The following is a 288,358-nucleotide window of genomic DNA, read 5'->3' as shown; positions in this document are numbered from 1 at the left end:
TCCTTTGTCGCTTTTAAGCGCGCGTTCCATCTCTGCCATCCTGACTTCCATCTTTTTAATCGTCTCAGCCTGCTGCTGCACCTGCCTTTGTAGCTCCTTCTCTCGAGCAGTCTCACTCTGGGAGGCCACGTAGGGCCAGCTCACCTTTTTTCTCGTCTATATATAATCTATATAAGCCACATAGCGAGGCTTATTGTACTCTGCAGATTTCGCGATAACCTGATTGATGACATGGATGTGATCCAGTGTAAAGTATCTCTTCCTGAAGCCAGCCTGTTCCCTTGGTTGACAAAATCCAGTGTTGCCCTTATTCTATTGGAGATTATTTTGGTTAATATTTTATATAATACTGGGAGCAAGCAAATGGTCCCCTAATTGTTCAATTCTTTAACGTCTCCTTTTTTTGTGGATTAGTATAATATCTGCATTCTTCCAGTTTTCTGGGACCCTTGCAGTCGATAGACATTTCGTATAAAGAGCCGCCAGTTTTCCAAGCATTATGTCTCCTCCACCTTTGATTAAATCGACTGTTATTCCACTTTCTCCTCCCGCTCTTCATCGTTTCATGTCTTGCAGGGCCCTTCTGACCTCATCGCTAGTTATAGGAGAGTTTCTGTATCCTGTTCATTACTGTTTCTAAGTGAGCTATCGTGACTCCTCTGGGTGCTGTATACAGGTCAGCTTAGAATTTTTCCACTGCTTTTACTGTCTTCGAGATTGCTGATGATATTATCCTTCTTATCTTTTAGTGCATACATCATTGTTTGTCCTATGCCAAATTTCTTTTTTACTGATTTCAGGCTGCGTTCATTTTTTACGGCTTCTTCAGTCTTTCTCATGTTATAGCTTCGAATATCAGTCATTTGTTTCGCCTTGTTGATCAGTTTTGACAGCTCCGCGAATTGCGTAACGCTGTGCGGCCGCCAGTCCCATACAACCGCGTAGAGCGCAGGACTCTGCGATTCTAGACGTACTGCGCTCACCGCGAAAGGTTAGAAAAACACCCACATAAGCACAACAGAGAAGTGGCTACGTGAGGCGGTTCCAAACAAGTAATTGTTCTCCACTTCCGGCGGCGTTTTCTCTACTTCCTTTTTAAATAAAAAGATGTTGATCCATAAATATTCTCATAAACAACGGTTAACTTATTTATTATTCGCTTTTGCTTGCAGGTTGGTTGTTACCTTGGCTCTCGATCTCCCTTAGTAGATCGCTTAATTTCTCAACTCCTTGCGATTTTTGTTTCCAGTTGCCAATTTTGCACGAAAAGTGCTATACAATTAGGGAAAAACAGACGAGGTAACGGGTGACAGTCATCTTACTTATGTGTTTAAGGGTTATTGCAGGGTTTCATGATGGACGCTCTTTCACATTATTTTATTTCCCACCTTATCTAACCCATATCAAGTGTATATGGTTCCGGGCATCTGCCAGCGTCGCAGCGAGTTGTAACTCAAGGAAATAATGAAGCAAAGGGATAAGTTAAACGCAATTGGCGTTTTCTCCGGCCGCAACTCGTTCCATGAGAGTACAGACCAGCTGAGTAACAGCCGCATCCCTCTCCTGGTCCCAGGACCAGCCTAAACAAAGAAGGTTGAACTAACAAAAGCAACAGCTATGCGCGTGACGGTTGAATAGATGGTGACAATTGAACGCATCTCGAGTTAATCGCGCGGGTGCGGAATCTATGAGAAAACTGTCCTTCACATTACAAGAGATGCCGATAACTACCGCCATCTAAAAGGAGTGAAAAAGGCAGCATAATGCTGACCGATAAACAGCTGCCAAGTCTCAACATTGATCTGGCGGCGCTTTAGGAATGTGTGAGGAGTGGTGGCGTGGGCGGGGAGGGGGGGGGGGGGGTATGCCACTTGATTTCGGGGGGGGGGGCCCGGGCCCCCCCGGGCCCCCCCCTGGGTACGTGCCTGCTCGCTCCCAATTCGTAGTGGGCCCGGCGTGGTCAAATATGATGGTCGCGAATTGGCATCCCTATATCTTGTTACCTGAGTAATTCACGCCATTTATGGACTCTACGTGTCGAACGCAGGGTGTTGCGAATGGGTCGCAAGCCCCAAGGGTAGCGTTGGCCTGGCGGCCTGGGGCACAGCTGGAAGCATCCGAAGGTCCTGGCAAAGGATGAGTCGACTGCTAACAGAACCTACTTTGTTTATCGCAAAAGAGCGGCCGGTCAGGTCGACTGAAGTGGAGAAACGGGAGACCACGTTACTCGACTGAATAAATCGAAGCTTCTCCCTTGGCGTCCGGGGGCAGCTGCTTTTATACTCTCGGAGTCGAGGGCAAGAAGGAACGGCTCGGAAGAGGCGCACGTGACGGTGGCGCACGGACACGTTGTGACAAGAAGTGACGTATCCGCCGGGCCGGCGCCGGTCAGACCTCCTCGCTTCACAGTTGGGGAGCTCCTCTCCCCGGCTGCCGCGCTTTGACAAGCGTGGGCACCAACATGCACACACACACACACGCACACACACGAAGACACGTGGCATTGAAACATGCCTGGACGCGCTTGGCAGGAGTCGTTGGGGCAGCGCTGAACTGGCCAAAATGTCCGCCGCTGTGAACGAAGCCCCGGCGTCCGTTGCATCAACAAGGGGTGCCGTAGTCAAGTAATCGTGAGCTTTCTCCAAGAAATTGCAAATTGTAGGTTTTATTACTCCTTGTGAGCACAGGTTTGAATTTGATAGATTATACCTATTATGGCTGAGTGAGCTTTCTCTCTCAAACACGACCGGCGCTCACATCTACATTTGTACTGCCGAGCTACGCCTCTCTTAACGTCGAGCGGGAGGCTAATTAGCTCCGATTGCGTCATGCGTGGCGCGACAATGGCACTATCTAGGCACGAGACATATGCGTGATCGACTAATGACCTATTTCCTCTACACAACGATACCGATTAAGGCACCTGTGTAGTACGGTTGCAAAGATAGATATAAGCTATAATAGTATTACATGTTTTTATTACATGCGGTTTTAGCAAGCACCCCCTCAGGCCGATTTTAAACACTTTTCACGTCAAAAGCTTGGACGCCGTCGTTATTGCTGCTTGGTTAATTTCCACAACCAGGAAAGTCACAATATAGCCCTACTCTATTATTTTTCGTCAAAATGCAACGAGAATGATTCCAGGTGAGCGCAGTCGCAGCGCCTTCGTACCGCGGTCGCAGGCCGTTCCAAGTATTTCAACAGATTCTCGGACGAAATAGCCATATATGTATTTAACTTTTATCGGACGTAAAGATTGGAATGACTGGAAATCGAGCTCTTTCTAAAAATAAGTAGTGGTTTCGCTCGAAAGGCGAAGCATTGATAGCATAGTACAATCTTAGAGAGTTACGCGCATTAAGGTTCTTAAAGGGACACTAAAGCGAAACAATAAATCAGTTTAGACTAATGAAGCATTGTTTGAGAACCCTGCAGGCAGTCATTTCAAAAAAATAGTTTGATTATTAGATGAGAGAATGAAGGTCCAAGTATCAGTATTTGAATTTCGCGCCGAAACCCCAGCGCCTGTACGTCAGCGTGAAATCAGGGATTCCAAAGTATGTTTTCGCATTTGGGCCCCGTTGGCTGAATAAAGGTTGCCGAAACTTGCCATGTGTAATATTTGGTTCCTTTAGAACACAATAGTCAATCTTTACCGCTATATATAATTAGTAGGCCCTAGAAGATGCCATCAAAATCCAAGACGTCACAGCCCCCAGATGCGGGAACATAAGTAGGCATCGCCACCCGTATTTCGTTCTTGCGCTTTTTCTGCCTTACCAAACGTCTTATCGTTGTAAGAGTGGTGTTTTTGTTGTTGTAGAACGGTAATTTACTGATGCAGAAGAAATGATGTTTCACTTTAGTGTCCCTTTAAGTGTTATCGCTCATATGAGTTGCAGTAAACATTTGCTTACTATGTAAGTTAACAAGCATGCTGTCACCGCGCGCATAGGCAAACACGAATAGATCTCACTAGATGACCGCGACCACTCGCTGTCGCAGCGCTGGCGTGATGAAAAGCGCCGGCAGCGGCAAGCGAACGCCTTCATGCTACTGCTCGCTTCACCGCGTCCCCGAATATTAGCTTACGCGACCTCCAACAATAAGCGCCCGTGAGGACAGCGCGCTTGAAGCCACCAGCTATCGGGGCCAGTCTTTGCACCCGCCGCACATGACCTCCAAGATGCGACGCGCGGGTCGCGTATGCGTTCATCCGGGCGGACAGCCCATGCGCATGCAGCCATGGCCGGGCAGAGGAAGAGACGCGCGCTTGATCGCGTGACCACCAACATAGCGCGCGGGAAGACTGCGCATATCAGCAACGCCCTTCTACGAGGTGAGAGTACAAGGTGAGACGGCGCGCAAGCTGATATGCGAAAGCTTGCAGTGAACACAAGCATCGCGCCACCGTCAATACGCATCACAATTTATTAGAGAACCACTTTTTCGAATATGCGTCCGAGACCAAAACAAAGTGTGGGGAGACAGCAGACGCCTGGGGCGATGGCGCCGCAGATGTAAAAAAAAAAAAACAAAGAAAAATCACAAGGCGTGGGGGCGGGGGGAAGAAGTATGCCGCCGCTGTAGTTCCGCACGACGGATGCAAACGGCATAGAACCGCGGTTACGCGAATAACCGAGACAAGCTTCGGAGCAACTCAGTCTATAAGGACAGAATTGTAGTAGGCGCGTTGCTTATAAATGTAGCGTGCTTGTAATGAGCCAAGCCATTTTAAAAATACTGCTTTATTGTTAAATTCGAGGCTCCGGCTTACTAATGTTTGAACATGGGCTGGTTGGTTTTTCGGCATATTTTGACAAAAGACAGCGCGCAGACGAAATATCGCTCGATTTTCAGAAAAAGACGTAATTCCATTACCATTCCATTCCGGGCAAAAGCCGCTTAATTCCATTACCATTCCGTTCTTTCAAGCGTTGTCCCCATTCCATTCACATTCTGTTCCGTGGTTGCGAAAATGTGGAATGATTCCGGAGTCATTCCAATTCCGGAGTGGTAACTCCGCAACACTGCTCGGTATCTGCACTTCACGACAACTCGTGACGCACATCGGGTTGCGCGATGGGTGAACGAGAAATGCGCCCGCACGGCTCGGCCATCAGAAAATTTCAAGTAAATTTTAATGGAACACAACAATAAATTTTCTGCTGTGCTGGCGCTCTCAAAAATAACGACATCGATTTTCTGTCGCAATTCGCCATTTGACTGCACGATAATTCGGACGTTCTTGTGACATTCTCCGTGTCCGAAAAATCGGTCTAAATGTGTTCATATGTAGTCGGCTGACAGGTTGCGTTATCTTGTACAGCAGTCTGAGCGCAGTTAGACGCTTCGGTGAGTAGATAGATAAGGCTGTCTCGTGTAAGGCCCACACCCAGTAAAAATCCGGAAAAAGAAGTGCTCGCCTTACTTTATTTATTTACATACCTACATCGCCTGTACGGGCATTACAGCAGGGAGATATAGCAATGAAACACAAACAAAGGAGTGATTAAGCACATAACGTGTGATAAAATGCACCATTTGATAAATATGAAATAACTTGGGAGAGAAAGCTATTCCACTTGCTGATCGTGCGTACAAAAAAAAATTGCGAAATACGTCACCCCTGCTAGGAAATTCTCTTATTTTTTGTGCCTGATACTGTTTTTGAGATGTATATGTTGGTTCTTTTAAGGTATTTCTCCCTCTGAATGCCGACATTGCGATAATAAATATTCTGGAGTAATTTAGGTATTAGGTTTTTCTCTACGTTTCTGTAAGTTTGATCATTGCACGAGTAAGTACGGTAACTGTTCTGCAGCGAACGGTTAATGCTTTTGATGTACGTATTACGAACTGATGCAGGGCATGGTGTTGGTTTGTCGTTGTTGTGATACCCAGTGACCGAAGTTGGCGTCAGAGAGGTTCATTGAAGAGCTACGCATATCCAGTTACACTTAGCTAGTGACCCATGTCGCCATAAAAACGGTCATTGAAGAGCGGCACATAAGTTGTGGCACATACCCAGTGGCCCAAGTTGTTGTAAAGAGGTTCATTCATTAAAGAGTGGCACATAGTCACTTGCACATGCGCACTGGCCCAAACTAACATAAAGGAGTGTAATTGAAGTGTGGCACACACCTAGCTTCGCACACCCAGTGACCAAGTTGGGGTGAAAGAGGTTCATTAAAAAGCGGCGCATAAGCACTGGCACATAGCCGGTGGCCCTTGAAGCGCATATCCAGTGGTACATGCCCATGTTCACGTAAAAAAGGTTCATTGAAGAGCGGCACGTGCGCATACAGTGCCTGCCACATCCACAGTGCCACGTACGCAGTGGCACCGGCCCACGGGAGCGGCCAACATTACCCAGTGACTCAAGTTGGCGTCAAAGACGTTCTTTTAAGAGCGGCACACACCCATGGAGTGGCCGCTAGAGCATACCCAGTGGCACATACCCAAGTTGCCGTCAAAGAGGTTCATCGAAGAGCGGTACATACACGGTAACACATAACGGGAACAGCCCACCTCTTTAAACTGCACAATCTTAGGGATCGGCCCTCAAAAACTGCCACATAGTGTAAGGATTGGGGTCGGCCATGAAACAGATGGTAGCTGGCCCATGCCGTCGTTCAACTCATCCACTCTGATGACATTGTTGAAGGGAAGAACTTGTTCTCATCGAGAACGAGGAATATGGGATTTATTTACAGTATCTACATGAGAACGTTACAGTTCATCAGTCTAGCATGACTGAAAGAGAATGCACACTGAGCAGCCGACAACGGCTGCTTAAATACACTCTGTCCTCCCTAGATCCCTAGGTGATGGAAAACGGCCGTTCAACCTTCGACCAATTTGGGGCGTCCAAAGTCATCGTAGCCGACCCGCCTTTGAGGGGGAGGGTTTACACACAAATTTCCGCATTTTGGTTTCTCTGAACACACCAAGGTGAGAGGGTTTTCGCAGACACGGGTCTTGCCTTGAGCAGGCGTCTCTTAATCCCCGAGTTGACGCCGCAGACAGTGGCCGCCGCGTCTGTCCATTGATTGACTACTTAAAGGACCGTGATACGGCGCCGCAAAACATCTTTCAGGAGTTCCCGCGCTTCAAACAAACCGTGACGGTGACGGCGAATTCACTAACAATACTTGGTCCACCGACTGCGTCTAGACATCCCGGCGCCGTTCAGCTGGGGACGCGACGCATTGTCGTCCTTACAAAGCGAGTCGCCGCAGCGGGCCGGGCAGGTTTCGACGGTCGCTTTCCCGAAGATCGCCAGCCTTCGCAGGTCTAACGTAACAATAGTCGCCAGGTTGTCGCTACAGAAAACGGGTTGGATTCGCCAAGAGTGCTTTGCGACCCGTGTACATGTGTTTCTCTGACCAGGCATCCGCATGTTATTGAACGAAGCATGTTTGAGAACGAATCTTTCGTTCTTTCTTTCTTTTTTTTTTATAGAAGCCAGCTTCGACGAAAGTTAAAAAGAAAGTTCAACCAACTATTGTATTATGCTACGAGTGTTGGCTGTTGCAAGCAACGCGGAAATGCACACTTCAATGAACGAAGAAGAAAACGCTGAAACTATAAATACCCTCCACCCCACAACAGCCTAAATCAGCATGAAGCAACCTCTTGGAGGAGGCTGCAAACAGGAACATATCGAAACCTAAACACACTGAGCAAGATGTTTCCCACCCAGTATAGAGACATTTGCCCCTGGTGCGGCGCCAGGCCCACCTTATATCACGTTGCATGGGAATGCGTACAGAATCAGCAATTCCTTCAAATAAAAGACCCGAGTGCGGAGCAGTGGGAGAGGGTGCTCTCCAGCAGCGACCCGAAAGTCCAGCATGGACTAGTAAGGCACGCTCGCCGAGTAGCCACCCTCAGTGGTGCCCTGGAATAGGGGCGTCGACCCTGCGCAGATGGGGAAGAAGACCGTGAAGATGGCCGACCACATCTGCCACCGCTAATTTCTACACCATTAGAGCAAATAAAGTTTTTCCTCCTCCTCCTATGGGAGTTATCTAATGGCGAAAAAGAAGAAGAATGCAGCGCAGTTATGGAAGTAAGTCACGGAAGGAAGTAGTAGAGTGAGCGGCACATTCTAGCCCGGTGTCGACGTTCTCGGCCTACCTGGTTCTTCGACGGATCCTTGCCGTGCGACTATGCGAACCGTTTCTCTGGAAAAGCCGCTTCCTGGTGTTTTGGTGTACCCTCTCATGGAGCGGCTGGATATCGGGCGGCGACTGACTTAGGCAAACCAGACTGATGTCTGTTTCTTCTCCCAGCCCGGCGAGCACTGCCTGGTCGGCTTCTCTTGCACCTCATGATTATCCGATTGTACTTCTCTTGCGCAGCGGACTGACCAACGTTCCTGTGGCCCTGGTACCGTCCGATGAGAAGTCGATTCGAATGAAAAACCCCAAATTCATTCAGGACGAACTTCCGAAGGCGACACCCCACTACCAACTGATCACCGAAGTACGGCAGTATGGTCGCAGTGGCATTCTCTGCTTTTCGCCAGACCAGGCCTGTATCACTGACCTTCTAAAATGTACAATGTTTGCTTCACATCCGGCGAGCTCCTTCACTGACCTTCTAAAATGTACAATGTTTGCTTCACATCCGGCGAGCTCCTTCATGCCTGGTCACTTAGCCTGTGTTAAAGGACTAGTTCGTGGGGTCGACATCGAGCCTTTCGCCTTCAGAAATTTTACACATGTTTTCTGTCGCCGGAGCCGCGTCCGTATTTCGTTGGTCTCGCTTATTTGAGAACAAGGAGATACCCACAGAATCAGTCGTCGTTACCTCCGCTGGTACAACTTGTCCGACAGAGATCAAGGCGTGGCCACTTATTTACCGGGTTGAGTCGCCATCTCCAGCGCTGGATAAAGTGTGGGGGGGGGGGGGGCTAAGGGGGCTGCAGCCCAGGGCCTCACCTCGGACAGAAGCAGAAGGGGGCCAATTTATTCTAACCTGCTTAGTATATGGAACCATGGGCAACGGAACTTCGAGCGACATGAATGAAGCGAGAAAACCAGAACGAGCAGACGGGGCCCCTCGCCTAATGTAACAGCATGCGTTTAGCCTGATCATTTTGGGGGAGCTTGTCGAGCTGCAAAAACAGGAATCCCCCGCTACCCCGGCGGGCCCTCTTTCTTACGAAGCGAGGTGCGTTTGCTTGGAAGAGTTTTCGTGGTTTCCTGTCAGTCCGTCTGTCCAGTGCTGTCTGGAGAGGAGGGGCAAGGGAGAAACAGCTAAAACATGTAATGTGGGATGAGGACCTAAATCTCCCTTGCCCCTCGTCGCCACCACGCCACCCTCCACCTCTCAAATAGTTCCGCCGCTGTCCTTCTCATAGAAAGGATGTGCTGCAGTACCCAACAGTGCCTCACATTCGACTTTTCTTTATCGTGATGGTAATTTGGGCGGGGGAGGATGAGTCCGATAGCAGATGATGATGAGTCTGATGGCAACGTCTAGGCAGAAAATGACAGAAGACGTCACACGGGCTTTTGTCCGCGTGCCGTGGGGCATGGAATGTTCACTGTTCAGGCTAGGGCTGTGCAAGAGTGAAGGGGGAAGTTGGAGAGCTGGATATTCACTGAACTTAGTTGGCGCGTGTAGCGTTGACAGTTGCATTGAAGCAGTCAAATTTTTCACTGTAATTCAGGCTGTATGTCTTCTTTCTGCCTCACCTAAACGATGGAGGTATCTTTTCTACAGCATGGGCGGAACCGGCCAGCAGCTTGTTTTGAAAAGTCTCTCTGAGACCAGGTGGTCAAGACACGCTGAATCATGTAAGGCCATTCTGAAAAATTTCAATGCAGTCTTGTGTTGCCTTGAAGCTATATCAAAGAACGAGGAAGAAAACGGTGACAGGGAGGAACGAAGCGCACTCTGTCTTCAAGAAAATGACAAAACTAAAGACTGCATTCATGGCGATTTTCTGGAGTGAAATCTTGGAGCGCTTTGACAAAACGAGCGTAGCATTTCAGAAACCAGGCCTAGACATTTCAACTGCTGTAGACCTGCTGAGCTCTCTAGAAGGCTTTGTTAATTCTTTGCGACCTCTCTTTGATACCTTCGAAAAGAGAGCATGCACGCTAAGTACCAATCAATGTTATCAGGATGAGGGCAAACGCATCGTTATGAGTAAGCACCCGGACGGAAAAAGCGATAGTGCGCTACAAGGTAGAAAAAAGTTTATCGTAGAGACCTACAATCTGTACTTGACAGTCTAGGCTCTGCTTTGCGAGTGCGAAAGGCTGCCTACACTGAACTCTGCGAAAGGTTCGGATTCTTAAAATTGCTGACAGAAGTTGGGAGCGAGGCCTCTCTGGCACAGCAGGCTGAGAAGTTGGTGAAAACCTACAAAAATGATTTGGAGCCAGCATTTTCCGCTGAAATCGTTCAGTTTGCGAACTTTCTGCACAACTCTGTGTGCCAGGACACGAGTCCCCTGGGAACAATGAAGTTGCTTCACGAAAGAAAGCTTATTGATGTGTTTCCGAAACTTTCTATTGCTTTGCGAATGTACTTAAGCATATCCGTGGCAAACTGTGGGACCGAACGATCGTTTTCCAAATTATCGCTGATAAAAAATCGCCTTCATTCGAGCCTCCTTGACGACAAGGTTAATTCGCTTGCTATCATGTCCATTGAAAGTGACCTCCTCCGCGATCTATTCCTTCGAACAGAACATATCGGATTTGCGCTATACATGAATAGTTCCAATAAGTTCGTTGTGTCGCCTCCCAGCCTCCACGTTGCCAATGAAACGCTGAGCAGTGTAATTCAAGATATGCAAATCTTCGTTGTTCGTCTCTTGTTTGTTCTTGTAATATTTAGCGTGCTTACAACGAACTGTATTTTTGTTGTTTTTGATAGTGCCCCGTTTATTTCGTGTCGTCCTTGCTTGTCTTACCTTTAACGAAAATACTTTAAAATAATGTTTTGTAGTTATAGTTGCTAATTTTCATCTGTATTCTAGTGCATTTTTATGGTGTTTGTATTGCCTTAAGTATTGTATATATCTATTGCACATTTATAGAGTAACGTGTATAACGATTACTGCAGTCTGATGCTTGAATTTTAATAAAGAATATTTTGGATACAACCATGCGTCTCCTCACGGGATTAAACTTAGTGATGCAAGCCTAGCTTCAGAAGGATCGACATCTGAGCTGTGTCGTCTTTTCTACGTTCTTGTTCGTCTTGAGTGCACTAAACTTTTCCTTAAAGCCTAGCTTTTGCTGAAAACAGAGTGCAGATTAATCACAAAGTGAACATATCTGTTGGTGTTTACAACAGCACGCGTTTCAAGCAAGTTTTGTTGTTTTCCTTATAATAATAACAATAATAATAATCCCATTGATCGCACTTCGTTCTTCTTAATTTGGTGGAATTAAAATGAAACATGGCATATTTCCAGTAGCGTAGCAAGTGAGAGGGGGGGTGGGGGTTCAGTATAGGAAAAGGGGGCCTGCATGCGCATTAGCCCAGGACCCCCATTTTTCTTAATCCGGCCCTGGCTAGCTCCTCGCCCCCTTAAGTGTATTAGGTGTTAGCACTACGGGCATAACATTAAGGGATGCCGATCGGCTCCTCGGTGTCGTAAATGTGGAGAAAATCACGATTTAAAAGATTGTTCATCGCAGGAAGAACGGTGTTGTCTCTGCAGTGGTTTTCACTCAGTTGACAATACTAGCAACTCTGCGAGAGCACAGGAATTACACATTTTGGAAATAATTGAACAAAATAGATGCTTAAGACGGGAAGCCCGTTCTATCATTGCGGAGCGATGTCATGGGTATGCCGGTGCAACAAATCGACTATCTCATGCAGTTGACTCATGGCATCCTGATGTCATAGCTTCAGCAGTAGAGAGGGCAATGCAGAAGGCAATGGAAAATCTATTTGAGAGCCTATAGGAGTCATTAGCACAAACAGTTACCACCCAAATTACTCAACTCCTTCAGGTGGTTGCCCGACAAACCGTGGCGTCTAAACTTCCAGTTCCCTTAAATGCGAATGTTGCAGAAACATCCAACCCAGGCCCCTCTAACCTTCGACCTAACGAGATCTCTCCTGTGTATCATGCAGATCAGGAATCAGATTGGTGCTCAGGTTGTGGCTCGCAAGAAACGCAGATGGAGATTGACTCCCGTGCTCTTAAACGCCGTGCATCTGCTGTCGCGTAGGGATCTACAATGGCACATAACATGAAGACTAAAAAGCGCCAGGAAGAGAATTTTTCTAAAACAGAGTTTTTGAAGGATAGCATCCTCGACAGGGCAGTTTCTGCTGCTGGTCTTAGCAAAACATAGGTACGCTGAAAGTATTACAGGGGAATTGCCGTTCCATTTATTCCGCTGCAATTGACTTGTATTACCTCTGTAGCCAACACCTACTTGATATCATTGCACTGCAAGAAACCTGGTTATCAGCAGAAAAAGCATTTCATCTGAAAAATTACCGCAAATTTCGCTCGGACCGTCCCTCTCGTAGTGGTGGCTTAGCTATCGTTATCTCTTCAAAAATTACGCATCGGGCTAATATGGCTTACCAGCTTATGACTTTAAAGCGAAATTCTAGCTATAGACACTTATATTTCAGGCCTTATCTCACTCACTTTCGTTAATGTTTATTTTTCCGGAGGTATTCTGAATACTAGTGTCCTAGATACAGTATATTATGTCCTGCAGAAAAGAAATCATTTTTGCCGGAGACTTTAACTCCCGCCATACTTCGTGGGGGTGCAACACTGATTCGAGTGGTAAACGTTTGTGGGATTGAACTGCTAACAATAATTTATCATGCATTAACGTACGAACACCGACATTTATTAGTAGTAAGTCACTTTCCGCAATAGATCTCACCTTCACTAGTACTAATTTGTCTATCTCCACTTGGTCTGCTATAAACTCGGGCTCAGGTAATGACCACCTTCCTATTCTTTTTGAGCTCGTATGCGCATTGACTTAGAGCACTACGAATTCAAATACTTTTGTTAACTTCAGCACATTCAACAAGATTTTACACACAGCTTTATCGAATCAGCAATTGGATAATGAAGAAGAAAAGTCATCAATGTATTGTCTGTTTTAAAAGATTCCGTAAAAAAATCTCAATTCACTGTAAACTCCACTAAAAGCGGATTTTCTAACCCTTGGTGGAACGCAGAGTATTTCACCACATTACAGGATAAGAAAAGCAGCGTTGCAAAAACTACTTCATAACCAGTGTCCTAGCAATTGGAGAGACTATAAGTTCGCGGCAGCAACATTTAGAAGAACAGTTAGGCGAAAGACAACTTTGATTGTGAGACCTTCGAATTTCTTTCAAAGGCCGCCAACAAAAAGCACTTTTTAGATTTCTGAGGAATGAGAAGGTCCTTCCAGCACAAATAAACGTCGACTATGTGGTTCCAATATCCTACGAATCGGCCACATTACTGGAAGATACCGCTAAAGGTCTAGAATGTCGCTTTAAGTCGATTTTGCCCAATCACGCCGCCTACTCATGGTGAAGGCTTGGAAGAAGTTACGATTTCGGAGCTGGAAAATGTACCAAGCCAGCTGCTAATTCAGCGCCAGGCCCCGATGACATTATTACGACAATAATAAAAACTTTATGTAAGATATTGACACGTGTACTTATCTTTACCGGGCGACCACGTTTCGCCGCCTAACAATCGCACAGCGCGGCACGCGCCTGCATGTATCCGAGGTTTCTGGAAAGTTATCGATGCTTCTATCCGCTGTCTGTTGTCGCCGAACCTTATGCTATCTGATTTCATCGCCTGACGCGAATGGTGTAGAACTTTAATAATAATAATATTTGGGGTTTTACGTGCCAAAACCACTTTCTGATTATGAGGCACGCCGTAGTGGAGGACTCCGGAAATTTCGACCACCTGGGGTTCTTTAACGTGCACCTAAATCTAAGCACACGGGTGTTTTCGCATTTCGCCCCCATCGAAATGCGGCCGCCGTGGCCGGGATTCGATCCCGCGACCTCGTGCTCAGCAGCCCAACACCATAGCCACTGAGCAACCACGGCGGGTCGTGTAGAACTTTGTGGAAGGCATGCGGGTCCCAACCTCCCAACGATTATTCTGGAACATTCGACGACTGCTGTAAAAAAACCGACGCGCTTGACCCGCTGATCAGATTTTTCGACGATCGCCGACCGTGTTCGCCGCTATCGTTGTGCTATAAGTGTAGCCTGTTTTTGTGGGCACAGGTTCGCCCAATAAAAGTTAGTTTTGTCTTTCACAGTATTGCTACTGTGTTCTTCAACGTCACCACCACGTGACAATATCATCATACACATTACTTACCATGGTAAACCATTCTATTAAAAATTCGTTGAACAAGAAATACTCAAAGAACCCCAACACGAGATATACAGATGCGGCAAAATACCCAGGTAGAAGAGCATACGCAATTACCGTGACCAACAACCAAGGGAAGGAGCTAATCGCTGCCACCATACCGGCCAGAAATCCAGAAACGGCGGAGGAAGTGGCCATCGTCCTCGGCATAGCCACATGCGAAGACACAGCAATCATCTTGAGCGACTCGCACACGGCATGTAGAAACCTACGAAAAGGCCGAATTTCTGCCGCAGCAGTGAAGATTCTAAAAGAAATAACAAGACGCCAAGTACTACCCGACACCTACGTCGCATGGACCCCAGGCCACGAACACCTGGCAGAAAACGAAGCAGCACATGCTGTCGCCCGAGAGCATACATACCAGCCGGGATTTCCTGCCGCACGGTCTCCGGAAAGCGACGAGGATGGAGGACATTCCCATCAACTACGCCGTAATATTGCAACATTACCGACTGGAAAGAAGACAGTATCCTCCACCTCATCCAAAATTAAGCAAGGAAGAAGCCGCTGCCCTCCGCAGACTATAAACAAATACGTATGTACAGGGAATTATCATGCACCGAATGCACCCCACCAAATTCTCATACCTATGCCGGTATTGTGACGTACCAGACACGCTCCCACACATGGTGTTGGTGTGGCCGCACCGCGAGAAAAACAGTGAAGATGATGCCTCAGAACCGCTACAAGCGATCGAAGAAACGCGGGAGGCAATGTTAAAGGCACAGAGCCTGGAAGATCAGCGAAGTCTGGTGGACCGGGCCCGGGCTGCAGCGTTAGCCAACGGCTTTCTGGACTAAGAGAGCCGCCCACCTAGGGCGAAGAAAGGACACTTTCTCGCTGTTTCTTACAATAAACGTTCATTCCTCCTCCTCCTCCTCCCACGGAATGGAGACTTGCAAAAGTTATCCAATTATTAAAAGAGCAAGGTGCCGGTTACGAATTAAATAACATTAGGCAAATATCTCTTACACCTAATGTAGTAAAACTCGTCGAAAGAACCTTACACGACCACATAGGTAATTGGCTGACAGAGAACGTGATTTTGAGCCCTTGCCTAATTGGCTTCAGACATGGGTGCTTGATTTTGTGTGCCCATGTCGACCTAGAAAGTCGGATTCAACCAGCTCGATGTCAGAAAAAATATGCAGCCTTATACCCCTGACACACGGGCACTCTGAAGTCCTTCAGGTAAGGGAACATCTACCGGAAAGGCGTTCAAGCGCAGTGACACACGACAAAGGAGTATCTCCCTCCCGCTGAAGTTCCTTTGTGTGAAAGAAGATAGCGCATCTACTTTTCGAGCGGAAAAAGGCGTTACTCTCGCACACAGCATGCACAACTTGTCAATAGAAGGAAACCTGCCACACAACTACAGTGCCCCATAAGTATTTTTTTACCTTGCGAAAATGTTTTAATTTTTAGCGGTAATTTGATTTGTCGAACAGTGAAGATTCACTCTATAGCTATGCTCTCAAACGCTCGCATCACGTCGGTAGTGCCGCCATGTTCAATTTCGGCAGTGTCATCTTTGGTGCCATTTGCATCGTGATGTCATCGTTCGTTGCGCACGTAGGCCCACCTTCCGCTGTTGGCGGCTCGAAGGTACAGTGCCGAAGCAGTCAACATCTATTCATGAGGACTCGACGTTTGATGTTTCCCGCTTTCGCCTTGGCTGCGTTTATCTCATCTTCAAGAGATCCGAGAGCGGCAAGCGTCAGAGCGACCTTAACTCTTGCTTCATCGCTAGCGTTTCGCTGAGCCAACATGCAACTGCGCAGTTCTGTCACGCTATCATAATTGTGCGAATAACACATTGAATAAAACGCGTTACGCCTGCACGCACGAAGGAAGGGAGAACAAAAACCTGGGCAGCACCACAATAAACAGCATTCACAGCAAACATGACAGCAAAACACCGACTGTACATAGTTGCTGGACCAATTTAAATTGCTACTAAGAACGCAAAAACACGAATAAAATAAACGAATATACGCATTACAAGCCACCAACAACGAAAAAAAAAAGAAACTTTTTTTTTTGGTTCCACAGTAGCTAAATGCAATCTGAATACGCAGCTTTTTAAAAATGGTTTCTCCCTTGCTGCTTTAACAAGAAGCGCTATTTTTCTTGCGGCGTTCATCTGTAGAACCACAAGGAAGTTAGTGCGGTGCCGTGTGCCATCAGCGCAACTCCTTTCCTCAAAAGGTGCTTCAGAGTAACAAAAGAGGTTTACTGCAAAGAACTTTGCTTTTGCCATTGTGTCAAGGGTATTCACTAAGGCGTATGACAGCGTATACAATATGTAAGCCTAATAAACGCGCTTCAGAATGCTGGTCTGCCAAAATATCTTGTCGCGTGGGTTCATGAATTTTTAAACGGTAGGGAATTTTACTGCTCTCTACGCGGATTGTCTTCATCAACTTATCAACAGTCAAGAGGTCTACCACAGGGATCAGACCTATCTCCATTGCTGTTTAATGTTTTATTGAGTACTGTACCTTTGCAACACGATGTGCATGTGTACTTACACGCCAACGACATTGAATTTTTCGCTGAATCGGTAGACTTACATGCTTTGTACCAAACTCTACAGTCCTATGTGAGCCGCCTATAATTGTGACTTGATGGAATTAACCTACCTTTTAATATCAAAAAATGCGCCTTCCTAGTTTTCCCTCAAAGCGTTCCTATGCAAATTTCGACTCTTTATCCACAAGACAGTATCCCACAGGTGAATTAACTTAAATATCTGGGAGTAACGTACACCGAAAAGCTTAATTGTAGTCCACATATAGAGCATATTACCTCAAAGGGAACACGCGCAGTAGGAATGCTGCGTAGACTCAGCAGCAATCGATCAGGGTTGCGTCGGCATATTCTCATTATGATCTATTGCATGTATGTTCGCCAGATAATTAAGTTTGGCTGCGTTTTGTTTTCTGGCGGACCTGCATACAAAATTCGGCCTCTGATTTTATTAGAACGAGAGGCGTTACGTTTATGCCTTTGCTTCCTAAATTTGTCGGTTACAATATCTTATATCAAGAAGCACGCCTGCCTTCTCTTCTCATGCGATTTCATATCCTAACAGTACAAACTTTTCTAAATATATATGCATCACCAGCGAGGAAATCACAATATGTTTTCGTTAATGAACCGGCCTCATTTTTTAACTTTCAGTGGTATCGCCTCACGTTTCCCTCAAGTTGTTTTCGCTCAAAAACTATTGGACCCATTAAAGGTTCACCTATGCGAGGTGGTCTTACTAAATCCCTCGCTTGCAAATGCTAAAATTGAATGTGATGATATTTTTCCAAATAATGCCAAACATCTTCCCTATCAATATCTGAATAGTATTCTAGAAGACCACCTTACACACCTGGATACTGTTGCGGATCAGCCGTTCACCCCGCGACACACTACGGTCACGGCTCGCGCGATCATAGGGGAACGGGCCGACGACCTCGTCAAAATGGTTCTCGAAACGGATGATTTATGGCCAACGCGGGAGTACTTCGGTCAGGAGAGGTACGGTCGTTTACCTGACAGCCGCACAAATTGGCACGTCCACGCCGGGAACGGAGTCAGTGTACGATAGGAGTCAGCGTACTGGAAAGGGGGAGCCCCCTTTTCCTGTTTGTGCCCAGTGATGTGCGTGCGTTTGCGACTAAGCTCCCTTCGGAGGGAAACGGCAACAGACCTCCGGATTGGTGGGACCTGATGTCATCGGTCTCCTGATGCCGGATTGGGGGAAGTGACTCAACAATGACCACGCAGGGCATAAAAGGAGCAACGGACGGCGGGAGTAATCGGCTGCAAGAACTTCATCATGACCTTTTTCTGTATTACTTTGAATTTTCTTGTATATATGTAAATATAAACGTGTTTGTAAAACGTTTTGGATATCGGGCCCAGCCCCACTTTCCCTTATACCCCTGTCAAGCGGGCAAGTTAAGTGCACTTACGAGGAGTGCACTTCGGGACCTTGAGTGACGCTTTAGGCTATACGCGGTGCTAAACGGGAAAACAGAGCGCACTCGCACTAAAAAACAATGGCGGCAGACTAAACCAATATTTTTTGAAGAGGTAAATTAAAATTGAAAGAAACTTCTAAAAAGCGATTGATAAATAAAGAAACAATCGTAATCTATATTTAATCAATAAAAAACGAAATTATTTTTACCATAAGAGTGTTGCAAGTCAAGGCCATGGTCATGGTGGCGTGCGACGAGGCGGCATTTGATCCTGCTAGAACAGAATTTCAGCGAGTTATGTTCTGATTATTTTGTTAAAAGCTGTTCAACAGCTAGAATTAACTTCTGTGTCCTTTTTCTATGCATTACATTTTGTACCGTTGAAACCGCTGGCGGTGAGGCTACGAACTCGACCAGCAAAGTGCGTTCCGTGAACGCACTCCGACCGGAGTGCACTCTTCTGCGAGCACACTCAGCTTGCGCGACGTTTAAATTTGGGGAAGTGCACTTAAAACCGAGTTCACTCTCCGTAAGTGCACTTGCTCGCTTGACAGGGGTATACTCCTCCACGAGCAAAGTACATTCCACGTCTTCGGACCCCCAGTCGCAACAATACAAAGACCGTTATAGCAACTGATGCTTCCGTCTGTGAAGAAAAGGCAGGTGTGGGCATTGTATCACCACATCTAAATTGGTCTTTTTCGATTCGGCTACCTGACTTCACGCCTATCTTTCAGGCGGAATTATTGGCAATTGTCTTAGCTTTACACAAATTACCACCATCTCTGTCATCAGCCATAATCTTAACTGTCTTTCTGTCTGTTCTTCACTAACCACACCCAAATTGTCAGATTCATTACAAACTTTCTATTCTCTTCTCCCAAGACACTTACGTCTCGTTCGTTTAGTGTGGGTGCCAGGTCACAAAGGCTTAGCCTTAAACGAATATGCAGATACACTCTCAGTAGCATCCCACGATGGTCCTATAATCCCCATTTTACCTTCGTCAGCTTTCATCACTGCGGCACGATTCAGGAAATATGCTACTACAAATAGGCTCGCGCAATCATCATCGGCAACATCTGATTTCCCGCATCTCAGTGTTCCTTGGAACAACAAATGGTGCACCTGTAGAAAAACTGAAGTAACAATTACGAGACTACGGTGCCGAGTCCACCCACTGAACTTTTACCTCCACAGGTCTGGTCTGGCTACATCGCACTTGTGCCCTTTGTGCAATGAGAGTGAATCTCTGGAACACTTCTTTTTGACATGCCACCGTTTCATTATTCAAGAGAAAAGATTTTTAGAAGAACCGTTCCAGAAGCTTGACTTGAATTTGACTCTTCCTGTAACTCTTTCCTTTGGCGCTACCGTACTGGGTTACAGTCACACGAACGTTTGTGAAACCCTCTGCATCTTTCTGCGTGAGACAAAACGAATTGCATGTTAGAATTCTTCAAAATTCTTATAAGGTTCACAAAATCCACAAAAATATCTAGATAATTGATTATTCATATCTGTAACAGTAGACACTTTAAATCACAATTGCAAGATATTTATTTCATTTCACCCTAATTAATTTTTTAAACATGCTAACGGTTCTTTCACCACCCGATTCATGGCCGATCCCACAGAGTGGGTTGCGCCATTTCACTAGGGAACAAGAATAATGGCATCTTCGGCTGGTCGTTTCTGCATGAGCGCTCTAGAGCGCTCTCAAGAGCAGCGTTGTCTTCGGCTGGTTGAAAGAAGGTGCGCGCCCTGCGTTCGTGTGGTTCTTCTCGATCGCTCCCCTCCATCTTCAAGCGCTCTGAGGTGCTCCGAGACCTGTCGTCGGAGCAGTCGTCGATATTGAAGCGTTTCCCGTAACATCATCACAGCACAGCGTCGCTGCTGTTGGCGGCGGTCCACCGTAACCTAGGCAACCTAGTCCACTGCATGCTGGCGTATGGCTGTCGACGAACGCTCGTCCCACGGCGCGTCCGCCGGTTTTCCCGTCAGGGCCGGGAGCTTTGGATAGGCAAAACATCAGACGTTAGCGGTAGTCACGTGGCTTCGCATCTGCCATTTCCTCCTCCAAGAGCGAGAGCTTCGGCTTGCGCGCTTGTCCTCTACCTCTGGGTTCGTGGAACGCCGGATCTGCCCGACTCTGCTTCGGGGGATGGAGGCTGCCAGTCGAAGATACCATAGGTATGCGTAAGCATTGTGCCACTTGTTCATCTCCACGCAGCCCGCGGTGTAATTATCAGTGTCACGAAACTTGATCCGGCCAGTACAAACGACAGCGCTGCGGCGACACGAAATGCTGCCGACGGCGACGATTGATGTATTTCCGATCATTACCAGCCGTTATCGCTCTTTAGCGCCTTATCCATCCGTGTCGAACCATTACGAACCGTGATCAACCACACTCCGGCGGCGGCTGCGTCTGGCGCGGCCGCGAGGGCCCATTTTGAAAGTCATCTCCGATGGCGACAGAGAGCGCCGACCGCTGACAGTCTCGTGTGCTCTGTATTCTCGCCGCTGAGTTCGTGATGAAGAGACACGCGTGGGCCCCAATCATGAAAGCGATCTGCGATGGGGGCCAGGTGTGGCGAGTGCTGACAGCTTCTGTGCCCTGTGTTCTCGCCGCGTAGCATCGCGTTGACGGCGTTGACGCGAGAGGCAGCACGAAGGTGAATTCGCTGGCTGCTGCGGGCGCTACCTTGAAAGCGATCGTAATACGGGACGGACAGTTTTTCTCATTGGGTAAGCGCTTACGCATTTAAAGAACGAAGCCAAGAAACGGCGAACGTTTCTTCGCTGACGGTAATACTCGGAAGCACGTTATCTCCAAGAAAAATAAAATAAGGTATAAAAAGAAAAACTTTAATTTCTTTAAATATATCTATCAAACATAACAGTAAAAAATCGAATATAAAAAGTTGATACTATTCTCAATACAAACTGAGCTTGTATTGAGAATACATGGCCAGACACTCGGTACAGCAGAAAGAAACCGCAGAAACAAGGAGAGCGCATTTTCTCAACGTTTTATTTGAAACATGCAGACGTATATAGTACATTGCAGTAAGTAGTACAGGCATGTATACAACGTATTCACGAGGTGTGTCAAAAGGAAGCTATAGCATTGCATGCTTTCTGACAAAGACTGCTCGCCCTTTCTCCCTTGCTCGCCATCCATTGGTTTGCCTTGCCAGATAACTGTCAACGAAACAAATTTTGATACATGTGCACGCACATGTTAAAAAACAGAGGATGATATCGCTAACTCCCCCCTCTGAAAATTTTTACCGCGGATCTGTTATACAGGTTGTCCCACATAACTTGTGCCAAAGTTTTAAAAATGAAAGGCACTCCGGACGCGAATTTAACCAAATGCATAATGTTGGCACTGGCCTAGAGTTACTCAGGTTATTTTTTATTTTCCACTTAACTAACGGATTAATTATGTTTAATTAATCAACTTTTTAAGAGTTGGCTGCAGACCCCAAGTGTGATAAGCAAAGTTGTAGAGAACCTTGATGAACCTCCCAATAAATTGTTTCTAACAAGATATATCTCGCGTGGTCCATTTTTCCGCGTTCCAAAGAAAGCCCGCGAAATATGAAAAAATACCACGTAACGGGGCAATTGCGCACTGTTATGTGCTGCTGTCAAGCGTGCGATGGATGAACAAGGTCGGCTGCAGCGAGGCTGGCCCGCAATAGGGCGTTATGCCTGGTGTAGGTATCTGGGCATGCGGCTCTTATCGCATGACCGTACAAATGCATGCTGCTGGCCGAGCGTTGCCGTAGCGATAAAGCGTCGGAGGCCACGAAAAAGAAAAGACGAAAGCAGCATTTTGATTCAGCTTGAAAAAAAGGGCGAACCGCGTGGGAACGATGGAAGGCGATGACGGCTGCTACAATTTTGCCTTTGTACGCAAATGACCTTGTAGTAGTTTTTGAATTGAACAATGATGCTACAACTTTAAACCTTAGGGCTCGAATAATAGCGGATAAATCACACGGGGACAAAACTAACTAATGGTAAAAAAGAACCTTGGCTATATTCGAGGAAGATTGCGCATGTCTTCTTCAGAGGATGACTCTTCCCGCACTGGCCCCGTCTGCTCTCCTTCTCACACTTACTATCGACCAGACGTTTTTTGATCGCGCACCCCGCACGTGCGCATCGCTTCGTGGTCCGCGTCTGGCTTCAGACTTGTGCACCATGACCGGCGCGTCAGTCCCTGAGGGAGTGCGCCCGCAGACTGTTCCAGTTCATACCATATCTACCTTATGTACAGGCTGGTCCTTTATGAAAGGGAACACACGAGCGCGTGGCTCGTGCTCTGCGGAGGTAATGCGGAGGTTCCTTAGAGCGCCAGCAAGTGGCAGCAAGAAGCAGCACGTCCGCTTGTGGCGTCATTTATTGGCGCCCAGAATAACCAGGCGTGGCCGATAGGCACGCGCCTGCTAGAATTAGCTGGAACCACTGCCCCCCTCCTCGCATGACTGTTGCGCAAGGAGCGCAACGTCTGCTGCTAGCGAACCGCGTTCGGTACGCAAGCGCAGTGCAAGCGTGGAAGCGCCAACAGACGCGCGGTAGTTAGCAGGTACTCCCGGCGTGCCTATATTAATGCGTAAGCATTCTGTGGCTACTTCCCTCGGAACTCTGTCCGTCCGTCCGTTGTCTGTCTGTAAAGCGTGGCATGGTGCACTGCATGCATAGGTATACATGAGGTCCATATAGGGAGGTATGCATATATGAATGCCTTATGGCTACGTATGAGTAATCATAAGGATTATGCAAGGATTATGACTATATATAGTGAATAAGAAGTATAAGTGTAATTAAGGTTAATAAAGACCAATAAGATTAGTAGCGATAAATTAGATAAGCGTTACGATTAATAAGTGAGTGTAATTAGGAACAGTGAGGCTAATTAAAATAAATTTATGTTAATTTATTAGACTAATCAAGTGTTACTAAAATTAAATCAGCGGAGCCTAATCAATAATAATTAAGGGTACGTTGAGGTCAGTTAGACATAATTAAGTATTCTTAGTTATTCATTAAGATACAAACATCTCCGTCATAACTTTAACTAAGGCTATTTAAGTAATTAAGAAAATGGCATAATATATCTAAGCCTGGATAATTAAAGAAATAATTACTTTTATTTACCTAAGCTAAAGCTTCACCTGATTGCACTTCTCTCCTAAACCACTCCGAATCAGGTGAGGTTTATTAACGCTATGGGGGAAGTGGGGAGCCAGAGCTCCGTACTCTAAAGAAGTACCCAGAAACTACTGAAGTTGTCAAAGTGGGCTTAAGCCTACCCCCAAGTTTCAAATTGGCCAACCCACAAATTTAAGCTGGCTCACCGCCAAATTTCAACTTGGTCCACTATAAAATTTAAGTTGGCCCACCCTCAAATTTCAATTAGCCCACCATCAAATTTAAGTTAGCTCACCCCCAAATTTCAAGTTGGCCCACCCCCGAATTTCAATTTGGCCCACTCCCAAAATTTTAATTGGCCCACCCCTAAATTTGTGTTAGCCTACACCCAAATTTCAAGTTGGCCCACACCTACTATAGGCTTCCCCATACATTTTCTGCGGACCTTATGTTTCTCTATGGTTATTCTCCCTAATCAATATTTTTTTCAATTGTTCCTGATCGCTTATAAAGCTACCGATCATCTACATTTACACTATTATAATGATTAAATGTCGTAACTTCGCACATTACGCATTTTTGGGCAGATACAAGGCATTTGCAGACAGACCTTCTTGGGGTGCTCGCCAAAGAATGCTTACGCATTAAAATACGCTGTGAGTGCCTATTAACCAGCGGTCATATGTTGGTATTCCTACATCTCCAGTGTGCTAGCGTACCGAGCGCGGTTCGCTAGCAGCAGACGTTGCGTTGCAGCTGGCGTGAGAGGCAGTCCAGCAGCCGCTTGCCTATCAGTCGTGTCTCGTTATGCTGGCCGGCAATAGATGGCGCTACAAGCGGACGTGCTTCCCCTTGCTGCTTGTTGCTGGCGCTCTAAGCCATATAGTTTCCTTCGAAAATTACTAGACGGAACTCTGGCGCTGCAGTCGTTCTCCTACCATGAGAATGATGGGAAGTACATTAATTTGTCTGATTTTCGTGCTTGTGAATTCAGACGTTCTTGTGGCTTTGTATATTACACTATATAAATCTTATTGTCGTATATTTCAGGACAATTTATATTCTTCGAAGTCCAGAAGACGCCAGAAACGCGTACAATTGCTATCAATTGCAACGATTGAGCTTGTACAGGTGGCCAAATCGAAACGCGCCAAGCGTCTCAAGGCACTGGCATGCCCACGATAAGTTCATCAGGGCGTTTCATTCGCTTGTCGATATATGCATCCGTGGCTGAATGGTTTCAATATCAGGCTTCTGTGCTAGAGTGCCTGTGTTCGAATCCTGCCGTCGGGCAATTTTAATGACGTTTATTTAAATATTTATTACGCAATACACTGTTGAAAATGACGAGTTTACAAAGCCGTTTGAAGCCAAAAGGACGAAATTTAGGCAAATTCATGTACTTCTCACAATTCCCACGCTGGGACAACCACTGCCATTGCAGCTACCGTAGACACTAGCGCCAGAGTTTCCTCTAGTAATTTCTGTAGGAAATTCTGTGCTCTAAGCAGCCTTCGCATGGACGGATGGATGGATGTTATGAGCGTCCCCTTTGGAACGGGGCTGTGGGTTGCTCCACCAAGTCAGTGCCTCCTAAATAGCAGGCCTGTGCACTCCGATTTGTGACATCATGCTACTTGGACCGAAATTTCCATTGCCAAGCCCGGTGTGACGAAGACGATGACGCCAAAACCACCGCGGCTCGATCGGGAGCGTCCCCATTAGATACTATGGCAGTCGGGCAAGGTAGCATGACGTCACGGATCCAAGTGCACCGGCCTTGTGTTATCTAGGAGGCGTTGACCAAGCTCTTGCTATTATCCTGCCTAGGTTAAACAATAAAAAAGAGAAAAAAGAAAACGCTATGAACTACCCCACCCAAATTTTCGGATCCCCTATTTCGAACTCTGCTTTTGTACGTCTCCGTTTTTTGTCGTTTCCTTACTTTTCTTCCACCAATCCTCTAATCGCCTCGTACTAATGCCTATTGCGGACCTGTTTACTTTTCCACTACTCTCGCTGAACCCAAGTGCTTCAAGGAGGCCAGTGGCGCCTAAATCGACCGCTGGGTAGACGTCTTCACATTCTACTAAAACATGCTCCATAGTCTCCCTAGCTTTACCACAGCAAGCACATGATTCTTCTTCCGTATTATATCTCGCTTTATAGGTGCGTGTTCTAAGGCATCCCGATCTCGCTTCGAAAAGTAATGAGCTTCCCTTTGAGTTATCATAAATTGTTTCTTTCCTGATTGCATTTTTTCCTCTTAAGTAGTTACTCATGGCGGGTTTCTTTTCCATTGTCGCCACCCATGAGATTATTTCAACCTCTCTGACTTTCCGCTTGACCTTCTTTGTTGCTGTGTTGCACACCCTACAGGCCGCATACTTGCTGGTAAGCTTCCTAGTTCTTTTCTTCCACTGTGAATCAATGGTTTTTCTGTGCAGATACCTGAACACTCTCCCAGCCCATTTACTTTCTTCCATATTCCTCAGCCGTTCTTCATACTCAACTTTACTGCGAGCTTCACTCACTTCAACATTAGTCCAGCCCATATCACCCTGCACAGCTTCATTTGTAGTCTTCCCGTGAGCACCCAATGCGAGGCGATCCATTGACCTTCGGTTGCCATCGATTCCCGATTGTACCCCTGATTTAAAGCAAACAACCGCATTTCCAAAAGTAAGTCTTGGAACCATTACACCTTTCCACATACCTCGGAGGACCTCGTACCTATTGTATCCCCATAGCGCTCATATCTGTGCTTCATTATGGCTGCATTTCTCTTCCCCATTACTGTTATGGTTTTTTCCTGTGTTTCCATATATCCATTGCCTTCGTTTATCCATATACCAAGGTATTTATATTCTGTTACCCGAGGTATTTCCTGGCCCTGTATCTCCACTGTCTGTTCACTGTTTTCATTGAATACCATAACACCTGATTTTCTAACACTAAATTTCAAACATAAATTGTTGCCTTCCTGTCCACAGATATTAGCCAGACGTTGCGAATCACTTTGCTTGTTAGCTAGCAACACAATGTCGTCCGCATAAAATAAAGCTGGAAGCTGCTGCTCTACTACTCTACCCGCCTGTTTGTAGGAGAGATTAAACCCGATATTACTTCCTTCTAGCGCCCTCTCCATCCTCACCATGTACATCATAAACAGCAGCGGGGATAAAGGGCACCCCTGCCTCTGTCCATTGTTGATATGAACTTTCTCCTCGCTCCTCATCCCTTCCCATTCAATGCAAACGGTATTTTCTAGGTAAATCTCTCTCAAAAGCTGTAGACAATCGTCACGTAAGCCTTCCACTTTCAAAATATCCCACAAAATGTTGCGGTCTACGTTGTCATAGGCTCCTGTAATGTCTAAAAAGACCACATATAACGGTCTGATTTCTACTTTTGATATTTCAATACACCGAGTAAGAACAAATAAGTTATCATCTAAACGCCTACCTATTTTGAAGCCATTCTGAAGTTCTCCCAAAATGCCATTATTCTCTGCCCATGCTTGCAGCTTTAATTTGATTGCCTGCATTGCTAGCCTGTATATTACCGATGTAATGGTCAGCGGTCTATACGAGTGAATTCTATCTTTCTCCCCCTTACCTTTATACATTAAATTCATTCTACTTTGTCGCCAACTGTTTGGTATTCGTCTATCTTTTAAAGTTTTTTCCACTGCTTTCACCAGAGCTTCCTTACTTTTTGGTCCTAGTTCATTAATCAGCCTAACGGGAACCTCGTCTAGCCCCGTGGCTGTTCGCTTAGGAATTTTCTCTTCCGCTTTCTTCCAGTTGAAATTTGTCAGCACCAGCTCCTTTTCCACTTGGGTCTCTTTCATGCTCTTTTTTTCTTCAAATACAACCTCGTCATTGGCTTGGAAAGATTCGGCTGTTATTTTTCGGATGTAATTTATTGCCGCTTCTCCTTCCAGTCTGTTTTCATCTTCGTCTAGGATATGTTGTATTGTTGTTGACTTCCTGCCTAATAGTTTTATGTGGTTCCAAAATATTCTAGGTGCGGCCCTCTTTTTCTCACGTATTTCTGACAACCAACGTTCACTTTCACCTTTTAATTTTGCTTGCACCAGTATTTGAACCATAGACTTTTTCTCCCAGTATATTTCCCATTTACTGGTTACTTCATCCTGCGGCAGCTGCGCCTTCTTTGCCTGCCTGTGCTCTCGAGATGCTTTCTGTCGTTCGGCGATCGCTTCTCGTATCTCCCTGTTCCACCAGCTTTTCGGTTTCTTTCTTCCTTTTCAACGAACATGTTGTTTCTCTTTCCATGTTTCTGTCGTTATTACACTTAGAAGCTCACTATATTCCAATTCTTTATTTGGCCATTTCACAAATTCTTCCTCAACTCTAGTGACTATATTTGTTATTTGTTCAGCGATCAAATATGGATTGGCCATTTTGCACTCCTTGCTCTCTTTCCCAACTACATATCCTATTTTCAAAATGATGCGTTTATGGTCACTCCGTATGCTGTTATACCCTTCCTCATCAATGACCATTTCTCTAAACTTATCATGAATTGCTTCTGTCATCAGACAGTAATCAATGGTTGATTTCCGGTTTCTCACTTCCCACGTGATCGTCCCTTCACACTTTGGCCCTGTGTTCACGATAACGAGGTTATGTTGCTCACAAAGCTCTAGCATTGACTTCCCGTTGTTCTCGGTATAGCCATCTAAATCCTTTATGTGGGCATTCATGTCACCTAATAGGACAATTTCAGCACCATTCCCGAAACCCTTAATACCAGCGCTTATGCATTCCTCTAACTCTTTATTCTTCTCTGTGCAAATATTTCTGGTCCACAAATACGTAACGCCCAGCCAAGTTTTTTTCCCACTCATTGTACCTGATAACCAAAGATGCTCTTGACATTTTGCATTTACTCTTTTCCATTTGGCTCCCTGATGGATGAGCATTCCGACTCTCCCTCCCTTTCTGTCCGACTTAGTTCTGTTGCACCCTTCCCAAACATAATTCTCAATAACTGGCGGCTCTTCTGAGTCTCTAAGGTGCGTTTCTGTAGCCGCATACACCCCTATTTGTTCTCTATGTAACTGCTCCTCAATCTCTGCCCACTTTTCGTTTCTTCTGCCGCCCTGCATGTTTATGTAGCGTATTGTATGGCGAGCTCTTTTTCTTGCTTTCCTCCCTTTTCTGTTATCGACGGCGATGCTCTTCTGAGGTTCTTCTAGGGGACCTTCATTACTATCTATTCTGGCCTCCTCAGCGCCCGCGGGCCCCCTAAAAAAGCAACAGCGCGACCACCAAGTCGCCAGCCAACTTCTCGTGCCAGCCTGAAATTGAAGTGGATCCCGTCTCGTTTAAAACCACCACAACTTCTCACTTCCCTGTTTACTTCGACAACCTCGAAGTCTTTCTCTCGGCTAGTTTTCCATACTGCCTCATTAGCAGCCATTACGGCTCTTTGTACGTGACTGTCACATACAGGCACTTCCGGTACCGTGCACACCACGATCTGCACCTGAGGGGATAGCTCGCGCAAGTCGTCCACGCCCTTCGCCAAGCGCTGGGCTAGTCCAGTCCTTTTCCTGTTTAGGACGTCATTTAGCCCACCTGCTACTATGACAAGGTTGCGCACGTTGGCATCTTCCGCGAGCTTTTCTTTCGCTCGCTCCATGACAGAACCCAGTGTCCGCCCTGGAAATGTCCCTACCACCACTCTTTTGTCGCCTTTCACCCTCTCCACAATCGCTTTTGAGCACCCAGTCAGGTTTGAGTCGCCGGTGATAATCAACCTTTCACTCGCTCTTACCTCGCCCTGCTTCCCTTTGTCCTTTTCCGCGTGATTCTAACTGGACAAGGGGCATTGTCCCCTGGGCTCCTGCTTTTTCCTCGTGGTGGCCTGAAGGTAAGTGCCTCTCTTTCCAGCTAACTCTTCATCACGCTGCATGCATTCCACGTACTTCACTGACACTCCCTCGCCTGTCGCAGCGGGGGTCTGCGTTCCATTGTCACGCGCATTCTCGTTCACAATGGCGGCCCTGTTCAGCTTTTCCTCGGCTGCTTCAAGTCTCTTTTCAACTACCTTCCGTGCATCACGCTCCCTGTTTAGCTCACTTTTGAGCTCTTGCACCTGTTTGAGAAGCTCTTCCTGGAAAGCCTCTATTTTCTGCAGCCTAGTATCGTCATCACATTGCGTGCCGGTTGATTCGATGCCCTCTCCATTCTCATCCGTCTCCTCATCTGCCTTGAGGGAGCCCCACGCACTGCTTGCTTTCCCGTCTTTCTTGCCATGTATTGCACGGCTTTTTGCAAATACTACAATACTATAATAATGCTACTACTGATGCAGATACTATAATACTATATCAATGCAGAGCGCGTGCCTTTTAGCAAAAACCAATACGCACAGGATCCAAATCCTCAAAATGTCGCAAAGCAACTATCACCGCTGTTTCAAAAGCAATCAATGCCGCGGAGACCGAAGGTATGACACGCTCTCGCACGCGCTCACACACGCGGCCACGCTCTCACTTTCCTACCAAAACACGCACAGTAAAACCACTAATAGCTATTTGTCTTGCCACTTCCAAGCTATCATTTAAAGACTACAAACACTCAACGTCCCACCCGGCTGCACGTGTTGGAGCATGTGGCACGAAAGGACGCTCTAACCATCCTGCAAAACCAAATGTACACGAAGCACACCCGCGCACCCGAAATACGAGAGACAATTAAAAAAAAACGAAAGAAAAAGAAAACCTCCCAGTTGCTATTTAGAGGCAAAAAATCGGCAAATAAAAAACAGAAGCAAGCTCAAAGCATGCACAAAAACTTATGATTTCGTCGCCGCCACGGAGCCCCGAAAAGCATGTCCATTCGCCACAAAATCCGCATAGGGTGCCTCGATGCGCGCGCCCTCCCGCACGGCGGCGGAGGGGAGCGCGCGCATAGACGAGGCGACCTAAAGTTTGCCCGCGCGGCACCAGCGCCGAATGCTCCCCTAGCGGACCGATGGAAGTTTCGAGGGTCGTCGCTGCGCTGGCGCGCGCCCGTGTTCTGTACGGCGGGAGCGCTCGTGCGCGTGGTTTTTGCGATGCCGAGTGCGACCTCATCAGCCAGGAAAGGTGGCACGCAATACTGATGTGTTGTCGATTGCCACAGCAGCCTCGAAAACACGAAAGGTCCTACGCCGCCCGTGAAGTTCTACAGATTTCCTGGGAAGTGGTACGAGAAGGACAGACGACAAGCATGGATAACTGCAGTGCGCGGCCGAGTCAAGTAAGTCTCATACTTTCGCATTCGCGTGTAATATCTTGAAAGCGGAATAGTCATATGCCTGTTTTTAGTGCACGGCCGTTTGTTTAGTCGTGTCGCGTTGTTGAATTGTGGTGGCATCCGCCGTTTGTTAGCGGTAAATGCATGCGTTTGCGCCGCTAAGCTCTACGACGCGTGCTCGATTCCCAGCCACGGCGGCCGCATTTCGAAAGGGGCAAAATGCAAGAACACACTTGTTACCGTGTGCTTTGATTTTTGTGCACGTTAAAGAACCCCCTCAGAGGTTAAAATTATTCCTGAGACTCCCCATTACAGCGGGCCTCATAATGATTTCGTGGTTTTGGCATGTTTTTTGCACTTAGAACCCCCGAATTTATTTGATTGCACTGTGCCTTCCCTCGCGATCGGCATGGACGAGCTCAAGAGAATTATTTCCCTTTTCCAAACGCTGCAACTTAAAATACTAGTTGTGCAGGTAACGAAAGGGGCCGCGCGCTACTTTTGTGTGGTAGCAGACCGTATTTAATGCAAGCCGCGGTCGTCGCGTGCGTCGGGAAGCGGCAGATCGGAAAGCAGCCGCTCGTGACGTGCGCGTTATGTTTGTTGTTTGCCCATGCTTTCTAAGTATCTAAGTGTGCAACTATCATAACTTGTAGTGGTACCACTCTTGTAGAATGATATATGCACACAATCACAGGAACGTTACCTTTGCAAACAATTATTGGGAGTAATTTAATTCCCACAACAAAAAGGCACACGTACTGTTTCATTTATATACGATGCAGATGGAAGCGGCGCCAAACAGACCAATGGCAATCACAACAGTCTTCTCAGCAGTCAGCAACACCGGGACATGTGCTTTCGTACTGCAGCGACGCAGCTCTTGAGCAGCAGCAAGACACGTGTGAAACAGACTCCAGAACATGCTTTTGTGAAGTGACGGAACCGTCAAGAAGCAGCCCAATGGATCTGCAGTGATCAATAGAAGTTCCTGCTGCCAGTGTGACTTATGGTGTAATTGAAATAAAAGTGGCTAAATTTCTGACCATGGTGCGTACCTCTAACTCGACGTCGTCTACGATCTTGTCGGACACCTGTGACACGCACTTGGCTTTCACTCTCACATCACCGTCCACAATTTGTTCAACGCCGTACACGTTCGGAAGCAGACGCTCCCCTATCGTGAGGTTGCCGCCACGAAAAAAAGCTGTCGGCGTCGGCAACCTTCTTGAAACCGCACGGCAATCTTTGCATCGCTGTTGCGCAAGCAGGCGATCTGCCGCCGTCGAAAACGGAGCGCCGTGAGAACGAGCAGCGAAGAAAAGCGCGGACGGCACAACGTAAACAAAGCGGAGACTACGCCACGTCGCGACCGCGCTGCTTGGCGTTTCCACATTGGGGCGCTGTTAGGAGAGGCGCAGTAGCGCCGCCTGGCCATGGTTTTCTTGTCTATACCACCGCAGAGCACAGGCCACGCGCTCGCCTGTGCGCTTTCATAAAGGACTGCCCTGTACGTCGCTTGAACCAATCCCAGCCAACTGCACTATATCCAGTGCTCCTCAGGCGCCCGTATCTCTGCGTGTTCTCCACAGCAACGCTATTTGGTTGTGACTAACGTTGAGCAGCAGATATGGCTTACTCCAATGAGGAAAGAGCGGATATGGTTTTGGCTTTAAGTGCGTCAAGTGGACATAGAAGGCGCGCAGCTGAGCTATTTCAACGCTGGCATCTAGTTACGCGTCCGAGCTCAATGACGATTGTGCGTGCATATGAAAGGCTGAGACAGACTGGGACTTTTACGAATAAACGACATGAATCTTCGATCCTGGGCGTGGACGTGCATGGAGACAGATATTCTGTCAAAGTTTTCTTCAGACGCACATGCAAGTGTTCGTAGTGTGGGTGCTGTTGCTGGAGTGTCAAAGTATTCAGTGTGGAGAGTACTTAAGAAGAGGCAACTTTATCCGTACCACGTGCAGCTGCACCAGATGTTGGAGCCGCGCGATTTCTAAAATCGAAAGGACTTTGCAAAATTATAATGAAGACGGAAGAAGACCCAGGCTTTGTCAACGAAATACTGTGGACTGATGAAGCTACCTTCTCATGTGAACATCCACAATTGGAGCAACGAAAATTCTCACTGGCTTTTGAAGATATATACATCACCAATATCAGTGGTCGGTTAATGTGTGGTGTGGAATTTACGGTGACACTATCATTGGCCCCGTGTTTTTTGAGAACACGCTTACAATCGAAAGATACGTCAAGGACATCCTTGATGGGGTGCTTGAGGATTTTCTTTGCGTGGTTCCATTGGCTAAGATCAAGGATATTTAGTATCAGCATGCATGATGGTGCTCGCGCGCACTGCAGCAGCAAAGCTTGCAAATGGCTCCATGAAGTAGTCCCGCAGCAGAGGATTGGACGGCATGGATCCATTGCTTGGCCGGCACGGTCGCCAGATTTAACTTATCTCGATTTCTTTCTGTGGGGCTACGTCAAGGATCGCGTATATACCGGACACCAACCACAACATCAGAGAAACTAAAAGAAAAAATAAGCAAGTCTGCAACTCCATCCCTAATGCCATGATCAAGAACGTCTCGGAAAATGTGCCGATGTAATGGCAAATGTGCATCGCAGCAGATGGTGACCTCTTCGAAGACGAATTAAAATGAAAGGGCGCTTTTTGGATTGAAGCTCACCGGAAAATCATTCCCGCCCTAACGCCGCCTCCCCAACCAACCCCATTACACTCCGTCGACAGGCTGCCAGCTCTTGCCCATTTCAAGCATCAAAAAATAAAGCTATGTTTTTGTTTCCATTCGTCTCCTTACACTCTTAAAACGGTTGCACCCTTTGGGGTGTATATTTGTCCCACAACAATAATCGTCATCTGCCTTGCTTGCGTTTCCTTTCCTGAAAACTCGGCGCTCGCTACTTTCCTGTCGAGAATGCTGCGTCACACTGATAAGGCGCATGCCGTTCGTGACTGGAAAGTACCGGGCTCGCAGCGTTAAAGAAAGGAAACGCGGGCAGCACGGATGACGATTATTTTTGTGGGACAAGATACGCCCCAAAGGGTGTAAATTTTTCCAAGAGTGTAGCCTGAGTAGCTCTAGGCCAGTTACAACATTATGCATTCGGTTTAACTCGCGTCCGGAGTGCCTTTCATTTTTAAAACTTTGGCTAAAGTTATGTGGGACAACCTGTGTACGATAGGTATTGGCGGTTTGTGTGCGTAGGCAAAAAATATGGCGGCCACCCCAGAGCTAAAAGAGCTAAAGCATAAAGCAGAAGCGTATAACGCCGGGTATGCCCCAGCTGCGTTTAATCGCGAGAAATGTGAAAACGTATTGTGATAAAAAAATATCGTAATAAAAAAGTAAAACCGGAATAGACACTGTTTAGTATGGATTTCGGTTTGACGTCACAGGCTCTATAGGCAAATACAATATACAATCCCTTCCACCCTTACAATAGGTAGGCCGCGTGCGGTGATGACTGTGGAAGAACAGCGCCCTTACGAAGAACACCGTCGTGAACAGAAGCGGGAATGTGCGCGGCGACGGCGCACATTCCCATCGTGATTGTGGGTGATTTCAACACAGACGTGTCTCGGAGAGACGGAAAGTGGTTTGTGGCGTTTCTCTTGGAAAGGTTCGGCATTTAATGTTATACAAACATCAGTGTGCTCACGACGCGTCATCGGTCCTGTATAGACCTCACATTGGCCAAGAACCTTTCCATTGTCGTCATAGAGCCACTGGCCGTAAATCATAGCGATCATAAAGCGATAGTCACCTTTGTGATCAAATAATTAATCCAAAAAAGCAAACAATAGAAAGTTAAAAATAAAAAAAGCATTGAGTGTGCAATTTAATAAAATAACAAAAATCGCGAAAATGAAATTCGTTGTGATATGTGTATTTTATTTGCAATCAACATATTTATCACCATATACAGCTCAGCTGGTCATCCACCTTTACAGAGTGGAATGGCTCTGAATTTTTTATCAGAGAGGCGGAGCAAATGCATACACGCACAAGTTGCACAAGTCCAAATAACGTCCCTAATCTGCCGCGTTGTTTCAGCGACGACATCTGATGATTAATAATACGGGGTTAGAGATAGCGGTAATTTTTTTCGACCAACCTCGATAGAAGCCGCGTATACGGCAGAAATTGCGCAATAATCACCAAGACAGTTATCCATTATCAATATATTGTCAAGTTTTTAATGATGAGCAGGAGGCATGTCGTAAGCATATACTGCAGAAATTAAGTCAGCCAGTATCGAAAACCTAACCTTTCGCTATAGACTGAGCCCTGTACGAGTTTCGAGAAATAAATAGTCATCTTCAGTGATGTGCATTCCTGTTTGTTTCTGCACTGTGGGAAGATGCAGTACGGAACAATGTTAGCAGCGCTTTTCACGGCACATTTTGAATTCATATTTTTTGAAACTGGTGCACAGCGGTTGCAGCAAAATATTATTCTTTGGGTACTGCCTTACTTTGTTTCTGCAATTACAACGTGCCTTCACAGTTGTTTCAGAAAAGTTGTATAGTTTGTTATTAAAAGATTGTTAATAAATGTTTTGGTAATTAACGCGTAGATTTTGATGTCCGCTTCTTTCATGGAGCTTGGACAGTAAAGGTTATCATTTTGTCTCGAATCCTGTATTTTTATTAATGGGAGAGCAGAAACACGATGAAAAAAAGTTGCTACGAGGTGGAGATCTGCGCGGTTCAGCCGACCACACGGACTTCCTTTTCCTGATATTCGGATCTATATATATATATGATTTTTAAATTGAAAGCCTTATGCGGTAGAAAACCACGACTTCAACCTTGCTCGAAGTGTGACATGTGCAGCAAAGTGATGCGCCACAGTAATAAGCATCGCTCGGTATGGTGTCTACAAACGCCCACATCGTATTTAAAGTTAATGTGCGTCAGTGCCAACATCGTACATTTCACTTGCGGCGTTCTACTGCTAAGTACTTGCTACACTTATAAGTGCAAGTACTTGCTACACGCATAAATGCGTAGTACAACGTTTAACACAACTTTAGCAATTGTATTTGCGAAACTTTACCAGAACTCTTCCTTTGGTTCCATGCTCAGAAAAAAGAAAAATGAAAAGAAAAAAGTCCGCACTACAAACACCTGGAAAGCCACATCGAACACGTCAGGAAATAGTTGGCAGTTTGTGTTGAGACGCTGTGGGTAATTGCAAAACTGCCTTTTGAGTAAATGTTTCTTATTCCTTTCGTGTTCAAAATAGTACGCAATATGGCAAAATCGGACCGTTGATGCCTATAGGTGCCAGTGGGGTGGGAAAAACAACCATAACATTGGTTCCTGAGCACCGAAAGTAAACTTGCGTACGAGACGTATACAGAGCAGATTAGGCCTTCACCAGCCATGAGCAGACCGCCGAACGTAACCAAATATCCGCCCTATGCGGACGATATCTGATAAGCGCCGTGTCGCTCAGTCTCGGCACGGGGTTTTGAATGACGTGAGCGAAACATTGCGAGCGAAGGAATGAGAACTGGCCGTGAATCAAGGTCGGCACCTTATAAGATGACGGGGAGACGGAGAGCATAAAGCAATGCCGGAGGTCACGGTGAAAAAAAAAAAAAAACGAATGAGAATCGAGCAAAATCAACGAATAAGAACTACAAAAGAAGAGCGCACCTCCAAGTCATGTCGCCCTGACGAGCGAGTGAAAAACGCCGTGAGCGTGTGGTATACAGTGATGACGTGATAAGGGAGCCAGATATCTTTTCCGCTGATTGACTACGCCGTGGAGCTGCGCACGCGATTCGTGGGGTGGAAAACGTTTGAAGCACGGATCCCGCCACAACTGTGCTACCACAGCTTCGATGCGGAAGAAACGCCGTCCGTGCTTCAGCCTGGCTTCGAGCGAAGACAGCGGCGTCGCGCCGGGCTCGATGCACCCGTGCTCCAGCACCGCCGTGGTGCCCGTGGTCGCCGAGCAGCGGCTCACGGCGGCCAAGCCTATTCACAGCGACGAGTCCCTGGCCGAGTTGTTCGCCCTCATCGAGAGCAACCCCTGCCTCTGGAAGAACGACTCGAGGAGCTTCAAAAACCTGCGACTCAAGCGCTGCCTCTGGAAGCGCTTTGCCGTTCACCTCCAGAAGCTTTTCCCCATGCTGGGACCGTTCACTGCTGGTGAGTTCAGTGATGCGGTGGTTCAATGACCTGCCGACTACTCTGACTACACCCACGCGATCTCATGCGCACTTGCTTGAATATACCACGGGCGCACTTTTATGTCTTGTTAAAGCTCGTCTTTTCGTAGTGACTGCACGGCGCCTAACTCCGTTGATGGGCATGTCAAGTAATCCGGCTTGAAGTTTGCACTAAATGTTAATTCGTCTCCGAAAGATCGACGAGCTCAAATCTACTTTCGTCTTTATGCTGACCATATTCGACTCCGTCTTATATATACGCCGAGCATAGGCACGATTCGGAGCACCAGCTGGTGCGTCGTACACGTTCGAATGAAATGACTTATTTGCGAAGAGGGAAGTAGTAGTCTTGCGTTACAAAAATCGGTGATACATGCAACGTGCTTCCGGTGCGCTTGCTTGGATTAAGGCACACCTATGGTCAGTCATACATTTAACCTTTTCAGTAATTAAGGCTGATTTATTTCGCGAGGAAATGCGCCGACGAGTGTTGTAGTCAGAAGCCGAAGGAACAGTATTTCACTCCTGCATGTATGCATGTGCATATACGTGTGCCCTCTCCCAATGCCGCGCCTTCCATTGCAGACAATCTGCGGTACGTGTACAGCATCAAGCGGCGCCAGTACTATGACGAATTGAAGGACAAGACTGCACGGACGAAGTCTGGAGAACTCGAATACACGGGTCGGTGGAAGTTCTTTGACTGCTTGAGCTTTCTACGGGTCCACTCGGAGCCCTACCGGCTTGCGGTCACCAGTCCGCTGCTTCACTTTGAGAAAGACCAACTGGTGAGTCATGCCTGTGGCGCACGTGGCTTTCCACGTGATCGTCGATGCAGCTACGTTTTTTTTTAATTATTCGTCGCAAAAGCCTGTTTCCGCTCTTTCATTCTGCGAGCACGGCTAAGGCAGCGTTTGGGGAGCATCCGTGTGCCCACCTGTTCGTAAAGGAAATTAGAGAAACCAATGCCCGCCACGTGCCGTCCATTACGGGCGCGCAAGAATGTCACGTCATTCGGCTGATAAAGGCAGATGGTAGGAAACGTTTGGGGCTAAGCGCTTGAATATTCACCCTCAGTCACATTCGCGGCAGTATGCATGTCGTGAAAATAAATACTGGGGTTTTACGTGCCAAAACCACGATTTCATTATGAGACACGCCTTAGTGAACTAATTTTGACTACCTGCGGATCTTTGACCTGCCTCCAATGTACGAAACACCGGCGTTTTTGCATTTCGCCCCCATCGAAATGCGGCCGCCGCGGCTGGGGTTTGATCCCGCGACATCAGGTTAGCAGCGCAACACCGTAACCGCTAAGTCACCGTGAAATGCTCGTGATCGTGAAATCACGAGCATTGGAGGCGAACTTGTTCCTTTCGCTGTCGTCGCTGTATTTTTGTAAGTGAGGACCTCTGCCGTCCTCGTTCACTCATCTTCCTTCAGGACCCTGGCGTCAAAAGCATAATAATTTAACTTTTAATTCCCTTTTAATTCTTTCGATATCTTTTTCGCAGCTCGAACTCGAGGAAGAGAACGACGATGTGCTGTTGGACGACGGTGAAGCGAGCGTAGTAGAACCCGATGAATCTAGCATCCTTCCCGACAGCATCCTCGAATCTTCCGAAGTCCTTGTTAACGACGAGCCGGCAGCGAACGTCTGCGCCGTGTACTCCAATGACCTCAGCTTCGAAGCTTCGTCTCCTCGGCCCACCAAGAAGGCACGCCTCTCTGCCTCCAGCTTCGGCGTTCAGTCACTTGTCCCGGTCGATACATGCAGCAGCAGCAGCAACGCCGTGACTCAAGTCGATAGCTTGCAGCCACCAACTACTGCCGTCGGCGGCTACTACGACGAGTGTGACCAGTTCGGCAATATCATTGCCAACTACATGCGTCGCCTGTCGGATGAGGACCGGCTAGAGTTCCACTGCCACATCATGAGCTGCACAAAGGACTTTTTCAAGTGCTTCACGCGTTTCAACAAACGGCGCCCGTGACTACCTATGTATACTCCACTGTAACGAGAAAACTGGCGCGTCGCAAAAGTCACGTAAGCATCAAGCTGCACGTTTCAAGTTTCCACGTTTACGACCAATCCAGGTCGGCCTGTTTTTCTGGTTATGTCATCTGATTTAAACAGCCTTCGCTCCTGTATTTTCTGTTTCCTGTTCAGACTTGTGTAAGGGGTGGTGTTAATAAATATATTGGTACAAAACAACCGACGCGCCTACAGTCTCTTCGGTATCATCAGGCTCTTCGATCTAGGTCACCGTTTGTCTGCATTACTATGTGAATCATGTACGTCAGTCATTTGTCGGACCAATTATGAACGCAAATGAAGCTGACGCTCAGCAGCAGGAGCGCCTCTCGGGAAACCGTAGTATGCATGGCCATTATCGAGACAGACATCAGAGCTTTCTTCAGGCCTTGCCCGGAAGGGCAGCGCCGGCACTGAATACCATTTCAAACTGCTTAGCTCTCGTATCGCTTCTTGTTCATCGCAGCCTGCACTAGCTTTTGAGCCCCTTGTTGAAAGTAAAATTATCTCCTGGCCACTACTCACAAAGGTTCAGCCTGGGAAAAGGAAAACATTTTAACCGTATCAAAATCATTTATGTCGTATACGTGGGTGAAACTGCTTGTCGCAGCGCTCTGAGAAAATTGACGAAGCAAAAAAAAAATAAAAAAGATAAAAAGAAGGACCTTTTGTGGAAGTTATCTACATGATGCGTAAGCATTTGCTACTAATCATATGTGCTGTTGCGTCGTCGTATGCTGTTGTGTTTAGCATGCTGTGTTTGAAATAATTGCGAGAAACACCGCGAAAGAATCGTGAAACGGAGAAGCGCGGTTGCAACACCGAAATGTTAACTGAGACCAGCATGAGACGACGGAAGAAGGGGCGAGTAGTAGCAATGTTATCATGTTATATGATGGTGCGTTTGGATGATGCCGCTGCTTCGTGGAAGATGAGCAATGACCGATGCGTGCTGTAGTACGTGACGTAATTGAACAGCCTCACGTTTGGTAGACCTCGTACGTAGACGTGGTCGATGACGCTACCTCCTCTAGATGCGAACCATTATAACCGTAACCGTACTCCGGCGGTGGCTGCGTACACTCTAAGAACAGTTTACACCCTTTGGCTTGCCCCTTCTGCCACACAAAAATAATCGTCATCTGCCTTGATGCGTTTCCTTTCTTTATCGCTGCAAGCCCGGAACTTTCCAGTGACGAACGGCACGCGCGTTATCAGAAGAGGCACTCCAAAGGGTGTAAACTGTTCTATGCTGATAATGCGCGTGCCGTTCGTTACTGAAAAGTTCCGGGCTCGCAGCGATAAAGAAAGGAAACGCATCAAGGCAAATGACGATTATTTTTGTGTGGCAGAAGGGGCAAGCCAAAGGGTGTAAACTGTTCTTAGAGTGTATGGCTTACCTTGAAAGCGATCTGAGATGTAGACAGAGTGCGCCGAGTGCTGATAGCTTCGTGTGCGCTATTCTCGCCGCTTAGTTCGCGTTGAAGCAAGAGGCTGCACGAAGATCAATTCGCTCGCTTTTGAGGGCCCTATCTCGAATGTGATCATCTTAGGTGACGGACGGACGGCCCGGTTTTCTCGTTGGGTAGGCATAGAAATGCTTACGTACTAAACAAGTTTTCCCATTTCCTTTTCGTACGGGAGGGGTTGGAAAGCGGGTTTCACCCTGTTTAGCCGCCTACTTAGGTGTTACGGGTGCTGTCTAGCTTCCCAGCGCACATTCACCTCGGTGCTACCGACCTCGGAGGCGCGCGGGCACAAAACATGACACACACACAGTGATAACAAACCGAACGCTTTATTGGGTCTTCCAAACGAGACACGCTGGCTTCCGGGACGTTTGATAACTAGCCGTGAAGTGGGCAAGAAGCCGATGTATTCACCGGTGCTTAGTGCTGCAGCGTCCGTCGTCGTTCGATGTTCTCGGTCGTGGCCACCTCGGAAGACGCCAATTTCATATGCTTCCGCCCCAGTCGGTCTCTCGTCGTTGTCTCCTCTCGTCCCTGGCCCTTGGCACCTTCTTCTCGTATAAATTCGAGAACGACCGCCAAAGAACCGTGAAACGGAGAAGCGTGGTTGCAACGCCCAACTGTTAAGTCAAACCTGCACGAGACGATGTAGAAGAGGCGAGTAGAAGCAGTGTTCGCTGGTGTTACAGATAGCCCGCAGTGGATGCGGACGTGGGATGAAATGGCCAGGGAGATGCAGCAAATGAAGGAAATACATGAAATATTTATTAGGTTCAGTGAACAATTATGAACCGTGATCAACCGTGTTCCTGCTGCGGCTATACGTCTGGCGCGGCGGCGCGGCCCGTATCTTGAAAGAGATCTGCGAAAGCTGCCCGAGTGCGGCATGTGCTCAGAGCTGCGTGAGCCCTTTGTTCTCGCCGCTTCGTTGGCGCTGAAGCGAGAGGCAGCACGCAGGTGAATTCGCTCGCTGCTGCGGGCGCTATATCGAAAGCGATCGTCTTAAGGTACGGACGGAGGGATGGTTCTTCCGTTCGGTAAGGATAGAAATTCTTGCGCATTTAAAACAATCAGATTTCAGTGTGTCCTTATTATCTGAATTCGTAAGTGCCGTTGAACACCAGCTGCTGCCTGGAGGACGTGTTCGAATAGGTCTCCTTCTGCAGCTGCACAGTACTGAGTCCGCTTTATCTAATATTCTGTGGCTTTCTTGATGACCGCCGATTGAATTCTATGGCAGACATCCGTTATCCTTGTCTTGAGCTCATGTGACGTCCGTCTCGACCCTGCAAACACGATCTTTCAAATAACCCCAAAGAAAGAAATCAAAGTTGAAAGAAGTCAAGTGACCTAGCCGGCCAAATTACAGGCCCGTGCCTTTCAATTTATTGCGCATGAAAAGTCTCATCCACCCAGTTTCCTACTCGGCTGCGGCTGTGTGCTGGCGCCCCATCTTGCTGATACCACAGAAGTGGAAGACGCGACAGCGGAACTTCGCTGGGAAACTCTTCCACCACTACTTCAAGAATTTCGTCCACGTAACGCTGTCCAGTCAGTGTGTGATCGAAGAAGATGGGACCGATTATAGCACTGGCGTGAATTCCGCACCACACATTGAACGACCACTGGTACTGGTGCCGAGTGCGCTTTACCCAGTGTGGATTGGAGTAACTTCAATTGTGTGCATTATGCAAATTTACCTGGCCCTTTGTGCAAAAGTTGGCTTCATCTGTGCACATGATGTTGCTAAAAAAATCTGGTGACTCATCGGCTTTTGTGAGCCCACCTGTCATGGCGCTCTTTGGCCAAACCTGGCCCTTGCGCCATAAAACACCACACATCATCATCATCAGCTTTTGTGAGGACCCAGTTCGAGAAATCTCGAATCCTGCAGGATTCTGCAGGTCCCTATCTTCCAAGCATCGGTGCAGATTAAGGTGGCAGGGGTGAAATTTGCTATGTTCTCGTGTACCACTGCCAAGCCTCTGTAGGGTGCGTTGGCCTCGTCAAGCCTTCTCATTGGCTTTTTACCCGCCGTGTAGGCGAAATGCGAAAACACCCGTGTACTTAAATTTAGGTGCACGTTAAAGAACCCCAGGTGGTCGAAATTTCCGGAGTCCTCCACTACGGCGTGCCTCATAATCAGAAAGTGGTTTTGGCACGTAAAACCCCATAATTATTTCTTCATTGGCTTTTTCCCGCCGCACCCAACATCCGAAAGATGTTAAATAAACATTGTATTGTATCGTATTGTATTGTATTGTAAAGGCCGAGTCCTTTAGAATCCTCCAAACTGATGCCTTGGAAATTGGTACCTGCGGGGCCACGTCCCGCACGCTAGCATGAGGGTTTGAGGCCATAAATGCCCGAACATCCGTGCGTAGGCTATGTTGCGTACTCCAGGGTAGCGTATCATACTGCTGCCGAGTTGTAGCGACGCCTGTTTAACGAAGCTCGACCGACGTTACTATTGGGTAGCGTGGCGTTGTCGGCGGGCTGCAGGCATCCGGAAGACCATGGCGACCGGGCAAGGACGAGACGATTTGTAGCGCGAAACTTGCACCGTTTATTCAAAGGTTGTTGAAAGATGATAAGAAGAGAATGAAGTGATAAAGTACATTTCGGAAGCCCCTTAAATAGGCTCTCTAAAATCGTGGGAGGGATCTTGCTCCCGTCGACGTCACGTGACAGGCACATATAGTCTGGTTTGTGGATGGGCGCACCGCCTCCGTAGATACCAAGCCTGCAGCAAGGAAGGAGCGTCCCGCCTCCGTGTATACCAAGCCGCAGGTCCGGGAGTGTAGACGCTTTTCCGTTCTTCTAGGCGACGTTGGTTCGCAGCAAGGGCGTCCCGCCTCCGTAGATACCAAGCCTCGTTGGTTCGCGGAAAGGGCGTCTAGTTGCGGAAGGGCGACTGATCCATTCTCCCAGTAGACGTATTCGCGAGTGCACCTCTGCAGGCGGCACTCCGCGATCCTGGGAATTAAGAGTTACTGTATGTGCTACCGCAGGTAGCAGAGTTGCGCGTCTGTTTTATCACGCCGCTAGCGCCTCTATTGGCAGAACGTCATCACGTGGTAGCCAAACAACCGTGCATTGCGGAGAAGCAGATGTTCGAGCCAATTTTTGTATTTCCCGACGCCGCCGCTGCAGCGAACTGGATTGACACAAGTTATCGCCAGTCAAATTCAAATCCAATCCGGCCGATCTTGCCGTTCGCTGTCCATGTGCGTGCTAGCTGCGTAGCAACAACGCAACGTGCGCAGCGCATCTCACGTTTGTTTCGTCGGCCTGCCTCGTGACACCTTACCTGCCTCGTGACACCTAACTGCAGTAATTGTTTTTCTTCCTTTGTAAAACTAGTGAAGGGTGTTCAGGTAAAGACACCTGAACAAACAAATTTTCAGTCAACTGCCTATTGCGTCAAGTGTGTATGAGATGAAATCGCTTGACTAACAGCTACGTGCTTTTTGGGCTGTGCTAAAAAATTCACAGCTGGAATATTAAAAACTACTGCAAGTCTGGATTTTTTTTAAATAATGGAAGCACGTAGAGTTATACTGAAGATTTAGCTGGAATTACCAGTTTTCTGCATGTGATGCAGCACACTGCTTTCACAGAAGTGCCGTAAAAAATCCAGCTCACATTTTCATGATTATGCACAACTTCGGTTGTTTCTGAATATGAAAGAGGTTACTACTAAGTAAAGATATTTAATCTACTACAGCTTATGTGAAGCAGGATGCAAGAGGAATGAATGTCGTCATTTAACATACGGCAAGGGCCTCACTGTGTTTTGAATTATTCTCTATGATGTAGCTAGGTCAATCCTGTGAGAAAAACTTTCGCTACACTCCCACAGAAGGCTACTTTTGGAATCTCTGCAGTGAAAAGGCACATAATGAAATCACACTTGCAGGTGTAGCTGATATCCATTGCTTGCTGTTAGATGGATATGTTCCTACACAAGATCTAATGGGGCACCAGAGTCGAAATATCAATGGTTGGTCATTGACTCACCAGTAGTATTTTAGACTGGCTACATGTTGAGAGCTATGGCACATAGGCAAGTATGGGCCTCATGATATTTAGTACAGTTCCCTTTGTAAAAGAGCACCACTTGATAAAGCTCACTATATCAAAATATTTGCACGCGCATATACTAGTGTTTTTGTTTTTTGTTTTCTCTGAAATTCGCATTGTGATTTTATTGCCAAAAAAAGAGGAAGTTGCGGCTCGGTGCTTTTTGTTACTGTTTACATGCTGAAAGAGCACTGCACTGCTCTTAGTAGCGTATTTATCACTGTTGAAACAAAACCTGAGTGCCAAGCAGTATTCAAGCGAAGGAAAGTTATTAAAGTATCTTATTATTTACCTCAATTACTAAAGTTTGTCCAGTTTTTAATACGCTATGTTATTTCGAACCTTATACTACCTTGTGAAGTAGCTTTTTCGCACGAAACTTTTTGTAGGACTTCCGGAATCTATAAAATAACATCACCATATTCCCTAAGTTTATTCGGTGCGATCTAATCGTTAACCGTCACGGTTCACGAATGCTGCATCTGATCGGCGTATATAGAATACACAGTCTATTCTAGATACGCGAGTGCCCATACGTTATTAGGGCGGAGGAAGTGCGCAGGTGAATGCAAATCCAAAAAAAAAAACTAATATACGCGCTGCATCTTATGCCACGCGCTAAAAAAGGGCAGCGCCTTTTTCTTCACAATCTAATCCAGTCAGCTGTTTCGATGCGCTTTGTTTGCGATTAGGCGGAAAAGCGGTGCACAAGCGATGCAAAAGCGCCCACGGTCGATCGACGATACCCAAGACATGTCACCTGCAAAAACGGAGTGCGGCTTCGCCGCATAGATAGACATGGTTACTTCTCAGGCAAGATGGCGGACCTACGCGCAACTCTGCTACTTACGGTAGCATATACACTAACTCCAGTGGGAATAGTAGACAGCTTAGAAGAAGTTGTTGTTGGGCGATTTGGTAGATATTAGCGAACATAGTTTAACTGCGCGAACAAACGAACCATAAAGACAGCAAGGGACAAGGACAGCTGAACCCTTCTCTTTCGCGCGTTGCTGGTTCTCGGAAGTTCTGTAGAGCTTGGCAGTTCGAGGAAAAGGTCCTGCTAGAAAAGGGTCCCTCTAAAGTCGCACACACACAAAAGGGGCCTGTAAACACTGCCGGGCTTCCGCCAGACCGGCATACACTCGAGACAACCATGGCGAATTAGGAAGTCACACTTCGTTTCGATGAGGCATGGTGGGCGAGAATCCTTTTTTTCGCGGGGTGCTAGACGCCAACCGTAACAGCTAGGACTCAAAGACGGAGTCATTCGCTGCTGTTTCTGAAAGCTGCCGGTTTGTCTCAGGTTTTCATAATTTATGATGATAGTCGATGAGTTTGGTCTACCGCCACACTTCCATGACATATACAGTTATATTTGCGGCCCTCTAGCTCTTGTTTCTATTTGCAGCTCCCAAGGCGAGGATCATGTTTTCCTCCTGCTCATTAGAGAAAAACATGGCAATTGGGACGAAACAAAACGCACATTTCAACCTTTGCACTGACGTTGCCAATTCACCTTTATGGTGATAAATTTTGTGGGAAAAAACAGAAAGAAACATCCGTGCAATTTGTCTACGCTAAGACAACAGCTATCACATCTTGTGTCCATCTAACACCGAACGCGACGTGTTACTTCGGCCGGAGAGTGGCAGATAAGGCACCATATCGATCACGATGTTTTTCTTTATTTCCTTCATTTCGTTCTGGATAACCTAGAGGGAGCCTGTTCGAGGGCGCTGTTTTATGATCCGGGTGGGAGTACAGCTTCGTGGTATTCTCAATATTTCGTGGGGTTTATTTATCAGTCGGAAAAAAGTTTGTACGCAATTAGTACGTCGCTGAGAATACCGCCCTTGGAGCAACCCCCTCTGCTGATTGTGACGGCTATTGCACGGGCGCCTACCATTGGAGGAAAATGCCGACACCTGAGCGGGCTCGACGATTGGCCGAAAATGACGCAACCCCGAGACACCGAAGGCGTTAAAAGCGAGAGACCGGGAGCAGAGACGAGCATTCCTTCATTCATCTCTTTCGGGCGTGCCACGGGCCGCAGCGTCCGATTTGCTGCCGGCCATCGACGACTTTATGACTGTTCATTACTTTGCGTTATTACTGTAAATAATGTAAATAAACCTTCAGTTTCATCTCAAAATCATCCTCAACGTCGGCCAACTCCCGCACTCAACGGCAAGACCCAATAATACCTTCAGAAATAATTTTTGATTGGTTACCTCCTTCTCTTTCAAAAATATAATAAACTTTGTCCTGTGCTTCTATTTAAATATATTGTATATGTGCATAGTGTCTACAGTGGAAGTTTAAAACAATGTTGAAGTGAGAAAACACGGATGAGGCAGCCGCCGCTGGTGCTTGTCCTCCTATTGTCAGGATTTGCAGAAAGAAAGCGAAAGTATGAATTAAAAGCCGTGCACGTCCGCGCCAACAATGATGCGGTAAGTACTAGCCAATATGAAATTTTAAGTGAAAAAGTTGAGGCAAGTCGAAAGAAACCTCAAATGACGTGGGTGACAAAATTCTGGTAATGACATTCTAGGTGTGTGTGTGGGAGAGGGGGGAGGCTTCAGGATCGCCGGGGGGACCTTAGATCCACTTAAGACCCCTGAATAAAACTAAAAGGTAGCGACATTCCTCCTCGCCAGGCTTCTCCTTCTCCTGACCTTCCTCTCGTAGCTCGCCCTCGCAGTTTGGTCATTCGCTCGGAAGCCGCCCGTTGAGTTACACGAGGTGCGACATTAAAAATTGCGATTGGGTGTTCGTGCATAAATTTTTACCGTATTTAAGGCTTGATTATTGTGTGCTGTGCTAGGAGCGATGATGAAACGCTATGAAACTGGCAGAAGCAGATGTCTTTTGTGCTTTTTCGGCATGTAACTGCGTGCTTGTTTTGTAGCATCGGGTTGGCTGCCTGCTTCCAGTTAGAAGAAGGCTTTTGAGGCTAGTTATTTTGGTGGACAAATTCCTTTTAGTGTCGAGTACTAGCACAAAATCAGAATTCTTAGTTTAGCCAATAATGTATATGTAATGTACACGATGTTTATATACATGCCAGAACTTTGTGTGAGTGTTATGTCGTCCACGGCCATGCATTGCACTCGTAGGCAAAAACACTGTCGCGGCTTGCACAGGTCAAGTCCCTTCGCGAGTTCTTTCTTTTGCATTGATCGGATTCTTTACTTGGCCCGGCGTGAAAGGGCTGCGATGAAGGTTTCGCCGGTACACGCCAAAGGCGATGCGCTCGCGCTTGTGCAGAACTGTGTAGCTGCCGATTCAAATACTCTGATGCGCTTCTGCTGCTCGAAGTGCGTACGTGTGTGCTTGCGTGTACCCAATCGACTGTCATGTGTCCAGCTTGTGCAGATTCATAATTTACTCATCTTAGTATGATGATGACCGAACGCAAGGCGCGTGACATATTCGCCTGAACAAGGCGAGCGTCATGTAAAAACTTTATTAGATCTTGCCGTTGAGTGCGAGAGTTGGCCGATGTTGAGGAGGATTTTGAGATGAAACTGACGGTATATTTACTTTATTTACAGTAACAACACAAAATAATGAACAGTCAAAGTCATTGACGGCTGGCAGCAAATCGGACGATGCGGCCGGTGGCAAGAAGAACGAAGAAAGTCTTCTCCCTGTCTCTCGCTTTTAACCCCTTCGGTCTCTCGGGGTCACGTCATTTTCGGCCAGTCGTCGAGCCCGCTCAGGAGTCGTCATCTTTCTTCAATGGTAGGCGCCCGTGCAAGTGTCGTAACATTCGGCCCATGGCGTCGCTTCAAGGGCTCCACTGTACGAGGGGTGGCTTCCACCGGCGTTGCCTCATGGCCTGCAAGCGCTCATAGGGAGGAGACGGGTTGTTCTAGAACGACCTTTCAGAGCTGCAAAACAGCTTTGCTTGGGACCAAGATCAACTACCTGGAACCGTGACAGGCTCCCGTTGCACTTTCGGGAAGAGTCAAGTAGGGGTTGTTAGGTATGGCCGGACGCCAAGGGCCATACGTCATCCCCTTCCCCTCTCATGGCCGGACCCCACGCTACCGGAGAGGTCACTCACCCGACCCCCTCCTCGGATTCGTCGAAGAGAGGTCACTCACCCGACCCTCTCCCCGGATTCGTCGAAGAGAGGTCATTCACCCGACCCTCTCCCCGGATTCGTCAAAAAGAGGATCGACATCCCCTTCCCCTCTCAACTTGGTCGGGCACCGTGGGTGAGACGTCATCCCCTTCCCCTCAACTTGGTTGGGCATCGGGGGTGAGACGTCATCCCCTTCCCCTCTCATGGCCGGACCCCACGCTACCGGAGAGGTCACTCACCCGACCCTCTCCCCGGATTCGTCGAAAACAGGATCGACTTCTCCTTCCCGTGCTCGGTATTGCAGGAGGGGGCTTCTCTCTGTGCCTGTCACGTGTCATCGACGAAAGCAAGATCCTGCCCACACGATTGTAGAGAGCCTATTTAAGGAGCTCCGAAATGTACTTGTCATATACTTCATACTTCATACATCATGCTTTTCTTATTTTCTTTCAACTATATACCTTTGAATAAACAGTGCAAGTTTCGCACTAGCAAATCGTCGTCTCGCCCTTGCTCGGTCGCCATGGTCTACCGAATGCCTGCAGCTCGCCGACAACGCCACGCTACCCAATAAGGAAAGGTAGGTCGAGCTTCGAAAGGCAGGCGCCGCTACTTCTCGGCAGCAGTATGGTACGCTACCCTCGAGTACGCAAAAGACAGGTCGCTAGCAGTGGGATCGCCTACAAACGCAACAAACTGGTTGCTAACGGAGGGATCGCCCCTGAGGTGCAACAGGGTGGAGGCAATAGCTCGACGTGCGGCGCATGAGGCGGGGGTCGCCAACTTGTCTGACAGGTCCGGTAACGTGGTAGACGCGCCCCTGCGCACCATAATTGGAATGCGACGGCGATTGTATGTAGTCGGGGGACTCGAGTGATGCCAGGAAGAGTCCGTATCCAACAGCTCCTCCTCGCCCCGGAAGTTCGGAATGGCCGGTGAACTCAATTCGCTGGCCATGAGAAACGCCGATGGAATATGTAGTGTACTTGTGACGAGCCTCGTGTGACGAATTTCGGCATCCCGGGCCTTGGAGAATGTACGTAAAACAAATGAAACATAGCGCTGCACCACGTGCAAGCGCAGGCTCTTCACCCCCGACTCGCCAGGCTATTACTATGTCAAAATCAACGCTGGTTTTTTTTTAATCTCTACTTCCATTATTTCTCGCTGACGAGGTGAGACCCGGTACCGTTTAGATTGGACGGGCTCGTCTGATGTCAACTCAATCTCATAAGTAATGAGCGTCGTTCTCCCCGGCCGGCTACTGAAGCATTGGCGAAATTCCTCAAAGAGTTTCCGGAGGTCGCTTACTTGATCGGCCTCGAAAGCCAGTCAGTTTACAGACAGATTCAGGTTGTCCTCTATGGAGCGTTCCGCATCTGTCACTGTTGCTAAAACTGCAACTTCGACCGCTACTTCTTCAGACGCGTTTACCACCATGTTCACAACCTCTTCCCTTCCCCAATAAGGTTTCATTAAATTGAAATGGTAAATGATTCCTTTATTCCTTTTTCTGGTAACTTCTAGGGTGTAGTTAGTCTCCGATATATTTTCGGTAACATTTACGGGTCCGTCCTACTGTACATCAAGTTTGTTTTTTCGTGAAGGCCTTAGGATCATGGCCCTGTCGCCTACCTTAAATGTTCGCCTACGCGCATTTCTGTTATAATACGCCTTGCGGTTTCCTGGGCCTCTTTTAGGTTTTTTTCAACCAGTTATCGCGAGACATTTAAGCGATCCAGCAATTTTAAAACTTAACTCACCACCGTCTCGCTTTCACCTATTCCTTCCCACATTTCTCTTAACATTCTAAGGGGGAACGGATCGTCCGACCGTACACCAGCTCGGAAGGAGTGAAACCCGTTGCTTTATGTGGGACCGTTCTCAACGCGAACAGGGTTGCAGGTAAACAGTCCTCCCAGTCTGCTTTATGTTCATGGCACAATGCACGTAACTCTCTCGTAAGCACCGAGTGCATCTTCTCAACGCTGTTTGATTGTGGATGGTACACGGAGCTGTGTATCAGCCGCACACCACGCCTTTCTAGGAACGTCGTGGTTAAAGTACTTGTAAATATCGTCCCTTGGTCAGCCTGAATCTCTGCAGGAAAACCGATTCGTGCAAACGCGGACAACAGAGCGTCGACTATCTCGGTGGAACTCAGTTCCTTCAAAGGAATCGCTTCAGGAAACTTGTCGCGGGGCAGAGCAGGGTCAAAAGGTGCTTGTGCCCTGATCGGCTCGGCGGCAAAGGCCCGACTGTGTCCATCACCAGCCGACAGAATGGCTCCGTGATTAAGGGAACAGACTTTAAAGGTGCCTTGCGTTTATCTTCCGGCTTCCCAACTCGATGACACGCGTCACAGGACCTAACATAATTTTCCACATCCTTAAGGCATCTTGGCCAGTAATATTCTAACAAGAGCCTCTCCTTCGATTTGTTGATTCCTAGATGGCCCGACCAGCCATTTCCGTGACACAAAGTCAGGAGATCCGCCCGATATACCTCCGATCGAGGATACGGCCCCTACGATCTCGGTAGTGTCTATACAGCAGTCCTCCCGTTTCGTGGATGATAACGTTGCGCCTAGCTATGCCCTCTTTCGCGTTGTAGTGTAAACGTGTCAGAGTCTGGTCTCTCTGTTGCTCCGCGCTGAGCGACTTCCTGTCCACGTGGAGAAGCCTGGCAAAGCCCCCAGAGGCAGGTGAAAGTACAGAGCTGCTCTGCCTTTCTGTTACTTCCACTGACGACCTTTCTTTGCTACGCGAGTTTTCTACGGAGATCATTGTAATTGGCACCTCTGCTGTCACCAGTGGCGTAGCAACGGGGGGGCCGGGGGTCCGTGGGCCCCGGGTGCAAGGGGCCAGTCGGGCGGTGTCATATACGTCTGAAGACACCCGGAAATTGTTAATATCCTCGCCTTCCTCGACTACACTCGGGGGGGGGGGGGAGGTGACAGAAGGCCTATGGGCCCCGGGTGCCAGACGACCTAGCTACGCCACTGGCTGTCACACTGTGTTCTTTTTCCTCCGTTGTCCAAGGTACTACTAGGAAATGCGCTTCCTCGCGTTCCGCCACCGCTGCGCTGGTGTCCTGGGTCAGCTGAGCGGCGATTTGGCGTGCTCGCGAGCGGGTTAATGCTTGCACCCTTCCTTCTCCGATCTCCTGACCGCGCTCCCGTAACAAACGCTCCGAATGGTTTGAAAAGAGATACGGGTAGTCCGTTGGTAGCGCCTTCGAAACGCCTGCCTTTGTCTCTAGTTCTCCGAAAGGACCGGAAATGGTCACTCGTGCTATTCTGTGTTCCTCTAGCACTGACTTGATACAAGTTACCTTCCCTGTATAGTCCTCGGCGTTTACAAAAGAAGGGTGAACTAGGTCCATGGTTGCTCCACTGTCCCTTAATACCTTACAGGTTTTTCCGCTAATCCGTAGCTCCTGGAGGTATGGACGGAGAAGCTCCAAGCTTTCGTCGTTTCCGCCCACGTAGGAAAGCCCTACCGGCTTTTTCTTTCTTTTTTTGCAATCTGAGGCATAGTGACCTAGGCCCTGGCACTGATAACATCGGACCGGTCGCCTTTTCTTGAACTTTCGCGTATCAACCTTCTTTGTTCCCTCCTCCGGAGGGCTGCTAGCTCCTTTATCGTTGTTCCCTTCTTGAGTTTTTTTCATCGACTCGGCCCTCTCGGTTGCTTTTACCTGTGTCTGTATTTTGTAGTGGATATAGCTTCACGGATTATCCCTTCCATTTGAACCCTCGTCGTCGGCAGTGAGTTTTCGTCGCATCACGTACTCATCAGCTAGCCGAGCCGCCTTATCTACCGTGTCTACGACATCTCTATCCTGCACCCAAAACCTCACTGACTGTGGAATGTTGCGGTAGAATTGTTCTAGACAAATACACTTTAATTTTGTCTCTACTTTCGTAGACTTCGGCCCCCTTAAGCCACTCAACAAGGTTTGTTTTCAAACCATACGCAAACTCTGAGTAGCCCTCGTCACTCTTTTTGCTCCCTTCTCTGAATCGCTGCCTAAATGCTTCCGGGGAAATTCGGTACCTCCTCAACAGCGCTGCCTTTACTTCCCCGTAATCTTCCACGTCATTTGCCGTTAATCTTGCGACTACGTTCGCTGCCTCACAAGGCAACAAAGTCACCAACCGCTGTGACCAGGTGCCTTGAGCGAAATTACACCTTTCACAAGTTCTCTCGAAATGAATGAAGAATAAGGCAATGTCCTCTCCAACCTTGTACGGTTTCATCCACATGTCCATCTGACATGGCTCGACCTCGCTTGATCTGCTACGGTTGTCCCCTTCACTGCCCGCCGCTGGACGCGATTTCTGAAGTTCAACCTGTAGCTCTGCCACCTCTTTCTCATGCTTTTCCCGTTCTCGATCACGCTGTTGACGCTCACGCTCACTCTCACGTTCTTGACGCTCATGCTCACTCTCACGTTCTTGACGCTCACGCTCCCGTGTTTCTTGCATCACCTCCCAAGCAATCTTAATGTTTTCATATCATTGCCCCTATCTTGAATTGCCTTTTGGATAGCTGGCTTTTCCCTCTTTTCGTCCACCTCAACTCCCAACTCGTCGCACAATAACAAGTCTTCCCTCGTCAACCTTCTAAGATCATGGCAGCTGCCCCGACTGGTGATTAGAACTATTTTCTTTAAATAATTTGTGCAAACACAAAATATTCAACAAATTCCCTATCCCTAGAACCATCAAAATAAACACGAAAAACTTGAAGTCTGGCGAATCAAAAGGAAATACCATGCGCGCACTCACGGATGCAGCACCACGCCATCTGGTTCATCGCTCCGCTGTTCCCGGTTCCTCAGGACTCCATGGTTCGAAGGCTCTTTCTCCGTCGCTGTTCCCAGTCCCTCAGGACTTCTTTGGACGAAGGTTCATCGCTGTCGCTGCCACCAGTTAGTGGATCTCGCCGTTGAATGCGGGAGTTGGCCGATGTTGAAGAGTATTGTGAGGAAACTGAAGGTTTATTTACGTTATTTACAGTAATAACACAAAATAATGAACAGTCATAAAATCGTCGACGGCCAGCAGCAAATCGGACGCTGTAGCCCGTGGCAAGAAGAACGAAAGAAAATAAATTAATGAAAGAATAAATGTCTCTTGTCCTTGTCTCTCGTTTGTAACCCCTTCGGTCTCTTGGGGTCACGTTATTTTCGGCCAGTCGTCGAGCCCGCTCAGGTGTCGTCATTTTTCTCCAATGGTAGGCGCCCGTGCAAGTGTTGTCACATTCGGCCCATGGCGTCGCTCCAAGGGCTCCCCTGTACGAGGGGTGGCTTCCACCGGCATTGCCTCACGGCCTGCAAGCGCTCAGCTGGAAGAGACGGGTTGTTCTCGAACGACCTTTCAGAGCTGCAAAACAACTTTGCTCGGGACCAAGATCAACTACCTGGAACCGTGCCAGGCTCCTATTGTACTTTCGGGAAGAGTCAAGCAGGGTTGGAGACAATAGCTCGACGTGTGGCGCAAGAGGTGGGGGTCGCCAACTTGTCTGACAGTCTGGGAACGTGGTTGGCGCGCCCCTGTGCACCATAATTGGAATGCGACGGCGATTGGATGTAGTCGGGGAACTCGAGTGATGCCAGGAAAAGGGTCCGTATCCAACAACGTGCGTGATCAACGTGGGGCATCACAGCTATTCTCGTCGTTTCGTAATGACGCTGGCATCTCTTTATGCAGTGAAACTAGCCCTACGCTTTTATGACAAACTGGTGCCTGTACCTGTACCTGTACTTCAGTGGAACCTGTACTTCATTTCTGAACAAAGCGTACGCAAGGATGAAAGTTACTCAGAGAAATGGTTTCCACCAATGGAAACCTAGAAGAAATGGAAGCCTGCTAAGCGTCCCTTTACGCAGTTCCAAGTCAATATATGAGTCAACAAACTCATGCACCACTTTATCCTGTTGAGACGGCGAAGCGGACAAAGCCTACTCATAATAGTCAAAATCATTTGCACTGGCAGCGAACAGCTTGTCCTCGCAAAATATATTTGCAGCGCCTAACAAAAGCATGGACTGATGAAGCTACGCACTCTCAGTACTACAACAATAACAGGTGTTACGTTTCTAGCACGATATGTTGCCTCGTGGTAGTGACGGTGAAGAAGGCAGCGAAACTGTGAATGACGAAACTAGCGTTTTATTGGGCGAACCTGTGCCATGCTGTGCCCTCAAAAGCAAGTTACACTCAAAGAGCAGCGATCGCGGCGAACACAGTCGGCTATCGTCGAAAGTCAGATCAGCGGGTCAAGCGGGTTGGCTTTTGTACATCAGTCATCGCAGGTTCCCGAGTAATCGCTGGGGCCCGCGTGTCTTCCAGAGAGTTCTAAACCATTGGCGTCGCGCGATGAAATCAGATTACGCAAGGTTCGGTGGCAACAGACAGCGGATAGAAGCATCAATAACTTTCGAGAAACTTCTGATACATGCAGGAGCGTCCTGCGCTGTGCGGTAACATTTGTTAGGCGGTGAAACATATTCACCCGATAAAGATAAACAAGTACACGTGCCAATATGACAGCACCCGTTTCAATATGGCACAGAACAGCCTACGCACTCCATAGCTTCAAACACCTGTTGACGGTAGCGTGATCAGGAAAACAAATCTGAACGAGCACCGAAAATAGCACCCGCGGATAAGATTACCTATGCTTAAGCTCCGTACCCCGTCAACAAAGGAAAAAGCTCCGTTCGTACTCGTTTGCACCTCCAGCACTCTTAAAATTAATCCCTAACGCAAAACAAAACAAAAACGGAGTCTTTCAGTGACGCGGTTAGCCACTAAACTTAATCAAAACATCCGAAATCCATTGCGAAAGCCTCGCCGCGGAAAGTCGACGGCCAACTGTCATAGAATAAAGAAGCAACTGGCCAACTGTCGTGGTGGTGAGTGCGCCATAGAATAAAGAAGTGCGCCGAGATGCGGAAACGAAGAAAAAATTGGAGGACGCTTAAGCTTCGCCTTCAAGAGTGGAACGCGACAGCGTTCCCGTCGACCCGCCAAGGGGTGTAAGACAATGGGCTACAGGGCAGCCATCACTTACAAGGCGCCCCGCATCGGACGCGGTGAGCGTCGAGCCATATGGTCGAGCAACGCGGCGTTCGGCGCAGCAACGAAACGTGCGCCTGAGCAAGCGGAGCGAACCAAAGAACTCAGTATCCCGGAGGGGGAAATGATGCACGCCAACCAAACGTCGTGATCGCCACGGGCAGAGAGATAGAGAGATAGTGATCTAAAGAAAGGAAGGACGCTTGATTCTACAGAGGGAGCAAGGCGAAGCGTTGTCAGGGGAGAGAGTCCGAGCCGCGACAGCCCCAATGCGCGCGTGGCGCGCCATCTGTCGGGGCAGCGCCGTACATGGAGAGGAGGGGGTCTTCTGTGTTTGCCGCAAGATGGCTCTCCGTGTGCGGAAAGCGCAGAAGAAATGCAGCGAAACGCACTTCGCTACTCGTGTAATTGCGACTTCTGTAAGTGACATGTTCATAATTACCGATATACACCACAGTATAACTTTCCACGGCTCGTTTCGAAGGCAACACCGCATTCACTAGAGGCGCGTTTGTACCTTTTGGAAGCATCGAAATCGTGGCTGAGTGGTAGCGTCTCCGTCTCACACTCCGGAGACCTTGGTTCGATTCCCACCCAGCCCATCTTGGAAGTTGCTTCTTATTTATGGAGTGCCTGCCGTGATTTACCGCTCACGGTCAACGCCGCAAACGCCGACGACACCGGCTTTTCTGCGACACAAGCTCCTTAACGCTATCGCGTTAAAAATATGGAAAAGGGCGCAAAAAATACCTCGTGACAGCACTCGGCCAATTGGTCGACGCAGACCTTCTCTCCTGCTTCCTCGGGTGCTCCTCGCAGCAGCCGCGGCGGCAAATGTGAAAGCATGTCACTACCTTTTATTTATTCAGGAACCTTAGGTAGACCCACCTAGACTTACTGTATATGCTACCGCAGGTTGCATATACAGTAACTCTAGATCCACCTAGAGATCCACCTCTAGTCTAGCGCCTTCTCACTCGATTTAAGTGCCCATGCGCACGCATTCCATTCGCAAATTTGACGACAGAGCGATCTCCGTCGGAGCGACGCGCTCCGTTCGTCATCCGGCCGAGCGCTCGCGATCTGCCATTCGAATTCAACATTAGAGCCGTTTCGACGAGGAAGGGCTGGCTTTGGTACATACTTTGGTTTATCCTTTTTTTGTAATTTTTATGAGTTATGTCATTTGATAAGTGTTTATGCCTCGATAAGGAACATGAAGAGCTTTTTCTTTTTCGTTGTTGTTATTATGTTCTAAACGATCTCCATTTTTTTTTGTCGTTTGCCTCAGAGCTGCGTGAGTTTCGCCTTCTTTGAGGCATGATTGAAGCCAAATTTATCGAAACGTTAGTCACGCTACCAATTCAACTTTGTTTATGGTCGTTTGCGCGGCGCTTCTCTATGGTTGCCTTTCTGGCGCTCGCTGGTTCTAATCTCGATATTAACGCGATAGCGTTAAGGAGCTCGTGTCGCAGAAAAGCCGGTGTCGTCGGCGTCGGTGTCGGCGTCGGTGTCGACGTCGGCGTTTGCGGCGTTGACCGTGAGCGATAAATCACGGCAGGCGCTTCATAAATAAAAAGCAACTTCCAAGATTGGCCCGGTGGGAATCGAACCAGGGTCTCCGGAGTGTGAGACGGAGACGCTACCACTCAGCCACGAGTTCGATGCTTCCAAGCGGTGCAAACACGCCTCTAGTGAATGCGGTGTTGCCTTCGAAACGAGCCGTGGAAAGTTATACTGCGGTGTATATTGGTAATTATGAACATGTAACGTACAGAAGTCACAATTACACGAGTTGCGAAGTGCGTTTCCGCTGCATTTCTTCTGCGCTTTCCGCACACGCAGAGCCATCTTGCGGCGAACACAGAAGACCCCCTCTCAATGTACGGCGCTGCCCCGACAGGAGGCGCGCCGCGCGCGCATTGGGACCGCTGCCAGGCGCGTCGCGGGACTCCCTCTCCCCTGACGACGCTTCGCCGTGCTCCCGGTTTAGATCACTATCTATCTCTCTGCCCGTGCCGATCACGACGTTTGGCTGGCGTAGATCGTTTCCCCTCCGAGATACCGAGTTGTTTGGTTCGTTCCGTTCGCTCAGGCGCACGTTTCGTTGCCGCGCCGAACGCTGCGTTGCTCGACGCTCACCGCGTGATAGGTGGGCGCTAAGTCCGATGCGGGGCGCATCGTCAGTGATCGCTGTGCCGTAGCGCATTGTCGACCCCTTGGCGGGTCGACGGGAACGCTGTCGCGTCCCACTCTTGAAGGCGAAGCTTAAGCGTCCTCCAATTTTTAGTTATGGGAGAGGGTGTGATTACCTGGTATACCTCGGAGGAGGTTTGTGTGCTTGCCTTGTCGGTGCTCGGGCGCTGTACGGATTTCATCGCTAAATGCCAGTTCCCAGTCTACGACCTGCAGCGAACCCTCCCACCAAGATGGCCAGTGCCCCTGTACGTGATCCTTCCAGTGAGCCCGAGAGTTCGAACTGGAGCTGAGCCTGCTGAGCGGCCAAGGCCTCTTCAAGGGGCACCGACGAGCTGCCCCCTTGCGAGCGCTCTTCTTGGCCGTGGACGGGCTGTTGTGATCGGCCGTTTACCCGCGAGAACCGCCGGTCACGGATATTGCAACAATGGGGAACGGGCCTACGGCCTCGTAAAAATTAGTCTCAACTGGGTTAATTTATGGCCTCTGTCAGGAGAGGTTTGGACAATCCGCCTTTTGCGACGCTGAACTGCGCATGCGCAGCGCCCTAGCGGCCAGTGGCGTACCAACTATTTCTCGAGTTCGGGGGGCAAACCGCGAACGATCTGATCTCTCTCTCTCTCTTTATATATATATATATATATATATATATATATATATATATATATATATATATATATATATATATATATATATATATATATATATTGCGAATTACTATTACAATAAGTGAAAGAGCCTTGAAATTCGTGTGTCAGTTACACTTATTTTTAACAGACATAGACCTATTTATCAATCACACGTGGGGAACCACAGGGGCCCGAAAGATTATTTGAATTTGCATTTATTTCCTGCAACTATGTAGAATATGAAGGTTACCGTATTTACTCGATTCTAAGCACCCCCTTTTTTTCACGATCGCGATGCCCAAAGTGAGGGGGGGTGCTTAGATTCGAAAAATCTAGAATGACCCCCCCCCCCACCTTCCTCTTTTCGCTGCGACATCACGACGAGATGGGTGTGAGAAATAACATTTTATTTTGCAAACATTCAAAAGAAAAATCGGTGCAGACAGTGAACCAACCGCTTTTGTAGGATGCTCAATCACTATCACTGCCACTCGAGTTCATCGCACCGCTTGAACCGCTGCTCTCGGTATCCTACAGCAGGTCGTCTTCCGTTCCGTCGAAGTTGTTTGTGATCGAGTACTTCTTAAATGATTTGACCACAACATCCACGTGGACCCTCTTCCACGCATCCGAAATCCACTTTGCGATGGTTGATGGGGACGCTTTCTGCAGCTTTCCCGTCGGCGTCTTCTTCTGGTCAGGGTTTCGCACCCATTCTTCGTACTCCTGTCGAAGATTGGCTTTGAAGGGCTTGTTGACTGAAACATCGAGGGGTTGCAGCACTGGCGTCATGCCACGCGGAATCGCAACCACGTCACTATTGATGATCCGAAGCTTTGTCTTTACCTCCGGGGTCAGATGGCCGCGAAACATGTCCAACAGAAGCATCGACCGCGTGCCTGCAGGCCCGCCGAGCAATGATTCCAGAGTGAGCAAGCGCGTTTGGTGGCCTTGGCTACGCGCTCTTCCTAAGAAATAGGGGGGTGCTTAGATTCGCATGCAAACATTTTTTCCTAACTTTTTCGCGAAAATAGAGGGAGGGGGGGGGGGGGGCTTAGAATCGGGGGGTGCTTAGAATCGCGAAAATACGGTATATGTAGACAAAAGGCAATGAGTGCCTCACAGAGGTCCCGGATCCCGCCCTGTAACAGCAGTACAGCGCACATAAAAAATGCGCATTTGTTACAAACAATTTTAACAAATAAGCGAAGAATTGTACTTCATGTTGAAGTCTACAGCCAGGGGCGTAGCCAAGAGGGGGGGGGGGGCTCATGGGGCTTCAGCCCCCCCCCCCGAAATTTTTTCGTGCTGTCAATGCACCGCCAACAAAAGCAACCCCCGGCTCCGGAAATCATTCTGGATTTTGTCTAGAATGACTTTTTCATGCTCGAAAAGACATTTAACCGCGAAAATCGCAAACTCGGGCTGGATTTCGTGGCAACGCCCATGCACTGGGAGTCGCGTAACGCAAGCAGCCCCATCCGAGCACAGTTTCAATGGCGTTTTGATGACAAACGGGCTTTCCACGGCATCTCGCGGAGGCCGCGGAATCTGCGGAGCGCATAGATATCAATTCCGAAACTTTATGGGTATAAATCTCATAAACTTTTGATGTGAAAGGTGCATTCACATTTCCAAACTAGTGCTTTAGATTTTCAATTGCGGAACTTTGTGGGTCTAATGCTGTTATAAACATTTGACGCCAAAGGTGCATTGACTTTTCTTAAGTCTTGCATTGGAACATACAACGGGACAAGCCAAATCAACACACTATTAGACAAGTTGACAAAGCACGCAGCAAGGTCCGATTAGACGAAGCGTTGTGGTGGTTCATTTGTGCCGTCATGTCACATAAAAACATATCTTTTTTTTTTCACCTACGCCAAGCATCCATGTTAAGACACTAAAGCCAGCATAGGTAACTACGTTCTTATTTATTTTTCCTACTTTGACTTTGATTCGCGAGGGCATATTGAGCGTCTTCAATTTTTTTGGTCTTGCTACCCTACCCGCGGGCTGCCAGAGCCAGCCAGAGCGCATATACGTTTTTCTCGTGTTGCCCTGACCACCGCGCGGCGCACTTCGGTGCGTGTTCGGTTTGCTTTGGCCGAGTGGATTTTCGCATGGCAGATTTTTAGACACTTTCTGGCTAGCAGACGAGAAAAAGAAGCAATGGTCGCTCGCCGCCATCACTGTGGGGACTCAACGGATTGCACCGCGTTCGCTTGAGGGCAACCTCTCCGAAAAGTCTTGGCTCGCCAGTGTAGGATACCGAGCAGTATGCATATGGTTCTCTGTGGACCAAGCGTCTCACGTTCTTTTTTTTGATATTCCCTCGATAGCTAAATTAGGTGCGCAAAGTAGGCATTCAATTGTGGCCAACATATTTTTCTTGTTTATTTTTTTTTTAATTTCGATGCCTCCGCCCCACAAAAGGAAAAAATACATTGTTGCGGCGCAGCGAATTGTTGCGTGGTGAAAGTTCGGTTTTGTTACTTCTTCCTTTGCGGAAAGTAATGGGCCATGGGACGCATCAGTTGCCGGATACTCTTCTTATATTATTGCGATAGCAATTATATGTACAGTCCAAGCGCATTCCTGCCTCAGGTTTTGTATAAAGTCCAGGGGCGATAACATCGTTACTGAGCGCCGCATGCTGTGTGTGCGAGTGAAAGCGTACGGGAGGGGGGGGGGGGGGGCTGGAATGGGTGAGCTGACGATGGTGACTCAGTCTTGTGTGCACGAAGGAGAAAAGCGGAGAGCAAGCTAGTCATCTTCCGTCGCGCGCGATGCATCGGGGGGAGTGGATGGAATGGGGGCGGTATCTAGAATTCTGTGGATCTGTGATTGCGCAACATGTTTATTTGCTTTGTTTGACGCATTATACACCATGACTTTTTCTTAGATACGTACATTTGTTGGAGACTTATACGTATGTTTAAATATCTTGTTGGGAGATTTTGTGTATACGCGTGCAGTGAACTTTGTTTCCAGTGACACTTTTTTGCCCTTTATCAAGCTCTATCTTCGCATTTGTATATCCCATTGTATCTTCGCGTTTCTAATGTACGAGGGCGAGTCAAATGAAAGTGAGCATACCCACCCGCGCAATAATGGTTCCGTTCATAATCTGCGAGGTATGTGCTGTTGTGCCATTACCACAAGCCCGGATTCCGAATCTACAAGATGCAGAATTTATCCTGCGAACGCCCTTTGGACAAACCCGGGGCTGCGCCGAAAGGCACAGCGCCCTAATCCTCCCTTGACAAGTCAAGATGCTGAGCTGTCAGGCAGCGGTGTCCTGAGGAGAAGCATCGGCGAGCGACATGTTCAAACGTGCGACCAAGTGCCAGACAGCTCGGTGCCGTACCTCCTTTTGCCTGGAGGTCACCGCGCGCGCCAACATTGAACCGGGTGGCCAGCGCGGTCGCTGGTTGGACCTCTCGGACGACCGTCGAGTGCTGGCTTTGTATTGGGCCGTTTAAGTGACAATGGTTTCTGGGGGCATTATAAGGCCCGACGCCGCCGCCTGGAAAACCGGATCCGCCGACCCACCGGGAGCTGAGTGCCGATCTCGAGTGGAGTGAGATGTGTCACGCGTTGCAGTCTCGCCGGACGTCGCCGTGCGGGAACAGTCGCGTTTGCTGTGAGCTCTCGGCCCCCGTGCCGATCCGATCTTGTCCTGTATAATGACCTGTATATAGTGTATAAAGTCCCTTTTGTTATTCTCACTGACGCCTGACTCGGAGTCTTCGCTACCAATGCTCTGTCACGAAACGGGTGACGAGCGCTACGGGACCACCTCAAAGTCGTAATAGTGGTGGCAGCGGTGCAAAGTTGTAACAGTGCGTAGAAGAGAGGGATGTCTCATTTACAAAAGTGACACGCAGGTGCAACGATAAAGGTTCTGTAATGCTCTCATACATTCGGTTGAACACGGTTGCGTGACATATTCGAAACTCCAAAAGTTGAACAGCGTGGTGCCGTGAAGTTTTTGACTGCTGAAAGTATTTCGTAAAAAGAAATTAGTCGTCGTATGGCTGCCGTGTAAGTTGAACATCGCATTTCATTGGCCACTGTGAAGCGTTGGAGCAAATTAACGGTTCAAAGGAGGACGTGAAAGTTGCAAAACGATCCAAAAAGGGACTAAAGCCATCGTGAAATCGCCCTTAACGAAATTGCCAAACTAAATGAGGTGATGAGACAAGAACGGAGGGTAAGCATCGATAAACTGGCAGAGCGTCTGAACATCAGTCACGATTCGGTTCACGCCATAATTCATGAACATCTCTGTCATCGGCTTTTGTGTGCGCAATGGATGCCCAAGATTTTGAACCACCGCCAGAAGACGGAGAAGTTAGGCGCTGCCTTGACTGATCTGATCCGGTATCACAATGAAGGTGACGACTTCTTGTCTGCAATTGTGATCGGGGACGAACCATGGTGCCACTACTATGAGCCTGAAACACGACGGCAAAGCTTAAAGTGGAAACATTCGATTTCACCACGCCCAAAGAAAGCAAAGGCCATCATTTCCGCCGGAAAGGTGTTGTTGACTTTTTTTACGGTCGTCAGGGACCATTACGGATAGAATTTGCTAAGTCTTGAGAGACTATCAATTGTTTCCGATACTGTGAAACGCCGGAACGGCTGCGTGTTGCAATCAAGAAGAAACGATGTGGAAAATTGACGAATGGGATCATCTTGTTCCACGATAATGCCCGTCCCCACATCGCTGGTGTATTTAATACAAAACTGGCAATGTTCAAGTGGGAAACGCTGCAACATCCGCCACACAGCCCAGACCTGTCGCCTTGCGACATCCGCATTTAGGGGCAATCGAAAAAAAAAAACAGCTCAAGGGAAATATATTCGTGTCGGACGATGACGTGAAAGAGTCAGTTGCAGACTTTTTGAAGCAGCAACCCAAGGAATTTTATGAGACCGGAATCGCGTGACTCCTTAGTCAATGGGACAAATGTCTAAATGCTCATGGAGACTACTTTTAAAGAAAGTACCCCGTTTGTCATATATTCGCATTGGCTCACTTTCATTTGACTCGCCTTCATATATTTTGCAGAACTTATGCTTTTTATACGTGCTTTTTATCTGTTGCGTCTCTAATTTCGCTGCAATTACTTACGATACACGACCTGTGACAGCTGCTCCTGCGTAATACATTGGAACAAATGCCAGCGTCATTGATATTTTGCACTGGCTGTTGCATACGTACATGAATGTAAACACGGTTCTTGAATGACAAAGTTTCATTAACATATTTGTCCTCAACTTGTTCATTTCATGGCCTTTACATTTTTCATATCAGCGGCATGCACTGCTTTGCTGGTTTCGAACTGATATAGTTCTAAAGTTCGTGTGATATTTTCTTTACTTATTAAATAGACAAAAAACATGGAAGCATTGATATCACTTATTTTGGACACAACTTTTGGCACATACGAGTACATTCTTTTATGAAGAATAATATATTTTACTTGTTTTTACGGTGCGTAGCGTTCAAGAGTTCGTTTGCAGCATCTTCGGCAATGGCAATGCAATTATTATTCAGGTATTTGATCCCTCGACAAATTGTTTAAGAGGAATCTTTAGCTCGGGCCCCACTCCCACATGGCCTATTCAAATACATGTAAAACGCAGAAACGCTTTTCTAAGATAACCTCTGGATCGCTTTTAATGAAATTTGTTGCATTTGAGAGAGAAAGTTAAATTTTAGTCTCTGTTGGAAGCGGAATTTCAATTTAGGCCTGAATTTTGTTTAAAATATTTCGAAAAATGTGAAAGTTCGAAAAAAATAGGAGCACAAGGTTTTCAAACAGTTCTACACCAAGAACAGATATCGCGGGTCTGTCAACGGCATCTATTATAACAGTCAAAGCAGACAAATTTGGTATGTCAATTTGTATCTTACGTGAATTGGTTACGTCGTGTACAAGGGTTCTGCAAAAGCCATGTTTCCATTATACCAATATTTTTTAGATTAGTGTGTAACACATCAATTTTGTCCGCTGTAGATGTGCTATTAGATGAAATTGACAGAATTGTGACATCATTTTTTATTGTTGAGTTACAGTATTAAACTTGATAGTTTTGTTTTATGAAAATTTGCGATTTTAGCCAATTCTTAATAAAAAATTGACGACCTAAAGGAAATATTCGAAACCAGCAATCACTAGATCTCCCCCCCCCCCTCCCGAAGTTTTTCGTTTAAATGTAACAAACTTCGTCAAATTTGGTGCAGTGGTTGCCGAGAAAAACGAATTCCCCTTCTACATGTATTTAGATAGGAGCACCCGAACTAAATCTTCCTCTTAAGGAGGATGCCGAGCTGCAATGTAAGCCGCCCCCCGAACGAAATTTCTGGCTACGCCACTGTCTACAGCATAAATGTATCACTTGTTTACGTAATAGTATTGTCGAGGTTATACGCAACGAAGTACAATCAACATAAATTACTTGCAATATTCACGAGAAAAAGAGGCAGCAGATGTGTGCAAACTTTGGAGAATTACAACCCGATTTCCAGCGAAGTTATTTCTTTCGAACGGTTGTAATAAATCTTTGAGTTTATTGTAACTACATCGCATATTTTAATATGTTGCCCGTATATATATATGACTGTTCCGTTTGAAACTTTGCCCACAAGTAATGCTTTGCAGCACTTCCTGTTGGGAATTTTTAAAAAGCCAGTAATTCATCAACAGACATGTTACAGAGCGATAACATTTAGCATGGTGTCCTCCCTCCCTTCCTGCATGCCCCCCCCCCCCCCCACCTCAATTTATGCTAGATTCGATATCGGTTGAGTTCACAGTTTTCCCAGGGCAGCGGGATAAATTCTATGTTCGCAAAACATATTCATAAAGCTCCAGATCGCTTGCATGCGTAATTTACTGCAAATGCCATAATTAGCCCCCTGTCTTTGAAGTTTACCTACATATTTTGCCCATAAGGTGCCCTTTATTTTCGCCAATTATAAACAAAATGTCTTGTTTAGTTCACCAAGGGTATCGCTGAAACCCAGTCGGAACATGTTATGACGCCTGAAAATAGGGAAAGAAAATATGCAGATCCCACGCACTGTGGGAATCGATGTAAGCGAAGCTTTCCGCGCTGGAGGCTTTGATTGACGATAATTAGCGGCAATGTTGACGGCTAAAACTTAATTTATTCAACGTTTAGGCTCACGAGTGTGGTGAGTTGATGTTAAACGTTACCTTGCGTGCACCCCTGCTGTTTGTCTGCGTAGTACACAGAACACACATGGAGAGGTTTTTGCTTGAGACGTTGTTGTGCGCCATATTTTATAACCTCTGAGTGGGTTGAGCGTTGTCATTTTCTCACATAACAGATCGCATCGTGGCAGAAGTATTAAAATTGAATTGGATTATGGGGCTATACGTGCCAAAACCACACTCGGATTATGAGGCACGCCGTAGTGGCGGACTCCGGATTAATTTTGACACCGTGATCTTCTTTAACGTGTCCCAAAATCTAAGTGCACGTGTGTTTACTATTTCGCCCCCGTCGAAATGCAGCTGCCGCGGTTAGGATCAAATCCACGACCTCTAGCAATGCCATACCGGCAAAGCTGCTGTGGCGGGCACAGAAGTGTTGATTTGACGGTCGACCGCTTCCGTTGTGTCACCTGGACCCTGCGGTGCGCTTTAATTAATGCGGATCTGCCTCTGCGCGCCCTGCGTAAGTTGCCCGCTTGACATATTTGCATGGCGTTTATTTTTCAGAAATATCAGCAACGTACTGTACCGTACCTTGAACTTAAGCTTATCCTGTTTCCCCGCAACCGAGTAGATGCTACCAAAGGTAGCATATATTACTCTAGTAGTGGGGCAACCAGTAGGCAAGCTCTCAAACAAGTAACAAAGGACCTAATAAAGAAACGGCAAAGAATGAAAGTTTCCAACTCAAGAGATAAGATAGAATTCGCGGAACTGTTAAAACTGATCAACTAAAGCGAAAATAAGTGGTATTAGAAATTATAACGTGAGAAAGACTGAAGAAGCCGTTAAAAATGGACGCAGTCTGAAATCAGTGAGAAGGAAACTTGGCATAGGACAAACCAACATGTATGCACTGAAAGATAAGCAGGGTAACATCATCAGCAATCTTGAAGGTATAATAAAAGCAGCGGAAGAAGTCTATACTGACCTTTACAGTACCCAGATGACTCAGGAGCAGTCTATTCGAAACAATAATGAACAGTATACAGAAACTCCTCCTATAACTAGAGATGACGTCAGAAAGGCCTTGCAAGGCGTGAAACGGGGGAAAGCGGCAGGAGGGGATGGAATAACAGTCGATTTAATAAAAGATGGAGGAGACATAATGCTAGGAAAACTGGCGGCTCTCTATACGAAGGGTCTATCGACTGTACCAGAAAACTGGAAGAATGCAAACATTATACTAATCCGCAAAAAGTGAGACGTTAAAGAACTGAACAACTTATAGGCCCATTAGCTTACCCCCCTCCCCCCCTCAGCCGTATTATATAAAATATTTACCAAAATAATCACCAATAAAACAAGGGCAACACTGGACTTTAGTCAACCAAGGGAACAGGCTGGCTTCAGGAAGGGACACTCTACAATGGATCACATCCATGTCATTAATCAGGTGATCGAGAAATCCGCAGAGTACAACAAGCCTTTCTATATGACTTTCATAGATTACGAAAAGCATTTGATTCAGTACAGATACCAGCAGTCATAGACGCATTACGTAATCAAGGAGTACAGACCGCTTATGTAAACACCCTGGAAATATCTGCAGAGATTCCACAGCCATCTCAATTCTACACAAAGAAAGTAGGAAGATGCCTATAAAGAAAGGGGTCAGACAAGGAGACACAATCTCTCCAATGCTGTTCACTGCGTGCTTGGAAGAAGTATTCAAGCTATTAAACTGGGAAGGATTAGGAGTAACGATCGACGGCGAATACCTCAGCAACCTTCGGTTTGCCGATGACATTGTTCTATTCAGCAACATTGCGGACGAGTTACAACAAATGATTGAGCAGCTTAACAGGGAGAGTGTAAGAGTGGGGTCGAAGATTAATATGCAGAAGACAAAGATAATGATAAATAACCGGGCAAGAGAACAAGAGTTCAAGATCGCAAGTCAGCCTCTAGAGTCTGTGGAGGAGTACGTTTACCTAGGTCAACTAATCACAGGGAACCCTGACTATGAGAAGGAAATTCACAGAAGAATAAAAATGGGTTGGATCGCATACGGCAGACATCATGAGCTCCTGACTGGGAGTTATGATTGAAAAGGAAAGTATACAAGCAGTGCATTTTCCGGTGCTGACAGTCGTCAAAGTCAAAAATGACACATTCCTTCAAAAAATTTTCAAGTCAGTGTTCTGTTGGAATTGAAATGGCTCTGCTCGTTCCACTTAGGTCATTCTCACTATAGCATATATATCTACTATAAGTCGTGATTACTCGATGAAATTAGACAGTTATACCTGTAAGAGGTTTAGCTAAGTTGTTGATGTACAGCCAGCGCCCAGCATATTCACCCCATAGCGGCGTGCACCACTCGTGTCGTCATTGCGGACGTTCTATACGCCGTCATGGACGAGACGTTGTCAGTATCGACCGCCTCAAGACCTGCTATGACTCACTCACAGTAACAAGCTGCTAAGTCGCCGGGTGGCTCCCTTTTCGTTCCTGGGGGTAATTGTAGAGAAGGATTGGAACGATATAGTGGGTCGATCCTCTCCGGCGCTTTCGCTCGTGAGTGCCGCTCGCGCTCGGAGTCCGTGCTTTGCCTAGACTGTCGCCGCTGCGCTTCTCCTAGTGCTATCAAGTAAACACCTTAACAGTGTTAATACACTGAGACTGCAACGCTACGTAGGCTATCTCTAGACAGAGATTAAATAGTTGCAGCATTTGATAAACCAACGATTGCATGCCGCAAGGCACGGCAGTCGTTGGGCGCGGCTGATTGTAATGCTTTAACCGGACCTCCCCCTCCCACGCAGCTTACATGTACCAAGCTGATTGTGCTTTTGAATACGGAAATAGCGGTCCCAGAAAACTGAGCATGATGCAAGTTGCGCAAGCTGACATTTGTTAGGGTTGTAACTGCCCAGCATCAGGCGTTGTCCGCAACGTACGCGAGTGTGTATGGTGTTAGGAATGGCCGTACGGGGTGGCAACGTGCCAGCTTTCAGCCCGCTACACGTGTTCCAAGCCCACCAGACGGGGCGCCCTCCAGAGAACTGCGGATGACCGGCAGCCACGTGGCGCGCGGTCAGCTCAGGAATGCGGTACTCGGCAGCGCCACCGGGGACGGAGCAGAGTTCCACGAAGCCCTCTGACGTCGGCTCCGGACACTCGAACGTGTGAGCCTTTGTGTGTGTGGGCTCGAACGTGTGAGCCTTTGTGTATGTGGGCCGTCCTGCGGGGGGCGGCTAGTTTACAATGACTGGACGAACGTTTCCGTCCACTGGGTCTCTGTCCATGGGGACTTCGAACGGTGACGTCGAACGATGACGTCGAACTATGACGTCGAGCGGAGAGCTTATAAGCAGCGTTTGCCGGCTGCTAGGGTGTGCTCGTCGTCGGTAGCTGAGTGCTCGTTGTCATGCTCGAAATGTAGTAGTGAGATGTGCGCTCGTAAACTGCTTGCTGTATGTTAGTTTTGCGGGCTTCGTATGGGAGTCGCGCTAGACTGCCAATGTATCTTGCTTAAAATGTAAAATATGTAATAAATCCTGTTCACCGAGTTCCTCTCTACGACCTTCAACTCCTTCAAATGGTGGCAGCGGCGAGATAGTCCGACGACTCCTACATCTGGTTGACAGCGGTAGGATCGTCCGACAACTCTGACAATCCCAATCCTGCGCGTCGTCCGCTACAGGGCGTCCTGAGAAGGCACAAAAGACAATCCTCGCTGTCCAAGCAGGGGATGCGTAGTAAAGAAATGCACCACTTATGTGGTCACTCTATTGAGAACGTTTAGCTTCAGCTGCAGTTTTGTTGCACGCTCCAGTGTGCAGCCGAAAGTGCCCGCTTTAAAAAGTGTGTGTGTGTGTGGGGGGGGGGGGAGGAATGACATACTTTGCCTCCTCCACTTTTAAAAGTGTGTGTGGGGGGAGGGGGGGGGAGTGCCTCCCCGGTAGATACGCCTATGCTAGCGGCTGAGGACCGAAGCGATTTGGCAGGCGCACGGCGGGACTCGACTCTCTTCGAGTGAGGGGAATCCGGCCGTGGCAGGCGCTGCATTTGTCAGTGGAATAGGGCGCAAGCCGTTTCTCTTAGACTCTTACAGACCGGCACATATCCGTGGCTGGCCGTTGTACACGAAGTTTACCCCGACGTATATCGTGACCATGCCTGCCCGTCCTGCGGGCACACATGCTCTGGGAGTGCGGGTCGAGATACTCTAAGTTCAGCAAAGAAGAGTGGGACTCGGTTCTGCTTAACCCTGCTCTAGACAAGCAAATCCAGGCTGTCCGGCGTGCCCTCGACCGGGCCAGTGGGCTAGACCTGCGGGTCCCGGCGTGGGACCAGCCGGGTTTGCGACGAGTTCGCGTCTTCGCCAGACCTCCAATAAAGTTGTGTATACCTTTGTCTAAGAGTGCACTCTTGTATACAATCTAAAAAAAGTTTGCACCCTTTGGAGTGTATCTCTGCCACACAACGATAATCGTCATCTGCCTTGATGCGTTTCCTTTCTTGATAACGCCGCGCCCGCTACTTTCCTGTCGGGAATGCTCTGTCATGCTGATAACGCGCATGCCGTTCGTTACTGGGAAGTACCGGGCTCGCAGCGTTAAAGAAAGGAAACGCATCAATGCAGATGACGATTATCGTTGTGTGGCAGATATACACCCCAAAGGGTGCAAACTTTTTTTACATTTTTTACAGTGTAGGCAAAGTCACAACTTTGGGGTGTATCTCTGCCACACAACGATAATCGTTATCTGCCTTGCTTGCGTTTCCTTTCTTGAAAATGCCGCACCCGCTACTTTCCTTTCGAGAATGCTATGTCATGCTGATAACGCGCATGTCGTTCGTTACTGGAAAGTACCGGGCTCGCCGCGTTAAAGAAGGAAATGCGGAAATAGAAAGCACATGAAATACGTAACGGAAATATTGAATGCAATAGAAATATTGAATGCAATTTGTATACAAAAGAATGAACAGACATACTCGAAGCGACAACAAATACATGTTCACTTTTTTTTCAAAATGCTTATGGACGGTGATTCATTTATCATAGTGAGTAAGCCAGGGTGATGATTCAGAAAATCAGCAACTGTGTATGCTTGCTTTTGCGTGCCGTAATTTGTCCGGATCTTGCCCTTGTTCTAAGTTATGTGACGTGTGTTGCATTTATGTTCATTCGGAAAGTATTCTCTAAAAAAGGCTCTTTCATTGAGTCTTGCCTCTTTAAATATTGTAATGAGAGTTTTTTTCTTAATATGGTTTTCTATTGTTAAAATACAATTATTCTTGAAAAGCGGAGCGAAGTGGCTTCTATGCAGCGCATTCTCATACACGAATCATGCGTTTCTGCAATGTTAGTAAAGTATGGGTATTGGTTTTCGTCGTGGTACACCAGACAGATAAACAATATTGGAGGCGCGAATGCGCTATATATGCTATAGTATAACTTTTTTTTAATCTAGAAGGTAATAGATGCTTTAATTTATTAATAACACCGATGGATCTTGCAATGCTGGTTTTAATGCTGCCGACATGACTGGACCAGTTTAAATTTTCTTCAAACGTAACTGCAAGGAACCTGTGGGACGTAGAACGTATAATGACTTCATCACGGAATTGTAGTACTAAAAGCTGTCATCAAAACCCTTGCTACGAGGCCGAAAAATAATGTATTTTGTCTTTTTAGTGTTTAATTACAAGTTATTTGCTCCAAGCCAGTCTGAAAGATTACTGAGTCAAATATTTCTTTCCTGCTCGAGAGTAATCAAGTTTCCACCAGAAAAAAATAGGTTAGTGTCATCAGCATACATTATTATGTCAGGTGTTAGAGGCACGTTTGTGATGTCATTAATGTATAACAAAAAAAAAGGAAGTGACCCCAGGATGGACCCCTGCGGAACATCGTATTCGATTTCACCCATTGCTGATTTGGAATTACAAATGTCTGTGTACTGTATACGGTTGGTTAAATAATTTTTAAAAGGGTAAAGGGTCACTAAAGGCAACTTACTAAGTCGGCGTGGACTGTTTAAATACCATTCCAGAAACCTCGCAACGCTTGTTTCGTGCCAAGAGAAGACTTAGTTTACGAGAAAATTGCATCTGAAGGGTCCGAATACCTTTTTCGAAATTTGGGTGGGGTAGTTCATAGTGTATGTGTTTTCTTTTTTAACCTAGGTAGGATCTTAGGCAGTTATAATAGCAAGAGCTTGGTGGCGCAACCCACTGCCCCGTTCCAAAAGGCACGTTCATAACATCTATCCATCCATCCATGAGCGGTGGGTTCGCCGCTGCATGCAGCTTTCTGGTCAAGTGGCGTAGACCGTTCGGGCAACTCGCGACGTCACATGGAAATTGAATTCTCTGCTACTTGCAGTTTGTGCTAGTTTTGCGAGCCAGCAAAACTAACGCAGCACTACGCCATAACGAAACTACTGAAACGCGAAAGCGTGGACGGCGCATAGTCGAGCGAAAACGAAACCTTTCGACCGGCCGCGTCGTTGTCAGGGGTAACTTCAATGAGATATGCTTTCTAAAAATGATATAGAACTGGACAAGTAGCATTTTATTTCATGTTATAATACAATACAAGGATGTTCTTTTACAACGAGTAGTTGACTACTAGTGCTATAGAATTTAACTGAGGAGGGCTTTCGTCATCGGGCAAGTACTTGAATGTCCCGGGGAAGTCTCTAACCATGTCCTGCATTTACCGTTAATTTCTCGGTTATTAAGGCTCTGTTCGCGATAATATTGACGCCTTAGAGATTCTTGAGTACTAATCTATCACTTTAGCTTAACTTACTATTTGCCTTTAGTGTTCCTTTCAGAGCAGTTCCCCTAATGCCGTACTCATTTAACTTTTGTACACTCTTAAAACGCTTGCACCCTTTGAAGTGTGTATTTTTCCCACAACGATAATCGTCATCTGCCTTGCTTGCGTTTCCTTTCTTGAAAACTCGGCGCTCGCTACTTTCCTGTCGAAAATGCTGCGTCACACTGATAAGGCGCATGCTGTTCGTGACTGGAAAGTACCGGGCTCACAGCGTTAAAGAAAGGAAACGCGGGCAAGACAGATGACGATTATGGTTGTGGGACAAGATAAGCCCCAAAGGGTGTAAATTTTTCTACACTCTCTTAAAACGGTTGCACCCTTTGAGGTGTATATTTGTCCCACAACAATAATCGTCATCTGCCTTGCTTGCGTTACCTTTCCTGAAAACTCGGCGCTCGCTACTTTCCTGTCGAGAATGCTGCGTCACACTGATAAGGCGCATGCTGTTCGTGACTGGAAAGTACCGGGCTCGCAGCGTTAAGGAAAGGAAACGCGGCAGCGCGGATGGCGATTATTGCTGTGGGACAAGATACGCCCCAAAGGGTCTAAATTTTTCTACACTCTTAAAACTGTTGCACCCTTTGGTGTGTAAATTTGTCCCACAACAGTAATCGTCATCTGCCTTGCTTGCGTTTCCTTTCCTGAAAACTCGGCGCTCGCTACTTTCCTGTCGAGAATGCTGCGTCACACTGATACGGCGCATGCCGTTCGTTACTGGAAAGTACTGGGCTCGCAGCGTTAAAGAAAGGAAACGCATCAAGGCAGATGACGTTTATCGTTGTGTGGCAGAAGGGGCACACCAAAGGGTGTAAACTGTTCTACACTCTAAGAACAGTTTACACCCTTTGGCTTGCCCCTTCTGCCACACAAAAATAATCGTCATCTGCCTTGATGCGTTTCCTTTCTTTATCGCAGCGAGCCCGGAACTTTCCAGTGACGAACGGCACGCGCGTTATCAGAAGGGGCACTCCAAAGGGTGTAAACTGTTCTATGCTGATAACGCGCGTGCCGTTCGTTACTGGAAAGTTCCGGGCTCGCAGCGATAAAGAAAGGAAACGCATCAAGGCAGATGACGATTATTTTTGTGTGGCAGAAGGGGCAAGCCAAAGGGTGTAAACTGTTCTTAGAGTGTAGAGTGTATAATATCATGTTTAATTTGTTTTCGTCTGCTCATGCAGACGTACTGTCTGCTCTGAGTGGCTACAGCCGAGCTAGCCAAGTGCAGTACACGACGCATGGCATGGCAAGTGCATGGCAGCCTCTGCAGCTGCCATGCACTACACTACATAGCACTACAGGCGCGTCTACACGAACCTGCACTGTACTTGCACGAAGTGCAGGTAAAATAGCCCTATTCCCGCCATTTTATGTATTCCCGCTGCCGGCCTGCCGGCGCATAAATCGCGATGCGTCGCAACGGTCCCGCGCAAGTCAGCGCTGGCGGGCCCGACGCGTCCGCGTTTACATACACGCTGCAAACGGGTCGGGCTGGGTGCACCTAACCCATGCAGTGGGGCTGACTCTGCCCAACTCTACGCTCGTTCAGCCCGGCCGGCTAGCATTTACATGAACTCGACATGCCGACTCGACTGCCACCACTGAGAACTCTGTGGTGACGACTCGACCCGCTTCTGCCGGGTTCATGTAAACGATCTGACTGTGACACAAAAGACACAGAATCCCTAGATGTTGCTTGATACGTGTCGTCCTTTTAAGTGCACACCTCTGTCATCACCAAATTGTAGGCATCTCCGTTCGATTAAATTCAATTAACCAATCAACCAAGCTTCGCATGGATTCCAACATGTGCGTTGAATCTGCATGAGTTTTATTATTTATTTCATCCATAGTTTTCAGACGGAGCGCGCTATGTCATAGAGTTCAAGTGCGTGAGCTTGGCTAGAGTGGCTTGAGCAAATGTTGAGCCGTACATTGGCTTGAGCGACTGCGCGTTTTGCCGGCAGCGCGCGGCACGACCGATGCGGCCGGTGGCTTCGCGTTTGGTCTGGCAACTCGACGGGGAATTTTGTCGGAAGTTGCGGTGGTTGGCGGTGTCCGTGATGTCCATGCGGTAGGCAGGCAGAGTTTGCTACTTTGGAACAGTGCCTATGGTTTTTGATATATATACAGATACATACTTTAAAGTGAAGCTGAGCATTATGATTCGTCGCTTATGTGCAAATACCAAGACGCAATTCTCTGACAAGAGCTGTTACCAAGTGAGTTTTGCGTTTTCGTGGTCCTCACTCTTGTATTAAAGTTCCGCCGTCGCGTATATACAGACCTGTGAGCTTACAGCCCAACTTGCTGATGTTGCATTGCTTTCGAAGAGTGTCATAATTGCTTGCTTCAAGAGTCAAAGCAACACTGAAGACCCGAGTGTGTTCATACGTGGACAGCTAGTTTGTTTACAAATGTCGCCTTTTAAAACTGTCAAATTGACCTCTCCGTATTAACTAGTGGTTCCATCGCACTTGCACCTCGTTCACGAACTTGCATAAACATATTCCTCTGCTGGAGTAGCTCACCCTTGGCGTTGGTAAGCGTGATGCTGTATATAAGAAAACAGCTGCCTCACCAAATGCCTCGGGTGATTTTTCAGCGGCTTGTTACATTTCTGTTTTCCAGCGGTAAAACGCGCTAAAGGGTTCATACAGGTTGCGTGTTTACGAGATTCCAGTAGTGTTTACGACGTGCAGAACGTGTGGTCGCAGTACTCTGTTTTATCACTTCAAGTATTTTATCGCTTAGCAAGTGTCTCGTAGCGTGACGCCGTTGCGAAATATATGTTCCGTTTTGAGTTTACGTTGCCCTAGAAAAGAACAAGAGCACTGTCGTGGCCCCGGCGTCAAATTGACGCGGTACAGCTGTACAGCTCAGGAAGGTAGTACTTGCAGCAAACTTAGTTTCTCTTGAATGACCGCAAATGTCGTGTTTTGACGCCGTTTAAAAATCACTTATATTCTTTGCAATATAAAGGCCTCCGCGAGTTTCATGTTATCACAAACGATATTTCAAAGAATTGTGCTCTGTCTGTGTGTGTGGCTTTTGTCCATTTGCTGTTTCTTTTTCTCCTGATGCAAAGCTGACTTGAAGGATGTAGTCACAGTTGCAATGGCTGCCCCCTCTGAGGAGAGAGGTATCATGTGTCATTTCTAATGCTCTGTTGCATGACAGATTTTAGTATACTGCACGCAGATCACAGATATTTAAAGTCATGGTACGGTTGCATGTAACCTGGACAGCATGTTTTTGCCCCCAGTGAAATTGCAGGCTGAAAAGCACCTATATTGATTTAGTGGTACGACGGTCACCTGCAGCTTGTTTCTTTTTGCTGCTGTAATACTTGCTTTTCTTATTATATACTCTTGCTGATTTGCTGCACTTGATATTAACTGTCATTCTGGCTTTGGTCTGTGCTGTAATATATCAACATTTGTTGCATTGCCTGGTGGTCTTTGAAAGCATGATGTTGGCTTTTTAAAATAATGTAGTGATGTTTTGTTGTGTTTGATTGAAGAGAAACTGAATATTGATACAACACTTGTGTAGCATGAGGCACAACGATCATTAGAAGCAGATCAACACCCGCCGTGGTTGCTCAGTGGCTATGGTGTTGGGCTGCTGAGCATGAGGTTGCGGGATCGAATCCCGGCCACGGCGGCCGCATTTCGATGGGGGCGAAATGCGAAAACACCCGTGTGCTTAGATTTAGGTGCACGTTAAAGAACCCCAGGTGGTCGAAATTTCCGGAGTCCTCCACTACGGCGTGCCTCATAATCAGAAAGTGGTTTTGGCACGTAAAACCCCATAATTTAATTTTTTTTTAAGCAGATCAACCCAGGATTGGTGAAAACATGGCAACGTTTCCACATGAGTTGAAAGTTGGGCTTGTTGGTGATCCATGATTAGACATACAGTGGAGGTACCTGAGACAGTCAAAAGCAGACATGCACATTAGGGACTTGCATTAAATTTTATTGGAAAAGGCACATGGCACATATACACTTGTAACCACTGACACGTCAAAACCAGACAGATCAGAGGCAGACACTTGCCAAGCTGAAGCTGAAAACACCACACAGTTAGGCAGTTTCTCTGGAAGTATCCCCTTTATGACCCTGATAAATAATTTAAGCTTTCTTAGACATGTTCTGTGGGAGTCGCGTGCCAAGTTGGAAATGTTTTATTGGCATGCATGTATTTGGCACATACCCTGACGGCTGACACTTTGCATGGTGTAGTGCAGCATGGTCTTGACATGCCAGTGATTATGAGTGTATATATGCTGCACGCTGTTTCCTATAATATTTGTCACAAATTAGTGCTGTATGTGTCTGCTCTGGCAGTGGTAGAACTGCTGATACATTGCGCCAAAACTGCTACCAAGTGCAGAATCTGCTTTGTGTTGCTACAAAAGCCTGATTTTGGCAAAACTTTCACCATGTATGCACCAGAAGGAGTCCCGGAGAGTTATATATATATGCATAGGTCTGGTGGTCGTGATTGTGAAAATTAAACTGCAACTTGCACTCCACATTGGTGTGTGTATGATGAATTCATTAAGAAAATTGCAAGGATGACAGAACACAGGACGAGAGCTTACTACCAACTGAAAAGTTTTTATTAAAAACTGACATATCTATAAAAACCTTGCTGTGTGTACATGCCAAATGACGGAGCACATGGGCGAAGGTGAGAGCTCGAGGCCAAAAGTTACCTGCCACTGCACATGACAGGCCTTAGGAAATCTACCTCACTGCAAAGTGCACAGTCACAGAAGCTTGGCTTCCACACGTGTTCTTGTTGTCTTCTGTGTAGAACGCCTCAACAATTTCCCGTGGTAGTTGATTCACATGTTGATATAGGATCCTGGTTTCATCCAACATTGGGGGGAAGCCGCACTCTTGACAATGCCAAAACAAATTGGAAGTTGGTGTTCCTTTCACAGAATTTCTGTGTTGCCTTAGGTGCTCGTTGACTCATTGACCGACCTATCCTATAAACGAGGGTGAATCAAAGTATATGCCCCTATTTTTTGATTAGCTAAAATAAGGTACATATAAGTAATTATAAATATATATACTATCCTACGTACCTTACACTATTTTTCTTTGCATAGTCCCTACACCGGCGCAGTCCTGTTGCAGCACTAAATTTGATATGCCCCTGTTGTCACTCAGCGACACATGCGGCCTCCCTGAATGCTCATTGTCATTCAAGTCTTCATGGCCTTTTGCGGACTTACAACAGCACCTATTCACACTTCTCAAAGCGAGACACCTTTTCCCATGAGTGGGCTGCATTTCCCTGTGGATTTCGATGAGCGTTCGTCCCTTGCTCCATAGAAAACGATCGTGTGCCACATGTCATAAAAATGTCATACACAACAGCTTTCTAGCAGGTTATAAGCCATGTGACATGGTTAACTGTGCATGAACCATGTGTACTGTCTTTATACTTTTTTCGTTGTACAGCTCCACACACTGTTTCTAACTTGTTGTGTGCACTAAACACGACATTGACTTTGTATTTATTTGCAGTCTTTTTCAGTATGTGCGAAAAACAATGCGCATACAGAAGACAGGTTACTTTCATTTCTCTTGTGTTGGTCTGGCATCCCTAGATGTATGCTTAGTCTTTTGGAGGATTCTTTCGCATATTCTTCTCACGACAGCAACAGGGAACCTGACAGCTGTAAATCTTACAATTTGTCTGCTGAAGGTCTCTTCCTTCCAGTGCTAGCACGAATGCGGGAATAACTGTCATTTGGCATGCGCACGCAGTGGGGTTTTGATATATGTGTCAGTTTCTAATAAAGACTTTTCATTTGATAGTAAGTGGTCGTCCTGTGTTCTGCTGTCTTTGTCCATTAATGCTTTTCCTAACGATGAATACACACTAACTCACCAGTTCGAAATTTTAATGATGTGTGGTAGAGCATCACGATATCCGGTTACAAATTGGCATTCATTATGCTAGCTGGGTCTGGGTCAAAAAAACAAAGCATGCTGTTGCTTTGTTCGTTTGTTTGAGCAAAAAAGTTCCAGCTTGATGCAACAAGTTTTTGTGTCTGCTTCTCAGTGCCTGCCTTGTTGACTTACACTTAATAACACTGTGCTCAAGGACCTTGGGTGTTTCCGCTCATGTTTTTTGAAAGAGGAAAGTTCGGTAGGGGCTTGAAGAACTTGGCTAAACAAATACCTATAGTCATTCCACCTCATATAGTGACTTCTTTGATGAATGAGTTCAGCCTCGTCATAGCAGAAAGTGTAAACGCTGCCCCTGCGGAACTTCTGGATGACTTCTGGCTGATCTTCCAGCTGAGAATGGCTGATGGGACTGGGAAGTACCCTCTGTTGTGCATATTTATAAAAGCTTTTCTGAACCTGTCACACAGAAATGCAGATGTAGGAAAGGTCTTATTGAACATGGACACATAATGCGATACTGATTGAACCTTTCGATAGCCAGCATCAGTGGACTCAATTCTATAAGGTCATATTCAGAAGTGTTTGGATGAGTTCAAAAGAAATTCCTCTGACCCAGGACTTGATCAAAGGAGTGAAACGTTTGCACAAGTGGCAATTTAAATGACTGAAAAAGGAAACTTTGGGGCAGTCACGGACAAGGAAAGCAGTACGTAATGTTTTAGCAGAAGAAGAGAGACCGCAAAAGAATAAGCTGAATCAAGAATATGAACCAAGAATATGCTGAGTAACGGGGAACTGCACCTTGCAGAGTAAATGAAGGCGATTTTTTTTGTGACATTGATAGTGGTTGTGACAGCAGGGACAGAAGAAGCTTCGAGGCTTTTGAAAACCGAGAGGCACTTAGAAAAAAAAAAAAATAAAGATTACACTAACTTGATAAAGGCATCAACAGTTATTACCCATTTATGTGCTGCTCTTGAGAACTTATCAGGGCATATGTATAAATAAATCTGTTTCGATATTCTACCAGCTCTTATACTACATTTTTTTAGTTTATAAGTCCAAAAGTATGTGCTACAAAAACCAATATGTCTGCTACAAATGCACTTTTTTCTTGTTACAAAAGCTGCTCCAAAAGGCCTTTTTCTGTTCCACCACTTGTCTTCTGCATTTTGTTTTTTTGCACTGCATCTCTAATAATTTTTTCACCTTCACTCTATGCATCCTGCAATTAACGAAGGCCGTCTGCAGTAGTTGCTACTACCTCAGTTCAGTGTGCTACTGCTGTGACAAAATTTAGTTTATTCACAGCACCGATGTTCTATTTGCTTTGGAATGTAATTGTGCAGACATGCTAGGTATGAGTACTAAAGTTTGCAAGCTAGATTAATGGCAAAATCTTGGCAAAATCTGACATGGTCTACTGTGAGCTATTTAGTATCAGTTCCCGGGGGGCATAACAACACTGAAGAGTTGCGTTCACTACAGCCCTAGTGGAAAAACTCAGCAGTATAGTATACGGCCAATTAGTTGAAGTGCTTATGAAAACTCTGTACATTACATCAGAGTGGGATACATATAAAAAAAAATATGTGTTATTGTGTTCAGCCTTTAGTTGGTAAACTGTAAACTGATTATGTAGCAAGGATGAAGCTTTAATGCTTGATTCGACCTTTGACAGCTTTTTTGTGTTTGATAGAATTCATTGGAGAGGAGCAAAAGTGTTCAGTTGTTGAACAGTATGGAAACTTTTGGGCATAGTGTATTTGCCAAAATGTACTTGAAGGTTGTTAGAGGAAAAGTATAAGCATGCTTTAATGACTATCCTTGTAATCTAGTCGCATTAACAATCCCTACAAATAACAAAATTAGCCAAATGCTATGACCAGGAGGGTCAAAGTGGGCTGTGAACTTCTTATCTAAAGTGTGAAGTTGAATCAAAGTTGCTGTTTCCAAATGTTGTCACATTTATTTAATAACACCAGTATTGTAAATACCAGTTTCTTTGATGTTACCTCACCTTTGAAATGTGAAACACACTGGGCTTCATTTCTCAGCATTAAATAAGTGCTGGCACGCAATTTTCACATACCACATTTTTGCATATAATACATGGCTGTCAGTGAAGCCAAGCCTCATTTGCTGTATTGTGTGACAATTAGATATTTTACTGCAGCCAACTTGGAACACACATTAAGCTTAGTGTGGCTTCATGGGTTAAAGCCACTTCATGGCAGTTGCAGGTGGCGATCGCGTGGGGCCACAAAGCATTGATGTCAGTCAGCCCAGTGTAGTGATGCCAGGCTGCGCTGTGCCAATGAGCGCTAATAATGTTGAGCTATCTCTTGTGCCACCAGGTTAGTCCCTTCCATCTGCGTCACTTCGGATTTTTTCCATTCCACATGGAATAAGCCAGGATGAATAAGTCGTGAGGGGTAGCTTGCTGTTATCATTGAAAAGAAAGTTATACAATCAGCACTTTCCATCAATGTTAACCTAGGAGTCTGAAGCTAGGCAGATAAGAAGAAACTTAAGAGTGTGTGACAAGCGATGGAATGGAAAATGACAGCTGTACTCTTGAGACATAGAAGTTGGTAGTGTGAGCGAGTGAGCAAATGGGACTAGCTGATATTCTAGTTGAGATTAAGAGGAAAAGGTGTAGTTGAGCATAGAGCAGAAAACCGGTCATCTATTAGCGTAACAAAAAAGGATGCCAAGGAACGGGAAGTGCAGTCAAGGATGGCAGAGAATTAAGTGGTCTGATGAGATTAGAAAATTTGCAGGTGTCCTCCAGAGGACATGAAATAGGGTGCTGCTGTTGATGGTGATGCAGCCTACACTAGACAGTTCCCTGCAGTGGCTTCCGTGTGTGCATAGAGTGGCCCCTTTTTTTCTGTTTTCTTTTTTACCCATGTTGATTGCCAGAAAGCATCAAGTGAGGCAATATGAAAGGAACCATTTAGTGGTGCAGGAGATAGCTTAGTGCCATGAGTATTAGCCAGCAGTGTGTAGCCTAGGTCCGCCAAATCATGTTGACCAACATATGCTTCAGTGGATTGTATACCATGTGATCACTACCTCCATTTTTCATGATGTGGCATAACACTCAAAGCCATGTAGCTACTGACATTTGTTTTGAAGTGCTTAAAGTACAATGTGGCATGATTATTTTTCATGCACTCAAGGAATCGATCCTTCATACCACGCTTACTTAGTCAACAGCTATATATTAAAGCAACGAAGAAGTGACCGAGATGAACCAGGTATCAGTATCTTTTAAACATAAATGTGCCTTGGAATTTTTTTTTATTTTGTCATTTTCCATCACTGATTTTGATACTGTTATAATTCATTTTGATTTCTAGATATTTTATATGAAGTATATGATGCTGCTGATTCTTTGGCAGCAGTAAAGCTGAAGGGTGCCGAAAAATTGTAATGTTTTTTGTTTTTGTTTTTTCATAAACTCTTTTCTTTGTTTATAGGCAGTAGCAGCTCATCGCAGGGCTGTGGAGTTGGCCGATCGGCACAGGCGTGGCTCTCCCGAGCCATTCAGAGCCTGAGCCCCAAGTTTGCTCGTAAGTTTCAACAAGGCCCCCCCAGCTCGGGTACAGCTCGTCGAGCCTCCTGTAGTCGTGCCCCTTCTTCCGAGTCTCTGCTTAAGGTACCACCTGTCCAGAAGAAGCGAGCCGGAAGTGCGGCACGCCCAAGCTCATTGCCGTCGGGTAAGTTGACAACAGATGACGAGAGAGAGCTGAAAGCTATACCATGCATGGTATGAGACATTACAATAAGTGAATGGTCACGAGTGCTGCTCTCAGTATTAATTGTAGCATGCTAGTCAAAAGCAACGTTTCACTGAGCTTCAATATCTACGAAATCATCAAAACTGTGTTGCAACTGAAAAGAAAAAGATGTAATAACGAGACTTCCTCCAGAAGAAAATTAACCGTTTAAGGACGAGACATATAAATACCCAGAAAAAAATGTTTATTTTCTAACTAAATGTGCAAAACACATAAAAAATAAGCATAATCAACAAAAAGAAATATTTTGTAGAAATGTTTTCAGCAATAGGGGGAAAACCACAGGCAGGAAACTGGAATTGGGTTTCACCTCAAGCCACCCAAGGCTTCGTTTTCAATTTGTATAGACAGGCCTCATCATATGTGAACCTTAAGAGTACATTTAATTTACTTTACATCACATATGTGACACCTTTACAGCTGGATATCTTGCATCACCCTGTCTATTTTGACCTAGCTTTCAAAAGACAGTGTGTCAAGCGCCAAACTTCTTCCTCGTCCAGTCTTCCTGCTCTAAACCAACAAATGACGCTTGCTGCCTATCATTGAGTTTCGGCCGAGGACATTTAGCCAGAAACTTCGTGCTCAGTACTGAAACTCGACAAGAAAATTTTTTCCTGGTACGTTGCCTGTAAGCAACATTCATCAATAGAAGGTTAAAACAAGTATAATGTAGACATAGTTAATAAGTTTTCAAAAACATCTGAGGCTATTTCTTTCACTTACTGTTTTAACAGTGAAATAGAACACGTGTGTGTTAAAAACTCTGCATTGCAAAATAATGAGAAGAGCTAGAAATTATTTTATGTGTGGTCAACTTTATTGTAATGTTTTGTGAGTCAATGCAGAAAATTGAGATGAATTGTCTACCAGTTTAAATTAGCCTAGAGGATGTCACTGGTATCTGTAGAGCACTGGCCACTACCTGTCATTTTGCAGGTGAATCAAAGCGTACAAGTGGAGTTTCTAAACAGCGGAGATGCAGGGCACCCACTGCACCCATAACAGACCCTCATCCCTCTTCATGCACTAGTGAGCCTGATAAGCAGCACTCTGCATTGCTTGATGCTCCTTCTACTGCTGGTCCTGCGACATCACAGTCTTGTGAGGAAGCTGCATGTCTCGATGCACACAGTGCTGCACCTAGCAGGTCGGAGGCATACGGTGTAGTACGTCTACGTGAAGTTCTAGCAGTGCTGCGGAGTGATATCAGCTCAGAAGAGAAGCTGTTGGCCATCAAGCAGGGTCATGACCGTTGGCTGGCATTAGGCTCGCCCATGGGGGACGTGTCAAGGCCGCGTCCTGGGTCCCAGCATGGTGCTGAGAGCCAGCACATGCGGCGCAGTCTTCACAAGCTTCAGGACATGAAGCAATTGGGTCCCATCCTGGAATTGCCCAAGGGTCAGTGTCTCTGTCTACATTGAGTCTGGTGATTTTTACAGCTGGAAAAGTTCTGGATTTTGACACCACCTCAAATACCTGTTGGCTAGCAGTTCTTGTAACCAAAGTAACACTAGTTGTATAACCAGACGGTGTTCAGACCTAATAATACAACATTTGCAATGCTTTCTGGTTATCTGTGCAAAGTACCATTTTCTTTGTAATTTATATAGGTTTTTATTGACAGTAAATTTCCCAGAAGGCCTTTCATCAGTGCTAGCACAAAGAGCAAGATGTTGAAAGGGTCCTTCAGCACCTGTCACTGGTCACAGAGCTCCCACTAAAGCTTTGCATGGTGACAGTAGCTGCCACCTGAAGTTCCTCCTTAGGTACCAATTCCTTTGGAGGTAGAGAACAATTATTTAAAAGCAAGAGGGAAGAGGGCGCTGCATTAATATGCACCTATTCTATCCCAGTGACCCAGACAGCCTTTAGATGTTCAGAACTACAGATTCATAAATTAGTGAAGTATAACATGTGGAGTAGAGGTCTTGGTTTGCTGGCAAGAGCAGAATTGTCGAAACGGTAAGACAGCTTATTTTGAAAATTCATAACATATTGTTTTCACAGGTTGATGTAATCATAAAATACTTTAGTATCTGATTACCATCAACTTCACATATCTTATTCTGTGTCTCCCTATGTGGTGGTTGCAGTACTGGTGCTTTGTAAGATGGCAATTTGAAATAGTAATTTAAAGGAATAAGTCAACATTGCAGCTGTAAAAACTTTGCAGTATGGTCATGTTAGATCTGTCTGGAGAATTAATCTGGAGCTTTCCATGGCATCATCTCTCACGGTCCCCATTTTTTTTTTTTTGAGACATTAAACCTCATAAATCAATAATTGGACCAGTATGTACAGAGGGGTCCACTGTTAAAATAAACACTTAAGTGCAGAGCATGTCCGGATTTTCCTCTCTTGCAAGAATATAATTGCCTAGATTTGCAGCAAATAAATTGTGGTTGGTAGCTCAGACTCCTTTTTAACACACCTGTGACATTACTACCGCATCGACTTGCAACTAGGGTACTAGCAAAATGAGAGAAACTCGTTTGAGTGTTCTCTTTAACAGTGGACTGCACTGTGTGCACAGAGTATAGATCACCAAGTGCTCCGTTTTGCAAACTATTTTAGTGTTGAGAAGTTTTGCAGCTGAGCCCACACTTGGTGTTAGAAGTACAACGCTTGCATTTACTGCTGCACAAGCAGTAGTTACTGTTTTTGCTTCGGTGCCTGGCACTGTGGCCTAGTGCTTAGCAGTAGGACATTGTAGCTACTGAGCTACGACAGCAAATAGCATTTTTAACAAATGCAGCACACATGTTCAATTTGTGTGTGTTGTTTCGCAGTTTTTTCTGTTTGCCACATTCAACTCTTAAAAAATCTGATGTCTGACCAACAGGTGAATGGCACTGGCATCCATGCCAAGGGAGGTATTTTGTAGTAACGATCAGTACAGTTGAGATGTGCAAAACAAGGTGTTTGATTTGGGCTGATGTTTGCTGAGCAAAAGCAATGCCATCATGTGTGAATTATTGGCCCATTGTTTCAGTTTTGTTATAAAGACATGACCATCCTTTACACCAAGTTGTAAAGGTTATTATGATAGTAATTAGAACATTAGCTGTGTTCCAGATCTTCCCAGAGCTGCCTGCAATGTCATAACAGTTGACATGTCTTTGGTGGAGCGAACGGGTCAGAAGAAAGTGATAACGACAGGTGGGAATGTTTCTGGTTTGGTGCTGCTTTACTTTCATTTGTATATAAACAAGTATCATAGTTGTCATTTGTCATAATGATTGCAACTATGATGAATTGTCTGGGTAAAGTGGAATCTTGGTGCTCTGTGCTGCATCCTCTCTCAATTTTCTGGACCTTCCATTTAATCTGGACAGTCGCAGTTATCACTTGAGTTGAATACATGCAGCAGAGTCCAGAAATATGACCAGCTCTGACCTGGTCACATGTTTTCTTTATTTGCTATATGCATGTTTTCTGTCATGGCTTTCTTCTGCAGGGTGGAGAATATACATGGATGCCAGTAGCCGTCCAGCTTAGTCATTTGCTTGGGTGACTTATAAAATAGCTAATGTAGTTTTTGCTCAAAAATACCTGAAACGTACCAATGTGTGGCTTGGGCCCAACATTTTGTGCATTTATTACGTCTTGTGCAGTGGCTATTGTTGCTGATTGGAAAGTGTCAATGTAATCATGTTGCGTAATGAGCATAATAGTCTAATAACAGTGCCATTACTCTACATGAGTTGTGTCTGTGAGATGGCTTAGGTTTGAGCTTTTGGGTTTAGTGTACCTCCATACTGAATGGAGGACAGAAAACAGCAAATTTCTGCAAGTAAAAAAAAACTTGATTTAAAGGAGCCCTAAACCACTTTTTATTGAATTGAGAAATGCACTTGAAGTGAAAATAGGCTGTTTCAGAAATACGTTGCTGCAAAAAGTACTTCAATGCATTCAGCGGAAGCGGAGTTATTGGCAATCAAACACGTCCTCCGCTGTGCTCCCGTTCCTTCTTGAATGCCTTGCACTGCGAAGGTTACGGTGCAGTGGGATGTGCCTACAATGCTCTGCCTTCTAAATGTCATCATGGCGCGGAGTTCAAATTTAATTTTGGATGTTAACGTAGAACACTACAACTTCTGCCTTTGGTGCGCGCTAAACATAAGCCAGAGGGGTTGTCCTCGTCGAGCCCAGTTGCTGAAAGGCCACCAAGACTGCTCCATGGTACAACTTTTCACAGCTATGTCACTGGACACTTAACACATCTAATGAAAAAACACATTCCACAAGAACACATACTACAAGAGTTCCAAGCTATTCAAGAAAAAAATAAAAATTACACGGAATTTTACACTGACAGCTCCAAAACACAAGAATACGTAGGTGTCGGAATAACAACAAAAAATTGGGAAAATAGCATTTGGATAATAATTCTTCATCAGTCTCTACCGACGAAGTTTTGCGATATGGGACTGCAGTAAAAAAAATTACCACCGACAAGCAGATGAATGCTATCATATATACCGATTCATTAAGCGCACTCAGAGCTCTAAACCTTAACTCCGCATCTGAGCCCCTGCTTGGTGATATCCTAAACATGTTGGCCTATAATGAATACGGAAGAACCATATGATTCTGCTGGTACCCAAGCCATGTTGGGGTACTAGGGAATGAAGCAGCAGATAGATGCGCATTCATGGCAGCGCACCGGGTCGTAACGCAAACAACACTTCCATACAAAGACAGTATCCGAGCGATTCATAAGGCCCTGGCATAAAAATGGCAACTAGAATGGAACTCTTGCATAAATAACAAGTTGCACACATTAAAACCCCTGCTTCGTGAGTGAAAGTTGTGCAGTCATCAGCAACGCTTCTATGAGGTGATCCTATGTTGACTTCGAATAGGGCATAGACATCTGACACACAATTTTGTACTTCAAAACGAAAACCTGCCAACTTGCGAGAAGTGCCATGAGCCACTCACAGTAATGCACATTATTATGACATGTCCACACACTGAAACACAGAGACGGAAGCTTTTACCGAATCTCTATAACTTATACATACCTTTACACCCCGCCTCAATACTTGGAGATGAATCGCTAGTGCCTTTCACTGACTTGTGGAACTTTTTAGAACAAACCAGCTTTTTGCACATACTCTAAACTAACGCAGCTTTCGCTGCTTTAACATTTGATTTCCTAATATCTTGTGGCTGGTGCAGCATGGCCTTAGTCCCTTTTGCGCCGTTAAACCCAAATGAACTAACTCGTCGAGCTCAGTGCGCTTAGCCAGCAGACTCGTGGCGGCCGTGATATCTATGCCATGTAGCTGATCACAGCTTCATGTCAGCTATCTGCCAATAGCAGCCGTGCAAGGAAATTACAAAATAAAGTGTCCGATGACGACATAAAGCATCCACAAGAGATTGAGGACAGGGCTTTCTGTTGAAAAGAGAGTGTTTGAGAGAAAGTTGACTTTGCGATCCACTTGCGAGCTCCACGCACCGTGTACGACAGCAAAACTTGGCTGAGATGTTCACAGGAGTGTATGCTACCCACGGACTATGTTACTTCACCAAGCCCGAGGGGTGGTTCAAGGCCCCTTTAAGGTCTGTTGTTGGATTGAAGGCACGCATGTTTATCTTAGTAAACTATATCCTGCCTATCAAATTTAAAGCTACAGTGTTATACAACTGTAGTAGGCTGACTGCTCTTTTGGACGGTTTTATAGTTTTTATATAGATAACACAGAATCTGTTCAAATATAACCTCCATTTGCTCAGGGCTTGCAGCACCCACAAATTATTTGGCAAGACTGCTCTTGGACAGTGCGCAGTACTTCTGTAAGATGAAAAATAAAAGCACACACTCAACATTTGCTGCTCTCAAAACACTAGTTCAAAAGTATTAAGAGGAAGCTTTAGCTCAGGCCCAACTCTGCTGCCACCTATTTAAATACATGTAAAATGCAGAAATGCTTTTCTGAGATAGCCTCTGGACCTACTTTAATAAAATTTGTTGCATGTGCGGGAGAAAGCCAAGTTCTAGTGACTGTTGGAAGCAGAAATTTAACTTAGGGCTTGAATTTTTTCACAAATATTGCCAAAAAATCGCTGCTAAGTTTGAAAAGAATAGAAGCACGAAATTTATAAATTCATAACTCTGCACCAAGAACAGATATCCCTGTTCTGTAAACTGGATCTGTTAGAAGATGCAAAGCGGACAAAATTGATAATATCGATTTATATCGTAAATGAGTTTTTAACGATGTTTGCAAGGGATTTGCAGAAATCCTAATCACATATTAGTGGTGTACTTAAGGGTCATGTATCATGCATCAGTTTCGGCTGCTTCAAATTTACTGTTAGATGCAATTCAAACAATTGTGATATCACTTTTCATGGCCGAGTTACAAAAAAAGTTGTAAGCTAAGTCTTTTCATTTTCGGGAAAACTTGCAATTTTCAGAAATATTTAGTAAAGAATTGGCAGCCTAAATCAAAAATACGCTTCCGCAGTCACTATACATTTTAGTTTTTCCCTTTAAGTGCAACAAACCTCATCAAACTTAGTGCTGTGGTTGCCAAGTAAAATGATTTCTCCTTTCCCATGTCATTGGATAGCAGTCCTCTTGAGCTAAAGCTTCCTCTTAAAGAAAAAGTGTGTGGAAAGTTGGGTCCAGGAACTCAGAATTGCCTAGAATATATAGTGCAGCAGTGTTACATGCTGAAGAGGGTGGCTTGTTTACATGTTACATGGCAGGAAACTCTTGAGCACTGTGTGATGAGCTCAACTATTTGTTTTCACTTTGAATATTACTGAACATAAAGGATTATGTTTCTGTCATGTTGTTAATGACACTTCACTAATTACTTGTAGCTATGTTGAAGCTTTTTTTAGTTGTACCTGATGCTATCGATTGACGAAGCTGCTTGCATGTGTTAAGTTCAAAAAAGAAATTGGTTCATCATGTTTATATCATTTTGGTTGTGTGAATGAGACACTGCACTAAAGTGGTAAGGTTTTGTAAGAAGTTTTTTTGAAATCTACCTGTGCAGAAGTGTGCAAGAAGCAGGTTAGATGTGTAGACATTGGTGCTTGTTCAACTTATTCCATTTGTTTTTGACTCAAAGGAGCAGAAACACCACCGAAGTCACCAACATCTGTGCAAGACTGGGTGAATTCACTTCCAGCTGATGAGCCACATAGGTGAGTCTACTGCAGTTTTTGTTCTAGAACTGTCTTGATTGGGACTTTTCTCTGCGCTGCTTTTTTTTTTTTCTAGATGGGAACATTCGATCTTACCTTAAACATTCTGAGACTTCTGCTGTATTGTTTGTGCTTATGCATTGGGCGTAGCCAGTAACATTTTCGGGGGTGGCTCGTACTTGACAGGGTGTGGGGGTTGCAGGCTGGTGTTGTGGCATGTCGTTGTATGCCAGGTGCCCTGGTAGTACACAAAAATTTTGAATTTTAGATGGAGGGGAGGCGGGGCCTGGCAGGCGTGTGCGCAGTGTGCCTCCCTCTACACCCCCACTCTTATGAAAGGGAAAATTGTCATCCACCTAACAGTAGCACGAAGCTACAATGGAAATCTGTGCAGGTACTATCTCAGAAATAAAGCTTTGCAGTTCAAGAAAAATTTGTCTTTGTCCCGGATTGGAACCTGGGACCAATGCCTTTTCGGGGCAATCTGTCCCATCTGAGTTAATCGGGGGGGTCTCAGTAAATGTCCACCTTGTGGACTGTCCTTTTCGGCCGCTGCTTATTGGCTGGAGCTGAACAAGCACCAAGAAAACTGGTTTGTGGGTGCCTGTTTGTTGCTGGTACCCAGCTCAGCCAATCAGCACTTTAGTGGCAGCCGAAATGGACATGTCCACTGGGTGAACATTTACAGAATACCCTTCCCGGAGGCTAGCAGATTGCAGAGCAAGGCCGAAAATATTCGGCAGCTGCACAAATCAGTTCTGTGGAAGCCTGCAAGGTAGAGGAAGGTTCATGAAAGAGAAAATTGTCATTTACCTGACCTTGGCATGAAGCTACAAAGGAAACCCATACTGACCATCAAGATGTTTAAAATGTGCTCCCCTTCTTGGATATGAAACCACCTCATGACTCAGCTGATACATGATGACACTACAGGTGGCTGTTTTTGCCATGTGTGGCTGGTTTTGCCATGGTTTTGCCGGTAAGAAATGTAATTGCACTGTGGCCTTTTAAAATAATACCAAATAAAATGTGTTGGGCATTTCTGCTATTGTGTAAAATAATACTTCTGTATGCTGCCTTTCTTTTTTCTAGTGCCTAGACGATACCTTCATTTCTACAACTGGAATTCAATCTTTCAGGCTGAAAGCAATCTGGTGTGCATTTTGAAGTTTCAGACTGTGCTCTGTGGTTAGAACATTGCCATTTCTATCATTACAAGTGGAGAAAAAATAAATGCCTTTATGTTAGTAGTGCTCCTTTTAGGCACTGTGACAGCACATTAGGAAGAAAAGGCCTTGTACTTTGCTGCTTTCTTTCTTTCTATATATCTTTTTCCTTTCTTTTCTTATGTCGGCAGAATTCAGGAACGTTCGTTTACTGAGTTCGTTTATTGGGTTCATGTTCAAGAATCCCGGGTTCCAAGTTGATCCCTCAACTGTTGTGTCTCGCAGTCTTTGTGTTGTTTTGGAATGGCAATGTCAGTCAATCAATCCATTAAAATGAGCAAATAAACATGGGTATTTTATTCTTTCCTCGGTACAACACCTTGAGAAAACATATTGCTTGGCTGGTTATGGACCTAGTTTCTATGTCTGCATCTGCATTGCTTGCCTATGCTTCATAGTTCGCACATGAATGATTGCCTAATGTTTTTTTTTTTTTTGCTTCACTTCTCCATTCTGTGGCACTGGAAATGAAAAGGGAGGAGTCAAGCAACATACAGCCAGTTGAACTACCGTCTATGCTGCACCAGGATAGTGGCTATCAGAGCCACCTGGAATGCCCTACGTTGGAAGCTCCCATCAGTGAGACACAGGATGACAACCTTAGCCTTGGTGCCGAGGGTGAGTCCCGACTATGCAGCTGACCCATATTTTACTTGAAGTTATCTTCACTGGTTAGTCTTGCATTTGTAGAACTTAGCATGAACATGATACGCTAAAATTCTTTTAGGCCATCCTTCCTGCATGTTGAAGCAAGTCTGAAATGACGACAGCTTGTGTTTAGTGGATGAATACACATTGTGGAGAAGTTAAAGTGAAGGCTTTGCCTCTTTTGTACAAATGTCTGTGGTAGTAACCTGATTACTGAGCAACAACATGGTGCTGTCTGAAGCAAAAATGCTGAGTCATTGGAAAAGATTGGTCTTGTGTTGTTTTATTGCACATTCCGGGCTGGATCAAGGAATGAAGAGAGAGAAGAGCATGAGCGTACGGTAGGCGGGGTTGCTCTGAATTGAAGCCAGGCAGTTCCCAATTATTGCGACTCATGGTTGAAGATGAGAGACGGACCGGACCCTTGGAGCAGATGAAAAGGAGATGAAAAGCTTTATACCGTATGTGCATATAGCAAGTAATAGCAAACAGGTAGCGGTGTCTAAGAGCGCACCAGACCGACGGGGTGGCTGGCTCTAACAATGGGCTGGCTCTGCCTTAAATCTCTTTGGGAGTCCCATCGTCAGCAGGAACGAGGCAGGACCAGCGCTGACGTCAGCCGCATTGGTTTCCTCTTTCGTCGAAAGAGAAGTCCAAGGAGAAATTTTTCGTGGTAGGAGAAGTTCAAGGCTGCATCCGGTCCCCACGGCAAGGGGTCAGCAGTTCTGTGGAATTCTGAAGGCTGCCAGTGGATTCGTCGTCGTGCTCTGTGCCCCTGTACTCCTCAGTTCGACCCACAGAAAGGGTGCAGCAGTTTCCTTTGTCACCAAGGGCAACCATTTCAGTAGAACGAGGGGGAAGGGAGCACCCGTTCCCTTGATGTAGGCACGCAGTGTGGCACAACACCAAGTCAGCTCAAAGTATCTTTTTGTCTTGTGCCCCCCTGTTTGATGGAGTTGAATCTGATAGCCGCTGCTCGAAGGCCATCATTTACGTCAGGTGCCTGTGAATCTGGATTTGCAGCCAGGAAGCTATGGATGGCTACTAGTTAACTGTGCAAGAAAGAATGAAACAACTGAAGTTGAAGCAGACGTCACGGCGAGCACAAAACACACAAATTATATATGGGGCAAGTGCTCTCCTTGCTAATGATTCCACAACTTTTGACCTGCTTAATTTGATATATAAAAAGCCGAAGACTAATGGTGACGAACTGATGAAGTGAAATGAAGAGATTGAACAGCATACGCGCTTTTTCTGGATGAGAAAGCTTCCTTAGTAATTCACCACAGAAACACGTAGGTAGGACGTTACTAGTTTACGAAAGGTAGCCACGCTTATTCTGCTGGTGTTATGAAATTTGATGACTCAGTACTTTTGGTGCTGTTCTGTTTCGAGTTTTACACGTGTTAAGTTTGTGTTTTCTATCAAATACGACCTGTTCATCAATCTTTTACTGCTTTTCAGTGCTGGCCAGCTGAGTCACAGATAACATTGTGCCCTTTTGTGGCCTCTGCCTTATATACTGTGTTATTTCAAATAAGGAATTAGTTGATAGTCAGCGCATTGTTCCATTAGTTTTTCCCCCATTTTGTCGTCCGCGCTGTTTTGCCATTATATACGAACTACAGCAGCTCAGAACCCTAGGTAAAATGCTGTGGCTGAAGAGCAGCTAGTGCAGTGTTGCCTCTCATCCATTGTTGTCTTGTGTTGCTGGGCACTGCAGCACTGTTGTCGCATCCTTGCACAAGCACTCTACAACATTATTTTCTTGTGCTTCAGTTCTTCTTAAAGGGTACTCTTGAAATGCATGGTAGAGGAGGTATGAAATGACTTCTTAAGAAGTGGTTCGGTATTGTTGCTTATATTTTATTGAAATATTCTTATTTCTTTTAGTGCAGTAGACTTGGTGAGAGTTGGAGCTGGGCATATCAAAAGGGTGTAGGTTTAAAAAAGGGCTTACGTAGTTTGTGTAAAACATAGGACCGGTCCTGGCCACCCGCTTCAAACTCAATTTGGTGCTGCTTTTGTAAAAGTCGCTTTGTTTGAAGCAAATTACTGTGTAAACAGCTTTTGCTTAGTATCTGCAAAGCGAGCTCTGCCGAGGCATCGCTTTGGTGGCCACAAAAGAGGCCTTCTAAAGAATGTGAGAAGGTTTCCGTGGCAGCCTCTTAGCTTGAGAAATCCCAAAGAAATGTTGGCGTGAGATCACAAGCATTTCGACACATACTTCTCAATGGCTTGCATGAGAAAACCCCATGTCCATCAGCTTTGGTTGTTTTATGCGGAGCTTGCTGCCATCCTTCTCCAAGGCATCCAGGTGCTCCACGTAGTGCAACAGAAGGTCCCTCGGGAAAACGAAGCCTTGGAGGGACTGAATCATGAGCAGGGCCTCCTGCAAGGACAATGTTGACGCAACCTGCTGCTCAACGGTTGAGGCAACTGCTGTCGTCATCGGCGTCAATGTCATCGTCGCTAGCCTTCATGTTTGTGCAAGCTTGTTTGTGACAATTGTCTCGTCAGTTAGTTTTGATGTTTCTAATGCGTCATCATCATGTAGAAACTCTTCGAGTCCTGAAGCATCCTCATTGACTGCGGACCAAAGATCAGACATCACTTCATCAGTGGGCGCTTCGCAGGCTTTGTACAAATCACTGCTGCCTTAGGAAAAGCACTTTCCTAAAACAGTTCCGCACTGCAGAAGTGCCTACTTCGGACTATGCACCAAAGATAAACTGCGTGGCTATCAATAGATTGATATTCAAGTCTCGTTGCTCCCTGCTTGTCCACGTTGGCGTGGCCATCAGCAAGACTAACTTGTTCAGGACGCGGCGATGATACCTTACCTTAAAATTGGCGATCACGCCAGTGTCTATGGGCTGCAAGCCTGCTATTGTGTTCGGTGGCAGGAAAAAATTTCCACGCTTCAGAGCTTAGGCATGGAGTGGTAGGCACTACAATTATCTAGGATGAGTGCCACCTTCATCTTAGATCGCTTGATACGTTCATCGAACTCCAAGAGCCACTCATGAAAAAGTTCTTGCATCATGCATGCCTTGCAATTGTGACATAGCATACCAGTATTCTGGCAGCAACGCGAAACCGGTAGGGATTTTTGGTTTCCCAATGACAAATCCAGGGAACTTGTTGCTCCCTTTCATTTTGGTGCACAAAAAGAGTGAGGCGCAGCTTGCTGTTTTTGGCGCCCTTGCATGTGTCTCCTTTGAGTGCATTCGTCTTGGATGGCAACACCTGGAAAAACTAATTCTGTTTTATATGTCAATGTCAATGTAGTTGTCGAAGGTGCGGGGCAGCGTTTACTCCACCCACTTCCGCTTTGCCTCCACGTCAAGTGAAGCTCCCTTGCTGGTGACGGCTTTGTAAACAATGCCGTGCCTTTCTTTGAAACACTGTACCGAGCCACCAACTGGCTGGAAGCCCACATTGTTGATGAGCAGGGCAAACTGCTTCGCCTTTGTGGCCAGAATTGGCCCAGTGATTGACAAGTTCATGGCATGGGCACCAAGAAACCTCTCGTAGAGGGCCTCTTCCACTTTCTATAGCCACCTTGTCGAATGCGTTTGCGTCCATTGTCTACTGAGCAACTCGTTGAACTTCTCTGCCGAGCAGTTCGTTGAACTTCTCTGCCGAGCGAGTGATTGCCGACACTGTTGGTTGCGATAGCCCATACTTCTTCACCAAGTCGCACACTTCTTTAATGTCTTTGTAGACCTTCATGATACTACACTTGGTTTCCAAATCTGTAGCAGTGTGCTTTCTTTGCACTGGCAATGTTGTGCATTGGCAACGGTCAGCGGGTATATCAGCCATCGTCTTTTCCGGTAACATTGCCAACCGAGGTGGAGAAACCAAGTGGCCAGGAACGACTTCGACGCAGCCAACAAGGACAAGCACAAGCGGCTTAATCTGTTGGCAGAACTGCGCAGAATGTGGGACCAACAAGCAATCTGGGAGCAGCATAGTTAGTGCAGTCCATTCGTATTTCGAAGGGTTGTGCGGCGTAGAACTATGGGTGCAGCCCATTCGTGTTTGGAGGCATGGAGGTGTGATGTGATGGAAGAGAGGCGCGCAGGCTGGTGATGCGGAGAAGGCTGGCAAACAGATGCTAGTGTGTGAGTGCACGGCGGCCGTTGGGGTGGTTTCTCTTTTTCTTTTTTCTTTTCAATGATTTCGCATTCGATTACCTTTCGGCACGGACACCCAGCAGCCAGACTTAATCATTATGACCGACAATGGGGCATTGGGGTATTGTAGTAAGCAAGTTATTCCACCATGGGAAAACGTACAAAAGTTCATGGTGCAGCAGCCTCCCATTGTTATAACCAATATATTCATAACACTAGTATCACAATAAGTGGGTTCGACTGTATTGTACAGATTTTTTCTTCTAATTTCTTCTCATTCTTGTAAATTTCCATGGTCTTTTTTGTTTCGATTGTTGTCATCCAATTCGCTGTCTCCGTTTCTCTCACCTTGTTTCTGATCACTCCTGATTTTCTATTTATACTTTCAATTAGTACTCTGTACTTCGTTGCGAACTTTCTTGACCTCTTCCTCCAATCTGTGTCCACGTTTTTTAGGTACAGATAGCTGTGCACTTTAGCCGCCTGTTTATTTTAATCCATGTTCCTGAGTCTTTCTTCAAAACTAATTTTGCTCTGCACTTCTCTGACTTCAAAAGTGACCCAACCTATGTTGCTCTGCACTGCCTCATTTGTGCTTTTACCGTGGGCTCCCAAAGCCAACTCCGCCTACCGATCTTTGGTTAACTTCCAACCCTGACAAAATTATAAAATTTTAGGAACAGAATAGCACTTGTGAACGTTGGCGCTGGCAATATTACTCCTTTCCAGATTACGTGCACCACCTTGCATTTATTGTGGCCCCAAAGTGTTTCATGCTTCATTATTGCTTCATTCCGCTTCCCCTTTATTTTCAGGTTATCTTGGTGGGTGCTTGAGTAAGCCTTTCCTTCATTTATGCACAGCAGAACCTCCTTGATACGTTCTCATTGCTTATGTTTTCCCAGCATGAACGTTTGCTATCGAGAACACAAAAAATGACTTAATGAAGCTATGCTCATTTTTTACCAGTTGATACGTTCTTAGAAAACAAGATTTTTTTGCACCAACATTCAGCACGTCGCCAAGCTGTGATTGTAGATACGTTTTCCGGCCGCTAGATCCAATGTAAAGAAGAAAATGCGTTAGGTGCGCGCGATCGGGTACAGTATATAGATGCCTGTGGTAGCAGCTTCACCATAATACTAGCCCGCCTGTCTCACACGAAAACGCCGTCGCACGTGACATTCACAGCTATCACCGCCAATCCTATTGCGATAAGCATCTTTGCCTATCTCTTTCACAGTGTGTGGTGCCGTCGGAAGCACGGCACCGTTCCCTGCTGCAGACTGTGATTGTACGCGTTTTCTGGCCGCTAAATCCCATGCGAACAAAAAAAGGCACGAGGTATGTGCAATCAAAAACAGTATATAGCTGCCCATCTCATGTGAAAACAAGAGCGCAAACAGTTTCTGATTCCGGTGCCAGCAAATGCCTGCGCGGGTCGTCGCACGCTGCATTCGCAGCTATCGCTGCCAAAGCTGTTGTGATAAGCATTTGTACCTATCTGTTTTACAGCGCGTGGTGCGTAGTGCCATTGGTATCATACTGCAAGCTTTTAGTAGGCGATAATCCAAACGTGCCATCGTTCCCTGCTGCATGTGGTGTGATGTGGGCATCACATTTCACTTCAGTGGCATCTGGTGCCACCCACCAGCTCGATTTCGTTCGGTTTCCCATTGCGCTCTTAAAACACAATGCAATGGGAAAACAACAAAACCTGTCTCAGGCTGCCAGAGCACCACCAGCTTGACGCACGTCAGCATCTCGTGCCACAACGATCCAAGTGACGCGTTGTATTTCATTGATGTCAATAGTTGAGTCTGTCAAATTTTTTTAGTTACTTCAGTCGTACGTTTTCCAGGTCAGTACGTTTTTTCTCGCACTTTTTTCCAAAATGTATGCACAAGTTTCTACTGTATATGCCGATATATTTATATTGCTTGACTATGAGTTTGACTTGCTGTTGAATTGAAATCATGTAATTACTCGTCTCTTCACTAAAGATCATAATTCCTGATTTCTCTATGCTTAACTTATGGCCTAGATGTGTCCCTGCGTTGCCACACATATTTGCAAGAGTCTGTAAAATTTATTGCATTGTCCGCTAGTAGCACTATGTCGTATGCATACATCAGTCTGGGGACCTTCGGTTGCACCATTTGTCTATTAAGCAGTAGGATAAATCAACCCTCAATTCACTGTTTTCCAGTCTTCTTTCTATGCCCTTATCATAAAGTGTGAAGAACAGTGGAGACAGAGGACATCCTTGCTTCAGTCTTTGGTGAATTTCCCCCACTTCATTACATTTTCATCCTTTCCATACAATTTGTACAGTTCTCTCTATGTATCTCTCTTAGCAGTTATAAAAATTGTCATCTATGCCTTCATGCTTTTAGAATATCTCATAACAGTTTCCTGTCTGTGTTGTCATAGGCTTCTCTAATATCTAGAAATACTATCCACAAACGTCTATTCTGATTTACTGAAATTTCTATGCACCGAGTTAGTACAAACATATTATCCTCTAAATGTCTGCCTGGTCTGAACCCATTCTGTAGTTCCCCCAGTACATAATTTTTCTCCATCCACTTCAACAGTTCCAATTTTATGGCTTGCATTGTGATTCTATATACATCACTGACATTACTGTAACTGGCCTGTACGAGTTCATCTTATCCTTTCACCTCTGCATTTGTAGATGAAGTTCATCTTGCTTTCGTGCTACCCAACCAGAATTTTCTTTGCTCTATTCACTTGCTCAATGGCAGTAGTCAGCGAGGTTTTTGATAAGCTGTATTGGGGTTTTATCGAGTCCTGTGGCTGTGTTATTAGGGACATTCAGCCTTTTTTCAGTAAAAGTTTTGTATGCTCAGTTTTGGTGTCTCGGGCTTCTCTGTTGTTGCTGGATCTGTTTGACTCTGAACTACGCTTTCTTTCATGCTGAAGTTTTCCCACATAATGTCTATGATGTACCACAGCGCATTGTCTCCCTCGAAGATGTTACCGTATTCATCCCTTATAGCCGTTTGTGAGCTTTTAGTTGGAACCCTGAGTGCTCTTACATGGTTCCAGAATCTCTTTGGTGTTCCTTTGTCATTTCTGCGAGTGTTATGCACCAAACGTTCACTTGTACATTTAATTTTCTCTTGCACGATCTCACTTGCCATCATGGGGACTTGGGCTAGTCAGCACATACTCGACGGGAACAGTGCTAGTCAAGAGACAAGAAGGGAAACACGCACCAGTGCTGACTGACAACTGAATTCTTTATTAAGAAAGGAACACACACATATATACGTTAAGAAAACAAAAGTACATCACTGCGCATGACCAGTTAAGAATGAGACCCCGATTAGATTTTCTCCAGAATTATTGTGGTTGTTAAGGTATGTTAGTTCTGCCTCAATCAAGGCCAAAGACGGAGTGCTGACGCAAGACACACTATTCGCTGCGATAGTAGCAGCCGCAAAGATTTTGCATGCATGAGAGTCATTGTAGCATTTGCGGATTGCACACCATGAAAAATCAGGCCCCTTAGTACAGTGAATGTCATGTATGCCATACTAAGGGGCCTGATTTGCATTGGGAACTTATGCATTGTGTTTTGACTATTTTTAACTGGGCTGAAGGCCTTCTAAACACATCAGTGTGAATAACCTATTCCAGCATCGCAGTGAGATATAAATTAAAATTTAGCATATTCACACAGCAGTGCTTCTGCTAAGGAAATCAAAATTTATGTAACACATGGTAAAGCGTATACATAAAAACACAGTATTAAATAAAGAAAAAAAAGGCACCCAGCAGCAACAAAATAACATCAGTTAACTAGATCGTTAATGCTCAAAACTTAAAACTTGTTAATGTGATGTGGCTGAGAATATCGAGGATCTGGTCTTGTATCGAATGATGAACGTACTTCGTGTTCGCTGCTCTACCATTCAGTTTCTTTCTGACAGTATCATCATATTTGGCAAACAAGTTCAAGAGCTCAACAAAGTTTCCCATGTTTTCACTTGTGGCACTTTCATCGTGGCCCGTCTGAGCGATTCCCTGAATGGCAGTGAATCACAAAATGTCTGCGACTCTTGCTATATAGAGGCGATTTTCCTGCACCTTTGTGGAGTATGTGTCGCTGAGATGTGTTGCAACTGACTTGCTCTGTCCTCCCGACTTCATCTGCGTGTAGGTAACCCACAATGTCTGGCAAGACTTATACGCAAGTGAGTTTTCGTGCTTTCTGAAACCAGCATCTTTTTCTAGGGCTTTCTTCAAGTTACTGTATCCACCATTGACAAATGCAGATTTCTCATTGGCACCAGTAGGAAACATTCTGCAAGGGTAACAGAAAGCTGTGTCAACCTGTGCACTGTACTTCAACCAAGGAAATAGATGTTACCAATCCAAGTGGAAGCTTCTGCTCAATTCGCCGTTCTTCTTAGATGGAAATGGGTTCAGTATTGGCTGTGTGGGTGACTGTCTTAAATTTCAAAATTTCTTACTGGCCTGCATGGTCAACATCCACATCCGAGGCGGTGAATTTGGTCGCGGAATCAGGGTCATCCCTTGCTGCACATGATGTGGAAAGCTCGTTGCCCTCACTGTCCATTTGCACCGTCGAGTACAGACAAGCGTCGTCAAAAGTGATGCTGTTCAGTCTTTTCAAGCAGAATCAAAACGGAGCCCTGAGGATTTTCTTGTTCGTGAAGTGTCTCCAAATCTCCCATTGTTGAAGCAGAGAGCTCGGTGTGGACGCATTATTGCATGGTCCGCTTGCTTGCATTTGAAAAAAAGTCGGCAATGGACCTTTTCTGCAACATCCTAAGGCAACCCAAAGGTCCTGTGGCGTCGACCATACGTTGGAGCCTCTTCCGGTGGCGAGATTGGCTGGCGTTTCCTCTCGCAACACGAGCACTGCTTGCGAGCGAGCAAACGAACTGGCTGAAGTGGTTGGTGCCACTGCTGCAGTGAACTAGAAATCTAGAAGGGGTCAGTGCAATGAGCGGAATGGCTGCGCCACAGCGTGAAGGGTTGTGCCCAGGGGCGATCGTAGCTGCAGCGCTGTTGTCGCTCACTGCTGAAGGTCCTGTTACATCTCAATACGAATAAGAGCATTTCTTAGACGTTTACCAGAGGCAACCCAACCCATTCATCACCTGTCTATCCAGAAGTCAACACAGCTTTGACGCCGACCGTTGACAGGTCAGGAAAACACCCTCTACGTGAAAATGACAAGCTGAACTAATGGATGAAAGGGGCCCAAGTCGACAGCCAGCGAAGAACAGCGCTGACCTTAGATTCCCAGGTTGCTATATGGTCACATATTTCATACTATCAGAGGCGGAGTTTGGCGAAACGGCATGAAATTCAGAGCGCTTGTATACATGACAGTAGCGCGGCAGAGAAGGCAATGATAGAAACTCGCATGGACTTTGCACCGTGTCGAATGTGCACATATCCTCTGGAGCTCCCTTGGCGTCGCCACATTAGCCTCTTAATAGCTGTAATTATCCGTGACTTCCTGCAAAAGCGTTGCAGAAACTGCAGTGCTTACCTTTCTACTAACGTGCAAGTCCAGAGGCTAGCTAGATAGAATGGTAGAGAGGAGGATCTCGGGAGAGGAAGCAGAGATAGGGTAGAACAGACGCAGTCGCTAGACGAGTGAATAACAGCGTTTCCACTCTTCACTCGCAGTTTTCATTCAATGAGGAGAGAAGGGGGGGATAGAGAAAAGATAACATGAGAAAGCAACGAAACGCTAATACTATAGGCACGACAGTGGTTGTGGGGAAACGGGATAAATTTAAGTTCAAGGTACGGTAAGATACGTCCCTGCTATTTCTGAAAAAGAAACACCATGCAAATATGTCAAGCAGACAACTTACGTAGGACATGCTGAAAAATAGCCACATTAATTAAAGCACACTGCAGAGTCTAAGTGACATCACGGAAGCATCGGCACGTCAAAACACTTCAATGCAACTTACAGCAATGTCACATCTCGAGATCACGGATTTGATCCTGACTGTGGCAGCCACATTTCGGTGGGGGCTGAATAAAAAACGCCGTTATTCAGTTAAAGTTTAATACTTGTGCCACGATGTGATGTGCCACTCAACCCTCTCAGACGTTATAAAATTAGGCGCATAACAATGCGTCAAGCAAACACTTCTCCCTGTGTGCTCTGTGTGCTATGCAGATGAATAGCAGGCGTGCATGCAAGGTAACGTTTAACTTCAACTCAGCGCTCTCACGTTGGGCTGAACGTTGAAGAAATGAAACATTCGCCGTCAATATTGCTACGGCACAAGATGTGCGATCACAAAAGGCCAGCAGTGTGTAGACGACGACGACGATTAGATGCTAGCGCGGGCTGTTGCCTCTTGGCCTAGCACAGCGTATTTTCCTTGTAAATATATTTGTACATAGCTTTTCGTCTGCGTCATCCTACGTAACATATCTGGTGGAGGTGGACGTTCCCTGTACCTCGTCACGGAGCTTCGCAGTGGCCGGTACGTCGAGCCTTCCTTCATGGCTCCCGGCGACGACAACCCAACTCCGCCGGCTCCGACACCTGCTGCCCCTTCGACGACCTACATCACTCTCCCCGCTACCCGTGATCCTGGCGTATTCTCGGGCCACGATGGGGAAGACGTCGATGACTGGATCGGCCTCTATGAACACGTCAGCCGCAATAACCGGTGGGACCCTACCATTATGCTCGCCAACGTAGTCTTTTACCTCGGTGGCACACCTCGAGTTTGGTATCGCACGCACGAGGATGAGCTCACCAGTTGGGATTCACTTAAGACACAGCTTCGAGACTTGTTCGGCAACCCCTACGGTCAAAAACTTGCCGCGCAGAAGGCGCTTTCCGGCCGTGTGCAGACGTCAACAGAGCCCTATGTCACGTACATTCAGGACGTCTTGGCTCTGTGCCGCAAAGTTGACACCCACATGACTGAGTCAGACAAGGTTTCCCACATCCTCAAAGGCATTGCCGATGACGCCTTCAACTTGCTCGTTTGCAACAACTTAGCCACGGTGGATGCTGTTATAAAAGAGTGCCGCCGCCTGGAACTCGCCAAAAGCCGACGTATTGACCAGCAGTTTGCCCGTCTGCCCAACACCCCAGCGACATCTTCCTGTGCCGACGCTCCTCGTCCCAACAACACTGCCGATGTTACCAGGATCGTCCGGCGTGAGATCGAGGCCGCCTATCCGGCTGCCTTCGACTCCAGTCCCACCAACACATCTGCAGTCACGGTCTCACTGATCCAGGCAGTTGTCCGCCAGGAGTTTGAAAACATGGGTCTTCACACCATCTGCTCGGCCCATCACCCTGCTACCCGCCCGGCCCATCGCCCTGATACCCGCCCGGCTTCTTCGCTTTCGCCCCGTGCCGCATCTTCTTACCCACCACGTTTCCGCAACCCATCTGAGTGGCGCACTGCTGACGACAAGCCTATTTGTTTCCACTGCCATCGAATCGGGCACATTTCTCTGCACTGTCGTAGTCGCTGGAGTTTCCCGATCCGGTCTACTTATACTGCCTACTCTCACCCCTCCGGTGGCCCTTCTCGTTCCTATGCCGCACGCTCCGATAATGCCGCCACTGATTCTCCTGCAACGAACCGCCCCTATTCTCGTTCGCCTTCGCCCCAACGACGACAATCTCGCTCTCCCCAGCCCCGTCGCTCCTGTTCGCCGACTCCCTTCGGGCGCCGCTCCCAGCCGGAAAACTAGACGATGCAGCGCCTCGAGGTGACGCTGCATTGCTCCCTCCGCCGCCAAATCCTCTACTCACTTTGCCCACTCATCTGAACCTTCTTGACGTGCATGTCGACGGTGTTTCCGTGTCTGCTCTCATAGACACTGGGGCGCATTTGTCCGTAATGAGCGCTGACCTTCGTAACCGTAACCTTCGTAACCTTCGTGACCTTCGTAACCGTAAAATTATCACGCCCGCCACGACGCCTGTTGTCCGTGTCGCCGATGGCGGAACAGCCCCCGTAATTGGTATGTGTACCGCCCGCGTCTCCTTCGCCGATCGCTCAACAATCGTGCTATTCACAGTCATCGCCCACTGTCCCCACGACATCATCCTCGGCTTAGACTTCCTCTCCGCACATTCTGCTCTCATCGATTGTTCCGCCAGTACTCTCCGCCTTGACCTGCCTGTTCTGGATCCTACTGAACCAAACCCCAGTCGCCTCAGTTCCGCCGACTTCGTTCGCTTGCCACCTTCGGCACTGACCTACGTTGACCTAGTGTCATCCCCGCCAGTCCCCGACGGTCACTACATCGCGGCTCCTATGCAAGACGTCCTCCTTACACACGGGATCACAGTACCCCATACAGTTTTATCTATTACGGCGAATTGCGTCTGCCTGCCAGTGGTCAACTTTGGCTTGACGACACAAGTGCTGCCACGTGGGATGTCTTTGGCCCAGCTTTGTTCGTTCGAGGATCACTCAGTAGCATCCATTGCAGTAGACGACACTTCATCTGATACTTCTCTACCATCGCAGTCGACAAATTGTTCCATCGCTGACTTACGGAAAATGATTGCGCCCGACTTGCCCTCCGAGCACGCTCGTGAACTCTACCGCGTTCTGTTTTCCTACCACGATATTTTTGACTTTAACGATCGTCCTTTAGCCCAAACTACAGCTGTCAAACATCGCATTAATACCGGCGACGCCCCTCCTATTCATCGCCGCCCGTATCGAGTGTCACCAGCTGAGCGTCAAGTTATTCACGCAGAAGTTCGCAAAATGCTTGCCAAGAACATTATTGAACCGTCATGTAGTCCTTGGGCGTCACCGGTTGTGCTGGTAAAAAAGAAGGATGGCTCATGGCGCTTTTGCGTGGATTATCGGCACCTTAACAGGGTTACCAAAAAGGACGTGTACCCCCTACCTCGGATTGATGACGCCCTTGACTGCCTCTACGGTGCTCGCTATTTCTCCTCTATTGACCTTCGCTCCGGCTATTGGCAGATTGCCGTGGACGATCTCGACCGCGAGAAGACTGCCTTTGTGACACCCGACGGTCTTTATCAATTCAAGGTGATGCCGTTCGGCCTATGTAACGCTCCTGCCACTTTTGAACGCATGATGGACTCCCTTCTTCACGGTTTCAAATGGTCCACGTGCTTGTGCTACTTGGACGACGTTATCGTATTCTCCCCAACGTTCGCTACGCACCTCGAGCGCCTCTCAGCAGTCCTGGACGTTTTTCGGCGAGCCGGTCTGCAACTCAACGCATCGAAGTGCCAATTCGGCCGTCGCCAGATTACCGTCCTTGGACATCTCGTTGACGCGAACGGAGTGCAACCGGACCCAGGCAAGATCCATGCTGTTACGCACTTCCCTGTTCCGACGTGTGTCAAGGATGTGCGCAGCTTCATCGGCCTTTGTTCGTACTTCCGCCGTTTCGTGAGGAATTTCGCCGCCATAGCACGACCACTAACCGACCTTTTGAAAAAAGACTCTCCTTTCCAGTGGGGCGATAACGAGGCCTCTGCATTCTCTCATCTAATCGACATTCTCACAACGCCTCCCGTTCTGGCCCATTTCGATCCTTCTGCGCCTACCGAAGTCCGTACTGATGCCAGCAGTCACGGGATTGGAGCAGTACTAGCACAACGCCAGCGTGGCCACGACCGTGTTATCGCTTACGCCAGCAGGCTCCTCTCACCCGCGGAGCGCAACTATTCCATCACTGAGCGTGAGTGTCTGGCCCTAGTTTGGGCGGTTGCGAAATTCCGCCCATACTTATATGGCCGATCCTTTTCCGTTGTCACAGACCATCACGCCCTTTGTTGGTTATGCTCATTGAAAGACCCTTCAAGAAGACTTGGTCGCTGGGCCTTACGCCTCCAAGAATATTCGTTCTCTGTCACCTACAAATCTGGCCGACTACACAAGGACGCTGACTGCCTGTCTCGCTACCCGGTAGACGAGCCTGACGACGCCGACAGTAGTACCGCCGACGGCATTTTCTCTGTGTCTGCCTTCGCTAACATCGCCGATGAGCAGTATCGAGACCTATCGCTGCGAGTACTCATCGAGCGTCTGCGCTCTACACCTACCGACGCATCCGTTCGCCGATATGTCCTCCAGGGCGGCATTCTGTACCGAAGGAGCTTTCTCCCTGATGGCCCTGATCTTCTTCTTGTCGTGCCAAAACATCTACGACAGGCTGTGCTCTTTGAGATGCATGACGCACCCACTGCAGGACATCTTGGGGTAACCCACACGTACGACCGCGTCCGCCGCCGCTTCTATTGGCCTGGTCTCGCTCGCTCCGTTCGACGCTATGTTGCTGCCTGTGATCCCTGCCAGCGTCGGAAGACACCTCAGGTGCTACCTGCCGGTCATCTCCAGCCAATCACCGTCCCTGTGGAACCGTTCTTTCGTGTTGGATTAGACCTGCTCGGTCCCTTTCCCACGTCATCCTCTGGGAACAAATGGGTAGCCGTCGCGACTGATTACGCCACCCGATACGCTATCACTCGGGCTCTCCCTACCAGCTGCGCCACTGATGTCGCGGACTTTCTCTTGCGTGACATTATCTTGCTTCATGGCGCCCCGCTACAGCTGCTTAGTGACCGTGGTCGAAACTTCCTCTCGAAAGTTATCGCTGACATTGTGCGTTCCTGCTCCATTCAACACAAACTGACTACTTCATACCATCCTCAAACCAATGGCCTGACAGAGCGGTTAAACCGTACTCTTACCGATATGCTGGCCAAGTACGTTTCCAAGGACCACCACGACTGGGACATTGCCCTTCCTTACGTAACATTTGCGTACAATTCTTCCCGGCACGACACCGCCGGATTTTCTCCCTTTTATCTCCTGTACGGTTGCGAACCTACCTTGCCCCTAGACACGGCACTTCCTCCTGCTGCGGTCTCAACAAGCGAGTATGCGCGCGACGCCATCGCCCTCGCCGACCATGCACGCCAGCTTGCCCGTGCTCGACTTACGGCCTCACAGACCACTCAGCAGTTTCAGTACAACGCCCGCCATCGTGACGTACAGTTTTCACCTGGTGCGCTCGTGCTCCTGTGGTCGCCCTCTCGTCACGTCGGACTTTCAGAGAAACTTCTTTCGCGATACACAGGGCCCTACCGCGTGCTGTGCCAGGTGACGCCTGTGACTTACGAAATTGCTCCTGTGGGCTCAACCTCGTCCTCTCCTGTGGCATCTCGTGATGTCGTACACGTCAGTAGGCTCAAGGCCTACTACACTGCTTCCGAGTCCGATCTTTAGTCGCTCCGGGACGGCGCTTTTGCAGCCGGGGGTAGTGCTACGGCACAAGATGTGCGATCACGAAAGGCCAGCAGTGTGAAGACGACGACGACGATTAGATGCTAGCGCGGGCTGTTGCCTCTTGGCCTAGCGCAGCGTATTTTCCTTGTAAATATATTTGTACATAGCTTTTCGTCTGCGTCATCCTACGTAACAATATCACCGCTAATTATCATCAATCAAAGCAAACAGCGCAGAAAGCTTCGCGTACATCGATTCCCACAGTGCATTGGATCTGCATAATTTTTCCTTCATTCCTACTACTGTATGTACTTGTCTATGGACTTGGTGGATTCCTGGCCCAAATGCCACTTTGAGCCGCAACACGTCCAAGTGCGTTGGCATTTGGCGTGCGTGTTTTTACTGACGGGGAGTGGATGGCTGACAAATTGGTGGCGTCTTGCGAGGGTGGGTGGCTTACCGGGTATTTTTGAGAGTAAGCAGTGTTGTCCCGATGGTTCTCTGTGAGAAAAGCTGCGGCTTAGAAGGGTCATGACCTCTCAACTTGTTTGACCTCACTTGCGATTTTGTGGCCGAGGCTATTACATCCCAGGCACGAACTTGCTGGTTCATGCTAGCAGACCGAACAACAAAAAAATTTAGCCCATTTTTAAATCTATTTAGAACTCGAGGGAAATTGCTTGTGATCAGAAATTTTCTGTAATTAATTGTTATGCTTAAACAAGGCCGTCCTTTGTAAGTGGCACTATTCTCATACATCTGCCTCTAAATTATAAGACACCAAAATTGACATTTTATTTCATACCGCCCACCTTGGATCAGTTTTTTGGCGCTCTTGAAGAGGGGGCAAGGGGGGGGGCGCCCCTCCTGTGCTCCCCCCCCCCCTTGCTTGCGCTGCCCCTGGCCCCCGAGGGCTCAAATCGCCACAGACACGTCCGAATTAGCTCTGAAGCCCTGTCACTACACTCATTAGGCGTATCGGTGCTCCTACTGTGATAGGAGACTGCGGGTGCACGCTTGTATAATTAAAGGAAACTCGCCATATCCCATGACAATTGCCCCTTCTAACTTTTGGTATGCTCCACTGCGTAACACTGCTGTATTGAGGCGAAGCTGACACTCGGAAATCTACAATATGCAACGCGCCATGCTTTCCGCTCTCCTAAGACATTGGCGAGGTTTACAGAGGCGGAGTCGTTGCCATTGCTAACAGCGGTGAATTGTTTCCGTGAAACTCGCAGCACCGAACAGCAAAAAGCTTGGTAGCGAGCTTTGAAGTAGCTAGGCCTAGCGTTGCCGTACTGTCACTGCGGCTTCCAGCGGATCTGTGTGTGAGAGCGCCGGCTTGAGGTGGCGAAATAATCAAAATGGCAGTGGTGGTGACTTCGCTTAATGCCGTTTATAACCTGCGGGCATGGCAAAAAGTCCGGAAAATCGGAAGGCGAAGGCTTTTTGCGTTCGAAATTTCAGATGTTATTGTACTTTGACTCAAAATGTGGGGTGGTGCCGCGAAGGAGTCAGAGACATCAGGCTCGTCCGAAAAATTGGGTGTCCAGAAAATCGGTCGTTAACTGTACCGGGTACCCATCAGTAACAGAAGTAATCGGTGATGCATGCCTGCACACGCATGCACACAAACTTCTGCAACGTTTTTTTTTTATTTTCGCGCGTGGCGAAGAGGGGTCTCTCCTAAGCTTTTCCTCTATGGCGGGGTCAGGGGAATGCTGGTCGGAGGCGCTGCCACCTGATTTGGCGTGCTGCTGAGAGCATTGTCGGCCGCAATATGTTCGAATTAATCGTCATAAATGCTTGTGCGTTTGATTTATCGGGCATTTTCGGCCATTAGAATACACATAAGTTTGGCAGGACCACAGTGTAAGTTCGAATAGACCAAAAGTTCGAATTAAGCATGTTCGAATTAACGAGATTTGACTGTACCTGCAAACAAAGGTTAGAAATGCTCACGACCTACATAGTTCTACAGAAAGGAAGAAAAACTTGACACTTTAGTACAAGTTGTGCTGACTTGACAAAAAGGTTACTGATGCATTTTTTTTAAGCATGTATTTGTATATCTCGGGGGAATGAACTGTTTTAAGCTTGAGCAGTTTCATTATGAAAAAAAAAAAAAAACTAGATTGTTTTTTAGTTTCAAAGTACTTGATGTACAAAAAAGAGGAAAATAATGTGAATATAGTGCATTGGCACATTTTCATCCATAATGCATTACTGGTTAAATTATATTGCAGAAATGACCCTGTGTTATCTGCAGTGATGCATCCTCTCAAGGCCCTTTTGCCTTCTTTTGTTCTCTTTTCTTACTGCCGACTCGCATTAAGGCTCTATAAATAATGTTCCTGTCTTGTGTGCCTTGATATGTGTTGTCAGGATCTGAACATTTGCTTCTGTCTTTTGTAGCTCGCACAATGGATGATGCGTCACTACTCCAGCCCAAGTCTGCCCAGTCAAGGTAATAAATATGCTTGTTTGTGTTCTGGAATGAATAACTGAATGTAACGAAGTTTAAGCATTGCATAATACAAATGGTTTAAACATTCATTATAGCTCGCCATCAAAGGAAGCTTTGGATTTAACCTACTCTATACAAATAAATAAAAAAAAAAGATCAGAAGTCACCTTAATGGCATAAAGAGTAACACTGTAGACTCCCGTTAAATTGAACTTGAGAGGATAGTGAAAACGTCATCTTATTGGAAGTTATCTACAGTCCTCAAGTACCTGCCATCCATGGTATACCCAAATGTCCAGGACACAATATAATAAAAGAAAGAACAATAGAACCAAAATGCAGACATAAAAAGAGAGGGTTATTAGATTTGCTTGATACAAAGCATTGCTTTATGCACTTCAGCTATTGAGTAATTGTTGCTTTCTGGCACTATGCAAATCCATGCACTGGCACAAAGGCTGGCATTTCACCTAGCTTGCTAAATATTATTCAGAGCCCTGCCATTTAAAAAAACAAGAAAATGCACCAGCGTATTCAGGGAGTTATCCACTGCAACATTTGCCAGCGACTCTTGTGGCTCTTGAGCAGTATCCGCACCTAGTTATCATCCTGTAGAGACACCTCGAGCAGCTCCTCAGTTATTGTTTCTAGCTTTCAGTCTTGCAGCATTGCATGTCATTGTTGACGCTGGCACAGCTGTTTATTTCCACAGAAACTTGTGTCGGTAGTAGGATCAGTTTTTTTCAAGTCTGCCAATAGGGACTGCCCTCCGAGCCGAGTAGCTGGCATCACTGTGGTGGCCCTGGAAGTTCAGCTTAACCGTATTAGCAGTTCGTGTTAAGGGGATTGTTATTTTTCATTGTGTTTATGAGAAACGAACAAATTGTTCACGCATTGTTCCTCACATCCAAAAATCCCTCTTAACTCGGTTCGCCTTTAATGGGAGTCTACTGTATGTACAAATGCAGGTAAATTTCGACAATATTCATCTGTAGAGCTTAATAGGAAAGGCCATGAAGATAAGCATCTTAATCCGGTGCATTCGAATGCATTTGGAATGTATAAATGATTTTTAAGCAACTGCTGACGTGATTTCAGTCAATTTGTTTCATTAGAAAAATGAACTTCCAGTCATTGATGGTTGTAGAACATTGATTTATACCACCAAAATGAGAAAAAAAAACTATGAAAAAACAACTTCTAGTGGTGTTTATTGGATGACAATCAGGGTGGATGCAGATGGAAAGGGGTAGTGTGGAGGTACAAGCTGTAGAAGCTGACACAATATCATACAAAACACAGTACAGTCTTTCCTTACACCTTGTGCATTGAATGTTGGTGATGAACCTGTCCTGTGACTGCCCTCTGCCACAGTTGCAGACATGGTTGATGCTTGCAAGGAAACCCATTGTGGCACTTTCTTTGTCTAAATGGAGCGTTTCACAGCTGGGGAGATGATGATGATTGCCATCGATTAGAGACTATTGTCTAGAATTGAGTGTTTTTGGCCATGACCTGGTGACTTTGTCAAACAAAAAGTTACCAGCACTGGTATCTGCTTCGAGCATGTTTATACAGACAAGTTCCTGAAGCAGGCAAAAGCAACTGTAATGCCGCTGAAAAAGTCATTGTGATCTAAAAACAATATGTTGCTTGTCAGTCTTTACGGTTCCAAGTTTGCTGCTGCTTGTGTGCTGTGCCTAAAGGTAAATCAGCATTAATAAAATGCACATGTAGCCCACAATAACAATGTGCTCAGGGTAAGCTTTAAAACAAATGCGTGGCTATTCCCCCCCCCCCCCCCCCTTACTCTCTTGGTGTCACATCTGCAAGTATTTTATGAACATTAATGTTCACAGGATGGCAAGCTTGCATTCTGTGAAGTTCAGCTGATAGAAAATTTTGAAGTAGGCAAAATCCAACTTACTTTGCATGTTTTTATATCAAATTTACTCGATCATTGCAAAGGAACAATTATCAGAACATGTATACAAACATATATATATCTATTAACTATTAGAATTTGTCTCGACTATGAGCTGTACTCTTCAGTTTTTATTCTTTTCATTCTTTATTGTTGGCTCAGATGTTGGTTCGCTGCCATTATCATAGGTATTGGCCAATCAGCACAGTGAATAAGAAAAGCCATATGGAAAATTGAATTGACCCTTACAAAATATGGCTTCATGATGTTGATGGCATTTCTTAGTGGGGCCCATTAACATACAGAGCAATGAGAATGTCCAACATGGGCATGTTTAGCTATTGTTGCTTTATGAATGCCCTCTAATCACACACTTTTTGCTTTGTTCGGCTTTGGAAAGGGAAAGGTTTACATTAGCTGATATTCTTGTTTCACTTGTTTGGATGATCAGCTTTAAATCATATTTACAGCATAGTGGAACAACCAAAATATTGATACATTTGTTTGAATTAACGGAAACTTTAAATTATTCTAATGGGAATTGTACTTAATTCTGGGTGATGTTGTTACTCAAGTGAACACGCATTTATTAAACCTACGGAAGTTTGCATTTTGTCGAGCTTGTGTTTGATTAATGTGCTCAAAAGTCTTCTGTCCCAAATTTCTTTCTCTGCTGGGTGTGCCTCATAATCTGATTGTGGTTTTGGCACATAAAATACCATAATTAAATTTTTAATTTTTAATAATGCCTATCAATTTCGGTGCTACAAACTTTACCTTAATTAGCCTTGCCTTAATTAACACCAAAGGTCGTGGGTTCGACTCCCACCAAAGATTGTGGGTTCGCGTGTCTTAGTTAACTTGATCTTAATTAACTGTGCATTAATTAACATTGCCTTAATTATAATTAACATGAAAGATCGTGGGTTCCAACTCCCACGAAAGGTCGTGGGTTCAAGTGCCTTAATTAACTTTGCCTTAATTAACACCGAAGGTTGTGGGTTTGACTCCCACCAATGGTCGTGGTTTTAACTCCCATCATTTTGGCGCCATGACACCAGATGGTCAATTTTGTGACCCATGAGCCACTTAAGGCTTTCGCCTTAAAATTAAGCTTGTGTTAAGGCCAGCTTAGTATTTATTTTTTTTGTTCTTGCAAGCATGAAGTTTTGCAAATGCCTTTCCAATTGCCACATGATGAAGCACTAATTATACTGTGGCACGAGCTATTGTGTGCTCTAGGAGGGTATTCTGTAAGTGTCCACCTAGTGGACACTTGCAGAATACCCTCACTGCTCAGTGCTTTGAACGCACTTAGAAGCAACTATGGGGTGTATTAGCTCATATGTCACTGATGTGGTTTTACTTAGATCTAGGCCCTCCTTGAACAGTCAGGGTGTGGTGCTTGGCACCACCATGGACCCCGAGCCCCCATACCCGACACTGTTATTCGTACTGTGGCTAAAAGTTATTAGTTCAAGGGTTAGGAACTGCAAACGGTGGCAGTAGGGATCTAGGTCAAGCCCCAGTCAACAGGCTCCCACCTGACGATCAGGCTAGAGGCTGTGGGATCCTGTGCAGAATATGACGGTGAACTGCAGCTGACATACCTGGAACCCTCAGTATATATATGACGTATGGCATTTGTGTCCCCAAAGAAAAAAAATGATCGGTCTCTTAAGAGAGGCCGCACCAAAGTTCTAAGTAGCTAAAAGTTTTGTGAAACCTTTCCAAACTTCCTAGTTATTCACTCAACTGACAACAAAGAACCTATAACATCGTAATTGGTCTTCGAAATCGCGAAGTCTCTGGAAACAGCAATTGGTTAAGAATACAAGGTGAAAAATCTTGGTGACCTCTTGATCGAAGTACAAACAAAAGCACAAAGCGAAAATCTCCTGAAACAAAAAGAAATTACTGAGCAGAGCTTGACAGTCACACCACAATGTAGCCTGAATAGCGCACAAGGGGTGATCTCAGAAAAACAATTGATGAACGAAACAGGTGCAGATATCCGGTAGAATCTTTGAAACGAAGGTGTCAGCGCTGTTCGAATAATCACCATCCGAAGAGCAAATGAAGAAATAAAGTAAATATGGCATATATAAGTTGTCCCGTAAGGGCATATGTCCCCAATCCGAGAAGATGTTTCAAATGTCAATGCTATGGGCATGGCTCACAGTCCTGCTGAGGAAATGTTACTTTTGTGAAATGGGCAGAAAATGGTCACCCATCTGAAAACTGCAAGAAAACATTTATGAAGTGCCCCAATTGTAGTGGTCCCCTTGCAGTGTACTCACGATCTTGTGAAACTTGTAAGAAATAAAAGGAAATTACTCAACTTAATGTAAAAAAAGAAAATGAACATTTCCAGTAGCCCGCCGAAAACATGCCATGCTTTCAGGCCCACGTTATGCCAATGCAGCTCGCTGGGGGGCAGAGTGGCATCTTATGTCTACAGACAGTCAGTACAGCTTCGCTGATCTGGCCTTACCACAGAACACCTATACAAACTTAGAGAAGGGAAACTGTACCTTCCACAGTGCTACGGAAATAAGCGTAGCGGTGGCGTCGTGAACTAAAGTATGTGACCACGGGTGGCGCTGTACAACAGGAAACGGAAACGGGGTTTTGCACACGCTTTACCAGGTGTTCTGTGGCTTTACTGGGTTTCTGGCTTCTGCGCCTCGATCGTGCTCCCGCCAGTGTAGTTGCTGTGTAGCAAACGTAGCGCCTATATTAAGTAGGCGCTACGTTTGCCACACAGCAACCAAACTGGCGGGAGCACGATCGAGGCGCAGAATACATGTAGCGCTGAGTCATATCGAGTTAAGGCACACTCTCAACTGACTTTTAAGGGCATCCCGAGCGGTTTTTCGTTTATTACGCCGCCATTACGCCGAGTTGTGCCGCCGCGCTCCAGCTGTTGCATTTCGTGTAGGGCTACTGACAAAATGCGGTTTCCAGGTGGCACGATGGCCTCTACTGGAATAAACGCACACGACACCAAAGATTGAGTAAGCCTGAAAATATTTTATTTGCATTTTACAAGTACAACAAACAGCACACGTCTACGCATCCACACAAACGCGGTTACATAGTCAAGAACATAGGCAAGAAATGGCTCATTAATAAGGGTAGCACAAACACACCAGAAAGAAGACCTAAGCTACAAAACGTACGGTCGGCTGCTAAGCATAATAATTTCCCTGTCACCGCGTGTCACTTTCATACAGCATCTTTACAGCACTACCAGGCCGGGCAGTTTGGCAGAAAGAATGCAACAGCTTACGGCCGTCAGCTGCCTCTGTCATAAATATCCTAATCTCCGCATCAACGTCGTGCAAGTCCGCATACAGGCATCTGTATCTGAACCATATATGTGCCAGCTTAATACATGTGTAGTGAAATTATGACAACCACTGCGTCTTATCAAACGTATTGGTTTTGCAAATGCGCATTACAGCTGACGGAACGCCATACTGTAAATGAAGCACAAGAGAACAAGGACAAAAGGAGGATACAACACTTGAAGAAATGAAGAATTAGTAGGCGTACAGCAAACAAGCAAGACGGAGAACACACAATGATCGGGTGTTCTGTGACATCGCTTTGTGTATTTACGGTGTTATGGAGATCAACGGCATAAAAACGTACCTTCAAGCGTACTCCCTCAACCTCCGCCGCATTCATCATGATAATCAGCGCCTAAACAAAATGAGGCACTATTTTTTGCCAAGAGTAGACCTCTTTATAGCAAGTCTATGTAATGACTCGCAGACGAAACCAGCATGCTTTCGAAAATGTTTTACCGCCGTAGTATTCGAACGCCAACGGCCAGGAAACACATCGATGCCAATAGTCTGTCGGCTGTCGGTGGTTAATCAAGTACAAAAACCTTGACGCTATGACTAAAAAGCAGCTTCAACAATCAAATAAAAAAAAAATCAACTGCCTATTTGCCTGAGGTAACAAAACATCTTTAGACACCTCGATTGTTTATGTCAATGGTTTGTGTAAAGTAAAAAATTTACCATGTTTAGCGCCCCTAGCAGAGAAAGCACAAATTAAAGTATTCGACCAAATTACAGTAACTCCACTTGCGCGCTTACGCTGAAACGCGCCTCGATTGATTTTTCGCCCTCTGTGGCCATTTGTTGAACTTGAGAGTGTACGGGGCGTGGCCTTACCTCTCGTGCCCTGCGAGCAGCCACTGGCTGCTCAAAAGGCCTCTGCTTTCAACGCGAGGCCCCCAAAGCCAACCAAGGTGCCCCAAATGGGTTCTATTGTAGAATCCATCGCAGCATCTCCTGTCCTCGCGCCGCGCTTTCCTATGGACAGTGCACCATGAGAGAATGTGGCACCTTCAGGCAACCAGCTTGAACGAGTGTCCAAGGTTTCTGATGAAGCAATTGACACAACACCCAGTGCACTGGGGACGTCTGCCCCGAAACATCCTGCTTTGCCCACTGGCAAAGGTAAAACAGGTCGCCAGCCAGTTGCTGCCCCTGGGAAGGGCACGTGACTAAACATGTGTTCCAGTTCTATCTGTCAGGCAATGCAAAAGTGAAATATAGATCTTCTGTCACCTACTCCACATTTCAGCATATCAGGAAGCAACAGTGAGGTTGCTAACACTTTTTAAAAAGTTGCCCGGAAAAATGATTTTTATTGTTCACTGGAACTTCCGTGACTAATACGTAACTTAGGTGACATAAAAGATATCTTAAAACAGTTCTCTCCTTTAGCCCCGCCGAGACTGTGACATAACTGGTCGTCTTTTGAGCGGCGTTGAAATTATTATACAGTGTGGCACTACAGCACAAGAAATCCAGTTAAATACGTGTTTTGAAGCAGTTGCAGTTAGTGTAGTGTCATTTAAAACCTTGACTATCTGCTTCATATATCTCCCTCCTCATACTCACGTATCTGTCGAAGACCTGGAAGAAATTGTTGAACAACTTCCAGAATGTTTTATATTGGTGGCCAATTTTAATGCGTACAGTCCCTTCTGGGGAAGTATGACAACACTCTAGAGGGCAAACTATAGAACATTTTATTCTAACAAATAACATTTGCATTCTCAATACAAATAACCCAACTTACTGCACACCAAGCACGGGAAAAATGAGTTGGCTCAATTTAGCTCTATGTTCTCCAGATCCAACTAAATTGGGAAGTACATGACAATCCATACGGAAGTGATCATCTGCCATGCTTTATACATCTCGCACAACCAACTCCAACACCTACTAAACCACAGCGGTGGAAACTACATCTAGTAAACTGGACACTATATATGACGCAGGCTGCGTTAAAAAAACAAAACGACAAAAGTCTTAGCATAGAGGGCTAAATTAATGAAATATTTACTATCTGTCTTCTTCGAGCAGCATCCATGTCAATACCACAAACATCAAGGTTAGCACGAGAAAATCTAAAACTGTGGTGGACAGAAGAGTATCGTACAGCGAAAAAGAAGCAAAACAAAGCTTGGGGCACCTTCAGGAGGTACTCAGCTTACGTCAACCTAGTAAACCTCAAATAAACACGAGCTTAAGCACATTACATCCGTGGAAGAGCAGAAAAAACATCTTGGAAAAGCTTTGTATCATTTATAAACAGTTTGAGACCAATCAGAAAAGTCTGGGAGAATGTGCAAAAAATGAATGGCGATTATACAACCTACACATTCCCTCTGTTAACTCCTCCTGGTATTCAAACGGCCCTCCAAGATCAGGCAGAAATTTAGGGGGAACATTTTGCCCAAATGTCAAGCTCATCGAAGTACAAAGGCTACTTTCCTTTCTTACAAAAGCATAACAGAAAAACAAAAGTTACCTGCCAGAGGTGGCATGAAGGAAGACTATAACAGCCTATTTACTATAGATGAAATATGGAACACACTTAGTATGTGCAAGAAAACAGCACCAGGTCTAGATAACATTCATTACGTATGCTTGAGCACTTATCTGAAGCCACAGCAAATGCTTTACTCAAATTATTTAACAAGGTATGGGTTACGGAGACAATACCCTAAGCATGGAAGAAGGCTGTAATCATCCCTTTCTTGAAAACGGGGAAACTACATACTCTGCCTAATAGCCACTGTCCAATAACCCTGACAAGTTGTCTGGCAAAATCATTCAAAAACATGGTAAATGTCAGGCTTATGTGCACCTTTGAGCATCGTAACCTACTAGATAGTGTGGCTTTCGGAAGACGTGATCAACATTAGACCATTTAGTCCGGTTAGAAAACACAATACGAGAGGCATTTATGCATAAACAGCATTGTCTAGGAGTCTTCAATCTAGGAAAGCATGTGACACTACCTGGAGGTTTGGAGTTCTATGCGACTTGGTTGATATGCGAAGAAAAGGCAGAATGTTGAACTGCTTAGCTGATTTTGTCCCAAGCCGCACCTTTCAGGTATGCATTGGCACAACCCTCTCGCCAATTTTTACTCGGGAAAATGTTGGACCACTCGGTTGTATTTTAAGTACAACCGTCTTTATGGTAAGCAGAAATCGTATCCAGTTCTGTTGAGCATTCCATATATGTGAATGACCTACAAATTGCTGTTGCTCTTCCAACATTAACACCTGCGAATGGCAAATACAGCTAACCATAAATAGACTTTCTGAATGAGCAGACAAAAATAATTTCTGGTTTTCGAATGAGAAAACAGTGACTGTTATTCTCACACAAACGAAGACTCCAGCCAGACCCTAATCTACAGCCAAATAAACTTAATCTGCCCGTGAGAAAGGAACACAAATTTCTAGGCTTGGTTTTCGATAGTCAAGAAGTTTCATCCTGCATATACATGGATTGCAAAAGCATATAAGGCACTCAACATGCCAAAGATTTTATCTTGAAAAAGCTAGGGCTTGAACAGAACATGCATCCTACACTTACACGGATCACTAGTTTGCAGCATTCTTGACTATGGTTTAGTAGTGTACGGATCAGCAAGGCTGCCATATCTTCGAAGACTAGATCCCATACGCAACCTTGCTCTCCAATTTGCTACAGAAGTGTATAGAACATCTCCAGTATGTAGAAACTAACGAACAATCTCTAGATGACAGACATTGTTTGCCTTTGGGACCATGTGCACTGAAAATTTGCACATTCCCTTCACACCTTTATTTAACATTGTCATGCAATGTCAAGCAAGAAACCTTTATACCAACAGACCTTCTACTGTAAAGCCGCTTTGTCTCAGATTTGAAGAAATATGCCTTAAATTAAATATCCAACAAGAGTATTCCTATGTCTTTAAAGACCCCAAGCATTACTTCCATGGAATAACCTGCACCCTATCTGATTTCACGTTAACAAACATCAAGAAGAGTGAATTGCTGTGGAAGTACATAACCCAAGTTCAGAAAGGTTTACGCAGATGGATCCAAAACTGTAGAGTTATTGGAGTAGGGTAGGACTTTTTGCACTATACATAACGGTAAACAAAGCAATAAAGGCGACAGCCACAACATAGTTATTTACAGTGATTCTTTGAGTGCACTTCAATACAAAAAGTACAGATTGCTGATTATAGGAGACATACTGAAAACCACTGTGGAAGAACAGATAAGGTGTCTGAACGGCGCCGTCCGTCTGCAGAGCGAGCCGACTACAACTTTGTTCTGGCTTCACCCCTTTGCTGGCAGGAGTGCTGCAGTGTTGGGGGCTCATCATTTCCTGTCGTCTGCTACCCAAGCCCATGACACGAAAAATGTAATGCCTTGTATCTGCAAAAAATGTGTAATTTGCAAAGACATTTCATCCTTATAATAGTGTAAATGGTAGCAGATTGGTAACTTTATAGCAATAAGGAACAATTTAAATGCCCCCCAAAAATAAAATAAAATTGATCAGAGATAATACCCATAGGGATGCTAGGGCTCCATAGAACATGCTTGGGGAAGCTTATAGTAGGGGTGGGCGAACTTGAAATTTGGGGGTGGGCCAACCTAAATTGCAATTAGCAAGCCGTGGTTTCTCTCTCGCCTTATGTGCACAACTTGAAAAACTGCACTTTGCAATAATCAGATGGTTTTGCATTTGTCTTGCATTTGCGGATGGTTTTGCATTTGCTGTCTCTACAGCGGACTTTCACGAGTTGTAACGCACAATAACATCTGGATAGCGCTTACTGGGCGATTCCACAAGAGATCAAACATGCATGTCTGCTTGCTATTTTTGTCTTGTTTGGTTTCTTTATGTGTCATGTAGGCACATTCAATATATACGGAAACGAAAACTTTAATCCCTAAAAGTGTTCCCAGGAAGCCAAAAAATATTTGAATGTGGCGGCGTGAGCGTCGTCCTTTTGCTTATCACAATATTTTCCGATTTCATGGCTGAATTATGTGCTAACTAAAATATCAAGCGTACATGCATGTTTTATTTCTCGTGGGAACACCTTATTAAAGCTTAGATATTTAGGATATACCTAAGCTTGCTTCCCAAAAGTTTGCCAGACACTAAGACTGGTACACAGACACACATGGGACAGTTTAGTAGTGATTCTATTGAGGAGGAGCCATATGTTTGAGGAGCCCCGCACACCGTGCCAGCTGCTGTGGTTGACCCCCCAGTGATCCATGCCATCTGCCGACAGAGACATTAACCACGACCGATAAAATCATTGGCACAGCAGCCTCATTCAGACACCTTCCAATGTGCTGAAAACTACTGCAGAAGCAAACAACAATGGGAAAGCTATAATATTCTGCTGGGTTGCAAGCCATGTCAGGATAAGCAGAAATGAAAAGGCAGATAAGTGTGCAGCTGTGGCAAGAAATAATCCCATTGAACACTTAGAGATGCCGTCAGCCGACTGCTTGGCAGAATTTCGACGAGCATTCAGTAAACAGTGTAAATTAATGTGTGACGGAAATATAAATAACAAACTTCATGTTATAAAACCAATGCTTGGTGAATGAAAATCTTGCAGACACCAAGAACGCTTCATAGAAGTAATTTTGTGCCAACTTTGAATTGGGCATACACACCTTACCTACAACTTCCTTCTGCATAAAGAACAACAACCAACTTGTGAGAACTGTGGCGAAATTTTTGACTGTAAATACTTCTCTGATCTCTTGTCCAAACCAAGAGCAGGAACGGAAACAAATTTTTCCTTGCTTATACAAAAATAAGAACGCCATTCCACCCTGCACTCTTCATTGTGGGCGACCCTGAAATACAACTAAATGATGTCATCAGATTTCTAAAAATTGCACAAATATGAATGCTTTAAACATTTTTAATAACCACTGAACTTGCTGTAAACCAACACCTTGTGTTTTGCGCAAGATAGCCTTAGTTGCTTTTGTGCCAAAAAAAACGACACATGCCTGCACACATGCACGCATGCGCACACACGCACATATACGCACTGAGATCCAAGAGAGGGGTGAAATTTTGACATTCATCGGAAGCTGTTGGCGCAAGCCAACGCGTGATTGGAAAGACATTTGCATGGCAGATCTGAAATGAAAAAAGGGCTGTTATTATTGTTCAGCACTGCTATGCACCACTGGCTTGACTCGGTAGAAGGGAGCCCTGACAAAGACAAGTTCTCCTGTAAAAATGCTGGCTCCAGGCTGAGTCGCTCTTTGTTCACCCACAATTAATCAAGATAGTTAACCACACAAGCTACTGGCATGTCTAGTCACCCCCTTTAAGTTAGTATGATGAAAAACAAGGATCTGCAGAAGAGTATTCCTGCTTTCACATTATGTTAATGATCACCATTTCTTTTTTTTAAATATAAGTGAGCTACCTTTTAGCAAACCTTTTTAGTAACTGTTTTTGTTAAGCGCATTACACCTGTATGTGACAATAGGTGCTGTTTGTTCATACGCGGCATGTTTGAGAAGCACTGCAATTTCTGCTCACAAGGGGGCATGTCAAATGATTTTTTTCGTACTTGGCGGGCTTTTTTTAGGGCGCAGAAAAAAGTCTTACAAAACAAGTGGGAAGTTCAAAGCTGCTGCTTCATATGTTTCCTGGAACACTTCACAACTTATTGGCCATTTTGGCCTCAAGTTAATGCTTGCAGTTTCATTAATTGAATGTATTAGTCTTGACTAATTATGCAATTAAGCAGAATACAAGAATAGTGACTTGATTCGTGCAATAGCCAACATGCACTTGGTCGCTTCCTCCTAGAGTGCTTTGGCATATTTTTAGACCTCAGCTAAAGTTAGTTGCAACACCTTGTATATGGTTTTCATGTTTATGTGGTGGGCTTTGTTTATTCTGGGTCTGTTTCTGTGTTTGGGGAAGAAAGAGGATATTTTTGGAGCTCTTCGCTTTGCACGAAGGTAGTGACTCTGGTTGGCCCTAGTATTTTTAGACCATGGGTTGCTTTTATTTTCATTATATTTTGAGTTTCAATGACAAATGTATTTCTTTTTTTCTTTTTTTACATTTACCCTATTGTAGTTCAGGGAAGGCCATGTTGGCAGAACTGCGAAGCAAACAGAGCAGCTTCAACTCTGAAACTTCTGGGTTCTCAACTATTTCAAGCATGTCCAGGTTTGTTCTCATTTCTTGTAATTTTGCTGATGTTTGTGGCAAAAGCTTTGAAATTTGAAATGACAATCTCGGTAATGTGCTAATCAAAGTTATCAGTGTCAACTGCTTGCTTTATTCTCAAGATGTAAATTGTTTGGCTCAGTTATATTTCATGAGCTATTATTAAAATTGAGCTGGCTGCAAGAAATGACACTGGCAAAGGCTGACAGTTGCTCCTTTCTTAACCCTTTACCTCCCATGAATGAGCTGGGCTCGTCCATTCAGTTCTCACTTCTACTGCCAAAAATGAACTTTGCTTGTTCACGTTAAAAAGTGTGAATTTCTCACATCATAGACCAGCTCAGCATGTCCATGTATCTAGTTGTGCTTTTTGTTCATAGATAGTGCTACAATAAAATAGAAAGGTACACTAAGGAGAAAAATAATTTGAGTTGTATTACTAAATCACCCTTTTATAAAAAAAAAAAAAAAAACACTTTTACCACGAGAAGAGGCTTGGTGAGCCAGAAAAGACACAAAAATGAAAGGCTGTAGGCAGTGCTGCCTTGGGAAATTTCCTCACCAGCCTTCCATGATATCAATTTTGAGACGTCACAGGATCGAATCCCGGCCACGGTGGCCGCATATTGATGGCGGCGAAATGCGAAAACACCCGTGGTACTTAGATTTAGGTGCACGTTAAAGAACCGCAGGTGGTCGAAATTTACGGAGTCCTCCACTACGCTGGGCCTCATAATCAGAAAGTGGTTTTGGCCAGGGGCGTAGCCAGTGGGGGGGGCTTATGAGGCTTCAGCACCCCCCCCCCTCGAAATTTTTTCGTGCTGTCTATGCACCGCCGACCAAAACAAGCCCTGGCACTGGAAATCATTCTGGATTTCATCTAGAATGTATTTTTCACGCTGAAAAAGACATTTCAGCGTGCACATTGCAAACTCTGGCTGGATTTCGAGGCCACGCCCTTGCATCGGGAGTCACATAACTCTAGGGGCCCCATCCTTGCACAAAGTTTTGAGGGTATTTTGATGGCGAGCGGACTCATTGCGGCATGTCGCTGAGGCCACGGAATCTATGGAGTGCATAGATTTCAATTCCAAGTATAAAGTTCTCAAACTTTTGATGCGAACGATGCACTGACATAATTGCAACCTTTGTATATAATTGCAAAGGTTGATGAGGTGATTAAACAAAGTCGTGCTTTAGCTATTTAATTCTAGAACTTTGTGCATTTCATGTTGTTATAAATATTTGATGCCAAAGGTGCATTGACTTTTCTAAAGCCGTACATCGGAACATACAACGAGATACACCAAATCAACACACTATCAGACAAGTTGACAAAGCGTGCAGTGAGGTCCGATGAGACAAAGCGTTGTGGCGGTTCATTTGTGCCGTCATGTCACAGAAAAGAATATCAACATTTTCTTTCACCTCCACCAAAGCATCCATATCAAGACACTATAAAGCCAGCAAATGTAATGACATTCTTATTTATTTTTTCAACTTTGTCTTTTATTCGCGAGTACACATTAAGCCTCTTCAATTTTCTTGTTCTCGCTATCCATGGGCTGCTGGAGCCAGACAAAGTGTATGCGTTTTTCTCATGTTGCCCTGACCACCGCGTGGCGCATTTTGATGTGTGTTTGTTTTTCTCTGGGCGAGTGGATTTGTGCCTTGCAGAGTTTTGGACGCTTTCTGGCTAGCAGACGAGAAAACGAAACAATAGTCACTCGCCGCCACCATTGTGGGGACTCGACAGATTGCAACGCATTCGCTTGAGTACAACCTCTTGGGAAAGTCTTGTCTCACCAGTGTAGGATACCGAGCAGTATGCGTATGGTTGGTTCTCTGTGGACCAAGTGTCTCACATTTTCTTCTATATTCCTTGGGTAGCCACATTAGGTGCCCAAAGTAGGCGTTCGATTGTGGCCAATATGCTTTCCTTTGCGTTTCTTCATTTCGGTGCCCCCGACCCACAAAAGAAAAAAAGAACACATTGCAGCGCAGCGTATTGTCGCATAGTGAAATTTCGAGTTAGTTGCTTCTTCTCTTGCGGAAAGTAATCGGCCCCAGGACGTTTCATTTGCCAGATACTCGTATTATATTATTGCGATAGCAATTATATGGGAACTGCAGGCGCATTCCTGCCGTCGCCGATGCCCTCATGTTCTGTATAAAGTCCAAGGGCCATAACCTCGTGACAGCGCGCCACATGCTGTATGTGCGAATCAAAGCAAGGGGGGAGGGGGGGGAGGCATGGGTGAGCCGACGATGGTGGCTCACGAATTGTTTTCGCAAGGAGGAAAAGTGGGCTGGAAGCGCGCCACCTTCCATCGCACGCGATACGTCAGGGAAAGTGGAGGGAGGGGTGGTGGGCCTTAGGATTCTGTGATCTCTGAATCTGTGATTGCGCAACATGTTTATTTGCCTTGTTTGACGCATTATATGCAGTGACATTTTATTCGATATGCAGATTTATTGGAAACTTCTATTTATATGTCTTATTGCGAGGTTCTGTGTATACGTGCAGCGAACTCTGTTTCCAGTGGCAATTTTTTGCCTTTTCCATTTTTTGCCATTTCCATTGTATCTATCCATTGTATATTCCATTGTATCTTCGCATTTCTGATGTACGAGGGCGAGTCAAATGAAAGTGAGCCAACCAACCCCGCTCAATAATGGTTCTGTCCATTATTTGCGAGGCAAGCAGGTAGCACACAGTCATTTATTATTTACAAAAGTGACTTGCAGGTGTGGGAATAAATGTTCTTTAATGCTCTCATACACTGGGTTGAACATGGTTGTGTGACATAATGGATGCTCCAAAAGTAGGACAGCACGGTGTCGTGACGATTTGACAGTTGAATGTGTTTCCAAATAAGAAACTAGTCGACGCATGGCTGCCGTGTACGTTGAACATTGCATTCCATTGGCCACAGTGAAGCGTTAATAGAAACAGTTCAAAGAAGGAAGTGATAGTTACAAAGACGACCGAAGACCCGGCCAAAGCCACCGTGCAATCACCCCCAACGTAATTGCAAAGGTTGTTGAGCTGATTGAATAAGAAAGAGGATAAGCATCGATGAACAGGCAGAGCGTGTGAACATCAGTCATGGTTCACATTACAATTCGTGAACATCTCGGTTATTGGCTCATGTGTTTGCAACAGATGCCAAAGATTTTGCACCAACACCAGAAGATGAAGTTCGGCGCTGCCTCGACTCATCTGATCCAGTATCACAATGAGGGTGACGACTTCTTGGCTGCAATTGCGACCGGGGACGAATCATGCTGCCACTACTACGAGCCTGTAACACAACGTCAAAGCTTACAGGGGAAACATGCGAATTCACCACATTTAAAAAAAAGTAAAAGCTGTCATTTCCGCTGGAAAGGTGTTGTTGACTTTTTTTTCGATCGTCAGGGGCCATTACTGATCGAATCTGCTAACCCTGGAGAGACTATCAATCGTTTCTGATATTGTGAAACGCCGTATCGGCTGCATGTCGCAATGAAGAACAAGCAACGTGGAAAATTTACGAATGGGAGCCATCTTGCTCCACGGCAATACCCGTCCCCACGTCGCTGATGTGGTCAATACAAAACTGGCAAAGTTCAAGCGGGAAACGCTGCAACATCCACCATACAGCCCAGAACTGTCGCCTTGCGACTTGCTCATTTGGGGGGGAGGGGGTGAGGGGAACAGCTAGAGGGCACCATATTCGTGTCTGATGAAGACGTGAAAGTGTCAGTTGCGGACTTTCTCAAGCAGCAACCCAAGGAGTTTAATGAGACAAGAATCACGCGACTCGTTAGGCAGTGAGACAAATCTCTAAATGCTTATGGGGACTACTTTTAAATAAAGTACCCCGTTTGTCATATATCTACATTGGCTCACTTTCATTTGACTCGCCCTCGGATATTTTGCAGAACTCCTGCTTTTTATATATGCTTTCTGTTGTGACTAAAATTTTGGTGCAACCACAATGCACGACTGGTGACAGCTGCTCCTGCGCAATACATTATAACAAATGACAGCGTCATTGAGATTTTTACCTGGCCTTTACATATGTACAAAAATGTAAACAAGGTTCTTGACTGATTAAGTTTCAGTAACGTATTTGTCCTAAACTTGTTCATTTCATGGCCTTTACATTTTTTCATATCAGCGGCATGCACTGTATTGGTGGTTTCGAACTGATATTTTCTTTACTTATTAAATCGACAAAAAAACATCGAAGCATTGATATCAGTTACTTCGGGCACAATTTTTGGGACATATGAGTATATTCCTTTATGAAAAAATATACTTTACTTGACAGTGCGTAGCGTTAAAGAATCCATTTGCAGCATCTTGCAGTTATGCAGTTATTATTCAGTATTTGATCCCTTGACAAATTCTATAAGGAGGAGGCCGAGCTGCAATTGAGGCCGCCTAACCGGCTGCCTTCGAATACAGCTCCCTCAACATGCCTGCGGTCACGGTTTCCCTGATTCAGCCAGTTGTACGCCAAAAGTTCGTCAACATAGGTCTTCACTCCGTCTGGTTGGCTCATCACCCTGACACTCGCTTGGATTCTTTGATTCCGCCCCATCCCATATCATATTATTCACCATCTTTCCGCTACCCGACTGAATGGCGCACTGCTGACGACAAGCCCATTTGTTTACACTGCCGTCGAATCGGGCAAATTTCTCGCCACTGTCACAGTTGCTAGAGTTCCCCGGCTCAGACCACCTATACTCGCTCCTTTCGCCTAAGCGGCTCTTTCTCGTCTCTGGGCTGCACGGTCCAGCAATGCCACCACTGAACCTCCTGCACAGAATCGCCCCTATTCACGGTCACCTTTGCCCCAAAACACTGACAACCTCGCTCGTCCCAGCCTTGCTGCTCATATTCCCCGACTTCCTTTGGACACTTGCAGCTGCAAAACTACACAATGCAGTGCCTCTAGGTGACGCTGCATTGCCTCTACACTGCGAAATCTTCTACTGATGCTGCCCACTCATATGAACCTTCTTGACGTGCAAGTCGACGGTGTTCCTGTATCTGTTCTTAAAGACACTGGTGCGTATTTATCTGTCATGAGCACTGACCTTTGTTACCACCTGAAGAAAACACCCGCCCCGATGCCTGCTGTCTGCATCGCCGACGTCAGAACAGCTCCTGTAATTGATATGTGTGCCACCTGAGTCTCCTTCGCCGATTGCTCTACTGTCGTGCTCTTCACCATCATCACCCACTGTCCCCACAACATTATTCTCGGCCTGGACTTCCTCTCAATGCATTCCGCTCTGATAGACTGTTCAGCCCATACTCTCCGCCTCGACCTGCCTGTTCTGGACCCTGCTGAACCACCCTCCAGTTGCCTCAGATCTGTAGAATTTCTCGCTTGCCACCTTCGGCACTGACTTACGTTGACTTTGTTTCATCCCCACCTGTGCCCAACGGTCACTACTCCCTCGCTACTCCCATGCAAGACATTCTCCTTGCACACGGTATCATGGTACCTCATACAGTTTTATCTACTACGACTAATTGCGTCTGCCTGCCAGTTGTCAATTTTGGCTTGATGACGCAAGTGCTGCCACGCAGGATGTCTCTGGCCCAGCTTTGTGCCTTTGAGGAACACACAGTAGCATCTATTGTAGTAGACAGTTCAACTGACCCTACTCTAGCATCGCAGTCTGCAACTTGTACAGAGAATGATTGTACCAGACTTACTGTCCGAGCATGCTGATGAGCTCTACTGCATTCTTTTTTTATACCACAATTTTTTTTTACTTTAATGACCGTCCTTTGGCCCAAACAGCTGTTAGACATCGCATAAACACCAACAATGCCCCTCCTATCCTATTCATTGCCGCCTGTACTGAGCATCGCCGACTGAACGTCAAGTTATCCACTAAGAAGTTTGCTAACTGCTTGCCAAGAACATTATTGAACCTTCATGTAGTCCTTGGGCGCCACCTGTTGTCTTGGTGGAAAAGAAAGATGGCTCACGGCGATTTTGCTTGGATTATTGGCACCTTAACAAGGTTACAAAAAAGCATGTGTATCTCCTAGCTCGCATTCATGATGCCCTTGACTGCCTCCACGGTGCTCGCCATTTCTCTTCTATTGACCTTTGCTCCTGCTACTGGCGAATTGCCATGGACAATCTAGACTGCCAAAAGACCTCCTTTGTTACACCCGGTGGTCTTTATCAAGTCAAAATGATGTCGTTTGGTCTATGTAATGCTCCGGCCACATTTGAGCACATGATGGACTCCCTTCTTCGCGGTTGCAAATGGTCCACATGCCTGTGCTACTTAGACGACGTTATAGTATTCACCCCCAAATTCGCCAGGCAGCTCGAGTGCCTCTGAGCAGTCCTAGACGTTTTTTGTCGAGCCAGTCTGCAACTAAACGCATCAAAGTGCCCCTTTGGCCGTCGCCAGATTACCGTACTTAGACACATTGTTGATGCGAACGGAGTGCAGCTGGACCCAAGCAAAATACATGCTGTTACACACTTTCTTGTTCCTAAGTGTGTCAAGGATGTCCGTATCTTTATCGGCCTATGCTCGTACTTTCGCCACTTTGTGAAAAATTTTGCGGCCATCGCGCGACCTCTTACTGAGCTTTTGAAGACACCCCTTTCACAAGTGGGGTGATAATAACACCTCTGCGTTGTCGCATCTAATCAACCTTCTCACCATGCTGCCCGTTCTGGCTCATTTCGATCTTTCCGCCCCTACCACAGTCGGTACCGATGCTAGTGGCCACGGAATTGGCGCAGTACTAGCACAACGTCAATGCGGCAATGACCGTGTTGTCACTTACGCCAACAGGCTCCTCTTGACCTCCGAGCGCAACTATTCCATCACTGAGCTTAAGTATCTGGCCCTAGTATCCGACACTATGTTGCTGCCTGCGATTCCTGCCAGCACCGGAAAATGCCTCGGGTGTTGCCTGCCGGTCATCTCCACCTGATCACCGTCCCTTTGGAACTATTCTGTGTTGGATTAGGTATCTTCGGCCCCTTTCCTACGTCATCCTCTGGCAACAAACGAGTAGCCATTGCAACTCATTATGCCACCCGATATGCAATCACACGGGCTCTCCCGACCAGTTGCACCACTGACGTTGCAGGCTTTCTCTTGCACGACATCATCTTGCTTCATGGCGCCCTGCTACAGCTGCTTACTGACCGTGGTCGTAACTTTTTGTCGCAAGTTATCGAAGACATTCTACATTCCTGCTCCACTCAGCACAAGCTGACCACCTCATACAATCCTCAAACCAATGGACTGACAGAGCAGTTGAACCGTACCCTCACTGAAATGTTGTCCATATACGTTTCAAAGGGCCACCATGACTGGGACGTGGCCCTCCCTTACATTTGCCTACAGCTCTTCTTGCCATGACACCATGAGATTTTCTCCATTTTGTCTATTGCATGTTTGCAAACCGACTTTGCCATTTGATACTGAATTTCCTTCTGCTGCGACCCCAGCAAGCGAGTATGCGCACAATACCATCGCACTGGCGGACCATGCATGCCAGCTCGCATATACTCGACGACCGGCCTTGCAAACTACTCAGCAGCATCTGTACAGTGCCCACGACTGTGACATACAGTTCTCGCCTGGTGCGCTCGTGCTCCTGTGGTCACGCTCTCGTCACGTGGGACTTTCAGAGAAGCTCCTTTCCCGATACACGGGCCCCTACCACATGCTGCGCCAGGTGACGCCAGTGACCTATGAAATTGCTCTGGTCAGTTCTACCCCACCGTCTACTCTAGCATCCAGTGATGTGCACGTCAGTATGCTCAAGGCTTACTACACTGCTTCCGAGCCCGGCCCTTAGTTGCACCGGGACAGCCCTTTTGCCGCCGGGGGTAGTGCTACGGACCAGTATTCCCGATGTTCAATGATAATGATGAAGAGGCCAGTGGTGTGAAAACGACGACGATTGAATGACGTATTGAACTGTAAATATACTTGTATATAGCGTCACGTCTGCGTCTTCCCACATAACAATATGATAAAATACTTTGAAATCCGTGATGTCACACTGATGCGCTGGTGCTTGGCTTTCGAGGAGAAATAAAAAACAAAATGCATCTTTGACCTTCATTTTCTCTTGTACTAATCAACCTATTGCTACAATATTATTGATAATAGAGTTTTGAAAGATTGCTTTGCCAGTCTAAACTGACTTAGTGTTTCTCTTTAGAGTCCCTTTTAGAAATCACATTGCATTGTGTTTTGCTCAATTTTGAATTAAAGGATTTTCCGACACTTATATGCAAGTTATCACATATATTTCTAAAGGCTCACTAAGTAACAGCTCCTGAAGTTACTGTGTTTCACTTACAACATACGAAACAGTTTGAGGGCTTTAGTGCTATTTTACCTTGAATTTAGCCTTTTCTGCCTTGAGGAGTAAAAGTTTAGTTCTGAGGTGGATCAGCCTCAGTAGAGCATATAGAATACTAGTTCGGGAAATGAAGCTACGAAATAGTCCAGAAGCCAGGAGCCAAGTTAAACATTGGGTATTTAATTTTATATTTTTGTGTAGAGAAAAACAAAGTAGCAGGCACTATTCCACCAGGAAGAACCCTAAGCCACAAGCTCCATTCGTCATGTACTTTGTTCTCCCACTAATGTTGGGGCAGCTGCCCTACCCTGTATTTTTCGGGTTATTTATGTGCACATGCTGCCTGACTGAGAGTATCAGCCAGTGCTGTTTCTGGCCATGGTGGTGAATGTGGAGCTTTCTACTAAACTATAGGTCCCACATTTCTCCTTCTCATGCGTAAAGGTTATAAAAGCGTTGCACCATGCATTCTGTTTCAGCGTGGAGTCTTTGCTTGAAGCCCGACGTGAGGATCCTGAAGAGCTTCTCATTGCGCTTGGTTTTGGTGGACCTGTGCGGGATGAGAATCCAGTCTCGCGCATTCCTGAGCGCTTCTTGGCACACCCGTCACAAGCTCGGGGCGTTGATATGCGCCGTTTTGTCACGCACCAGGAGCAGCTGAGTCAGCGGCATGAAGCCGGCCTTCCAGGTCAGTTTGGTGAGGATGCGCGTTCCTGCTTTCAGCTGCGTGATGCCCAGATTCGCTGGCTACAACGCCGGGCCGTTCAGCGATTGCATACTCAGCGGTTGGTTGCTCGGCAGCAAGAGGCCGGGGAGGGCACCTGGCATGTTGCAACTGACCAGACTACAGCCATTGCCAACTGGTCTCCTGCAAGTGGTGTGCCAAGCATTTCTGTAACCTATGGTGGCACAACGATGACCTGGGAGGTTTACCTTGAAGGTCTGGAGCAGCACAACACGGCTGTTGAGGAGGATAGTGTGGCACTTCCAATTGGACACCGAGCTGTGCGGTCGAGCTTGGTTTGATGGGTGTTGTGTGATAGGCCGTTGGCAGTTCTTTCTGAAAACAATATTGAAAGTAATGCTGATCTGTGTAAACTTCTGTCATTCATTTGTCACACCTGGGGCTGTGGCTTTTAAATATTGCAAAAATACTGTTGGAAAAAAATTTCCCTCCTGAAACCTGGTTTACACTCTTGTGTTTATAGAGGTAACTTAAGCTTTACTTATTAGTAAAACTGTTATCTTGTTTTCTCTTGATCTGAGAACAAAGATGCACTGGCAGCTTGTTACTGTCATTATTATGGCACTCTTGCTTTGTGGTTTCTGTGGACGAATCGATATGCTGATATCCAGCCTCGCTAGTAGTGGGGTGACTCATTTAATGCAACATTCAGGATGATAGAACTTAAGAGAGAACAGTGTACGCAAAGCAGTATGTAAAGCACTTGAAGCTAATATTAAAGGCCAACTGCAACGAAATTTAGCTTTTGCTAATTTTGTTGTGAATGAGTAGTATATACCACTGAAACAATCTTAGCAAAGCTGCAGGACTGGCAATTGTATAGTTTTCTTGTTAGCAGCCTTTAAGCAGCACCTAAGTAGACGGTGCATGCACCTAGTGGTTGTCACTGAAGTAAGTCCCAGCACGTCGCCTCCAGGATTTTTCAGCGCACCATGGGTAGCAGCGAGTGTTGCCTTATTTCAGAGGTCATGCCGAGGAGCCGTGCATTCTAAGTTCTGTGTCACTTTTGTCGAGCAGTAATGACGGCAATTTTTTTTTTTTCAGTTTTGGCATCAAGACCAGCTATTTCTGCAAGGTTTTCGTGATATTTCAAATGTCAAATTTTCCACAGAGGCTACTTTATATCTACACTTTAAATAAGGCTTTTTAGGCAGTCCAAAATTTCGTTGCAGTTGGCCTTTAAAGGCTCAAGGCTGGCTTACAGCAGCAGACATAATTGCAATATGGTGGATCAAATTTTTGAAAGTATTGCTCTATTGTTATAAAATGTTCACCAGTGCATCTGTTGCTTCGTGCTGTTTAGCCCAAGTGGGATTTAAACCTATTTATATTCCGTTCTGTGTTACACTGCATCTTAGTAATACACCTGTGGCTTTCATCTCCACTTTTTGGCAGCAACACTAGACAGGTGCTGTAAAAGGTGCTTGATGAGGTGAGACATGCTACTGTGCTAAGCACAGTTGAGAGCAATGACATGTTGAAAGATTGATTGTTAGTGGCCTGCTCAACACGAACTATGACTAGCATTAGTGAAGTGTACAGAGCAGCTTACAAACTCCCAGTGTCTACTAATAATTTATAATTGCTTATGAAGTGTGGTAAAGGTTGGTTCATGGCATGCACTCTAATGCTTAAAGAGCAGCAAAGCTACACAGATGTCCTAGCTATATAACCCAGTTCTGCGGAGAAAAGGCTGCTGCTTTGCAAGTGCGTGGTCTTTGCAAATAGCATTGACCCAAGTGTCATTATGTCTTTCACATGCACAATGTCGGTTCAGTCGCGGGTACCATCTGTTTCAAGGAGCCACAGCTGCCGTGGCTACAGTGGTTTTAATCCCATGTGTACTGGTGTTGCATTAATGGGGGCTTGCCGGTGTCACTGCTCTTGTAGCTATGAGGGCCAAGGGAAGTTATCCTGGCCAGTCATGGTCATGCTGATAAACTGGGCAGTATCTTGTATGGATTTGATCTGCTGTATATCACTTGCTGCTTGTACGAAATTGAAGGCACTTTGTACAGAAGCCATATGACCTGATTCACGGAGGTACTGCATTATGTTGATGCCTTTGTGCCAGTGGCAGTCATTGACTGGCTTTCCTCTGCACTCCATTTAACTTATTTGTTCTTTAGTAAAGTAACGCTATGTCCTGAACTCTTGAATGCTGGATGATGCAAATAACCCACTGTGCTTCCTGCTAGATACTTGATGCAAGGGTAGAAAATGATTGTCTGAAGAGCTAATCACTGTGCATTATTTTCTGGTGCATTTAGCAAACTTCTTTTCCATTCACTCTACTCCTAAGATTCTAAAATAGAGGAGTACACTCAGGAGTAGAGTAGGTGAAATGTTGCACATGTAGTTCATTGCAAAATACTACAGGGCTAAAATGTGGAACTGGAGGCTTTTGGGAACTCGTGTAAAACAAAGATGGAGCCTCATCCTGGTACCGATACTTCTACAAGTCAACTCATCTTGATGAAGATTCATGTCCAGTTCAGATCCACCTTCTTTTGCTGCTTTCCTGGGAACATAGTGCAAGAAATCGTAGTTTTTAGCAAAAAAAGGACACATTTTCATATTTTTGTAGTTTTGCGTTCCTTCACCATTCAAGATTGTGTTATCAAAGTGATGCCATTCTGTGTTGCCATAGAAAACTATTAATTCATAATAATTAATGAGCTGACATCACTTGCAGGGCTCTATTGGGATAAGCACAGTTTTCAGAGTGTACTTGCAAAATGGGAAATTAACATATTTATGTGTGTCTACCATGATGAGAAAAGTTTTCACTGCCTTTCAAGCTAATCAGGAGACTAAGCATCTAGAATGCGATGGGAAGCATGCTGAGCTAGGTAGGTGAGGTAATTAAAATTGTATTGAAGTTCGATTTGTAAAACTATGTAGCCTCACAACATTGAAAGATAAAGGCAATGGTAAGTTGCCAGTTGTGCCCCAAAAACTCTTCTGTTTGCTTTGGGCAAACAAGGCAAACAGGAGCGAGCCTGTTGCATGCCTCTTGTAAGAGACTGGCTCATAATAATCTCCCTACTGATGCTACTACTGTGAGATATTGAAAGGGGTCCTGAACCACCCTCGGGCTTGGTGAAAAAACCCAGTCCGTAGACAACATATGCTGCCGTGAACATCTCAGCCAAATTTTGCAGTCCTGCGCGGTGCGTGGAGCTCACAAGCGGAGTGCAAAGTCACTCACCTTTTTCTCAAATGCTCTCTTTTCAACAGAAGCCTTCTCCTTACTAACTTTCGGCCGGCTGTATTTCGCGTGATGAAGAAATTGTGGTCATTGACCAAGTCAAGGTGGAAAAACAAAGATGTTTCGGGACCCGTACAGATTCCTTGACTATGTATTTTGTCATATAGCAGATTCCCATATGTGGCTTCAATTCCCAATAGCTGACATCAATCAAGAGGGGTGTTTGGATCAATGTACTTCTTCCTACTGTTACTGTGCATATTTATTGACTCCTTTTGATAAACAGGCTGAAGTAAGGGAAAATATGCTTTGGAATTTCACTAAGAATTACATACTTCCAGAAGAAGGGGACTATTGTCTGCTCATGCTCGGCTGCGGCCGCCTGCGTAGGAATTAAACTTTGACCTCCCTGCTTATCGGTGTCATTGCCATCGGGTCTCGCTGATTTTGACTAGTTTGGACACTCAGCTAGCCTCAAACCATGCGAAACTTAAGGTCAGACCACACGCACGCTTGCCAGCATGCGCTCGCTTTTAGCTAGATGCCTTGGCACACTATGCTTCGCATTGAGCAATTGACGGCACTTCAATATTCAGCAGTTAGATGTGGCTACTATCCATCGGTTAAGCTAGTGCAGGATAAAGCCGGTCTGCACCACATACTAGCATGGCCAGACTGGAGTACACGAGTGTGGGCACGCACTCAAGCCCTGTTATGCACAAAGCAAACCCTGTGCATACGCACTACAGTTGCATGTAGCTCTGCAGTCTGCTGCATAGCATAGATACCACAGCCGCTGAGGGGTGCCATGACGAGTTCATCTGCTGAGCGCACTGTGGCTCGCTGAGGACAGCTACATTTAGTGCATTATAAGTACCAAAATTGGAAACATGAACATACGTGTGAACATCTAAAATCAAACTTCAACTGCGCACGAATTGTGAGTATGCCCTGCTCCCTCAGAGTATTGGTGTAGCCAGGAGAAAAAGGGGGTGGTTGAAACCCTCCTAAAATTTTTTGACGAATCCCCCCTTCCCCCCTTTCCCACAGAACAAAAAGTTTCAGGAAGTGGGCTTCAGAAGAGCGACATGGATACATGGATGAAAGGGAAAGCTTGAATGTGAAAGCAAGGCGAGGGCTAGTGGCGGTCCGGGAAGCTGTCGTGGGGGCAATCCTTTCTCCCATGCACAGAACATTGCAGCCCCACTCGTAGCGTACTGCTACCTCATTCCAGATCGTGTTAACCATAACTGCTGAGGGGGGATCAGCTCTAAAAAAAATTATTGGGATCCCGCGCACTGTGGGAATCAATGTAAGCGAAGCTTTCTGTGCTGTTTACTTTGATTGACAATAATTACCACTGATGTTGATGGTGAATGTTTAATTTCTTCCACATGTAGTCGAACACGAGAGTGGCGAATTGATGTTAAACATTACTTTGCATACACCACTGCTTGTCTGCATAGTACACGCAACACACAGGGGGAGGTGTTCGTTTGAGGCATTGTTGTGTGCCATACTTTATAACCTTCGAGAGGGTTGAGCATAGTTATCGTCTTACATGGTACATTGCATCGTGGCAAAAGTATTAACAATTATTGAATTCTGGGCTGTGAACCACAATCTGATTATAAGGCAAACTGTAGTGGCAGATTCTTGATTAATTTTGACACTGTGGTATTCTTTAACGTTTCCCTAAATCTATGTGCACGAGCTTTTTTTTTTATTTCGCCTCTGTCGAAATGCAGCTGCAGCGGTCTGGATTATACTTGCGATCTCAAGCGATGCCATAGTCGCAAAGCTACTGTGGCGGGCATAGAAGTGTTGATTTGTCGTGTGATCACTTCCGTAGTGTAGCCAAGATGCTAAGGTGTTTTAATGTGGCTCATCTTGTGCACACACTGTGTAAGTTGTCTGCTTGACAAATTTGCATGGTGTTTATTTTTTAGAAATAGCAGAAACTTACCATATTGTACTCTGAATTTAAATTTATCCCGTTTGCCAGCAACTGCTGTTGTGTCTATGGTAGTAGCATTTCCTTGCCGTCTCACGTCCCTTTTGCCAAACAAAGAGTGGCAAAGCTGTTACTCACTCGTTTCACAACTGCGTCAGTTCTACCCATTATCTGCCACCTCCCCTCCCCACCCTCCTCTCTACCATTCTATCTAGCTTCCCTCTGGACTTGCACGTTAGTAGAAAGCAAGCGCTGAAATTTCTGCAATGCTTTTGCGAGGGTCACGGATAATTACAGCTGTCAAGAGGCTAATGTGGTGATGCCCAGGGAGGTCCAAAGGGTATTGTGCACATTTGACGTAGTGAAAAAGTCCAAATTAGTTTCTCACGTCGCCTTTCCTTTCTACTGCGCTCTGTCATGTACACACGCTCTGAACTACCCCCTGACGTGGTGCGCAAGACGGGAACAGCAGCAGCAGTAGTGGAAAAGTCGAAGGAAGAGGCAAAGCAAACTTCACTTAAATTCCACATGCAGATAAAGACGGGACGAGCGCGTGCACAAAACTTGGGGAGGCATTATTGCTCCCCACCAGGCCTTCATGTCGTCGAAGAGCTTCGCATTTCTGGCACTTGACTGAATTGTCAACCATGCTGTGCGGAAGATAAAATTTTGAAAATATTGTGACTTGCTTGTCTAGGAAACGCATAATAAGCAACTCCCCCTTTTTTTCTTTTTCTTTCCCTTGTCTCTGACTTTCATTAATGTTAATAAACTTGAGAAGAGCTTGCTGTCACGCTATAGTTTGTACACGCTCTTAAGAATGAAAACAGCGCAAAAAACGGGATGAGAAAGAAAGTCCTACAGAACATTGATTTGCGCACTGCAAAATATATCAAGGATGGGGTTACTGGTCCAGGGGGGCTAAGAAGCCACCGCAACAAACAGATGGGAGGGCAGGTAGGTGAATGGCCTTGAAGTCCACGCAGAAACAGATATATAGGAATGTTAGGGGTCGCCGCACCATTTAAAAACCCGGTGATTTTTTAAGAGTGTGACAGTGGCTAACGGAAAAGAATTTTAAGAAGGGGAGGGGTGTATCGACCGGGTCCCGGTCAAAGAAACCAACATCAGGCGTGTCAAGACAACAGTGAACCCTTATGTTTATTGCGCTGGGCATTTTATACGAGAGCGAGGGAAAGGAGTAGTGGAAATAGAAGGCAAGGAAAGACACGTGTCGTTCCAGCATGCCAAGATAGCTTGTGCTCGTTGAACTGATACGATACATCTTCCCCTTCAATGCCGTTGGTTTGTCTGCTGGAAGTTTTGATCGTATCCCAGACGTTCAGGAGGACGGGTGTGATGCAGCGACCTTTGTTGTGGCAGAACTTGTTGCGAAGGTGGCTGCATACAACTAACTTGTTGCGAAGGTGGCTGCATACAGCTTGTCACTGGCGCACTTTAGTCGGATGTGCGAGATTCTAGAGAGGCCGGAACCTGGCCTTCATGGCAATACTCTTCGTCTGTAGTGTCCTCAAAAGGTTCGCTCGTTGCCAAGAGGTGCTGCCGATTACGGCGTAAGGTGTTATGGTCCTGCGTTTCCACGTAGAGGGAACGTGGTCCGACTGATCCAAGCACTTTGGCTTTTCGTGCCCATGCCGTCCCCTTTATGCGAACGACGTCGTTGCTCCTGAGGCCAGGAAGTATGCGCCTGTTGTGCTTGCCCTGCTTGTGCTTTCTGACTTGCGTGGCAGCAAGGGGTCCGAAGTCCGGTATGGGCGTGCGCAGACGTCTTCCTTGCAGCAGCTCCCCTGGTCAGCGGCCATCCTCCAGGGGACTTGCTCTGTAATTCAGGACGCCAAGCCAAAAGTTTTCATTCGCATCCTTTGTCTTTTTTAGAATGCGCTTTATTATCTGTACACCTTTCTCGGCAAGACCGTTTGACTGAGGGTACTCAGGGCTGGATGTGACATGTTTGAAATCGTACTGCTGAGCAAATAGCGCAAATTCATGGCTGGCAAACTGTGGGCCATTATCTGTGCAAACTTCGGTCGGTATACTATAACGAGGAAATATGGCCCCCAATTTTTGTATCACAGAACTGGCGGTGGTATTAGACAATAGTTCCACGTCAGGGAAGTTCCACATGGAGTCATAGGCGCACAGGTAATATTGGCCGCCGTACTGAAACAAGTCAACACCAACACGGTACCAGGCTTGTGTGGGTGTTGGGCGCAAGATGAGTGGTTCTGACTGCTGCTTATACGCATAAGTCTGGCACACTGGACATTTGTGGATTAGCATTTCAATGTCAGCATTTAGATTTGGCCAGTATGCTAACTGCCGTGCTCGGGCTTTGCATTTTCCAATGCCGAGATGCCCTGCATGAATGCGCTTTAATATTTCCGAGCGCATGCTACTTGGCACTACGACCTTCGTTCCTTTCAAAAGGATGTCTTTACTATAGAGGGCTAAGAAGCAACAGGCTTTAGCAGACTTTCCACAGCACACCCCTGCCCAAGCTTTTGTAGTACCTGGTTGAGATATATGTCACGCTCGGTCTCACTTGCAAGCCTTAAAGCGTTTCTTTCACTTACGAGTGCCGATACTACGGTGACTCCGTGAACTTCGACGTCACTTGTAAGCGAGGCTGTGTCATCTTGAGGAGCAGGTGCCCGGGAAAGCATGTCTGCCACCACCATCTGCTTTCCGGGAACAAAAGATAAGGTGTAATTATATTTCAACAACCGCAGAAAGAAACGTTGTACTCTTGGCGGCATATCAGCAATGGCTTTTTTTTGTATGTCAATTAATGGGCGATGGTCGCTCTCAAGGATGAACGGGTGACTGTATACAAAGTGATAAAACTTTTCACATCGGAAAACTAACACCAGAGATTCCTTTTCGATTTGCGAATAGCGTTGCTCCGATTCGCTCAGAGCTCTTGAAGCGTAAGCCACAGGCCTCCAGCTACTTCCGTGACGTTGCATCAGAGCCGAGCGGACACCGTACTGAGAAGCGTCTGATGTTATCTTTGTTTCTCTGCCAGGCTCGAAAATTGCTAGAAGTGGCGATTTACCGAGCTCTTTACATATAGCCTCCCACTCGCTCTCATGATTCAGCGTCCAGTCAAACACAACATCGTTTTTTAGCAATGAATGCAAAATGGAAGTGCGCTGAGAGAGCGACGGCACATATTTGCTAAAGTAGTTGACAACGCCCAAGAGCCTTTGTACCGCTAGCTTGTTCTGTGGTGCCGGCATCTTCAGCAGAGCTTTGACCAAAGCAGGGTCAGGACGTATGCCCCTGTTGCTGATAATGTCACCAAGAAATAAGACTTCCTCAGCAACGAACAGGCATTTTGAAGCATTAAATGTTAGCCCCGCTTTTGCTGCTGCTCGTAACGCATTTCTCAGCCTGCCATCGTGTTCTTCTCTGGTAGCGCCCCAAATGAGCACATCATCCACATATACACGCACACCTGGCAGGCCATCGAATATCTCATTGAGCGCCTTCTGAAACACTTCGCTTGCTGATGAAATGTTAAAGGGCAGTCGAAGAAACCGATAACGGCCAAATGGAGTTGCAAACGTGCATATTTTGGAAGACTGCTCATCCAGAGGGATCTGATGAAACCCGGCGTTACCGTCAAGGCGAGAAAACATCTTCGCGCCTGCAAGCTCCGCTTCTATGTCTTCTCGGCGGGGCATCTGATAATGCTCCCTCTTAAGGGTTTCATTAATTTTTCTTGGGTCCATGCATACCCGCAACTTGTCTTTTTTTTAAGCACGATGACCAGTGGGCTTACCCAATCTGTCGGGCTGCTGACTTTTTGAATGATGCCCTTCGCTTCCATTCGTTGTAGTTCCACACGGAGAGGTTCTCGGAGCGCCAAAGGCACTCGTCTGGCTGGCTGGATGGCGGGCACAGCATCCTCGCGAAGAGTGATCCTGTACTCGCGCTGTACACGGCCTGTTCCCTTAAAGAGCTGCGGAAATCCCTCGACGACCGCTGAGCTGCTGCTCGTTGTTATGGCATCAACATTCCGCTTGATAAGCCCGAAGTCCTCTGAGGCTTTTAGACCAAGGAGGGCGCTGTGGTCTTTCTTAACAACGAAAAAGTCAGTGTATATCTTACGGTCACCAATCGTAACGTGCATCGAAAATCTGCCGAGCTGTTTGATGACGCTGCCGCTATACGACCGTAGAACTGCGTGACTTGTCTTCAGCGAACCGGCTTTCAATTTTCGAAAAAGCGACAGAGGTATAAGGTTTGCGTGAGACCCTGTGTCAATCTTGAAGTTGATGTCCTTGCCTTCAATATTTGCCGTCATGATCCAGTCCTGGTCACTGATAATATTACCGATGGCGATGTCCAACACATTGAAATCGTCGTTTTGGTCCTGAGTCTTAAAATCGTGCTGTACCTCATGGACGGTTTCTCTTGTTTCGCAGCATGATGCGAAATGGTTACGCCCCTTGCATAAGTAGCATGTTTTCCCGTAGGCTGGACAGTGTCGTGCTGCATGTGTTCGGCTGCAGCGTAAACATTTAAACGCTTGCCGTGGTCCTTGCGCAGCGCTTCGGCTTGACGATTCTACAAGCACATGAAGTTCCCCGTCTGTCTTCTGCCACAGCACGTTCTCGCGTGCTGACGTTTCCACTGCCTTGCATAGAGCAGCAGCTTTATCCAGGGTGAGCAACTTGTCCATTAGCATCTTCTCTCGAAGCTTCTGGGAGTTAGTACCAAATACAATTTGGTCCCGCACCATCTTGTCCATCATCGTTCCGAAGTTGCAGAACTGTGCTTGTCTCTTCAGCGCGCAAAGGAACTGTTCAAAAGGTTCAGCTTCGTTCTGGAGTCGAGAGCGGAAGACGTAACGCTGGTGAATTATGTTTTTGTTACTCGACGTAGTATTCCTCAAGTTTACCTATGACAGTCGCATAGTCTTGCTTGTCCTCGCCTTCGCTGAACGTGAAGCTATTGTAAACTTCGAGGGCCTCCTCACCAGCCACGCTGAAGTGCTGTCTTCGCTGCCTCTGACCTCGGTTTTTCAGAGCATTCCGTGGCTGCCAGAAAGAAATCAAACTTTTGCCTGAACAGCTTCCATGTCCTTCCTCCGTTGGTCGCCAGGCCCAGAGGTTCCGGTGGCTTTACATACTCCATGTCCTTGGTCTTCTGTTGCAGGTATATAGGGCTTCAGCATCCCACTTCTGACACCACGTATCGACCGGGTCCCGGTCGAAGAAACCAACAGCAGGCGTGTCAAGACAACAGTGAACCCTTATGTTTGTTGCGCTGGGCATTTTATACGAGAGCGAGGGAAAGGGAGTAGTGGAAATAGAGGGCAAGGAAAGGCGCATGTCGTTCCAGCGTGCCAGGATAGCTTGTGCTCGTTGAACTGATATGATACAAGTGGGGTGATGGATATGAGTAGAGGGGGGGGGGGGACGTGCATGAAAGGCATCAAGAATGAAGTTGACAGATAACTATGGACATAGGGAGAATGTCTTGTCACTGCCTGATCGCTTAACAGCAGACGGCTGTGGCCATTTGTCTAGCTGAAGCTCCCCTACCCCGTCATAACACGTACTGCTTAATTTCTGTGGGGAGCCCATCCTAACTAAACGTCTCGGCAGTTTTCAGAATAGATGGACGTCAGGAGACACAACACTTTCAAATCTCTCGTAGCTAGTGGCCCTTATTTCACTGCAAACTATGGATGCAGTAATTTTCACAAAGGCTTCTAAACAGGAAGCAGCCCTGCTTCAGATTGTCTGCCTCATAAGTTCCAGAGTGTGATAAAATAACAATATGCATTGCGTGATGAATATAATACCATGATCGTAAGTTACTTCCAAACATCTCTTCAAACAAATCAGGCAGCAGGTCACTGAAAGTGAGTAAAACTTGTGTCATATGATACTATCTAAATTCTAGCGCAAAGCTTCGTTCCTGTATTTTTAAATCTAGAATAATATAGCATGCCCACAAAGCCCAAAGTGTGATTCAGTGATAGGTGACTTGCAAAATAGTGCCCGCCCTCTTTCTGTGTGTAGCAGTGGCTGTACCACTTACTAGAAGAACGTGCTGGAAAACAACAGTTATCTCCACTGTTACCTGGGCTGCAGCATGTCTGGCCTGCAAACAAGAAGACATAGTGCGCTGTCTTGGTTTTATTTGGTTCTGTTTTTAGCACTGTTTAGTTTTCCAAGTCATGTACCAGCTAGGTCATCAACATACATTGTATAAGTGCATAAATTTGTAAATGAATTTTAGTTTTTCTGAATATTATCATTTTTAAAACTAACATAAGGATGATAGCATAATTTGATGCGAAGTGGCTACATGCCTTAGCAATGAAAACCTTTTATCAGCAGTTAAGCCATAGTGTTGTTTCGGCAATGCAAAAAGTGCATCCTATTGTCAAGGCATTATTGTCTGGAGAGTGCTAGGAGTTTGTCTTTGCGTGATGTAAACACACACACGCACGATGTGTGTGTGTGTGTGTGTATATATATATATACATATATATATATATATGAGAGAGAGAGAGAGAGAGAGAGAGAGAGAGAGAGAGAGAGAGAGAGGTGAAGGAGGGGGAGGAGTGATAGTTGTCGGCGATAACCCCCCCCCCCCCAAATTTCTGGTTATGCCACTGTGTCGTAGCCTTTGCAGTGCAAGGCTGTGAAGAAGGAGCGGGAACGCCACAAAGGGGATCATAGGTGACCTCCGATTGCCAATAACTCTGCTTCTGCTGAATGCATTGGAGTACTTTTTGTAGCAAAGTATTTCTGAAATAATCCATATTAACCCTCTGAGGGTCGATTTTTATCGCCATATGCTACCGCCCAGGGTCGATTTTGTTTATTGCAGATTCCGATTCATCTTAGGGACTTATATCGAAAAAAATTTGCCGTAATTTTTCTAGGGTGACCGTAAAGTGAGAAAGAAATATTTTGCATTGGTATATATGCACTCTATTCATGAATAACAACAATATAAAAGGAAATAAACTTATCAAAATTTAAAATTTGATGCATTTTTATGCACATAGTTCAAGGCTTTGAAAATCTGCACACGAGAATATTTTGCTAGCCTCAAACGTTTCTGCTCTTACACTAATACGTACGTCCGTAGCGTAATCGAACTGCGTAGGTGCGCGCACTCAAGAAAACTGTTTGGTTGTGTGCCCACCAAAAAAAGCAACACGTGTGACAAACTTCCGCTAATCTTCATCTTATTGCCTACCAGCTAGGGCAATTAATTTTCGCGAGTCTTAAAAAAAAAGAAAAGAAACGGAAACGCACGCATGGCGGCATCCTTCCTATGCGCACCCCCTGTGAGCACTAAACGAGCGAGAAACAAGCGGTCGCCCTTTAAGCGATTAGGAACGAGATAGCCATCACTTTTGCAAGCGCAAAGAGCCGAAACCGCCCATGAAACAAAATCCAAACGGCCGCTTGTCCACCCGCACGCCAACGCGCGAGCGGTAGTATATAGATGCGCGGGAGCAAACTAGTGCTAAAACAAACCATGCAACGAAAACCGAGAGAGGGAGGCGGGCGAGAAAAATTCCCTGTTTCCCCACATAGTGGCAGCACATGACAGAAAAGAAAAAGTTAGGAAATTGGCGCGCTTTTTAAATGTACAGACTGTGCTGTAAATATACGGCATCGACCATTTTTGGACTTGTTCGCGGCGCTGTATATTTACGTCATTGACCATCAAAGAGTTAACTTCAGATGCATTTCTCGACTTTGATAAAAAGTGGTTGACCCGCTGCGGTGCTTTAGCGGCTATTGTGTTGTGCTACTAAGCACGAAGTCATGAGATCAGATCCCAGCCGTGGTGATCACGTTTCGATGGGGACGAAATGCAAAAGTGCCCGTATCCCATGCATAGGGGACACGTTAAAGATCCCCTGATGGTCAAAATTAATCCGGAGTCTTTCACTACAGCGAGCCTCAACATCAAATTGTGGTTTTGGCACATGAAACCCCAGAATTCAATTCAATTCAATTAAAAAATGGTTCAAGGCCCTTTTAAGCTTCCGTGCCTTCAACAATAGTGGTATGACAACCATGATCTTATCTGATAGGAGGGTCACCACACTGGACAGTTTCTGAGTACTGCAACAGCCCAGTGTATGCTGTCTGGTTTGAGCGCCTTTTGTAAAAGGCCATATTGTTGTACTTTTGTGTACCCAAATTCCAGAAATTGTTGCTGTAATTGATGGATGTTGGTGAGGGTATTGATTTTCTAATTCATATTGCCTGTAAATGCAGTGTAACGCTGGGAGGGCAGCTTGTACATCCATGGTTATTGTGGGTAGATTGAAATGCCTGTGGACCTTGCAATTGCATGTCAAAGCCATGATGTAAATTTTACAATGCCCAAAAGCATTACCTTGAAAAAATGCAAGATTCTAGAAAGTCAACAGTATGCTCGTTGTAAGATTCAAGAAGGGTGTACTGACTAAAGAATAATTGGAATAGTACTTCAAAGACTTGGAACTTGTTTTTTCTCACTTCGAATTTTTTCTTCCAGTGATAATTTATAAAAAAGATATTGTTTTACGCTAGCCAAGACATATTAATTACAGGCCACTTGCTGAGACAAAGCTTTGTGTAAAAGATATTGTGATTATTTTAGGTTCTTTCATGATAAAATATGTGAAATTTCAAGGCAAAGGGGAAGAGAGAAAGTAATATCGTCTAAGTACTACTGACTTCTTCGTTTTGTTTGGACGACATTTGAAGGAGGGTTTCAGCTTTGAGAAACACTCAAATGACAGAAAATTCTAGAGTAATGTAGACTGGGCTTTGCTGAAGTGATCTGACATGTTTAAACATGGAAGACTTTCTTGCCATGACCAAAAAATTCTTTTCAAAAGTAAACATAGTCACTTATGCCTTGTACAAGCTGTAGCCTGTGTAAAGATTGATCTCCAGCAATTAAATTTGATGTAGAGGCATATGATATTGCTGTAAATTAACTCTCGAAATTTTTGTTAAAGTCTAATAAATGCTGTAATTTTCTCCCCTTAGTGCAACATTATATCTTCCAGCCTGCAAAGTCTTGCAGTTAAACAATGTGTCTCATCTTTAGAGCCAGGTGATTATACTGTTTACATTGTAAAAAAATCCTGCAGTCTTAGCTGCAGTGGGAGTGACAAAAGGAATAGCAAGCTTGTGTACACAGTGTTGGAAAATGCATGGCAGTGCTTGTGATGTTAATATGACACCCAGATTAATTTTCTTTCATTTGAGTAACTAGCAGACTGTAACATGGGATATCTTTCATTAGTTATTGAAAAGTTCATGATGTCCTGTGTTTATATACAGTGCATAGGAACAAGGCATGACTGCTGTTGCTGCTGGCAGAAAAGCATCATCACAATATAACATCTTTCTCAGCCAGCCGTACAATTTTTGAAATGTGTCACCATCCTGCATAAAAAGCCCATGAGAGCAGTTGATGTCAATGCCCAACTTTATTGTCGGCTTGAGCGTGAGAGAGTAAGAGATTTCTCTTATGCCAACTGCTTGTGTCAACTGCGGAGCATTCGTAATCAGCTATGAGCATGAGGCTGCTGGACGGAATTTCAGTTTATTAACTTCATTGACACATGCAAAAATTGGGCTCACTTTGGCCACAGAACAGTTGCAATAGTCTCGTTAGTCTTATCTGCATATAGGTGTCAGTCATTGTTCCTTGGTTTTCTACTGTATATGATGAGGTGAGTGTTGCAGACTGTATTGTTGAAATGACAATTGCTTGGGGCACTGAGATGCCAGATGCTGGCCACTAAGCTCACAATTGATTTCTGCTAGGATACACGTTTTCTATCAGCAGGATGTCTTGAGTCCTCTTAAGCTACACTGACATTTAAGTGACCTCTTTGATTTTAGTGTCCTATAACTTAAAATTTATTTAGTACTCCTCAGCTAGTGCTGCTTAACCCGATGCAAGTATCATCAACTAAATGTCTTCTTGCTTACAGGTTATTTATTCCCTTTCTTGTTATGATATAGTATTTAGTTGTATAATTTAATGTAAGCTGAAAAGTTTCTGAGAGGCATCATATTTAAAGAGCTTTAAAATATCTCAGCAATGACACAAGGTTGCTGTTAATGTTAGCATTGATCTTGTGTTCTAGCAGCATTAAATTGAGTAACAATACAAGTATACAGAGAAATTAGAGCCACATGGCTCAAGGAAGTTTGGGTGGAACATAATATTTTTCATCTTGATTTCCACAGACCTGTTACATGCAGGGGTTCCCAGACTTTTTGGCCTTGAGAATCGCATCATCTCTCATTTAGTGCCTAAGAATGCTTTTGCCACTCCCTTCCTCCTGCTTACTTGCCTGTGGCTGCTCGTGGAGTTTACACAGTGACTCAATTGAATAGGTCTAGAGTGTGTATCACATAGAAGAAATAAGAACAAAAATCTGGCAGATATGCAGAATCCTCTCTCCTTCAAGCTGTGAATCGGTGTGGCTCAGTAGAAGTCATGGCCAGTTTGTTGTCTGCTATACATTTGAACCTCAATATAAGCAAGTCATAATTGCAGCTGAATAATTTTTAGGTTGATTTTTTTGTATTGTGGCTTCCATGTTATTAACAGTACAGTTACTTTCTATATGCTATTATATAACGGTTCTTTTTTCTAGGTTGTTGTGAATTAATCTGTTTTTGTAAAGTTCTGGCAATAATTTAAAAACTGAAATGCTCAGACACGATTTGTGCAGTCATGTGAGTTAAGCTGTAGCAAGGCAGTGCTGCTGCAGGGGGAGCATGATGATGTTGATGACATGACTGTCGGTTTATAGTAGGCAGCCTAGATGAAGCTTAGCTGTGTGGAACATTCTTTTTTTTTTTCCACCTGGCACGCAGCATGTGCCAGCTAACTTTCTGCTCCTGCTGATACCCACACAGTGGCAGCAACAAGATGGAAAATGCCTCTGATGAGCACTGCCTTTTGGCCATAACATGATTAGACAACTTACGTCAGAAAATGGATATCATGATGAAATTATGCACAAAGCCAATTCATTTTGTGCACAAATGCGTAACTAGTTATTTTGCTGCATTTCGAAGCAGTCAGATTGCTCATCACAATGCTTAGCCTAAAAATGCTCGTATTGTTTGTCTATAGCATGTCTTGTGTTGAAATGCTTTCGTGTGTGCTTATTTGAGCTAAGGTAGAAAGCGAGATATGTTGAAAGCAAGCTGGCCTGTGTGAAAACTGCAATGCTGATGCCAGTGCATGCATATTGCATGCGAAAATATACCCATAGTCTTTGTTAGTGTGCTGTCAATCTTGCTTTTCGTGTGCTGGACGCAGGAGTTGGTCATACAGGCACTGTTAAATTTTGCAGTTGCTCTCAGCTTGCATAAGCCCACATCATGTTCCCACTTGCATATTTTCAAGCATCCCCACTAGCAGGATTGCAAAATGCACATTGTGGGCACTGACGAAGTTGCTGTGCCACCAAATAACACAACAATGCATTTTCTTTGTCAGTGTGTGGCATGAGTCTTTCTCAAGTTTGTCAAGCTACATGTGGAGTATGTGAAGGCTTTGTTAAAGAGGTAATTCTAGGCAAAATTATCTTAATTTTGAAAACCTATGTTGAAATGAAGAGGATGCAGGATAGGTGGTGAACATGATTAGGTGCTTATGGAACTCAGAATCGCCACCTGTGACACCTATGTAGTCTGGGAACCTCTGTTGTAGCTTGTGTCACATTTTTAGACAGACATTTTGTTGTCTCATGTTTCATTTTTGTTGCTGTTGTTGTGGTTTGATCATTTTTATTATGTGTATATTTATAATGTGTAAATATGGTGCATGATAGCAAGGTGCTTTCTTTACATTTCATGGTGTCCTTTATTCTTAATAGTATGGCTTTGCTGGTCAAGAGAAAACTAGTAGTAGGAGTACTGTTCTATGGCCTTGTTTTGAATTACAGAAAGCTAAGCTAGTTGGTAAAGGTTCATAATACAAAGAAGAGGTAAGGCGTTCGTGTTGTCCACTTCTCTTTCCCTTGTGTCCGTGTCTGCACGCCTTACCTCTTCTTTGCCTTATGGCCTTGTTCATGCTGTTTCAAGCTGTTGTAGCTGCTGGCATAATGCTAGCTCTTTTCTTAAGCCTTAACGTTATTTAAAAAATGCACTGTGGGTTGCAACTCTTGCTCAGTTACATTGTAGTACCTACTATGTAGAATACGCATGTCGCATCTCTTGGTACACAGCACCCCATGTGCATTCATCATATGCATTTGTCAATGTATGTATGTGATAAGTGGTCAGCAGACACTGATACACACATGTACTGTTGCTCCTTCATTCCTGTTTGTTGTACTCCTTCTGCTTATCAGCAAAGGCTATGACGTGTGTGTCTAATGATTAAGTCAGTGAGGCATTCACCTTTGAGAAGTGTACCTCAGTAGACTGGAGTTGCACCAGATAAGGGTAGTGTGTGTTATATACTTCCTGGCTGTCTTGAATCTTCTCTTTCTGAGCGTTAAAGGTTGGAAGGTTTGCTAATACTTAAGAATTTAAGTGTTCCAGAAGGTATGATCAGAATGTAAAACTTAAGAGGTTGATGATTTTTGTAGTTACGTACAAAGCTCCACTTTGACTTATGCTGTGAGAGCAGATGTTGAGAGAATCCATGAAAGTTCATATAATATGAAATAGTGAATAAAGGGAAAAACAGACATCCACCTGCTCGTAGCAGTTGCTACAAAGGAAACCCATACGGGTTCCTCGAATGTACTCCAAAAGGCACTTAAGTACTCGAAAAGGCACTTAGTTTCAGCACATATTTTAAGCACCTATAGAGCAGGTCAGTGCTACAGTTTGCCTACTGGAAGATGCTGCAAGATTAACTCCTCTTGATTGTGGCTACCAATGTGCTCATCCTCATGCTTCTTTCAAGTGCAATTAACGAGTCATGCACTGGACAGTAACCGAGTGAACAGGCCTACCTTTATCACTGCAGGCTGAAGAAAGCCATCGGCATTTTAATGTAGTCAGTAAAGTATTGATTGTATTTAATGCCAGGTATTGTGTGCCTCAATGTTATTTCATATAGTTCCTTAACAAGTGGTTGCTTGGAAAACTCAACTGAAGTAATTGTTTACATGGGCCATCTACCTTTGATTTGAAAGGGTATTGACACCAAATTTTTGTGCCTCAGTTTTTTTGCTTCAAAGTAATAGATAAATCAGTACTGAAGACCTGAAGTCTGTTTCTATCACATGCAATGTATGCTTATATGATCTTTAATGCGACCAGTTTAAAATGTATGCCAAGTACAATGTGGCTTCATACCACAGGTAATTTAGTATGGTGATCACATGGCATCACAACTGATGTGCTTGCCTGTCAGCATGGTGCAGTGGTTTGAGACCATACTAGTCTGCCAAAAGCTGGATGTGCTGAGGGAATGTGCATTGAGCCCTGTGCTGCCGAATTTGACCTTCCCTTCTGGGCTGCCTAGGCTTTTTTTAGGGCTGTGCAAGTATAAAATCAATCTCTAAGTGAATTCGAATAATCAAAACCAAGTGTGAATCAAATAGAATATTTTTCAAATATTAACAACATTGATTTTGCAAAAATGCCTTTTTTTTCACCAACCGCTAATAAAAAAGAAGCTTCTTTATTGTACAGCAAATAATGTACAGGAAAATAGTGCTTCGGGGTCAACAAAATTCTCTAGTGCAACACTTTTGCTTGTCTGTATCACAACTGCAGTTATTGAATGTTGTCATGAAGGAAGGATAGCTGTTTGACATGTTCAGGGGAAAGCGATCCTCTCCTGCATGTCACAATTCCTTCAGACACCGAAAAGAGCCACCCACTGGACATCTAGTGTCTGGTATCGGCAGGTATCTCTTCACAAGTTATGACAACAGTGGGCACCGTGCTTACACCACTACTTGCACAGATGTTATAGTTGGCCCAAAATTTCATCATGCACATATCTTTCAGCCTGTCCTTGTGGCAGTGAAAATTGATGCCACAAGAAAGTGAAAATTGCTGCTGGTTGATGAGCTTATCAAAGTCTTTCCACAATGCTGACGCGGAAGCAACCTCTTCAGGAAGTTTTGTTGTTGAGGACATATCTGGGTTCCTTGGTGTTGAAAATTTTCTTTCTAACTCTAAAGCCAGGTTTTTAACCCAGTTTTCTATTGAAGCATCCTGGTGATCACGCTGGAAGAAGAGAGAGGTGCTCCAACGGCGGGCCCGCGCTGGGGCTTCAGAGTGGGCACTTTGTGTGACTGGAAGTGAGCGCTGCCGCTAGGGGCAGCATGTGTTCGGGGGTCCTTGCTCTCTGCCAATTCTGCTGGCGCAAGCGTCGATAATTGACGATTTCAGTCAGCATTGAAACACCCATACCTAAAGATATGCCCTTCTTCGTTATTAAGGCACCTAATTCTGAGCCGGTAAAAGGTATCATGCCACTTACTGTCAAAATACTGTCATTTGCAACACGAGAGAGATGCGTTGTCTACTCGAGCAGACAATGCGCGATCGGAAGCTGCTCTTGTAAACCTCAAGACACAAGGCCAGCTGCTGCACCTGGCTGCTCACATACTTAAAATGCTGGAGAGAGCCGAAGCAGTTTTCCGGAAATATGCTGAAAAGCCTGATACAACCTTACCATCCATGAAATGCTTGATAAGCATTGCATTCGATTTTCTTGTGCTGAGCGCGAAGTATATATTGCAGCGCATCTTCTAAATTACTATGTTGTGATGAGGATGTGACATTTCAGCAAACAAAGAAGGTCTGACAGCAGCAAGTCGCACAACTTGAGGAAGCTCGTGAAGCTTGTGTGAGTTACATGCACTGTTCTGCCAGCTGAGGGGTCAACTGTGAAAGCTCTTGGTGCAAACAGCCGGTCCTCCAGTAATCGAATGAAGGCACATCTTTGGCGACTTCTACATGGCTTCAAATATCCAGTGGCGCATGGTAACACGAAACCAAGGCCGTCCAGTGATCAAATGAAGGCACATCTTCGGCTATTTCTATGCGGCTTCAAATATCCAGTGGCGCATGTCCAGTGATTGAGTGAAGGCACATCTTAGGCAACTTCTACACGGCTTCAAATATCCAGTGGCGCATACCAAACATCTGCTGAGAAACCGAAGGGCAGGATAGTTGATATGGCAACGTGCTTGTAACCGTGTGTGTCTGCTGAAGGGAACTAAGGCATGCGGTGCTGGTTGTGTTTCTGCATTGCTTCTAACTTTTCTGTTTTAAATATTTTGTTTCAACCATTCAAGTATATAGTTACCTGTTTCTTTAAACGAGATAAATGACCTGCTTAATTATAATGCTTAGCATTACTTCTATTACAATAAAGATAATTAAAGCGAATGCAATTTTCTTTGGCTATTGCATTCCCAACACAAATCAGAAATGATTATAGCACTCCTCAAATTGTGCCGTGACACTTTGCAGATTGAGCAACGCATGACTTGTACATGTTCACAGCTGTGGAGGCTTATCTAGTGCTCTAGAACTCCTCAGAATGCATGTTACAAGGTGCTCTTCGAAATTTTTAATAAATATGCAAATATATTGCCTGTGTTTCTCGTAAATATCAAAATTAGAGTCTAATGCAGCCATACTCTAAGATGACAGCTGCTAGAGCCCTCAATTAATAAATCGCTCATGCGGTGTCGAGTCGAATTAAAGCTCGAAATGTTGGCAGAAATATAGAGTCATTTTAAGCAGGCAAACGGCATATATGCATCAAAATAAAGCGCCTCTGTCGAGCGCGCCCATAGTAGCGCCAGCAAAGTGAGGCAGAGTTGCGCATGCCGCTGCCACAAGGGGCAGCACCTGTTCTGGGGGCCTAAAGTCGCACTAAGTGGCTACATCTCGCACCACCATCGGATCGTCTCTCTTCTTCCACCGTGCTGGTGATACTCAACTACTTTGGAGTGAGAGTTTAAAAAAAATGCAGATCCCACGCACTGAGGGAATTGATGTAAGCGAAGCTTTGTCTGCTGTTTGCGTTGCTTGTACTCGGCCTTCCACACTGCTGGGTCTTGGCGTAATTGTTGATGCTTTGCAGTGATTCTGGCTCTCTCTCGACTGGCGTATTCTGGGTCTTTGCGTAGTCACCACCTCTTGGCTTCGGCCTCTGTGGCCAAGTAGGTTGGTCCGTCGTTGCCGTTGTATCTCCTGCATCGCAGCAAGTCTAGCTTTCCGATGTGCAGCCTCTTCTTTGGCAGTACGAACTTTCCTAGGCCGCCCACCCCATGGCATTAACTGACCGAGCGCCGCTGAGCACACGCTTTCATATCCTTTTCAAGGTCAAGCGCATGCGCATTCCTAACCATTATCACAGCGCATGCGGAGATCTCGGCGCAGCGGCAAAACTGGCTGCACGCAGTGTCTCTGTCGGTGGGCATCGGTAGAGTTTTGTGATACGCGGTCCATTTTACGCTGAGCAAGAACAGCTTCGCTGGTAAAACATTGACAAACTTTCTACTTGGTCATATTTGTAGTTGCACTAAGCAATTAGCCAGATTAGTAGCAGGTATAGAGGTTTCCACATGGTGGCTGGTATTGTCCAAGTGCATGAAGAGAGAGATAAAACTATTATGTCCTTGATGGGGTCTAAGGGTGGCAGGGGTCAGGAGACTGACCCCCAGTCCCCCCTACCTCAGACGGCGGCCAGTCCTTGTTTTCTTGCAGCGTCTTCGGCCATCCGGACGGCCTAGAGCTGCTCCTCTGGGTCCAAGCTGAGCAGCAAGGTCTTCCACTGCTCGGCCGTACTTATGATGCGTGTAGTATTAGTGCGATAAGCGTTGGTGGGTGAGGCATTGGGGCATTGCCAGATAATGTGATCAAGGTCAGTGCGGGCCTCGCACGCTTTGCAAAGTGGGGAGTATGCATCGGGGTAAATGCAGTTGTATGGCACTGCACATAGCAACGCAAACAGCAGACAGAGCTTCGCTTACATCGATTCCCACAGTGTGTGGGATCTGCATTCTTTTTTTTAAATTTCACTATACAATCAATCCACCACTTGGCGACTACTTCAGATGCAAACTTTCCCGAACCCAGTGCATGAAGAGGCATTACAGTGTGGGTACTTGAGCTGACGTGGATGGTTGGATAGATGGATGGTTGTTATGAGCGTCCCCTTTGGAATGGGGCAGTGGGGTGCGCCACCAAGCTCTTGCTATTATACTGCCTAATGTCCTACCTAGGTTTAAAAAAAAAACACTATGAACTACCACACCTAAATTTTCTGATCCCCTATTGCGAACTGTGCTTTTGTACGTCTCCGTCTTTTGTCGTTTCCCTACTTCCACCAATCCTCCAATCGCCTCTTACTAATGCTTATTGCGGACATGTTTACTTTACCGCTGCTCCCGCTGAACCCAAGGGCTTCAAGGAGGCCAGTGGTGCCTAAATCAACCGCTGGGTAGACGTCTTCACATTCTAATAAAACATGCTCCATAGTTTCCCTAGCTTTACCGCAGCAACTACATGCTTCTTCTTCCTTCTTATATCTCGCTTTATAGGCGCATGTTCTAAGGCATCCCGATCTCGCTTTGAAAAGTAATGAGCTTCCCTCTGAGTTATCATAAATGGTTTCTTTCCCGATTTCGTTTTTTCCTCTTAAGTAGTTACTCATGGCAGGTTTCTTTTCCATAGCTGCCACCCATGAGATTATTTCAGCCTCTCTGACTTTACGCTTGACCTTCTTTGTTGTTTTGTTGCCTACCCTACAGGCTGCATACTTGCTGGTAAGCTTCCTAGTTCTTTTCCTCCACTGGGAATCAATGTTTTTCCTGTACAGGTACCTGAACACTCTCCCAGCCCATTTACTTTCTTCCATATTCCTCAGTCGTTCTTCATACTCAATTTTACTGCGAGATTCCCTCACTTCAAAACTAGTCCAGCTCATATCACCCTGCATAGCTTCATTTGCAGCCTTCCCGTGAGCGCCCAATGCGAGGCAACCCACTGACCTTTGGTTCAGCTCATATCACCCTGCACAGCTTCATTTGAAGCCTTCCCCTGAGCCCCCAATGCGAGGCAACCCACTGACCTTTGGTTCCCGTCGAGTCCTGATTGTACCCCTGATTTAAAGCAAACAGCATTTCCAGAAGTAAGTCCTGGAACCGTTACACCTTTCCACATACCTTGGAGGACCTCATACCTATCGTATCCCCATAGCTCTCTGTGCTTCATTATCACTGCATTTCTCTTCCCCTTCACTATTATTGTTCTTTCCTGTGTTTCCATATATCTATTGCCTTCGTTTATCCATATACCAAGGTATTTATATTCTGTTACCCGAGGTATTTCCTCGCCCTGTATCTCCGCTGTCTGTTCACTGTTTTAATTGAATACCTTAACACCTGATTTTCTAATACTAAATTTCAAATCTAAATTGTTGCCTTCCTGTCCACAGATATCAGTGAGACGTTGCAAATCACTTTGCTTGTTAGCTAGCAACACAATGTCGTCCACATAATGTAAACCTGGGAGCTGCTGCTCTACTACTGTACCTGCCTGTTTGTATGGGAGATTAAAACCGATTATTTCCTTCTAGTGCCCTCTCCATCCTCACCATGTACATCATAAGCAGCAGTGGGAATAAAGGGCACCCCTGCCTCAGTTCCTTGTTGATGTGAACTTTCTCCTCGCTCCTCATCCCTTCCCATTCAATGCAAATGGTATTTCCTAGGTAAATCTTTCTCGAAAGCTGTAGACAATCGTCACCTAAGCCTTCCCCTTCCAGAATATCCCACAAAATGCTGCGGTCTACGTTGTCATAAGTTCCTGTAATGTCTAAGGCCACATACAACGGTCTGCTTTTTACTTTTGATATTTCAATACACTGAGTAAGAACAAACAAGTTATAATTCAAACACCTACCTATTCTGAAGCCATTCTGAAGCTCTCCCAAAATGCCGTTATTCTCTACCCATTGTGGCCCCATGACAGCGCACCTTTTGTACTTTTTATATGCTTCACTGCTCAAAAAATATGCTTCACCGCATAACACGGCTGTACTGCGGCGAAGCTGGCTTAAAAACCGACAGCAATTTTTGTGGGTTTAAATATTTTAAATAGCAAAGTGTATTTCGAATCGAATATTAGACGTTTTTTTTACATTCCAAGCCTCTAGTAGAGGGTTATATTTTGTCTCTTCTTGTGCCTCATAATCAGATAGTAATTCTGGCACTTAAAATGCCAGAATTTTTTTTTTTTTTGTCACTTCTCCGGGAACATAGTGTGTTCCTGCCCCATTCTTCTGCCCCGTTCAGGTCACTCCTCTTATCCGATGTCAAATGTTTTCAGTTCGTTTCAAATTAAATAAACCATAAGGGTGAGTTTGTTGCAGTGACAGAAGTATTTTATAGTAGTTTTTGTACGTGGATCATGTACATAAACTGTTCAAAAAAAAAAAAACGAAAGAAAAATTGATGTCCCTTGATATCAGAGACAGCATAGGTTTAGCATCTGCACTGTAGTCACAACTACAAAAAGCTGAACTAGTTGGTAAGGATTCATAATGCAAAGAAGGGGTAAGGCATGCAGACAAGGACACGAGAAGTGGACAACACGAATGCCGACTATCAACTATTAAAAAAGACACAAAACTCATCTGCGCATGCTCTAAAATGGTAGCACCACGTGTCAATCGTGTACACGTGCTGATCTATGTGAGAAGTAACTGTTAAGGCATTCGACCTCTTTCTTATGTAAGGTAATTGAAGACTGCACACCTCACCCCTTCTTTGCATTATGAGTTATGAGTCACTTACATGCTAACAAGGCACAAGAATCAACTCCTATAATAATGTACACAAATTGCTGTCCATCTCTCTGCATGCATACCAAAAAATAATTCCCTCGTAGCTCACACAACTAAAAAGAGAAAGCTGCAATGACTTACCACTGAAGAACAAACACACCGCAGTTGTGCACCCCTTGGATGTACAACCAGAAAGCTGCATGGCAGGAGGTGCTGGCATGGAGAAGGTAGTGCGTATAACAAATGCATGTGTACATTTCAAGGGGTAGTCACTTTGTAGAGCAATTGCACTGAAGTCACTTCCAACGAATGTCCTTGCTGCTTCGATACCAAGACTGATGGGCTGCCGTTGTGGGGATACTTTACAAAAGTCAGCGTTAATCCCCTCTCCAGCCATGGTGACCATGTATAGTCTTGAACAATCAGTAAGCACTTTCTCCTGAGAGGGGCATTGACACCACTGCATTTTGTAATGAAAAGCACCCAAAGGTAATTGGCTTACACATGTATACAAATTCTCCTTTTGGTGTATTTGCTACTGCATTGTTAGCATGAAAGTCACTAGAGTTTTAAAATGAATGTAAAATACTTTTGAACGACAAACTTAAAAGAGTACTGACATAAAATATGCATCTTTCTGTTTGCTTTGTTAAATCACAGTATCAGGCCGCAGTTTCTTGAACGCACAACAAATCATGTACTATCCACTAATGCAACATATTCAAAACACGTACTAAATAAAGCATGGCTGTGGCTGTTTTTAGCAGAGATCCTGCATGTGTCACAAAAATGAGGGGAGGGGGTAACCATGTGATATTGCTGAAATCGAGGGTGGTAATCGCGTGGTATCACTGATGCATGAATTGGTGCTGTGGTTGCAAGAAGCCATACCATGATTGTCTTGCTGAAAACTTTCAATGACAGGATAATAGAGGAAAGAAAGTCAGAAGCATGCTTCTTGATCTGAGATGAGCATCAACAGAAGACCAACACATGTTGGACATAGGAAGGTGCTGAGTGAAAGAGGAAAAAATGTTGATGTGGCATGCACCCAGCTTTTGGCAACACTCATTGTGTGGCTTGTGACAATTGCATCAGGCTGACTGATGTGCATGTCGACAGTGTGGGATGTCATGTAGTAACTACATACAGTTTTCATGATTTGTGGTTGAGTCTTGCGCAACACACCCTACATCACAGAGCTGCACTGCAATTTTTGGGCGAGTCACATTAAAAGATATCAGTCATTTAGTGCACATTTGAGAAATTCAGACACCATACTACTTTTGTCAAGTCAGCAGCTGTCTAAAAAGAAGATTGGGAAGTACAAATTATTGTGTCGGGAATGCTTAATTAGGTGGTCTGTTCAAAATAGACGCAGTTTGCAAGTCTTGCTCTTATGAAAAGAGGCTATTAAAATGGGGGGGAAGGCGGAAGATGGAAATTCAAGATGATGAGCAAAATGAGAACGAGGTAAAAGCGAAAGCCAATGTTTTGACAAGTGGACTTGAAAAGTCCACTTGTCTCTTGTGCACTCTTTTTTTTTTTGTGCCATAATTCGGGGCACACTACGAGAAAAATTGGTTCCACAACTTGTCATTACAGTATCGATTTTTTACACATTTGTAGGTCATTTACAAAAGAAGGAAAAAAAAAAGAGAGAAATACAGAAAAATAAAGGCCGCATTTTCTAATCAATGACTAAGCGGCTCCAATAACCTGCATCTCCATGCATGACATGTTAACCCCAACCATACAAGTGAACAAATGTTTACAGAAACAAGGCTCAATATTGGTATTCAGACCTTGCAAAAGTGAAGGAGTTTGTACTATCTATGTAGTAATACATTAAAGAGGACCTGTGACATTAATGTTGACTGTAAATAATTTAACTTCAAAGGATTATTTGCATGGTTTCAGTTCAATGCAAAAATAATTCTGAATTCTGACGTACAAACAAAAGTTACTCACCTCAAAATTAAAAGAGAAGCAGACAAAAATAAAAGTGTCCTCTTTCACATATTTACTGAGTGATGTTGTAATGCTACCAAGGTAAACAATGCTTTAATACTATCAATTGCCCTTATTGCTGCAGCCAGTGCCTGTGCTTTTTTGATGGCGTTATGTTGGGTGCACACAACAATGCTACCAAAGCTGTGGGCGGGTCGAGTCAGGCGAAATCTGAGCAGGACACACTGGTTGAAGCTTGCTCTTCTGTGAGGAAGAAAGGCAGTTGCCAGAAAATGGATATGTTTCCTGTCCCTTTTAGTTCACCGAAGAAAAAACGCATAGGGTTATGGGTGAAGTGAAGATGGAGCAGCGTCCCCTGTCGCTGCACCTGTGTCACAATTTCGCCCTTTGCAAATTAAATGCGTATTTTTATGATTGCTTCCCAGTGATAAAGCTGTAAAGTGCTTTTGCTTTTATAATCAGTGAGGAATACACATGCGAGAGCAGAAAGGCTGAATACTCTGGTGTGGACATTTTCACAGCAGTTAAGGCATCACCAAAACTCATGCTCTGTTAACAGCGTATAGAACAACATGCTCGATTTGTGTCACAGGGTGCCCTTAAGCTGGGCGAGCTGGTTTGCATTTGTGGTTAGAGAGCGAGAGCAGAATCGAGCTAAAAGAAGTTGCCATACGTACGAGCACTGTTAATTTTAGAGTGCGACTCTTAGGCACCCATTCCTGTGGTAAGCGTTGACGTAACCGAGCGAACGAACACAACAGCGAAGAAGGAAAGAGCAAGTGCAGAGCATGAGATTAAAGATGCGAGGTGCGAACGGCAGAGACCACAGAGAGTGACCCCTTCAGTGACGTGTGCTTCGGAAACTGTTTACATGCGGACTCGCCTAGTTGTTCGATGCATGCTTGTATCTGGTCTCAGCCGGACCCCTCACTTCATACTATCATCTGCTTGCATCAGCTCTCGCTAGTGACTGTTTGCTCGGTTTGGTATCGTTCATGCTTGTTTCGATTGGCGCGGTTTGACGTTGTTTTTTACAAAGATGAGTCTAAGCTGAGACGTCTTGATGGAAAGGTTTTTGGAGACAGTGCACCATATCCGATTCTTCTGTACGACAAGACGGACCCTGAATACAAGGATGCGGTGGCGACACCCAGTACCTCATTCTCCTTGGCTTTGGAATGCGATGATGTTGCAACAGAAGAAAGCACACCAATATGATTATATTCAGTGGCAACGACGCTGTCATCTTCGTAAGACATGACTTGCGTTAAGAACAAAGGATGAAGAACGTAAACGCAGTGTTGACCTGCGAGCAGTGAAGAAAAAAGCACTTGACATCTCGCACCTACAGAGAGGAGGTGAGATTTTCATGCTGTCACGTGACCGCCACCGCGGCTCGCTGCCAGTTGGTTTGGCCGCTCTGCCGCAGCTGTATTTTCACGCCGCCACCGTCGCATTTTATCGCTAGTGTGTATGGGGCTTTCTGCGGTGATGATCGCTCCGAGATAACGCCAGAGTAGCGTGTGTCGTCTGTTCAGTGATGACGCCATCGGTAAGGCATGCGGCGAGTGCATCAAAACAAAGCACTGCATTAGCAGAGGTCTGTCTGTGGCGGCTGCTGTGAATTGCACTCACGTGTTACCTGCTCGCTGCCTCTCGCATTCTCCCAGTTAGCAAGGCAGTCGCACCACACTTCGCTCATTTGCAACGTGCCGTACTAGACAGATTGTCCACATCAGCCAATATATCGCTAAATCAAAATATGTATACAGCTGCACTCAAATTTCTCATTAAGGAGTATCGTAATCGTCAGTGAATTTTTTCTAACAGCTATTCGGTTTATTGAAAAACTTGACAAAAATGCATGATTTAAAAATGGAAACATGTAATTTGAAGGAAACCACAAACATAGTGGAGGAGGCGCCGCATTGTACAGCTGTACCCTTTGTCATACCCAACTTTAGGTTTTAATTCTCATGTGTTTTGCCACTACTTAGTGTTACTGCTTTGGCACTGTAAGCTGCGATTATGGTAATTCATTTGATGCTGATTTCTTAGCAATAGCTGTTCTCGCTTGGTGTGCATTCTCACTTGCCTCAGCTCTTACTGTGACAGAAACTGATGGGGTGAGTTGTAGAAATTGCCTGTGCTGTAGATGTATGCTTCACGAAACCATTTTTCGTTTTACTAAAGCCTCTCTTATAACAAATGTTGAAACAGTGATAGAGTTTTGTCTGTTCTTTCTTGACCGTCATTCATATTTACATAGCTTTTGCACTTGCTTATTGTTCCACACAATGCAAAATCAGTTCCTTGTGCACTTTTAGTTCTTAGGGGCCTGTTCCTGCATTGAGTTCTGGCATGCCTCGGCATCGTTCCTTGGTGTAATCCTTGGCGTTCCTTGGTGTAATAACGAAAGAAGAGAGCGTGAGTAGGAGGCTACAGTGAAAGCGTGAGGCAGAAAAAGGAGGAGGGAAATATGGCGAGAGGGTGAGGAGAAAAGCAGAGTGCTGCACGAGACTACGAGATGGCGCCATGCTATTTGTAATCTGATTGTGTGTGCGATGCGAATTGTGTAGTACTTCCTGGAAGCCAAGCGGGTACCAGTGATTAAACTGGAACCTTCAACAAGTTATTATAAAAGCTGATGTGATTGACTCGCAGATAAGATTGTCAACGAGCGTCGACTCTGCTCGCCGTTATCGTTGTGCTTAAGTGTTACTTGTTTTGCAGCGCTTCACTTCAGTTTCAGTTCAGTGTATTTCCTTAAAGGCCCCCATTTCAGGGGGTGTTACATAAGGGGTGGGATTAAATTTAGAATAGCAAAAAACAAACAGCAAAGATTATTTAATATTGAAGATTATTAGTTATGCGTTCTTGAAAAGTAGATGATGTAGCAATGGAGACAATGACATAGGGTAGGCCGTTCCAGTCTGTAGCTGCCCTAAAAGATAATCAAGCAGAAAACATAGTAGTGTGCGATGGCAGACGGGCAACTTGAAATGGATGACTTGTGCTGTAGGATATGCGTGCTGCGGCTGGAATATACGGCGTTTCATTGAAAGAAGAATAAAAAAAATTTGTGAAAGAGGGAGAGGCTAGCAATGCGGCGATGATAGGAGAGGGACGGTAGTCCGGATTGTGCTTTCAAAGATGAAATGCTGATGTCGTATGAATATGAGGAATGAATGAATCAGGCGACACATTTTTGAATGGCTTGCAATGCTGCGATTAGATACACTTGATACGGGCTCCAGGTGGCAGCTGCATATTCTCATTTGAGTCTTACAAGGGCTTTATGAGCGAGCAATTTAACATGTGGGGCAAGGTGAAGGTGGCGCTTTAGGAAACCGAGTGTTTTGTTCGATGCTGTAATGACGTTACTTCTTTCCATTTGCAACATGCTGCACGAGACAGACTGTTCACACCAGCCAATATATATATGGTGAAATGAAAATATGTATAGAGCTGCACTCAAATTTTGCATGATGGAGTATCGTAATGATTGGCTTATTTTTTTTTCGTTTATAAGTTATTTGGAATAATTGTTGCTTAATAGCTTATTTTGCTTCTTTGTAGAACACAAAAAGTTCTAGACTTCCAAAAAGTTTAATCCTATGCATCGTGCTTGTGTTTCATGTTTCCTCTGTGGGAAATACTTCAAGAATATGGGAAATACTGGGGACAGAAATAGGTAATTGGATTAAGTGCTTATTGAAAACTTGTGGATGCGACTCACATTAGATAACCCAAAGGTATTATGTAAAGGTCCGAAGGTATTAAATAATTATTCCAGGCCTTTAAGGTACAAATGAGGGAAATGAAATGCAACAATTTTATGTATGCAAATGATTTCACAATAATGAAAGCAACTCTTTATTTAAACACTGAAAAGTACCCGTTGATTTAATGTGGTGAAGCTGAGATGACATAAGAGCACAAATATTTTTTCACTGCCTTTGATTTGAACATGAAAATAATGAACAAAAACAGCCATCAATTACATAGCAAGTTTACTCTGCTTGTCCGAGTCACAGGCAGCTGGTGCCTATGAAAAAAAATTTGCTGGTTTCATGAGCCACTGTGGCTGCTATGGCTTCATTCTTCACTGTCTTCTAGTTCAAGTTTTGCTTTCATTTTGTTACATGCAAAAGCAGAATATATAGAATAATACTGCTTGCAAAAACTTAAAAATTATATAAGCACAAGTTCTTAACCAGCATTTCATACTTCTTTGCATTGGTTGCTTTCAAACCAGCAAAGTATTTCTCAAATTTCTTTTTTAGAATTGCTGGCTGGAAGAGCTTATCACATGTGCCTTTCTGTAGAATGAGAAGCTGATGTTATATTTTTAGATTGCAAGAAGATTTTTGATCAAGTTAATCATAATAAGCTGTTAATAAAGTTAAAAGGTATCTTAGGTAATGATACTACTTACATACAACCCATCATACTATTTCGTATGATGGGTTGAGGATTTTCTTGCTAACAGTCAGTAGTTTGTAAGTACTGATAGCAACATGTCAGCATTTTGTGTTGTTAGATCAGATGTGCCACAAGGATCCATTCTTGTGCCTGTATTTTTATTTTACATCAGTGACCTCATTGCGGAATTTTCTGTAAAAGCAAGATTATTTGCAGATGCTTGCATCACTTATATTGAAGTTAAATATGTAACTGACCGAAGTTTATGAATGACTACTTTTAAGAAATTATCTAATGGTGTAACTGGTGGCGTTACACCTGGCTAAAACAGTTTTCGAGACCATCACATGCAAGCACCAACCATTGGAATTTGTTTACACTTTGCGGGGCATCCATTTATGTCAGATTGATGAACACAAGTACCTTAGCATCACTGTAACATTGGGCTTGAGCTGGACAACTCATATCGACACTGCAGTAGAAAAAAGTAATAAAACATCAGAATGTTTAAGATGCAAGTTTAAACTATCCTCCTCAGACACCAAACTAACTGCATACAAGATGCTTGTGCATCCAGTACTGGAATATGCCTGTGAGGTGTTGGGCCTTTATACCAGAGACTCAGTCAGAAGGCTACAATAGGTGCAGAGATAGGTGCTATGTTTTCTTTTTTTCCCTGTTACTGAAGGTCAGGTGACCCTACTATATAATGAAGAAAACCCCTTTTTATTTGCATAAGGAAAGAAACTTCCTCTCTTTTACTGCATAATGAATGAATTACTTCTTGTAGATAAGGTTCTCTACATAAATGAAGAAATTCAGTTCATATCCCACAATAAGCATAACAAACCGGGAGGGAACAGAAATTCACAAAGGACTGCTTCAAATACACATTATTTTTCATTAACCGTGCATGAATAGAGCTGTCTTCCTGCTTACACTGTAAGTGCTGAAACCTGTGATTTGTTCCTTAGCCTCATTTTAGACTACTTGCAAGGATAGCAATTGTATTGTGTTAACCTGTTGAATTGCTAATGTGTTGCGTTGTTCTGTTATTTTATTCACAGCTCCTATAGGTCCAATACTAGATTGTTGTATCTATAAATATATAAATAAATAAATAATGAGCAAAAGTTTGCTTCAACTGTATATTATAAGTAATATTAAGCTACGTTTCAAAAATGCTGGGAGATTTGTTGTTTTATTGAATATGCAAGGATCTTTTTACTTTACCCTCTTTAAGGGATGCAGCCTCTTTTTATGCATTAGCACTCTTGCTCTTGCAATAAAAAGGGCTATACATATAATCATTATAGCTTCTAAACATACTGAGGCACTAAAATTTTGTGTGAGCAGTAAGAGGTCGAAAGGACTTTGATTGGATGTGCTGAACGTAACAAGCATGCTGTAATGCCTTTCTGGTCATGAATTCGTCATGATAATGTGTGGAACTTTGAAAGTGTGGTGATAGTTGCTCGTTGATGGGGCTGGAGCTTTCATGATTGACTGTGTTCAAATAATTCTGCTTGTTCGGCAGTGAGCAGTAAATTTGAGCAGCATTGACTGCATACTATGTTTGCAGCAATTTGCCTTGTGAATCTTTTTGGCTTGGCTTACACTGTAATTCAAGCCCTGATTTCGCCTCCAAATAGTAACTTTCAGAGTCGGTTTTTTTTTACTTTATTTCATACAATACCGCAGACAAGGGGTGTAACAGATTTTTTTTATATATATAACTAAGATTATCCAAATGTCATCCTTTGTTAGGCAAACTATGTGATTGCATAAACAGAGTTGTGACAGAGCATTGCATGCCACATTTACGCAATATTGCAACAGGAGAAACTTTCTTGTGTGCACTGATTGATGTGAGTCATGTCACTGTTTACTTTGCACTTCTAATGGCCTCTGATTTAGATGATAATGTACAGTGGACAATAGGTAGTTATATATACCAATGTTGTTTATTAGTTTGTTGAAATAGATGCTACCTACCAGGCAGCCATCAGGGACCAGATGTCTCAGGCTGTGCTCCAGTGTGCAGTTGCTGTAACTATGAAATTCAGCACTTGGCACAGTTCCATTCTCGTGTCTCGCCCTAACAGACCCCTGAAACACTTCTTGACCTTAGTAAAGAAAACATTGTCTATCTGTGGACGAGGCTCATATGAGCATATGAGCCGAACATTATTGCACTGAATGCACAGGAAATTTACAATCCTATGCCTAAAACAGAAATAAGTCGCTTGCTCTCTCCTTTGTAATGTCGTCCGCAGCTACATAAGCAGTGGTGGCAAGCAGCCGAGCAGTTATTGGCAGATTTCATAATGGTGAAAACATTCTCAGTAATACTACTATTGCTAATTTTAAGTTAAATAAATGAAAAATATGCATGTTTGTTATCTCAAAAAAACCAAAAAAGTATTTCACCTTTGCTCTCTCGGTATCGATCGACAGTTCTCTGCTTTATGTTACGTCTTCTCCTCCAATCATATGAGGCGGCACCCGATGTACAACATGCAGGCTCTTTCACATATGTGCCTGAGTCAGTCACTTGCCTTATACTGAGTTTGCTATGACAGCACTCACCAATGCATATCATAATGCATATTATCTCCCAGACCGCACATATGGTTCCTGCATGCAATAGCTCGCTTCTACATGCCTTGTGCCTGCTGCACCTTTCAAATGGCAGAATGGACTCACTCCTGGCTAGAAACGTTGTTGACATCACTTTATATTGAGCTATAGGCAGTGCTTCAAAATGCATAATCTTGATTTGGCTGTTAGTTGTTGATCAAGCTTGTGCAGGACAAAGCCGGTGCACACTATGTAGCATGGCCAGACTAGAAAGCACGAACATGAGCGCGCACTCCAGCCCTGCCGTGCACATAGCAAATGTTCTGCATTCCACTATATGCATGACAGTTGTATGTAAGGGCATCTGTTGCATAGCGTAGATAGGCGAAACCCTCCTGCATGGTCTTATTGGTTCCTGTGGTTGACAGGTGCGTGGCGATGAAATGAGATCAGTGGCCTGAGTGGCCATGTCGCGTCAAGAGAAAGCCGTGCGCGCCAGAACTGAAAGTACCATCGTAAAATTAAAAACAAATGTAAATTCCCAAATTCTGGGCGAGGCCTTGCCCCATTGCCATCCCTCATGTGTAGCTTACAGAGAACTAGTGCCAATGAAAGGAGAGAGAAAGCCACAAATCAGTGCAATGACTACCTCTGACTCCGCTTATACTTGAAAGATGTTTAAAAAGTTTGCGGCAGCAGATTCGTGAGGCGACACCCTTTAATAGTGAGGCCATTCTGCGATTATTTTAAAAAGTGTTTCAGGGCCCTTTTAATCATTGTATCATTATGCCAGTGTGTACCTTGGTAGCCAGATTTTATGCTGAGAGAAGTGGACAGTGTTTGGTAATGTTGCATTTATGCCACTAGGGACAGCAAGGAAAGATGCAATGTGATAAGGAAGTGCTCTAAGATGTTATAACTCTTTGCTAGAGTGGGATCAATGCTTTGTATTTTATGACACTTTGAACGAAATTGTTTCAGAGTCATTGGTTGGCACCCTGTGATAACTTCTGAGAATTTTTATCTCTGCCTTGTTAAATGCAGCAGTATGTGAAAGTTCAAGTACTGAGTGTGCGTGACTTGCTGAAGGTAGGAACTTAAGATTTGTTGCTGTTTTGTTCTTCCAGATCGTTGAGCTCTCAGATACGTCACACTCAACTGTGCACAAATGTTGATCTATATTCCTCTATATTCGGCAGTAATCTATTTGTACTCATTGCTGTTGTGTCCTGTTTGTGTTGTTGTGCCTAACTTGCATCTGAGGGGGTTTAGTAGGAAGAAATGAATTACCATTGACTAGCCTTACTTGTCACTCTATTAAATTTGTTGTTTTGCTCTTCCCCGTGCTGATTTTCAGTATGTCTGGTGTCTGAAGAACTGCTGGGCACACTGCATGCATGATGCATCAAATTGTAGCTTATTAGCTAGTCTTCTGAACAAGAAAAAAAATGTGATGATGGTGATTGGTTGTTTATTAAATAAATAAATAAATAAATAACTAAATAGGTAAAAAGGAAGGGAGGGAAGTTACTGCTTATCGTGCGGTAACTGTCTCTCCAGGGTTCACACACCTCCTTGAAATCCTTAAAGATCGTTGAATTAAAAAGAAAAAAAAAATGATTTAAGAGCCGTTAAAACTTCTTCAAAATAAATGCTCCCTGAATTCCTTGAGAACTGGAGTTGCGGGCCACTTTTGAACATTCAAAGTAACAAACTTTGCATAGGGGCGATCTCATGGACACTGCCTATTGGATAACAATCTTAGATATTTTCTTTTGAGTGTGTGGCTAAATGATTGCAATGTGATGTGTCCACAGCCACCAATGATGGGGTTGTTTAAATCACTGTTGCCAACATGGAGCTAAACAAAGCCAGATCAAGCGACCAGGCCGCAACACCATTTTCTTGTTTTGCTAGTTGGTTTAGACCGCAGCCATCATAGCTCCATTTTAGAGCCATAGGCTCTAGAAATGCCTGGCGGAAAGGAAATTTCAGCCATTGGGCTTTAACATGATGAGTATGTTTGGCTGAAGTTGGACACTACTAACAATCATGCCAGAAGGTGATTGACATCATTAGAATGGAAAGTCAACTTACAAAAGTGACCTGAAGAGCTTGAAGCGCTTGTCCAACTCAGCAGCTGCTCAGCTGCAAATTTCACTACATTTAAGTGTATGAATAAGGTTTGTTTCTGCCTCCTTGAATTTTCTGCCTTCTGCATCCTTGAAATTTAATTGTCCTTGAATTTTAATTCAAGGGGAATGGGGAGTAAAAGGACAGGGAGGGAGGATAAAAGAGAGGAAGGCAACTATTTACATACATACAACAAAATGACTAGGGAATATTTTATCCATAATTCGCTTGTGAAGTGACTTTCCTCAAGACAATTTAACACCTGGCCCCATACACCGGCACTGTTTATTCATTCATGGCTTATTTCAACACTTGCACATTTCAAAGGGTGTTATTGGCCTTTTAACTCATTTCTTTTTAGTTGTTTCCTTTTGGAAGACCGACAATTCATGCTACAATTTAGTGTATCACAGTGTATGTGGAGACTAATATTTCTTGAAATAAAATGAAATTAGGTACACTGAAGATAAGTGTATTTCTGCTGTAAGGAAATAGTTGACATTCCTGAAGAGAAGTAACTTCATTGCCATAATTTCTACAACAATAAAGCCAGCATGGGTGTCTGGAAAATGCTGTTAGCAGCTGATAATAGTGAACCAGTGACACTATTTGTTAAAAGGGCCCTGCAACACTTTTTGTGTTCAGTAATAAATATTTTTAGCCACAGAAAATCTTTCCAAAAAGATCGGAAGCAAACATTATTCCTGTATGCACAGCAGAGAGCCTGGAGTTTCGGTTGAACAACCTGCACTCTTTACTTTCAACTTCCCATAATAGCCACTAGCTTTGGCGTGTATTCCTAGCACTTATAATAAGCGTGATGGATGTTGGTCGGATTTATTCAGATATCTTGACTAATCAGCACCTCCAACAGATCCAAACAGGAAAAATTCAATCTGCACGTCCAGTGGTGGAAAAGGCTACAAATATGCAGAGATTGGCAGTATGACGGAGGGTTGTGAAATGCAATCTTGAGTTTGTTCTAGTAATGAAATTCAGTATGATAATGGGCATTTAGATGGCAGGCATTGTTCCATGGAGTCATGCTACCTCAGCTTTGAGCCCAGTAGCAATGACATATCAAGAGGGGAAGACAATGAGGGTGTTGTCGCAGCGTTTGATTACTGCTAACTTTGCTCATAAAAAGTGCATTAAAAACTTCTTGTTGAAATATTCGTAATGAGATTCCTTTTACTATTATGTGTTCCACACCTTTCACAAAAGGTATTGCAGGGCTCCTAAAATGCTTTGATATAATTATCACATATAATTTGCAAATCTGGAGTGCCTCTGAGTATAACTATGGTACAGTAAATAAATGCATTGCATAGCACTTCGAGTTCTTGGGTTTCCACTTGAGCTGTCAGAGTTGCAGGCACATTACATGGAAGAGTACTTGGCCATAGGGGTTTTTCAAAGAGTGAAGGAGAATGTTCAAATGTGACATTTGCATTTATGCCATGTCCTTACTGGTTTTTATAACTGTAATTCATTTGTATCTTGTTTGCAAAAAATCTGAAATAAGAAACTTTTCCTAAATGGCATTCATGCTCATCTGTATAGAATTTCTTTTGTAGCTTCTTTTTGTGTGAATACCAGTTGATGAAAGGTTGAGCAGTGGACTGATCTTATAATTGTAACTGCATCAGCATACATATTATGTTACTGCTTGTGCTCAGCAGTCTTCACCACCATACTGCTATATATAAGACAACCTTGGGCATTGAGGCTAGGTTTTACAAGTTTTACAAGCTGTTAATTTGGTGTCCTCACCCTCACTTCATTCTAGAGGATGACTGCTTTTGTTTGCTGCAATGTGTGCATATGCAAATAGAAGAAAGAAAAGGAATTTCATTGCACGATTCACCATTTGTTTCCAGCGGTTGTCGAAGCTCAATATGCTAAATAGTTCAGCTACTGGCAGCCTCTGCAGCACTGGTGGTGTAGCATTAAATTGGTCTATTACCAGGGTGTTTACCAACCAAGAAATCCGAGAATTCTCAGGGATTTCGAATAGTCTGGAAATACTCAGGGAAAACTCAGGGAATTTTTGCTTCTATCAGGGAAAACTAGCTGTAATTTTATTGAAAGGGAATGAAAGTCGCGCTAATGCTGGCTCGAGTAACAGAAAAGAACCATAACAAATCGACTTTGACATCATGTCATCGGCTGGAGGAGTTGCCCCTGCACAGTCAACGACCGATTTTCCAGACGCCCGATTTTTCGGGCATGTCTGATAATTCGGACGGCTTTGTGGCACCACCACGTACCCCATAGAGTCAATGTATCAGAACGCCTGAAATTTCGGACGCAAGAACCCTTCGCCGTCTAATTTTCCGGACATCTTGGCTTGATGACAGCTTCGAAACGGCATTAATCAAAGCCACTACCGGTGCTGTTTTGATTATCTCGTTGCCTTGAACCGGTGCTCTCGCACGGAAATCCGCTGGCACCCGCAGCCACCATCGTGGCAACTCTAGGCCTAGCTGCTTCGACGTTCGCTGTTAAGCTTCTTGCTGTTTGATGCCATGTTTTTCATTGAAAGAATTAAATGCTATCAGCAATTCCACTGACTCCACCTTTGTAATCCTTGCGATTGGCTTCCAAGCTCGGAAAGCACGGCGCGTTGCATATTGTTTCCCAAAAATCAGCTTTGCTTCAATACAGAAATTTTACGTGGTGAAGCATACGCGAAGTATTGCGGTGAAGCGTAACAAGCGTAGGAAGGGGCAGTTCTCACGGGACATGGCATATATTCCTTAAAAGCATTGCACGCATAATGCAAAGATGTGGGATCATTCCCCACCTGCGGCAAGTTGTTTTTTCATCCACTTTCATTGCCGTTAATTTATAATTTATTTTATTTGAGTGGTAAGTACAAGTAATTTCCCCTATGTTGTCCTTGGTGTCTTTTTGGGCTAATTTTTTGGCTTTTTTGGCTAATGATATTACTTATAGATGTGTACACCCGCCGCCTCTTGTCACAGTATGAGCACCGATATGCCTTATAAGTGTACTGGCAGGCCTTCCAAGGTTTTCCGACGTGCTCGTGGCAATTTGAGGCCTGAAGGGCATTAAAAGACTTGCATTAGTTTGTTTTTTTTTCCTCGCGGCCCCCTAGGGAGTCTGAAAAATTGGACATTGACTGTACAACTGACAAGGGATGCTTCAAATGGTCTGTGGGCCGACGCGCGGTGGAAAGAGGGCGAGAACAGAAAGAACCGACACATTGAGGAATGAATGAGAAAGGAAGCTTGTCGTCGCTTCTTTGAAGGGGCTTGAGTTCAAAAAACAAAGAATTGGCTGATGCCAAGATGCAGGTGTCCCTCAGCCAAACCAAAATAAACTCTTTAAAGCAGTGAAATGCAACACTGAGGTGTTGTGCACCGGCTGAGAGTATGTCAGGACAGTTGAGGTTGACTTTCCAACTGCTCAGAGAGATTCTTGTTTGTGACAAAGTTCGGGCCTCATACCAATGAGCTTGCTATCAGTTGATAGAAATAGCTCATATTCGAAAATGTTTGCATCTGTATGCATCTTCTTATTTGTATTTGAAAATGTTTGACTCAATTTGCAATGGGTTTTACCATTTCTTTAGAAGGTATTTTATTCCCTGTGCATTTTAGTGGCCCCTCTCTTCCGTTTCTTTTTGAATAAAATAAATGCTATTCCTTACTATTCAAACTGGATTAAGTTGTTTTTAAATTTTTTTTAAACATGGTTACTAGAGAGTGACAGCATCAGGAGACCGTCAGCCCGTCTAGACATAAAACAAAGTTCTGTTTCACTAGGCGAATTTTGCAAAGGCACACGGAAAACCTGGAAAACTCAGGAAATTTGGAAATGTCAATTTGGTAGACACCCTGTATTACATATTTTGCAGTTGGATTTTTAAGTTTTTACCTTTATGTGTCGAGTTTCTGGTTGCTCAATGTCTGCTTTTGTCAAGACTATTGTGCCTCTGGTTAATGTTTTCTTATGGTTCAGTCATTGCTTGTGCCACTTGCTTGTTAGTATACATCACAAAATGAAATTGCATGCCACTCTGTTGTGCCTATAAATTATAACCATTTCTATAATCATGCATATGTATGATGTGTAGTATATAGTGCCTGAGTAGCCTCTCATTGTTTAAAAAAACATAGTATGTTTCCTTCAGGCACATGGGGTCCATTCTTTATTTAATTGAAGGAGCAGTGCATCAAACAAGGTCACCTTCAAAAACACTTTTTTCTGTGGGATTAGTCATGTGGTGAGGCAGAAATATATGTAATAGCCCATGTGGTTTCATTGTCTGGGCACTTATTCTGGCTCTGTTTGCAAGCGGAGCCATTCAATCTTCTTGTGTCTTGCCTTGAAGATCCTTATTGTACCTGCTGTAACGGGCACACTGAAGTCTTTAGCATTAAAGTGCTTCTGACTTCATCTGGCAGCACTGTCTTTGCTCATCTTCAGTGGCATCCTTCAGTGCTTGCTGAAGCTTTTCAGAATTCTCTTCATCTTTATACAGTCACTGTGGTCTATCCAGAACCTTTCCATTAAGTGAGTATGTTATCTTGTTCAATGGAATTGCACGTGTTAGTCAAGTGCTGACTGGTCTGCACATTGTAGCATGTGAAGTTGATGGTGCATGTATACTGTTATTTGTACACTTCCTTTCTTTTTACTTTGTTTGTATTTTAACTTTATTTGACTTCATTATTACTATAATTTTATTCTGGTGGTTCTTAGTTTGCAGTTCTCCAAACAAATGTGCAAGTGTTTGTGGGGCTGGCCAATATATTGAATGAATGCATATGAATGTACTGAATGGGAATGCATATGAAGAATGTCCTAAGTTTACTGGGAACTCAGATATGAAATTAACTACCTAATTGATACTCAAACAGCTGTTACTGCAGATGTACAAATTGGGACATAGATTGATGATGACCCATGTTAACTTAGCTCCTGTGTTCAGAAAAGTGTGACATATAAGCTTCTTATTTCAACGAAAGAAACAACGACATCCAAATGTCCTTGTTGTACATGATGGCAAATATGAAAAGGAATGTTTGTTTTGTATTCTAGGAGGAGGGGACCCTCCTGGAATACAAATGTTCCTTTTCATATCTGCTGCCATGTACAACACTATCCTTTTGTTTCACTTGTTTTCATATGTTCTTTTTTAAATATTTGCTTTGTGGAAAGCATGTGGAAAGCATGCTTGGAGAGCATGCTTATTTGTTTTATGAGTTGTACTTATAATTGCTAGACCTTTCTTGTGTTTTGTGTGTATTGTAACATCGAAGTATAAGCAGATTTTATTTTTTGAGTGAGTTGTGGGTCTTTTGGTAGCTTTTATTTATTGCAATAGAAATTATATGGACAGTCGAGGAGAAAATTAGTTGTTGCCGAGATGTTCCGGATATATAAAAGCATACATATTTTGTAGGACCACACAGCAGCTGCATCACCATCCCTCCTCTGAGAGCAGATCTCATGCTTCTGGAGCCTATACCGGCTTTGTGAGAACGCTGCTGCCACTGCTGTGCCAAGTTATTTATTGACTTGTCTGACATTTTGGTGAAAACTACTGTAACCTCCACCAAAATATAAGACAATGAAATGTCTGGACACAGTAGCAGCATTCTTGCAAAACTGGTCTAGACTGCCAAAGCACGAGCTCTGCTCCCAGTGGATGACAATGTGGCTCCAGCACGTGGCATTCATCATCTGTACAATATATTTAAATAAATAAACATAAATAAAATTGTCCGCCAGCTGAATTCGAACAAAAGGCCACTAGCACAGAAGCCTGACACTCTTAACTGTTAGGCCACAGACGCTTGCCTCAGCAGGTGGAATAGAACATCCTTAAGAATTTGCCGTGTGCAAGAGACATTTCGTAGCTTCCAGGGCGCTGTTCTTTCAACCCAGCAGAAGTTACATTGTGTGCTGTGTTACGTCAATATGTCGAACCTGTGTATTGTTTGAACTCCGTTCGACGAGTAGTTGTTGCCCATCCAAATCCTGGCTTATATCCACTGTGGCCAAAAGATAAATAATGGTTGGAATCATCGTTGTTGTTACCCATTCAACTCTGGGTTCATAACCACTAATGGGGGGATTGGCCAAGAAATGTGGTGGAATATTTTGGGTTGTAACAACAAATAAACTTTCAGCACTGCTATAGCTGTAGAGGAAGTGTTGTTGAAAGGTGAAATTCATGTTAAAATGAAAGCAATAATAGTGGGAAGAATTAATAATCATTCATTGAAAAGAACCCAAAAAAAGGAATAGATACAAATTTAACTGTACAGGTGGCATGGCCCAGTCAGGCAAATTTTTGCCTAAAGCCGTGTCCCCTAAGACAATGTGTAAAATTGTCTCAAGTAAATCAATAAAGAAAGAAAACAAGAAGGAACAGGGCATTCAGTTCAACTCTATAAGAAATTCTTGGACTGCGGAGCATACATCCCTGTGCGTGAATCCCAGAGTAGAGGCCCCAAACGAAAGAGTCCAAGTGCAACACTAAATCTTTTCGATGGGGGCGAAATGCGAAGACACCCATGTACTTAGATTTAGGTGCACGTTGAAGAACCCCAGGTGGTCGAAATTTCCGGAGTCCTCCACTACGGCGTGCCTCATAATCAAAGTGGTTGTGGCACGTAAAACCCCATAATTTAATTTTTTTTTAACACTAAATCTTGCTGTTGCTGTCAATGCTTTGCCTCTTGGGCAAAACTGCCACTTTTTTTTGTTGTCTTTGATCTAGTTGAATTGGTTGCTACAAGTAATTTGTGACTAACTTCACTGCTTTTAGGTTCTCTCGAAGGAGTGTGCTTATACCTTCTTTTTTGTTGTGGAGAGTTCTTTGTTTCTGCTACATCTGTTGATATTTGTGAACATTTTTTATTTAAGTGAGTACATATTTTAAGCTAATGGCCATTAATGCCTGTCGTAGAGAGATGTACTAGCTGCTTTCTAATAAGCGCCTTGCTATAGGTAGAATTGAGAGTAATGACTAGAAGGAGATGTGTACTTGAAAAGGAAGGTAAAGAGAATGAAGCGAGAGAAGCTACAAAAGGGCACCTTATTTGGCAATTAAATCAGAGTGTTTAAAGTAGCATGATGTCCGTAACATTTTGGCGCCATTGGTGCGATTGGACAACATGAAGCACCTGCTGGACAAAGTGGGGAATATGCTAGTAGATGTTTTATAGTAGGGATTCCCAGACTTTCTGGCCTTGGAGAACCCCATCTGTCTTCCCAGAGTGCTGTGGAACTCCTCCCCCCTGCTCTACTTTTTTCCCTTTGATGTGCTTATCCATGGCCTCGTGTGCCTGTTGCGATGAAGCAAACTTTCTTGTGAAGGCTACTGAAGTGTGAATGTGGTGGTTTTTATGGGTAAAATTAAACTGTTATGGAAAATTCAATCCAAGGGAGGGGGGATTGTGTTGAGTTCATTTTTACCCCTTGTGGAACCCGAAAATGTCATTTGCAGAACCCAGTTTGGGTATCCCTATTTTAGAGGATTATGATTGCAAGTGGGGCATGATGGTACACCAGTTTGGGAATCCCTGTTTAGAGGATTATGATTGCAAGTGGAGCAGATGGTACAGTAGGTAATTCTTTATATGACAAATGGACTTGGGCCTTTTGCTGCTGCTGTGCATTTCATTGTTGGAAAATTGAGTGAGCGTAGTATGCGAGATTGTGCCATGAGAGACGGCATAAGCACACCTAATGGTGATAGGGGGCAGCTATGTAAAGCAGTCCAACTGAAACCCTTTAAGGAAAGAAGCAAGAAGTTTTGGCCCTAATTCGGTACACACTGCAATGCGTGTTAGGCACCATGGGCAGTGTATTGGTTCTGTTGGGTTATGAATTATTCATTACCATAAAGTGCACCTGTTTGCACCTCGGATCATGTGATGATAATGTACGTGGTTTAATGGCACAAGGGCTAATAACGGCCAAAGGGCGTCACTCTGAGCATGCGAAGCTGAGCACCAACTGCACACCAGTGGTGCGATCGGAGATGGTTGTTCGGCACGTTCGTTCGGTTACCGGCGCGCGCGATTGGCCTACTCCGCGCCGATGTTGCCAGCCGCGGGGTGCCGCCTTGTTTTTGGTGGCGTCAAAATGACGACACGCTACTGTCAATCATCCGCCCACCGAGCATTTCGTCCGAACGCGACGGGAGTTGAGAAGTTTGGAGCGATCATACGGCTTCGCATGGCACGTCTGGTGGATTGGATTGGATCCAACAGGCGGCCTTTTCGGCTGTGGAATGGCACGTTTGAATCCAATGCATAGTTTAATTCTAGAAAATGGCGCAAAAAAGGTTGTTGCGCTGGCGTTTCTAGAGGAAGGAGGAGAGCGGGTGGTGGTGCGAAACGCGTTTGAAGAAATGGCAGAAAGTGAATTCCGGCGTCGTTTTTGTTTCTCGAAACAAATAATTCGTTGGTTGTACAGAGAAATCGACAACATCATCGGTGTCAGCGAGCCTCTGGGATGTTGTCGATGCCTCTTGAAAAGTGCGCCACTCTTTCCGTCGTTTTTTTTTCTTTTTCCTTCTCGCTGTGCGCGACACCACCTAGGGACGACGCAAAGAACCTAATAGTTATAAATTGCAGTAGTCACACGTACTACTATTTGAAAATGTGTTTGGGCTTGAGAAGAAAAAATACATTTTTTTAGATAAAGATTTCATTCAATTGGAAAACGAGAAACATTTGGCTTTGTAGTATACTGTTTGCAAGCAGACGACAAACGGCAGAGGTAAACTTCCGGGGAGGTCACCGCTTCCTGATTGGCTGCTCCCTCCATCCCGCTGTCACAAATTTTGCATACTGCAACTTTGTGACGTTGCAGCAACTGAACAGAACGGGTATCGAACAAAATATCACCGATCGCGCCTCAGCTGAACTCGCATTAACGTTCGTAAGATAATTTGTAAGTGTTTTTTTGATATATGAATAATTACATGCTTGTAATATATCCCTGTACACATGAATGAACATTAGTGACCTCATAATTCCTATGGCCTGCCGAGGGGTTTGTGTGGTTACAGTGTCATGGTGCTGAGCGTAAAATTACCAGTTTCGTTTGACGGTGGCAGTGGCATTTTGATGGGAATGAAGTGCAAAGATGCTTAGGTACTAAGAGTTTGATGCATTTAAGTAACCCTAAACAGATGAAATTTGGTACCCTGCACATTTGCAACCCTTTGCTTACATGTAGCCTTAGGGCATAATTTTAAACCCTCTCAGTTGATATTTAAAATCACATCAGTACCTGAATCATTGGTTTTATACATGCCATAAATACTGTAATAAACTGTAAGGAATTCTTTATTTAGTATCCAAGCAGTCTTTTTGGATGAAGTAACTGTTTGGTAGTGAAACTCATTCTGACAGCTTTAAAAAACGAGCACGACAGGCACGTTATAAATGGACACACCAGATGGTATGCTGTCATATGTGTTTTCTACTTGCACTGAAAACATGAGTCTCGTCAAGCACCAACTGGACCAAACCCAGAATCCAGAGAAAATAAAACTGCTGTTACAGTAAATGTTTAGCTTGATCCCAACTGGCCTATAGCAACAGGGCTCTACTGTACAAGTTTTCTCCCCCTAAAACCCACCATTATTCATACGAAGATAGAAAGTGAAGGGATGAGCATGTGCATTTTATAAACTACACATCAGCTGTGTTCATCTACTTGGTGCAGAGAGAAATGTTGCAGTTCGATTGTGTGCTTAAAGGGCATGAGTGTGACTCTGTGCTGATGTTAGATGGTACATGAAAACTTTGACCAGCACTGCAAGAAGGCAAAAGGCTATTTGCCAATTTTATACATAAAGTGCAATTGCCTTCTGTATAATGATTAATGATTGTGGAGGATGCACGACTCACAGGCAAGTACTGGTGGAAGTCTTGGGATCAGTTCTTAATTTGTGTGTGCATGTGCACACACGTGCGCTCAGCAATGCCTTTCATAAACAGTATGATAATTTTTTATTGATGACATAGATTATTTGCATTCATGCAGCTTACCTGTAACGTGCATTATGTATTGGAGCATCTGTAGTCTTGCTGTACCTTTACTGGGAACCTGAGTGAACTGCAGGACATAAAGCATATCATTGAAAGGACCACTAAATAAAGTGGACAGCTTCATAAGTACAGCTTGGCTTTATTTTATAGATCACCTTCCTGAAAAAAAAAAAGTATTTTGTATTGCATTGTTCGCTTTATAGATGAGCATGGAGTCTTTCAGTACATTTTGATGAACAGCATGAAAACCATTTGCAGATAGCCAGCTTGTTTGTTTTTAGGCATTTTTAATTTAAAATTAAATTATCGGGTTTTATGTAACAAAACCACTTTCTGATTATGAGGCTGTCAGGATTGGGGGCTCAATCCCGTCGCTCTTGATCCGTTGTCAAGATTGGAGTCCGGCATGAATTAGAAGGTAGCTGGCCCATGCCGTCGTCCAACTTAACCACTCTGAGGACGTTGATGAAGGGAAGGACTGCTTCTCATCGAGAACGAGGAATATGGGTTTATTTACAATATTTATATCAGTCTAACATGACTGCTTCAGAGAGAGTGTCAGTCCAACATGACTGCTCAAGAGAAGTGTGTCGAGCATCCGCACAACAGCAGTTTTTAAACACTAGGTCCTCCGGCGATACAAGGCGGCGAATGTTCGTTTCGTCAATGCAACCTAGCCGCCTCCCGCAGGACGGTTTACGCACACAAAGGCACACACATTCCAATGTACGGAGCCGACGTCAGAGGGGCCCCGTAGCACTCGGAGCCATTCCAGGTAGCGCGTTGGGGAGTTTGGGAACAATAGTTGGCCCGCCGAACTCATTCCGTCACAAAGTCGATTTAGTCACACTGTGGCTAGAAGTTGGCGGTGAAGCTCCCGGTATCTTGCCCTCATAGTCGTAAGCGGGCAGCAATCCGGCACTGCAGGTGGCCATTCTTAACAAGGCACGCTGTAGTGGAGGACTCCAGAAATTTCGACCGCCTGGGATTCTTTAACGTGCACCTAAATCTAAGTACACACATTTTAAGGAGGTCATAATCCAATTCATTCTGAAGGCCATGATGCCTTGTGCTTGAAATAAAACTTACAGCCTAGCTCTCCTCTTCAGAAAAGAAAATAGTAAAGAATGCGCTGGACTGTTCTATCTTAGAATAGGTGGATGTCGAAGCTGTATGCTTGATGAACATTCTTAAGATGATTTAGAGTAGGGGTGTGCGAATATTGAAATTTTCGAATACGAATCGAATACGAATAAGGGAAAAAACTGTCTTCGAATATCGAATCGAATATCGAATACATGTGCAGTATTAAAAAAATTTCAAAACGAGGTAACAATAGCTTTATTACCCTTTCAAAAATAATATTGCATATTACAAGGCTGGTTCAGGTTAAAAAGGTACTCATTATAGATATTGGACTCGGGTAATGCTCTCAGTCAGGTAAAACGCTTGTTACAGATTGTCGTGAAGGAAAATTAACTGCTCAATATGGTCAGAAAGTAAACGCTCTCTATGCACTGTCACATTTCTACCTGTAGAAAAAACTCTTAGGGACTGAGGTGGCAGGGATCGCCAGGTACTTCTGGGCGAGTGCATTTAAAAGCGGGTACCTGAAGCGGCCAATGGACTGCCACCACTCACAGGGATTCATGCCCCTTTCCAGAAGAGGCTTTTCCGCGTAGTTTGTAACTTCCCTCTCAGGGGCAGATGCCAAATGTGTCTTCTCTTTGCCCATCACTAGATCGTCAAAAGCATTCCATACACTCGATGCGACCAGTGGACACGAAGTCGACGCTGGCACGGCAGTGTCCCCACTGCGTTCCACGACAGCTGCCTGGAGCTCCCTTGTCACAAGGTCTTTCAGCCAGATCATCGGACCAGATGCCTGATGAACTGTGGCCTTAAAGCGTGGATCAAGAAACATGCCCAGGCTGGCCACTCCATCAAATTCGCACTCCGCACAACGAGTCTTGATACATTTTGCAACAATGTTAGCGGACCCTGAGTTGCCTTTGCAACCTTCAAGGCAATGGAGCATTCCAAAATTAATTGGAATTATAAAGCGTGGTGACAAACAAACCGAAGCTGATCATGTCTCAAGGGCCTGAAGCAGATAGACTGAAACAGAGCATACAAATAATGAGCGGATCATGCGAAGTTCTCAGTTAATAAGCATGTACTTAGGAGAATGCGGAGCAAGCATACAATTCGTTGATTGCGCAATTATTCGCAGTCTGTCCGAATATTCGCCGTTTCTACCGTTATTCAGCTGTCCTAGAATATTCGGGAATATCCGAATATGCATTTCTCGAATCGAATACGCTTCGAATAAGGAAAATATTCGATTCGTATTCGAAATTTCGAATATTCGCACACCCCTAATTTAGAGTATAACGAGATAGTAGATTGAAAGATGGTTAGATTTGGCATACTAAATCTGCATGGTTGGTTATAAAGGATTCCATAGGCGAGGGCTTCAGGTATTAAATTTTACCACCTGGGGTTCTTTAACATGCATCTAAGTACACGAGTGTTTTTGCATATTGTTTGCATTGAAATATGGCCACCACGACTAGGATCCCATTGAACCTGCAACTTCGTTCTCAGCAGCAGAATGCCATAACCGCCGGGATGGGTGAGCACACAGATTCAACTGTGCACCACCTAAGAGCTTGTGGGGGGGGGGGGGGAACAAGAAAGAAAAAAAAAAACTGCATTAAAAAGGGCATATAGCATAGATGGGCATGAGGGTGTCTTGAGGAGAAAGTAGGCATCCAGCAGAGAGAAGCAGGCTGTTAACAGAATCTTGCTTCATTCCATCATGGCAAAGGCAGGGAGATAGTAGGCAGGTGCAAACAGTGTTAGATAATCCATGTCTCTTCAAACCTTCATGTCTGATTTAACAGTGCACAAATGGTGACATTATCACTGTAGCAACTTTTGATAGGAAGTTGACTGGAGACTCTGAATGAAATATCCTTATGCATTAGAAAATAAGCAAACCGAAAACAAGGCAAAATGTGCACTGATCATGGTGTGATGCATCACAAATCATGAGTGCAGGTGCAAAGAATATAGCAACTTCTCACATCTAGAACCCTTTGTTTTTGAAATTTTACCCCCCTGAATTTTATGGATTTCACGAGGTAAGAATTAGGTGATTTTGGTAGAATTGATAATTGAGTGCAAAATTGTTTGTTTACAAAGTATTTGAAAATTTTTCAATTTTACTGGATAGTTACCATGAATAAAAATAACAAACAGCACTTGTTTTCTATGAGATGTAACATACTTCAGTTTAATGAATAAGCTAGAAATATGTTCAAACACTTAAGTGTTCTATAGCTTGCATCCACTTGTATGTTTATTTACAACAATAAACTGATAATTTCTTTTGTATTTATTTTTCCTGATATACATGGCCACTGGGAAAAAGATTTGTAATTGCTCAAGGCTGAGAAAATCATTATAAGCAGCATAATCACTTGCTGATTATTTTCATATATTAACCATGAGCTGGTTTTCTTCTTTTTAGCTGATGTCCAGGTCACTTGACTGCCTCATTCGTAGCAACGTTTAGCAATATCATGGCACTCTTACACAACAGTGACAAAAAAGGCTTGGTCTGATCACCTCTGTTCAGTTATTATAAGAGCTCATTGATAGTTTTTTCTAGCTTAGTAGTAGTGACATGGTGATGGAATTGTAGCATTAGAAGTGCACTGTTCTGAGTCATTGATCTCGCCTCAAAGAGCAGCTGACGCATGCTTCCAACCAAGGCCAATACTATTGTGTGTCTTGGGTGCCTGTGTTTTGGTACCCTGCTAGTTGTTGGCTACGCTTTACATTTTCTGGATGCTGGCTTTTCAGTGGAGAAATTTGGCTTAAAGAACACACATCGTAATGCTTTCTTGCTTCAGAAAGCCATCTTAATGACATTAATGCAGTAGTACAATGCATTTTATCTTGGCACATACAATGGTATAAATTAGAATATAAAATTTCACTTATTTATGGCTTACTCACCAGAGGATGGCTGGATGTTGTACCTGTTTGGTGATAGTCATTATCAGAATAAAATTTTCTAAAATATGTATATATTTTTATGATTGCACTTGCATGGCTTTTGCTTATTTAAAATGCATCTGCCATTGTTGAGTGTGGATGACTCCTTTTATGAACAAAAGAAAAAAGGTGCTGATATTTATAAACAGTGGTCTTGCCTGCAAGTTATCTGCATGTTTGTGAATGCACCAATGCACCCTGTTTAGTTTCTTTAAGTTTGGAACTGAGCTGCTGTTGAGTGCTGTGTTGCTTGATGTGGCATCAGCATGTTATTTCAATACAGTCGGAACAAGTATTGTGTTGAGTCTGGGTTTGAAAGCAGATCTTTGTACTTGTTACTCATCCCTTGACCTGCCTTTGCTTAATATCCAGCCTTAGAAATGCACCAGGGGCCAAATTTTGCAACAATTCTGACTTCTGCTCTTCGGCATCATTCATGCTGAGTGGCTGATTTCAGCGAAAACAGCATGACAGCATCCATGAGCTGGTGACCAAAGACAACACTGAATCTGGAAATGAATTGTTAAAGAATCTGGCCCAATATGCTCACAATTGCACAGCTCTCAGCTATGATTGGTGCCTTTTTAAGGACATTTCAACTGATCTCACCTGTTCTTTTGCAGCTCCAGTGCATCAGTCCAGTCCACCTTCTGCAATCAGCTCCAAGATTATTGAAGCTATGGAGCAGAACCAAAAGACTCGATCTTTTTCTGCCACTGCAAAGTTGGCACGAACCAGCAGCCTCTTGCTCAGCAGTGCTAGCAGAGGCAGCTCCGACAGCATTTTGGAGCCAGCTAATCGAGAGTTTCTAGAGCGGCAGGGGGCTGAAGACAAAATGTCTGGTCACAAGAGGCTTGTCCTGGGGCACCAGACTTTCAGCTTTGATCTTGAATCTGGCCTTATGCTTCTCACGTCTGAACGTCGTCGTATGCGTTGGCGTTGGCGGCGTGCTGTGCGCATCATCCTTGACAAGAGACAAGGGGCGCATGTGGTCGAATTAGGCAAAATGCAAGAGGACAGTGAGCACCCACTGGCAAGCTTGGATGGCCCATCTGGTGACTCAGGGCTCGGAGAACTGATCAGTGTGAATGGTGGCAGTGTGGACTCTACTTCATGTGACCTCAATGCCTCCAACAACAATGGTCACAAAAACTTACCTGAAAAGGAGCAGGTGTCGGTTGCTCCTGATGATGAAGGGGATGTTGACGTTTTGCCCACAGAGCGTCACAAAAGGCCACTACTCTACAGGCAGTCAACTATAACGGAAGAAGTTGCATCACCCCAGCCAGGAAATCTCTTGGACTCTAGCAACCAGGATGGCAGTGAGGAATCAGGGGTATGTCTACAGGCTCATAATATATTTGACGAAATTTGAAGCTAGTGAGGTGTCCAATACTGTTAGTGAAGCTGTTGCATTGGAAATAAAATTTTATACTGTGTTATGTGGAGGGGCCCATGCAAGCATGCATGCATGTGTTGTAAGCAAACTGCATAGCGAATATTACAGCATATGACTCTCTTGTCTAAATAATAATAATAATAATAATAATAATAATAATAATAATAATAATAATAATAATAATAATTAACAATAGCCTATTGTTAAGACAGTTGAACAGTACCATCACCAGGCCTGTGAAAGGCATATTTGTCGGGTAGTGTTCATGAATACATTTGTTAAACGGTAACCTTAAGAGCAACGTGGCAGCAAAATGTGCAGGGGATTCACAATTAATCGGTCTAATTCCCAGTTATATATTTCACGACTAAACATTCTTGTTTGTGTTGCAATTCTCGAGAAACAGAATAGATGTATGCCTGTACAATGTCTTAGATTCCAAGTCACTGTTGAAAAAAAAAGAAAGCTAATTCTTAAGAGAAACACAGCTGTTGAGGCACGCTAACAATGCCTAAAATCATTGATCACTGAAACCATTGATCATTGTTGGACTGTAGCATGCACAAAAGACAATGGACTCAGCCGGAGAGAATAAAAATGCACTGGACAGTGCTTGTTTGGTACCTCTGCCTGTGCCCTTGGTTTTGTGTGTGTGCTGCAGAGGAACAAGCATGTGCAGCAATTGCTTGTTCCCGCTGCATGTGCCCTTTCATTTGTGAATGTGCTACAGTTCATCAATGAATCAATACCAACTTGCCCAGCTTTTATGTCTACTGCCTTTGATCGCTGACAAGACCTGCAGTGACAACCCTAAAGAGAATGTCATGCAGTTACATCATTGTGCATGCAGGGTCTTCGTTAATTCCAACGCTGCATGCCACCGACGTTCTGCGTGACAAGAGACCTAGGAAGCACCAGCAGCCAGCAGGCCTTGGTGGCTGCTGGTGTTTCCTACTGATGCTGGTGGCTGCTGGTGTTTGGTGGCTTAATATTAAGTGAGGGTGACATGGCATTGCGGCGTTTCTCCGCTCACGCTACACCTGGCACGCTAGCGCTCCAGCAGGTGTTCTCTTTTGCCCACTCTGCTCCATCAAGGCTTGCTTGTGACGTGGCATCGCAGCAGATAAGACTTCAGGTGCTGTTTTGCTGCTACAGACTATAGACGCCGGCTTTCTCGCTCAATGAGCCATTTGACGCTTTTGTATTAAAATCACCCGCAGATGCATGCCAATCTTAGCTGCTGATACATTAAAGACAGCGAAGCTGTATAAGCGACTTCTCACGCTCTTCTGAAGTACTAAGTGTCTGTTTGTTGGTGGTTCTTATTCTTATGATGATTTATCACTGTCGCTGCCTGCACGTTATGGTCCCCCACTACAGCATGCCTCATAATCAGATTATGGTTTTGGCACGTAAAACCCCAGAATTTAATTTTATCACTTGGTGCAATTGATGCAGCTCTTGGGCATAACCTCTTCTCCTTTGTGTGCCTTTTCTCTTGTGCCATTTCCTGTACTGTTGCACCACTAGTGAATGCTAAACTTGCCTTGCTGCAAAAATGCAGTGGCGCAATGAAATGCTTGTGTGTGTTTCTGTGTTGTCAGCGTTTTGATGAGGATTGCTTGCAGACCCAGGCTCCATGTGCAGTGTAAACACAAATACACTGGTGATCGCAGAACAGCCATCAAAGAAGTGTGCCTCCATTTGCCCACACAGTGATGCGACTCTGATGCAGTCGCTGTGACACTGCTGCTATTTGGCTGACTTCTTCCAGTGCTGCTTTGCAAAGCAAGACTCTACAAGTTGCGCCAGTCCTCCAATGCAGCGTGGCTGGCTGGCGCCTCTCTTCCACTTTCTTTCCTCTGAGCCACCCACTAAGTCCACCTGTCATTTGTGAAAACTGAGACATTTGTGCACTGTACAGAGACAAGTGAGATACGTATATCCTTATATAATAAAGAGCATAGAGTGGGAATGCTAGCTTAAATGTTTTTAACAATTTAGCTACTCTTGCCTCCATAATCGATCACATAACTGCCACCTAGCAGTAGTCCTTGGTATCTTTATGTTCAATAAGCCATACCGCCTTGCATTCATAATCTTGCAGGCTGTGCAGAGCATGAGCGGAAGTAGTAGTAGTACAAGTGCCACATACATTGTTCATTTAAAATATAGCTCTACTGGCTGATCATTTTGATCACACCAATTTGATTGATCACTTTTACTCACTGTAGCAATAAGGCCAGAGGTTCCACAATTCTTAGATGAGATGGAGTCTCAAGCATTGGATTTGTATAGAATCAATGAGACTGAACTTTTTTTTTTCTTGTTGTTTCTTGTGCAGGAGCACACACTTACTGAGCTTTCGGATTTGCATCGAGCTCTACGAGAGTACAAAGCAAAGCACTTGCGGTGTGGGAGTTCACTTGTTGGTCTGGTGCGAAAAACACAAGAAACAGCGTGAGTTTCACGCTGCTGCTTCACTGAGTTTTCTTTAAAGCGTCCATTCTTGCTTACTTTTTCAATGACAACCGTGTACTTCCTTGCTTCACTGCCTTCCCATGGTAAAACATTTTACAATTAGTATCCCACAATGAACTTTGATGTTCATGTGAATGCTTATCTTGATTGTGTTCTTCTATTTCCTTTTCATTCCTTACTTGCCAAGCTTACTCTGGTAGTGCAATGTGAGGAAAGGCAGTGTCCCCACCATTTATTTTTCTCTTGCATCAGAGTTCTCTTCAAGAGCTGCCATTCTGTGCGTTTTTCTCAAATACAAGTTGATTGATCAAACACAGGTCGAACCAAGTTGCATGACGTGTGTGCAATTGTTTGTAGTGAATTTTAACTAACTTGTGCCAAGCACAAGCTACGTGAATGCAACCAATACTCACTGTCCTTAGAGTAGCTCACAGTATTTTTTACAATGAGTCTAATTGACTGACAAACATCAGGTATGTAACATTTATATTATAATATAAACGCACAGCTGTCACTGAAGAATTCGTAGAGCATAATGCAATATATCAAACCACTTTGTTTCTATGATGATAACTGTTGCAGAATAAATTTTTCTGAGCTACAAAGAAAGTGCGCCTAACTTGGAAAAGTACCATGTGAGTCAGGTGCCTGTGTGCAGCGGAATTTAGGCCCTCATACAAACCCTGAATGAAAAGTCTGTCTGCATGTAGATCAAATGTATGAATAAGCCACAATTAAAAACAATGCTTCTGAAGTGATAAACCAGAACTACCACCTCAGATGTATTGCTGTCCACCGCCTCCACTGCCATCCTCTGTGCAGTCTGTCAGTAGTGATAACATTTACACAACCTCAAGGGTTGCCATGCACTCTTTATCACTATCACCCATGGCCACATTGTTTTAGCAGGGATCTTATTTTGGTTTATTTTCAGATCACTCACGGCTACCTATATCTATTTATACAGTCCGTCGATGTGCAGTAGCAGTCATACATTCGAAAAATATTTCAGGGCACTAGCATTGCGGTGCACAAGTGCCTAGTCATGTGGTACTTCTATGCAACTCGCACACTTTCGGTGGAGCTTGAAAAAAATAAATTTTAGAAGAGTAGAATCTTGGGTTTGTTGGTGCATCTTTGGTGTTGCCTCTGCCTTTGACCCCATTTTCATGCATGCGCTGTGTTTTGTTCTGACAACACGTATCTTCATCAGAACAAATCATTGAGTTGTTTCTGCATGTCCTTGCAAGTTTTGGATTCAAGGTATTGCATTTAAGTTCATAGTTAAAAAGTTATCTATTAAGATAAGAATAGTCTGAGTTGCTTAGGTGAATGGTGAACAATACTGTGTCAGTTGTGTTCATGAAACATACAGCTGCTTTTTTTTTTCTTTTCCTTTTTTTTTTAAGGCTTGGCACAAGTTTGCTGAAACACACTGTATGTGTGTGTTGGGCTCCCACTACTTAATGGATGCAAGCATTTGCCTGCTTCTGATAACTCATTTTTTGGGGCCTTCAAATAGCTCCTACTTCTCTGTTGCATCTACTTGCTTTCCTAAGTTTGTTTATACTTTCTCTGTTCCAGAAGTTTTGTCATTAGGTGATTCTGTTCAGTTCCTCTTATGTTTTTGCCTTAGTTTGTTAAGTGCACAATGAAAATGCCATCAAGAAATTGTGTCAGGAGCATATTTTAGAGGCGAAGCATTCCTGATGGTGGCATTTTATAGCTTTTCGTGTTGTTACTGATCATCACTGCTTTACAACTCTATTGTGTAGTCATCAAGCTCATTATTGAGGTGTACTAATTTTTTAAGAGTGGTTAAACACTGTGTACCATGTGTTGATTTTTGCCAAGAATGAAGTCATCTGGCAGGAACAACAAGTTATTTAATATTACTGTAATACACTGCATTTCACAGTTCTTGTTAATATCACATGTTATAGAAGTGTCAAAAATATATGTGCGTTCTCAGAACTTTCTCATTTAAGACTTTGGCTGAACATAAATGATGAAATGTGCATAGTCTAAGTGCACATTCAATCACATGGAGAAATATAAGTAGAGATATTTTGTACGTACATAGGGCCCAATGCACTGAGCAGTATAGTGACAATTATGGCAAATTCTGCTGCTCTTAAAGCATCCTGGTAAATAATGGTAAATAATGTACTACACAAGATTAGTTTCGATGATAACCCAGCTACTGATATAGTGAAAAGGTGGATCTGAGGTGAGTCTGTGGAAGATTTGAGTCTGTACAAAGAACCCTTACAGTCCCTTGTTTCATGCTGGCTTGTGTAGAAAGGTTACAACAAACAGCATTGTGTGAAAAAAAAAAACAATGGACACCTGTGTCGCACAAGTAATCTTGAGTAGTTCTTGAGAAAAAAACAGTAACACTGATTACATTTTGAAGGGCCATCATAATTGCTGCCTGGTTGTATGGTTCTTTATGTGAATGTGCTTGTTGCAAGTACACCAGGAGTATTGAGAACTCTTGTGCTTCATATTTTTACTTGTTGCCCATTTACCTGAGTAGCAATTTTATGATTGCGTTGTGTAGCCATATTTATTGAATATGTGTTAAATCAACTCTTGTATGGCTAGTGGTAGTAATAGTAGTTAATAAAAGCGTCTTTGTAGGAGGTTGCCTCAAATTCTCTGAAAAGAGGTGGCAAAAGTAATCGCAAGTGTTCGTGCCATCACATTAGGAAGTCCTCTCATATAAAGAGGTGTGTGTTATATTGAATAATTTCACCCGTCGTGGTGGCTTAGCGGCTCTGGTGCTGCGCTGCTAAGCATGAAGTCACAGGATTGAATCATGGCCACCGCGGCCACATTTCAATGGGGGCGAAATGCAAAAACACCTGTGTTCCATGCATTGGGGGCACGTTAAAGATCCGCAAGTTCTCAAAATGAATCCGGAGTCCCCCTCTACGGTCTGCCGCATAATCAAATGGTGGTTTTGGCATGTAAAACTCCAGAATTCAATTATATTGAGCAGTTTCAGACCATAAGATTTATGGCCACTTAGCACAAAATCTAAACAGATTACTAGGGCCGTGTTCTGTAACAGTTTGCTTTGGAACCGGTTCAGTCCCGCTGTTACGTCAAGGTGACGTCACTCGGAGAAAGAGTGTAATGTTGCGGCGCGGAGGAGACCAATGAACGAGCGCCGTTCTGTTGCAAGGTCACATCATCATTTTTGTTTCTACTTCGGGGGCAATATAGTAATTGAAGGATGTTGCTAGTTTGGTAAAAAAATATTTGTTTTTATACAACACTTGCGCATTTAATTTCCAGTAATAACTGCGCTTTCGACGCAGACAGCTAGTGGTTTAATTTTATCTGCGTTGCTTGAGTTTTTTGTCGCTAGGTGGTACGCCATACGTTAAGCAATCAAAGCAGTTCTCTGTGTGTAGGCCACGGCTCTAATAGGATTTCATTTAGCCGTGGCTGAACTTCTTCGGGTGGACACTTGCGATGAGAGTTTCGTCCACACATCACACAAGTTTGAGAATCTTGCCATGGTCAAGGAAGCATTCTTGACTGCCGATTTCTCCTGCAGCGAGGAGAGAAATCTCACACCCCTTTGTCTTTTCCTTCAACCGTAATGACCCCAGCGATGGCGGTAATGATGCTACTGACTGACAGTTGCAACAACCCAATAGCTTCTACATTCCAGACGCACTGCTGAAAACAACTGGTAGCAAAAAAAAAAAGAAAAAGTATCGTGCACAGCATTTACGTCGCAGTGTCAGCGCTACTAAAATCTTGTGGTCCGCGATATTCTAGCGCACCGCAAATCCATCGTATTCTGTTTTTGGGGTGCCTAAAATGCCTTCAGAACTTGCTTTCGCTCATGTCGTATGCGTCGCACTGTTGCCTCGCGTCACGTCATCTTTGGCCAATGCTCGCCAGCAACACAACCAAAAAAGCCATATCGGCATCCCTCTCATCGCACCGGCTAGCACGAGACTAGCAGACGGCCACAGTTGCCCTAGCAACCTTCAAGATTATGCTCGCCATTGCGCGCGACCCTTGAGCGAACTACTTCTCCACTGTTCCTCTCGTAGCAAATGACGGGTTCCTTTCCAGATGATTGATAACTTGTGTGACGACACCAAAATTTGTCACGCCCACCAGGGATGATGACAACAAAGCACTGGCCAATGGCGTTCGTGAGAGCGAACCGGTTCCAAGGTGAACTGTTACAGAATATGGCCCCTGTTTCCCCTTCTGTTCTGATTTTGCACTAAGGGGCCATAAATCTAATGGTCAGAAATTGCTCAGTATGGACTGACTAGCCCAGCAATACATGCTACTCTGTGTAATATGGAGGGCCACCAGCCATATTTGTAGGCTGTTTTGATCTTGAGTGATGCTCATGCCCTGGTCTGTGTGCTGATTTCTTGTAGGGATGGCTGAGGGGCAAGTCCACATAAAAAGGAGTGTGTCTACCAACTGATCATTTTTGTTTTAGAGGGGATGCATTATGGACGTGATCTGATGCATTATGGGTGGTGATTAAGGAAAAGTCTTTGCTGGTCCGGCCGGAACAGATGACCACAGGGCATGGAAGGATTAAGACATGTCTGCAGACAAACAAGTGTAGTCTGATGTTTTCATTAAGTCTGGGGAAACTAAATATAAGGTGGTGCAACAGCTCCTATTAATCCTATCCCAGCTTTTAATTTCTGGCAGAGGGCCATGCACTCACAAATACGAGGAAGAACCAAAGTCTTTGCCCTTATCTTTTTTTTAGCCAAATTATGGCTGTAAATGCGAAGCCAGCATATCCATTCCCAGTGGTGGATAATTCTTGGACCAGCCCGGCCTTATCTTCCGGTAGCTCTGCGGCACGGCACTGCTGTCAGTTGTTGAAGATTCCGGTTGTGATTCACACATCCACAGTGTACGAGTAACGAAGTGTGATTTGCTTTTCTATAAAGCAAGGGATGAACACCCATCGAAATCCACTGGGAAATGCAATCCATGTATGGGAAAAAGTGTCTCGCTTTGGGAAGTGTGAGGTGTGGTGGTGTTGTGAGTTGCAAAAGCCGTAAAGACTTGCATGACAATGAGCGTTCGGGGAGGCTGCATGCATCGCTGGCTGACGACAACATGGCACAGCAGCATGTCAACTTTAGTGCTGCGATGGGACAAATGTCTGAACCAGTGTGGGGACTATGTGGAAAAATAGTGTAAGGTATTTAGAATAGCACATATACTTGTAATTACATGTATGTACCTTATTACCTTATTTTGGCTAATAAAAGACAGGCGCAAAGACTTTCTCATTCATCCTCATAGAATGCCAAGCTGACTTTCTTGCATCCCTCACTGACATAACATGCTTACCGCATTACAAAATGTCATGCTACATTGCATAGGACAGATAGTGTGACTGGCATACAAATGTCTGTTAGAAGGAAAAAAACTAAAGGTAAGGGCTGCGGAAGGTGACACATGACTTCGGGCTCTTCCAGATGTGGAAGTATTGGTGGGACTGCAAACTACCATGTGTTTCCTCACAAACTCAAAAATTTTTGAAGACAGTGGAATAGAGATACAAATGCAATTTTAGTTGAGGCAGTGGATGTCAGTAAACATGCAATGGTCACAAATAACTGATATTTGCAAGCAGTTTTGAGGCTAGTACTAGATTAAACAAAGCTGGCTTCAATATTGTGTGGCAGATTTCATTGGTGTTCATGTGTCATTTTCCTGAAAAGCCTTTCTCATGAATTTTGTAATAGTACTACGTGCAACATTAGTACATTTTACTGCCCATTTTGGAGACGTTTATTGCGAAACTGATTTTGTGTTCAGTATTCCTGGTATGAAGCACCATACCTTGAGCAGTGGCAGTATGTACTCTATAGAGTTATTAAAAACTAATGGATATTTGATAAAAAGGTTGTTAGCTATTGCACATTTCCTGATGTCTACTACCTTGAATAATGTGGTGCTGAACAATTAATTCATCTCTCTACTGCACTGTCATTGGCCATTATTGTACATTTTCTGATGTCTGCTGCCCTGAATGATGTGTTGCTGAACAAATAATTCATCTCTCTACTGCACTGTCACTGATATTTTTTTAACTCCTTGCAGATATGTCATGCATTCTTTTAGCAGCAATTGGGCTCATATTTGCTGCTTCAAGAAAATATGATAAAATGTCACCCTTCCTATGGTAGAAAACTAGTTGTAGCATAAAATGACACAGGGACAGCAGAAGAACAAAGGAGACGCACACAAAGTACATGTATGTGTCTCCCTTGTTCTTCTGTGCCTTTTAGCGCCACAACTAGTTCTCTATCATGCAATGCCAACAAGTCCACATTGCTGCCCTAGTTGCCTCCTGGGCACTTCAGAAAATAAAAAAAATAGCCGGGGATGCTTTCTGGGCACTACATTAAGATAATTAATATTGGTTCTGTTTGTTGTCAAAGCTGAATTAGTGTAAGCCAAGTGTTAATCATTCTTGTTGTGCTGTCTTCATTTTGCTTATCTGTGTTCTTGCACAGGCCTGATCTTGAAGCCATTTGGCAGCTACGAGAAGCAATATCACAAGAAGTGAAACGAGCGGATAGCATGCTTTCCTCACACGAGATGGCAGCTTTGCTGTCTCAGCCTTGCACGGATTGTGTGAACTATACTCTGCTGAAAGAAAAGGTAGCAACAGCGCCTTAATGCCATTTTATTGGTTTACTACAGCAATTTCTATATGCCACTTTTGCAGCTGTCCGAGCTCCTGAGCCTGCAGAAAGATTTGTGTTCTCGGATTTTGCAGATACTTGAGCAAGGTAAAAGTAATCTTATTGATAGCTTCATTTTTGAAAACCGACCGTATCAACATGTTGAAATGACACAGGCTACTTGCGCTTAACTGGAGGCAATGGCACTTTTCACTGATACAGAAAATGTACACTTTTGTTTGTGTGCTATCTGGTTGTGTTTGTTATGTCAAATAACCTAGTACTCTTGTCGGATATCTTTGCTGAAAGGTTTTATGTAGTTTGCTTGCTGGATATGCAGCAGTGACCTTCTGTGTGCTTCCATAGTGAGTGCTTTAACACAGTAAACTTATTGAGACAACTGAAGTTATTGTGTTTGATTGCTATGTATGATTCAGGAGCTTGTTGTATAAATTAAATCTCATTGTGTCCCCCCCTCTTTCCCCACCCTGCTCTGCACTTTGCAGGAGGTGATTAAAGCTCCAAAGGGCACACAACATGGTTGCTGCATTTGTTCATTTTGTTGCCGTTAATTCTTTAGCGCAACCATTAGGGTGCAGGTATTCCATGTCTGCTTGTTTTGCCTTTTAGCAATTTTCCAAATTTGCACTGACTATTGGCATAAGTATCCTTCGTAGAATGTGAAGCAGTCCAAGGTGTCCGTCTCGGCCTAGTCACTTTGCATGACTTACTACTAATCCGTTGTGTCCAGAGGCATCTCAGTTGCATACTGCTTAAAACTTTTACTGATTGTAGTGTGATTACATCTACATCTTTCGTGATGTTTGGGCTAGTCAGTATTTTTCCACATGTGCACAAGCTTAGAGACTTCATAGTGCCCAAGCATCAGTGCCTGTTTGTTATTGGATCACTATATTTTAACCTTTGCTTGTGATAACATTTCATCTCAGCAGGTGTGATCCACTGGGGCCAGCCACAGAACTAGCATTTTACATGTTGTTATAAAGCAGAGTATTGTCTACTACAGATATTTATGCTTCCAGTATTTATATTTGTTATGTGCACAACATGTTGTGGCTGTTGTAAAAATGGAAAAGAGCTCGTCACTTGTTTCAGATACATAGGTATGTCACAGGCTTACGTTGTAAGTACCCCGTGTATTATATTGCCATAGCTCTAGCTGTGGTTTGAAAGGCAGAGAAGTAAATATTATGAAAAGCCTTGCTGCAGAGCTTGATCAAAATACAAATCTGTAGCACCACATGGAACAGCTGTAGGGAGTGCAATGTCTTCTTTCCAATGTTACGGCTGTTTTCAGCTTTGATATTTAGAGGACAGGGTATGCTGTAAGGGCTGAATTCATTCATGTACATGGTTTCCTTACTATTGTATTTTTGTAGAATTATTATCAGTGGTACCATTTCTTAGGAGGGATGTTATATTTTGTGTGTATAAAGCTCAGTTCAATGTTTATATGTATATAAGGTTTATGTTGGTTGCAAGCTTTATAGAGCACTTTGCGTTACACTGTCATTCCCTGAAGATTTAGCTTCACAGTGTTGAATTTTGTTGCACCTCCCACATGAAAGTGTGTCATTACGAGGTTTTATGTTTCAAGGTTTCTAACTCCTGGTAGCTTTTATTGAGACAAGTACTGAACAGCTTATTTTGTTTGATTCAATTCTGGCAAATTGTGTTCTTTGCCCTGGCCGGTTTCTTTAGCAAATGAGCTTGTGTTACCAGGAAGGTAGGACAAAAACTTTTTTTGTGCAGGAACAGAGAACAATAAAGGCTATGATGTATTTTGCTGTTCCCAGTTTCATAGATGAAAATTTTATTTGTACAAAAACTTATGTGCATAATTTACTGCCATGTGATGATGCACAGCTGTTGTTGTTTGCACTAAATAAAGTGCATTAGTCTGTGTAAGTTTTCTTGTCTTCTCAGCATGAATTCATCAATTAAGCACATTATTTTTGGTTTTCATGCGTAGGATTTCATGGTCATTAGCTGTGTAGCGTATGTTTATTGGAAGCCTTCTATGAGTGAATTTGATACGCAGTGGCACATATCGGAATGGAGGAACCTGTACGAAAGTAAAGTGACTTTATTCAACATAAAAATCCACATGACCAATTGAAAGACAGTGATTTAAGCCTTGAGGGTCACAACTCTACCTTTTTAACACACAATTCACTGCAGAGCATGTAGACCCATCAAGCATATTTTGCAAGACATATAAATATGAACGCAATATCTTTTTTTTTTCTGGAGCATGGCAAGAGCGCTTAACATTTGAAGCATATCTTTTACATCACCACACATTGCACAACAGATTTAATGAAGCCTGTGTTTTGATTCTAAGATGAGTCTCGTCGCACCTGCCATGTGAAGACTACAGGCTTTGATATCACAAACTGATCACCAGTTACAGTTGGCTGCTGGCTCTACCTGGCAGAACAGCAGCAACACAAGAAAGTCGATGCTTGAAATATGACACTGTTTTGTACATTAGTGCGTATGCCACTGTGCTTGCAACTTCTGCAAGGGCAACTTGTACACATACTGTCCAGGTGACATGCACTTTTGAGGCTTCCATTTAACTTGCCACTGTCATTGTGGGCTTCTTCCTTGAGCAGATAACGGGCGAACAGGAATCTGGTCAGATCAGCTGCACTCGAGGGGGCTGCTGTCACTCGACACTGATGTCGGTGTGTAGTCATAAATGCTGTAGGGAGCGAAATTTGATGAAGGGAGAAAAAAAAAAGTCATCCTACTTATCAGCAGCATGTCCTGTAGTTAGTGGCACTTTCAGGAATGCTGTATCAAGTGGTTGGTGCACAGTAGGCTTCATGAGCAGGCATGTCTGAAAGTATGTTTGAATTGATTCGCATTTTCACTCTTGAGTTGCATCACAGGTAATACAAAGCTAAAAGCGGACATTAGGTGCCAATGTTATTGAGGCGATGATTTTGTTTAGCGTATTTTAATGTTCATTGAATGATGCAACGTTAGAGGAAAAATTGGTGTCAGTCTTCCTCATACATAGTGAACCAAATGAATGTATTTGCACAAATACTATATTTGCATGCTACATGTGGTGTAGCAGCCAGTATTCTCGCCAGAAAGTGCACATGCTGAGGTTGAACATCTTGTGTAATTTTTCTTTCCGAAAAAAAATTTTAATGGCTGTTCTGCCTAAATATGCTTGAAGCCAGTAACACGTGCTCGGAAGCTACAAGTCTTGATGCTAACAAAAATTTACATTTACCACATTAGGAAATAAGCCACAATCAAGACAGAATTGAGCATGTAGAATGATGTTTCAATAAAAAATACCTGGAGGCAATGTGGTGTCTGAAAGGGCTTAATCCTTTGTTGTTTTAAGTCATGACCTGGAGATGGCTTGCTCTAATATCGTAGTGACTGCCATTTCTAGGTACCATTTGCAGAGCAATAAACGGCACATGCATCTGATGTTCCTGCTGGAAACAGCGCAGGTGCAGAGAAGGCTGCAAGAGGTACTTGGAAAGGTGTCAGTGACATCGGGTGTAAGGGCTTTTTCATTGGACATATTTAAGGGTGGAGAAGTATGTACTCGTTGTAAACAAAAAGTTGGGAGTTGTCCTCCCTGCTGAGTACTGGAAACTGCATCCGGAAGTAGTTCTATTTGTGATCTTGGGTGTAGCGGTCACGGCAGCAACAGTCTTGAGGATGAGAGCTACACATGCCATTGCTCTCCCCATAAGCTTGTAGGAAGATAAATGCCTTCAAGAACATGTCTTGCAAAAGTTTCTGGCTTGCACAGGCATGTCTATGCAGTTGCCACTTTAGGGTTGGCAGCATAAGGTCCCATGAGAGTATCCAGCCAGAAGGCAACCACATGTGCGCCTCTTCAGCATGATTACTGATCGGCAGCGGGTAGACGAGGCGCTATGGCACTGGTGCAAAGCATTGGCGCACTTTGCCAGAGACATTCCACGTGACTGAAAGGAACAAAGGGCTTTGTTCGTGACTATTGGTATTCTTAGTGGGAAAAAAAAAAAGCATTCTTGGTGCCAGCATCTTTTTGCACCAGAAAAGGGAAAAAAAAAAAAAAACTTGAATGTGCTACAGTGGCAGTCATCATCCTACTGTTGCCATCGAAAACAGTTCTTTTACTGTCAGAGCTGTGAGACGTGACGCTTTTAAGCTTGGATGTCTCACCAATGGAGCAGAGCTGAATAAAGCTTAGTTTTTTTGTTTTGTTTTTAATATATTAAGGGAAAAGTTATCTTTAGGTTAATTTAAAAGAAGCTTTTCGATTTCTTTTTTGGTTAAAAATTAGTTGAGCCTCGATTTAATAGTCTTTTTTCAAACTAAAACTCCTGAATATCGAAACAATTTTCTTGAGTTTTTGTGTTTCATCAGCGTGAATAATTTTGATTGGCCTCATAAAGAAACACCGCTAACACTGAATGAGCAAAAAGCACAATAAGATATGGTCAGTAATTGAGTGACTCGAAATGTCTGGACTCGATCTGTGCAATCGCGTGAGCTTGAGAAAAAAACCAGAGCTTGGATGTTTATGAAGCGAAGAACTAAAAGAATTTTTCACATGAGTGCCTTTAGTGCATCGAAAAGTAACCCTGTTCGCCCACTAGCGCCCTGGCTGGCCCCAATACGTGGGGCCAGTGACCCTAATACTTTCAAAAGATGAAGCGCCAGTAGTAACGGCGCACTAGAAAGGAACAAAGACAGGACAAGGCGCTTTGTTTTCCTTCCTAGTGTGCCGTCACTATTGGCACTTCATCTATTGAAAGCTATGCACCAACTAGCCCCACAACATGTTTTATTGCAATACCCTAATACTGTAGTGTAGTAGCAGGGGCGTAGCCAAAAGGGGAGGGGGGGACATCGGGCATGTGCCCCCCCCCTCTTAATTTCTGTGTACCAGGGACACCTGGCATAAAGCTATGTGCAACAACAACACCTGCTTGCCCTGCACCCCACCCACGATCAAGTGCTTGCCCCCTCCCAAAAAAATTCCTGACCACGCCACTGTGTACTAGCATATTACAGCTTCAACCATTGCAGTTCACCAGAAACACAGCATCTAGAAGGAAACCCATCACCGTAGAAGTTTAACTTATTTCGTGCATAGATGTGGCCATAACTAGTTATCACTGGACAAACACTTATAGTCTGGCCTTCGATGACTTGTAACTGCGGAGCGTCCCGCGGCACATGCAACAGCCTGTTGAAGGACTTTCGTCGTGCGTTTTTCTTCTTGTAGAAGTACGGACGAATGTACATAAAATGCCAGCCTGAATGAAAACATCACCGTGTTGGCTCAAGTTGACTCGCATGCCCCATATGTCTTCTACGCTGTCGCTAAATTGGATAACAGCCAGAGGTGTAGGGGAATACATATTGCACTTCCCTCAAGTGCCTTTATAGTGCCTACCTGGTTGCCCATTCCCACGTAATAATTGCGTTCCACCATGTGCGGTGCTTCCTCAACATCCTGGGTGGGAGGGGGGGGGGGGGGGGGAAGACATTTTTTGAGTGCGTGGATTTTTGAAACTGAATAGCTATTCTCTTTTGCACTTAGGCATTTGCAGGTCATGTCACATATTTCAGAAAAGTAAGTGGGTGTTATTCCGTAGATATTGTGCTCTCAGCTAATGATTCATGTTCTTGAACTTTTACTTGTAATATGAATTAAAGGACGTAAAGGGTTGTTTGTTTTGACCATATTATATCTTGCACCATAAGGTATTATGCCATAGCATTCTCTTGACGTCTTCGCATGGCTTTACGGGGCTATAGGAGTGTTGACGGAAAAATTGTCTCATTTTAGAGCACAGCTTTTAGGCTCCCATTCCTGCGGCTAGCATTGGCAGCATAACCGAGCGAACAAGCATAGCAAAAGATGAAGGGGAATGCAGACCACAGCAGGGGATGAAAGACGCGAGGAGGAAAGCGGAGATGATGGTGCAGCGGGACCATGAAGTGGAAAGCGGAGGAGGGTATGGCAAAAGTGTGAGAAGAAAAGCATAGTGCGATGACGATGGCTACGAGATGGCACCGGAGTAGCACGCATTGTCTGGGAGGCCTGTCGACGGCAGCTGCGGTGAATCGCCCCTACACATTACGCAAACGCTGGCTCTCGCGATCTCCAGATTAGTGAGGCAATCACGCTGCACTTCGCTCCATTTGCAATGTGCCGCACGAGACAGATTGTCTGCGCCAGCCAGTAAATCACAAAATGAAAACACACTGGTGCAGCTGCGCTCAAATATCGTGTTGGGGAGTATTGTAATCATCGATGAATGTTTAAATTTTCTATTTGAATTGCTGTCAACTGAGTAATATGCCATGGAACCTCAATTAGTCAAGAGTGCAACAAATACGTTGCCATTTAATGTAACTAATAGTTTAGTAGTTTAACTAATAATTTAATGTAATTTAATAGTGCAACATGGCTTCGGACATAAGAAACTGTTCACATTACTGAAACCTGATGTGGCGGTCTTGTGGTGCCAAGCACCACTTACGCATACACAAACTATGACCGTGCTGCCGAAGGCTGTGTCCGTCAAGCACTCAACAGGTCAAGAGGAGAGAGTAGGTTACGCAGCATTTCCAAGAGAAGCAATTTGGCAGCTTTCGCCAATATGGTCACTGTATGGGCACTTCAACCACTGCACTGTTTGGTGAGACCACATGGTCCCACCTCCACTTTTGGTGACAAATAATCTCCTTTTCTATGTCCAACGCTGCGCTGCACCTGGCTGCATGAGAAGGGGTGCCCAGCGCTGGCGTCAAATAGCTCTGTATGAGAGACGTTTACAGGAACACTACCTCGCTCTCGTGGAGGGTGCCAATGCTCCGGTGCGAGGTGTGTTAGCTTCGTTATATGAAACTTCAGCGCAAATTTGCCAAATCCAGAGTATTTATACAAAGGGTCTAAAGGGAATTTTAAATATAAGACTTTTAGGTCAGCGTTAAATTGAGGTTCGACTGTATGATCATTCATCAGCCTAGAAACCGTGAATGACCCACTACTCTGAAAACTTGGCTCATGGGTGAGCACAAATGCTTCCCTAGGTCTCTAACTTTGAGTCGCCATGGTCAGCTTGATGCACTCGCACGCCCCATTCTCTTTTATGCAAAAATATGTGCAGCAATACGGACATCAAACTAAGGTCCCTTTTAGCAAATTTTAAGCTATAACTGTAAAGGTTGTGTTACATTCCTTATGTGTCAGTCCCAGGCTAGGGCCTGTGCTGATGCAGCTGATCTGTCGAATCTATTATCTTTAAAAGGACAAGAAAGTATATTATTCTATATTGCACTTTTGAAACCGCAAATGGATCCAGTCATACCTTGGGAGGACACCTGGTTAGTTGATTGGACACAGTAAGATCTTTGCCCTGCACCAGTTTCTCCTGACATACAAGATTGGGGTAGCGTTTGCTAGGGACTAGTTATTCTTAATTAAAAAAAAGAAAAAAAAAGATATTGCACTGAATTTGAAAGTGACCAATGTCTTCACATGGAATTTTTTAGTTTCCCTGCGTAAAGTAGACCCAAACATACACAAATACAGTGCAATCAGTGACGCCACATTAAGGCATTCGGCGACGCAATTTGGTCACTTGCGTAATGCAAGTAATATCTGACGTTCGTCTTATCAAATATTTTGTTGACGCACATACACACATGCGAAAAAATAAAGCTTTAAAAAGAAGAATTTACCACCCTCGTGACACTATTTTTTCGACACTTGATGCTTGTCAGAAGCTATGTCTGCAAAGCAGTTCTTGCTGATTCGCTCAAACTTTGAGAAACTGCTCCAGAGCACTCATCCATCAATAAGAAGCTTACCATTTTGCTTTTTAACAGGGATTACTTATCGCTGAGTATTTGCAACTTAACAGTTGCGTTAGGTTGCAATTCTTGAGGAGATGGGTCACGAAAAACTAATGTGCAACTTCAAATGTTCTGTAGACGTGTGTTAGCTGTGACTGTACCAATATTGCAAAACAGAAATATTGCACTGTTATACTCACTTGTGTTGTAGCAGAGCAAGAAATCTTTAGCACTTTTTTAAACTGATTATTCTACTCTCACGTATAAAAGCTTAGTTCATTGCACATGACTACTACCTTTTGTTTCTCCTACCTAACTTATGTACACCTCACCTTTAGACAGTGACTGCGAAAACCGTTTGCGTAAAAAAAAAAAAAACTATATACGACAAATAGTGTTCCATCGAAAGAAATCATTGTGGCTGGCTTTGGCCAAAGTATGCGGTCTGCGCGACGTTTCAGTCACGTGGAAGGTGCTCTAGCCTGCAGCATCGCGAACAAGGAGCGCACGGCGGCGGTGGCGGCTCAAAGTCTGTCCGTGCTGCCCTTGATCCTGTTCGAATGGCTGGGGCTAGCCTCGGAGGGCGTAGTCTCGTGGCCCTTGGTCTGGTAGTAGACTACAACAGACGAAGTGGAGGCAGCCGAATCTGGCCGCACATTGCACTGAATGGTGGCACTGGAGCGGATGGAGCTCTGGTCGGCCATGCCATAGCGCATGTGCCACCAGCCGGCCTTGGGGTTCTTGAAGACGGACCACTCGCGGTCGTCTGTTGTCTCCTTGATGGTCTCCATGATCTGCTCGTCCAGCCGCACTGAGCGGCAGTAGAAGGCGATCACGAAGCACACGGCGCAGATGCCGATGCCCGTGCCTGCGATGATCTTGCCCTTGTCGTGCGCGCCAGGCTGCTCGCTCGAGATGTGCAACATGAGGCCGGCCACCGCCAGCATGGCACCGAAGCAGGCCAGCACGTAGCAGAAGTAGATGCCGTACATGAGGATGATGGCGCATGAGCGGTCCATGCTCGGGTACTTGGAGTCCACGGCTGACGAGGGCCGCCGCGACCGGCCGCCCCCGTGCATGGAGCGCACAGTGCCCCGTCGCTGGTGGTCCATGGCTCAGCAGCAGTCTAGGGGCCCATGGCGACGCCGGAAGACTCCTTAGGCTCTAGCCATGGCCTGCGAATCAACGAATGACGGTCTAGTGTTACAGCGACCTTTGCAAATTCTTTCATGTGAAAACACTGAAGTTTGTCAGCAGGCTTCTGTGCCGACAGATTTGTCCACTGAAATATGTGCTGCTACCGCTATATTAGCAAGCTGAATAGAACACTCGCTGAGCACTGTCACAATAACCTCTACACGATATAGACACCGTCCTCCTACGAGTTTCGATCGCTTCCGACATTGGCATGAACTCTAATCGCACTGCTCGAACCGCCATACATATTGGGGGCGAGGAGTTACGGAGTTGCCATCTGTCGGAAGCGCCTCCCTTGCCTAATATGAGGGATCACGCGGCGCGCTCCCCATAAGTTTACTGCTCGAACCGCCATACATATTGGGGGCGAGGAGTTACGGAGTTGCCATCTGTCGGAAGCGCCTCCCTTGCCTAATATGAGGGATCACGCGGCGCGCTCCCCATAAGTTTCGCTTACGGCGCTTAATAAAAACACTGCTCGGCAGCCCTCCTGGACATTTATGTAGGTACTCCCAAAATGAGGGAAGTTTTTTACTGTCGATACAATAATCTTGGGCAAACTGAAAGCACACAATCGTTCACAGACGCTGTCTTTTTACTGAATACGTGCAGCGAACGCCACTACGCGCGGTCGCCGCGATGGAGTCTCCCGAACCGGCTTCTTGCGTGAAAGGTAGGCGAACGCTGAAAGTAAACCATGTGAAATATGTTCTCTTAGTGGGCTGTCTGTATAGCCAAACGGGGCATAACAGAATGAAGCCTCAATGCAGCGATCGCACGGGTTCGCGGCGACCGACTGCGCGTTTGCATGCATGTCCGCGCACAATAATTTGCTTTCGCTGTGAGCGCGTTTTCGCACCGTGCCATGAGCTTTTAGACCGCAGTATATGAGCATTTGACAGTACACTAGCAACCATTGTTGCGTGTACGCTGTCAGAACTGTCCAAAAATAATTTCGTTATAGAGACTTCGGCGCCTACGGCGACTGTGATGTGCCGTCGCGACGATTCAAAGTTTTTTTTTTTCCATCTAAATTCTTGGACATTTCAATATTATTTCTCAAGTTGCGTCGAACTGTATGTTTATCGGTCTTCTCAGCGTGCGATTTCCCTCTGCTTCTTTTTTGTAACCCAATGCATTCGTTCATAACACAAACATGACCGTATGCCACGCCTTGATCGAATCCCGGCCACGGCGGCCGCATTTCGATGGGGGCGAAATGCGAAAACACCCGTGGTACTTGGATTGAGGTGTACGTTAAAGAACCCCAGGTGGTCTAAATTTTCGGATTCCTCCACTACGGCGTGCCTCGATCATAATCAGAGTGGTTTTGGCACGTAAAACCCCATAATTTTTAAATATGCCACGCCTTTCTTTAAAGGGACACTAAAGTGAAAAATGATTTCTTCTGCATCAGTAAATTACCGTTCTACAACACCAAAAACACCACTCGTACAACGATAAGACGTTTGATAAGCTAGAAAAAGCGCAACAAGGAAATACGGGTGGCGACGCCTACTTAAGTTCCCGCAACTGGGGGCTGTGACGTCATGGGTTTTGATGGCATCTTCTAGGGCCTACTAATTATATACAGCGGTACAGATTGACTACATTGTGTTCTAAACGAACCAAATATTAAACATGGCAAGTTTCGGGAACCTTTATTCAGCCAACGTGGCCCAAATGCAACAACATACTTTGGAATCCCTGACGTCTCGCTGGCGTACCGGCGCTGGAGTTTCGGCGCGAAATTCAAATTCTGATACTTGGACTTTCATTTTCTCATCTAATAATCAAACTATTTTTTTAATGACTGCCTGCAGGGTTCTCAAACAATGCTTCATTAGTCTAAACCGATTTATTGTTTCACTTTAGTGTTCCTTTAATGTGCGTCTTACAGAAGAAGGAAACTAAGGAGAGGCCCTACCCCCTCCGTGCGCTCGGAGAAAAATGTGGCGGAAATGACGTAGTAGGTTCTAATTTTTTTGCTGCTTTTTTTATGTATGGCCACGCCTTTTGGGTTACAATGGCGGTGTTGTTATGGTTTTGAGCGCTCACACGTGCTGCTCTGGTAGGTTTCGTGCCGTGGCAAAGGCGCTGTGTGGGCGGATTTGCGTTAGTCGCCGTGTCTTGTTGCGCTGTGTTACCTGCACCGTGCTCTGCCGGATGTTGCGCGAGCGCGCGCGCTCCGCGAGCGAAACCACGCGCAGCGCGGCGTGGTTTCGCGAAAGATGTAAACAAGAGAGGAGGGTGGCCCAAAAGGCGGAGCATCGCCATGAGCAACGCCAACTTCCGACTGCACTTTTGCTTCACAAAGTGTGACGTCAGGGCCTCTCCCGAGTTTCCTTCCTCCGTGGTCTTACCGCTCCCTTTCCGTTCCAGTGAACTTGCCATCTAGCATAAACAAGTTCATAGGCCAAACCGTCCTGACATTAGCCGGACAGCGGGCGCGGGCGAACGTCTCCGGTGCGCGTTTTCTGCTACTCGCCGAACACCGCGCAGTCCCGGCGCCGTAGCAGAAATCTTCCTCGCGTGTGTGCTTGCTGCATAACCGAGTTGTAGCCGATGGCTGTCTGCCGGTTCTAAGTTTCGCCAGTCAAGCTTCACGCAGCTCTTTGCCCTGCGACTACGTGTGAATAAGGCTGACACCGGGCTCTGTTGCGCACGTCCGGCACTGCGGCACCGAGCAGTAGCCTACCATGCTGCACGCCTCCAAAGGCAGCCACTACTTATTATAGTAGTTTCAGATGTTGTCAAGTTGACACACCAAGGCGGTAAAGCCTCACCACTTAATCAGAACCGCGGCGCAGGTGGGACTTTAAACTTTCGTTTTCATTCTCTTCGGCGCTTCCGAAGCAGCCGACGCGACCGTTGTCCACGTGATCCTTCATGCCACGTCACGCCGACGGTAGCGCCAGCTTTTCCAGTAGTGGAGCTCGCCGCTAATACTAGAAACCCTAATTCATTTTGGGGAATTGCGCTTGAGAAAAGGCTATCGTAACACCAAAAGAAAGCGTAGTACACGGTGATTGTGCTCGTCGTGTACTGTGGTTTCTTGTGTTGCGAGAATGTTTTGCAAGCGCAACTAATTAAAATGAAGCGTAATGAATTTGCCGGTTTCCTTTTGTTGTAGAAAACGCATGTCTGAAAAGATGTGCCACAGTGTGCTTATGGACGTCAGACTCTGGAGTTTTGCGTAAAGTCCCTTGATAATTTGAAAGTAGCAACACTCTCCTCCTCACGGCGCTTTCCTCCTCGATTCTCCTCGCCCGCCAGCTGCGCACGGCACGCTTTTCCTCCTGGGCTCCCGCGGACGTGCCGCAGGATCCTATGGAGGCGTGTTATTCTGGGCCAGTTGCGCGCCCCAGTGGGGTTGAAAATTTTGAGAAATGCTAATAACAGCATCGATAATGCTGGAGGCAACGTTTATGAGGAGGTTGGTTTTTTTCTTAAAGCCGTATGAACGGGGTATACCGATGTAAAGGGAGCTTTGAGGCGAGTTCTGTACTTCAGACAATTTTTCTGCCACATGATCAGATGCTTTACTTCATGCGTCTGATCTAGTATTCGTTGTGACACATCCCTTTCTGTGTGGCTTATTAAGCGAAAGCCTTAGACCTCTGTTTCAAGGTCCCGTTGTGAGCTACAGAAAATATCACGAAACCGAAAGAAGGCGGGAAGCGAACCAAAGCATGTGCAGCCGCGTATAAGAGATGATTCATGATTAGCAAAGTAATGATTGATTAGTGATTGGATTAAGATGAATTTAGGTGCATTAAGGTGGATTAAAGTCGATGAAGGTGCATTAGGGTAAATGAAGGTGGATTAAGGTGCGTAAAGGAGGACTAGGTTGGATTAAGGTTGATGAAGGTAGATTAGGGTGGATGAAGGTGCGTTGAGGTGTATTAAGGACGATTATAGTGGATTAGGGTGGAGTAAAGTGAATGAGGAAGCATTAGGATTGATTAAGGAGGATTAAAGGGTTAGAGGGTTAGAGTATATTAAGGTCGATGAAGGTGGATTAGGGTGCATTAAGAACGCCTTTCGTGGATTATGGTGGATTAAAGTGAATGAAGGAGGATTAAGTACGATGAATGTGGATTCGGTGGATTAATGTGCATTAGGAGGATTATGGTAGACTAATCGGTCTGAATACTCAATGAACCCTAATTCACCTTAGTCCACCCTAATCCACCTTGATGTTCCTTCATCCACCTTACTCCAGCTTAATACTCCCAATCCACCTTAATACAACCTAATCAACCTACATCGCCCCTAATGCACCTTAGCCTACCCTATTAGCCCCGAGAACGAACGCGAGCGGCGCTGCGAGCGCCGCTCGCGTGACGTCAGGGCACGGACTCGCGCCTGTCGTCTGCTACAGTTCGGGCGTTGTCCGGGCGCTTTCTGCGGTGTTTTCGTTTGTTCGCCCTCGTTCTCTCTGCTTGTATACTTACGGTGGTCGTCTCAAATATATTTTTACGACGTCTTCCTTTGCGAACATTTATTCAAAGAGCTAATTTCTTAGACAACAATGCAGCTCTCGAAGGCAACGCTACAGTGCCAGCCGAAGCGACGCAGACCAGCCCATTGCGGGTTTTTCATGCGCGGATAGACAGTCGCAAAAGCATAGCCTATAGGAATCCAGTTATGATACCATACCTGCCGCGGTGCAAAAAGTATGTCACAAAGCTGGCTATATATGACTTCTACAGCAGTTACGTTGATTTTATTCCGCTAAAATAGGTTTGCTCACGACGGGTAGTTCATGGTATAATATCGAATTTTTGCATTTCCTCACAGAAACGCTCGGCAGTAGCACGGTGACTTAACTAATACTGAAGCTTAGATTCTACACGCCTCACTTGCTTCTTTAACTGTTTGTCAACATTAGGCGGTTCTTCACGTGTTTACTTTTTTTAAGCGGCGGAAATTTGAAGTAAAGTTAATGAAGGCTTACAGCTATTTACAGAGTACAAATAGGAATGTACCAATATATATTTCCTTTTCCGTGTTACACGTTCAACTCACCTCTTTAGGGCGCGTTTGTTAATGATTAATAATGTAAGTTATGTTCCTCTTTTTTTGTCTATATTACCAAGTGTATATCATTTATTTATTTCAATGCCGCTGTGTGTTTTGCATTGTTATTGTTGAAATATTTCACTGTTCTTTCATATATTGTATAACTACAATGTTTTATGGCCACTATATAAATGTAATTTATATGGCGCTTGATGTGTTACCCCATGCAGCCATATTGTACCTAAGGGGGTGAGGTTTCCTCAAGCCGCTTCTGTGCGACTTTTTTCCCTCATCCACCTCCACTTACCACTCCTCTGTACATGTGTGTGTGTAAATGGAAATTAATAAATCAAATCAAACTCACTTGAGAAATTTACTGGTGCTTGCTGCTTGAGGAATATACATGACGAATCTGTTTGGCGAACTGACACAGGCTGCTCGGCCCAATTTTTTTAGTGAAGTATGCCTGCTGGACCGCATAGCTGCAGCCAGAAAGAAGTCGAAGCGTCAATGATTAGTAGTATGGGACATATTGAAGATATCGAAATTCCCCCGGTGGAGGGTCAGAAATCAAGTGAAAGTATATGCAAGGCTTGTGGTGCTTTCTTTATGAATGTTTGCGATTGGATTGGAGCAAACTTAATTTGCCTGCAAGGTTCTCTTTTATGTACCGACGAAGCGAATAGTTATCCGTTTGTATAATTGAATAACGCTGGATCGAGACATGGTGAGACAGAAGGTGCTTGAATTTTCCTTTTGTATACAGGAAATCTAAGCTGCGGTGTAGTAGCTCGAGGATACTTTAGCCATTCCAGTTGGCGCTGTAAAAAACATGCTTTATGGTTTTAATTCGAAGTTGTAGTGAACTGATGGGTTTCGCGAACATAGCGTGCCTCGCCATACGGACAGTCGATTGCTACCGTTACGTGATCAGGGGTGTGCCATATTGTCAATAAAGGCTACTGAGGGCCACTATGAAACATTTCATCACTTTCAATTGAGTGGCTCTCGATCTTGAAAACGAAACTTTTCTCTCAGGTGATTGCTACTATGGTGTTTGTGAATTAACTATGTAAATACTCTACATGACGCGCCGTCGTGTTAGCAGCCATGAGCAATTCGTTTTTTGGAGGCCTGTTTCAGAAGGGGATGAAAGTAGCAGCAAACTTTTTCATAAGAAATGCGCGCCTAACTATTTTTTTACGCATTAATGAATGGCCATATTTGAATAGAACAACACACCAGTGTAATAGGAATCATGATGAGAGCTTCGCTGGGCAGTGTCTTTCTAAAATCAGATAACATGTTGACGCCAATTACCAAATTTTTCTTCCACGTAAAATGCAATGCCTCTCATAGCTAAATACTGAAGGAATCTTAAATGTTTAGCGAAGCATCATACACAACTTCGCGCGTTGAATTTGCAGATATTCTTTTTTTAGTCAAAATTTACCGATAGACACGGCGCATATATGCATTGCAAAACCTAGTAGACCCCTTTAACGCTACTTAGCTTGCGATATCCAAGCCGCAAAGTTTCTCGACTCACACGCTTTTGAAGAAGAAACTGTGGTTAAGGTATGGCAGCTGAAAGAAGCCGACGTATTCTTCAATACGTACGGCTCGCGCCACCCATACCCCAAGCATACACGAAGGGAATGAGCGCGCGCGGCAGCCGAGGGAGCCGGAGCGAGCGGCGTCCTGGCCGTGACGTCACTCGCGAGAGGGCGCCACTCCTAATTATCGGGGCTAATACGGTCTTAATCCTCCATTATCAACCCTAACCAATCATAATCCGCCTGAATCTTCCTTTATCCACCTTAATCCTTATCCATGCACCTTAATCCAACTTAATCCTGCTTAATAGTCCCAATCTACCTTAATACGCCCTAATCCACCTCTATCAAACCTAATCTATCCTAATCGGTCTTAATCCTCCTTTATCAACCCTAATTCAACTTAGTCCACATTAATCGATCTTAATCTTCCTTTATCAATCTGAATCCTTCCTAATCATTGTTCATGCACCCTAATCCACCCTAACCGGTCTTAATACCCTTTCATCAGCCCTTCACCTTAATCCACCATAATCGGCCTCAATCCTCCTCCACCCACCTTAATCTTTACTCCTGTACCTTAACCCTTCTTAATGCACTCTAATCCACCTTAGCATCCTTTAATACACTAATCAACCTTAATCCTCCCTAATACACCTTATGTCAATCACTGATTCATTAATTAACTTGGGTAATCATTCTCTTATACAGGGGTGGACATGCTTTGGGTCACCTCTGGCCTTCCTTGGGTTACGTGATACTTCCAGTTTGAAACATAGAGACCTAAAGAATTTCGCCTTAAAACTTAAAAAAACTCAATGTTGACTAGCTAACCCTCATCACCTGCAATACCACGGGTATACTTGCCACTAATTTTTTCAGGGCGCAAAGCAGAATCTATAATGCTGCATTTCCGACTGAACAACAACAGTTAGCGACGTGCGAGGTGATGGAAACGCCCCAGAATATTAAGCATATTGAGGACAACCGCAACAAAAACGCTGGTAAGCAGGCCGGAAGAATGAAAAAAAAAATGCAGCATTACGGGATGCTTTGCTACGAGCTATAAGAAAGACGCCTCAGCTCGCAAACAACGCTGTACTTTGTCGGAACAAAGTTCTTTCGGCCAATGTCCTGCGGCCACTGCTTCCTGCGCAAGCCGTCACGCTTTCCTTGTGGTACCATAAAAACGGCATAACCATCTTCAGGCTTCCTGCTGCAGGTATATGCGCAACTGCCCGGCATAGCGCTAGCACATAGAGCAGGAAACACAGCGTACGTTCGCTACGCCGAGCTAAAGCGCCGAGCCAGCCGTGCTTAGGAGGAAAATGGCGCGAACGAAAAAGAAAAACACAAGCAAAACTCAAGATCCGCGCGTTTCCAAGGGCAACGGCAGGGAGACCAATCGTCGCGCAGAAAAACGGGGGCAAAACTGGTAGCCACGGGGGGGGGGGAACGCGCAAGGGGCGAGGAGGAGGCGAGGGGGTCGCGCGGCGGTGGCAGAGTTCAAAGAGTGTCGGTACTTTAAAATTACCAAGGGACTTTAGTTTTGCGAGACGCGTAGCGCCACCTGCCGACCTGCCGGTGCGAAGAGGCAGTAATTGAGTAGTGCGTTGCCTATGCAGCTAGCGACTGCGAAACAACGATTTAACTAGATTTTGGTCCATATTGCGAGTGTTTTGCGCATTTAACACCCAGACAGAGAGCTATGAATTTCTACGATAGTCGGACGGGCCGCGCTTGCTGGCTCACTCTTCAGACTGATGGCGGAAACGACGGTAACCGGGATAGCTCCGCGCGCTACGAAGAAACGCCGCAATCGACGCTACTCTTGTGTTGTAAATTGCCATGAACGTGAAGGACGGAATAACAACGTTCAGTTTTGCCGATTTTCATCGCCATCGTATGAAGGGGAAAGGCGAGAGCGCTGGATACGGGCCGTTCAACCTGTTGGGTAATCGGATTACTTGCATTCCCCACAACAAAGCGGCTCGCATGAGAAAGTGCGACAATTTTGTTCTTCTGTAATTGTGTTGCGTAGCCTTGACGGAGGACCGTGGTAACCAAGCGAAAACTCAAGAATCTGCAGCGGCCACTTCGCTGGTAACAGAAAAAACAACTATCGATATCTCAAGTGGAATGGAGAGATTTGGCAGGTCAGCTTAACCAAACATTTTGGTTCGTTTACGAATTCAAAATCCTGTTCTAGAGCATCGTTGTATCGCGAGCTCATTTCTGCTTTCGGTATTTTGTATGTTATGCGCCGATACAACAAGCACGCTTCGCAATGTGCTGAGCCTGTTCGACTGCGTTTTTCAAATGTGAGCAATAAAGTTGCTGTAGCAGCACTGGATGTGTGTGATAGGAGTTTGGACTGTTTGAATGTCGCGGCCGAATGCACGTGACTGCTGTGCGGCGGCGACGGACGAAGAGGAAGAAAAAGGCCGGTGTCTGGGCGGAGATGGCAGCCATGCGATCTGCCTGAGCTGCTTGGACTGGCCTTCCGAACGAGCCGAGCAGTTCGTCTACCCAAATCACGTGGACGCCGGGTCACGTGGGTCTGGAGGGGAACGAAAGGGCGAACGCCCTAGCTCGAGCGCTAATCAACCGAGCGGGGCAAGACCAATCGTCTCATCAATCTCCACCCTTTACCTTCATGCCCCTGCCATCCAATTATTGCGACCGACTGGAGATCCAGCGACTCAACCGCAGGATTTATACCCCGCCTCACAAAAAGCTCAGCACTGAAGGTGCCGTAGCTCTCCGACTTATACAGACCAACACATTTCCAAACCTACACAGATACAGTAAAATGTTCCCACATACATATCGCGGCATCTGCCCCTGGTGCGGCGACACACGCCCTACACTCTTTCACATCTCGTGGGGGTGCGAGGGCAAACCTCAACACTTAAAGACGCCTAGCACGTCATTTGAGCGGTGGGAGGTACAGCTGACCGGCGATACCCTGGCGGGACAAGAAGCTCTCGTCCAGCAAGTACGTCAAGCAGCCACGGCCAGTGGAGTCCTGGAATGAGGACCCCACCCACTCGACCTCAAGAGCAACCACTCGATGGTCCGAATAAATGTTTTTTCTCTCTCTCTCTCTACCCAAGGCCGGTGTTCCTGGGTGTGCTGGCAGAACAGGCCGGGCTGTCCTTGGGCTTCAACCGGCCTGCTCCACTGCTGGGCGAGCATCCGACGCCGGCATGTTCCGGTGTAGCTAAGCCGTCCGAACGGTCTACCCTGTGGCGGGCAGACGTCCCGACCCAGCTGTCGCGCGAGTGGCTCGTCGTGGGTCGGGCATCCGCCCCGGCCTCCAGCGCCTGCGCCACTCGCCGCTCCGGATTCATCTTTGCGCCTCTTCGTGCCGTGAGTGTGTGATACCGACGCGCTATCGGACGCCTTCCTACATTGACGCTGAGCGTGACTATACCTAAGCGACAGACATTCATGAAAGGAACTGTGTGTGTGTTATCGTGTACGTTATCCTAGTCCCGTCCCCGTGTCATTAAAGCCTGTCTGTGTTCATTGTGCCATCCCTGTGTGTTTGAGGCCTGGGCCTACATCTTCCTATCACAAATTTTGGCGAGCCTGCCAGGATTTTCAAACGCACAGGAGGAGCGATGGAGATTGAGAGGTTGTACGCCATAGGGAAAGAGCTAGGAATGACAGGAGCGGAGTTAAAACGTTGGATTGATACAGAAATCGTGAGGGAACGCGACCAGCAAGCCCAACATCGGGAAGACTTGAAAGCGCAGGCAGAACAAGAGCGTCTACGATTAGAAGCGGAAGAACGAGTGCTAAAGCTCAAGGTCGAGTTCCAGGAAAAGACTGCTGGCGCACAAAGCGCACAGAGTGACAGCACTACGGAACAGTCGGTTACCAGGGCGGCTCCTGAGCTATTCAGTCCGCATAAGTTGATCCCGACGTTTAACGAAGCGCGGGATGATTTAGACGCCTACTTGCAACGTTTTGAGCGAGTGGCGACAAGTCAGGAATGGCTCCGCACAAAATGGGCACTCTCCCTCAGCCTATGCCTGACAGGAGAAGCGTTGACGGTCATAGGACGGCTTGATTCTAATGCTCCCCTAGACTACGACCAGCTGAAGGCTACTCTCCTTCAACGCTTTCGGTGCACTGCTGAGGGATACCGAGAAAAGTTTTGAAACGCAAGGCCCGAAGACAATGAGACTGGCCTACAATATGCAGGTAGAATATCGGGCTACTTTGACCACTGGCTTGAAATGTCCCATATTGAGAGGACCTTCGACTCCCTCAGGGACACCATGATTGCTGAACAGTTTTTGAGAAGATGTTCTGCGTCACTGCGAGTGTTCCTGAAAGAAAGGAACTGTAAGACCCTCGCTATGTTGTCAAAGAATGCCGATTGTTTTATAGAGGCACAATACCTGACCAATCTAGGTAGAGAAAAGTTATCCAAGGAGGTCGTGTTAGACTCTGCTCGCAAGACTGAACATCCAACAGCAATGCCGCGTGCAACTAATCGGTGTTTCCTTTGTGATAAAGCAGGACATCAAGGTTCGGAGTGCTGGTCCCGGACTAAAGAGAACTATACAGGTCGCGGATGGTCCGGGAGAAAGGGACAAGGAGGTGAAGCCTCAAGAAGGAAAAAGCAAGGACAAGCTTCGTGTATTCTGGCTCCGTCGCAAGCCGAAAAGCCGACAGAAGAGGGTGGCGGATACGTCGTGCTTAAAGGTGGCGAAACGGTCCCAATAGTCAACATGACGTTAATGCGACAAGACCCCAAATGTGACAGTGGAAATCTGCCAGTGGGAAGAGGCTTCCTGGAATCACAACCGGTGTCTGTCTTACGAGACACTGGCTGCAATACCGTAGTCGTGCGACTCTCTTTGGTACCTGATGACAAAATGATAGGAACAAAAAGTCCAGTAATGTTGCTGGACCGCACAATTCACTACTTACCGGAAGCGATAGTTTACTTAGAGAGTCCATTCTTTACAGGCGTCGCGCGAGTTAAATGTATGCGAGACCCCCTGTGTCCTTTCACTCCGTCGTCGTCTTGTTCGCATTGTTCGACGAGCCAAGTTCGTCGAAGAGCGCTTATTTTTGCCAAAACGATTAACACTGTACACTTAGGTCACCCATAATTAAATACAATTGGTTTACTTGACGCAGTCGTTGCGAAGGGCAAACGTGCAAGCGAAGCGAGCAGCCTCGCTCAGACGGTCGATGTGTGCTGTCTGCCCGCGAAATGCCCTCGCATCGCGGCTCCCGATCTCGCCAGTTGCTTAGCTTAGTACTAGTGTACTAGGCGCTGCTTTCCAGAACCAGGCAGGCACACGTTCGAGAGAATTTTACTGAACTGGTATTTCGTGTCGGAAACAAACCGCAGCAGGCAAGGAAAGAAAAATTGGAGGACGCTTAAGCTCCGCGTTCAAGAGTGGAACGCGACAACGTTCCCGTCGACCGGCCAAGGGGTGTAAGACAATGCGCTACGGCGCAGCGATCACTTACGAGGCGCCCCGCATCGGACGCGGTGAGCGTCGAGCAACGCAGTGTTCGGCGCGGCAACGAAATGTGCGCCTGAGCAAACGGTACGAACCAAAGAACTCGGTGTCTCGGAGGAGGAAACGATCTACGCCAGCCGAACGTCGTGATCGGCACGGGCAGAGATATAGATAGATAGTAATCTAAAGAAAGGAACGGCGCCTGAGTCTGCAACCCGTGTGGGAGAACGGCGAAGCGTCGTCAGGGGAGATGGAGTCGGGGCCGCGACGCGCCTGGCACCGGTCCGCGCACAGCCCCAATGCGCGCGTGGCGCGCCACCTGTCGGGGCAGCGCCGTACATTGAGAGGAAGGGGTCTTCTGTGTTTGCCGCAAGATGGCTCTGCGTGTGCGGTAAGCACAGTAGAAATGTTGCGGAAACGTACTGCGCTACTCATGTAAATGCGACTTCTGTAAGTTACATGCTCATAATTACCGATATACACCGCAGTATAACATTCTACGGCACGTTTCTAAGGCAACACCGCATTCACTAGAAGCGCTTTTGTACTTCTTTCAAGCATCGAACTCGTGGCTGAGTGGTAGCGTCTCCGTCTCACACTCCGGAGGCCCTGGTTCGATTCCCACCCAGCCCATCTTCGAAGTTGCTCTTTATTTATGAAGTGCCTGCCGTTATTTATCGCTCACGGCCAACGCCGCGGACGCCGACACCGACGCCGACGACACCGGCTTTTCTGCGACACGAGCTCCTTAACGCTGTCGCGTTAAAAAAACAAAAAGACGGCGAGAAGCCGGCCAGCCTGCGGAGGGAACGTCAAAGAACGTCACATGCCAGCCGCGCTGTCATTGGCTGCGGCCAAACGACGCTGCGGTGTCGGACGTTTCGAACGATGGAAATCTGCCCCGGTTTGTCGCACGCCGGGCGACCGATCCGGCGCTTCGGCACGGCAAAACACCTCGATTCCGGCTGCCGTTCCGGTGCGTCGGACGCCGGATCGGACGCCGGATCGGACATCGAATCGGACCGTGTGTCTCCCGCTTTAAGCCTGGCTAAAGGAGGAGACGCACGCTCTCATCCCATAGAGCGCTTGATCACGTAACCTCCAGCTTTGGGCGTTCGGGAATACGGCGCGTGAGGCGATAGGTTCTCATCGCACTTGGACTTTATACGGAACATCAAGGCGGCGCCGACACCGCGAATTCGTGTGAAGTGTTTCTATAATTTCTATAGCAATAATTAGACGAGTTGCTCAATAACGTTGCCAAACATACTTTTAATCAAGTTCTCCCGTAACACTTCGTAAAACCTTGGCTAATGTTACGTGAGTGGTGCAGAGGTGCACAATAGGGTGCCTCGATGTCAGCACCGCTTATTGCACAGCGCTTAGCGAAGCTTTGCTGCATTTTAGTTCAGCGCCCATCAACTGCATCCGCCTTGCGCATGCTTCGTTCTCCGCCTTTTCTCTATGCTTGTGGCGATACCCGTCGGCACTAAGGTCCCTCTATAATTTTCAAGGTAGCGACATCTGCCGCGCGCGCCACCTAGGAAGTTTCTGTAGCAGACGGCGCCCACGCTAAACCGCGGCGCCGCGGCATTCGTGAGGTGAAAAAATAACTGCATACGCGCGGAAATAAAACCTACTGGTGCCTGACTGTGGCGAAAAATGAAAGAAGGACCCGAACTTCTGAATTTAGTGCTTTAATTTCAAATGAGCGCTCCAAGAAAATAGCCCAAGAGAGCGTAATGGGGGCTTGATCGCCCCGATTCCGCATGTTTACATTTCGTTCGTTTGCGCTCAATCACCGCGCGAGCCTTGGTGATTGCTTGCGCTTAATCCCGTATGCTCTGTGAAATCTTTTACATGTAAGTGTGCTGCGTACACATAGCGGTTGCATTGAACGAGGAAGTCGTGTAAAAATGAAGGCTGACAGTCGCTTGGACCGAAAAACTTTCGACATAACGTCGCTCAAACGTGCGACTCTCGAAGCGCGTGACCCTCACGGCAGCTAAACAACATCCTGTGTGTGTGTGTGGAAACGAGTGTGCCAGCAGTCTTCTTGCCGCTGAGTGTGTCTGTCGTGTAGCGATTACACGACGACTGCTGTGTCTTGTGGTTCAATGCTACGAGCCAGTGTAACTGTCGTGACATGATGAAGAGGCAGTATGGATCGTGTCAGCGTGTCTCCTCGATCGTGTTCGGGCTGCCAGCGCGATCTGATCTCGCGGCACACCAATATCAGGCGTAGTGTGTGCGCATGTGTGAATGCGGTTGACTGTTAATTCTCGTGAACCATGCGACGTCGCCGCTTAAACTCGAATCATGACGCGCATTGTTGTGTTTATCCCTTTTCCCCTCCGTGCACCGCTAAAGCCCCGTAAGAATTAGAGGGCCCTTATACGAAACGCACGCGGATTGGCCCAGCTATTACTGCACTGTGTTTTGCTGGCAATCCGTGTATCATTTCTTATGTTCATTTCCAGTTGTGTATTTTTCATCAGTAAAATGGCATTGCCGATTGCTGAAACATCTTCGAGTGTAAAGGAAACTTGGAAGGAACGAGCTCGCAGCTGTATGTAATGTACTTTGATATACTGTATTACGCTTTATTATTTGACGGCCAGTAGCTGTGGCTATGCAGTATTCGTTTTTAAAAGCAGAGTAATGAAGGCACTTAGCAATATATTTATTCAGATATGCAGTGCACAAAATACGATTAGGATATTGAAATTACTTTTTGGACATGTTGTAAAGCGCAGTTAACAAAGCGCGCGCAAACACAGGAAAGTGTAAAAGTAGAATTCGCTGCTGAATTTTATTTTTTATCGCACCTAACGCAATGCGGATACTTGTCAGCGAGTTAATGCGTTTCTGCCCCACTATTTACTTGCATGCTAGGTCATACTGCACTTGCTAAGTCAAGGGGCTCGTAATGCACTAAAATCAGTAATCTCCACAAACTTCGGCCGTCAACATTCATGCGCGCGAATGAAATAATACTGCAGCTCTGCACAGGTGTATACTTTCTCTCGCACCTTCGTATACGAAGGTGCGAGAGAAAGTATCGTAGAGCGATATAAAGTAACGTAGAGCGATATATCGCTCTACGTTACTTTCCTCGCATAGTCGTGCAGTTACCGACGGTTCAGTCTTTCCGTCCATTTCTATGCAACTACAATTGCCTTGTGGTTAGGTTTTGTTTGCTGCGCGGGATGCAAAATAACTTCTTTTCGTCCTCCATCTGATCTCGGCACCCATCCGCACAGCAACAAGGCATTTCGGTGCTTCGCATCCTAGGCCATGCCGGTGTATTCAGCGGGCTCACAGCGAACTAAAATAAATAATCTCCACTAACTTCGGCCCTCAACATTCATGCACGCGAGTGAAATACTAGCACCGCTCGACACACGCACGTGAATACTTTCTATCGCACCTTTGTATCGTTGTATGTTACTTGCCTCGCATAGTCGTGCTGTTACCGACGGTTCAAAGTCCGTCCGTCCAATTCTATGTAACCATACTTTTCGTCTGGTTAGGTTCCGGTTGCCGCGCGCGATGCAAAATAACTTCTTACCATCCTTCGTCCGGTTTCGGCACCCAACCGCACAGCAACAAGGCATTTCGGCCCTCCCGGAACGAAATTATTGCAGCGATGTGCATAGCACAACAGGCGAAACGCGCGCACTTCGCCCGGCGCGCAGGAACTTTCATGGCGGCAAAGGGGCGGAGCAAGGTCACTTGTCACCGATCAGTCTATCGCAGGCGTTGTCGGCTGGATCAAAGCCTGTCGGTACTTTTAAATGATTGAGGGACTTTAGTCGGCACCACTGCCACGTGGCCTTGACGGAGACATCGCCGTGCATCCGCTTCGCCCAGCGAAGTGCTGCTTCCACGGCTTCGCCCCGCGCATTTTTGGCCACGACATGAGCAGCTAAGAGCTCTCTCAGATTGGCATGGGGCGTCTTTCCTGGCAGCAAGGCGGATACATGCGTGCCCCTGCAAGATAACGAGACCAGACTTGTTGCGCTATTCACGGTTCACCGGACCGTGTAGCTGCGGCTGCTGCTTCCTTAAGACTGTTTTAATTCATTTTACGCTGGTTATTTACTGAAGAAGTAAAACCAGCATATGTTGGTAAACTTCGTGTTGGGATCTGTCGCTTCGTAATCCTACATGCTCACCTGACCTGTTGATAATCCTTTTGGTCAATATCGACAACGCAATCTTGTTGGCAGAAGCAAGGTTATTGGAGTGACTGCGCAGGTCGGTGGTAGAGCTTCCGCTATACAGTAAACATTTGGCTCGGTCCCGACTTCCAGCCGGTCTTCTGCGCAGGGTTCAGGTGTATTCGCTTGTGCAATCTGTCCAAGCATGCACTTCCTCCGCCGTCATGTATACAGAACGAGAGCGCGCTGAGATTGTCGCATATGACCTTCCGTTTGTACTGGGATTCGCAGAAAGTAAGCATAACGGATAGGGTGCAAAGGATGGAGCTGCGTGGTTATTCATTCTATTCCGTTCGTTCTGACAATATGCTACGAGGTCGTCGGAGATGGCGTGCGGTGCGCTTTGCACCAGAGGCGCATGCGAGACTGGGCAAGGTCGCTGCCATCATGAATGCTTTTGCTTCCCAGCTGACGGTTCCCGGGGAGCTCGCGTGCGCGCGAGGCCCGGGGTATCACGTGCCGATGCCCTGCGGCGAGGACGCGCGCCTCTCGACCGCTGAGTCTGGCGTGCGGACCTGTCACAAACACGGTCCACCAGAATGGTGACCGGACTTGGGTGCATGGAAGGACAGGGAAATCACGGAATATTTTCTAATGCAAAGTAAGAATTTAGGCGAGCTTTGGCAAAATAAGCAAGAAGGAAAACTATCGGACATCTTCGCTGATGTTCCGGCAGAAGGGAGCATTCGAGTGAGGGAAACAACTTTATTGAAGAAACCAGCGGATTGAGGCCTGGGCATAGGCCGCGCCAGAGGCGGTATATAGAGAGACGCTGTCTCCCAGCCGCCTCTCGAGCTCGCTGGATGACCCATAGTTTGTCTTGCTGCTCTGAGCTGATCAGCGCGGCTTTCCACCGCGTCCAAAGCTGTTCTGAGGAGGCTGCATTTTTATCTTGTACATGGGCGCATTCCCATAGAATGTGTTCTAGGGTGGCGTGTTCTGTCTACAAGTCATCTGGGTACAGTTCGGGGTTGATGCGATGTAGGTGCACAGGGTTGGGGAAGGTGGTTTGAATTCGCCTCCAATCAACCGCCTGAGATCTGTCTACTTTGGGGCTAGAATGTGGGAATCTGCACCTCGACTTTTGGTAGAAGCAGGTGACATCACAGAATCTGGCCACGGCGGCCGCATTTCGATGGGGGCGAAATGCGAAAACACCCGTGTGCTTAGATTTAGGTGCACGTTAAAGAACCCCAGGTGGTCAAAATTTCCGGAGTCCTCCACTACGGCGTGCCTCATAATCAGAAAGTGGTTTTGGCACGTAAAACCCCAAATATTATTATTATTACATCACAGAATCTGAACATACCGTCCCTCGCCTTCCAGGCCTCCCCTCCCGTTCCTTCGGGGGAAGCTTCTTCGCGAGCGCGGTAAGTGAGACCGCGAGACGCAGTGGGCTTCCTCGTTGAAGTTGAGAGCGGTGGATTCACAGGAGGTGTGGGATGGAAACCCCCAATGATGTATCTCTCTTCTAATTCCTCTAACGATATACACAAGTAACAACCACTTGTCGGACCTGTAGCCGAAGGCTATATGAGCTCGGCTTTCCCGTGAAGTATGTTAGCGGTCTAGGGCGATATTCTTTCTCGTGCGTAGTTTCCGATGTCCGACTGCGAGTCGCTGATGACGTTTCAACATTTGGGTGAAATTGTGGCCTGAGCGATAGGCACTTCAGCGGTTTCAGTATTATTAGAGCGTATCGAGCACGCTATTATGCACTCATAGTCGGAGTTTATTACTACCGCGACGCAGGATTCGTTACTCGCGAGTACTCCGCTGATTCCACGAACAACGCCTCCTTGTCTCTATACTGTATCTATTGAGTAGAGTTTTCGCTCTGCTTTCTCTTCTGCCCTGGCAAGACCTGGGGAATGTCGCCTAGTGCCATGTTACAACTGTACAGGGTGCTTTTTCTGGGATTTCTGCGATACAGCTTGCCAGCAATAAACAACACAGGCAAAACGAATCTACGCACAATACAAAGTCTTCAGGGTCAAGTGCTCCGGATCTGTCTAGGCCTGCCTCAGAGTGCTTCAACAGTGGCTACGATAGCAATCGCTAGAGACCACCTTGTCAAGACCCACATTGAAATTGAAGTACTCAGGACCCATATAAGGCATCTAGCCAGGACTCCTCGTCACCATTTAGCCTCTCTACCAGCGGACAGGCCACACACATCTTTCAGCCAAACGATAACTGCATATGATGAATCATTGCCAGCTTGTTTCACTCCAGCTGCGAGACCTTCGATCCCTCCATGGTGCCTCGCTCAGCCAAAAATCAACCTCGCAATACCTGGTATCTCGAAAAAAGCTGATCTGTCATCACCAGCCCTTAGACAGCTCACGCTACTATATTTGTACGACAACTACCGTGACTCTACGCATATTTACACTGATGGATCTGTCCTTCCAAGCAGCTCCGCGGCGGCAATCGTCATACCAGCGAAAGCTACAACAATCAAATTTAAGACGACCCACGCGACAACATCGACGGCAGCGGAGCTCGCAGCGCTCTTTACTGCTCTTCATCACATTGGTGATGAACCGCCACACAAATGGACAATATTCTGCGATTCGAAGGCGGCACTGCAGTCTCTACTGTCACCTTTACGACGCGGACCGCACGAACAACTAATATTCCGTATTACAGAGACATTACACCATATAAGTGATGCAGGCCACGACATAACCTTTCAGTGGCTTCCAAGTCACTGCGGGATTATCGGCAATGAACGGGCGGATCACGCTGCCCGCTCAGCCCATACTGAGGAGCGCCACGTCCCAATTCCTCTTTCTAGAACTGACGCGGCACGGAAGCTCCGCCTACTTGCTCGGCAGTGCACCGCGTCGCAATGGAATGAGCCACATTTAAGAAATCCGCGACTGTACTCACTTGATCCAACATTAAGTCTTCGAGCGCCATTACAGCTTCGCCGTAGAGACGCCACGCTCTTATATCGACTTTGGTTGGGCGTTGCCTTTACTAAAGCCTATGCCTTCCGCATAGGGATGGCCGACACCCCAACCTGTGACCACTGCGGCCATGAAGAATCAATTGGCCATATTTTGTGCACCTGCCCGCAGTACAGTCCACAGAGGGCATGCCTTAGCCACGAACTTGACCAACTGGACGACCAACCGCTATCCGAAAAAAGAATTCTGCAACATCGAAACGACCTGCCGTCACAGAAGAAGGCCGTGCAAGCGCTTTTGCGCTTTTTGCGATCTACCGGCCTGTGTGAACGACTTTAACTGGAACGCCTTTTGTATGTGTGTCTCCTTGTGTGCACGTTCGTTTTTTTTTTGCGTTTTCCTCTCTGTCATCTTTCTAACCCCTATCCCCCATCCCCAGTGTAGGGTAGCCGGAGTCTCATATCTGGTTAACCTCCCTGCCTTTCCTCTTCATTCTCTCGCGCTCTCTCTTCTGCCCTGATTGAGTTCGGGGTTCATCTTTTTGGGCAGATTGGGGACCTGCATCTTTTCCCTGATTACCATGGGAACCCACACTTTACATCCTTGTTGATTGTGATAGTTTATCCCTAATTTGCCGAAAATGCTCCGGCCCGTGCGCGAACTGGCTAGTTTCTCCAACTATGCAATCTGTTGAGCTTCTACTATCAGCTCCTCTAACGTGTTGTGTATGCCCAGTTGAAGTAGTCGCTCGGTGCTGGTGCTGCACTCGATGCCGCGAAAGTTTTGCGATGGTGTTTTAGAGTCTGGAGCTGAACGTTTAAGTGTTGCTTCGAAACACTCGATGAAATGTGCTTTGGAAGTCACCATAGCTTTGCTATTTTCCCCGGGTGTGCACAGGACAACGATATTAATTTTTATTGCGATTACAGGGCATAGAGCGTTCGAATGTTTGTGAACACTCGTGTTCACTTCAGTGTCAAGCAAGGGCAGCATACTATATATCCCTTCGTTTACCTTATACTCACTTTCTGTCTTCTACTGTACAGACATCGACGGTTCAAGAGGACGCCGAATTTACCTGGCTATCCCTTTCTGAAACAGCCATAACAAAAATCTACGGAAAGTTTAGAGGGAAGGCGATAACGAGGGAAGAGAGCAGTTCAATTAAGAAACGTCGTAACGCGAAGGTGGGGAACGAGACGATGTCACGGTTTGTACTTATCGGTGAGGTGACAACCGTCACAAGTGAGATACGAAAAGGTAGCCCGCAGCATTCATTTATCGGCTGTCCAAGCGTAGCGAAATCGGTAAGCCACGATCATTTCCTCAAAGAGGTTTCAAACAGGCTTTTGTAACACGTATGTTTGATGAGCGAGAGGTCAGAAGATCGCATGCGTCTATGTGACGATGGAGGTTAGCAGGCGAGGTTTCATGACCCCTTTCATGGAACTTCCTCCACCTTGCATGTTTACGCAAAACTGATTTTCCACACCCAGAGCACTGGCGGCGCCGAGTTCGTCGCCAGGAATCTTTTGTTGGCAGCGCGCAGCGTGCGTATAACGTATTTTCAGCAAAGGTCTTAGCATTGAATGAGAATGCGGCATTACTGGAACGCAAAAGGACCGATGAGGCATGTCAAGTCAGACGCTTCTCTCTTAATTGCTGCACGAGAGACACTTCGCCTTTAATCTGGACAACCTTAAGCGTGACAAAGCGCACAGAAAACTGGTTTCAAGTATTTTGTTCGTAGTTACGCTAAAATATCAGCACCGAGATGATGCTGTGACGTTATTTAAGATTTGTTTTATACTTTGTCGGCTTGAAACAACCAGAGAGAGAGAGAGAGAGGGGGAGGGAGGGAGAAACAGGAAAAGGTAACTTGTTCCGACTTCATGCACGTTATTGCAACAGGTGATGCGCACTGTGAGAAAACAAGAAAACGAAATGTAATGCCTGAACAAGTGTCACTTGTGTATTTGGTTATGTCATTTCTGTACCCTAGTGCCCATAAACTGTCAGCAGCACGCACAAGACTTTTTCACGTGCCCCAATGTGACAGCGGCCCAGATACATGCCTACCGGATTTTTCGTATCTTTAAGTCTCAATTCCACGTAATCGGCGTTCACATTTGCAGGCAATGCAATACACAAGTGCGCTTTTCCAGTGCTCCCTTGCTCGGCCATCTACACACCATTCAGTTTGACCAATTCACAGACATGCTACGACAGAAATGCGCCTCGACGCGCACTTCACATGTGTCCTGGACAATACCTAATGCATAACTTTTCAGGCCTACCTGCAAAATTTCGACGCCACTTCTGCCAGCAGTTCGCGGTACCCGCCTTGGTGCCCGCCCGACGACGCTTCAACCTTGCTTTATGGTAGTTTTCAACATTTTCTTACCGTTTCCTGCGTGCTAACGACATGTGCTGTGCAAGGCTTAAGGAGCGATGCCGAACTGGCGTTGTGTAGCTAAGCTGTGCTCATAGATGTTATGCCTTTTAATCCCGAATTATGATGGACTGCCAATAAATGTGTCGAAGTTGCATAATTTATTCAGGAAAAAGAAACTCAAGGTGGTAGGATGATGCTTTGTTCAGTCAGACAAGTTGCCTTTCTTTTTCATAAAATGCGTTGAGTCACCGGCTCTGAGCAGATGCACAATTACTGGCGCGACAAGAAGCTCTCGTCCAGCAAGTACGTCGAGCAGCCATGGCCAGTGGAGTCCTGGAATGAGGACACCACCCACTCGACCTCAAGAGCAACCACCTCGATGGTCCGAATAAATGCTCTCTCTCTCTCTGGCTGCAGGCATTGAAGAAAAGAAAAAAAAAGTGTTCGTTCGCCATAGCTGACGGAGCGCAGTGCGCCGAAAATGCCGTGAAACCACCTCAAGCGTACATACGCCGTATGGCTCCGTTCAAGCCGAAGTCCTCGCAAAAAAAATCCGCAGGCGTCGCAATTCTTTCTGTGTGTTCCGTTGTTGAGGTGTACATCTTTGGGTCAGTTGCTCCTTACTCACGCATCTGACGTAACGAAGAACTACAAATTTCACAAAGTCACCAATAAAACCCGAACCGCAGTGGACAGTGGCCGGAGTTCAAGTGAAGACCAAAGCATTGCTTACGTAAACATTCGTTAGGTTGTGCTGCCGACGTTACTAGGCCATTTGAAGGAATACATTGCAGTGGAGCTGCTTAGCGATGCCATTGATTCGGAGCTGCTGAGTCCTTTTTCTTGCCACTATTGAACAGAAACGAGAAAAAAAAAGACGCGCATACGTACATTTGAGTCAATATAACAGGGTACAAAGGTACAAGTATTTTAATTTTCAAAAGATGAAAGCACGCCGCTCAAATGGACCCGTACCAATTCTCAGAAGAATCTAATACCTCGTACATGACGGCAATGTTTATTATAAGTATAGCGCAAAAGCGGAGAGAGGAGGCCAGGCATACTCCGCAGATATCTAGTGGGTGTGCAGTGTTAACTTTTTGTGAAGTAGGGTGAGTCTTGAAGGGAAAACACATTTATATACCGCTTACGTAATCCAATTTGTTTTATGGCGAATAATCTCCACCTGCAGGTCGTAACTGAGGTAGCCGCGCATATGCAGTCAACTTCTTACAATTTGCACGAGCGAATAGGCAGATGTTGCTACGCGGCTTGTCCAGCTAATAATGAACGATAAATGGAGAATGCTAAATGAAGCACGCATTCAAGGTTCCTTGCGCTATTCATCTCTTATAGTAATCGTGGCACAATATGCTTTCATTAAGGGAAAATGAGACATCCACCCAATCGTAGCAAATGCTACGGTTGAGATGATGTAATTAAATAATTATAATTAATTAGGAATAACTAATTAAGTTTTGATTAATTACCTTATTGCACATATTGCAATTTACAAATTTCAGCCGGGGAGTCCGCAAGGTGAGTTCACTAGGGATGAATTTTCAGGATGACACTGCGGAAAAATGCATTGGCGTTCCAGTCACTTTTGTACATCAATGCATAAGACGACGTTTTGTTAAGAAAGTAAGTGGAACGACTGCATTTTTACCGCGTTTGGCGGCGAATATGTTGCAAATGGTGTCATCCACACAATTCTTTTCAAGTGGATATGCCTTGCAGTCTCACCCGCTAGAATTTGTGAATTGCAATATGTGCCATAGGGTAAATAGCTTAACTTGATTAGTGAATTTTTGTTAATTAGTCGATTATGCATTTCAATTTTTTTTTCATGTCCGCCTCTTCGAGTAGATCCGCTCACGGACTAGAGTTGTGCTATCTGCCTCAGACAATTAAAAAGAACATTTGAAAGCGTTCGCCGTCTGGTATGCTTCTTGTGGCACCAAAGCTTTGACGATGTCAGCCATATACGGGAAGATTTCTGAGGCTGATGGTATTGAGCGTCCACGGCACGGCACCCGACTCGACCGAAGCGGGATTCAAAGCTCTCAACGGGGCAGACCTTGCAGACGCCGAGAACTTTGAGTGGCGCCCTCTAGCGTGTGACGTCATTGGGAAGACTCCGCTGCCGCGCTGCGCTCGCTACGCGAAGGCAACTTGAAGCTATCGGCCTATGTGCTCTGCTCGAGTATTAGAAATGTGAGTCGGCAGGTTCGTGAAGCAGTATATACGGAGTCTTCCAGGACACTATTCCCTGCGAAATCGAGCGGAGTCGCAGTCGCCACCACGCTTAGGGTGGGTCGCTCCTGGCGTCGTCTGCTAGTCATCAGTGTGAATACGCGTGCGTGGAGGGCAGTGGTTTTTCGTCACTGCAGTACCGTTGTCATGGCGCACTCATAATGATTTGCCGGCCCTTTTTTTTGATGATGAAGTGCAGCATTTGACTTGCAGCTACTGTGCCTGCGCTGTAATACTGCGTTTGGCTGTGCAGCGCATGCTGTGAATGCCTGCTTCGATGGCCGCATACATTCCCGTTTTGTAGCTGCCCAGCGCGTTAAGCATATCACGAAAGACGTTTGACGCCATTCCCAGGAAACTACGCGGGCATTGTGCGCGTTAATGCATGCACTGCTTTAGTGCCATTGCAGGAAAATGCCGTCTGGAAGGTTTGCTACAAGGGCGGACAAAATTGGTGGGGTAAAACAAAGTTATGTAGTCTTGAGCTGCCGTGCTCACCGTCGCAAGATGATTTTAAACTTGGTTACGTTCCTCATAACCATGTTTCCTTGTAACCAGAGATAGAGAAATTTATTTACAGAAAGGCAGAGAGGTCGGCCTGAGCTATAACTTGCTCTGGCCTGCTACTCTACACTGGGGAAAAGGGACGGGGAGGGAAATGGCTGATGAATGATGATGATGGTGTAAGGAAGATATGCGTATATACAAATTCACAGAGTTGTAGCGTCTATAAAGCCGTGCGTCCAACCCAGTGGCTTGGAGAAAAGCTATAGCAGCACTTGTTATCACGGCTGCGCTGTTTACATTAGGCCAACGAGCTAAAAGAAACTCGTCTGATATCGGCCTGATATGGTTCTTTGCAATGGAAGAGACCAGTTGCTGTCGTTCTTGCGCGTACGTGGGATACACGCAAAATATATGATCAAGTGTTTCTGGTACCTCACAGTATTCACAGTTTGCGCTAGTATCACTGCCACCTATCATATGTCTATAACGGTTGGTGAATGCGACACCAAGGCGAATCCGGTGCACCATGCTCGTTTGGCTTCTTTTGAGCTTGTGAGGCACACGAAATTTAATTTCTTGGTCCCATTTTTGTACTCGCTTGTGTCGTCGATCTGGTTGGGTCCAATGTTCCAACGTACGGTTGCGTATTACGCGACGAAGTAGGGCGTTTGTGTCTGTTCGTGACAACGGAATGCGTACTTCAGAAGCCTTACCCGCCGTGGTTGCTCAGTGGCTATGGTGTTAGGCTGCTGAGCACGAGGTCGCGGAATCGAGTCCCGGCCACGGCGGCCGCATTTCGATGGGGGCGAAATGCGAAAACACCCGTGTAGTTAAATTTAGGTGCACGTTAAAGAACCCCAGGTGGTCGAAATTTCCGGAGTCCTCCACTACGGCATGCCTCATAATCAGAAAGTGGTTTTGGCACGCAAAACCCCATTATTTAATAACTTCAGAAGCATTAAGTAAAGCAGTTTTCGCTTCAGCGTCTGCCTGTTCGTTCGCTATCACGCCACAGTGTGAAGGTATCAACTGAAAGGTGACATTGTGGCCATTTCTAGTTGCGCGGTCGAGATGCTCTGTAATTTCTATAGCCATGGAATAATATGGGCCCCGTCTGTGGACATAGTCAATCGTTTGAAGAGCTGGCTTGCAAACGCAGAATATCGTCCATGCGTGAGGAGGCTTCTCGGAGAGAAATCGAAGTGCCTCCCGGATAGCAACAAGTTCTGCGGCGGTTGATGTTGATCCATGGTCTAGTTTAAACAGCCGAGCGGTGATCATATTTGGAATGACAAAGGCTGCAGTGGAGGCATTGACAGAGCCATCGGTATACTCGCGTACAGTATCTCCGTATACGGAGATACTGCAGAAATACTTTGCAGAAACTCTGCACTATACTCTGCAGAAACGTACCAAGTTTTCCCCGTAACCAAGTCAACAGCTCGCGTCTGCATGCTAGTCGGCTCAGCGTAACCCTTTCTTTCTTTGCTCCTGCCATGGATAGCGAGCACATTGCACGGGTGAGGTTCATGATCTATCGATGAAAAGTATTGCTATTGCTCAACAAGCGGCAACATTTGCTTAGACCACCGTGTTCAAAATATTTTGTTCTGTAAACGCGTCATACATATTTACAACTAAAGCAAGAAAATTGAGAAGCTTAGGTTTGCTGGTACTTGACCGCGAACAGGTAACTGGTGCGCTAAACACACACTGCATTAATACACACGAAACACACACACAAAGACGCAATAAAATGTTCACAGGCTTTCCGGCGTTTTCTTTCTCTTCATAACATAATATTTTTATAACGCTGATAAAGTGATGCTTTCGGAGCCGTTGCCGGTAGTCTGAAAATGCGTTGAACAGAAATAGTCTTCTGCTAACCTGAACAAGCAAAATATTTGCGTTAGAAAGTCGTAATGCGATTTATTTGTAAGAAAGTAGTGTTAAGCAAACTTGATGATTGCGCTACATTATAGACCGTGGTGCATCTAATGTTAGAACTAAACCGCTTGTCAGTAAAATCGTATTTTTCTTGTCTGAAAAGTTTGAAGTTTGCAACACCAAGCGACTAGAGTTATGTGAGAAATCAAAAATTTGTATTCAACTACAAATGCCGCTTAAAGGGCCTCTCACCAGGCCCCATAGCAAATTTTGGTTATACGCTGGAAGTTGTTACGTGTCCTCTAGGGAGCGTTCTGCCGCAAAAAAATTTTCAAATCGGCTCATTAATAGCCGAGATAGCAATGTTTCAGTGCCGCGAACCCGTGATTTCAGCAGGCGAGCTCCACTTCCAAGCGAGACCCTCTTTCCAGTTACCCCGTCTAGTCTCCGCAAGCGAAATTCCTTCCCTCTGTTCTCCCATACCGAACCTCGAGGATCGCGTGACGGATGTGTCATGGGGCCCCGCCTTCATTTTTTTTTCTAGCGTTTTTGCAGTGCGGCGCACTTCCGCTGACGGCGCCGCGCGCGAGCTTTCGTGACAGTCTCGTTTCGCTCAGCGCACGATTTTGCACGCTGTCCACGAGGACACCTGACTAGCGGCATAAGTCAGTGCTACACGGACACTGAAACAGACACAAGCGGATCACAGAGCACGATCGCGCACTGGGACACGGTAGAAAAGGACAGAACTTGTCTGAGCGCAAGCAGACGAAACGGAAGTACATCTCTCTTGCTGCAGTGCGGAGTAAAACAAAAACATGAAGACATTCGGTTTGTGTGTTTTATTAGTTATTTTATCTTTAATTCGTCCATTCAAGCAACATATTACACAAATGAGAGATGTTGCCTAGAATAATTCTCGAACTCACGTGTCACCACGAGCGACGTCACAACAAACACGTATACGTAGCGCACTAGCACGTGTACGTCATCCTCTGGCTTGGAGGGCGGCGGCCGCGAGGAGAAAGGGAAACGGCTTTCAGTTTGAAATTTCATATCTTTCCGCGGCGCGTAGCGATGTAATACTTTGCAGACACGATCGTTATTGCGCATTGTATGCTCTGCGCTTGTCAGCTCAATATGGCCAGACCTGATGAGGGGCCCTCTATCCGACGCGAAATTTCGGGAATGAGCCCAGCGATCATGCTTCATTTACGAATGTGTGTAGAGCCTCATTTACTAGCTCGGCACGCTGTTTTATGACTCAGTTCCGAGTTTTATGAGTGTCCCTGTCTGCGAGTGCTGTGGTTATATGAAAAGTAATATTTAAGATAAGAAAATTCTAGGATTTTAGGTAGAGAAACCACCACATAATTATTAGGCACGCCGTAGTGCAGGACAGCGAATTAATTTTGACCACCTGGGTTTCTTTAACGCCCATCTAAATCTAACTATACACGAGCGTTTTTGCATTTCGCCCCCATTGAAATGTGGCCTGTGTCGAACCGGCGGCCTCGAAATTGGCAGAGCAACGCCAGAGCCACGGAGCTAACACATCGGGCGGTTACATAAAAAATACATTAAATATTTCGTTGTTGTCCTGTTGTCCTCCTAATGCCGGCATTTATAAATCTAAAAGGAGCAAAAAATACAGATACTAATAGGAGATCGCCGCGCTAAGCGAGCACGCAATCACAGCGCGAGCAAACGCGTGAAAATGAAGCTATATAAGCGGAAGCGTAGCAGACGACAAAGGCGAGTCCCCCGTCTGACGTCACCGGAGCGCCTTTCGCAGCGCCGCCACCGGTCGCACACGACGCTAATAGTGTAAATGGCAGATGTGTTAATCGTTGGGCCGTTGCCCCAAGTGCTGACAATCGCGCTTTGTGCATTAAATATGGATGACACAATAGGCCCATCACAATGCACACTTTAAACAATGTACGTATTCCTGAGGAGCGGGCGTCGGGCAGGTAAGTGAGTATGTGGTGCGTCATGCAGGTGCATCAGATCTAAAAAAAAAAAACCAGGTAGCACTGATGGGACTTTGGGTCGCTCTGAAGCATTCGAGTGCTTCATTCCGCATACATTGCTCTCCTTGCATATTACGTGCACGTTACAAGCCTGCAAGCCATTTTTATTATATTATTTTCGGTAGCAGCTGGCCTCTCACTTATTTTTCTTGCGTAACGGTGAACATCCTTTTTGAATGAGATGTTCCAGCGCCGTATTATGTTTCGGACCTGGTGAACGTATATGTTGCCTCTTAGAGTTTTCTTTTGTAATGTTCCTTTCAGCCGTGTAATAGGTTTTCATGATTTATTCTCGGAAAGCACTTTCCAACGCATTGGTGGTACGCTGTCCAACTTTACCTTAAGCACTATTTGAGGTGCGCATACCAATATGTGTTTGGTCGTGTCCACCGAGAGCACCCTCTATACCTAAAGTTGAACGTTGTTTTTACTTCAAATTACGTGTACCTTTCCCGTTAAAACATAATTAGACGCAGGAGGTTATATTCCATCACCGATGAACTGTCATGTCCGCTTGCGGAGACCATAGAGTATTGCTTTATAGATGGAAGGCGTGATAGTTTTTGCCTATGACATTCTGCATATATATATATATATATATATATATATATATATATATATATATATATATATATATATATATATATATATATATGGTTGGCCACAACTTTGTGTAAGAGAACCCGCTGCGGTTGCTTCGCGGCTATAGTGTTGAGCTGCTAAGCACGAGGTCGCGGGATCAAACCCCGGCCACGGCGGCCGCATTTCGATGGGCGCGAAATGCAAAAACACCTGTGCACTTAGCTTTAGGTGCACGTTAACCCTAGGTGGTCTAAACTTCCGGAGTCCCTCACTACGGCGTGCCTCATAATCAGATCGTTGTTTTGGGACGTAAAACCCCATATTTTTTCTAACTTCGCGCAAGATTATATATATATATATATATATATATATATATATATATATATATATATATATATATATATATATATATATATATATATATATATATATTAAGAAGCCAACAAAGAAATACATATCACTGACATCATAAAGAAAATTACTCGTGCTTATTAATTGAAGTAAACAAATGATAAATTAATGGAAATGGATGAAAAAAAAAATATTGCCGCAGGCATCATGTGTACGTTAACTTATTGGGTGAAGGCAATTTTCGATCAATTTGGTCTTGGTGCCGTTGATAGTTCTGCCAAGGCAGGAGAGGGGGCTCAGTTCTGCCCCGTTCGTTGATAGACTCATAATGCTCCAGAGAGCTTGCATACGTAATATATTGCGAAAGCCCGAAAATCGTCAGTATGAAACTAAATGAAAGCCCCAATTGCCCATCTATATTGAACTGTACCTACACATATCACCCATTACCTGGTCCTTAGAGTCAGCAAACATGAAGAAGCTGCCTCCTTTAATTCATTGAGGACGCCAGGCGAACATGATATATCACGCATGAAAAAACAAAAATAAAGAAAAATGAGGGTTCAATAAATATTAATAACGCTTTTAAATAAGCCAGAAACGTTAAATATTTGTGACACATTGCACCCAAAATGCTGCCTATTTCTTCGAAGTATAAAATATTTGAAACGGAGCGTTCTCTTTTGACATTCGCAAACCTAGCTAATAAATTCAGCGTGATAATTTCGAATACTTGCTTACAGTTCTCTTTAAAGCTCTACTTGATCAATACGCATTTATCATCGCACATAAACTTGGCGTTATGTTCGTGCTATGTTCGCAAAACCTGACCTCAGTTGTAGTTGTAATTATACCAGCTAGCCGTCCAAGTTTTACACCACTCGCAAAACAGACTATAATAACACTATGGACCACTTGCATACGTATTCTATTGGAAAAAAACGCATTTCACCCACTCATTTGGAACATCGCTTACATATTGCCCATACCATGCCCTAATTTTCCCCAGATATAAACAAAATTCCGTGTTTAACTGGCCGAGGACACCTGAGAAACAAACCACGCATTTTCTATCATGACGAAACACATGGAAAAACGAGGGTTTGGTCATTACCTGCAACAGTTGCATTTAGATCAGGAAAGTGCATGTTTGTTAGCGCATTGCGCTCAAAACTCTCTCTATTTTCACGGAATTTCAAGTGCGTATCTCGTGCAGTGGTTTTGGAGTCTGTAAAATATTTCCGCAGCGGCAGTATGATACACTGGGACGCTTCAATGAGTGACTACCTACAGAGGCTGTAATGAACCTATACAGAATAAACAATTATCGCTTGCCATTAAGAAAATTGCTTCGTGCATAAAATAAATATAAGCACTGTATCCGGTATAGCTTACGTAGTATACCGGGGGAAAACAACTAAATGCCGCGTATAACGCACAATAATTGAAAAAAATCGAGTATTCAGTAACTGTTTTCAAAGCACATGAGGAACCTGTATATATAGTTCAAATTTTCGGTACACGTTACCAAAAAAGTGGCCCTTATTTCTTCAAATTATAAAAAAATCTGCTATTTTCGCTCCTGCTGGAAAACAACTAATCGTGTAGCTCTAATTTTGAAACAGCCTGAAAATGAACTCGATGAAATCAGAAGTCACACATATGCCTTTAGAAAAAAGTCAAGTCAGTGTTATAGTGGTATTGAAATGGCTCTGCACGTTCGACCAAGGTAAATTTCACGAACATATCTACGATATGTTCGTGAAAGTCGATATGTAACGATATGATACGATATGTTCGCGATAAGTCGTCATTACACAATGAAATTCGACAGTTAGACCTGTAAGAGGTTTAATTTGATTTTTTGATCATGAGAAGTTACTGAGACTACAACGACGTGTAGACTATCTCTGGATGGAGATACAACAGTTCCAGCAATTGACAATCCACCGATTTGGATTATCGTGGCATGGTTGCTTGCTGGGCTAGTTGGTTCATTGCAACTTATGTAATAGCGCGAAACACGAGCAAGAGACGACGATAGAGATTCATGTGGCAGAACGCTGGTGGAAAGCCGTCGTCCGGCAGATCGGAAAAGGGCACAGTGGGTTACGACGGGCATCCGTCGTGGAGGGCATCAATTTTTGACCACCTGGAGTTCTTTTCCACGCGCCTTTAACGCTTCTGCTAAACCGGGAGTCGAAACCGCGACATCGAATACACCAGCGCGATGCCATTGCAACTGAGCCACCGTGGCGGGTTCGACAGAGACGTCGGGCGCTTCTGACCGCCATCTATGGGTGCACATGATTTGCGACCCATCGCTTTGTGGCTGATGTGGTTCAGGCGAGAGCGCGAATAGAGGATGTAAGTCTGCTCTTGTGTATACACTTATTTTTTATTGTAGGCTGATTTTTTTGCTTATTTGAATGTTGATCAACTATATGAACACTCGTGCCGAGTCCTGCAGCACGCAGATTGAACGTTGTCTTTGGCCCGCAGCTTGTACCATTTTTAGAACCCAGCTCCCGCTTTTTGATGTAGGCGCAAAAGTCATAGAGGGTCCAAGCGGCTCGACGAAGGCGGCAGCACGTACTCCTTTTCTCTTCAACGCGATATTTACATAAAATCGTGACGGTGAACAGCACAGCAGGCTCGGAAAGGGATCGCCGATGAGAAAATGCCGCAGAATTACTTTAAGCGTGCAATTGCGTTTTTATGATGTAATCGGAAAGGCGCTCGCATATGCAAGTAATTGCTATGAACAATATTGTTTACCACTTCACTTTCTTCCCGTTCCGCATAAAAAAGACGTTTGAACGTGCAGCTTGTCTTTCATGTCAATAAAATAACTAAAACGCCAGTTCCAGTAGGAACGTGTGTCATATTTAACACGAAGTTTGTTCACGTTTAATTCCTGTAAACTAATTGTAACGGTGAGAACTAAATGAACTCATTTAGAGCAATGGAGAAAGAAGCCTCAGTCCAATTTTCGCCCGTTGGGAAGCATTGCACGATAGTTTCACGCTGAAAATATTAGACGAAAATCTGGTACAGCAGCCGTTCAACGATTGTAACAATGATACATAACAATGATACGACATATATAACAATGATACGTGGATGTTTCAGCATATGGCCTGAACATATCAAGGCGCCAAGATCGATTATTCTACATCAATAAAAGAAGCTCGGGCGTGCCGTTCCTTTTGTAACCTGAATATGACACCTCGCACTCCGCAGTCTCAACTATGGTTACTGCAGTGCGAGCTATTGTTAAGCTACAATGTGGCGCCAAAGAAGCGCGGCCCAAGTGGGTGGAAATAGCTCGTGCAATAACGCTCGCGACTATCACCTGTGACGCCGTTTGCGGCAGTGAACATCGGTTGCATGTATACACTCGTCTAAAGAGTTAAGAAGGACAGAGTTTGAGCTACAGCGAAGTAGGAAGCCGGAATATTTACAAATCTCATGCTCTGGAGAACACTCTCTTTGTGTAGGACGTAACTCACGCAATAAAAAAAAAAACGACGACGATGACAAACACCAGAGCGCCATTCATGTCGGCTAAATAGTTAGTTATACAAGACTGACTAACCCTGCGAGCAAAAATATATATTTTTTTAATTTCGTAAAGAAACTGACATCTAGGGAGCACTGTACTTGCAGTACAAATGGACATATACAGGACAGTGCTGTAGCTCAGTGGTTATGGCGTTACGCTGCTCAGCACGAGGTCGTGGGTTCGATTGCGGCCGCATTCCGATGCGGGCGGAGTGCAAAAACGCCCGTGCATCGGGTGCACGTTAAAGAACCCCAGTTGGCCGAAGTTAATCTACAGTCCCTCTTTACGGCGTGCCTCACGTAAAATCGCGGTTTTGGCACGTAACATTTCAGGATTTAATTTTTTTAGACAACAGTGATAAGCGCCGGAATAGCTTGGCATCACTGTAGGACGACTAGGCTTTTCTAAATAGCTGAAAACAGTGATGCACGAGGAGCACCGCTAATTTTACCTTACTATAGTTCGTGGCAGGTAACGCCGACTGTGTAAATCCGCCGCCGCGCTGGCTGTGAAGCAGGACGTTCTGCTGCTGGGCACGAGATTGCGGGTTCGGTTGCCCGCCGTGGCAGTTGCGTTCCGATAGGGCCGAAATTAAAACGCTCGTACAATCAATCAATCAAAGCCAGCAGTAGAAGCCCGACGTGCGCGTATGAAAAAGAGGGTTGTGCGACAGAGACAGAAGAGAGGAACAGACTCCACGAGGGGCGCTCAGTCGCGAGTGAAAGTTCGTTCAAAAAATGAACGCAGGTCACAACTGCGCAGCACCCAAAGCCGACGAGAAACAGCAGTCAAAAAAAAAAAAAGTAATGAAAGGAAAAAAAAAATCACCAAGCGCGAATGAAGGCTCCCACGTTATTCATACGGTATTTTTCTTTATTACTTTTTCGTTTTGACCTGTTTGATTTCGGTTAGTAGTCTTTCTTGTTCGGTTCAGCATGTCGGGATATAAAGCTCAGCAGCTGTGCGCCACAACCGGTGAGACATCGTGGCAAGTGGTCCTCGTTATCGACGTCGTCGTCACGCGTATCTTGCGATCAGGCGACTCCATTCTGATGCTTGCAATTTTTTAAATCTCATCACCTACGGCGCTTTCTCACTTGGTACATACCAGTGCTCTCATCTTAATAGAGCACGAGTTCCTTGCCGTGCCTTATGCGCCTATTATGTCAACGCGAAATTCAGCTACCGTTGCGCATTCCTTAGCTTTCTTTGAAGTTTCTTCGCTGTGTTTCAAGTTTCTGCTCCACATATGGGTATTTATAGATATTAAGGTATCCGATATAAGTTACAGGACATTGTGTAGTATACAAATGTCTTAGAGCACAATACCAAAGCGTTGGCAGTATTGGCAAAACGCGTTGATTATGTCTGCTTTCCGTGAAGCTGATTCAGTGGTTATCGAATAGAATACGGTAGCACCTCTGGCTTTGGATTTTTTATATAAGTACAGATTTTTATCCTTGGCACATTAGAGTATACAAGTTTTCAAGCGTACAATGCAAAAAAAAAAAAGAAAACGAAGATCTTTGTGAAAGATAGAGATGATATGTTAAATGACGACACCAGGGCTCGATAGTAGTGAACGGACAACTAGAGAATTCATTAAAACACACTCAGCAGCTTTATTGCTATTCATGTTCGAGAGGCTGCAAAACATTTTCTCGATTTCCGTGTAACGTAGATTTCGCTTTTCTGATATTTGCACAAAGAATTACAACAAATAAGGAACAAAAAAAAAAACGGTAAAAGCCCACTTACTTCACCATAGCGCAAAGTCAGCGTCAAAGGTATCGCAGGGTGCAGGTTGCGTGAAAAAGATCAATTTCAGTGCAGTTTGTCGAAAAATGAGAAAAGAGTGGTGGCCGAATCTGCAGGCTGCAGCGGCAACTCCGGTCTCTAGACTGTGTGACCGGGGTTCAGGGAGATATTTAGAGAGGTGACAACAAGCACAAAATTTAATCATGGACGAGGAAGGACACAGGACAGGTGCTCACTTTACAATTGATGTTTATTGAATTCGGAAATACGGAAACAGATTTTGGTAATCCTGTGCCCCGTAAATTTTGGACGCCTGTAGCACGTTGAGGGCTACATATCTTCACGGAAAATTGCACTTGCTCAGCTTTAAACATGGTGCATGCTATCGCGCTCAGTACGAGCTACAAGGCGCTTTGCCACGCGCTTTCGCGTTGTAGCTCGTACTGGGCGCGATATAATACTCACAACGGGTGGTGGGTCAAAAATTGGATGCCTGATATAAAGGGAATAAGATTAAAATAATAAATACAAAAATAAGAAGAACGGATAGAATAGGAAAATTGGAAAATAAAGGAGAATGCATTACTGAGGCAATCGTGCGAAATGGATTTAAAAATAAGAGAAATAAAAAAAAAACTACAAGGTTAATTGAACTGTTAGAATCATGAAAGCTTGCAAAACAATAATAGTAACAGAAAGCGCAGAAATTAACATGGTAAACGTTTGATAGCTCGTAGGAAACTGAACACAACATCATGATTGCACAGTATAGTAGTTGCTATAAGCTGAAATTTTGTTACTTACTTCACTTACGCCAATTTAATATCAGCCATGAGGTCATCACCAGTCATCGCGAAAGACTGGGCACCCAAACAGTCATCAGCTAGCGCCATAATTTGCGCGCACAAATCTTCTTAAACGCACCTTCTTTCCGCGGACGATTAGCCAGCGTCACCATGGTATTTTCGTCACGTGGGATACATGCTTAGAATGTCTTATTGTACTGATTATTGTGCGGCTTAACGCCTTCAAAATTTCATGCTTTACTGATAAACTAATGAAACGTGCGTCCGTTATTTCAGCGGCGGCTTTGACCTATGAAAATGTATCCGTGCGTGCTGTTGTATATATCGATCATATTACTTGTCCTTGTGTTGTCTTCTTGCCCCCTGCTTCGGGGGCTTCGGCCGGCAGTATATTGTAAAATAAAAGAAAAACGCTCCTGTGGGCATCGTGCCTGTAGTGAAAACCGAACACCGAGGCCCCAAAGGAGAATTAAAAAATAGGCAGCTTTAAGATAACAGAACGGATCTTCAAAAAAGCCCTTTTCTTCTCATGCAGGCGGCACGATAAAATAAATGTGCAGTTTCGCTCGAAAGGCGAAGCGTTGACATCGATAGCAAGATTTAACGTTGAGGGCCCCGTGTTGCAAAAGATCCGATGTCGGCGTCGCGCGTCGCTCGCCTAAAAATCATTCCGAACCCCCAACCACGCAGGCCCTGCGCGCGGCGCAGATGCGTTACATAAACTGATTGAGTTCCTCAAAGTAAGATACGTCAAAACGCGTTACATAAACTGATTGAATTCCTCAAAGTAAAATACGTCAAAAAATGGTAAAGGACGTGCGGCTAGCTCGGTTCCTTGCACCAACGCCCTCGCGCTCGCCTCCGCAAGAAAGCTGCGGTTGCCCGGAAGCGTGACAAGCAGTCAGGGATCTTTGAATTAAAGGCGAAGCTTAAGCGTCCTCTAAATGCTTCGTTTGGAGCCTCTGCTCTGGGATTCAGCCACAGGGATGTTTGCTGCGCATTTCATATGACGTCTAACAGAATGCTCTGATAAATCTCTATCGTTTCCTTTTGTTTTTTTGAGGTTTAACCAAATGCCCTGTTAAATGTATGGTTTCCTTTGTGTGTGTGTGTGTGTGCTTTTCAAACAATAATTTTTTTATTCTTTCTGCTATTATTGCTTTCATTCTAACATGTAATTTCAGCTTCCAATAGCGCTTACTGTATAGAGTTCCTGAAAGTCGGAATAATCCATCCCTTTCTTGGCCCCATAGAGGGTATCCGCCACCAGTCTGATGGGCAACAACCGGCGCGACTACTCGAACGGCGTTCGAACCATAGGCGGGCGGCGCATTTTGGCGAAACACAGCACGCAAGGCAACTCCTGCTGGCTAGAAGGAACGGCGCCTTGGTATAGCCACGAGACTTTTCTTGGACGTGGGAAATTTTTAAGGGCGTTCTATTCCGCCTGGCGAGCGTCCGTGACCCAATGGTGAGGGTGTGGGGCTTCTGTGCTAGAGGCCCTTTGTTCGCATCCGGCCGTCGGATAATTTTATTTGTTTATTAGTATTGTAATGAAGCATCGCAGTATACACACACACACACACACACACACACACACACACACACACACACACACACACACACACACACACACACACACACACATATATATATATATATATATATATATATATATATATATATATATATATATATATATATATATATATATAGATACGGTATACAGAGGAGAGGTCACCAGAGCAGACCTGCGCAAACATAAATTTAATAGAGGCATACACAGAGTAACCTTGTAAAAAACCTCGAGCTGCCTTTAGTGGAACCCTATCTATTGGTTGTGCCAAGGTTTAAACAGAGATAAAAAAAGTAGAGCGAGGGCTTCATAGGTGGTTTGATGTAATCTAAGCTGTACTCGAAGGGATCTGCAGCTTTTTTTTCATCAAGGTTGTGCTCTCAAGTTCACAGAATATTATTTACTATTTATCGTGTAGAAAGTCCTCGCAGCTGGACGTTCAATGGGAGTATTTATGAACATTTGAACAAAACAAGACAACTGTCGCGAACACCTAATTCAACAACACAAGATTTAAAAAAAGCATAAATGCCTAATGTAATCATAAAAAAGAACGTTCGAGGAAAACACAGAACGACACGAAATGACTACTTTGTGCTGCTGACCATTCTAGCTTTTACAACCAGTAAGCCCTGATGACGTCAGGTTTGCGAAATGAGCACCATCGCAATCCATAAAAAGCAAAAACTTTTGTTTCTCTCTTTCTGCTCCTATCCAGCCTAATTTCGTTGCAGAATAAAATGATCAACCTCTACGCCCGAGAAGTTTGGCACTCACAAGGTCTTAATAGAATTCGCGAGGTTTTCTGCTACGTTTGATTTCCTAAGTTGGCGTTTTCCTGCGCGACGCAACAATTTATTAATTTTTTTAGGCATGGCCTTTTAGTAATGGCGTAAATTGACGCGAAAGACAGTAAAAATTGGGTTATAATTATAAGGGTAGTTTTGCGCCCAAGACTCGATGACGGAAAGGTCTCACTGAGCAGAACCGAAGCCACACCAGCCGCAATTTTTTTTCGCAGTCGGTCGCTATCAGCCGCATACCTCTGCAAAACCTACCTCATGGGCGGAGCATGCAATGTTAATGCATCTCAGTGTTCGCACTTTCTTTCATTAAAGGAGGTTAAAAGAACGTCGATATTCTAAGGGGGAACTACTGAAAGCTTGTGAAAGATTCCCAAAAGAACCTTCCTATATTGTAGCGCGTTCAAAGGGGGCGTACGTGATGCGACGGAGTCCCTCTTACCCAGAGTTCTTGGCATGCTGCTGCTCCCATACGCGTACAAGAAAATGTACGCGAAGGAATAAGACGTCCAATCGCATATTTTGTTTGTCTTTGTTTTTTTTTTGCTTTCGTTATGGTCAGAGACGTTCAATCGCAAAAACCAAAAGCCAGAGTAAAAATTCTATCAGGGTCATCTGCTCAGCGAGCCCTTGTGTTTCCGCCGAAATCGTAATCATGAAAGTGGGCTGGTGGTTCCCATTGTAAGGGAATTTAATTTGCTCACCCTTCCCTTGCATTGCACTTTGCGGGTTCTTTAACATATTAGAGGTGCTCTTTTTACCCCACTCGTTCATCTAAATCTAGAGCAGGCTTGGTAATTAGATTGTACACACACACACACACACACACACGCACACGCACACGCACACACACACACACACACACACACAGAGAGAGAGAGAGAGAGAGAGAGAGAGAGAGAGAGAGAGAGAGAGAGAGAGAGAGAGACAAAATAACGCGTTCAAATAGCTATTTCCTGCTTTTTAAGTGCGTCTTTAATAGGGGCGAACTGTCGATTAGCGTCGCCAAGGAGCATTTCGAACGTCACTGTCTGTACGTGGTGTTGTGTGCAGCTTCACTAAATGACCTGGTTTAACGCCCCAGAGGAGCACATGAGAGACGATCCTGTGAAGGGTTCCGGGTCGATCTCGACCATCAGAGTTTGTTTAACGCTCACACAATTTTATCTCTCGGAATCGTGCCCGCGACTTTGTTTTCATCGACCGCAGTGGGAGCTGAACAGTTTTCACGAAAGTATTGAAAGAATCGCAGACTTCCTGGATTTATGCCAGCAATAGAGAGAAGGAGATAAATACAAGCCCAGGGAAGGGGATATTCATGCCAGAAAAGACACATGGGACTGACCTGCCGCGGTGGTCATGCAGTGGATATGGCGTTGGATAAGCCGAGTGCGAGGTGAGATTGATTCACTGCAGTGTCCACATTACGAAGAGAATAGAAGGCAACGCATTCCAGTACCTAACTTTGTGTTGCATGTTAACGAACCCCAGGTGGTCAAAATAATTCTTATACTACGCCGTCTAATTTACAAAAGTTGCTTTCAATAGCGTTATCAATAGCATCTAGACTGATATGATCGTGGCATTTTTTCGTATTCCCCGCTGAGTTTGCGCCAGTCCTTTGCGCCGAAAACGCCTTCAGTGAGCGCACCTATACCGCTCGGCGACCGATATGAGTTCACTCAGTCTCATTGATGTTCTGCGCGAAAGCGCTCAGTAAATGGTGCATTCTTTATCTAATTCAAGAACTGAAAGAAAGCATAAAAGAGTGCTAGTGTGCGATGTCACGCGATTTTCAACTTGTAATAAGCCACAGCCAAGTCTGCAGTAACCTGTTGGTATGCACTTGCTCATGAATAATTCAGTAGCCCATAGCGTGTTCCGCCGGAAAAGTCTTGCGCTCACTCGAAGAAAATTTGCATGCTGAGCCGCCGGGTGTTGGCACGCGCACTCATTTCCTGGCACCGTAGGGTAATTGCATGACGTCGCGTATATCGTGGCTTGAGAGCTATAAACGATTATTTTATGATGCGCTACGAGGCAGCGTCGCGGCGGCGATGGTGTACCCGTCGTCTGTCAGCACGCCTTGTGTTAGATTATCGTCTGTTATCAAATGGTTTAGAGAAAACTGCTAATAGAGCAGCGAAGACGGGAATATTTCAAGTGCGTTTTTCTTCTCGAAATGCTGCTAGATCGTTCACTGATTACGAACCACGACGCATTGCATTCCAGCACACAGTTGATTATGGCAAATCAGTTTCGCGGACTCCCACAAGGTGGAGGAAGTCTTAAGTAAGGGAAAATTGTCATCCAGCCGAATCTAGCGCGAAGCTACGAAGGGAACCCATAGGTTTCTTTTTTTGTGGCTGCGGTCGTTCGGCGCCCGAGATCGGAGCGTGAGCGCCGAGAGCAGTGTTTGAGGGAACACAACGCATGACGAGGTATAAGCGCGCCGGCGCTTTTATGGAGAGGCGATTGTCTACTACAAGAGTTAGTAACATATGACGGTCTATTTCATGGCTACCTTTTGCGGAAGTCACAGCTGAAGAAGGCTATGTAGTGCTGTGCACGAAGTCTTTCTTTAAAGTATCTTATGGAAGAAAAGGAGGTCAGCACGACCGTGCCGGTAGCTAAGTGACAGAGGTGTCGGAAAAGTTCCCGGGTTTGAACGAGGGCCAGTGGGCGTATATAGAAATCGTTGTCTTTGCGCATGATTTTGAAAGCAAACCTAAAAGCATGGACACAAGAGATACAAGAACAACGCAGATACTTGATTTTAAATTAATAAATCCTTACCAACTAACTCAGCTTTCTGTCATTTTAAGACGTCTGTATACGTACGAGAATTCTTTACCGCGCAAGTTCGATTGCGTCACCATTCTATTTGGACGTGCCGTTTCATGCCACCTATAGGAAGACAGATGGACGTGAACAAATTTTAGGAAAACAAGTGAGGTACTGCGTCACTTACACATCGTCTGTCAAGTGCCTCCGACGCATAGGAGGAGGACTGGTAACAAGATGGCTGGCCTTTGAAGAAGTCACGCCTTCGTGGTATCATTAACGTCTGAAATGTAGGCGGCAGAAATTAGTGCGAAATGGTTCCAAACAACTTGAAGGCCGTTTTGAGCTGATATCAACCTTTGTTTTTCTTCCATGCATAGAAACGTACACAACACGTGTTGTATATCACAGGCAACCAAAAATGATGATGATCGAACAGAGTGGTTAACCAGAGAAGCGAGAGCTGGAGCTATAGCATACCGTCATTGCTGTTAAGTACAGATAAAGAAACCCCGTCTAAACCACATGAAAAGAGTGATTCTGGGCGCTAAAACGATAAAAACACGCCGTCCTCGTTAATTACTGAAGCAGCAGCCATGGTTAAAGGACGCACAAATAGGACACTGTCACAGATGCTTCGTTCCAAAAAGTGAACTGAAATCCATAACGATGAACTGGAATGCTCAGCAAGTTAAGGGATAACTCAGACATTCTTATTTTGTTTACACATTTCTTCCTTCACACTATACCACCGGGTCTAGTGGGGGAATAACCTTAGAATATTTTACAGTTGCGGGTACAGCGCTTCAGTGATTAAAATAAAATTTCAAATCGTCGCGCTGCTAACATTTTTTTTTTACACAGAGGCCTGTAGTGCATGGATTGAAGTTTACATTGTTTAGAGTCAGTTTTTCTTTCACACTTTTGTGTATGGCCGTTGTGTTTTAAAGTAGAACTCGGGTCGCTGGAATTGTGCTTTTCAGTACCCTTACGCAGAGTAAAATCATTGCATTTATTTTTTGTATACGAGTGCTACAAGTGTAATTTGTGGATGCTGATGTAATCAGCATCCACAAAAGTTGTAAGTATGGGTATATTAACTGGAGTTAATGGGAGGTTCCGGTGTCTGTAGCAGGTATGTACAAAGAAAACGATGTTAGTTGCCAAATCCACCGGGATAGTATTTGACAGACATATTTAATACGTCAGCGTTGCCAGAAGTGGTTTGATGTCCACTGTGCCAAATCAGAAAAAAGAAAATCGTAGAGGCAAGCTGTTTTGCAGCGGTAGAATATGCTCCATTCCCGTATATTTCAGGAACCATTAAATCATTTGTAACTAAGAATTTGCGATCTAGGTGGAAATTTTCTACGCTATCTATGGGGTGATGGTATGCAAAACTGATAATTCGTGACAAACGTCTCGGGAGGCCACTATGAAAGCCAGATAATAAAATTTTCCTGTCTTCACTTGCAATGAACTTTAATTCACCCTGATTAAGGTTCAAATTCGAGGATGCATCAGCGCTGACGATTTTTTTTTCACGAGTCACCAACGGCAATCGAAACGCCGCACCAAATAATTTGTATTCGTTGCCATCCTCTTGACTACGAAACCTATTTCGAGTAAAGTACATCACTCAACATGCCTATGCTAGACCTGCTGGTGTACCATGCCAAGCATCTAGGCTAACCTCTTCAGCTAACATTAAAGGTCCCTTCTCTCTCTCTCTCTGGTCGGATGATATACTTGGGGATAACCAGGTCACTGTGAATCACGTGATATTATGTACTTAAATGAAATGGTTTTATTTTGTTCTCATCTTCTCATATATCCTTAGAACATATGTTCTTCGCACCTTGCGGCACAAACTCTGCAAGAATGCGTGGTTGGATGAACAGGCAAAGTCTTCACTCCTGGGCAGAGATAATAATAATAATAATAATAATAATAATAATAATAATAATAATAATAATAATAATAATAATAATAATAATAATAATAATAATAATAATAATAATAATAATAATAATCACCATCATCATCATCATCATCGTCATCCTGGTTACGCCCACTGCAGGGCAAAGGCCTCTCGCATACTTCTCAAACTACCCCGGTCATGTACTAATTATGGCCATGTTGTCCCTGCAAACTTCTTAATCTCATCCGCCCACCTAACTTTCTACCACCCCCTGCTACGCTTCCCTTTCCTTAGAATCCAGTCCGTAACCCTTAATGACCATCGGTTATCTTCCCTCCTCATTACATGCTCGCCCATGCCCATTTCTTTTTTTGGTTTCAACTAAAATGTAATTAACTCGCGTTTGTTCCCTCACCCAATCTGCTCTTTTCTTATCCCTTAACGTTACACCCATCATTCTTCTTTCCATAGCTCGTTGCGTCGTCCTCAATTTAAGTAGAACCCTTTTCGTAAGCCTCTGGGTTTCTGCCCCGTACGTGAGAACTGGTAAGACACAGCTGTTATACACTTTTCTCTTGAGGGATAATGGCAACCTGCTGTTCATGATCTGAGAATGCCTGCCAAACGCACCCCAGCCTATTCTTATTCTTCTGATTATTTCAGTCTCATGATCCGGATCCGCAGTCACTTCCTGTCCTAAGTAGATGTAGAGTAAATACCCCTTACCACTTCCAGTGCCTCGCTACCTACCGTAAACTGCTGTTCTCTTCAGAGACTGCTAAACATTAGTTTTCTGCAGAATAATTTTTAGAACCACCCTTCTGCTTTGCCTTTCCAGGTCAGTGAGCATGCATTGCAATTGGTCGCCTGAGTTACTAAGCAAGGCAATATCATCAGCGAATCGCAAGTTTCTAAGGTATTCTCCATTAACTCTTATCCCAATTCTTCCCTATTCAGGTCTCTGAATACCTCGTGTAAACACGCTGTGAATAGCATTGGAGAGATCGTATCTCCCTGCCTGACGCCTTTCGTTATTAAGATTTTGTTGCTTTCTTTATGGAGGACTATATACGGTGGCCGTGGAGCCGCTATAGATATCTTTCAGTACTTTTACATACGGCTCGTCTATACCCTGATTCCGTAATGCCTCCATGACTGCTGAGGTTTCGACTGAATCAAACGCTTTCTCGTAATCAATGAAAGGTATAGATAAGGGTTGGTTATATTCCACACATTTCTCTATCACCTGATTGATAGTTGTGAATGTGGTCTATTGTTGAGTAGCCTTTACGGAATCCTGCCTGGCCCTTTGGTTGACAGAAGTCTAAGGTGTTCCTGATTCTATTTGCGATTACCTTAGTAAATACTTTGTAGGCAGCGGACAGTAAGCTGATCGGTCTATAATTTTTCAAGTCTTTGGCGTCCCCTTTCTTATGGATTAGGATTATGTTAGCGTTCTTCCAAGATTCCGGTAGGCTCGAGGTCATGAGGCATTGCGTATACAGGGTGGCCAGTTTTTCTAGAACAATCTGGCCACCGTCCTTCAACAAATCTGCTGTTACCTGATCCTCCCCAGCTGCTTTCCCCCTTTGCATAGCTCCTAAGGCTTTCTTTACTTCTTCCGGCGTTACTTGTGGGATTTTAAATTCCTCTAGACTATTCTCTCTTCCATTATCGTCGTGGGTGCCACTGGTACTGTATAAATCTCTATAGAACTCCTCAGCCACTTGAACTATCTCATCCATATCAGTAATGATATTACCGGCTCTGTCTTTTAACGCATACATCCGATTATTGCCTATTCTTAGTTTTTTCTTTACTGCTTTTAGGCTTCCTCCGTTCCTGAGAGCATGTTCAATTCTATCCATATTATACATCCTTATGTCACCTGTCTTACGCTTGTTGATTAACTTGGAAAGTCCTGCCAGTTCTATTCTAGCTGTTGGGTTAGAGGCTTTCATACATTGGCGTTTCTTGATCAGATGTTTCGTCTCTTGCGATAGCTTACTGGTATCCTGCCTAACGTAGTTACCACCGACTTCTATTGCACACTCCTTAATGGTGCCCCTAAAATTGTCGTTCATTGCTTCAACACGAAGGTCCACTTCCTGAGTAACAACCCAATACCTGTTCTGTAGTTTGATCCGGAAATCCTCTATTTTCCCGCTTACCGCTAACTCATTGATCGGCTTCTTATGTACGAGTTTCTTCCTTTCCCTCCTCAAGTCTAGGCTAATTCGAGTTCTTGCCATCCTACGGTCACTGCAGCGCACCTTGCTGAGCACGTCCACATTTTGTATGATGCCAGGGTTAGCGCAGAGTATAAGGTATATTTCATTTCTGGTGTCACGATTCGGGCTCCTCCACGTCCACTTTCGGCTATCCTGCTTGCGGAAGAAGGTATTCATTGTCCGCATATGATTCTGTTCTGCAACCTCACCTAATAACTCCCCCCTGCTATTCCTAGACCCTATGCCACATTCCCCCACGGACTTGTCTCCAGCCTGCTTCTTGCCTACTCTGGCATTGAAGTCGCCCATCAGTATAGTGTATTTTGTTTTAACTTTACCCATCGCCGATTCCACATCTTCATAGAAGCTTTCGACTTCCTGGTCATCATGACTGGATGTAGGGGCGTATACCTGTACGACCTTCAATTTGAACCTCTTATTAAGTTTCACAACAAGACCTGCCCCCCTCTCGTTAATGCTATAGAATTCGTGTATGTTAGCAGCTATATCCTTATTAATCAGGAATCCGACTCCTAGTTCTCGTCTCTCCGCTAAGCCCCGGTAGCTCAGGACGTGCCCACTTTTTAGCCCTGTATATGCATCTTTTGTCCTGCTAACTTCACTGAGCCCTATTATATCCCATTTACTGCCCTCTAATTCCTCCAATAGCACTGCTAGACTCGCCTCACTAGATAACGTTCTAGCGTTAAACGTTGCCAGGTTCCGATTGCAACGGCGGCCTGTTCGGACCCAGGGATTCTTAGCAGCCTCTGCTGCATCACAGGTCTGACCGCCGCCGTGGTCAGTTGCTTCGCAGCCGCTGGGGACTGAGGGCCGGGGTTTGACTGTTGTATTCATAGAGGAAGTTGTGGCCAAGTACTGCACCAAGGGGGGCGATCCTGCTCTGGTGAGGGAGTGCGTTACCGGTTCTAGTCACCGGGATCAGGCCGCACTCCAGGAGTGTTTATGCAATTTTATCAACACGCGGACTTTTTTTTTTATTCCGGTGGAGAATTGCGCGACACCGGGATTCGAGCCACGGTCCTCTTGGACGCGAGGCGGATGCTCTACCTCTACGCCACCGCTGCAGAGTTGACCCATCCCTCATACGATTCTAACCAAACCAAAATATTGGCTGCACTTTTGACACGCTTTTCATTTATCTACGTTTAGACGTAACCTACACGGTTCACTTCTTGTGTCGCATAAAAAAAAGAACGTCTCCAGATTGTAGTTTCTGTGGAACATATTACATAGTGGAACATATTGCAGAATGCCCTAAGTATAGCAAGCATCGCGTTCGCCTGCGTGACAGCTTGAATATCCTTGACAGACATCCCCACATAGTAAGCAATGTGCTTGGACCGTCGCCATGCCCTGATAAGCAGAGGCGTGTCGTTAGCGCCCCTCGCGATTTTTTTGAGTAGACACTAATCCGACGGACTGCCTGTGAATGATAATATCTGACTTGTCTGCTCTGCACGGTGCTTCTTCAGCGTATTGGTGTCGCCGCCGTGCTGTCCTTTACGCAGTCAGGTTTCTGCGCGTAGATGCTGCATATGTATACACGATTACTTGTAATGCAAAAGGATAGAAAGTTGGGCGAGTTGGTACGGTAACATGATCTTGGATTGTAGCGCGAAGTGAACACGGACACAGAATGGAGCAGACAGGACGAGCGCTGACCCTCAACAAAATTTTTATTAAAACGAAGAACATATATATATATATATATATATATATATATATATATATATATATATATATATATATATATATATATATATATATATATATATATATATATATATATATATATAGGTGATTGCAAAAACCGCAGCTCAAGAACGTGTTAAGGTAAAAAACATAGTTAAACGTATCAGGAGGTATGGAAGTCAAAGAAGGAAACACAAAAGAAGATTACTTCAGATTAGTACACGTATTGTGAAGGTACTGAAATTCGCATTCTAACAGAGACAAGGATGCATGGCTAACGCAAGTGTCTCCTAATCTTTTGATGTGGAATGCCTCGATTATTTCCTGTGTGGTTTGGCATTTGTGTCTGGAAAGAATTTTAGTATCTTCAAAGGAAGGTTTACAGCCACAATTGAAACAATGTGACGCTAAATGTGATGCATTAGGGTTGTTTAGTGAATGTTTGTGTTCTTGTAGTCTAATATTAATGCACCTGCCGCTCTGTCCAATGTAAGTTTTCCCGCACTTGAGTGGAATCTGATAAACGATATCGGTGTTACAAGGCACTAAAGGGGACACATGTCTGACGCCGCAATCATCTTTATTTCTTTTTTTGCCACCCTGTTCACGTTTCCTATTTATCATAAGGCACATGTTAGACAACTTGCGGGGGGGGGGGGGCGGAGAAAACTGTATTGACGTTAAATCTATTGGCCACGTTCCGTAAACCATGGGATAATCTATGTATACAGGGTACCACAACAAACTTTTTTCTTTTTTCTGTTTTTCTTGTTTCTTACCGGGGCTTTTAGCCCATTTTAAGGTTTTTCGCAGGTTAGTGATAATAAATGTACACGATAACTAGCGTTTCCAAGCCTTTCTATCTGTTGTGAAAAACTTTGTTGCAAATTGTCTGGATATGACTTAGTAATGGCAGACCTAAGAGTTGAATGAGCTATCCCCTGTTTGACAAGTTTAGAATGACAAGAAGAAAATTCAAATTGGTCCTGCCTGCTCCTTTCTGTGTCCGTGTTCACTTCGCGTTACAATCCAAGATCAGATTACTGGTAAGCAATCACTCATCTTGAGGGAACGTTAATGCCCAGTTCGTAGCTCCATCCCGAGACGAACTCTGGTGATTCGTCGCAGATCGCTCTGTGCTTACTCGCGTATGTGCCGCCAAGGAGCACTAGGCGAGGGCAGCTGATGTTTGACACGTAGGCGTTGCTCACTTTCACCATGCAGTTTACCACGCGGAGTGCCAAATAATATATTGCTCAATTCAGTCGAACCTCGGTCTGATTGTGAGATATGCCTAATGGGAGATTAATTTGGACAACCTGGCATTCTTGAATGTGCACCCAATGCACGCTGCAGGAGCGTTTTTGCTCTCCGCCCCCATCGTAATGCAGCCACCGCGGACCTGGAGCTCAGCAGCGCAAGGCCATAGCCATATTGGGCTATCGCGGCGCGTTCTTTTGTTTGATTCGAAACGAAGGTGCCTGCTTTACATTTCTATATTGTGAACCGCCTACATCAACAAAAGTTACGCGCCAAGCTGCGGAGAATCTAAACCGTCCAGCGTATTGCACGAGTAACAGATTCTGCCCGAGGCTTGTTGGTGACCAGGGCTCAGGCTTCTAAAGATACGTGTAATTAGACAGGACTACGAAACTGTTTTTCTTTTCTTTCTGTTTTTCTTTCGTGCATTTAGACGGTTTCTCACTTGTGCGTCGTCATCTGATGGGTGACAGCAATTGCACGCTAAGTGCATCGTGGGACAATTTCGATTGCACGACTGTCTCGCGCCTCCGGAAAGCTTCTGTGGAATGAAACTTCCTGCGATCGAGAAGCATGCAGAATAAGTCAGCTCAACGCTCGCGCCATATGCGCATTCTCGCTCCTCGAATAAATTTTCTTTGCTTGTTTCTGTTGTCGGCGGCAGGAGAAGCTCCCAAATCCGCTCTGCAATGTTTCCACTGTTCTTTCCATCACATTCAGCAAGCAACATATATATATATATATATATATATATATATATATATATATATATATATATATATATATATATATATATATATATATATATATATACCCTTCCTGTCCGTTAACCTTACATCTATCGTTCTCCGTTCCAGCTCTCGTTGCGCGGTCCTTGGTTTCTACAGGCAAGTTTCTTTCCGTCGGAGTTTTGCACCGTAGGTTAGCACAGGTAGAATGCACTGGTTGTGTACTTTTCTTTTTAAGGATAATGGCAAGAGCGCTGATTTTTTTTTTTCATGTAGGTGATAACAAACTGTATACTGGCGATATAGTGTACATTATCATGTGCAACACGTAGCGGAGAAGGCAAATACTTGCCCATTTCTAGGGTGTGATTTACGCATTCTTGTCGCTTGAGACGCGTTTGACGCTGAGGAGTGCGAAGACTGCAGAGCGTCAGAATGACTATAGAGAGAGAAGCAGCCGCTCTAAAGGAAACGCATTCAAGTCACGTTGTTACTCGCGCCGCTGACGGCAATCCGACTGAAGCCCCACTTCAATGCCGTGAGTCCGCTGACGCCTTCTTCAACAAACAGACGACGCCGCCCAGGCGAGCATCACCAAGTCCAATGGCCGGCACTGAATGGGGTCAGACTTAAAGGGCTTGGTCAGGCTCGCAAATGCTGTGTTAGATGTGGGTTCAAACCCGCCTGCTTATGCGTAAGCGAAAATGGTCAAGAGAGAGGCTCTCTAATGAAAACAGGAGAGATCTGCCCGGCGGCACGCCTATCATGCTACTCCGGAAGAATGCGATGGTAAGTGAAATGATACACACGAGAAATGCGAGGGCGTTCAACGTCACACGTACATTTTCTTGGTTAAGGATGTTAGTGCAGCGTCAAGTGGAATTGCCAAGTGCTCTTTTACCTCGTAAGTAGGCATCTGAACCTACGCGTGAAGCACACAACGCACGCGTTTTTGAAAGAGCAGTGACGAAAAATATCGTCAGGCGAGAGGTCAGCTTTACCAAGTTTTCTCTGCGTTTCTCTCCAAAAAATGATGGTTTATTTGCGGATAAAATGAACACCAATGGTCGCCTGTTGCAATTTCTCGGCCTAACATTAGCGTCAATGACGCAATATTGTGACGTCACAAATTCACGATTTTTTTCACAGCGCGCTTAGGTGGCTTGGTGGCTATGGCGTTCTATAGTGCGAGCCACAAGGTAACAGTCAGTGTACTCAGGGCACGATAAGCCAGGACAAAGGGCGAGACGAGGGTAGCGCTCGTTTATCGTGCGCTACAGGTACGTCGACCCAGGGCACAACGATAACGGCGAGCACAGTCGGCGATCGGCGAAATCTGATCAGCGGGTCGGCTTTTATACATGATGGTGGTGGTGGTGGTGGTGAATTGTAGCAACAGGCGGAGTTGTAGCAACAACTCGTAAATGGTTACAGCGTAATTGCTGGTGCCCGTGTGCCTTCCAGAAAATACTACGCAATTCGCGTTGCGCGTACAGTCTGGTTACACATGGTCCCGATACATGCAGGCGCGTCATGCGCCGAGTGATGACGCTTAACATTTGGTAGCGGGTGAAAAGCGGTCGCCTGATAAAGACAAACAAGTACACGTGTCAATATATATATGAGATTGGTGGATTCCTATTGCATATAAAGAGGCTGAACAGTACGTCAGTGAGAGGTAGCTTTGTATATCCGCCGTGGTGGCGTAATGGCTGCGACGTTGCGCGACTAGGCCCGAATGCGCGGGTTCGAATCCCGGCCCTCGGTGGCCGCATTTTGATGGGGGCGAAACGCAAAAACGCCCGTGCATTGGGTGCACGTTAAAGAACCCCAGGTGGCCAAACCAATCCGGAGTCCCTCACTGCGGCGTGCCTCTTCATCATATCGTGGTTTTGGCACGTAAGAACCCCAGAATGTAATGAAAGTTAGCCTTGGTCATCAACAGGTATGATTGTCAGTCATACAAGAACTATTACAAACAGTGTCGCCAAATCTTTTTTCCAGTTTGTCGTTGAAGTGAGACAAGAAAGTCCCTAAAATTCTCGCTATGGCTGCAATTTCTTTCTTTATTTTCCACTCTCTAGGATGGAGGAGGTCGAGGCAAAAGCTGCATGCAAGCAACATGAAGAGCCCTCGACCTACGCACAAGCAGCAACCATAAGGTTACACATGGTTACACAATTCTGGAGGACTCTCACAGGGAAACGCGTAAATATATAATATGGAATATGAATTACAGTACAGGTAAAACAGAAATCTACACAATGCACACTAAAAGATTATCTTATAGCATCAAAAAGAGAAGTAGTTCTGGGGCATTTTCACAGAGCAACAGATCATTGTGGAATGCAATACACTGGAAACAAATGTATATAATGCAAACTTCGCAATGATATTTCAGCTTCAAAATCAGACAATTCAGAAATACATCAAATAGTGTGGCCAGATCAATGCAGTGTTAAAATGTGTTAGCGAGTGGTGGAGCATACTGACTAGGGGTGACGGTTCATGAACAATCTGAATTCTGACGTAGTTTGCGAATTTATATGCCTGTATCGTGGAAACTATTCAGAAGTTTTGGTAGGCGACACTGAAGCATTTGATCGCCATAATTAGTTCGGGACCGAGGAACTTTCTACATTTGTGTGTGACGAGTAGGTCACGCAGGTTGACACTGTTCTAAATGAGCTATTTTAGCGAGTGTCTTGCAGTGTCTGCGATGACTGAGATAAAATTGCTTTAATAGCCTTTAGGTATATATTTGTTGAATTTTAGGAAGATTACGCTTTTCAAAGACAGGTTCCCTATGCTCTGTATATGGTAATTTTTCAATATTACGCAAGGTCTTTTTGTTGTAGTAATAGTTTGTTAATGTTCGATTCAGTTGTCGAACCCCGTACCAAATGGCTATACTGTATATGGGAGGCGAAAAATGCATTATATTATCATCATCATCAGCCTGGTTACGCCCACTGCAGGGCAAAGGCCTCTCCCATATTTCTCTAACAACCCCGGTCATGTACTAATTGTGGCCATGCCGTCCCTGCAAACTTCTTAATCTCATCCGCCCACCTAACTTTCTGCCGTCCTCTGCTACGCTTCCCTTCCTTTGGAATCCATTCTGTAACTCTTAATGACCATCGGTTATCTTCCCTCCTCATTACGTGTCCTGCCCATGCCCATTTCTTTTTCTTGATTTCAACTAAGATATCATTAACTCGCGTTTGTTCCCTCACCCAATCTGCTCTTTTCTTATCCCTTAACGTTACACCTATCATTCTTCTTTCCATAGCTCGTTGCGTCGTCCTTAATTTAAGTAGAACCCTTTTCGTAAGCCTCCAGGTTTCTGCCCCGTAGGTGAGTACTGGTAAGACACAGCTATTATACACTTTTCTCTTGAGGGATAATGGCAACCTGCTGTTCATGATCTGAGAATGCCTGCCAAACGCACCCCAGCCCATTCTTATTCTTCTGATTATTTCCGTCTCATGATCCGGATCCGCAGTCACTACCTGCCCTAAGTAGATGTATTCCCTTACGACTTCCAGTGCCTCGCTGCCTATTGTAAATTGCTGTTTTCTTCCGAGACTGTTAAACATTACTTTAGTTTTCTGCAGATTAATTTTTAGACCCACTCTTCTGCTTTGCCTCTCTAGGTCAGTGAGCATGCATTGCAGTTGGTCCCCTGAGTTACTAAGCAAGGCAATATCATCAGCGAATCGCAAGTTACTAAGGTATTCTCCATTAACTTTTATCCCCATTTCTTCCAAATCCAGGTCTCTGAATACCTCCTGTAAACACGCTGTGAATAGCATTGGAGAGATCGTATCCCCCTGCCTGACGCCTTTCTTTATTGGGATTTTGATACTTTCTTTATGGAGGACTACGGTGGCTGTGGAGCCGCTATAGATATCTTTCAGTATTTTTACATACGGCTCGTCTACACCCTGATTCCGTAATGCCTCCATGACTGCTGAGGTTTCGACAGAATCAAATGCTTTCTCGTAATCAATGAAAGCTATATATAAGGGTTGGTTATATTCTGCACATTTCTCTATCACCTGATTGATAGTGTGAATGTGATCTATTGCATTATATTGCATTATATTGACACGTGTACTTGTCTTTATCGGGCGACAAGTATTGTCGCCTAACAAATGTTATCGCACAGCGCGGGACGCGCCTGCATGTGTCCGAAGTTTCTGGAAAGTTATCGATGCTTCTATCCGCTGTCTGTTGTCGCCGAACGTTGTGTTATCTGATTTCATCGCTTGACACGAATGGTGTAGAACATTTTAGAAGGCATGCGGGTCCCAACGTTTAATCTGGAACATTCGATGATTGCTGTATAAAAGCCGACGCGCTTGACCCGCTGATCAGATTTTCGACGATCGCCGACTGTGTTCGACGCTTTCGTTGTGCTATAAGTGTAGCCTGTTTTGTGGGCACAGGTTCGCCCAATAAAAGCTAGTTTTGTATTCCACCGTACTGCTTCTTTCTTCGCCGTCACTACCACGTGACAATATTGCATTATATTGCATTATAATGCATTGAATGCATTATATATTGGAAGCTTTACTGACGCAGGAAAAGTATACCTATTTTGGCTTAATAGGCCTACAGTGCGGCTAACTTTGTGAGCGACGAAGTTAACTTCATCATCCCACAATAGATGGCAAGAAAAATATACGCCAAGTATCTTAATAGTACTAACTATTTCAATCTGTGCTTAATTGAATGTTACACGTAAGTCTGATTGAATATGTGTACCTTTAGTGCAGAAAATAATGGCTTTTGTTTAGGTGGAATTAACCTTAAGGAAGTTCTGCATGGACCATGTGTTCAGCATTCGAAGAAACACATTTGCTTGACAAACTAACTTGTTGGGACAGACAGAGTATATAATATGCTAAGGTCGTCAGCGCACATAATGAGCTTTGCCTCTTCATGGATATGTGGTGGTGGTGGTGAGTTGCAGCAACGGGTGGGTTTAGCCTGGCAATCAAGGCCGGCGATTGCTCCACCCGAGTGTCTCTTAAAATCACTGTGGTATTTCACCACGTGTTCATCAGACCAGTCTCTCTGAACAATGCGATAAGGAGACGTGAAGTTTCTTTGCGGTCTATAACTGGCTCTTCGAGGAACACAAGGTGTTGCAGGCACATCATTCACGTAGAGCTTGACGAGCAACGGGCCGAGTATGGTCTCTCGAGGGAAGCCTGAAACTGTTTCCTTTAATGTGACTTTAGTTAATGACACAAACTGTTGTCTGTTTGTGAGGTAGGACTTTAGAAATTATTGTGCGAGGCCTTATACCGTAGCTTTCAAGTTTTTGAATTAATATGTGGTGATTAATAAAATCGAAAGCTTGGTTAAAGTCTAAAAGTATGGTAATGGTCTGAAGTTTCAGTTCAAAGTTACGGAGGATGAATTCTTTTTGGTCAATAAGCGCAAGCTCTGTGGACAGATTTTTTTTTTGAAAATGGTACTGAGCCTTTCAGAGGAGTTGGTATTTTGAAACAAACGAGGACAACTGCCTTGTAAGACGTCTTTCTAAACATTTGGAAAATATTGGGAGAACAGAAATCGGTAAGTAATTTCGAATTTAACACCCTTATTATGCTGGGCTACAACACTAGAAATTTTCATTCGAGAAGGAAATGTCGCTCTGGAAATACACAAATAGTAAATAAAGACTAAAATAGGAGCTGTATCATGAATTACACGTTTGATTGGTCGTATTTGTAAGACATCGGTGTCACAACTGGAGGTGTTACGAAGGTCTTGGAATATTGAACAAACGTCTGCAGTGTTGCATGGCTGTAAGAAAAATTATGTTTTGGTTGAAATGCAAAGGAATTTACAGTGGCTCTGATGCCTGCATGAAGTCTCTGTGCACGAAATAATGATTAAACGCATTTGATATGTCCTGTCCAGTTGTTACATGTCTATCCATGGAATTTTTTTCTATTTGCTCAACGGTTTCTTTCCGCCCAGCAATAGCATTTATCTTCTTCCATATCACTGTTTCCTACACAGGATAGAACTTGTTGCAAACAATATGAATTCTTTGTTCTCATCGCAGGCGTTTTCGAACTCTATAGTCTAAACTAATGGGAAACAAATCATTCAGCTAGATGCTTCACATTTGTCTAATGTCAGTGCAGGTGAGGAATAAACATTGAATTTACCAGCAGAATGTAAATGCATTTTACTTTACTAATATATCTACATAACGGATGACTGCTTAAATTCTGCATTCACCTTCATATTGTAAGGTTATAGGTAAGGCATGATTCAAATGAACAAAATTAATCTAGTTTTCCAAGCACGAAAAGATATCATTTGATACATTATCCCTCAATTTTTCGGATTTGTGAAAGGAGAACTAATTTCTGTGGGAGGCACTTGGCCGCATGTTGTTAACGCGGTGATGACAATTACCCGAACTTTATACAGGTCAAATACTACGCTGCCGCCCTACATCCACCTGAAACTCGCCGTGAGGTGTTCTTTGCGGCGGCTTTATTCACGGCCCTATTCTGAAAGAAAACTTGGCCCCAGCTGTTGTTGGATTTGCCAGTGTGTAGCCGACAATGCCCGCTTTCAAAGCGGAGGAGGGGGAGGCAAATTGACTACTTTGCCCTCCCTTTGTACTTCTGACAGTGTGTGTGTGTGGGGGGGGGGAGGCATGCACCCTTTCCCCCAGCAGATGCGCCTTGACTAGTATATGCTTCCTCCGGGAGCATAGACTGCGCGAAGGTCCACCATTGCGTTCCAAAGCTATGCAGTAAAGTTACTTCTCGTGCGTGCAGGAACCAAGCTAAGCATAGTGATAGGGGCGCACAGACGCCGTTCGATTTTTTTATTGCGATAGCAAATATATGGACACTCCAGGCGCATTTCTGACGTCGCCGTCGCTGTGATGCTGCGTGTAAAAGTACAAGGGCGATCATGAAGCCTCTCATGGAGATCTCTCATGGAGCCCACACGTGACCTACTTGAAGAAGCGTCTGACAGGAATTTCCCAGCTTTTCAAGTTCCTGGGCGGAAAGACTTGGGGAATGTCAGTGCATGCAATGTTGGAATTGTACAGGGCTCTTTTTATGGGCTTCTTGAGATAGTTTGCCCGTACTGACCAACACTTGCCAGACAAATATTCGTGCTCTACAGGCTATTCAAGCTCGGGCTCTCAGAGTTTGTCTTGGTTTGCCAAAATGCACATCGACAGTAGCGACTATTGCAATCGTCCGGGACCAACCCATACAAACACACATTGCGGTGGAAGTGTTAAGAGTGCACATTATATAGGCACGTTGCCCGTGCCCGTTCCCACCATCTGGCAACACTACCGTCAGAAAGGCCGCAGGCATCATCTTGTACCACGATTTCGGATTATTACACCTGCCTTCCATCAGGCTTCACCCCCGCAACTAAGCCATCGATTCCTCCATGGTGTTTGGCTCGACCTGCAGTGCACATCAGCATACCAGGAATCGGGAAAAAATATGAGCTGTCGTCACCTGCTCTTAAACAACTAACTCTGCTTCTTTTGTACGAGAGGTACGCCGACCCCGTACATATTTACACTGATGGATCGGCAACTCTCCAGTGTTCCTCTGGAGCCGTGGTTTTCCCAGCGAAAGCCACCACCATCAGTTTCAAGACATGTCACCAAACGACACCGATGGCTGCGGAACTTGCAGCTCTTCAGGCTGCACTTCGTCTCGTCAGCCAAGAACAACCTCGAAGATGGTCAATATTCATTAACTCGAAGGCAGCACTGGAATCTTTGCTATCAGCCCTGCGGCGTGGACTACACGAACAACTGGTATACGAGATTAGAGAACTAATCTATACCTTGACTGAGAAAGGACACCACGTGACATTTCAGTGGCTTCCAAGTCACTGCGGCGTCACAGGAAACGAAAACGCCGATAACGCTGCTCGGTCGGCTCTTCAAGGCGACGAAGAGGAGCCGATACCATTATCAAGGACAGATGCCGCAAGAAAACTTCGAATGCTCAGCCGAGATATCACGTTCTCCTTGTGGAATGCAGGAAGATTTCAAAACAACCGGCTGCACAACCTAGATTCCGCTCTACGCCTTTGCATTCCAGCTGGACTCTGCCGTCGCGTAGCTACCCTGCTTTGTCGAATATGGCTAGGGGTGGCGTTCACCAAGTCTTTTGCTTTCCAAATCGGATGGGCCGACGACGCCTCGTGTGATAACTGCGGTAACGAGGAGACTCTTCAGCACCTTCTCTGTGACTGTCCTGGCTATAATTTACAGAGACGATCACTCGCAAACGCGATAGGGCACTTTGACCGAAGACCTCTAACAGAGGAAGTTATATTGAAATGCCGCCATCACAAGCCATCGCAGCAGAGGCGACGAAAGCACTGTTGCAGTATTTAAGGGCTACAGAATTGGACAAGCGGCTGTAGCATGAACAGATGTTCATAGTGCTGCAAGTGCTACTGTGCTGTGCGGTGACAGTGTGCAGCGACAGTGAACAACTGTGATTGTAGGTCTGTGCTCTTTTCTTTCTTTATGTCTACTTTGTTATAACTTTATCTCCCCTTTCCTTTTCCCCAGCGTAGGGTAGCAAACCGGATCTTCCCCTCTGGTTAACCTCCCTGTCTTTCCCCTTTCCTCTCTCTCTCTCTCTCTCTACAAGGGCGATAACACTGTTGCTGCGCGCCGTAAGCTGTGAAAGCACGCGAGGGGAGCCGACCATCGGGGCTCAATCTCGCGCGCCCAAGGGAGGAAAGCGGGGAGCAAACGCGCTGTCTTCCGTCGCACAAGGGGCCCCGGGGGAAGGGAGGGGTGGCGGCGTTGTACTCCGGTAGCAACTGCGCATAGCGGGGCCGCGCGTGCCATATTTATTTATACATACTGCATCCCGTTAGAGCTATGGCAGGAGTGGGCGTACATGCGAGGAAAACTGATTAGGATATGCAGAAACAAGAACATAGAAATATAAAAATGCGAAGGAACTATACATCAGCAATAGCATTTAAAATTGAGAAATGGGTAACAAACGAACTTCGGCAGGTAACAAATTCCACTGTTCAATCATGCGGGGAAAAAAACTGTATTTGAAAGTGTTAGTGCGTGGATGGAGTGGTCTGATATTAGAGGCATGGTAAGCTCTAGTTGAAGTCGGGCAAGCAGGCATTAAAAGGGATGGATCTGATAGGTGACAAAGAGAGTTCTTATAAGAATAGAAAATCTTCAGAGATTTTATGTGCCGCCGTCTAGAAAGAAATTGTAGGTTTAATTCCGCAAGAGCAGCTGACGGTGAAAAGTCTAGGTCGAAGCGACGGTAAACAAAACGAATAGCCTTCCTCTGGACCGACTCAATACAATTAATTTCGCATTGTTTATATGGGTTCCATACGGAGGAAGCATATTCTAAAATTGGGCGAAACAGTTTTGTATGCTACTAATTTAGTGTCACTAGGAGCAGCAGACAACGTCCGGCGGATGTAACCAAGTTTTTTTAACGCTTTACTACAAATGTAATCTATATGTTTAGACCAAGACAAGGTGGGTGTAAAAATGACGCCTAAATATTTGTATTGAAAAACTCGTGTTAGTGGTACACCGTTGCATATATAATCACAACATACGGGCATGTGTCTGTTAGTGAAAGACATTATAACAGTTTTATCAAAATTTATGCTCATTTTCCAAGTAGCACACCAGTCACAAAATGAAACAAAGGCATCTTTAAGGCGCTGATGATCAGCGAGTGAGTCATCTGGGCTGTACATAACACAATCATCTGCATAGAGGCGTATCTTTGAAGTAACATGGTCTGAAAGGTCGTTAATAAACAATAAATATAGTAGAGGGCGAAGTACGGATCCCTGTGGGACTCTTGTGGTGACGTCGACTATAGACGAATCAGCAGAATCATAGCATACGAGTTGGGAACGCAAAGAAAGGAAACTGGAAATCCAAGACACCAACTGAGGGTTATGTCTAGAAAGCGATCTGCGTCGGGGGCTGAGTCTAGGTGCGACGGCGGCTCATACCTTTCTACGTGCCGCGATCTCGCCGCTCAGCTTGCGTTGTAGCGATACACAGTGCGAAGGTCACTTCGCTCTCTGCTGCTGCCGCGCTTCCTCACGCTAGCGTTTTGACAGTGTGTCCGCGGTCATTGGTTGTGATGTGTTCATGTTTGCCTGTGTGAGCTGACACCATGCTTGTCAAGTTAGTAAGTGAATGTTTGCACGTTTATACGGCCCATAAATCTACTATGCTTACTTAGTATAGCTGTCTACGCATTTGTTATCGCAATCGTTAGTTCGCCTGTCGGGCGAAACGGCGACTTTTTTCTTTTACCTGCTAGTCGCGATCGACAACAGGAACTGTTTTCTCGCCGTATCTGGAAGCAACGGAATGCTTATGTCCTTAAGAGCTTGTAAAGAAAACTTCACGCACGCAGCGCGGACACCCGCATCGTGCTTCTTCCACAATATGACCGACACGGTTAAGTGAGCAAGAATAATGCGCACGCACCTTGCCGCTGCTACCGGCCAAATAAAGGTCGTCATGAGAACTATATATTGTGCCCCGTGAGTACGCTAGCAACCGCTTGCGGAGCGTTTGTTATCTCTAACCGTCGTTCACAGCAGCTGCGATGTCCATGAATAGCCGGTTCATGCGATACAGATGCATTGATTGAAAATTGTGTTACATTTCTACACGTACACATATTATCTACTGTGTATATTACGATTACCCCATGCAGAGACTCGAATTCTGCTTCATTTGCAGCAGCCTCAGCTAATACAAACAGACAACGGCGTAGGATGCGCCGTTGACCAACGACCGCTGGGAGTATAGGGGAATAAACGAAGCTGGGGCCTCCGCGAAACAACCTGAAAGGGCACACAGCCAGATAAAAAAAAATAATTGGTGACATATGCGAGTTTAAGGTCCGTTGGCACGAAGCTGGACAAGCTTACTGAGAGTCTTTGTGAATGTGTTGACAAGGTCAGTACCTTGGAAAAAAACAGTTCACGATTTACAAGTGAAAGTGAATGATCTTGAAAATAGGCGTAGAAGCGCTAACTTTATTCTTTACGCGACTTAAAAGAAGATACGGGTGAGAACGATGAGGTACTGCAGAAAACTGCGTTTGAACTCATTTTAACATATATCATGAAAGTGTCCAATGTAACGATTGAGCGCATTCACAGAATCGGCAGACACGATGAGAGAAAATGCTAGCCAAATATGCTCAAGCTCCTGGATGGCATAGACAAAGCCACAGTCCTTGCGAAGCGCGTGAAGCTCAAGGCCACCTAATACTCTGAGGACGTCTCGCCCGCGTGTACACTTTATCCGCAGAAAAACTTTTAAGCCAGCACAAAACAAAACAGCAGTGCAGATGATAACGGGACTCGTACATTTGACAAAGACAATATGAAGGGTAAACGGTTCTGTTGGGATGAAGCTCAGGGGAAACTGATGCCGTTTAGGCCACAATAGTTAGGCCGCTCCATTCATGATCGTGTACTTCAGTCATAAGCAACGTAGGACTCTCGAACATATTCTAGCAATGCCAAACCAACCAGCCAGCTCACAGTGTTAAACCTCAATGCCCGAGGTCTCCTAAAGAAAAACAATGATTTTGAAAGTGTCCTCCTTACCTACGATCCGGATGTCACAATAATAACAGAAACGTGGCTAAATACAGCGGCATTTCAGACGCAGATGTTATACCCAGATCCCAGGAAATAGTGCGCTGTGACCGCAACTCCAGATGTGGTGCCGCCGCTGTAGTGTTGAAAAAAGGTTTGGAGTATACACGTATTTCGCATAACGCAAATGTTGAAATGAAATTGATTGTATTTCCTTTGTATCAGCTCAGTGTTTTTGTCGGCTTGTTTTATAGGCCTCCAAAGGCCGACATTTTTATTCTGAAGGATTGCATTCTGGCGCTGTGCACTAAGCACGCACTATGCCAACATCGTCTTGTGCAGTGATTTCAACTTGCCGAAGATAAACTGGGGCTCACTGCGCGCTATTTCTGCATGCTGCCACCCTGTCTTACTGATTGATTGTTCTTTTTCTTTAACCTCAAGCAGGTTGTCGATACGTGTACGCATGTCACAGCGAACTCATGCTTTCCTCTCTTAATCTTAGCTTTGGCTGTGCACTTAGCGATTCTGGTTACACAGTGGACACTTTCCCCGTTACGTCTGATCATAAAATATGAGGCAGCAGAATGGACAAGCGGGCTATTTGACTGACATTCGTCTTGAGAACTTCCTGAAGCACGACTAAAATTCGAAAGACAAAGAAGCGCATTGCCCTGTCGTTTCTCTGTCTTTTGTCTTTTCGCTGCGCTTTAATAATAATGAGCTAGACTTCTTGAAATTAAACGTGTTGCGTCTCGTCTCGCACGTCACTTCAAAACAACACATGACTTCAACTATACCGATAATGAAAGTATACTAGATTTTCTTCAGATGGAATATGACAGTTTTACTAGTAAACACGCAAATAGTCTATTATCTGCAAACGACCTATGACTGTATTAAAGGAAAAAAAAAAACAGTGCCTACATGCGTTTCAATATATGTGACTGAAAAAAAAAAGAAAAGGAAAAGACTAAGAGCATGAACCCTTTGATCACACGGGATATATACAACTAAAACGATGATTCAAGCGGCTGTCACAGAAGAAAAACAGAGACTTACGTATTAAAGATGGCATGCTTTCTAGTCTGCGCAACTGAATGGTGCTCGAAATATTTTTACATTGTATTTACTAATAGTCTGGATGGAGGAGAGATTCTTCACGACTGGAAAACAGCAAAGGATGTACCTAATCACAAATCAGGCGACGAACTTAGTTTCTAGCATTACACTCTTGTGGTAAACTAATGGAGGATTTTATTTTGAAACACCTAATTTCCAACTTAGAATCCAGCAACATTTTGCAGTGTGGCCAACACGGGATTCGTCAGGCCTTATCGACGGTGATGCTACTGATTGATACTATTGGCGATTTCGCGGCAGCTCTGGATGAAGGCGGTCAAACTGATGTTATTTTCTTATACTAATAAAGAGTCTTGCATAGAATATCACACATCAAGCTCATGGCAAAACTATAAAAGTGTCTAAAGAAAGATGAGATACTGCGGTGACTTGACTCGTATCTTTTAAACAGACACCCGTATGTTCAGACAGGAACATCTAAATCATCCTTCTTGCCGGTTTTATCTAGAGCCCCGCAGGGCTCAGCTTTAGAACTGCTCCTTTTTTATTTATTTACATGACCTCTCCTTCGATTCTAATGTAAATAGCCGTTTCTTAGCAGATGACTGCATTTTGTATCACATCATTAAATCCGAAAATGGCCAGGTTATTCCTTATGACTAGTTAGCTGCAGTGTCTGACTGGTATCGTACTTTGGCGCCGCGAGCGGTAAATCGCGCGGCAATTTTGCGTGCCTTCGCAGGCTTCTTTCACGCTCGGGATGACACCTTTATGTAGGACGTATAGAGCAACAAAGAGCTGTATCGGGAGTTTTTCATGTTGCTCTACAACTTTCTCATTGAGACTTTTAAACGAATTCTTATATTTGGGAAGTTGCTTAATTAATTAACACGAATTATCTAATTAGGCGGAATGCAAAAAAGAAGTTAACCTGAGTATCTCCAAGCGACGGCAAAGAACATTACCCTGGTTCTGTTCAGCTACGTGGCGTTTGAATATTTTTAAATCTTGGCGCGTGATAGTTGGGACACCCTGTATACATGCACCACGGACTCGAGGCAAACATGAAAGTACATTAATACTGCCCCAAACGAGGAAAAACGCGTATCGTTACTATTTTTTTTTCCGGGAAAGCTACTGGAATGGAACTCACTCCCACGTGATGTGAGGCAGGTGACAACACGAGAATCCTTTTTATCGGCCATGACTCGTCTTCTCTAGCAGTTCTGCAGTTACTTTTGCGACTTGTAGGAGTCCTTATATTCTGTTCGTGTTTTCGTTTCCTTTTTACTGGTTTAGTGAATGCCCTATGCGCCTGCGATCTTGTTCTGCTTGTCACTCATAAGTCTACTAGTTACGTTATTATAACAATCTTTGATGTACTGACTTGTGATACATTTGTACTTGTTCATAAATCCGTACCACTCCTGTCTTGGCTGCCAAAAGGCGGCTGAAAGTGTTCACTAACTAACTAACTAACTAACTAACTAACTAACTAACTAACTAACTAACTAACTAACTAACTAACTAACTAACTAACTAACTAACTAACTAACTAACTAACTAACTAACTAACTAACTAACTAACTAACTAACTAACTAACTAACTAACTAACTAACTAACTAACTAATAGCACTAAAATGAATGGTAATTACCAATGCATTTCGTCAAGGACAAGCCACTAAATGAACAAACCACATAGCGTAGTTTTCCTGGTCCCTTCAAACTATTTCGAAATACCCTTCCTTTGTCAGACACGTGTTTCGAAGTCGTCTTCTCAGGAAGTGAAGCTTTGTTTTTGGAATAGTATTATAGGTGGTGTGCACGGGGATCCCAGTGCAGTGTCAGTGAACTGACGCGGATTTGTGAGTGAACGAGATACCAGCGGTCTTTACTGTATTCAATTTCATGCCCAATTTATTGCGCCACTTGAGTACAGAATGTAAAGGTTCCTTCAAATCGACTTTGTCCTCTCGTATTTATTCCTGCGCACACTACACAGTCATCAACGAATGAACACATTCGAATAGACAGATAAATGCAGGATGGATGGATGGATAAATGTAGATTAAGAATGAGAGGGGCGCGAGGACTGAGCCCTGCGGGACAGCCGAAAGAAGCTTCATAAAACCCGAAAAATATTCACAAGGGAGCCGTGGCGCAGTTTTGCTTTGTTTCATTCTTCTTTTACGCATTTTTATTTCTACTTGGAATACCTTAAATTAGTTTTTAGCGTCTCGAGCAAGTATGTGGGGAAAAGGTCAACCGGAACTCATACCGGTGATGGGCACGTTTTATGTACTTTATGGATGCTGCATTCCTGCCTACGATTAGGATCCTTGCCTTTCTCTCTCTCTGTATTCTCTCTAAGGAGTGTCCTAAAAGGGAAGAAGCCTAAATCCCGGATAACAAAGCCGTTCATGCGCAAGCAAGCACGGTTCGTAGGAACGGCCTCCGACCAATCCTCGTAACAAACGACACGGTAGCCGGTCAGGGACGGCAAGACCCCATGAAAGAAAAGCTTTGTAGGTTTGACCGTGGGTGACTAAGGAAATAATAAAGGAAAATGAGAGAAGGGTACGCAAAGAAAATGATAGTTTGGCCTGCTTGCACATTGCCATTAAAAAATAATGACTAGTCTGTGTCAGCTTTGCAACTTCATACTGATTCATTGACTGCTTTATTTGCTTTGTCACAATACAGTGTAACAGGAGGCGGAGGGAAAAGCCGTTCAAATGACGGCTTGAAGGATTCTTCGCCTCCCTTGTCAACAATGGCAGCAGCTTAAAGACAGCACAGTATCACAGCATTGTGTTTTAAAGTGACACATTATTCTAAATACAGATCAAGCCATAAAAGAAAACTGAAAACATAGCTCATACATAACTTAAACAACAAGGAAAGCCGCTGTAACCTCCTACACTTAGATAATACACTACCTAGTTTAAACAAGAACCGCTAAGTCTGTTGCACTAAGGAAACATATTACTGCACAGTTCATACAACAAAAAGAGCCACTAATTCTGCTACAGTAAAATGAGACACATCTGTTCCTTTGTGATTGTAATAATTTAGAATTCGTGGAAAAGTACATGGAAACATTTGAAAACGATAATTAGTACGAAAGCAAGGAACGCTCAACATTTCCGTAGTTCTTCTTTCATAGACCTTTTCCTTTAAGCAATGATTCACCATCTCCATGAAAAGAAAGTTTGAGCATTTGCAGCTAATGCAGTATTCTCATAGTAGTCTGTATTGATAGAGGTCCACCACTTTGACTATCCTATGTTTTCTAAGCAGTGGGTCGCGAGGTGCTAGAACTGTAGCGTTATCTATCAGCCTCAGTATTTTGTTCTGTATTCCCAATCATATTGTTAAATTTGTTTCTGTAGTTGTTCTATAAATCAAATAACAGTAGTTCAAATAAGAACTATAAAGAGCGACGTGTATATCAAAAACCTCACCCAATTGGGGATAAGGTACCGGATTCGGCTTAAATGTCTGGTTATTCGGCTTGATTTTACTTGAATATTATTCACCTGGTCATACCATTTCAGAGAATTGGAGAAATGTGCCCCGAGCACTTTCACTGATTTCGCTATTTCGATATTTGGGCCACTAAATACAATGTTATTCCGGAAAGACACTTGTTTACCCTTCGAATGAAAAACTAGGTTTTCACTTTAGTTGCATTTATTTTTAAGTTATTGTTACTCGTCCACTTGTCTAACTTCTGTAAGACGTCATTAGTTTACTAGAAAGAATAACATCTGATGCTGTGGTCACAAATATACTCGTGTCATCTGCAAAGATAATAAACTTCTGCGGAGATATGGACTGTGTCATTAATATATAAAGGGAACAATAAAGGGCAATGAGTGCTCGCTTGTGGTACACCTGAAATAATTTTCTTCTTATCTGATACTAAATCATTTATGCAAAGAAATTGATATCTATGCGCAAGATAGCTTTTAAGTAACTTGAGTGGGAGCCCGCGAACGTAATAATGGTTAAATTTTTGAAATAAAATGACGTGGTGAATGTAGTCAAATGCTTGTGTGAAATCAACAAACATTTTGCCCATTTTATTTTTTTTGTTCAAACTGTTGTAGTATATATTCTTTTTGATCCAGTAGCGCGCGTTCTGTAGACCTATATTATTGAAAGCCATATTGCGATTTTGTCAAAACATATTTGCTGTAAAAACAGGATGAGCAGTCAAAAGATATTTTTTCGAAACCTTTAGAAACTACGTAGAGATTGACACCGGTAAGTAATTTGCAACGCTGCGCTCCTTTCCTCCCTTTTTTGTAAAGGGCTATTACGTGTGCCGTTTGCATTTGCACGGAGCGCTTGGGCGGCGATTTTTTAGAGCGCAGCTCATACGCGCGCGTTCCTGCGGCGAGCGCCGGCGTATCCGAGCGAACGAGCATAGCGTAGGATGAAAGAGCGAACGCGGAACGCAGCGGAGCATGAAAGACGCGAGGAGGAAAGCGGAGGAGGAGGGTATGGAGAAAGCGTGAGAAGCAAAGCATAGTGCGACGGCAATGGCTACGAGATGGCGCCAGAGTAGCGCGAATCGTCTAGGAGGTCTGTCTGCGGCGGCTGCTGTGAATCGCGCCCACGCGTCACCCACGCGCTGCCTCTCGAGATCTCCAGCTTATTCATTTAGTCATTGCATTTTTTATACCTCAAAGGCACCAAAGATGGGGTATTACATGAGGGTTGGGCTGTGTTTAACAAAACAGTGATTCGGGAACAGCCTTGAATTGATGCGCGTCGGAGTGGTGCTTGGCGATGGCATGCAGACCGTTAAGTCCTTTGCAGTTTTCACAAAACATGAGTGTAGATGGGAGGTAGTCTGCGCAGGAGGAGCATGCACGGCTTTTCTGAGTTTAATGGGGCTGGATTGGCAATGAACTGGTAGTGTAGTTGAAATTTGAAGTGGCGAATCACAGAATTTGTGAAAAAGACACAATCTGGAAATATGACGTCGCGATTCTAGATTGCTAAGACCGGCACGGGTTTTTTGTTCAGAAGCGCTTGCGTGATAAAAATATTCAGAGTAAATAAACCGGGCTGCACGGTTTTGAACTGATTCAAGTGTATTAGATAAGTTTTGTTGATGAGGATCCGAGACAGAGCATGCACATTCTAACTTAGGGCGGACATATGTGACGTAAGCAAATAATTTTACTGATGGGGGAGCGATTATTAGGTTCCGGCGTAGAAAACCGATGGTTCGATTCACGGCATTGGCTATGTTAAAGACATGATGTGACCAAGTTAGGGTAGTCGAAAAGGTTATGCCGAGGTGTTTATATGATTGAACGGATGATATTTGGTGAATATGGTGTATTTCCTTGGTTGTTGATGCTGTGTGCGATGGAAAGAAACTAGTGAGGCGTTTTTAGTATTTAATGATATCAGCCATTTGTTGTTCCATAATTCAACACGTTTGATCGTTTTGAAGCAAGTCCATATCTGAAGTGTTAGTTACTCGCCGATAAATTACACAGTAATCTGCGAACAATCGAGTATTAGAAGATATCTCAGTAGGAAGGTCATTAATATAAATTAGAAATAGTAGTGGTCCGAGATCTGTGCCTTGTGGTACGACCGAAAGTACAGGCGATCGTTTGGATGAGTGCATGTTAGCAAATACAAACTGCTGTTGGTTAGTGAGAAAGCTACGTATCCAGTGTAGTACAAATGGATTCATGTTGAGACGGGAAAGTTTTAGGAGTGCCTTTATCGAATGCCTTTTCAAAGTCTAAGAAAAGGGCATCTACAGGTACGTTCAAATCGAGGTTAGAACTTAGGTCGTGAAAAAATAAAGCTGGTTGAGTGACACATGAAATACCTTTACGAAAGCCATGTTGAGCAAGATGAAATAGGTTATTGGATACTAGAATGCTTACGACCTGAGAGTAAATAACATGTTCCATTAGTTTGCAACAAACACTGGTGAGTGAAATGGCACGGTAGCTACTGCACAACGATGGAGGACCTTTTTTGGGATTGGAACAATCTTGCCTACTCTCCAGTCTTCCGGCACCACTCCTGATGACAATGATTCTGAAAAAGAGCACATAAGATCGCGCTCACAGTTGCTTTGGTGTTTTTCAGCATTTTTGCACTTATTTCGTCAAAATCAGAAGATGACGTAAGTTTTAATCACCCAATGAGTTTCTAGATGCCGTAAGCACAAAAGGTAATATCAGGCATGACAGTATGATCGAAATACGGGAATGGAGATAATACGTTATCAGGTCCAATTGTGAAGCAGTGGCTCCACACATCGCTCCCTTTGCAACGTGCCGCACGAGACAGATTGTCCGCGCCAGCCAATATATCCCGGAATGAAAACACGTGTAGAGCTGCGCTCAAATTTCGCATTAGGGAGTATCGTAATTGCCGGTGAATTTTCTAAGCCAAGGAATACCTTGCGGTCTCCTGGCTCAATAGCACCTGTCAAGAAATATACAAATAAAAAAAAATGTGTTTGTGGTATCTTGGCTCAGAGTTCGTGCAAGCAGCCGGTGATCTGTCGTTAAAGTCTCTGTAAACGAAGTAATCATTAAAAACATTGATCATAGCGCCTCCATTGACAAAGTTTCCATCATGGAGTGTCCCCTTAATTTGTTCTATTCTCGGATTGCGGCCCATCAAAGAGGTTATTTTATTCCATAAAACATCTGCTCGCTTTGAGCACAAACTAAATGCTTGTATATGACACAGCTCCTTTGATTTCTTTATTTGTATATTTAACGCTCACAATCATGTTTTCAACATGATTGTGAGTTCACAATCATCACTCACAATCATGGTCCTTAACACTGGTCTCGAGGCTAAGCTGATAAGCTGTGCCCGGGCGTATTGTCTCCGAGCGAAAGCTTTAACATGAAATGTTTTGAGGGGGAGCGAGACTTGCGTGTTTTCGCCGTCGCGGACACGCCCCTGGAGTTCTCGGACGTGTAGCCCGAAAACTCCAGACTAGTGTCTCGAGGCAGCCGCTAGGTTCAAGACCAGTCGGGAAGGGTAGTTCGCGTGTTGCCGCGTTGTCGAGGTGCCGGCCTGCTTCTTATGTCTTCGCAAGCAGAACTGGGAAAGGGCGACCACTGAGCCTGACATCAGCAAAACATATACGCTTGCGCGTCGATAGGTTTGTCGCATGCATGCTCATCGGCCCTCTTGGCCAAACGACCTCGAAAAGCTGCCGGCACACGCCGCACATGTAGTCTAGAAAGTCCAGACAGTGTTTGTTTGTTTTGTTTTTGGTTCTGGTTTTATTGGTTTCACAGAATAGAATATTGTTAGTATTCGCGTATAGATCCTTAGAGAGCATGATTCGGCGTTTACGCTACAGTAAGGACAAGGACGACAAGGCAGTGCAGGTTAGATATTTAGCCATTTTTTCATTGTTCTTTTGTTTGCATTTAATTAAAATATTACATCCTTTGTACGATTCATGTGCGCGGTTTTACATAGGAAAGGAAAAGAATAAGTGATGTCATATCGACAGCAACAAAGGACCTCCACTGACCAAAGGAACTACGCGGAATTTCGGCGCAGTCAGAAATTTAAATGCAATTTTATTATTTCACAGGATCATGCACACAAATCATGCTACTGGATGCGGTGCAAGGTGATTTGTACCGCCAGGCAAATTAACCTTTTTGAGAGGCAGCAGCCACACGGACAAGAAGCCCAGGCGGACCATTGAATAGTGATCAAGTTGAAGACCATGAAAGATGGATTATGGACAGCAAATTTTGTAAGTCACTTGCAGTATCTTTATGAAACGGGCCTGTATGCTTATATTTAATTCTATTATGACGTTATGCCGCGTGGCAGTCTAAGTGAAAAAAAAAGAAAGAAATACAAATTCAGGCAGAAGCCACCTCATGGTAAATGCCGACGTTAATGCATTAGCATTGAAACAATGCAGCGACACAGCGTATTGCCAACGCCGAAACGTGTAAGCGGCCCGGTTCCCATCTCGCGCTTCCCACTGCAGCTTTTTTCGTTGTAGCGCACGCTGAACAAGGACAGCAGAAAGGCACATCTGACACACACAAAGCTACGTGTGTCAGATGTGCCTTTCTGTTGTCCTTGTTCAGCTCGCGCTACAACAAAATAAGATATGCCGTACCAACAAGCCCTTACAGCTATAGCCATCTAGCGGCAGCGCCGCAAAGTCGGCGTGTAGCGCGAGTTCAATTCTACCGAGCACCGGAGAAATTTCACAGGATCTTTTAACAAGCGATTAGTATTTTTAGGGTACTTCACGAAACTTCCGGGGTCTGCCTGCCTGCCTGCCTGCCTGCCTGCCCGCGGTCGTAACAGCGGTCGTAAGACGCGACTGCGCTGCCTTAACAATGGCGGCAGCTTCCATGCCGAGATAATGGCGCGAGCGGAGAAGCCGGTGGGCCGTGCGCGTGCGTAATGGTGACTAGACGAGCGGGCATGGTCCTTGCCTGGGCTGCGCAAATAAAGTGACTGCTGATTTCTAAATGTTGTAAGTTTTAATGAAACCAAAAGCAACAACTGCACGGCACACCCCGCTGTCATATCTTGATTTCGCCAGCCGAGACGGGAAGGGGAACAGGTATACCATCTTTGCCTATACCTCCGCCCTGTTGTGAGACTAAACGCCGCACGCAACAGCCGCGTCACATCAACGAGGAGCTTTGCGCCGGTCCTCACTCTTGTATGCTAATCATGCGAACGGCAATTAAAATTTGGAATCGGATATCTCGAAGAATCCTTATCTAGAAGAATCCTATATCTAGCAGAATCCTTCCAACTGATACTGTGTAGAAACACGACTGCCTCTAACCTTTCGGTACGAACATACCCACTTAATGCAGTCAACAAAAAGTTAATTATTCGATTTTAGCTAATTGGGCTGCTCAGAGCGATAGTTATCATCTCACTTTGTATCCCCCTGGCCAACAACTTATTTGCACAGGTGGTCTTCACGTGCCTTCCAGTGCCTAATTTTAAGAAAACCATAAAGCTTTATTTGGACACCCGGTATACCCAGTGACCCAAGTAGGCGGGAAAATGGGTTACAGACGCATAGATAGATAGATAGATAGATAGATAGATAGATAGATAGATAGATAGATAGATAGATAGATAGATAGATAGATAGATAGATAGATAGATAGATAGATAGTCGAAACTGGATAGTACGTCAAGTACCGTAAATATGCTAATAACATTATTATAACAGGTCTACACAGAGAGAAGCAGTTTTAATTAAGTCGCACAAGGAATGTTTCAGCGATAACTAGCAGCAAAATATCGCGGCACGAGCCGTTGCATCCGGGGCAGGATCTATGATAGGCTGTCCGTGAAATGTTTTCGTCGAAATTCTGTGCTCAGCGGGAAAGTGTTGCTGATTTGAGATGAAAGCTTACGAAACGCTTCGATTTGATAAATTGACAGAAGCACGCAGCAGACGCAACAGTTCGAGCGCGACGCGAGGCGAGTAAATTGCATTGCGTAACGCGGTAGTGAAAGTCTATTGGATTTCGGGCACAGACTCTTTCTATCGCCTGCCTTTTTCGTTTCAGCACTGCTAGGCCCTGTAACGCCACTTACGCTTTCAAGCTTGTGCTGGAACATAATTTAATTACGTAACGCCGTCGAGATGTTTAGGCTGCCTGATTGTGCGCATCACGTCACCTGCTGTTTGCGGTCGGATGTTTCCTTTTGCTTTTTATTTTCGTCCGGCGTACTTAACTCGTTTTTGCTGCTTACTTCCAGGGTATTTCAAACAGCGACATTGCTTTGCTAATTGCACGTCTTACGCAAACCGTCAAGCGGCCTTAGTTGTTTGGTGAAAATCAGCGTGTCGCTAAATCGGGCCCACATCTCGGCGTGCGACGGCGGTAGGAAACGGGTATTTTCCGGGCGCGAAATGTTGTTTCGTAGCCTCTGCTTGAGCTTCAGTCTGCACTTCAAAGGCTTTCAGCTGGTCGAAAAGATCGTGCTGGATTAAGGTCGGATCCAGACGCCCGAACAGCGACGCCAGAGCCAATTATCAGATATCTTTGAGGTAAATACCACGGCAGAGAAATTAGCCTACTGACTATGTATGCGGGTGCTTTCAAAATGATTATTCTGCGAGCCATAGCTGTTGACGACACTGCGATAACAGTGACCTTCATCGCGTATTTGTGGACTGTCTGAAAATGAGTCTGTCTTGCTTGTTATACAGTCAGAGTACATTCGGAGGCATTCTAGTACGGTCAGAGATGAAGATGAACAGATGAAGTGACAATAAGCAAAAAAGAAAAGAAAAAAAAAGAATCGTTTGGCCATTTTATTGAAGCGGTTAGCAGAACACTTTATATTCATTTCAATTTGAAGGATTCGACCGATGTTCGACTAATATTAAGCGTCATATAAACTGAAAGTGCGTTTTCCGTCGTTACGAATCCAACAGAGTACACACAATCGTGGTGTGCAGAATAAGCAGAGGAAGAACAATAGCTTGATGCTGATGCCATTAGCTTTGTAAAGGCAACTGTTCTCTAATCTCTTGACAGGACTTCATGAAAGTGGCATAACGGAAAAATGAAAAAACAGATTTGCGTATAGGTTACCGTGATGCGTCGAGTGGCATAATGACCTTGGAAATTATTCTTTCCTGTTTATTTGCTTTCCTTATTTTGAATACGTAAGTAAGTTTTATGCACATTATAATGTGCACAGAACTCACATAGGTATTGAAATGACTCTTTTAATCAATTCGGTCACTAGGGCGTGACATATACACGTAGTGATCGATTAAGTACAATCATTTCAGCGTAACATGCTGTCGCCTTCAGTTGCTTCACCGTATATAGCGTAGCGTGTGCGAAGAGAACAAATATTTTTTTTTTATTCAAGTACCCTAAAGGCCAGCCCATACGGACATTACATAGGGGTGTTACAATAAATGAGTGATAGATACAGTATACGCATTTAAACAGGTAATGCATGCTTGCTAAAAAGGTACACATACCAGCAGATACTGCATGAAACAATGAAAAACACAACTAGAGAAAATTTTAAGCAGTAGAAGTGACTCTGTGTTAACCTAGAACAAAACAATTTGCGCAAGGAACATCAAAATATGGTGAGCAATATTGGTGAGGAAATTATGAGGTATTACGACCCGAAGATACACAATGCTCTATGAGGGATGCTATAGTAATGCCGCCATTAGCCCTGCGCGATTGGTCAACATTTTTGGGGCCACGCAGCACTTTGCCTGTCTTTCACGCGACGTCACGAAAACCGCAGAAGCTCCCCTTTTCAACATGACGTGCACACACTGATTATGCAAGATTAGGCATAAGAAAGAAACAGAAATTCTTTATACGATTGTATGCCTTTGTCGGCATTAGTCCGCCGCTATTGGTCAAAATTGATCGGGCCGCACCCACTTTGTCAGTCTGTTACGCGACGTCACAAACCCACGAAGACTCGCCAGGTCAAAGTGACGTGCACGCACTAAGCATGCATTATTATGACGAACAAAACCTAATTTTTGTTGGAATAGCCGGAGACGGCCCCGTTCCGAAATGAACAGATGATGGCTTCCCGCAGAGCGCTCTGCCACTGGATGCTCGGGGCGACCGGCGTAAACGCATTTCTCTGCGTATGATAAGAATGAAGTTCGAAACACCACATCAAGAAACAATTAGAGTTTATTCTGGACGAAACACTACGTACTTATTTAACCTACGACCGCGCGTAACGAAGTTAAACGGCGTTTGCTATCCTCATTCTAGTCTTTCGTGGTTTCCCACTTTATTGCAGCAAATACAATACTCACCGATAGAAAGTACTCCTCGGTAGCCAAGACCTCAATTCATCACGCAGCGCTAGATGCAAAAGTAAAGGAAACGCGGCTCGTATAGAACGTTCCAGAGCAGCTGCCATCTCGCGGACAGCATACATTGGATGCGGAATCGACATATATGTCACTACGGCTTTAAAAACCGTAGTGCTTGCGTTTATCTTTTACAGCGCCCTTTCCTCTTCGCAAAACGCCTTCATGTACTTGCGTTTATTTCGAAATGCATTTCGGGGAACTGTTTTAGTGTTGAAATATTATAAAACAATTTTGCTTGCAGTAGCATGGAATTGTTCATTTATTAAGGGTTTGTGTCGAAAATTGTGTTGCTATCCGGCCCCTCTATAAAATGTCATGCAGCAGCCATTCAGGATGGGTATACCTAAGTAAGAACAGCTCTGTTGTTACGCTCAATGGTCTGCGCATGCTCGAAATGCAAATGTATGCACTACCAAGAATTTGAAGACATCCTGCTTAAGGCCTTAATAATTATTTCAGGATAGATACATGACATTCTGTAATGTTTTGATCGAGTAAAGGCAAACTTTTTGTGGAGCAATTAATGGCGTTAATGTATTTATTCCTAGGTTAGCGATATTAGAGAGTGCTAGCGTGTCCGGAATTACGCTAAACGCAGGCAGATCGAGCGAATAGAGGGTGAGCGGGGACGCAAACATGAGTGGGCGGCACGTACGTTGCACGCCACTCACGTCTGCGCCCTCACTCAGCTGCTATTCTGCCAGATCTTCTGGCGTTTAGCGGAATACCGGACACACTAAGACTCTCCATTCACTGTCCGACTGCAACCACAGCCGACCGCGCACACCGCACCTAAATAGTCATTAACAAAGTGTTTCTCGAAGTAATTGCTAGCACAGCAGTCAATTATGGTTGCTACAGTTCCGCACCACGGCGCTGAACTCCGACCTTCCTTGTCTGGTACAGTCACCGCGGTTATTCCGCACCCCTATTGACAGTATGACGTTGTCGAATCTTCCAGGCACATAGCGTCCCGTTTCACGCCGCCGCGATCATCGAGGACCCAACGCAAACAAAGCAAGGGGAAGCGGACTAACTGCAGACGGCGGCGCCATTCTCTTCACTTCTACCACTTCTGTGTAACTCCTTCGTGACGTCACGCCGATCGCACCAATCGGCGACGCCAGTGCAACCCTCCTATTCTGGTGATCTACTTTCGTTACGCTGTCTCAACTCTACTAAAACCCTCACGCTTTCTGTATATACGCACTCTTCGCTCCTCGATTGTCGATGAGATAAGAAAAACTTGTCACAATAGACAATGCTATCCGCTTTAAAGCGGCCCTGAACCTCTTCCTATCGAAGTTGAGAAATGCATATGAAGTTCCAATAGACTATTCCAGAAATAGTTTGCCGCGAAAAGTACGTCAGTGAGTTCAGCGGAAGCGGAGTGATTGGCAGTCAAACACCCCCTTCGCGTTGCTTCTGCTCCCTCTTCAGTACCTTGCACTGCAAAAACTACAGCGCAGCTGGGCGCGCACACAACGCTCCGCCTGCTGAACGTCACCGTGGCGCGCAGTTCAAAATTGATTTGGATGTTCACGTAGACGCCATTACTTACTATTATAGCGGCTACAAGGCGCCAAACACTGTCTAGGAGGTGCTGGCCAAACGAAGTGGTTCTCAGCGAGCCGCAGTGTGCCCAGCCAGCGGACTCGTCGCGGAACCCCGCAGCGGCCGCGGTATCGACGCAGCAGACCGCAGCTTCATGCAACTGTAATGCGTATGCACAGTATTTGCGTTGTGCACGACGGGGCTTGAGTGCGCGCTCGCGCTCATATGCTCCAGTGTTGCCGTGCTACGTGGCGCGGACCGGCTTTGTCCTGCACCAGCTTGACCGACGGAAAGTAGCTACACCCAACTTGGGCATTTCGATGCTCTATGCTCAATGCGAAGCGAAGTATGCCAAGGCGTCTAACCAGCAGCGGCCAGGAGTGAGCGCGCGCTGGAAAACGTGCAAGTGGTAAGCTGACTTCAAGTTTCGCATGGTTCGAGGTTAGTTGAGTGTTCAAAACTAGCAGACATTAGCGAGACCCGAGGGCTACGACGATAAGTAGGGCTGCCAAAGTGTAATTCCTCCGCCGGCTGCCCCTGCCGAGCGTGACCAGACGATAGTCGGCTTCTTCCGGAAATACGTAATCATTACCGAAATTCCAAAGCACATTTTTGCTTACTTCATCCTGTTTATTAAACTGCGCCAATAAATATATACAGTAACAGTATGAAGAAGCGAGCTAATCCATACAACTTTATTGATTGATGTTCAATATTTGCCAATGGCAGCCGCGTATGGGAATCTGCTATATTAGGATATAAAGCGCTCTCTTGAGAAGAGAGGGTTTGGGAGAAAAGTGACTTCGTGCAACGCTTGCGAACTCCATACGCCGCGCACGACTGCAGAATTTGGCTGAGATGTTCACAGCATCGTATGTTATCCGCGGACTGAGTTTTTTCACCAAGCCCGAGTGGTGGTTCAGGACCTCCTTAAAGCCAAACAAAAGGGGCGTTGCGTATACAAGGAGAGCATTTGATTTGACTATAAAAAAAATGTTGCATATCTCTGCCTACGCTTACGTCAGCGACTACGTAAACTTGATGTCGCGAGATTGGAATAAATGCACAATGTAAAAGTTTTACACTATCGGCGGCCAGGATCTTAAACGTGCACCTAAAGCACGGCACACGAGCGACATTCCACCTCATCGGAATGTGGTCGACGTGCAGGGAATCTAACCCACACAGTTGCTGAGCCACAGCGGCGGAGAAGGATGTAATGCGTAGCAAAATGACATCCAGACGCGTTTATACATGTGGCAAAGGAAGAACGTGGTTCGATGGCGGGGGCATTGATAAAATGAAAGATGCGAAGTTTTCAATCGAAACTTTCTTTGACTACTTTCGCGGGTTTGGCGCGGCTGCCTGGCTTCTGTTAGGTCGGTCGCTATCTCGGGGAATATATTTGTGGACATACATACAAGGGTTGTGTGTGCGCCGAATGAAAGCACCAGTGATTTGGCTGATAAACCCTTGTATGCTGACCGAGTATGCGCGCCTGTGTTTTGCGTTACAAAAAAAAAAGAACAAAAAATAACCTGAACATATAGGGTGCGATCTTGTACGCGTTCCAAACTCGAACGGAGGCGGTCCGTTCTTTCCGTCGCGAAATGGGTGGTCCGTTCTGTTGCGTTCGTCCGATAGCAGACAACAAGGAATGATCGACAGCAGATATCACTTCACAATTGACGTCATGGCGTTCTTCACCGTTCAAACTGACCAAGCGTGTGCGGCTCGGTGGAACGGACCGCCTCCGTTCTATTTTGGAACGCGTACAAGATCGCACCTCTGATGTCGGCTCAAAGGCAAACATATCTATTGATGGCATGGCGAAGTATGTTTTACGGCGCCCAGAAAGCAGTTCGAGCGCTTCTTCACTACCTAAAGGCAACAGACGTAAGTGCCCGACTATAGACATCCTACACCTAATTTAGTGCATGTGAAAGTGCGGTATAGACTCTCTCTCTCTTCCCCTCCCCACGTGTAGGGTAGCAAACTGGAATCTATCTATCTATCTATCTATCTATCTATCTATCTATCTATCTATCTATCTATCTATCTATCTATCTATCTATCTATCTATCTATCTATCTATCTATCTATCTATCTATCTATCTATCTATCTATCTATCTATCTATCTATCTATCTATCTATCTATCTATCTATCTATCTATCTATCTATCTATCTATCTATCTATCTATCTATCTATCTATCTATCTATCTATCTATCTATCTATCTATCTATCTATCTATCTATCTATCTATCTATCTATCTATCTATCTATCTATCTATCTATCTATCTATCTATCTATCTATCTATCTATCTATCTATCTATCTATCTATCTATCTATCTATCTATCTATCTATCTATCTATGTTTAACGGAATTTTTTTATTTAGTCTATTTTCTTTGATTTAGCCATTCGGTATGTGTTACTGGGGGAGCATCCGTTCTTGTCCAATCCTCAAGAATTAATATTTCCCCCTGTGAGACAAGATGTACAGAATCTGTAAATGTTGCTCGACGAAAGCCATTCTCAGGCTGGACCTGAAGAAGGCCTTCGATAACGTTCGTCACGATGCCATATTGCGACAAATGAACAAGCTAAATCTCGGACTGCGAACGTACAATGTTCGAGACTTCCTCACGGGAAGAACCGCTCGCATGCGAGTGGGACAACTAGAGTCAGATCAAATCGACATCGGGAGCTCGGGCACCCCACAGGGCTCGGTGATCTCGCCGATGCTTTTCAATCTCGTCCTGCTGGGGTTACCCGACCGATTGCTTCAAATCAAAGGACTGCATCACACGCTATACGCGGATGATATTACGATCTGGACGACAACGGGCAGTGACGAAGCGATCGAGCAACGTTTACAGCAGGCCATCCAATGCGTGGAAAACTACCTCGTGGGCACGGGACTTGCCTGCTCGGCCGAAAATTCTGAACTGCTGCTATATAGACCGGTCAGAAAGGGGCGCCCACCTAAAGGCTACAGCCACCCGGAAAAGGAAGAGATCCAATTAACGGCATCAAACGGCCTACCCATCTCGATGCTAGATAAGATCCGGGTATTACGAATGATGACCGAACACAAGGGCGGCAATGGCGAAGCACTTCGCAAGATAACGGCAAAGGCCACCAGCACGATGCAGCTCATTCGATGCATCACCAACAAACACGCGGGCATGCGCGAAGGCAGCGTCATACGACTCATACAAGCCTTCGTCATTTCTCAAATAAAGTACACGGCAGCGTTTCACAACTGGACGGTAGCGGAAAGAAACAAGCTCAACGCCCTCATACCTAAGGCGCACAAATGTGCGTTGGGACTTGCGCCCAGGGTCAGCACCACCAAGTTCTTAGAACTTGGCTTGCACAATACGCTCGAGGAACTCGTGGAGACGCAACAAGTGTCCCAACTCGAGCACCTATCTAAGACCCGCCCGGGCAGACACGTGATCGAAAAGCTCGGCATCACATACCACACGCAGCACGGCATCAAAGTAGAAATTCCAAGAACCATACGGGGCGAGCAGCTATACGTACCGCCATTGCCTCGCAACATGCACCCCCAACACCACACGGGGAGACGTAAAGCCAGGGCACAACACATGAACCAATGTTACTCCAACAACAAGGAGGCGGTCTTCACCGACGCAGCCCGTTATCGAGACAGGAAAAGTTTCGTGGCGCCAGTTACTAGCCACCGAGGCAACCACCTCACGAGCGTCACCGTGAACACGGCACATGCTGAAGCGGCAGAGGAAGCGACCATAGCACTGGCCCTCACACAAACCAAGGCGACATACGTGATCTGTGATTCGCAAATGGCAATTCGCAATTTTGCAAATGGGCGCATCTCGCAAGAGGCGTTTCACATACTCCAGCGACATCCCATACACCAGGGGGAGGCCGACTTCGATAACCGAAGGCATTTGCTACGGATCCCGGCACACACTGGACTGAGCACCCCGAACGAAGCGGCTCACCGCGTTGCTCGAGGCCTCACTCACCGAGCATCATCGGAGGAAGAGCCCCCGCGGGGTACTGCAAACGTCTGGGCGTGGGAGGATCGTATGGCCAGGTTCCACGACATCACGACACATTACCAGTTACAAAGACGCGTATACCCATTCCCTCACGCTATATCTATAGGTTAGACAGGACGCAAGCAGTACACTTCAGAAAATTACAAACGGATTCTTACAGAAACCCCAGGCTTATGCACGTCATGTATCCAGACACGTACACTACAAATAGAAGCACATCGTGTGGCGAGGTTGCCACACTTAATCACATGTTATGGGAATGTCAGCACCTAACAAACAAGTCGGGCAGTGCCGAACACTCCGTCTCTTCCACCGCCAGCCTCCGCTCGCGCTGGAAGACCGCACTGCTCAGCTCGAACCTAACAGCACAACTCTGGGCCGTCTAGCGAGCCGAGGAAGCCGTTTGGAGACAAGGTATTGGAACCGCGTCCGCGGCGAGTGCCCTGACCCACTAAATAGACGCCGGACTCATATATTAATGATTTGAAAATAAAGTTTACGCTCTGCTTGATACGTGTCGTACTTTTCTGTGCGTATACATGTCATCACCATTCTTCCTTCAACAGGCATCATGCATTACTTCGTCCTTGTGACATCGCTGCGCATACATTTGACATTCTGCATCTACCTGATTTGTAATTTACAAATACTTCGGCATAGCTTGCGAACGATTCAGTGCATAAGCAAAAATTGCAATACAATAAGATTGCGTCCTGTGTAGTGGATTAGCATAAATGTTGCATGATACTACACGTTGCATAATATGACAGCAAAACAACACTGTACGCATCACCCTTATGCATTTACTTAACCACTTCGCTAAAGCTTCACTACACACAAATTACAACATGGGCGTTGGATCTACATATTTCTTACTTCGCAATGGGAAAGGCTTGAGAATCGTTGAGTCAAACAAGCTGTGGAGAAGAAATGGAACGTCGCAAGCGCAGATGATCGGCCGATCTGTCCCGTGCTCGTGTTTGCGTAAACCCAAAGGAGAAATAACAAAGACCAGGATGTGAATGGCATCGCCAAGTGTTGCTCCGGAACAGGCTAGACACAGTCGCGGGAGGAACGCATGCAGTACACGGCGGGCAATACTTCCTCGCTTTCTGCTCCTGCCGCACATGGCGCCCAGCTGGAGCTCTCACTCAGACACGCATTGAGGCGTTATTTCCCGTTGTGATTCCTGCTTCGCGTTATGGTTCCGAATAATGTATCTAAAAAAGCATTCATCTCTGTTGAAGTCGTGAAAGAATAGCTTAACGAGTTTTGACTAGAGAACGAGGTATACTTTCGTTGGCGCGCGCGCGCGCGCACGCACACACACACACACACACACACACACACACACACACACACACACACACACACACACACACACACACACACACACACACACACACACGCACGCACGCACGCACGCACACACACACACACACACACACACACACACACACACACACATACATTTTCCAACAGTATATGCCTAATAATGCTCTCACGCGAGAGGAAGCTGCAGTATGGTGAAAACTCCAAACACATATCCACATTTGAGTGTGGATATGTGTTTGAGCGCAACACACCGTGCGCTGTATTTTTATAAATGTCCACACTTTGGCGAATGGGCAAAGCTCTACCAAAGGTATGGGCATGCGCAAGCACACTCACACCCATCCCACCACTCGGCAATGGGAGGCAGGGCTGCAAGCTCCGACTGAACGGACCAGCTCGAACCGAGCGAGAAGGCCGGCTCCTCGAGTGAGGGGACCGTCCATTACAGAGCGGATGAGCTACCCACTCTCGCTTCGCTAGCGTGCATGCTGCTCTGGATAAAGTTTACTCTCTCCCCCCTGTTGTTGCGTCCTCGGGAGCACATCTTAGGGCCAACAGTGGCTGTGCGACCGTATATGTACATGAACCCTGACGCACAGCTTCCTAGGCCTCAAGTTACCCTACTCCGTGATGACACGATAGAACACCTGTAACTGCTAAGGATAAATAATGAGGAGGCAAGGGGATGAAACGAAACCAGCATGGATGGCTCGAAAGCGTTAGCTGATCCTCGTAATTGCTAAGTAAGCGGATTGGCTCGGCAATTGCGTTACGAAACGGTTGCGTTCCAGAGGAGTGCCTGCTGTCCATGAACTCGTCCGCACGCCTCCTGTTGTAGTTAGCCCAAGAACCTGAGCGAGGACAGCGGAACTGCATCAAGCACTGATATTGCGTGAATCGCGATGCGATAGTTGTAGCAAATCGAAAGGCAGGTTCTGTTATATTAACTTAGGTGTTATGACGTCAGTATTACATGTCATATGCTCGATGTTAAAGCCCTGTGGTGGACAGTGTCTAATGGACGACTCAAGGAGCACGTGGTGTAGTGCACAATGAAGAAAGAAGGGGAAAGAAAGACCACGCTTTGAAGCGAAAGTTGGAGGACCACGCTAAATTGACGGAACGCAAGACGAAGAAAGGAAGTGTTCGGTCAATTTAGCGCTGTCCCCCTTGCACGTTTTGAAGAGTATGTAGGTTTCACGTGGTTTATCATTATTTAAACGTTTTCTATATTGACTGTTCAGGCACATTTTCGAAATGTGCTTTATTCCTGGAAAGTTTTTCATATTAACACGTGTTATAATCCTTAACCATTGTACAATGTATTGTTCGTGGAAAAGCCGGCAACGAAATAGCTGCTAACATTTCCAATTTCATCCAGATAAATCTCTCACTTTCTTTACTGGTGAAATTTGAGATTATAGGAGCTATGGTCTTTTAAGTCAGCGACTTAACAAATCTGGTTCTTACTTGTGAATGTAGTTGTTAATTTGTAATTTTTACTTCCGATGTTGAAAAATATTCTGCTGTTGAATTCATGCTGGTAAGGTTCTATTAATGATGGACCATGCATCGGTGAGTTGGTATATTGATCAAAGTATTAGCCAAAACTGTGTTGTCGAAATTAGTCAGTAAAATTAGTCTGAATCACGTCGCACCGGCAGCTTGATCGCAGGACATGTTTCGCGATAATAAGCGCACGATTGTCGTGTGCAAAATCCAGACCAATTATATGTCAACAAAGGGTCACGACTGGGCAGCATGTGCGAATGGTTCCAGTGCAACTAGTCGCATTGCTCGTAAGAAGGTGAGACTTCCACAGAATTTAGGGACTCGTTCGAGCACTGGCTCGCAAAAGCAAAGTGTACTCAGATGAACACAACTCCAGGCTACTTGCATGCTGAAGTGAAGCTTTTGAACAGTGCGACGTCTGCGTTAAAGATCTCTCGTAACGACAAGTAGTACTGAAGAAAATTTGCACTGTTACGGAACGGCTGCGGGATAGGAAAGAACGTTAAGAAGACGTTGACGACAATTTCATTGAGTTCAATCACAAGACTAACAGATGCACTGAGAGAGAGACACAAACTTTAATGACACTGGGTTTGGCCATCGAATGTTCGTATACTTCGTACGTGCTTTCAAATATTCATGCGATAAAAAGGTGCGATGAAAGTACATCTATCCCCAGCCTTCTTGTGAACATATTGGAGTGACTTTCTTATTTTCTCACGAGCTGCTCTTCTTGTCGATAGAGCATAGCGCGAAGCTTTTATATAGAAAGGTATCATTTTGTGACTACCTATTAATTTAAACTGTGAATACATCCAGCCTACAAAGGCTCTTGAAATTTGTCCGTGACATAGGCGGCGGCAGCATGATCAGCCTACTGCATCGAGACTTCTGGATGAAGCCAATGCTGCGATGCCAGTTCTTCGCTAAACCCGCACGAACCCAGCACATCGACGACAATTCATTTATTCGTCGAAACAGACAACGTGCCTCGAAAAGAGGCTTTTTAACGGAGTAACTATTAGCTATACAGGCAATTAATGCGCAACATTTTAGCTTAAAGAAAGTAAATTGATGCGGATACAAGTTTTGAGTGCGTAAAAACAGGAAAGATCACCCCTTATTTGGAGCTCTTGACGAGGTAAAATACTATTTACGCTGTACCAAACTATCCGGTACCGTTTTGAATTCGAGGCTACTGCGTAAGCTACTGCCTGCTCTTTGTTTTCGATATTTCTTGAACAATATGGCCCTTTCCATCGTACTGACTAAAGCTCATTGAGGTCCAAGCAGCAAGAGCAGAATTGCTGTCACGCGCTTTCAGTGAAATGAAGTGGCGTACGAAACCCCATGCGACCAGCTATTGAGTTACGCCTATAAATTGAGCAGCGCACTGTAGACGACATTCTGGCGGCCTGGTTTTTCCCCTTCTTTAGAGTCTGCTCCCCCCTTCTTCTCCAGAACGGGATCAGTATCGACCCGAGCTGCATAAACACTGCGCGACAACGCGCACACAAAGATGTGGACGCGCGCACGCACGCACAGACGCTGGAGACTCCCGTGCAAATGACGTTGTCCGGCGGCGGGTCATTGCGTTTACTGGGTGGGCAGACCTTGGCAGATATCACGAAAAACAATCTAGAGGAGGCGTCGCCTTGGCTTTTTGCGCCGCCTCTTGACTACGGCGCTGTGTTTGCATTTTTACAACTATAGTGCGCTGGTCGTTCGTTCATTTACCTTTGTAGCCGTACTTTGCGGAGCCTGCGTGTCAGCACGAGAGGCTAATTGTTACGCGCGCAGAGGGCATTCTCCGCACGAGCAACATTATGTACGCCAGTGTGCTTCTCACTGCTTTAGGCTTTAGTTTTCAGGGCACGGACTTTTTACCCCTCGACTGATCGTTTCTAGTATGACAATTTCGAGGGAAGGAGTAATGCCCCGCCGACTCGCCTGCAGAGCCGTCGGACTCGGTGCGGGGTTTTGCAAGGCGAGAGAAGGCATCGCTGCGTTCGCTGCGTGCATGACGGCCACCGTGCGAGCGCCCCCGAAAGGAAAGCAGCCAGGCAGGAGAGCACAGACGCATCAAGGCCTCCGAAGCGGGCGACGGTCGTGGCTCGGACCGTCACCCCTCTCTTGCACGGCGCGTCGCCCCTCGTGCCTGGCCTTCAGCATTTTTGCACGCAACACTCGAGCACCGGCTATCGCTTGCCACGCGTGCGGCTCGCTCCCTCGTCTTGCACGCGCTGCAGTGCGACGGGGTTTTGCTCACCGTAGCTGCGTGGTGTCGACGCCGGCGGCGAGTCGGGCCTGCTGCGGAGCTGCGCCGCTTGCGGGCGCCCCGAATCGCTTTGCAAGCGCTCCTCGGGTTCCGACGCGGCGACTCGCTGCTGCTGCGAGGTGAGGCCTAACCAACAGGCGGACATGGCGGTGTGGCCAGCCGGGCACCTCGACGCGAGCGACGCCCTGGCGGCCGAGGCGGTGGCGGCGCCCGGCAGCAGCGCCTACAAAGGAATATCGAATTTTCCCTCTCGCGTGTCGGGGAAGAGTCGACCGGGACGCGCGGGGCCTTTCTCCCCTGCGGAGAGGAGTACGAAGGTCGTAATCCGCTCCGAGGCGGAGAGAGTGCGCCCAGCGATCGGGACTTCCACCCTTTCCCTTCCCGTCGTACCTGTTGACGGGGCGCGCGGCAGTTGCGTGATCGGGCGCTTGCCACACGCACGCATTGTGGACACAGCCGACCAGAGTTCATTTGCGGGGGCTGGAGCGAGCGATTAACTTAGACTGCACCATTCGCAAATCTCCGCTTGATGGGAAGAGAGCAGCAGCATCCGCATTTTGTCTAAAGACGTTCTCCGTTTAGGAGATGTTGGCATTTTGGCCTTTACATATGGGAACACGCGTTCGGGATACAAATATTGTGTTACGTGTTGGTGTTCGATCAAGGCATCAAAGAGCTTAAAAGACGGGGCGTTGTTGTTCGGGGACCACAGTTTTTGGACATATTAAGAGTTTTATCAATCTGTCCGCTGCAAGCCTTGAATGTGTGCGCCTTAGTTATAGCGGTAGGGCAGTTCTTTTCTTGTGTAGACATAATGATTGATTGTCTCGACAATCGACAGAATTATTGGCAATGAAAGTGGATGAAAAAACAACTTGCAACATTGCAACAGTCCGGCAACATTGATGCCTTCAGATAGCATGTGAGGGTTTATTGACCAGTTGCCTTCACCCAGAAAGATCACGCACTCGTGACGCCTGCGGCAGAAATGATGCTCCACATCCGCCGCCAAGGTTTGTGATTGGGGGCGCTGGCTAACACTCCTAAGGTTAGTTCTACTAGTAACAAAAAAATGCCCAAGAAAGTGGATGGGGAAACCGCACCGCGGTAGCTCATTTGGTTGGAGCATCGCATGCGTAATGCGAAGAAGTGCGATCGTTCCTCCCCTGCGGCAAGTTGTTTTTTCATCCCGTTTTATTGCCAATAATTAACCATTTCTTCAATTGAATTAGCAAGTACCAGTAATTTCCCCTATGTCTTCCTTGGTGTCTTTGTTTGTCGGCTTCTCATTATATAATTAATAAAAATCGGGCCCCTCGGTAAACCCCCTTTCTTCTCGCTCTTTTATGCATTGAAGCACAAAAGTAACTGCAACGACCACGTATTTTGTGCCACATTTTGGGGCCCCATCGTCGGGCGAAGTTGCCAATTTTTCGCTGTAAATATATTTGCCAAAGCTGTATTGCAAACCACATGGAAATCAGTATGTGAACTTTACTATACGTTGTTGCGGCTCGAGGTGGCGTTTAAGCCAAGAATTCTCCAGGCACAGGGGTGAGTTCGTACGGGAGTAGGAGCGAAGGAAAAAGGGTTTATTTTACATATTTACACTGGCTCCAGATATGGAAGTCCAGTCCATGTAGGAGTACTTGAAATGTCCTGGCACTACATGTCTGAGCACACCACAGGACACTTCGTACCTGTCAGGACCACTCACTTGACCAAAAGGCGTCCGCTCTTAAAACACTCGCTTTCTCTAGGTGACTGGACTAGGGAATTTGATCACTGTGTCCCGGCCAATCATAATCGTCGAACCGTTTGCAAAATCCCACGCATCACGACGGTCTCTGCCTCCAACGTTACGCGGTCACCTCCCCATACGACGTAGTCCCGTGGCGATTTGGGAACTTGAAGTCGAAGCACTTCCCATGAAAGGGCTCGACGTTGGCCCCTTGCATAAATTAGTGGGCTCTCCGTGACGGTCAACTTGCAGCGAGCTCCCGGGAATCCTGCCCTTCACGGTTGTTACCTCGCCTACAGAATCCGGTGGTCCTTGTCATCTTGAAGAGAGCTCCTTTGTTGACCCGTCAACAGTCGGTGCCACGGCTTCGTCGACGTCTGGGCGGGCATTGATGAAGGGGGCTGCATCGTGGGAAGCACCTATGGAATGCCCTTTGCCGTTTTGAGACGTAACAGACTCCTCCACCGTCGGGAGATTCGGCCTGAGGGTGACCAGCTGTCAGGTTGTCCGAAGCGTTGAGGTTCCCTTCCAGAGTCATGGCTGAGGACCCACTGCAGCTGACACTCCCAGAACTAGAGTCATTGCGGCCATTTTCCCCAGGAAAACACAAGCACACTGTGATAGGAGTTTGGACTATTTTAATGTCGCGGCCGAATGCGCATGACTGCTGTGCGGCGGCGACGGACGAAGAGGAAAAGAAGGGCCGGTGTCTGGGCGCAAACGGCAGCTATGCGATCTGCCATGAGCTGCCTGGGCTGGCCTTCCGAACGAGCCGAGCAGTTCGTCTACCCAAGGCCGGTGTTCCTGGGTGTGCTGGCAGAATAGGCCGGGCTGTCCTTGGGCTTCAACCGGCCTGCTCCACTGCTGGGCGAGCATCCGACCCCGGCATGTTCCGGTGCAGCTAAGCCTTCCGAACGGTCTACCCTGTGGCGGGCAGACGTCCCGACCCAGCTGTCGCGCGAGTGGCTCGTCGTGTGCCGGGCATCCGCCCCGGCCCCCAGCGCCTGCGCCACTCGCTGCTCCGGATTCATCTTTGCTCCTCTTCGTGCCGTGAGTGTGTGATACCGACGCGCTATCGGATGCCTTCCTACATTGACGCTGAGCGTGGCTATACCTAAGCGACAGACACTCATGAAGGGACTGTGTGTGTGTTATCGTGTATGTTATCCTAGTCCCGTCCCCGTGTTATTAAAGCATCTCTTTGTTCATTGTGCCATCCCTGTGTGTTTGAGGCCTGGGCCCACATCTTCCTATCACACAAAAACACGCTCTGGCGGGCGTGCCAGAGCGAAACGCCCACTGGACGCTATGGTCCCCGCATTGCGTTACAAAGTTCAACCCATCTCTCTGTCTCTCTTATTTTTCTGTCATGGTTAGCCCTCGACAAGGCAAAAATTAGTTGCCCTATCTCAATAACATCGACAGGGATACGTACTGAACAAGTTGCTTAAAATCCCTGGCTCAGACCGTCTGCATTCTCATTCTGGCTCCCTTTCCTATACTTGACCTCGAAGTTGTATTCCTGCAAAATGAGACTCCATCTCAGCAGTCTCCCCTTTTTTCCCGACATTTGCTTCAGCCAGGCAAAAAGACAATGGTTGCACTCGACCGTGAACTTAGTGCCTGGATTATATAGCATCCTAGCTTTTGAATTGCCCATACTATGCACAAACACTCTTTCTCAGCGGTGCTGAACGCCTCTTCTCGCGGTGTCAGTTTTCGGCTGAGGTGTATCACTGGGTGTTCTTCACCACTTTCGTTAAGTTGGACTAGTACGACACCTCGACCATGGTTGCTGGCGTCGCCCTAGAGAGTGAATTTGTTTCCTTTCTTGTCCCGTCCTCGCGCAGGTCCACCACAATATTGTTGTGACTGGGGGTTTGAAGATGTGGAATGTACCTTGCTCGTGGAGGAGTAAGGGAATGTGGGGCTGGGCCCGATATCCAGGACGTTTTACACACACGTTTATATTGCACGGGGATGTTTGGAATATATAAAGACTGTATTTACATTGTATATACAGGATGAGTCAGCGTAGACAAGACAGGGTTGCACAACCACAATCGAAGGCGATA

The 288,358-nt window shown here is 45.3% G+C and overlaps 3 protein-coding genes across 6 annotated transcripts; 2 read left to right on the top strand and 1 right to left on the bottom strand.

Annotated features, from left to right (window-relative positions):
• Positions 1 to 36,480: 36,480 nt before the first annotated feature.
• Positions 36,481 to 39,270, top strand: LOC135915940 (uncharacterized). Its single transcript, XM_065449132.1, has 3 exons — positions 36,481 to 37,035; positions 37,641 to 37,843; positions 38,570 to 39,270. Exons 1-3 carry the CDS (start codon positions 36,726 to 36,728, stop codon positions 39,047 to 39,049), a joined length of 993 nt encoding a protein of 330 aa, XP_065305204.1. The 5' UTR covers positions 36,481 to 36,725; the 3' UTR covers positions 39,050 to 39,270.
• Positions 39,271 to 70,052: 30,782 nt separating this feature from the next.
• olf186-M (Ki-ras-induced actin-interacting protein-IP3R-interacting domain olf186-M) lies at positions 70,053 to 193,546 on the top strand. Its single transcript, XM_065449872.1, has 14 exons — positions 70,053 to 70,212; positions 82,121 to 82,360; positions 83,381 to 83,842; positions 85,520 to 85,603; positions 89,539 to 89,614; positions 91,316 to 91,458; positions 109,334 to 109,385; positions 121,770 to 121,862; positions 130,704 to 130,912; positions 181,784 to 182,496; positions 184,904 to 185,019; positions 191,574 to 191,721; positions 191,789 to 191,852; positions 192,251 to 193,546. Exons 1-14 carry the CDS (start codon positions 70,053 to 70,055, stop codon positions 192,259 to 192,261), a joined length of 2,571 nt encoding a protein of 856 aa, XP_065305944.1. The 3' UTR covers positions 192,262 to 193,546.
• Positions 193,547 to 193,836: 290 nt separating this feature from the next.
• Positions 193,837 to 284,684, bottom strand: LOC135915932 (uncharacterized). Of its 4 annotated transcripts, none has more exons than XM_070531316.1 (3): positions 284,534 to 284,684; positions 273,747 to 273,795; positions 193,837 to 200,776 (listed from the first exon to the last, which is right to left on the bottom strand). In XM_070531316.1, exon 3 carries the CDS (start codon positions 200,711 to 200,713, stop codon positions 200,126 to 200,128), a length of 588 nt encoding a protein of 195 aa, XP_070387417.1. In that variant the 5' UTR covers positions 200,714 to 200,776; positions 273,747 to 273,795; positions 284,534 to 284,684; the 3' UTR covers positions 193,837 to 200,125. The 4 variants fall into 4 exon arrangements, with proteins under 4 accessions (XP_070387417.1, XP_070387415.1, XP_065305195.1 ...); XM_070531314.1 differs by lacking the exon at positions 273,747 to 273,795 and adding an exon at positions 241,500 to 241,595; XM_065449123.1 differs by lacking the exon at positions 273,747 to 273,795.
• Positions 284,685 to 288,358: the final 3,674 nt, after the last annotated feature.

This window comes from Dermacentor albipictus, chromosome 1, assembly GCF_038994185.2.
Source record: "Dermacentor albipictus isolate Rhodes 1998 colony chromosome 1, USDA_Dalb.pri_finalv2, whole genome shotgun sequence".
Classification (NCBI taxonomy): Eukaryota; Metazoa; Arthropoda; class Arachnida; order Ixodida; family Ixodidae; genus Dermacentor; species Dermacentor albipictus.
Note: the sequence above shows the minus strand (reverse complement) of the source record. Positions and strands in the feature narration are given on the sequence as shown.

Coding starts and splice junctions, on each gene's coding strand:
- LOC135915940 (XM_065449132.1), top strand. CDS start 36,726: ATGCGGAAGAAACGCCGTCCGTGCTTCAGCCTGGCTTCGAGCGAAGAC. Junction 37,036..37,640: donor GCTGGGACCGTTCACTGCTG/GTGAGTTCAGTG, acceptor CTTCCATTGCAG/ACAATCTGCGGTACGTGTAC. Junction 37,844..38,569: donor ACTTTGAGAAAGACCAACTG/GTGAGTCATGCC, acceptor TCTTTTTCGCAG/CTCGAACTCGAGGAAGAGAA.
- olf186-M (XM_065449872.1), top strand. CDS start 70,053: ATGCTCTGGGAGTGCGGGTCGAGATACTCTAAGTTCAGCAAAGAAGAG. Junction 185,020..191,573: donor CGAAAAACACAAGAAACAGC/GTGAGTTTCACG, acceptor GTTCTTGCACAG/GCCTGATCTTGAAGCCATTT. Junction 191,722..191,788: donor ATACTCTGCTGAAAGAAAAG/GTAGCAACAGCG, acceptor CCACTTTTGCAG/CTGTCCGAGCTCCTGAGCCT.
- LOC135915932 (XM_070531316.1), bottom strand. CDS start 200,713: ATGGACCACCAGCGACGGGGCACTGTGCGCTCCATGCACGGGGGCGGC.